General features: G+C 42.5%; 1 protein-coding gene across 1 annotated transcript; it reads left to right on the top strand.

Annotated features, from left to right (window-relative positions):
• Nucleotides 1-140,534: 140,534 nt before the first annotated feature.
• Nucleotides 140,535-258,084, top strand: PITPNC1 (phosphatidylinositol transfer protein cytoplasmic 1). The gene is made up of 9 exons (XM_057499536.1): nt 140,535-140,651; nt 140,778-140,926; nt 153,193-153,281; nt 154,327-154,334; nt 175,046-175,117; nt 214,680-214,775; nt 237,529-237,684; nt 240,486-240,549; nt 253,471-258,084. The coding sequence occupies exons 1-9, from the start codon at nt 140,535-140,537 to the stop codon at nt 253,785-253,787; spliced, it is 1,068 nt and encodes a 355-aa protein (XP_057355519.1). The 3' UTR covers nt 253,788-258,084.
• Nucleotides 258,085-263,555: the final 5,471 nt, after the last annotated feature.

Raw genomic sequence — 263,555 nt, 5'->3', positions numbered from 1 at the left:
GAACCATGGGCAAATCGCTTAACTTTTATTGGATTTCAGTTTTCCAATCTCTACATGAGCAGGCTGAAAGAAAAAAGTTTTTAGGTTTCATTTGGTTGAGAATCTTGGTGGCTTTATCTGTGGGATCTCTGAAAGCTCCTAAAGATAAGGCAGCGGCTCAGGAGTATGACGAGTATTTTTTGTTTCTTTTGTTTCTACTGAGGCACTACGTTGGTAAGAAAAATCTGTAGTAAAACATTTTATTTGCTTTCTGTGAGAAACACATTCACTGGTCCAAATTCAGTAAGTGGACATGGAGACAAAGAGAACAGCGGAGCGAGGCTTTAATGACGGTCTTGCAAGACCGGGTGTCTGGTGGGCAGGCACACCTGGGGAGTTTGGCGCCAATAATTTATCTCCTAGTACGCGAGTCCCTCCCCTGGTTCCTCATTGGCTGAGTACTACAGGGTTCACAGTCTTCCCCAGACGTCGCCTAAGCCCGTTATATCTTTCCTTTCCATTTGTCTTATTGGTAGGTTTATAAAACTCAAACAGGTATCGCCAGGCCCTTATCAATTCCCCCACCCCCACTCTCAGCCCGAGCAGCTTCCACCACGTGGCCCTTTGTTAATACCTTACTGTTAAAATGTTTAAACATCTTAGTGGGAATAAATCACGTTTAGGTTTTATACTCTTTCCTAACAGTTCCCCCCTTTTTAAGAATTTCTGATTTTATTCCCAGTAATGTATTTTAATTTACGCTTGATCTTTTCTCAAACTTCTCTAATAGCTTTTTACTCTCTTCCTCATAGTTCAAATTTTCTTCTAATAAGATTATTTTGGGTGTAGGTCATAGCTATTTGCTTGTTTATGGCTACCTTTATAAGCTTTTGAGTCAAGCTTTTTACACAAGGGATGATACAGCATCCTACAGCAGTTAAGTCTGGCAACTGTAACAAGCGATGTTAAAACGGAGGCAACTATACCTTTCTATTTTCCAAACTATCTGTCCAACTAGTCTATAAAAGGGTCACTGGTGCCAGTTTCCAGCTAATTCATTAGCTAAAGTGATGCTTTGTAATGATTTACAACTTCTATGAAGTTTTTTTTCATTGGGTGTGGAAATGCCAGGATACATGGAATGGCCAATTGGACTAAAGCACAAGTCCTAGTCCAGGTGGGTGGCAACAAGTAGCACAAGCTTCCCTTTCCACAGTACCACCAAACATACACTCGGGGGATGTGTAATTTCGAGAAGTTGCCCTCTTTATAGAGACATTTAGGACATGGGTACATCAGTATGTTCTCCACAGGAGTTCTGAAACCTTCCCCTTGCCTAGAGAGGCATGAGGAGTGATTCATCTACTCTATGGAAAAAGAGGGGATTGCCCTCGGGTCTGACTTCTTTGGTGCATGAAAAAGTAAGGACAAGCCCTTGCACATCTCATTTCTTCAAGCGTCCTTGTCCTGGTACAGGGCCAACATGCAGTTCATCCCAGTGGGGTCCGTGTCCCAGCAGAGAGGGAACAGGACCACCTGCACCTGTGGCCATCCAGCAGCACATGTGTAACAATCGCTTTTATTCAAAGTGAGTACTGAAAATTTAACTCACTCTACCCAGGCATTGGTGTCTCCATAACCTGTCTCTGTTTCAAGAGTCTGTTTTAGATATTTTATCTCTGTTACAGTAACTAGTCTAGGGTCATTCTGGGGAAGCTCTGGCTTAATATTTCCCTCAGGATTGGGGGTGGCCACTATGGGTGAAGTCTTGCCTTTGATTAAATTAAGACCAAATCTTCCCACAGGATCTACTCCAATGATATCTGCACCGAGTCCATCTTGAGGTTTATGTAGAGTTAATAAAAGGGGTTTACACTGTCTAATCTGGCAATTGTCAGGAGGAATTCCTTTAGCTAAGCGGAGCTTTCCTTTTAAAGATTTTTCTACTGCATGAGGGGCTGTCCACCCTTGAAACTGGGTAGTCTACCAAACGCTGCTCTACCTTGGACATGGGGCCTACTTGCCTTTTTTTATTCTATTAAGATTTGTCCATTCAGGACAGAGATACTTATCTCCAGAAAGCTGTCTTTGGTCATTTAGGTCACCACAAGAGAGAATCTGACAAGCATCAAACCTAATGGTTTGGGGGCTTGATGTTTTAGTAATTTGATTACTAGTTTGACACGATAACCAGAGTTCCTTCCCATCTTAGGGCTCTCTGCAACTTGCCTGTGAAATACAGAGTTAGGATAAAAGTTAACATTTTAGGTTCTTTTTAGTTTCAGCCTTAAGGGTTAGTTAGCCACCTGGGACACTTGTCAATTCTGTTTTGTCCCCAGATCCCCCAGTCAGTTTCTTTGGTGTAATGAGTCCAACCCTTTTCAGCCGTCCTCACTGCAGTCTCCGTGATCAGGAGCACTTGGTAAGGGCCTTCCCAGCTGGGCTGGAGTCGATCTTCTTTCCAGGATTTTACTAACACCAGGTCTCTAGGCTGGAAGCAGTGAGCGAAGAACTCAAGTGGGGAAGTCTGGGTGAGGAGTCCTTTCAGCTTGAGTGAAGATAAGTTAGAAGACATGGCCAGCACATACTCTCTTAAAAATTGATCTTAGTTAATTCTTTGGCACGTTATGCAGCTGTTACAAACCTGTTTAGCAATGGTGTAAATGCTAATACACCCATAAACCTTTAGCAAAACATCACACATCACCTGAGGATCCCAATGGCTCCCTCTGTGTAACATGTTCATCAGCTCTCTCATAATAGGCTGGCCCATCATTTCTCTCACATCTGGTATCGCCCTTTCTCATCTCGAGATGCCCCCACCTCTTGTAGCTTCTTAATCTCCTTCTTGGAAAACTTTGGGATCAATGAGATTTTAGGGATATTTGGGGTGAGGTTCAAAAATCTAATTTTATCCTCAGATGCAACTTCTTTAGCAGCTACATCAGCAACCCTATTACCCGTAGCTTCATAAGAACTTCCTTTCTGGTGACCATTTACATGTGTTATAGAAATCTCAGCTGGAAGTACAAGATTTTCTAGAACCTCTTTAATTAATTTCCCATGAATCAATTCTTGTCCTTTACTATTTATAAGACCTCTTTCTGCTCAAGTTTTTCCAAAGGTATGGACTACTCTGAAGGCATGTTTGTGTAAATGGTGCCTTCCTTATCTGAAAGTAGTTTTAAGGCCTGATCAAGAGCAAACAATTTTCAGGTTTGAGCTGACCAATGATTGGGTAATCTCCCCTTTTTGCAGATGGATAACTGGTCTCTATCAATGATGGCATAGCCATTATGTCGTTTGCCCTCAATCATCTAGGAGGACCCATCTATAAACAGTTTCACACCCCCACCTAGAGGAGTTTTCCTTAAATTAGGCCTGACTCTAGTCTGATACTCTATGAGGTCTATGCAACTATGGCTCAATTCTGATTGACCTTCAGCCTCTCCTGCCCATAGGAAGCTGGTCGGATTGAGACAGGTGATGTAAGACCTATCGGCCTTATTCCGGTCAGCGTTTCCCCCCGGTGAGAAAACGAGGGCCACGGCAGATTGATGCAACAAGCAAGAGGTTTATTATTCCAGCTAGCTGGGGTCCAAGTGTCTGCCCGACACAGCAGGTTTCAACAAGGACCCCGAGCACTCAAAGCCAAGGGTTTATATAGCATTTAACTCATAGTAATTTTCCACAGCTACACATTATTTTTCCAAGTCATACATCCTGAGGTTAAGCAAGAGCAAGATAGGACCACTCCTCAATTGTTAGGGCGGTTCTGCACGATAAGCTTGGTATGTATGATTAGCTGACCAAGGTTAGCTGACAAGGGGCATAGCTGCCCACAACCCGGTGTTCATGATTAACTTGTTTTTCAAGCCTTACCCAGGTCCACTTTTTCTTTCTAAGTCACATACTCAGAAAATGGCTTCTAGACCCTTAAGATGACTACTCTTATGCTAACTTATTTCCATTCTTACATTCCCCTCTTCTTCTTGTAACTATTTCAATCATGAAACTAGAAGTCATCTGTTTGGTCAATACTCTGATAGTTCTGTCTTAGCACCGTGATTTGCACGGTGCTAATACGTTCTTTGATAAAGGTAACTAGGTGGTTCAGGATGCAGGGGCCAAAGGTTAGAATTAATATTAAGATTATTAGTGGCCCTACTAGAGTAGAGATGAGGGTACTGAACCATGCATGGCAAGGAGTTGAACCAGGACTCAAACCACCCTTGGTTTTGTTCTCTTTCCTTTTTTCTTTTAGCTAACCCTTCTCTAACTTTGGCCATGGAGTCTTTTACTACTCCTGAATGATCTACATAGAAGCAACATTCTTCTTTAAGGGCAGCGCACAGTCCGTCTTGTTGGAGGAATAACATGTCTAAACCTCTTCTATTTTGTAGGATTACTTCTGACAAAGAAGTTAAAGAGTCTTGCAGGGTGGATATGGATTTTTCTATCTCCTCCAAGTCTGCATCTATGGCTTCTCTGAGACTGTGGTAATGCTGGTTTTGGAGAACTAGTGAGGATGCCCCTGTGGCTACCCCCACTGCCCCTAGGCCGAGGCCTAGTAAGAGGGAGATAGTCAGACTCACGGGTTCTCGTTTGACTCGTGGCGGAGACTGGCCTAGTTGGGACAGGACTTCATCATAAGAATGGTAAATGAGGCGGGGTATTAATTGTACTAGAATACAAAAGTCAGAAGTTTCATCTAACTTCTGGGAATGAACACATGGAGTGACTCCGGTTTGGCAGGCCCACCACCCGTTAGATGGGGGAATATAATAAGTTGGGGTGGTGCTTATTACTTCCGTCCTGTTGCAGAGGGAGGTGTAAGCTTTAGGAACTTTCCCAATGCAGGTTCCTTGCCCACGTACAGAGGATAAAGTGAGTCTTGGTCCTTTCTGGTGCCATCTACACTGGGAGGGGTCAGAAGACTGGTTGAGACCATTAACAAATGCTATACCTTCATAGTACGGGGGAGCAACATCATAGCATAACCAGCAGGAGCAAGTTAGCTCGGGACGGGAATTGTTGATAACTTGGAAAGCGCCTCTGATTAAACTAAGGAGTCGGGATTGCTGGCTTTCTATAGCGGGGGCTGGTGTCCAAGCTGGGTTCAACAGGCTTTGGGGAAGGGACTTAGGGGGCTGTGTCACCTTGAGGGGCTGTCCAGGGGTTTTGGGTGCTTCGGGTTTTAATAATTTATTTGGACCTAAGGCTATCTCGGCTATTTGCTTAACTTTTAGTTTGACTCGGATAAGGGTTCCAAAAGGAGGGCTCTGATAGAGATATAGGCCCCAGGTTAACCCTGACTGCCATCGGGTGTCTTTTTTTCCCTGTTCTGTGAACTGGAGCCTGAGCAGATTACAGTCTGGACTGTACCTGGTTCGGGTGCACGGTTTAACAAACGAGAGAGTGATGAGCTGGGGGTTTACTTGCCACTTCCACTCTCCGTCATTGGTTGTAACACAACTCCAGCGTGCACAGTATCGGGACTTGGCCCCTCCGCACTGCCGCTTCTCTGGCCCTGTTCGAAACCCCGGGCACGCATAGAACCCATTTCAACTCATAGAGACTCGGTGCTGTTTTTCTCGCCAGTCTCCTCCCATTCCAACAGGACAGAGCTGGGGGGCGCAGGGAAGAGGGGGGCCTGAATGCCGACTCTTGCCTTTACCACCCCTCTTTCCTAAGTCTGCTACTCTGTCTAGGTTAAAGTACAGGTCAGGGAACCACATGCCCAAGGGGGTCGTGTGGGAAGTGCTGTTGTATTTTTCATGAGTTTCCCAGTTCTCTATTTCCCAGGTGAGCTGATAGGGGACATGGGGGTTAGGGTCACTGAGTGCAATAGGGGAAAGGCACTATATATATATAATATGAACGGCGCAGTCTTAGCTTTTGGGGATTGTCTTTGTCCAGCTGACGTGGTCATCTTGGAATAGAGTTTTTGAGAACGGTGCGTGGGTCAGCTAAACGGCGTTGGTGTCTCCGGACTTGCACCTGGTCACTTTAGGGGTCTTCTGGTGATTTTAAGCCGGAGAGGATTCTCAGTAGATTGGGCTCTCCACGCGAGATGGTCGTCAGCTGTCTCAGCTGGGACAACGGGTTTCACATGAGATGCGTGGATCCAGGCAGCAATCCCGTCGACTTTGACTGCTGTTGGGGTGGTCAGCAACATGAAGTAGGGACCTTTCCACCATGGCTCAAGGGTCTGCGCTCGGTGTCGCCTTACAAACACAGAGTCTCCAACTTGGAACAGGTGGGCTGCTTCTGAAGTGCCGGGCTCATAGACTACTTTTAGTTGGGTCCATACTTCCCTTTGGACTGCCTGGAAAGCTTTCAACCTACTATACAAATCACGATTGTCAGTCTGGGTAATGGGGAAGGGGTCATGCAGTCAAGTAAGTGGGGCGGGGAAGCCGTACAAGATTTCAAAGGGGGTTAGATTGAGACGGGTAGGGGTATTCCAAGCTCGGAACAAGGCTAGGGGAAGGAGCACCACCCAGTCTGAGCCAGTCTCTATGGTCAATTTAGTTAAGGTCTCTTTTAGGGTTCGATTCATTCTTTCTACTTGCCCTGAACTCTGGGGTCTGTACATACAATGTAATTTCCAATCGGTCCCCAAGTACTTAGCGACTCCCTGACTTACCCGGGCAATGAAAGCGGGTCCATTGTCAGATCCTATTACCTTAGGTATCCCGAATTGAGGAAATATTTCTTCTAGTATCTTCTTTGTTACTACCGCAGCCATTTCCTGCCTTGTTGGAAAGGCTTCGACCCATCCTGAAAAGGTATCTACAAACACTAGAAGATACTTAAATTTATACTTTCCTGGTTTAATTTCAGTAAAGTCTATTTCCCAAAACTGTCCAGGCCGGTTCCCCCTTGCCCGTTTTCTAGTCCATTTCTTCTTCCCGGGTGAGTTTGTTTCGTGACAAGGAATGCATGGCTTAACTACTGATTCAGCTACCTGCTGCAGGTTCAGCACATACCACCCGGAGTTTAAGACAGTCTGAGTAAGTTTGTGCGCTCCTAAGTGTGTCCAATGATGCATCTGTTTGATTATGGCTTTTTTCATCTTGGGTGCACCAGGCTCTCTTCTGTTCATCAAAATAGTGAGTACGGTTTTTGGAGATTAGTTCTAGATCTGCTGGGCTATATTGATAGGGTGGCAGGCTTGGCTCAGGGGGGGTTTCAGAGAGGAAGATTTCTACTGTCTTTAAGGCCGCTTCTCGGGCAGCCTGATCAGCCATATTATTGCCTACGGCGATGTGGGACTTCCCGTGTTGGTGACCGGGGCAATGAATTATACTTACTTTGGCTGGTTTGTGCATAGCTTTTAAGTGCGCCGTGATTTCCGGCTTATTTTTTATTTCTCTTCCTTCGGAGGTGAGGAGTCCTCTTTGTTGGTAAATGGCTCCATGCACATGTGCCATCGCAAAGGCATACCTACTATCTGTATAGATGTTAATTTTCTTCCCGGCCCCCAGTTCTAGCGCTCTCGTAAGAGCGATGAGCTCAGCTTTCTGCGCAGAGGTTCCCTCTGGGAGGGGCTGAGCCCACACTATTTTTTCTCCATCTACTACTGCTGCTCCTGCCTTACGCTTTCCTTGGTCTAGGTAGCTGCTTCCATCTGTGAACCAGGTGGCTTCAGCGTCTGGTAAAGGCAGATCAGTCAAGTCTTTACGCCACCCATGGGCTTCGGCTAATACTTGCTGACAGTCATGCACTGGGGGTTCAAGATCGGGGTCTGGCAGCAAAGTGGCTGGATTGAGACTGGTCGGCGGAGAGAATGTCACCCAGTTCGAATTGAGTAACAGGGCCTGGTAGTGGGTTATCCGGGCATTTGTAAGCCACCAATGTGGGGGCTGCCGAATTATGCTTTCTAGCACATGTGGAGCAGTCACGGTTAGATTTTGCCCTAAAGTTAATTTGTCCGCATCTTTGACCAGCACTGCTGCTGCGGTGATTATTTTTAAACATGCAGGCCAGCCAGCGGCTACTGGATCTAGTTTCTTAGACAGGTATGCTACAGGCCGTTTCTATGGTCCGAGCTTCTGAGTCAGCACTCCTTTGGCTATCCCCCTGTTCTCTGCCACAAACAGATGGAAAGGTTTTGTCACATCAGGGAGCCCCAGAGCTGGAGCAGACATCAATGCTAGCTTCATGGCATTAAACGCCTTCTGTTCTTTCTCTCCCCAAGAGAACACTCCAGCTTTGGTGAGAGGGTAAAGGGGGGCTGCCATCTCTGCGAACCCCGGGGATCCATAGCCTGCAAAATCCCGCTGTCCCCAGGAATTCTCTGACTTGCTTAGGAGTCTCAGGTGGAGGGATATGGAGAACAGTCTCTTTCCTCACATCTGACAGCCACCTCTTCCCTTCTCGTAACACATAGCCCAAGTAGCTTACCTGTCGTTTGCAGATTTGTGCTTTCTTGGCTGATGCCCAATATCCTAGAGTTCCTAATTCTGCCAGAAGTTTCTCTGTCCCTTTCAGACAATCTTCTTCTGTTTCGGCTGCAAGCAGAAGATCATCAACATATTGCAGCAAGGTTACCTGGGGGTTAGCTTCTTGATATAGTGCCAGGTCTTGGTTGAGAGCTTCATCGAAGAGGGTGGGGGAATTTTTGAATGCTTGCAGGAGCCGAGTCCACGTGAGTTGCCCCATTACCCCTCCGTCTGGGTCTTTCCATTCAAAGGCGAAAAGCTCTTGACTCTTCGGCGCAAATTGGAGGCAGAAGGCATCTTTTAAATCTAAAACGGTATACCAGCCTCGGAGAGGTGGCAAGGAACTTAAATTATAAGGATTAGGAACTGTGGGATGAATGTCTAGTACCTGCTTGTTAACTTCTCGCAGGTCCTGGACTGGACGGTATTCATTTGTGCCTGGCTTCCTAACAGGAAGGAGTGGGCTGTTCCAAGCAGATTGACATCTGCGCAATATCCCCAACTGGAGGAATCGGGTGATATGGGGCCGGATTCCTTCTCTGGCTTCTCTCGGCATAGGGTACTGACGAACTACTATGGGGGTGGCTCGTGGTTTTAGTTCAACATAGACAGGCAGCCTATGTTTAGCCTTCCTGATTCCTGCTGTCTCTGCCCATGCCTGAGGGAACTTTCTTAGCCACAGGCTGAGGTCTCCTGAGCCTGGGTTTTCTTTTTCGAATTCAAAGAGTCTATACTCATCTTCTAACATCACAGTCAGTATCTGGATGGGGTCCTCTGAGGGCCTTTTAAGCTGCGGCCCCTCTGGCAGGAAATGTATCTGGGCTTTCATTTTTGTGAGCAAGTCTCTTCCTAATAAAGGATATGGGCAATCCGGGATCACAAGGAAAGAGTGAGACACTAATCCTGTTCCCAGGCTTACTGTCCATGTGGTGATCCAAGAATACAATTTATTTCCCGTTGCTCCCTGGACCCATGATTTCCGATTTGAGAGCAGTCCGTCAGCCTGTTGCAATACTGAATGCTGTGCCCCGGTGTCTACTAGGAATTGAATAGGCTTCCCCTCCACAGTTAAGGTTACCCTAGGTTCAGGGAGGGGCTCCGAACTCCATCCCCCCTAATCACCGTCTTCATGCATGGTTAGAATTTTGGGGTGGGCAGCGGGTTTTTCTCACTGCTGAGGATTCCTTTTCTTGTTTGGGCATTCTCTGGCCCAATGTCCCTTCTCTTTACAGTACACGCACTGATCTTTATCTAGCTGTTGTCTCCTGCCGCCTGGCCCTGGTTTAGGTTCTCTAGTCTCTCTCACAACAGTGGTGAGGATTTTATGGAGGTTGCGTTCTTGCCGTCTTTCTTTCCTCAGCTCTTTCTTCAGTCTCTCGCAGCTTCCTACCCTCTTTTTCTTCTTCTGTCTCTCTATTCTGATACACTTTCTCTGCCACCTGTACTAAGTCTCGCAGGGTTTTCTCCTGCAGTCCTTCTAGCTTTTGCAATTTCCTCCTGATATCTTTACTAGACTGATCTATAAAAGCTACAGTAACTGTGGCTTTATGTTCTTCACTGACTGGATCATATGGAGTGTACTGCTGAAAAGCCTCCATGAGTCTTTCTAAAAATGCTGAGGGGGATTCATCGGGTCCTTGAAGGACTCCCCTTACCTTAGCCAAATTGGTGGGGTGCCTTGCCGCTCCCTGGAGACCTGCCATCAAAGCCTGGCAGAAGACTTTCAGGTGCTCCTTACCTTCCGGGGTGTTGAAGTCCCAATCAGGTCTGGTCAGAGGGAACCCTTCCTCGATAATGGCTGGGTTCTGAGTGGGTTGCCCATCGGCCCCCGATACATTCTTCTGGGCCTCTAGGAGGATCCAGTCTTTTTCTTCTGTTGTAAACAGGACTTGTAACAACTGATTGCAGTCATCCCAAGTGGGCTGATGGGTGAAAAGTAAAGATTCAATCAGATTGGTCAACCCTCTGGGATTTTCTGAAAAAGGGGGATTTTGGGTCTTCCAGTTGTAGAGGTCTGAGGAAGAGAAAGGCCAATACTGTAAGAGTTGCTGGCCATCCTCAGAGTGGGGGCAGAGGGCTCGAAGGGGAAGTGCCACAGTGGCCCCTGGTAAGGGGGCCTGGCGGCTCCTTGTTCCTCCAGCTGGGCCAACATTCTTCCCTCTGCTGGCCTGGGGGATCGGAGGAGGTGGGGGAATGACGGGAACGGGAGGGACAGGAGGAACGGGAGAGGGAAGGGGGGAAGGAATAGGGACCGGGGGGGCAGCAGGTTGGAGGGGAGCGGTAGGAGGATATGGAGGGGGAAAATCGAGGAGGGGGAGATCTGCATCGGGGGGTGAAGGCAGAACTTTCTTAGGTTCTTTCGGGTTGCTGCGGAGTGCAAAAACCTGTGAAGATGGGTGGGGTAAGAAGGGCTGAACCCAAGAGGGGGGTTCTGTGACTACATTTTCCCAGAGAAGAATGTAAGGAATCTGGTCTTGGTGTGCGTGGGATCTGGTACCAAAAACTTTCTTCTTAACTGTCTGTATAAGGGGAAGAGAGAAAGATTCCCCGGGAGGCCAGCCAACCTGAAAAACCAGCCAATCGGCCAAGGCCAGAGTGTTCCATTTATCCTTTTTAACAAGAACAGACAGATTGTGTGCTCTACTCTTTACATCTCCCCGGTGTCTTAAAGTCAAGTCTAAAGGAGTCATCTGCGTCTGTCCCATTTTTTCCGTCAACAACAAAACTAAGATAAACACAATAGCTAACAAACAGGCGCCTACAGAGAAGAATCTGCCACGGCCGCGGAGGCAAAACTGAAAGTTAGTTGAGGGTCTGTTGGACTGCTGCGGCAGCCGACTTTCCTCACAGATGAGGACCTCGTCCTCCAGACGGGGGCAAGGGACGTCTCCCAAGACCCCTGGTCGGCAACCTGCCAGCGCATCCGCCTAAGTCAATGCCGACCCAGATACAGATTGGAGCTCCTACAGGCTTATACAGGCTTGTTCGCGACAAAAACACTGAGTGCGCTTACCAGCCGGCAAGGCACTTTCTGATTAAACACAGAACGCTATTACAGGTTTGACAAGAGACACACGGATACAAACACAGTAATACCTGGCCGGGGCAAGCCTCTGATCCTTGGCTTGTCGTTCCTCTGGGGGGGGCACGTGATCCCGGACGAGCCCCCAAATCTAAGACCTATCGGCCTTATTCCGGTCAGCGTTTCCCCCCGGTGAGAAAACGAGGGCCACGGCAGATCGATGCAACAAGCAAGAGGTTTATTATTCCAGCTAGCTGGGGTCCAAGTGTCTGCCCGACACAGCAGGTTTCAACAAGGACCCCGAGCACTCAAAGCCAAGGGTTTATATAGCATTTTCAAATCACTTAACTCATAGTAATTTTCCACAGCTACACATTATTTTTGCAAGTCATACATCCTGAGGTTAAGCAACAGCAAGACAGGACCACTCCTCAATTGTTAGGGCGGTTCCGCACAATAAGCTTGGTATGTATGATTAGCTGACCAAGGTTAGCTGACCAAGGGTCACAGCTGCCCACAACCCGGTGTTCATGATTAACTTGTTTTTCAAGCCTTACCCAGGTCCAGTTTTTCTTTCTAAGTCACATACTCAGAAAATGGCTTCTAGACCCTTAAGATGGCTACTCTTATGCTAATTTATTTCCATTCTTACAGTGACTGTGGTTAAGATAAGGTCATCTTTTTCAAGTAAACTTGCTTCATATTTAAAAATTTGAGAATCTATTAACCAGTGCCCAGCCCTCTGATTAAGTAAGCATGACCCAAGCCTGGTGAGGAGTACTGATCATGAGGGTTCTTCTAAGTTAATTTCCTTCTCTCTTCCACCAGTAAGGTAGGTCATGGCTGCGATGGCCTGAATGCATTCAGTCCATCCTCAAGAGACAGAATCCAATAGTTTAGACATAAAGGCTGTTGGTTGTTTCTTTTGTCCCCAGGCTTTGGTCAAAACCCCTACAGGGAACCTTGTTCAACAGTAATAAACTAGTGAAAAGTTTCTTCTAGCTTCTCTAAAGATGGGGGTGCCAGGACTGGGCTGGTGACTAAAGATTGCTTTCAATTCTTCTAGAATTTGCAGTTCCGCTGGGTCCATTGGTGAGGGTCTGGCTCTCCCTCTAACAATTTGAAATACAAGCTTCTGCCTCTCTTCAAACACTTTTTGAGCTTCTCTCAGTAATTCTTCTATAGGTTTCTCATTCCAATAATCTAAATTCTGTAATTTCTTAGAAATATTTAGCCAAATTTAGGTCACAAAATTGACTTTTAAATGACCCTGTCCTACCTGAGCTTCTGGGTCAAGTCCTGAATACTTTCTCATCTGGTCCCTGAGTCTCTATGAAAATGCAGTTGAGGTTTCTTCCTTTTCCCATTGGACTTCAATCACCTTAGAAACATTTTGAGATCTTGGGGCCAATTCCCTAATTCCCCTTATAATTAGCCCTCGAAGATCCTGCATTTTAATTCTGTCTCCTAGATTATTATCCCATCTAGGATCTACATTTGGGAACTTTTGTTCTGCTGATTGGACACCCTGGCCCAGTAGGTGTTTTTGTTCCCAAATGGACACAGCAGCTCTCTTGATCACCCCTCCCTCACCACCAGAGAATGGGATATTCATGATGGACATCAGTTCAACTTAAGTATATATATTAGGTCCCAGGAATTGATCTAGTGGGTCCACTAAGCCAAGGGGATCTTCTAGCAATGCTTGAAACTTCTCACCTCAGTACCCGTGAGGGGAGCATGAACAAATTTCCCCTTGTCCTAGTGGGACCTCTCTCAATGGAACCGTCTTGGGATTCCTGGTGGATTCCCCAGAAGGCAAGGGAAACTCTAAATCCTTCTTACATTGTTAAGTCCAGGGAGAGGAAATCTTGCGGCAAAATACCTCTAAACTGAAATCAGTCAAAGGGAGAAATAAAGTTTAAAATCTATTTACTACTCACAAGCTGCAGTCTGGGGCCGTTTCTCTCTTTCAGGCACCAGCATCAGCCAAAAACCGGCCCTCCCCCTCACCTCTCAGGTACGGAATAGCCCTCCATTGCCCAGGTAATTACCCATTGATATGGAGATGAACTTCTTTCTACCTGAGGAAAGCTGCAAATGCACTAAAGCCATACTTCTTTGCACCTCTGAAAGTCTGTTGATGTGCAGATATGCTAAAGCCAGGCGAGATATTCTGGAAATGTTCCAATTTTACCCACCGTGAGGGAGACAAGAAAGTGGGTCTCAATGTTAAATAGATATGAGTTTGGTGGAAAGAGAAAAAGGCCAGGAAAGTCCAGTAAAAAGACCCAGAGTTAATTAATTAAAGCTCAAAAAGACAGGAGCAACTTGGCCTGGAATGTTTGAATATTCCTCAGATAAAGGAGAGGGTACCTCAGCAAAGCCTGTCTTTATTATGTTAATCATACAGGCCCCAGCCTCTTCTTTTTTTTTTTAACTTTACCTATATGCTATTTTTTTTTCTTTCTGACCCCAAATAGTCTGCAACCCAGGAAATCAATTTAGCATGCAGCCACAGCCATAAACAACATAGTAAAAGGCAGGAAGGTTTTCATCCCAAAGATTGCATTTTAATACCCAGGAGGTCTAGAAGCAAGATTCTCAACTTACTCATGAGCAAACAGACAATAACTCTGCCCCCCCTTGGAAGAAGGGCAGCCAGTCCTGATATGCTCCCAAACCAGAAAGCTGCCATCCTGGGAGGGGACTAAAGCAGTAAATTTCTTGTGTTAAGCTAATTTTGCAGAATTACCCAGAGGACTGATAAGAAATACAATGTCTCATCAAAGATACTTGAGACCACCTAACAAGTCTACACCCCAGGTGCCAGCCACACTCCGAAAGAATCCTTAAAAAGGGAACCCCCAACCCCTGGGGCACTCCTCTCTCTGAGGCCCAGCACCCTCAAAGTGTGCAAACTTTTAACTTAAAATTTTCTCTTTCCAACCTCCCAGGGTGCCCCTCCCCCCTCTTGAGGCAGCTCACTTTCTCTCTCCCCCAGTAACTCCAAACAAAACTCTCACTCCATCTCACCGCTGTGTCCCCGGCCTCTCAACTCTCCACTGCGGCTACAGAGGGGAAAGGGACCGAGGAAAACACACAGTGCTCTCTCAACACCAGGGCTTGCCCTGGGAGGTCTCTTGTATTTCCTCTTCCCTAGCTTTCCCTTCTCTGGTGTTGAGCGGAAATAGGGGAAGCGCCCTTGTAACCAACAGATTCCTCAGGTGAACTGGAGGCTTTATTACCATCAAAAAATAACTCAAACCTGGCAAAACCAGTTTTCATCTGATCTAACTTTAATCCAGACAAAACAGCAAAATTTGATCATCTCCTGTTTGTCCTTAACCCGGTACAGGAGGCATCCCCCCACTACCGTAACCTTCATCCCAGCAGGCTATCTGGGGGGAATTCCAAGGGAGCTCATCTGGTTCCCTTTCTCTGCTTCCCTAGGCTTAGAATTTGTATTTCCCATCCTTCAAGAGGTCCCTGTGTCTGAGTTCCCTGTGTACTCAACCCCCCATAATGGAAGTTTCTTGCACACACCCTGAGATTACACATCTCAGCCACACACACTCGACCTCTGAAAAATGCCCAACCACCAAGGCAGTACTTATAATCCAATTTTTCTACCTTGGCTCGTGCACGAGGTTGCCTGGTTGCCGCGGTGCCTGCGTTTTCTCCCTTGCATCAGTCACGCTGTCTCCGCACAAGTCTCGGATCTCCCCTCGGCTTCCGTGCGAAGGTGAGACGCCCAGACACAGCGGGCCGCCCAAAGCCGGGCGGGACGCGTCTTCCCACTCCGCTTGGGCCCCCACCTCGCACAGGCAAGAGGATCCCGGACAAGCCCCCAAATTGTGAGAAACACATTCACTGGTCCAAATTCAGTAAGTGGACATGGAGACAAAGAGAACTACAGAGCGAGGCTTTAATGACGGTCCTGCAAGATCGGGTGTCTGGTGGGCAGGCACACCTGGGGAGTTTGGCGCCAATAATTTATCTCCTAGTACGCAAGTCCCTCCCCTGGTTCCTCATTGGCTGAGTACTACAGGGTTCACAGTCTTCCCTGGACGTCACCTAAGCCCATTATATCTTTCCTTTACATTTGTTGTATTCTTATTGGTAGGTTTAAAAAACTCAAACAGGTATAGCCAGGCCCTTATCAATTCCCCCACCCCCACCCTCAGCCCGAGCAGCTTCCACCACGTGGCCCTTTGTTCATACCTTACTGTTAAAATATTTAAACATCTTAGTGGGAATAAATCACATTTAGGTATTATACTCTTTCCTAACACTTTCCCTGTAGGACTCTTGTGAGCATCAAAAGAGATCACGTATGTGAGACTTAATTCGATTATTAAGGACCTTTAATTCTTTCTTTTTTTTATTAAGGTATCATTGGTATACAATCTTAAGAAGATTTCACATGAGCAACATTGTGGTTACTACACTTCCCCCTATTATCAAGTCCCCACCACATACCCCATTACAGTCACTAGGACCTTTAATTCTTAAGTTTTCGTTGTTATCGCCTGAACCACCTGGGTCCCTGTAAAAAAGTTTAGGATCTTTGAAAACGTGAACGAAGTTGTGTGCGGTGTGGTCAACAGTAGCTTGGCAAAGGAAAAATCTTGAAGTGGTCTCTAATTTAATCAGCACCAATATCCCTATATATGCTGAATAGACCTTTTAAAAAAACTGTTCTGTAATGGAAATTATGACTAATATAACCCATCTACACACATAATTAAAACTAGCTGTTCTGTAAAGGAAAAAACATTGTAAGTAGCAAAATAATATGTATCTCAAAATATAGAGGCTAAAACATGTCTGCAGTAGAAAATACAAAAGTAGCCATTTGCTCATCATACACAGTGACTCTAAGTGCAAAACTCGACAACTGCAATAGGCGTTCTCTTGGTTCCTGAAGCATCACAAGGGCTTCCTATTGGCATGATTTTCCAAAATGGCATACAACTTCTTGGTAAAGTTCTGACTATATCAAAGTATCATTTTCCATTGTTTTTCACATTGAAGAATTCTTAGAAATTTTAGTGCATTTTAAAACTTAAAAAAAAATAGTTTGGCAAATGTAATAGAACTAGATTCTAGGCCTAAGATGCAAGATCAGGTGTCTGGCAGGACATTGAAAAGTCTATCAGAATATGGGACATTATTTTCTCATGTAGGTTTGTTGCTTTGCAGATGTCTAGCATCCTAATGACATGCTGTTATCTCCCTTCCCCCACCCCCACCACTGCTTGTGACAACCTAAAATTCCTTATAAATTTGTAAAACACAGTCTAGGAGCCAGTATTGTTAAGATGAATTAGGCTAGGATATTTTCCGGCTCTATATTCGGTGTGCACTTGGTTTGACTAGAGTAAACAGAGATTTGGAAATCTACGTTTTGTAAGAAGAGTTTGAAAAGACAAAGAGTAACAAGGGTGTGATGGAATAAAGTTTGATGGTTTCCAGAACCCAAAAACTAAGAGTGTGAGGGGGTCTAAAAAAGAGATAAATAGGGTGGAGGAAACCCTAGTTGGCTTCCATACCAAACTGAAGGCCTCCCTTGCTAAGCTTGAAGATAATGAAAAATGAAAGCAAGTTAAGATCTAAGGAAAAGCTTGCAAAGGAAACAAAAAAAATTAAAGTGAAGTAAATAAATAACTCATTAAAAGTTTAAGTAATGGTCAGAGAAAATAGATGAGTACTATATTACAGACAGACTATTAATCTTTTATTTGGGTGAATCTGACATTAAGTTCGTGGCTTTGAAAGAAAGAATTTAGTTTCAGAAGAGGCAAATTGGTAGTGGAAGAGTAAGGAATCTAAAAGGCAGGGAGGAATGCTGATTGGAAAAGTTATTTCAGAAAAAACAGTGGTAATGTATAATATGATATTAATTATTGAAAATAATGGGCCTATCCATCGTTTCTACATTTGGGTTTTTTTTTTCAAATGTGGCATTTCTGGCATGTTCAGTTTATTGGCTGTGCACATATCTCATCCAAAGTTCCTGCCCTTGTGAAGTGAACATCATAATGAGCGGAAGATAGAAAATGAACATGGTAATACGCCAGGGGGTGATAGGGTTGGGGAGATGGTCAAGGGAGGCATTGCTAGTGACCAAGACCTGAAGGGAGTCTTGCCGATAGGTGAGGGATGAAGATTCCAGGCAGAGGAGGGAGCAAGACCACTAACTCTTGAAAGCAATCAGATCATACCTGACCTGTTTGAAGACCGAAATGAATGAAGGTGAGAATTGTAGAAGATGAAGTTCAGGGCAATTTGGCTATCATAAGGACTTGATCTTTCTTTTTCCCTTTTTTTTTTTTTTGAAGACTTGATTTGTTAATCTGAATAAGACGGGAAGCCAATTGGGGGTTTGGGCAAAGGATAGGCAGGAGCTGACTTACATAGTAAAAGAATCACTCAGGCTGCTGTGTGATGATTTGGTTGGGCAGAAACTGGGAGACTAGTTGGGAGGTTATTACAATAATCTAGGAGGAAAATGATGGTGACTTGGCCAGGTGGAGGCATAGTACAAATGGTGAGAAGTGGCTAGATCCTAATCTGAAGACAGAGTCAAGGTAGGATTTGAGCAAGTTGAGGGGAATAGGATGGGAGGACAGTTTTGGATATGTTATTTGAGGTGCTTATTGGATATCCAAGTGACAATGCTGAGTAAGCAAGTGGATATACTAATGTCAAATTAAGGGGAGTCATTTGGGCTAGAGATTTGAAGTTTGGAGTCACTGGCATATTGATGGTATCTAAAATCACAGGCTTACATTAGAGAAATATTCCTGAAATGTATGTAAAATATTTGTTTTTGTAAATCACCTAGTATAGAGGCAATGGGAGAACTTGGGGTTTTTAAATCTGTTGTGAATCATTTTGTAAAGAAAATTGTGCTGTTTTATCTTTTGAGTAAATCTCTTGAACCTGTGTTAGAATTATTTCATGTTATGTGCAGTTATATCAGGTGAATAAGATTAAACCTAAATCATTGTATTCATTTGCTCTTGCTACTGAAACAAATAACCACTTATTGACTTAAAACAACAGAAACCAATTCTCTCATAATCTGAAGTCCAGAAGTCTGAAATCAGTATCACTAGGCCAAAGTCAAGGTATAGCAAGACCATGCTTCCTCTGGAGACTCTAGGGGATAATCCATTTCTTGCGTCTTCCCGCGTCTGGTGGTGGTGGGCCTTCCTGGGCTTGTGGCCTCATCTTCACAATTGAATTGCCTTCCCTTCTGTGTGTGTAGCAAAGCTCCCTCTGCCTTTTTCTTGTACATACATTTGTGATTATATTTAGGGCCCACCCACATAATCCAGGATAAACTCCTCACCTCAAACTCTTTAATTTGATCATATCTGGAGAGACCCTTTTTCCAATATGGTAACATTTTCAGGTTCCAGGCTTTAGGACCTGATATCTTTGGGGGCCATTATTCAGCCTAACTATGGTCACCTAAGCCATTTTAAAACTGGGATTTTGATGTAAATAATACTGTTAGTAGCAAATGTAATTCTTTCTCTCTCTGGAACATTTAAAATGTTCCACAAAAAGTCAAATTACATGACATCACTGTGGTACTACATTGCTAAGAAATACTATGTGCACATCTATGTTGATGTAATTTGAAGATACTAGGTCAAATATGCTTTAGCATTAAAGAACTACAATAATGCCTCCTCTCAAAGGACCCTCAGAGTCAAGGAAAATGTCTTCTTTCATCACGACTAATCTTTACAGTTCAGAAAAGGCCCTCTTTAGATTAACTTTTAACTCCCTAATACAAGAGTCAAGCAATGACCATTATTAAGAACTAGTACCCCTTTTATTATCTCACCAGCCTGATGCAGGGTCTTCAAATACCAATCACACAGGCGGTCGAATGCAATTAGAAACACAGGCTCTGCAGCCAGAGTGGGTCTAAACCTCAGCTCTGCCACTGTGTTACCTTGGGCAGGACACTTCCCCTTCTGACACTCAATTTTCCTTTGACAAGTGAGCATAGGTTACATATAGTCTCATAATTCATCTCAAAATATTCCAGTGCCTTGCCAGTTTCTATAAAAATAGGAAATGTAATAAAAAGTAAAACTTTGATAAATTTATTACTAGCTTATTTATCAAAAAAAAAAAAAGAGAGACAAAACTTTTGGCCATAGAACCTCCAGATTTTTTTCCTTTGTGAAGCAATTTGTACCACATCATTGTCAATTAATTTTTATTTTATGAGCATTTACAGCACAGCTACAAGCAGCTACATATCAAAGACATTCTCTGTGTTTAATAGAAGCGTAATGAATGGGTCTACACATAATAATTTCCTTGGGACTTGCGTTGTGTAGTTTTAAGAATGAATTTAACCTTTGTTTAGTACCTAACAAGGTCAGATATACAGGCCTTTACACAGATCAGACATACAGGTCTTTAAACACATACACACATGCAGAGAAACATAAATAGACATAGACTTTGCTGGATTTAAACAATATTTAATAAAAAATCAATTGCAAAGGATAACACCTGATTTTCAAAAACAATCCTTAAAAAAGAGAGCCTGTTGAAAGGGCACAGGAACAAAAACCTGCAACGGCTATCAAGGGCCAAGAGAACCATTTGAACAATTGTACCAAGGAACAATTTTAACAACAAAATCAATGTACTGAATTACAACTCAAAGGATAGAATGAATACACACAAGTCCACACTGATATATATATATAACTAATTGAATGAATGAATAAATGAGGGAGAAGGGACAAGTTTTGCAGAATTCCACATTAAAAATGTAAATAATTTCCCCTCAAGGAGGTGAAGCTTAATTCCATTCCCTTGAGTGTGTGGGCTGGACTTAATAACTCACTTCCAAAGAATAGAGTATGAAAGGGAAAAATAGTAACTTTACAGTGGAAAAACTTGGCAGACATTACCTAACCAAGTAATTGAGGTTAAGGTCAAACCCTTTATCAAGGGCTTTTTGGTAATAAAGGCATTGGGAATGAGGAGACATCTTTATGTCCCTGGGATGTAACGGCTTTGCTTTATTGCTTCTCTCCTTAGCCCTAATTTGACAAGTTGCAAGTCCGTCTCTTCCGAAGCTCCTCTGTGGAGGAGCAGCTGAACAGATAAGATTAATGAATGTTACACTAACAGAGGGGCGCTTCACTGCAGGAGTTCCCTGTTCTGTACCCACCCACTGGCAATGTGTGTGTGTGAGCAGGGTGTTTGCTGCTGATATTTAGTGGGTAGAGACCAGGAATGTCACTAAACATCCTGCAGAGAGTCTCACAACAAAGAATTATCTGGCGCCAAATGCCAGTAGTGGGAAGGTTGAGAACCCTGAACTAATTAATATATACATATGTCGAATAGACATTTATTGGGTACCTGCAGTATCCCTCACACTAGGCTCCATTTTCTTGATGACACAAAGAGGACATGGTCTGTCTCCTCAGGAAGCTTGCCATAATTTTGGGGAGTTGGAGAATAGGTGAAACACTTGCAGTACTGCGTATGACATTTTATATATATATAAAGGCCACATTTGCATAGAGACAAGAACCAAAATGAATATTCCAGATAAGTGTTCTGGGTTGTCTGGAAAGGTAGAGAGTTATCTAGAATGACTCTGTGTAGGAGAAAAGACTTTCAGTGGGCCCTGACAAACCCACACACCTTAGATATAGTGAGTAGAAAAGAGGAAGATGGGAAGAACCAGATTTTAACATTAGAAGTACCAGGAATATTCTAGGAAAACATGATTTGTCTACTCACAAAGACTCTTGGTCGACTTCTCTTTCAGATACTACTTGCAGAAGTGGTCAAGACCTTTTAATAGTTTTTTTAATGCAAACTGAGAGAGATTTCAGTGGTGGGAAGGGGTGTATCATCAGAATTCGGGTGAGGACAGTGGATTATAAAAGCTCCTCCAATGACTGATTTTGATCTCCTTCCATCTCATGTTCTGAGAACACCTGCCTTCAATAGGTTGTCACTCAGCTGAGAACATATGCTGTCACAGACATGCCTAGACTATTCTTTTTTTTTTTTGAGAGGACATCTCTCATATTTATTGATCAAATGGTTGTTAACAACAATAAAATTCTGTATAGGGGACTCAATGCACAGTCATTAATCAACCCCAAGCCTAATTCTCAACAGTCTCCAATCTTCTGAAGCATAACAAACAAGTTCTTACATGGTGAACAAGGTCTTACATAATGAATAAGTTCTTACATGGTGAACAGTGCAAGGGCAGTCATATCACAGAAACTTTCGGTTTTGATCACGCATCATGAACTATAAACAATCAAGTCAGATATGATTATTCGTTTGATTTTTATACATGATTTATATGTGAATCCCACATTTCTCCCTTATTATTATTATTATTTTTAATAAAATGCTAAAGTGGTAGGTAGATGCAAGATAAAGGTAGAAAACATAATTTAGTGCTATAAAAGGGCAAATGTAGATGATCAGGTCTGTGCCTATAGACTAAGTATTAATCCAAGCTAGACAAGGGCAACAAAACATCCACGGATGCAGAAGATTTCTCTCAAAACAGGGGGGCTGAGGTTCTAAGCCTCCCCTCTATTGGTTCCCAATTTCTCACCTGATGGTCCCCCTGCGACTGTGCCTGTCTTAGGTTGTTCCTCCCTTGAGGAATCTTACCCGTCTCTGGCTAACCAGCCTAGACTATTCTTACTTTCCTTTTTACCATATGATTTCTCACTGGTAACTGCGTTCCTCTTTTTGACCTTTGGGCCCATCCCTATAATAAGTGATGATCCGTTACTGTAGATTGTACGTTGTAAATGGAACATCGCTATTATCCATAATGGTGATAACAACATCTTCAAGGCTCTTTGGAAGTAGATATTGTAGACTCCATTGGTGGAAACGAAAGTTAATAATTCTCTTGCCAGACTTGCTGAGGTGACTGACTTAAAACAGTTTTAACCAATGTGTCTGACCAGTAGATGGCGCTCTCCTCCCTTTGTGTAAATGAGTTATGAATGAATAATCTCCCTTTGCCCTCCCCTCCCCCAAGCGCTGTTGTAGGAAAAACCAATTCGTACTCAAGTCCTTTCCAGATCTTTAAAATTCTTCCTCTTTTCTCTGCTATCTCATTCAGACCCTCCCCATATGTCTCCTATAGTATTAAAATAAGATAATAACTCCTGTGTTTGATACCCTTCTGTCCTAACCCATTCAACCCATGCCATCAGAATTACTTTCCAAAAACACAAGATTGTCAATGCCTTGCTGAAAAATGGTATTGTGAAGGATGCAGTCAGGGAGGGATTCTCTGGGAAAGCAGTGGCAGGGGCAGGACGGTCCTGGTAAAGTGGAGGCCTTCTCTGGCCATCAGATTTGTCTCATTAGGTTGGAATAGGGCAGAGGGAGGGTAACTGGCTAATGTAGGGAAGGTATGTTCAGAGCCTTTCTCCTCCTGCCAAGGAATTTCAACTTGCTCAGCAGGCCACAGAAAATCATTAAGAGATTTTGAAGGTAACAAGATTAGAGCTGTGCTTGAACAAGATTAATGTGACCAGGCATGCGGATGGACCAGGTGAAGAGGAAAGATTCAGTGGGGAAGCAGTTTACAAGAGGGAAGGGAGAGGCATATACATGCTGGTTTGCAGTTTGGGAAATTCAGAGAAGTAGTTCTTTAACGTCAGGAAACATCTAAAAGCCAGAAACATATCCACGCATCTGATGTCCTGTATGCATACATATGTGTGGCTAGCCAGTACATTCCCTAGCTGCCTCTGGGAAGAGAATGAAGTGCCAGAAGGAAAGCCACTACACTTGTTTTCAAGTAAGAAGTAGAAAAAAGAAAAAACAGCTTGAGCTTCTTTCCTTATCACAGACTTTCAACGTGTTATTCACCACTACAGTGTCAGATTTAGATTTTCCACCTCGAGGAATTTGGTTTAGCTTTAATTAGTTGCTGTGAATATTTCTGAGCCAACTCTGGGAAAGCATTTATCTAGAAAAAAGTTTTCACTAAACTATAAGCTGGAAATAGGGTGTTGCTTTTCCAACAGGCTTTGTATCATGTTCACACAGTTATAAATTCTCTCCAGCCATCTGGATGATTTTTGCCAGAGTCCACCATAATTATATTGGTTATTTATTAATCATAGTTTAAAATATTGTAATATTGAGGCTAAAGTATGCCATCCAAGCTGTATGAGTAGCTGCAGCACTTTAGCACACAAATATTTTTCTCAGAAGTGATGATGCTTGCAGGTTCTTCTGCACAGAGGGAACTGATAGATTTTTCATCCAGCAACTTTTCAGAAAAACAAGCTTAAAAATACCAGACAAATGAAAAACAGACTTCAGCAATAACATGCAGCTTCCTGAGTAACTGAAGAATGTGCCTCTTGTGGTTAAAATGAGGGATCTGTTTAATATGGATGAAATACCAACACTCCAGGCATTTTCATTGACATTTTCACTGTGACTTTTTGAACTTAGGAGTGCTGACACGGAAGCCTATTCTTGCTGCTCTGCGAAGCCTGCAGTCAGCCTGCAGAGCCAGGGCCAGGAGAGGGAAAGGCTCTGTCCGGTTCTTGTTCTCTCTCCTAGTGTGTCTGTTTGTACTTTGTTTTCATTCACACCGTGGCACTTCCCGGTTTTCCAGTATGCGCTCACTGAAACCAGTTAGGAAATCAGGTGAGGGTTTGTTTTCTGCTCTCAAATTCCATCGCCTCTCCAGCGCTGGACTTGCTTTCTGGATCAAAGTGAAAGATCTCGGGTGGGCATTTGTAAAGATCTTTTCCAATGGTCAAGGAACACTTGTGTACCTTGGAAGCAGAAGATACCCAGAGTGGCTGGGCAGGCACTGGGACACCCAGGGCACGTTTGAGAACAGAGTCAAAGGGTAAAAGAGCCGAGGGAAGCCCCCTGTTCCGATTTTTATCAATGCCATCCGGCTACGCTGCGGGGCACACCTGCGGTGTGGACGCAGCCGTGAGAGACATGCTGTTTTGTTTAAATCCTCCACATTCTTTGCCATTTCCCCATTGGCCGGATGGGGCTACCCTCCCCGCCGCGGCCGCTGCTGATGTCAGCCTCGCTCGCGCTCGCTCCTCCCGCACCCGCCTCCCGGCCCGAGGCTCGCTGCAGCTCCGCGCGGACTCTCCGGCCCCGCCGAGGTGGCTGCAAACTCGCGGGCACGCACGGGCTCGGGGAGCCGAGGGACTCGGGGGAGGGGACGCGCGCGGAAGGCGCCAGCCTCCTTTCTCCCGCCCCTCGCTGAGGTCGAAGGAACCCGCGGCCCCGGCCCGGCAGAGCCGTGCAGCGGACGCTTCCCTTTTCTCCCCCAGAGAGCCCTGGAGCGCCTCGGGGACCGGCCCTAAAAAGAGCAGGAAATCTTGTTTACCGCTCGGGGAGAGGAACCGATCGAGCCTTTGTCTGGAAAGTCAGCATCTCCGGCTCCGGCTGCAATGTGTTCCTGGTGACATTAGCATCGGGCAGACGCCGGAGAAGGGGGGTCGCCAGGTTCATGTCTGGTTTCAGAGGCGAATCAAGCGGGTGACTTTTGTGCATTTGTTTTAATTTTGGGAAATCTCTCTTTTTTTCTCCCTCGCCGGTCGCCGGGCATGTTCTGATCTGGCGGCAGCTCCGACCGCCCCGGGCTGCCGAGGAGAGCGGTTTCCAGCGGGTCTCCCTTCCTCCCTGACTTTGTAACACCGCGTTCTGGGAGGACAGACCTCTGCGAGGAAGGAGGCGGGGGAGTCGCGAGCAGCCGGACCCAAACCTTGACATGCTCTCGGGCGAAGAGGAAGAAGCCAGGAGCTGAGCACACCGCCGCGGCTGCTTCGCCGGCCGGCTCCGAGCGCAGGGCTCCGGGCGCCCTGCCCTGCGCCTGGGCGGCAGGTTCGTTGGTCTGGGGGGCGCCCCCGCTTCCGCCCCGGGGGTCCGCGGTCGGCAGGACCATGCTGCTGAAAGAGTACCGGATCTGCATGCCACTCACCGTGGACGAGGTAAGCGCCGCGCCGGGCCCGGCCTCGCCGGATCCTGGCCCCCAGACCCGGGGCGCCGCGTCCCCCCGCCGCCACCTCCCGGCTGGCGGGTCCACCGCGGGCGGCAGGGGAACCCTGCTGGAACATTACCTCCCAAATCAGAATGCTGGAAGGCGAGGAGGAAGGAGAGTTGCTGTTTCCACTTGTCACCCCAGGCTGGGAGGGCGGTGTTGGGTGGGGCGGTGGACGCCAGGTGGGCGTCCCACAATCCAGATTTTTTGGGGGGCACCACAATCCAGATGCTGGGGATCAGTACGCCAGAGGGAGTGGGTGCACCCCTCCTTCCGATTAGGAAAATGAATAAAGCAAACCCAAGCGTCCCCGGCGCGCCCTGGTAGCTGTGGGGGGCATCCCGTCCTAGCTTGGGCCCAGCCTCTCAGTGTAGGGTCGGGGGACGGAAGAAGCCCTTCGCTCCCGGGAGCTGGAGGCCCCAAGCCCCACTGGGGGGCACTTCGGAGCCCTGGGGGGGTCAGGCTGGGCCTGGGCCCCTTGCGGCGGTCGCCGCCAACCTGGGCTCCGCTCCCGCCACGCCCGCTCATCGAGGCTCCGGGACCTGGCTTCGACCTTTCACAAGCAGCTTGGCTCGGAAACTTTCTGCGTCTCGTGTTTCTTCAGCCGTGGGGAGCGTGTTCTGCGGGCGAGCCGGGAGCGGCGGGGGCTGCGGCGCTGCCGCAGGAGGGCGCTCGAGCACGTGGGTGCGGGCGGGCAGCGGCTGGGGTCCCGCCGCAGCTGGGCGGGTGGGGAGCCGGGGACTGGGGTCGAGGGGCGGAGGCAGGCCCTGGCTGGTCCTCAGCGTGCTGCTCATTCTCCCGGTGCCCGAAGCAGCAAGCTCCATCATTCAGGAAATGATGACTCAGTGAGGATTATTCAGGCCCGGCTTCCCTTTATTCCCGCCTCCCTACCTTTCTGGTGATTTCAGAATTGCTGAGTGTGGGTCGGAGGATAGCAAAAGAGCTTGAAGCCAATCTGGACAATTTGAAACTCACTAGTGCGGTTTGATGTGGCAAAAAAAAAGAAACTGGCGAGCCAAACGGTATTTATATTTAAATACAGAGCATTTAATCTATCAGATGTGTTACTGAACCATTACTTTGTGGTAGGGGCCAGGTGCTTTGGGAGAGAAAAAGAACGTGGGTGTGCTCCCGAGGGCACATCAGTCCTTATTTGTCATCTGGAGCAGGTGTTCAGACAAGACCCAAGTACAATTCAAGGCAAGATCAAAGTAACTCGAGTTTACAAAGCATATCCTAGGGACACTAGCTGCCAGAGAGAGTATCAACCCCCACTAAAATGATCCACGTAGTTCCTGCTTTTCGGCATTTGAGGAGATAGCATTTGAGCAAGGTCTTGAGTGATGGATGCCATGTGGGTAGGCGGTTTGGGGAGTGTATCTTAACTGCGTAAATCAATAGAAATAATACACATCTGTGTACAGAACTGGGGAGGCAAGTGAATGAAACTGGTTCACTGGAGTATTTCTAGAAAAGGTTGAGAGCTTCCGACTCCCTGGGCAGCCGAGCTGAAGTCATTCAGCTTAGAGGTGTGTAGCATCTATTCCTTCTCTTAAAGACTTTATTTATTAATGGGAGTTTGGAATCTAGGGGCAGAATTGGTGCTGCATGAAATAATCCCCCAAATGCAGCTGATTGTCAAGAAAATAGCCAGCTCTGGAATCTCTACTACATATAAAATCTCTTTATCCTGGTTGCTTCCCTTTCTCAGGCTTTCTTGAAGGCTCAGGCATAGCACAACCAGGCCTCCCCCTCTACCCCCCACTCACAACTTTTTGTACTGAAATACCCACCGCTTCAGAGTGAAGTAATCACATTTGAGTGGTACAAGTGGAGGCCCTTCCTTTCTTACTTGGCCAACAAAGTCAGAATCCACCTGTAATATAATGTATAATTGTAACTTAATTAATGTTTAATTCCTTTTGACTAAAGCATAATTCAGTTTCTGTAAAGTTATATTCTGAAGTAATTTTCTTCTTTGTCAGAGAAGCAGGGGGACAGTTTAGATTGACAGAGGTTTCAGACTGGAAGGATTCTGATAAACCAAGTCAGCTGATAGATGAGGGAAGTGGGTCCAGCTTGCCAGAGGTTATATTCCTAGAGTCTGACTAGTAGTAAACCTTACAGTGTCCACAATCGCCCTTTGCACTATGTCTTGTTGACCTTAACATTGAAAATGAGGAAACAACAGTGTCTTCAAAGAAGATGATTACCATCAACTTAGGTGGACTTTTAGAAGTCTGACTTTTGCTTCAACTCTGAATCAGGGCCTGATTCAGCCCCTGTGGAACTTCAGGACTTGTTTCTGTTTAAGCACTGCAGTTAATTAGTAGCAGTGCCCATATTTTTGAAGATGAGGCAAAAACTCTCCTTGTTTTGGAGAGTCAGTGAGAGAACCAACACTGTCCGTTTTTTGCCTGGTCTTAACCTATTTAACTCCTGGTGGCGGAGAGTGTAAGGGGGACTGGTGTGTTATTACCCACATTTTGCAGATGAGTATACTGAGATTCAGAAAGGTTAAGTAATGTGTGTCATGCAACTAGTTAATAGCCAAGCCAGAAACAGATCCATGGTAAAACCTTTTTTTTCCTTACACTGCTTTTTGCCAGTCACTCCCATTCAATACAACTAAAGGAAAACACATTTCTTGAAAGCAGATGAAGTAGCACTATTATACAATGAAAAATCAAAGATCTTTTGAGTTATTAAAGAGTATTGGTTTTTACTATTTCTGTAGCCTTATTTTAACTCATAGAATGTTCCCTAGTTCCAGGGAACTAGTTCCAGCTCTGGGAGATAAGGGAAATGAAGCTCAACTACAGTCTGGGTCAGAGTGTTGGTGTTTTGTTTTTTAGACATTAATTTCAGAATAAGGAATTATAGAAAGTAATACCCCATGGATTAATTTTAATAAAGGAAAAAAATCTTCAATGGAACAGTCTCATTTATGTTCAGTGTTGTCTCTGAACTAAATATAAGTCCATCGGAAAGTTCTGAATAATAAAGGTCCCTGGGGATGGCTATAAAAAGATAGTTGTCATTGTCTTCATTTGAAGCATTTGGTGATGTAGGTTCTAAAATTTTGATTTAGAAGGGCTATTAGAGATGCCATTTCATTTTGTGGAGGAGAAGACTAGCAATATAGAAGGTTAAGTAGTTTCCCATCTCATAGCTAAGTAGGCAGGGTCTAGGCTGAGACCCCAGGCCTTCTGATTGGTGGTGCAAAGCTGTTTTACTGTAGACCAGCGTTTTCCCACTTGCTTCCCCTCTGGGATTCCTTCTTGGAAGGAACTCTTCTCCCTAAGGCTGATGGGCAGAGCATGGATGCCCAGCTTCTCCAGTCAAAGGGTGGTTGGAGGTGCTGACATTCTGACCCCTTATGGGACATTTATGGGACAGTTGACCAGAATAGTGGCCAGGGGAACTCTATTGGAAGTTGCTTTTGTATAACAAGCCCCCTGGTTTTCCTTAGATTATATATTTATTTGGGGTGGCTTTTGCTTGTGTGACTTGATGGAGATTATGGTGGAGGTCAAGGCCCCTCCCATCCAAGCCACTCCTTCGTGCTGCGCTGGTCATAGCATCCTGACTACATCTTCAGGACTCCTTGGAGCACAGATCATCTCTCCCTGACAGGTGCTCATCAGCAAGATAAGCATCTTCCAAGAGCTACTAAGACTGGAATCCTTTCATTTTCATTGCTTGCTTTGGTGTTTAACTGTCCCTGTTGACTGCATTAACATTAATGTGCGTACTTTTAGGGATTTATTTGTGGTCTTTAGGGATTTGGTGCACAATGAAAAATAGAAACACTCCCCTCCCTTACAACAAAACAAGAAAATAAGAAAGAGGAAGAAAGAAAAGAAAAGCAACTTATTAATACAGACGATTATTTTGTTCTTTGCTTGGCAGGGAGCCAGTGCATTTTATCCAGACTTCCCTGGTTCCCCGGGGAACTTTCTTGTGCACATTTTTGAGAACAGATTTGTGTTTGGGGTGGTGCCATCTCTGGAATGACATAAATGGAGATGCCAAAATCCCTAATGGTGGTCCTTTAACTCTGTTTTAAATGATTTTCATGAAATGTGTCTCTAGACATGTTGGGGCAGAAATTCAAGGAAAGAGAGTTTGATATTGGCATTGGCACTGTTTTTTGTACAAAATGATACACCTGAATATAAAAGGTAAAGGCCCCTTGGATTAATTCTTGTGCCTTCCCCATGGTTCCTCATAAACATAATTTTGAAAATGTGTTTTAAGAATGAGCACTGTTTTGACTTTTTTTTTTCTGACTCTTAACCTAGTTGGGAGGGTCACGAGTCAGGCTCATGAGTTTGATTTCTGGGCAATCCTGGTAGCTTCTCTTGTTTATTCCACAGATGGGGAAACAATGTTCTTCATGCTGCCCAGCTATCTTGCAAAGCTTCCTTCTTGGTCGTGAGGGGCACCAGGGAAGGGGGGCCAGTTAATGGATAAGTGCAAGCCTGCCACTGCTAATGGAACAGACCAGGAGCAGATGCTGTCCTGGTTGGTCAGTGAAATTGACTTTGTGCACCAAGGACTCTGCATTTCCCCTGTGATTTGGATGTAAATGATTGTCCCAGGAAACAGATTCTGGACCTCGAAAAATATGCACACTATTGTTAACAAAACCCTAGTTAAAAGTGGGTAGTAATTAACTTTTGCTTTTCATTACAAAGGCATTGAGTCCCTAAGGCTCTTAAAATCAACTTAGAAACACTGAGTATTACTGATAGTCAGAGAAAAGCAATTCACCTTCCTTTCAGAAAAACTCTCCATTTCAGGTGAATGGAAAACACTATTTTTTTATAAGCAGTTTTTAAAAAATTAATATATTTTTCAACACTCAACCTCTTTAAAGATTTCACCCTTACCCCAGAACGTCAGTTAGGGCAGAGTGTACATGTGTGTAGGGGAGAGGGTTCTCTTTTTTTTTTCAAATATAGTGACAGGCAGTAAACGTGTCTCTCCAGGGCAGTAATTACTGGAAAAGTACGTTGAGGTTCATTGCATTAGCCGCCTGAGTGAGGGCACAGGTGCCCTGGCTGGCCTGTGTGGGCTTTGGCCTGCTTTCTGTTGCCTGGAGGTCTGTGTGGTCAGGTAACTCTGAAAACTTTTTGAAAACTAACTAACACTTCTGCCCCTGTTCGGAGAAGAAGACAGATATAGCAATCAGCTGATTTGTAGCGAGAAGTCAGGAAGGTTTTATATATCTTTTGTAAATTCAGCCCACTGGGAAAGGAAAAGGAGAATTGCTGACTTCCGACTGCCAACTGTCTGCCCTCTGTCTCATGCTGGAAATAGGAATTTTGTGGTATTCCCAAGTGGGTTTTTTTTGTACACTACATGGCAGATGAAGTGTAAGTGTGTTATAAATATTAAAACTGGAAAACAGATCCTATCTGGAAAATATAAAGTTGTTTGGGAAAAAAATGGTCTTGGAAGCCTGACTTCTACTACTATATATCCTCCAATTTGCAAAACTTACAAACAGGATCTCGGGGGCGGGAGGAGGGCACACCTCCAGGAGGTGCTGTTTGTGCAGAACCCAATGGAAAAAGTGGAGTCTATTCCAAAGGTTGGCATTGCAACCACTTCTGTCAGCCTTCTTAAGCTCCCCAGCCCCTGCTGCTGTCATGTGTTAAAACTTGAACATTTATAGCAATCTTGTGGGTTTATAAGTGGAAGTGTCACCTCCTCAGAGATGTCTTTTCCTGACCACTCCATCTAAAGTCATTTCTCCTATTATTCTTTGTCCCTGCACTTATTTATTGCTTCCTTCAGAGTGTTTATCATAACCATAACCAGTACTTACTGACTTGTTTACTGGCTTGTCACTCACCCCTATCACTACCTTTTCACCATGTAGTCCACACAGGAAAATACTTATTTTTCTTTCAGACTACATCTTTGAAATCTGGTGTGTATTTCCCATCTACAGCCCACTAGCCACTTTGCAGTGCTCAAGGGCCACATGTGGCTGGTGGCTGTCTGGCACATGGTAGATACTTGCTGAATGAATGGATGAAAAGAAACTGAGAAAAATGGGGACCTTTCAGGAAAGCTGACCCTTTCTTCTTTCACACTGTTTAAATTTTTTTCACCAGAGTTTTTACTGCCTGTAATTTTGAAAACTAGAGATTCTTGTATGCTAAAAACATGCTCATTTAAAAATTCCTGAGCAAGATCCCTGGAAAGTATTGAGAGAAGCTGGAGGCCAGTTGTTCTTTGGAGTTGGTGTAATAATTGTGTTTTCCGCCCAAGTCTTGGAAGAGTGTTTCCATTGCCATGCAACAAACTGTCACAAACTTAGTGGCCTATCCATTTATTATTTCACAGTCTCTGTAGGCCAGAAGTCTGGGTGTGGTATGGCTGGATTCTCTGCTCAGGGTTGCACAAGGCTGAAATCAAGGGGTCCGCCAGTTTGCATTTCCTTCTGGAGCTTCGAGTCCTCTTTGAAGCTTGGGTGGTTATTGGCATAATTCAGTTTCTTGTGTTTGTAGAACTAAGATATCCCCTCATTCTTGCTGGCTCTCTGCTAGGGGCCAGCTCCTAGAGGCCACCTGCCATTTCCTGCCATGTGGCTCTCTCCACAACATGGCAGTTTGCCCGTCCAAGGCCAATAGGGCATTTGAATCTCTGACTTCTTGTCTCTGACCTCTGGACTCTTTCAAAAAGACTGACCTGATTAGGTCAGGCCCACCCACATTTAAGGGGAAGGAATTATACATATATAGGCTATACACACAAGGGAGCACGATTCATGGGGGCCATTCTGCCTACCACAGGGGTATGTGCTGTGCTGAAAGTTTCTGTTGGAGGAGAGAAGAAGTACTTATTTCTAGGTTGGCACTTGAGGTAGCATGAAAGCATTCATGTTGCAAATACTTAATGGAGCCCCACTATATGCCAGATGCTAGGGATGGAGCAACAAGCAAGGCAGACGGGATCCCTGCCCTTCTGGAGCTTACAGTCCAGAGGCCATTGGAGAAGTTTCATTGCCATTTTGTAACAGATTATGGTGATGGTTGCACAACTCTGTGTAAACATTAAAAATCATTGAGTTGGTGTGTAAAATACATATCAATAAAGCTGTTTAAACGGACAACAAAATTAGAGGTGCCTACAGATTTTTTTCCCGCAGAATAGACATCTGTGTTCAGAGAGAGAGAGCCATTGACAGAAAGTACTGACTTTGAATTGTTAGGTATAGGGAAAAGTTATGGCAGAGTGTCCATGTGTGTAGGGGAGAGGTCCTTGAGGTGGCTCTGGTTGTCCAGAATTTAGATGGCTTTCCAAAGGTTGTTCTCTTTGGCAGGAGTGTGGGGAAAAAATTGGCCAGATTTGGACCAGAATGACTGCAATTTAGGTCAGAACTTGATACTTAGGGGAAGAAAAATAATCACAGCTTGAATAAATAGCTGCCCTCAGGCCAACTGCAGGGCTTCAGGGAGCTGGGGAACCTTCACTGATCTCACAATCCTCAGCAGCCTCCCACCTCCTCCCTGAGGGGACAGGCTGTTGGCCATCAGGAGTGGAAGGAACAGTACAGTACCTGGGGACCTTTCTGGCTGTGGTTTCCCATGCATTTCTCTGCATCCTATGCACTTTGAATAGAACATAATGTGCTAGCAGAATGAATCTCAGAATATACATTCTAGAGGAGATGGTTCTTCGTGGGAGCTGAGTCCTCTGCTCTATTCATCTCAGGCAGACGTCCTTAAGTCTTCCCATCATGGGCTTTATTGTAAAGGAGGCTAACTGCCTATTTAAACTGTGTCTCAATAGTTGCCCTCTAGGATGGGAAAATGATACCATGTTAGGCTGGGCGGATCTCCCAGGATGGCAGATCACTAGAAGGGAGAGCCACTGCCTAGGACACACTCACTGTCCTGGCCACTGGCTTTGCCCATGACAGGAAGGAGACGAGGGTCACCCTCCACTTCCTGGTGACTGCTGAGCAACATTATACAGTGCTGTTTGTTGATTTAGAAACACGAAAGCCAGAGCTCTCCAAGATTTTGACATCAAGTATTAAAGTGACTCATTCTTTCATTTCCCAGCATTCTGACAAAAGGGGCTGCTCTTAAAACTCCTTTTTAGACCTTAGTGGAAGTCGACTCATGTATGTGAACTGGTAGCTAACGTCAGTTCTTGGTCAGATTTACCTAATGATGCTTCACTTCTTTAATCTCTCTCTCTCTCTTTTTTAATCCTTTTAAGTTTGGGTGAAACATGACCTTCTAGAATTCTTACTGTTCTGAAGCAAATTAAAAAAAAAAGCCATCATCCTTTATACCCTTTAGAATTATATCTGACAAATCTTTAAGGTGTTGTTTCTTTCTCAGAATGAATCACCTAGAGAAGACTGGCCAAACAAATGTAAGTTGATGACAACCTATAGGAATGTTGTCTAAGCACCTAATCTAAGCAGTTTATCTCCAAAGACTAGCCTCAAGTCACCTACACACACACACACACACACACTCTCTCTCTCTCTTTCTCTCTCTCTCACACATGCTGTTCAGGTCTGATTATACTTGCTGGATTAGGGTCAGATCCAGGTGTTTCTGAGTACTAGTTTGTGTATCTTTACACAATAACTAATCTATATTTATTTGGAAGAAAATTTTTCAACTGGGGAATGAGAAGTCACCATTATCTCAGATGCTAATATAATTACGTTTATTATAATAATATAATTAACCTTCAAATGCACTGGGTCTTACTTCCTGGATTGTATTTCTAAAAAGCTCCCCCATATTTTCCAGTTTTAACCCCAGTGTAGAGGGATTTCTTTATTTTTTAAATGGCAAGATTTCACTTACCTCTTGACTCCCCAGTATAAATGTTTCCAACTTGTATGCATAGTTTATAGAGACAATGATATGACCTGTTAAATATTGTACACAGGTTTCCTGAAAAGTACCATGGAGTATTGACTAGTGCCTTGAAAGCTGTGGGTTGTGATATTCATTCTGCTAATGTGAGCCATCTCCATTTTCGTATCTTACATAAATTGTGAAAGTTATTTGCTCTCGTCCTCTTGATCACAGCATTGAGGTTCTAGGCAGTTACTTGCGTCACCAGGTCTTGGCTGAGCATGGCTTTGCAGTAACCTTGCTTTTATGTACATAACAAAATAGTACTATATGCCTCAGCAATGCATCCTAGGAAATGTTCTGTTTCAAAAGTAAGCATTTTAAAATTTGGTTTCTATTTTAAGTGCTTGGACTGAGAGTAGTCTCATTTCACATGCAAAGGAGGGAAAGGAAGAAATGACATTTGTTGAGTGCCTTCTTTTCTCACCTAGTCCTTGCAACAGTCCTACGAGTTAGATATTATCCCATTTTACAGATGGGTGCTTGTGTGGCTGGGCAGTGATAGACCTAGATTCAATCTGCACTGGTCAGACTGCAGAGCCCATGCTGTTTGCTCCATCCATTTCTGCCTTCCCTAGAGTCTTAAAACTGGAAGGAATGTTAGAGGTTATCTAATTCTATCATAATTTTTAAAAAAACCAAAAAACTAGATTTCTTAAAGATAAAATGAATTGTTCAGGATTATCAAAGGAAATAATTGGGGGAAAATAGTTTTTCTGTTCTAAGAGAGTGGTCCATAAGTTTTATTTCCCACTGAACAGTTTTTATCCAAGTATTAAACCAAGTGACATTCCTCAGTTGAACTTTGATAAATGAGTCATGCTCCTCTTTGAAAATAACTTGTAGTTCATGCTCTAAAAAGAGAACCACCCCTACATTTTTGGAAATTATTCCTTTTAATGGCAGTAAAAACCTTTGACTTTCATAGACATCATCAGCAGAGATGTTCGCTGATGAGCACCTGTGAGTTTCTCAAAATTAGTGTCAGGAAATAACGATGGGAAGGGATAAGTGACACCATGTTTTCTGGCACATTTAGTTGAAAAACTTGAAACTCTTCACATGGAGGTAAACAAATTGGAGGGTATGACAAATGACCCAAATGTACTATTCAGAGTTGTAGGTTTCCACTTCCTGCTGCAATGGCTGCTCCTTGGAAACGTCCAGCTCTCCCTTACTAGCAGTGCCTCCAAAGACAGTTTACAAACCACACGCATAAATTACTATTTTTCCTTGATAGTCATACCTCATATGGAGTAAAATGAAACTTTTTAAACTTGATAAGATTATTTTGAAAATAGAGCTGTAAGAGAGTTTTTCAGAATTAAAAATTACCCTCAAAAGACATTTACTGTTATTAAGAATGTTAAAAACAGTGAAATAACCCAAACAAGTCTGCCTTAAATTCCACAGTGGAGATTCAGAAATGTTTTGTTCTGTGTCATCGCTACTGAAATAAACACGTCATCACCTAAAATGAACTCTTAGAAGGGACCATACATTATTGGATGTGTACATTCTGGTCAGTTTTTTAAATAATGATTTTAAAAGACTGTGGTAAGACGTATAGCAGAAAATTTGCCATTTTAATCATTGTTAAGTGTCCATACAGTTCATTGGCATTAATAACATTCACATGGTTGGGCAACCATTATCGTCATCCATTGTTGGAGTTCAAAACTGAACTCTACATTCTGCAAAACAAAAACTCTGTCCCTGTTAAACAAGAACTTCCTGCTCCCGCTAGCTGCGATACCTAGCAACCACCATTCTACTTTCTGTCTCCATGAACTCACTATTCTAGGTAGCTGGTCTTTTTTTTTTAAGTATTGGTTACATACCATTTCCGGAAACAAACCCAATAAAGCTTCAATTAATGAATTCTAACTAACTAGAATTTTTTTCTGAATTTTGCCTTTTTCCAAAGGAAGAAAATCCCATATCCTTATTTTAGTGCCCTATGTCCTTACAATAGCAAAGTGCTTGACAGATTTAATTCAGCAGTACTACTGTGTGTGCTCATTTAACAGAAAAAGTGCATTTTTGCTCAGACTACTTGCTAAGTCAGAAAAAAAGTACTGGTGCATTTTACAAGTGTTTCAAACAAACAGGGTTGGCACTGACAAGGTTTCTATTAAAGTAGAAGACAGAATATTTAATTAATGATATGCTTTATTCCTGTGCCAGATGGAAATAGAAGTTAACTTGACACTTTTTCCAAGTTAAAGATAAACAGTTGAGATGTTAGCTTATTATTATTATTTTTTAGGATTTTATACATGTTTAACTTAGGAGAAGAAAATTAATTAAGTCAGTGTTATGGATTTTAATAAATTTTCTGTAACATTTTCATTCTTGTCAGTTCTCTCAGTGATGTCTGTAGATAAAGTTTTCAACTCACTAGACAACAACCTGGATTTCATTAGATTTTATAGGATGATGGTCCTGCCCCTCTCAAGGAGCGATTTGTTCTGTGCATTATCCAAGAAAGTAATAGCATCTAGAAAAGTGTTGGTCCTCAGTTTCAATCCAGTCTGAGAAGCCCTTGCCAGTATGCCTGGGACACCTTACGGGTGTATGTAACCTCTAATGCACCTGAAATATTTGACATCTGCAATACAAAGTCACACAAAAAACACTCTTGTTAAACCAATAATTAGCAATTAAGCAAAATGGAGAAACAGGCTGGATAGATGTTTGAGAAAATGACTTGTAATCACCTGCCTGTATGGACAGGTAGTCCTGAAGATAGGGGCTTACCACTAAAGCTTATATTGGAGCCCAGGGGCATGTCTTCTAAACTGTGTGAGTTCCCTAGCATTTATACCCTGGTGACAAAGATCTCTGTCACAGCATTTTGCTGAGTTTGCCCTGATCTGGAAAAATGATGCTGCTAGGTGCTGATGAAAAGACTAATGTGGCCCTTGATGTCACCTCACACAGATTATCGTTCTGGAGGACTTCAGCCTCCATAAAAGTGATGCGGTGGACAGAAGTGGTTTTCTGAACACTTAAAAAAAGTGCTGTGAGAATGGATGGTTCTTTGACTCAATGAGACAGGTTTAAAGATACAACATAGGCTTATTTAATCCCCACTACCACCAAAGTGCAGAGTTTGGTAACTAGAATCGCATTGAATCATTGGGGTATATAGATTCAACCACGCACACCGGAGTCCCAAACCTTGTGCTATTGAAGGCCATGGTGGATGCTCATTTTTTTATATTCTTTTTTGCTGCTTCTGAAGAAGTGTTGTGTCCAAAATGAAAAACCTTAAGATTCAGGATTTTGGATTGTGTCTGATGACAACTTGAACACAGCTGAGTGTCATTATGTTTTTCAGCAGTCTGACTGAAATGGGTGCTGCGGATATGGGTGTACTTAGAGATCTCTTGCCAAGATCTGGCTGAAAGGGAGCTTGGGTGGTTGTGGTATTTTGTTTTGTTTTTTTAAAATAGTAATTAGACTATTAGTTGTCCAAATGGAATAATCCCCTTAAGCCTTTAAAAGGAAAACACTTCCAAAAGGGTCAAGTCTATTTAAAATTAGCCATTATTTACATAGGTGCTAGCCTTTTGTCCATGTTCCTCTAAGAGTTATTTCCTTTTTAAAAAAATGTTCTGTCTGTCAGAAACCATCATATTTTTTTAAAGGGGTTCAATCATGGTTTTAGATCAAAAGCAGCCCAATTCCTGGCATCACAAAACCTGCCTCATAGACTCACCTCTTTCTCATTTGCAGAATGGCTCAGTGTTGTCCTGGCCTTTGCACAATCACAGTCTCTTCTGTGGACCTGGAGAACTGCCCAGAGGCCTTACAGGCCTCTATTTTTGAAAAAAGAACAAAGTAAAAAGAGGCAGCAGGAGGTGGTGGCCAGGATGGTGGGTTCGGAGTCCAGGCCCATGTCACTGACCACAGGGCTCAGGATACCCCAGGGGGTAGAACCTGATGCAGGCTCCAGGGTGTGGCCACCACCCCATGCCACCCCTTTTGGGTGTGTCTCATCTTCAAGCCAGATGATCAGCTTTCTTTCTGCTTCTGTTGGATATTTTTGAATTGCAAATCAGCCACACCTCACAATGTTCGAACTTTAAGTCCTGCTAATCGGCCCACCTCTCAGAGGGAGTATCATCCCAGCAAAGAGGAGTAATCATTTTCAAACATGTGTTTTCTTTCATTTTGTTTTTCTCTACCGTTTCTCTGAATTAAACGCTGTTGTGAGAAATAAACTCATGTTGTGCTGTGTTGGGGTTTCTGGTTTAGGGTGGTGTCATATAGTGAAGGGTATGAACATGGAGTTAGAAGACCTAGCTGAGCTCTTACTATGTGATATGCATGAATTGATTTAGGAAGACTTGATGTTCCAGTGCCTCAGTTTCCCCAACTATCAAATACCCCTCTTTTTGCCTCCATCACGACTGATCACATCAGATCTGGAGTTTGCTTGTCAAATGTGTGACGTGATAGTCTGGTCGACAGGTGCCACAAGAATACCTGATACTCATGCATTATACCTGAGCTGTGTGAGAAATAATACTGTCTCATGCTTTTAAATACCTTTATGTTAGGGGGACCATCTGACACATGAGACATTCTGGAGTGTCTACTTTCCAAATGGCCCATGGGAAGGTGTCCTGCGGTGTCCACTGGATCTGAGTTTGCCCAGTGGGAATCTTATGTCATAGTAATAAATGTATAAGGAATAGTTTATTTCCAGCCCTGCAGAGGCTATAAATTGCTTCTTAAATTTTTATTCTCTAACGCCGTGATGTTTATGTTGCTATGGTGGCATATCTCTTGCTTGGGTGTCAAGATTGCCCTTGTAAATAGATTGGCCAAAATAACAGCTTAACAGGTGGCTATACTGTGTGGCATTTGTAAGACTATTTTGTGAGGAGGTCCAGTGCCAATAAATCACCCAGCTGGGCCCTTTACTGTATTTTATATTTTAACACACCCTCTTTTTTCCTTTCTTTTCAACACATTCTTTCCCTTTCTGTTTTATATATAGACTATTCTCTTCTTTCGAGCAATGCCATGCCGATTTCCTGTAGGAAATCACACAAGGAAAGATTTCAGCTCATTTTATTTAGCCTTGGATGTCCTTTCCTTATTTTGTGTAACTGGAGCCCTCCTTCTAAAAATAACTCTTCTTAATGTGATTCTTTTTATGGCTGATGTACTCTTTATTTAAATGGAAAACCTCTTTTTAGTATTCTGTTTATACACACACATATTCCTGTAGGGTGTGTGTGTATATATATACATATGTGTGTATATATGTACATGTACATATGTGTGTGTGTGTGTGTATGTATTCCTGTAAGGTGTATATATATATATATATATATATATATATATACACACATATATATTCCTGTAGGGTATAATTCTTAGTAAATATGTGGTAGAAACTATTTCTGTTAATCTGCCATGAAGCTCTCCCCTGCCATTTATGATCATTTGCTTTCTTTTAAGATAAAATCATAGAAAGAACCTGAGCATTAAAAAAGTTCAGTTTCCTACCTGCTGTAAGAATCCTTTCCATAATAATCTTGCATGGTGATCATCTTACGTATGCAGCTTAAAGACCAGCAAGGAGGAGCACTTGTTCTTTTGGCCATGGCCTCCTCTGTGACTGTTCACCTCAGCACTCATAGATTGTTAGAAGTGTTAGGAGATGTTTTCCTGCGTTTGGTTGATGTCTGCCTCCCTAGAACTTCCATGGGTTTCCTTGTTTTCCCTTTTGTAGTGGCACAAACAGAAGCCACTTCCACATGCTGGCTCCTTAAATATTTAAAGAAAACAATAATGTTGCCCTTTGGTTTTCTTTCCTACCAGGTTAATATCCACAATCTCCTCAGTGATTCACCTTATGAAATGGTTTCCATATTTCCCTTACCATTCCCATGGTCCTTCTTTGTTTTAGCCCTTTAAAAAATATTGAACACAGTTCTCTGGGGCAAGGGTCAGCAGACCTTTTCCATAAAGGACCTGATAGGAATATTTCACTCTTTGCAAGCCATAAGGTCTCCGTCACAGTAACTCAACTCTGACTCAATAGTAACATGAAATCAGGCAAAGACAATGTGTAAATGAATGGCTTGTATTCTGATAAAATTTTATTTACAGACACTGAAAATTTGAATTTCATGTAGTTTTCACATGTCCCGAGATATTCGCACTTTGATTTATTTTAACCATTTTAAAAATTCAAAACCCATCTATGGTTTTTGGGCCATAGCAAAACAGGCATGGGGCCAGGTTTGGCCCAAGGTACCATGGGATCAGTCCTGAAACCTGGGAACTGTTACTTCAGCACCTTACATTTTGTTGATGCCTGAGCATGAGTATGTCATTTCTAGAAGCTGTATTAAACCGCTGGCTGCTTTTGACATGGTGATGAGCTCACTCAAGTCTCCTGGAAAAGCTGGTCTCCTAGCCCCGTGTGTGTGAGACTTACAAAACAAGTAGTCTTGTGGCAATAACAACCATTATCCTTGGGACTTTGAAATGTAAATGTGGTGAATGGCATCTGCTGATTTCAAGTTTGACAAAATGTTTTTGATTCTTGCTTCTGTTATTTACCATGTTAGCTACTCCTCGTCGCTTAGTGGCAGATACGTAAGCATGCCTTTCTTTGTCCAAGCCACTGACTTTGCAGGAACATCCAAATCATAAAATACAGACCATAACTACTTACCTTGGTTGTGGAGACCAGTAGGCATTTGGGTGTAGAAATGAAGCCCTCAGTTATGTTAATAAGCTTAAGGATGGATTATTCTCTACTTCTCATTAGTTTTAATTTTTAAAATAAGTTTCTCATTAAATGTTTTATGAAACAGTTTAAGGTTATAATTTAGCGTGCAGAGGAGAAATTTAGTAAATGGTGAGGTCAATTTTTTTTTTTAGTGTATAAACATTTAATTAAAGTTATATTTTTACCTATGTAGACATGATTTACCAAGGCTTTGCTTTCACAGGGGCCAACATTTGTGGAACATTCTAGTGTGTCAGGACCACTGTGTTAATATCTCATTTTATCCTTGCAAGTCATTCTCCAAGGTGGATCATACTATCTTCGTTTTAACCAAAGTCTCCTAGACAATCAATGGCAGAGCTAGATTCATACCCAGGGCTCTTTGGCTACAAATTTCATTGGCTTTCTCCAATAGCACCATTGCTTCCTACAGCCAAAGAGAAGTTGACATTCATTATCAATTGTATCACAATAAATAGTTGATCCTAAAATGGATATATGTTCCTCAGTTATTTACTGGGATGGTACATTATGGGGTATAACTGTGATAGAAAATGAGAATATTGACCTTCTTAGTGGAGAGTATTTAAGTTAAAACTCTTTGCATTTGCCATTCTTTGGTAAAACTGGAACTATAAATAGAATTATAGATTACCTTAAAGCTATTTTGAATGTTGAGGGAAACCTTGTTTTTAAAAAGCTATGTTTATCTAGACCTTACCTTGCAAAAAGAAGACACTTCACAATGTCATTATGAATATTCAGAAACTTAATAGAGCCTAGATGAGAATGTGTGATAATCTAAAGACATCATTTAAGTCAGGGCTTTAAAAAAACATCACTTCAAGTGAAAAATGGAGCCTTGTAAACAAGTTCTTTACAATTTGCTATGTATGCTCTAATTCCAGCTATATTACGAGTTCTTAAAGGCAGATTTATAAAAGGGAGATGAAACAAATTTTCAGAATAAAATTTTGAAGCTCTGAAAGTAACATATATTTCATATTTTAACTGTTTAATTGTATAAAATAGATTCTTTAATAATAGCTGGTGATGGGAATGACCATCTCTGCAGGGATTATTCTATAAGGAAGATGTTTTATAGCCTGGAGCCGGTGGCCACTTGTGCTTTAGATTGAGAGTTCCTGGGAGGATCATGATTCTCATTGCCATTTTTTTTTTAACTCCCCATGATTCCTTTTACGGTAGTTTGCACACTGGTTATATAAATTCAGATCCAGTTTTTGTGTTGATTGTGGTTTGAAAAACAGGAAAAAATGTATTTATCTTTTATGATGTTTTTGTTTTTTATTGCATATATAATAGGTATGAAGCAATACATCCATGAACCCATTGTTCATCTTAACAAGGAGAATGATACAGGTTCATTGAACACTCTGCATGGCCCTTCCCTATCCAAGGCTCTCAATGCACAGGGCATCATAGATGAGGTAGTCTTTAACAGCTTGCCATTTTTTTTCTATTAAATTTTTGTATTGAGATACAATTCAAATACTATAAAATTCAGTCTTTAAATAAGTGTACATTTTAGTATATTCGCAAAGTTTTGCAACCATCACACTATCTAATTCTAGAACATTTCTGTCCCCTGTAAAGAAAACTACCCATTGGCAGGCACTCCCCATTCCCCATTTTCCCCTATCTCCTTTCTATCTCTATGGGTTTGCATATCCTGGATATTTCACAATATATGTCTTTCTGTGTCTGGTTGCTTTCCCTTAGCGTAATGTTCACGTTTATCCATGTTGTAGCATGAATCAGCACTTCAATCCTTTTTATGCTGAGTAATATTTGATTGCATGGATATACGAACATTTGCTAGTTTCTCTCTTTTTGATTCTAGTCATTCTAGTAGATGTGAAGTAGTATCTCATTGTGGTTTTGATTTGCATTTCCTTAATGACTAATAATGTTGAGCCTCTTCATGTGCTTAATTGCTATTTGTATGTCTAAATAGGATAAATTTCTATTCAAGTTCTGTGTCTTTTTTGGGGGGGGTTGTAAGAGTTATTTCTGTATTCTGAATGTTAGATCCTTATCAGATATATGATTTGCAAATATTTTCACCCATTCTGTGGGTTGTATTTTCATTTTCTTGATAGTGTACTTTGTAGTACAAAAGTTTAAAATTTTTAGGGAGTCCAATTTATCTATTTTTTCTTTGGTTCCTTGAGCTTTTGGTATAATATCTTAGAAAGCATTCCCTAATCCAGGTCACAAAGATTTCTACTTATGCTTTCTTCTAAGAGTTTTATTGTTTAAGCCCTTCCATTTGGGTCATTTTGAGTTTATTTTTGTATATGGCATAGGATAGTGGTCCAAATTTATTATTTTGCACATGACTATCCATTTGTCCCAGCACCATTTGTAGAAAAGACTGTTTTTCCCCATTATATTGCAGAGTTTACACTTTTTCAATCAACATTTTGGTGCTGAGATTGATGCATGTAACTATAATTCATTCATTTTTATGGGTATATAGTATCTCTTATATGAATCTGCTATAATGTATTTATCCATTCTGTGATCCAGAAACTTTCAGAGTTTTGCTTTTATGAGCATTGTTGCTGGGAACATACTTGAACATATTTCTTACTATCCATCTGTAAAAGTATCTTTGATATGCTTAGGAATGTAGAGTTATTATTCATATGTTTTCCAATGTGATTGTGAATATTTATGCTCCTATCAGCAATGTTTAAGAGTTACATTTGGGAAAACTCCATTTTTAAGCATTCTATTTATTTAGTGTCTCTTTGAAAACAGTCATTACCTAAGGAAAGAAGTAGTATTTGCAAGTGAAATTTGCCTTTTAGGCTTCTGATCTTTTGTTAGGAAGAATTATTTTAACTAAGCAAAAGGCCAATAGTTGGAGAACCTAGTATGCAATTAGTATCTCCTTAAACTTGCAAATATTAGTGTAAGATTTAAGCAGATCTTTGGCTGGTTGATGTGATAAAGCTTTTTGCTCATAGTAAATGAGGCTGTGTGCTCATTAAAGCTACATCACACCAGCCTACTGTTGCTCTCTTGCACAGGGTCCAGAGAGAGTATAAAATAGCACGTGGCAGAATCAGGGTATGGAGGGGTGTGGGGATGCTTCCCTTTCTTGGTACCCACGTATCAGTACACAGTGGTTATGCGAAGACAAAACTGTGTCCTTGATGATGAGAACCATGTCCCATCTCATCCTAGAGCATCATGTGTAAGGGTTGACTGATGACTAAGTTGGGCGGGTGGTGCTCAGGTCCTTGAAGGAGATGGAAATGCTCTCTGAGGTGGGACAAGTTCACTGCTTATGATGAAAGGGAATCGCTCCTGGAAACCACAACAGGCTTGTGCTAGACCACAGTGTGGTCCAGGCGGGTGGGCCCACAGGGATGGCCATCAGGAGGTAAAGAAAGGCCTCTGGAAGACAAGTGGGTGTGAGGGGCAGGTAGTCAGCCTGGCAGCATCGGAGAAGCATGTGGGGAAGTTCTCTAGCAGAGTGGAGCTCAGGGACAGGGTGCCCCTTACGTAGCAGGAGTGAGGGTGCCGGGGAAGGAGGAGATTGGCAAAATGCCCCAGCCCTTGGGGCATATTAGTAGGTAATCAGGCCCTATATTAAAGAAACTGGAGCTGGAATACAAGGAGGAAACTTGGGCTCGGGAATAAGTCGATATTACGATAAATGCTATAGACTGAAGGTTTGTGTCCCCCACCTCCCAAATTCATATGTTGATACCCAATCCCCAGTATGATGGCACATTAGGGAGATGAAGCCCTCATGAATGAGATTAGTGTCCTTATAAAGGAAACCTCAGAGTGTTTGGGGTTTGACCCTTGACCCTTTCTTCATGTGAGGACACAGAGAGAAGACAGCTGTTTATGAACCAAAAAACAAGCCCTCACCAGACACTGAGTCTGCTAGCCTTTTAATCTTGGGCTTCCCAGCCTCCAGAGCTGTGAGAAATAAATGTCTGTTTAAAAGCCACCCAGTCTATGGTATTCATACAGCAGCCCAAATACCGAGACAACTAGTTATTAGAAATGTTGTACAAGACCAGAACTATGTGGACTTGACCCTTAGTTTTTCCACAGAGAGTAATAATGGCTATCAATTTGGGGTGTTTCATATGGGCTAAGCATTTGTGTATATTAATTTATTTAATCCACACAACAATCCTATGATTCTAATACTGCCTCATATTGCAAATGGAGAAACAGAGGCACAGAGCAGTTAAATGACTTGCCAAAATCATGCAATGAGTGAGTGGCAGAGCCAGAATTTGAACCCAGACATTCTGGCTCCAAAGCCTAAGCCCCTTTGCCATGGTGCTCTGTCTCCTCTAGAGAAAGCTGTGCTTTAGGGAGTCACACAGTCTTGGATTCTAGTCTTCAACCATGTACTCTCTTTATGGTCTAAGTTCATTTTCTGTTACTCAGTTTCCTTGTTTATAAAATAAGAAGCCTGGTTTGCAGATTGTATATGGAAGTGTCTCACACTTTGCCTAGCCTGAAGTAGGTACTCAGCAAGTGTTTATTAATACTACTCCTCCTGATAAACCTTTCCAAACTGAGGGTAGGACTTGGCTGGAGCCTGGAACAGGGCGTAATGTGTGTACATGAGATCAGGTGCTTATCTAGGTGGGGAAAAGAGACACGGGGGACAAAATTGCAAGCAGGACTGATAAAACTAGGTGCTCCTGTCACTGGTCCCAGGATGTCTAGAATTAACCAAGTCCTCTAGCTCAACTGGAGACTAACGTCCTGATGACTTCTCACTTCTTTGCATCCCTGTAATTATGCTCCCAATCTCCTGTGACCTTACACAGACTCTGACTTGACCCAGAAGGGAAGAAATTGGAAGACAGTAAGGACTACTATTTCACTTCCTCACATATTTCTTTTTATACTTAAATTTCCCCCTTTTCTTATATTATTTCCCATTTGCAGATTTCTTTCTAGTTCCTATCATTTCTCCACTACAGTTTTTCTCTGTGATTAGTTGGTTCCTGGATATCATTTCAGTGTATTTGAGAATTTAAGGAGAAGAAACAAAATGTAGGAAAAGAAAGAGATGATGGTGGGAAAATTGAATTTAATTGTTCCTCTTGTTCCAATATGAAACCAAAACTGGAGGTTAGATAATTCAGAGAGAGAGAATTCAGTGTTTTCCAAACTGCCTGCTTATCAGTGACTTGTTGGGCTGACCTGATACACTACTTCTGAGGAGAGCATAAAGAATTCTTATTTTCAGCAAACATTCCCCATGACTATAGTAAATGTGGGAATCAAACTTGAACCTTCTTTAAAGAAAGCCACCAAGTTTGACCCACTAACTCAGCTATAGAATTATGAGTACTTTTAGTATTGATACACAAAAAAACACTTCATAAAATGTTTGTTTTTTTGTTATTATTATGGAGAAGTTGAAAGCTTTGCAAAAATAGAATGGTGTGATAATCCCCCATGTATTGTCATCCAGCCTCCCCACCACTTATCAACCCATAGCCAAGTGTGGAGGCCCTTTTGAAAGAGAACAGAGGTGTTACTACATCATAAAGGCAAGAATTAAAAATGAGCATGCCTGCATTAGTTGTTAATACTCAAAATCTGGGAACGACCAGATGTCCCCTAACAGGCACATGTTCAACAAATTGTGGTATATCCATTCAGTGGAATTGGAATTGTTTCCAATAATAAAAAGAGCAAACTATATACACACAACATGGAAAAATTTCTAACTAATTATGCTGACTGAGAAAAGTCAAACAAACAAGAATATATGCTTTAAGTTTGCCATCCCCTGGCTTAGAGGTAAAGACAGACAGTAAACAACAAAAAATAGGCACAAATACATAGGAATAATGACAAATCATGATTAGTACTATGCCAGTAGAGACAACAGAAGCAAGGGTAACCTCTTTCTGTGGGGTGCATCCCATGCACCTTAATCTGAGCTTGAACTGAAATTTTCATTATTTCCCAAGTATATTCTAAGATCTTCTTCTCCCATTTCTTAGCACATTCCTTCTATCTATTAGGCTTTACTGTTGCCTTCCACTACTGTCAAATTCTACCTAGATGTGAGGCCCCTGCTGAAATGCCACATCCTCAGGGAAGGTTCTCCCATCTCTCAGTAATAATTCATTTCTCTCCTGCCTTTCTCTAGCTCGTGAACCTCTCTCACTGTCACTTCCGTTAGATTGTAAGTTTTCTAATAACAAGAGCCAGGTCTCATTCTTCTCCAAATCCCCTGGGTCAGCACACCCTCTTTTACAATATGAGTCTAAACCCCTTTGGGGATATTTAAAGTCTTACTGTGTGGACTTCTCCCAGGCTTATCCTCTGCCTCTCTCCTGTATTCTGTGCCCAGGCCAAGTCAAACTAATTATGGTTCCCCAATGTACTATGTGGTTAACTATTAATACTTCTTTTTTTTATTGCTTTGGCTCTCTCAAAAATCAGAGCTAATGAAATGTTGGCTATTACAGTTACATGGATGGTTATATAATGGCCTTACAATGCCTTTAATAAATGAAATCTAAAATGTTACATCTTTTTGAGCCCAGAAACTCATTCTAACTTTATTCTCTCTGAAGCTTTATAATGTTTTCTAAAGATCATGTTGTAGTCTTTCTTCCAGATGATTTGCAAGGAGTTTTGGTCGAAAGTGATTAAGTCCCAATTTAGACATGATCAATATGCAATAGTCACATCTTTTGGAATGGAAGCATTGGCTTTTTAAAATCATGCTTGAATGAAAAACAAACCTCAAATTGTTTTATATTTATTATAAATCTAATAATTTTATATTTATATGTGTGTAAAAATGTACTGCCCATTCTTACTCTCATTTGCTTGTAAGTAGAAGAACAATTGCAAAGTTGAAGGCACAGCAATAAGAGTGTTATGTACAGATTAATATGGAAAATAGTGCGGCTGTGACTAGAGTCTTAATGGGCACATACCCAACTCTGAACTCTGAAAATTCACTTAGCTTTCCACATAAGACTTTGTCTATTTTTTTTTACATAAATGCACACCCCCTTTTCACTGTTCATATGTATTGCTATTTTATTTACAATGGAATTTTACACAATTTCACCCACCAAAAGAAGCTGTATTTTTAGCTAAGGATACAGAAACCTAGGAAAAACAAGGTGGTCACGGGGAGCTGGGGCAGATGCAGTATATTGCTGCGTAGATTCCTTGGCCCCCAGCCTCTTGTCAGGGTTCCCAAGGGCAGGGGTACCTGGGTAGGGTGCTGCCATTTTTGAGTAATTCAGTTTTTGCTATACTGCTCTCCACTTTTCCTTAACTTGGCATCCATGTCACCATTCAAGAAGAACTTACATCAACAATCTAAACTGCCCTTGAAAGGAAATTGTCCCAACATCCAGGACCCTCCTTGTTCTCGAGCCCAATGTGGTGTCTGCAAGAAAAGACAGAGGCAGAGTTAACTGGATCTGCATGTAATCTCTTGCTTAGCAGCCTTCCTTGGCCTTCTAAAGACCATTGCTCCACAAACCTACAGTATTTAAAGGCCTAAATGGAATCTCTTCTATTTTCTGTAAAATTCTGGATGTCTTCTGCTATGGGTCATATTTGCTTTTGCACACACTTTAAATAACTTCTCATCAGCTGTCCTGCTGACAGCCTACCTTTGCAGTCACTACCATTGTAAAGGTCTCCCTGATTCCCTTCAGACATGGGAGCTCTGCCTACTTAGTTCATGAAATGAGGCAACATGTTGGGGTATATTTTCCTTGGGAAGTATGCATGATAAATCTCACCCACAGATGGTTTGGGTCTTAAGGTGCCCAGGCGCATGACCTCATTATGAGGAGATGATTAGGCAGTGGATTAAGATCTGCTTATTGCCTTGCAGACTATATAAAGCCCCCAATACCTATGTCTATTAGAGATTAAATTTCTAACTTGCTTGCTTGGTTTTTTTTTTTTTTTTTTATGGCAGTGCTCCTCTGCTGGTTCTGCTGGGAGAAGTTTTATTAGATTTAAGTTTTTTATTACATTTAAGTGGAATAGTCCAACTTTGTTTAGTAAGTAGTGACTTCCTAAAAATGACAGTGCAGGGAAATGGAATTTCAGTGTTTTATGCAACAATTTCCTATCACAAGAGAATCACATTTTTCACTCTTAGAATAGGTAGGCAGATTTCTGCATGTTCTGTGAAACAGTCTTGCTGGAGGGGAGGAAACAAAAAGGAAAGAAATCGGCAACTGAGGATGGTGTCATTTTTGGAATTCTGCTTACTATAATCATGATGAAAATGAAATGCCCTTGGCCTGAAGAAATGGACACCAGTGAGGCCTTGGGTTGTGTCAGGGCTCGCTCAGCTGTGAGAACTTCATGTCGCTTAGGGTCAGCTTGGCATTACAGAATAACTAGCTGTTTTTATTCCAGCTGACCTATAAAGGGCAGAAGATAGCATCCTCTTTGCTGAAATTAACACTGGATCATTCAGTAAAATGAAGCAGAGACCATGGCTCACAACCACAAGTAAAAGCTTGTGAAGGGGGAGAAGGAAAAAGGGCAAGAAAAATGTGAAAACAGAAAGAGAAATGGCAATAGGAGACTGGAGAAGACAGGAAGGCGTAACACGTGGCAGGGGAAAAATAGGTGCATGTGGTGGAGAAATGGAAGATTTCTCAATTATTCAACCAGCTCCATCTCATTGGCACAGATTCTAGAAGTTTCCATTTCCAGGGTAGAGCATAGATGTGGTATGTTTCCTACAAAGATAGATTTATATCCAGAAAACATCATCTCATATTGCTGTGCCAGACTCACGTGTCTTTGCTTCAGGTTTTGTGGATTCAGTACATGCTGTAGATCTAAGAGCTAGGCAAGCTTTCATACCTACTTAAGACACTTTCTAGTTTTGACCTGAAATATGGCAACAGGAAAATTCTGAGAAAGGGAAGACCCTCTTTTTTCCTGAATTACAGAGTTAATTTGACTTACTTAAAAAAATCTTTTGTCTCATAATTTTTTATTACACTTACGGCACAAAGTTATGAGAGACAAGTCACGCTCTCATTCTGCTTTTTGCCCATGGGTCTGACATTAGGCTGTCTTTGTTCCCCTCGGGGGTGGCAGGAAGGCATTGCTTTTCAGGTTGGAGCTAAAAAAAGCACTCCATGAAGGGAATATATTTTATTGATCAATGATTAGTAAGTCTTTTTATGACATGCTTTGTATTAAATACAATTTGAAAACCTTCAGAGGAAGCTTCTCAGGAATTACCAAGTGCACAGCCTGTCAGCATATGCCTGTGAATGCAGCCAGAAACATTGGAACAAAAATCTCCGTGCATGGCTGTTTCTGAGTTCTTGGGGGTACACAGAGATGAACCTGTGTTGTGTCTCTATTTCCATTACCTTTCCTGACATTTAATATGTTTTCTCATCGTAGAAGCACTTACTGTCAGTACTCAGGCTTATTTTCCACTATTTCTTCCGACCAGATCAATAGTCCTCTATTTATACAGTCTGCATGTAGGGAAGGAAAGTCAGAAATGCCTGATACGGGTCCTAATGGATAATGAAGCTGCTAAGAATCTTACCAGCCGTGAGTAGTGTATTATCCATGATGTTAACTAGAACATACTCAGCTCCAGTCTCTTTTGGGGGCTCTGTCAGGTCTTTCTGGGTATGGTGGGGAAGATGGCAATTTGGGAGTCCTCTACACATACCCCTTCTGGCTTCTTCCCTTCTGGGTAGGTTGAGAGAAGTCTTTCTTTAGTGCTCATTAGAACTTGGCAGGTGGTTTTTACCCCATGTTGGATTCATTCACACATACAGCCCATACATGGGATGAACATCTTATACCTTGGTACCAAAGATTTGGAAACAAGGGATGGTAACTTTTCAACCCCATTTATGTTATTCCAAACACCTTTGAATTGTGTGGTATTAGGAAAGATCCAGTTTGGTCTACCAGATGATATCCTTATCCAGGTTTTGGCTGTTGTTAAATTAATTTACATGAAGACTCAATATTGTGTGGCCTTAAGAAGTTATCTTAATTTTCCTGTGCTTTAGTTTCCTTTCCTCCTTGGAGTGTGGCAAGAATGCAGTGTCCATTTATCTAGTAAATATTTATCAAGTTTTGGAATGCAATGGTGAATGAGCCAGCAAATCCTTCCTTGATGGGGCTCCCAGTCTAGTAGGGCAAAGGCAATTCAAGACTTTCCAGAAATAATATTGAAAGGCAAATCACACATGTAGGTGTTACATGAGGCCAACAGGAAATGACCTCAAATTGAAGATTCACAGTATGAAGGATGAGCCAAGAATCTGTGAACCCTCAGAACCCAGCGAGGTGAGCTGGTATAACTTGCAGGAAGTATGACTCAATTGTGACTGTAATGAAGAAAGCCTAAACCAAATCATCTGAAGAAAAGACGTGCCAACATGTTCTTCAAAAGAATGAAAGGAAGGAGACAGAAAGAAAAACAGAATAGCAGTTCTCAGACCTGTCCCAGGAAGAGAGGAGGTCAGAGACTTTTGCCATTGTCTAACTGTCCACCATTGTGTAGGATTGGGAGGGGAAAAACAAAACAGGGCTTTGGAGATAGGCTGCCTTGGAATCCCAATTCTGCCACTTCTCATTAGGCACTTGACCTTGGATAAATCACTTAAAGTCACTTCAACTCTCTGAGCTCCAAGCTGCTTATCCTAAAAAGCAGGCTGAAAAATAGTGGCTGTGTGTACACGGCTAAATGCCTTGCATGTAATATGCATTTAGTAAATGTTAGCTCTGCTATACGGGATGGAGGGCAGATTTGAACCCAGCTATGTCTTGATTCTGTTCCTCACAAATCTTCAACATACTTACTTTTTTTTTTATAAGAGAAAGAATATAAGGAAGAGCTGCATTTTAATTGTATTACTGTTAACTGCTGTTAATTGCTAACTGTTTTGATATGTTGAACAAAGTCCATTGATTCTCAATGGAGGAGTGCTTGCCGGAGAGTGTGAGTCAGGCGGCTGCGTTATTAACTTGTTCCGAAGCTTTTCGTGGCAGATTGATTTGAAAAGTCCCCAACAAAACAGTGGATGTTATTTAATGGAAATATTGTCAGGATGGCATTGACATTTGGGTTTGGCTTTCAAATCATGCAATGCAAGTTGAATGAAAGCCTTTCCCCCGACAGACATAAGAATCATGGAGTGTTGCGGGGAGAGTCTCCATCACCTCACAGGGCCTTACACATGGGGATGGTGATACTCATCTGGAGCACCCTTGTGACCTCACTTTCTTTTCTAGGGGTGAGGACATGGGCTTGGTTTAAAGAAATGGTGAAATCTAGTTACAAGTATATTCAAACTACGGGGTTGCATGGTCTAGTTGCATTTGAATGAGGATGGGTATGTGCCCAGGTCTGTCTGTGTGGGTTTCCATCCATGGGTTCTGGGACAAAGAACAAATAGAAGAAAAGCTGTTACAGAAAGGAGGAGAGTTTCAAAAGCTGTCTCCAGATTTGTATTCTGCACCCTGGAAGGGGTATGTGGCCCGAATTCTGGATGCAGAGAGTAGCAGTGTTCCTTCTTGGGCGTCTTCATCCTCATTTAGATTCAATGCTGAAATATCTGGCGGGTTTTATGGAAGAAGTTTTGAGTAGATTCCTTGCCAATGAAAGTCACACTTCTATGAAAGTGGCTTAACACCAATCCAAACCCCACCGGTGTTCCTGTTACATTTCACATCTATTCATATGCCCTTTAATAATGACCTCTGTGCAGAAAGAATCACCAGTTCATCGTGCAGGAAGGTGAGGCTCTCAGAAATGGCCACCTTACCCAAGGTATGCCACCTGTTAAGGAGGCGCATTGCTTCACCAGAAATCCTTACTATAGAAAGACTCTTTCCTAAAGGGCTGTCAAGGAACTGTTGGTGGCTTTGCAGGCCATAAGGTCTCTGTCACAGTCGTTCAACTCTGCTGTTGTGGCTCAAGAACAGCCACAGACAATAGGTTAGAGGAACAAGTGTGACTGGTTTCAGTAAAATTTGATTTACCAAATAGACTGCTAGCCTGCAGTCCCTAGTTTACGGACACCTGCGAAGTTCCTATATGGTGTGAGTATGAAAATCATACTTTGGAGTAAGGAACTAATTTGAATATAAATATAAGTATAAATACACACACACGTTTAGAGAGAGTTTCCATGTCTACAAATCATAGTGTTTTCTTACAACTTACTTAATTTTTATATAAACATGCCACATTTGTTTCCTGAAAGGATTCTTCATAAATGCTTAGTTAGGGTACCCATGTTTGATATGAAACAAAGTAATTGGTGATGTTTGAATTCCTATTCACTTTTAAGTTCCATTTCATTTGCCAGTGAAGTTCTCAGCACAAGTTTTCATGCATCTCTCCTCTGCAGCAAATCCAAGTATGAGGTCCCTTAAAATTCCTTAATGTCGCAGAAGTGCCATCCCAGGCGACTCTCTCCTTATATTGAGCAAGTCTCCCCCGGGGCTCCTGGGAGAAGTTCTCCTAGTTGTCTGAGATGAGTCCTTACTAGTATGTAGGCTTTGTGGTACTAATTTGTGGCATTGTGAGACCCTGGCTACTTTAGTCCCTTTCCACAATTTGCAGTTTCTCACTATTAAAACCTCCTCCGGCTCTTCTCACAAGAGCATATGAGCCATATTTGCTGTATTTTCAAAGTCATCCTTCATTGCACATGAACATTGGCTGTACCCTGAGCTTGGCTGTGAACTGATTTTTCTCACCCGGACCTGTTAACACAAATTCCATCATTCCCAAGGTTAAAAATAACCCATATCTAACACTTTGAGGCAAAATCCCAGGCAAATATGTAATCTGATCTGATTGAATCTTTGTTGAAAATGTTAATGGTGGAATCAAATGCTTACCTTTAAGATGGAAGATTGTATTCCTTCTGTGAACTCGTGGTTAGAAGTCAATTCCACATATTAGTTGATGTACCCAGAGAGATTGATGGATGCCTAAGCATCCGAAATGACACTAGTTCATCTCGTTTAAGGGCATTCCCCCCATTTGTGACACATTGCTAGTAAGGGTCAGTCATCTATTTAAATCATGCTGCAACATTAGAGGATTTAAGAATATTTAGTATCTGCATGTCTCGGTAATGTCAGCATAATATAAAAACATACTGTGCCTAGGAGATACAAAGATTAATGATTGTCATTTTTGACTGATGGAAGTATAGATTATTTTAAACTTTCTTTTTATAATCTTTCTGTGTTTTACAAGTGTTCAGTAATGAGTATGTGTTACTCTAAGAGAAACAATATAAAACCTTTAAAAGTCTTTTGATTGTGACCCACAGTAAGAAGTACATTTTACATCCTGAGCTAGTGCAAACATGCATTTATTTATTCATAAAATTAAAACAAGAGTTTTGTGAAACATGAGTTAACTTTTTCTCTACCTGTCCTTATCTGCTGATGTTTCCTATTTTCCTATTCTATTTTATTGAAGAAAAAGAAAGAAAAAAGAGAATGCAGGTGTCAACCAACTAAAATGATTTCATGAGCCACTGATAGGTAAATGGAAAACTACTGACCACAGTGCAGTGTTTCCAGTCTTTTATTTCATGGGTCAGAAAAATTTCAAAAGACATTTTCGTGATTGACCTAAGATCATCTACTTTTTATGTTGTAGAAGATTATTTTAAAGTTTATATGGTTCTTTCATTAATTTTTCATATTAAGATTTTGCTTTTATGATTGGGGGAACTTATATGTCAAAATATCTTCTCTTTTATGAAAGAACGGTTCAAAATGAAACACTAGGAGGGATACAATTTCAGGATTTAAATAGTGAATAATTTCATAAAGTAGACTTTATACAAACAGACCACACTCACTTGGTTGTTTCTGTTTGACAATGAACTTGTACAAAGTTTGTGGTGCAGCAGCATTTAGGAGTCACTGAGGAATTACCAGTGTTGCTGAGATCTTGAGCACTGCACTGAAGAACACAGTTTCATTTCCAGCTCCGAATCTCGGCTACGTCAGGCAAGTCAACTTTTCCGAACCTCATATTGCCCATCTGCAAAAAGGGTATCTTTCTCCTGTGGAGACAAGATTATATTACGAAGAGTTTAAGAGAGTTCCAGATGTAGAGGGATTTTATAAATGGTAAGATCACAGGATCATTGAGTCTCTGCTGGCTTGTGATATAAAAACTTGGAACATTGAAAGAAGTTTATTATGTGTTTCTGCTTTATGATGAACTATCCCCTTAGTGATCATTAATATAATCAACACCAATTTTTTTTTTTTTAAGTTTCCTATCTTGTCTTATCCTCAAGCTTTATTCCTCTTATAACCTCCTGCCATTCAGGACAGTTCATGACAGGAACACAGCTTGTCTGGCAGTTTGGTTTTAGGGTGCAGTTAGAAAATATTCCTTGATAGTACCGTGAGTTTGCAGTTTTTAAGTTGCAGTTTTGGCCAGAGAGGACTTGCGCATCGAGTGGAATACTAAGAATAAGGAAAGGATATGCTTAAAATAGATCTCATGCGCCTTCTGTTTAATTACATGGTAATTTGTAAAACAGACTGGTTTCTGTGACCTTGAATACTAATATAGATTTGTCCCTTACCACAACTTATCTTAGAAGTGTACACACGAAAGGTAGTTCACAGATCTCCTGAATTTTTAATCTCCGAAAGGTTCGGTGTGAATCACTCTGAAAATCTTATCTTTGTTTATCTTAAAATCCTGACTTCCTTGACAATGGACTGTGTGTCTCCTTCAGCAGCAACACCTTTTTTTAAAGGCTCCTCTATTTGGCTCAATCAGATATTTTCGGTTTTGGACCTCACGGACCACACCCAAATCACCTCCTGTTTCCCCATTAGGAAAACTCCAACCTACTGAAATTTTCAGGAAATGAGCTGGGTGTTCCCGATAAGGCAGGTTTACCAAAATCATGTCAGTCTTTCAGGAATGTTTTCTGAAATAATGGCTAACATTTTTTGTGGGCTTGCTAGGTGCTAGAAATTTTGCTACAGCCTTTATGAACATTATCTCATTTAATCCTAAAAAGAAATGAATACTTCCCTGCCTCAATTTCTTAAGAGATCCTCGTAAATATTAGCTGTTATAGTGTGTTCTTCCTACGGATTTCAGGTACGTGGAGACTGTTGTTCTCATTTAGCTTACCACTATTTATGGAGTGGTTTTATGTGCCAGGCATTGCTCTGGTACTAAAGATATGCAATAATAGCATATAAACATTAAAAAAATACAAGTATATAATGTCAGGTAGAGATTTTTTTTAAAGGCAGAATAAACAGGGAATGGAGATGGGGAACAGTAAGGGGGAAGGCCCTTGATGAGGTAGGTGACATTTGAGCCTAGTCCTGAATGAACTGTAAGAGCAAGACTTGCAGATATTTGGCAACAGAGCCTGTTGCTTCTGCACTAAACAGGTCTCCCTTTTCGTAGTTTTCTTGTCTCCTCCTTGCCATCCATGGTAGAAAAGGGCTTAGTTGAGCCAGGCCAAGGAAAGGCACATCTAGAAATTACCGAGAACTACAAGAATGAAGTAGAGAATACAGGGTTTTAGCTGTAGGCTGAGGGAACAAGTCTGGACATGTGGGTGACACAGCATCAGGAGAGTGTCGTGGTTGTGTGTGAGCAGCTGAGCTTGCCAAATGCATCCGAGGGCCAGTGAGCCCTGGGCAGTAGGAGCACCAGCCCCTGTGAAGGACACACCCAGAGGGGCCTGGCGGCTGCACAGTGGCCACACCAGCCCAGAGCAGAGGGGCCGAGACTGCAGGTGGCACTGCTACCAGGGCTTAGAATAGGACCTGGCTCTCCTGGGAGATGGAGCAGAACAAGGCTGGAGCCCAGAGGCAGAAGCTATGGTGTAAGAGAGAGTCCTGGTGACAAATGTTAAGGTGGCAAGAGCTAAGTGCTTAGAACCAGGGCTGCAGTTTGGGAACAAGTCTTACAGCGATGGGACTTAATGCTGACACTTCAGACATGGAGCTAGAGCCCCGTGTCCCTCCCCATGATCACACAGGATGAGCACACACTACTTTGCATTCCCCTGGATGCAGTCTGCTCTCTGCCGTGTTCTCCTACCATCTGTCCATTTGCGCATGTTGATTGCCTCCTCTGCTTAGGAACACAGCAGCAAAGGGAAGCCCTCACCCCCACTCAGGCAGACTTTCCTCTTCCAGCGCACACAAGCCCATTTTATAACCTTTAAATGCCCACTGGCAAAGTACTGTAATCTTTGTTTGGGAGGCAGGCCACGATTTGGAAGCTAAGAACACAGGTTCTAGAGTCAGACTGCCTGTTTTGAACCCTGGCTCCCATTGAACAAGTTACTCTATCTCAGTTACTTCATCTGTGGAATGGGAATAATAATAGCACCTACCTCGTAGGATTGATGGGAAGATAAAATCCACGGAAGAGTGTCTAGCTTTTTACCTATGTGTATTCCCTCACTAAATCATAGAGTACTGTTGGGGCTGGCATTCTTTTAGTGGTGGCAAGCTGTAAATAAGCAAACATGGAAATAAATAATATAATTTAGGTAGTTTTAAAGTCAGTAAAGAAAGATTAAATTAGGGTAATGTAATCAAGTATGCCCTAAAGGGTGAGTGGAGTCGGGCCGGGCTGAGTTATTTTAAATAGGATGGACTGAGAAGGCTTTTTTTTGCCTATTTGACATTTGAACAGTGGTCTGATCCACGTGACAGGGTGCAGGACAGCCATGCACACAGAGGGATCAGCAAGTGCTGTACTGACCTCGGTGTGTCTGGGCAAGCTGGTGAGCACAGGTGAGGTCGGGTGAGCCAGGAGGAGAGCCGAAAGTGGTAAAGCAAGGGAGGGGAAGGCAGGAGGGCAGGGTGTGCACAGGGCAGGCTGTGCAGGGCTTTGGAGGCCCAGCTGGGAGTGTGGGACATACCTCCCTTTGCAGTAGGGCTACCGAGAGTGATAAGCAGGGGAGTGATGTCATTTGATTTATGTCTCTGCTGTGTGGAGAGTGGAGGGAAGAGTGGGAGCAGAGATAAAAGTTGGGGACTCCAGGGGTTCTTGGACTTCTGGGGATGCCGAGGTAAAGGGGATTTGTTGTGATGGCCTTTTCGGGAAGATGGGGAATCAGTTACCAGTTATATTGATAGCCTTCTATAGTGAGTTGAATAGTGTCCTCTTAAAATTCACGTCCACCCGCAATCTCAGAATGAGACCTTGTTTGGAAATAGGGTCTTTGTTGATGTCATTAGTGAAGGACCTCAAGATGAAACCATCCTGGATTTAAATCCAGTGACTGGTGTTCTCATGAAAAGAGAGGACACAGAGGCTCAGAGAAGAAGCCATGCCTCCGGGAACAGACAGAAATTGGATTCCTGTGGCCACAAGCCAAGGAGCTGGAAGAGGCAGGGCAGGATCTTCCCTTGAGCCTTCAGGGGGCGTGTGGCCCTGCCAACACCTTGATTTGGGACTTCCAGCCTCCAGAACTTGTGAGAGAATAAATTTCTGTTGCTTTAAGTGACCCAGTTTGTAGTACTCTGTTATAGCAGCCACAGGAGACTTATATACCTCCTAAGGGTCTTTGGTCTCTTAGGAGATTCGCACGACACTGGGGGTCAGGGGATACGGTCTTATCAGAAGCACTGGCAGCTCTGTAGACCTCTCTGAAAGTCGTGGAGGGTGGTCCTACCAAGAACTTGAAGGAGCTCTGGGAGCCCAGAGGAGGCCTCTGATGGTCATTGTTTGAAAGGAATGAATGAATGAATGAATAAGTGAGTCCAGCCTGCCCTGCAGGTCATTAAATAGCCCAAACCATGGTAACTGTAACTGGCCACCTACAGCATGTGGACCCTGCTAGTCATGGCAGTTACCACCCCTTCTGCTGTGTGCCTTCTAAGCTCCTGTGCCTTGAGAAACCAGATTAACTAATTCTTTGTTAGACTTTGCTAGAACTTTTGGATGAAGACGACAGTGTTCCTGGAGGGCCTAAGTGACTTTTCATACATAGGATGTGTGGATTTCAGAATCTGGACTTCTAACATTGATTTTCTGAGTTCAGAAGTTATTTTTTCTTCCTCCCTTTTAAATGTTCATTAGGTAGGTCAGGTTAGGAGAACTGGAGAAGCAATCCAGAAGCATAATCCTCTGTCCCAGCAACAAAAAGCAGTCCCGTTGCTGGCTTATTGCTACTATTCTTTTTTGTTTAGAGTTGGAGGTGCTGAAAAGGGAGCGGAAACTCCAGGCCACAAAAATGTGATTTTATTGTAATCCTGCCAGAGGGCCACCCCTTCTGCGCCTATAAATTTCTCTGGGCCTGTCTTGTAGATAGTGTACATGGACTGTGATCAAGAGTTTTTTGTTTTGTTTTATTTTGTTTGATTAAACTAATGGACTGCACTCTCCTCCATAAAACACAGGTCCAAATGGCAATGTCCTGTTCGGTCTTGGTCTCTCCCAGGAAACCTGGCTCTTTATCTTGGTGATACAAATTCCTGGTTGTGTTCAGACCCAGTAAGTGCTGAATGAATGCTTCTTTAGCTGAAATCGAGGCTGAAATGTCAAAATTGGTTAGGCATGTGTACCTGGACAGTGTCAATTTCTATGTCATAGTTTTTCTCCTGTGTAGGTTGAGCCTCCTAATGTTGATTAAAAAAAAAAAATCAAGCACTGTGTTAAGTTAATAAAAAATACAGAGTAAGATTCAAAACAGCTGTGTTTGCTGTTGGCGTGGCTGTTACCCTCCTTGTACATGTGTATGTCATAACAGTACCACGTTTGTAGAAACAAAAGTTTGGAAATAAAAAGGATGACTTTTCTCCCTCCAGCTACCAGTGACAACTCAGAGCCTCAGCCTATCATAGTATTTATTTAATTTTGTATCTGGCAGTAGGGCTCAGAGACTGTTCTGTGACACAGATGTGTGAAAATATGATCATTATAGAAGAGAATTCTTAAAGAAATAAATATATTCTCCAGCCTAGGGCAGGAGGCGGGACATTACTCTTGGATGCTTCCTTTGTAAGTGTGCTTGATATATCCCTGGATTGCATGGAGTTTTTTGCATCCCATTTTCTAATTTATCATCTTTTGCCACATTGCTTGCTTGTAAGTATTCCAGCTGGTGGTGAATAAAGGACGAGGATAAAGGGAAAAAAATGAACCGAAAAAGCTAAAGAAGCAAGCAAATGAGTGAAAAAACAAACCAAAACCCAAAACCTCTTCCCAGTAGGCAGTAATTTTGGATATAAATCGTAGGAGGCAGGAAGGAGGCAAGTGAAAAGTCTGCCTGAAGTGATGGCTGCCTGGAAGTTTCATTCAAGTTATCACAGGTCCTCTATGGCTTGGAGCTGAGCCAAAACAAGGGTGAGGCTAGTGAGACCCGCCCGCTGGGTGCCAAAAGAATCTCATGAATAATATTTTAATACAGTATATCTAAAAAATTGTAATTTATGCAAAATGCTCCACAATGAACCAAATACCAAATATTGAAGACAGGCTCTGACCCTGCACTGGCAAATAAGCTCACTTGCCTTCCTCTAACCAAAAGGAAGGCTGTTGAGAGCTTGAAAGGAAAAGTTTCTGCTTCCTCTAAGCCTACCTTTGCCCCAGGTGTAATTCTGGCTCCATTAGGATCCGCTCTGTGACCTCAGGCAAATGACTCAATGTCTCTGAGCTCCCTTTTGTAAAATGCGGCTAATGTGTCTCTTGCAGGGCTTTTGGGTGGTTCAAATATTATGCCCAAGTGAAGCCCTGGGAGCATTTTTACATGCCCAATAAACAATGGTTTTAAATAATTTATGATTATTCACAGGGAATTAATTTCTTCAGCAGATAGTAGCAGGTACTACCTAAGAACATGAGTATCTCACACACCTGTCAGGGTTAATGCAGCTTTGTTCTCACTTCATAGGATGTATCAGAGTACCCAGTTCCCTGCACTTCTGCTTTGAACCCTCATACATCCGTTCAACTGCTAAGTAACCGATTTCCTGTTTAGTCATAGCTCCTTGCCTGGGCCCAGTCACCAGCCGCCAGTTCTCATCTCTGTACCTCCCTCTCTGAGCAACCCAGCCTTCTGAAGCCATCTAGAAGTTAGGTTTTTTGTAGTGACTCTTATTTACTAAGGCCTCCCCAGTCATTGTGAGCCTCTCTCAGCGCATTTCCACACCTGATGATTCATCTGGATGACGCCTCGCCCTTGTCATTTGAACTTTCCACAGCCCTGAGCTGGCCTCTGACTTGCTCTGCGGACGTGGGGCCATGTTCCCATCCTGTAAGACTGAAGCTAACACGGGCAGAATGGAAATCACAGAATGAGAATGAAGTGAGAATCCAGCTACTGTTTGATACAGAAAACTGTAAAGCAGCTTAGTTATGCTCTCCAGTTGCACAAGGCAGGGGGTAGCAACAGTTTTGTCAGACTTTCTTCTAATCTGACCGAAGCTGCAGAGACCATAAAACTGAGCCCTCACTTCAGTTATTCTGAATAGTCCTAAGGATGCCAAATGACATGGGGAAATGACAGGAGAGTGTCACTCAAATAAGTTACTAGACATGGAGGGAGAGTCTTTGTCTTCATTAATGGTTTATACATGTTGAATATTCATCAGTGCTCTCTGCTCTGCATTGTAAGGGGTGGTATGAACTCAGAACTGCACATTGCTGCCCTCAGTATGAGGTGCTTTGGGTTTTGACTCTTCTTTTTCCACTTAATTAGTTAACAGGAATTTATTGAGCTGGGTGCAAAATGATACAAAAGACTCAGAGAACAGGATTTTTGCCCGTGAAGCACTTACAATGTCGTTGGGAAGAATGAATTGTGCTTAAGCTGAGCTTGAGGCTCACACTCCTACTGAGTTCCCACATTGTCTCATTTCTGTCCTGGCAATGCTTGAATCTGGCCCCTCCTCTTTCGCCCTCTGGGCATTTGCTCTTGCTTTGGGGGTGGTCCCTCCAGATATACTGCCTGGTCTTTTGTAGAGCCCTGCAGAACCATGCTGGAGTCTGAGACAGGAAAACTGTGCACGCATATGTACACTTACCAAAACATCCTCTTATACTGTAAAGCAAGTGGGAAAAGTTAATAAAAGCTCTACAATAAAAAATATATATATAATATAAAGCCTCATGTTGTCCATTTTCTGTATTCTTGTTAACCCTCTTAAACCTGCCAAGCAGGGTGGGGGTGGGGAGATGAGGAAGGTTTCCAGGGCCAGTCACATAATAAGGCAAGATTGTTAAACAGCCTATCTTTATTTACACTTTGGATATTTTTTTCATCGTGGGTTTTTGCATTAATTTTGATTTATAAAAAGTATTGCATTAAAGTAATATTTACCTGGATTGCTGAGTTTTTCGGCGCCCTCCTAACCTTTGCACCTCACTTGCTCACCCTAATCCTGGATCTGGTGCACTGCAAAAGCCCGCTCCCAGCTGTCCTGCCCACAGCTGCCAGTTACCTCCCTCACAGCCCAGCAGTGATTATGTCACTTCCATGCTGGCTTCTCATTGCTTAAGAGGTAAAATCCAGCCCCTGAGGCTGGGCTGAAAGCTGGTCACACTCTGGCCCTCCCCTCCCTGTTCTTCCTAACCAGGCCTCTTCAAAACTGCACCCTTGCCCATGTCTGACCCCAAACTCCTTAACCTAAAATAGCCATGCTCAGCTTGTGAGTTCCACCTGGGATACTGCCTTCTGTCCGGGCTGCCCTTTTGGGCTTCTCAGAAGGCGTAATTGCTCCGTTTTCCCATAGGAAACCGTTTGTTTCCACTGGATTCCTATCCTGGCTGCTGCACTCCCTACTCCACTGTGATTTATCTGTTTCCCTGTGTCCCCAGTAACACTGCCAGCTCCTTGAAGAGAGCACCAGGGCTCTTCATGTCAAATGAATAATGAATACAATCGAATACAGTGAAGAAAGCAGTAAAGCAATGTGAACTAATCCATGAAAATAATAGCACAGCAGAGAGGGACCCCTGGTCTTAACAGTCAGGAGATCTTGAGTTTGAGTCTTGATTCTGTCATTAGCCCGCTTTATGACACTAGATATTTTGAGATTTTACCGTGGAAGCTTTCAAACATAAGCAAAAGTAGAGAAAACAGTATGATGAACCCACAGGCACCCATCCCCCAACTGTAACAGTCAGCTTCAAGGGCAGTCTGGTATCTCTTAAGATCAGACCCCCACCTCCATCCTGGATGATCCGGAAGCAAATTCCAGACAACATATTATTTCACATACATTTATTTCAGTAAGGACTTCCAACTTTTAATTGATTGAAACTCAGTATGCACCATGTATAAAGAAGAGCTCACAATAGGTCGGGCTCGTGGGGAGGCCCACTGAAGCAAGTGCTGAAGGATGAATACGGATTTTGTCCAAGAAGGTTTGTAGGAAGCTGTAAGATGTGTGCTGCACGTGGTCAGCAGTATTTTCACTTGTGTGGGGCAAGGTAGGGAGCAGTGTAGGGAAAGTGAAATGTGGCTGTGGAACAGAGGCGGCTGGCCTCTTGCTGCTTCAGAGGCAGCCTTTTGGGGAGGGGGATACTCAGAGAACCTTTTGGTTTTATGTGATAATATATTATTCTGAAGAGTTGTGCTCACAGTTGTTTTATGGGGCTGCGGACAGTAGTAATATTTATTTGGCCCCCCTTCAGCTCTCTCAAAGCACTCTCCTTGTTAACTAACCTCTCCTTTAACAGTGAGAGAAATTTTAATAGGCACATTTAAAGAACCTGGTTCCTGTGCCAACTGTCAGGCTTTAATGGGAGAAAAATGAGAACCCAGTTTTCCATACTCAGCCTTATACGAAGATGATCTGGCAGCTGTGCGTTTTGTCCCACTGGGTTTAATCCATTTGTACAACAGAGCAAAGCTTTGTTACTCATGGGAGTGGATTTCTGCTGCTGGGAGAATTAGCTAAATCTTATTCGCAAGGTGCCTTCTGAAGCAATGAGGTCTTTGGAGCTGTGCATAAATAGAGGCCATTGTTTGGACATTGGGACCATGAGTTAAAATTGCTCCAGAAGTTCTGATCAGACTCTAGGTGTCTTTGTTTGGCTGATCCTTTTTTTTCCCCCCCGCAAGGCCACAGCAGTAGTTTTTTCCATATCAAGTTAGAACCTACTTCTTCATTACCTCCTAAAATTAGGGCCCAACCAACCCTTTCACTGGAGCCTTTTCTGCCTAGTGAGGGGGGAAATTCTTCTGGGTCAGAAAAAAAAAAGAATGGAAAATAAAAGTATGTGGAAACTTAACCAGGATATCACACAGAAACAGCTTTTAGAATATGGTAAAAAATGATTTTGTTTTGGGTTAAGTTTTTTTTTTTTTAGGAGAGAGAAGAACAGTGTAGGGTGAACCTGGTAATTTAGCGCTGCCCCAGAATCTTTTAGGAGGACAAGATACTTTAGGAATCTCTAAAGGAAAAGTTGACTATTTGTACAAGTCTCAAACCCTGCCCACCCCAACTCCCCAGCATAATAAGCCTTTCTGGGTCTTTGGAGTGGTGGAAACCACAGAGAGAATCACCTTCTTTGAAGGTGTTCATTTTCTAATATTTTTACCTGAGATCCCAGCCAACACATTGCTGGCTTTTTGTTTTTTTATCTTGTAATGGGAACTTTTAAGATCTACTCTCTTAGCAACTTTCAAATATACAGTATAGGATCGTTAACTGTACTCACCATTCTGTTCATTAAATCCTTATGAAGTACTTATTACGTTGCTTTTCTGGAAAGGCTTATCGAAAGTGATTTGTGGGCCTAATCTGCGAGTTTTCATTTTCTTTTGGGCATTTCAGTCTGCATGTGTGCTGAGTGCATGGCTGTCTGTTGTTCTTCCACCCAGAAGAGTGAGTTTCTCATCTGGGACCAGGTGCTCTCAGAACTAAGGCAGCTTCCCTGCCTTGGAGGAGAGCGTGCGGGGCTTCTCCAGGACCTGGGAAGCTGCCTTCGGTGGGTATTTCGTACATGCTTTATCTGGGTCTCCACCTTCATAATGACCTCTGTTTCTCTCTGCACTCGGCCTGTCTAGAATCACTAGGTGATTCTCCTCTCGTCAGGCTGTGTGATTCTAGTCCTTCCTGGGGTAAAAGATTTGGTGCAGAGTTCTTTCTAAGCATCCAAAATCACCATGAGGCCTTATTAACTGAATGAAAGAGGTGGTGGGTACACTGATCTTAACATATTTATTGCTCTGCTCCCTTAAGTGCCATTTTCATCTCTTTGTTCCTTCCTGTGGTCACCTGTGCAATGTCACCCAGACAATGTAAACCATTTGGCTGTACTTACTTAACTTGTGCTCACCTTCTAAGGGGTGTCCATGTTGACATAGCAAAGTCCCTTGTCTTGCACTTTCTCCTCTTCCATGTTTGGGTTTGGAAAGGCTTGGTATTTGGAAGAAGTTAAAAGTGACCCAGAGAATTGCTTTTGCTGCTGTGGCTACACACATCTTTTGAAGCCTTAGATTGGGGGTATCATCAACTTAATTTGGGGTCTGCCGGCTTATTGTATTCTCATCGCATATTTTGAAGCTTTGCAGAGGATCCAGATTATTTGTTAAAACTGCCATTGGAATAAACAGAACACTTTTCTTTAAAGGGAAAAGAGCTTTTTTTAAAAAAGTATTATGTATATCTCTTTATTTTTTTGACATACCAAAAAAATAATGTCTTTACCTTGAAAAGAATCTAATGTTGCTGGGCAGTTTTGCTTGCTTGAGAATTCCAACTCTGTAATCTAGAAATCTCGGGGGAATTGAGACTCAACAACTTTCTCTGTTTTGGGGTCGGGAAAGGGGACAATAAAATAATTACGCATGGCTAGTTAGCAACATAGTCAAAGGTGACAGCTAATTTATCTCCTTTTCAAAGATTAATCCTCTGATTTATGAATCAGAAGTGATACTCATAGGGAAGTGTTAGAAACATAAACTTTTTTCTCTGTTAGTTCAGAGAAATTTTAATTACTTCACTGTTTATCTTTCTGGCCATGAGGGTAATATAGTAGCCAGTGATTACCAACAATTAAAATAACAAGTCATCTACAACAACACTTACATTCCCAGAAAAGCCAATTAAAATCACACTTCATTTTTGCTTTCATGATTTAGAAGTAAATTTTGAATCAGTTTCATGGTTCTTGTGGGATTTTCCAAATTAAGGACTTTAGACATTTGGGCCCTGAGCTATGTGAATGCTGTGTTATTTTCCCCTTTGCTTTCGATTAGCTATTTAAGAACCCATAAAGAAACAGCCACCTCAAAGTGGGCCACAGGCCACACAGTCCCATACCATCTTCCCCAGGTGGAATACTGCACAGGAGACTTTTAAAATTCATGGTAATCTACATATGACATCAAATTACCATTTTAAACTTTTTAAAGTGTACAGTTCAGTGGCATTAAGTACATTCACCCTGTTGAGCAACCATCCCCACTCTACCTTTCCAGAACTTTTTCATCATCCCAGACACTCTGTCCCCATGAAACACAAACTCCCGGTTTGCCCCTGGCCATCGCCTTTCTGTTTTGACTTTGACTATTTAGGGACCCATGTAAGTGCAATCATGTAACATTTGTCCTTCTGTGTCTGGGTTATTTCACTTAGCATAATATTTCCTAGGTTCAATGTAGAATGCATCACATTGTAGCATGTGTCAGAATTTCATTCCTTTTTAAGGTTGAATAATACTGCATTGTGTGTATGTACCTCATTCTGTTTATCTATTCATCTGTTGACCTGTTGATGAATGCACAGGAGACTTAGTTTTTTGGTCTCATCACACATACACACAGAAGGAAATTGTTAATTAGCTTGACTAGTAATCATATCACTGTATAATGTATACCAAATCATCATATTGTATACTGACGTGCATACAATTTTTATTAAAAAATAAAATAATGTAAACTTTTTTTGTCCTGCTATCCTTTCATTTGGAGGTCATTTCTTGAGCCCTCACTTGGTGCCAGGTGCTGAGTATATGATGAAGAGCTCTATTCTGCAATTAGGGAGCTCGTCTGCTGGGCCAACAGAGAGGGAAGTTGGGGACCCCGGCTTGGTGACGGCCACTCAGGCAGAAGGCGTAGGGGAAGGTGAGTGGCTACTGGAGAAGGGCCTGTGTTCACTGTGGGTGGGAGCCCTGGGGAACACAGGGCTCTAGGACGTGTTCTAAGTTCTCTTACCCATATGGCTAGAAATAGATGTGAGCAGAACTAAAGGTCTTATACGGGGTCTGTTATACTATAATTCCTCCACCCCAGGCATGATTTCTTGTAAATTATTTTCAATGTTTACTAGTAAAGATTCTCTCCTAAAACAAAAGAGCACAACTTTAAATAAACAGGAGGTTCTATGTAATATGATCAACTTGCAAGCATTACCTACCGTACATTGTGCCGTAATACTTAAATACTTAAATTTTCAAAATTTATTCTGTGCATTGTATTCCCATTTGTACATACAAAGAATATAATTAACTTGTCCTCGGTGGAAAAATAGGCTGTGGAATCTGGATCTCCTGGCATTCAGCCTACTGTGCTTCTGTCTACATTTCTTAATACCCTGTATGTAATAGCGTCTGAAATTTTTTGGCCTCTCCATGTGTCAGTTATTTTTGGGCACTGGGAAGGTCCAAGATGGTAGGTCTCCAGAGTACCGATCTGCGTACTATATTATGGACAGGATGGTAGAACTGATGTGCATTTGGATGGTTGTGGATGAGCTGAGGGGAACAGATGGAATCTGACCCATTCACGTGAAAGAGCAGGCTTCTGCCAAATTGGCAATAGGAGGTTTCAAAGGCAGCTGCAGCACACACCTTGCTTTCTAGACTCAGATTCTGTGCAGTCTAAGCTGCCTCAGTTACATTCTGCTATTGTGCTCTCCCATCTGTATGTTTGTCCCGAGTTTGATCATCATCTCTGAGCATGTTTGTTTTGCAGTCTCCACCTCTTTATAAAAATCTGTTAGCAGTCTGCTAGGAACAAACTGACAATAATAACAGCAACAGAGGAAAAGGTGCTTTCTTCATGTCTTTGCAGACATAATGGGGAAGGTAGACTTTTCTTGACCTTTTTAGTCTTAAGCCATGACTTCTTACAATTAATGTGAGTCCCTGTGAATCCTAATTCACTTCAGTCGTTTCAGTGACCACCTTTTGGCTAAGGATTCCTTTCCCAGGCCACATCTTCAACCCCAGATTTTTACAATTTTGCAGCTGTGCACTGGATGTTTGTCTATATCTTCATGGCACCTCAAAAGCAACCCAAACCCAAATTTACTGTTTCCTCTTCCCCCTAAACTTTCTACTGTTGCTGTGGTCCTTATCTGTTTTGGTGACACCACCACCTTCTCAGCGGTTGAGACCAGAAGCTGTCTTCCCGCTCTCTCCCACCACCTCCTTAGAGACTAACAGGCTAGTTCTCTCTTCCAAATATCTCTTTGGTCTTCTTTCCACTTTGGTTTCATTTATATTTTTTATCAAGAAGTAGCCTCTTGCTTTTTTCTTTATCTCTAAGTCATCTTCTTTTCACATTGTCTCAAGATTAGCTTTCTAAAACTCAGATTTGATTATCATTCACCTCCTACACTTCTTGAATGACTTCCCATCCCCTGTGAGATGATATTCCAACTCTTTAGTGGGGCCCTCCTGTTTTCTTACTTACCCCTTCTCTAAGTGCACACTGCCCCCCTCATATTCCTTTTCCTTCCCCAAATACTTCCTTAGTTTTTATGCCTTCTTGCCTTGGCACACTGTTAAATCTCTGCCTCAACAAAATGTCTTTTATCACAGGGAGTGCCTCAAAGTTTCTCTCTCTTCGGAAGCCTTTCCTGCCCTTTCCTTCACCCCGGGAAGTTAGCTGCCCCTTTGCTCCTATAGTTTTCTTTCAAGGAGCTTTATTGAGATATAAGTTGCATAAATTCACCCATGTACCACACACTGATGAGTTTTAGTAAACCCATACATTTGTGCAACCATTACCAGTCCAACCAAACAACCCAGTTTTGGAACTTTCCATCACCCCCAAAGTTCCATCACACCTCACAGAGTTGCCTGTGGTCAGTCTTTGCTCTCACCTCAATCCCAGCCAACCACTGATGTGCTTTCTGTCTCTGTAGTTCTGTCTTTTATAGAAATTCCTATCAATTCTAGAAATGATACAAAATCATCATTCACTGTGCAGTCTTTTGAGACAAGTTTCTTTCACTCAGCATTCTGTTTTTGAGTTCATCTGTGATGGTGTATGTTTCAGTAGCTGGTTCTTTTTTTATTGGCGAGTAGTATTCCATTGTCTGGGTGCCCCATATTTTCTTTACCCAGTTACCAGTTGATGGCTATTTGGGTCATTCCACTTTGGAGCTATGAAGTCTTGGTGTGGACATGTTTCCTTTCCTTTTGGGTTAGATACTTAGGGGTAGACTTTCTGGGTCATATGTTAAGTGTATGTTTAACTTCTAAAGAAATTTCCAGACTGTTTTCTAAAGTATCTGCTGTATTTTATATTCCAACCTGCAACATATAAAGGGTTTGGTTTTCTCCACATCCTTGCCAATACTTGGTATTGTCTGCCCTTTTGAGTATAGCTATTTTAATGGGTGTATGGTGGTATCTTCCTGTGGTTTTAATTTGCATTTCCTGTAGTTTTTAAAAAGTGCTTTCTGTTATAGAATGTATTGTGTTGTATTGATACATATCTTCTTCTAATCTGTGAGCTCTTCTAGGACTGATCAATCCATTGTGCCATTGGACAGGGTACATGGTACATACTTAGGGTTTCTTGAATGAATGAATAAACAAACCAGTACTTATTGTAAGTAGCTAATTCTCAGTTATTTTGATAACAGAAAATACTGTTGAACTCCAGAGCTGATATCAAAGTCAAAAATCTCTTCCTCTGAACAAAATTTTGCTGAAGTTTCTAAGAAGCAATAACCTTTACTGAACTTTTACTTTTCTTTGCTCACCCATTAGTGGAAGGTACTGGATAAAAAATAGAGATATAACAGAAGGAGGAAAGAAACTCAATCTCTACATGATTAAGACCCTGTGGAATAGTTTGGGAGTTAGAACCATTCGGGCGTTTGGTTAATCCATGGTTCCAGACGTGGCGGATTTCTGTGTGCTGACTACGTGCCGCTTGTCCCTGCTCACTTTTGTCTGTCAATTTGAGCAGTGGTCTGCAGACATTTTCTGTAAAGGGTCAGATAGTAAATATTTTAGGGCTTTTGGGCCAAGAAACAACATCAAGGACATCATGTAAGTGTTTATATAATGAGAGACAAAACAAATTTCCATGATTCTTTTATTGATGAAATTCAATACCTAATAATAATAATTGGATATACTTTTCTTTAATACAGGTTTACTAAGGAGAAGAGTTGAATTCTTTATGGAAGGATAACTTTTTGCTTAACTGGAATTCAAAGTTAGTGTTTCCTATCATCATGGTAGAAGTGGGGCCTCATTCTCCACATCTCTGAAACACTGTGGTCTTTCACCCTAAAATTCACCAGAATGTGCAGTCTGCATTTGCCCTCATAATGTTGGAGGACTTGGGGAAAGTAGGTTAAGAACATAAGCTCTCAGGTAAAACTCGTTGGGTTTGAATTCCAGCACAAAGACCCAGTAACTATGAGTTCTTTGACTACTTAACATTCCTGTCTAGAAGCTTCTATCTCACCTATAAAATGAATATAGTACCTGTGTCACAGGGTTGTTGTAAAAACTAACTACAAAAATTTAGAATGACGTGTTGCAAATATTCTTCTTCTGGTATTTTTTTTCAATCATATAAAAATGTTAACTCACTAATGTTCTTAACTCACAAGCAATACAAAAATGGATTTAGCATGCAGGAGGAGATGGCTTGTGGGCCTCTACATTAACATATGAACTGGAATGATTGCCACTTATTTTAGAAGTATTGATTGCTTTTTTTCTAATTGTAAAGCACCATATGCTCACTGCAGAAAACATCGAAAATATAGAAAAGCACAATTACACAAAAGTCATTCAGAATTTCCACCATCCAGAGATGTTTCATCAGTAGATGTTTCACCTTACTGTGTATCTGTACAGCCTATTGTGTACACATACATTTTTTAATTATAACAAGCTCATACTATGCATAATGCTTTGTATCTCTTTTTTACTTACTAATATGTAATGCTTGTTATTAATATTCCTCTATAACCTGAATTTTAATGACAGCATACTGTTCTGTTATACAAATACATTAAAATTTACTAAAGTAATCTCTACCAATATTAAAGTTTTTTTCAAGTTTTCACCATAGACATAACGTGGCTATAAGTTAGTCCATATATGTTTGTACACATCTCTAATTAATTCTTCAGATAAATTATAAGAATTTAATCACTGGATCACAGAGTATCTACATTTTTAAAGCTTTGGTGTATTTTGCAAAATTGTCCTCTAGGGAAGTTGTATAGTTTCTACTCCCAAGTGGTATATGAGAGCATTGTTATTTACTGTGGTCTTATATTTTTTCTTGGTTATTGGGTTTCTGGATTTAAACAATTAAAACATTTTTATTTATAGAACAATTTAAGTAAGTAAAAATGAACAGACAATATTGAAACATGCCTATGTACCCACCAGAAAGATTAAACAGGTGTTAACATTTTGCTGTGTTTGCTTCATGTTATGAAAAACATGTTAAAAATCAAAGAATAGTCTATTGTTATCATTCCACTTTACTGATGTGAATGGGATCTCATCTCATTGGTAAGATCAGTCTCCAAAATGTTGAGCAAATTAACTAGTAAGAACCCATAAGTGGGCAGTCCTAATGACACTTTTGCCTTTGTCTGTTTGATGATATTAGTATAGTTATTCCAGTCCCTTTTCGGTCAGCATTTTTCCAATATATATTTCCTAACACCACTAACTTTGAACTTTTCTGTGTTGTTGTATTTTAGCATATAGCTAAATTTTTTTAAAAAGTCCAATCTGAGTTTTAACCAGCTATTTTACCTTGTCTGCATTTACAGTAATTGTTGATACATTAAATTATTTATCTTATTTCATGCTGTTTCCCATACTTTTCCTTTGCTTTCTTTTTCTCTGGTCCTATCTCTTACTGAATTGAGTTTTATCAGTTTCTTCCTTTTATTCCTCTACTGGCTTTGTTATCCTTCAGTGTTTAATATGTGTACCTAAATAGCAGTCTAATATTATCTCTAATCATCCCCCCTTCCAGTTTATTTTCTTTTTATTTAGTATTTTAATTTCTCCCCCCTTTTTGGTATTTTACTGTGTTTAATATTCTGCAGTCTGACTACACTATGTGTTGATCTGTTTTGGTTAATTCTTCTGAGAATGTGATATTATTCTTTACATGTTGGATCCATGGCTTTCACAATTCTGGAAAGTCACCGTTATCTTTTAAAATAATGCTTTCCTTCATTCTGACATCCATAAAAATGTGCCTCTCAGATCTTCTGTTGTGGGAAGCATTGTTGACTGATCCCAGGTACCAACATGTAAGGATTCACTCAAAAGCCACACTTCCCCTGGGGTGCACCCAGTTGGTGGCTGAGTTTGAAGGGGGTTCTAGGACTGGCCCTTTCCTACAGAATGTTAGACTCCTCTGATGGGGCTCTGGCTCGAGGACTCCTCATCAGTGTGGCCAAAGCTTTCTTAGAACTGTGTTTCACTCTTCTCATCCTATCCAATATTCCTTTCTTTCTTTCTTTCTTTTCAAGGGTTGCAATTGCATCATGGTCTGAAGGTTCTCCTTGCCTATTCCTGCTTTTCCCCAACATCCTTCCTTCACATATGCTACTTGGAGGGATCAGACTAAAGCAATCTCTCTTTCTTAAGAACATGTGGCACTTATTGTTTTCTCTATTCCTATAGCTATTCTTTCATGCCCTTTTTATCTTTCTGATACCCTTTGGTAATTTCTCAAATATGTTTTCCATTTTACTCAATTCTCTCTTCATTTGTGTCTAAGCTGGTATTTAACCTATCACTTGACTTTTTAATTTCAGTGATTATAATATTCATTCCTAGAAGTTCTATTTGGCTCCTTTTCAGATATCACTATCTTTTTCATATTTTTTCCCTCAGGGTTTTATTTCTTATTTTTTTGTCTTAAGTAGTTTCAAACATATTTATTTTATCTACTCTTTCTCAAACTGTAATTTTATTATCCCAAGTGCTTGGAACTCTAATAATCTTGTTTGTTGTGTTTGCTGTTTTTTTTTTTTCTTGAAGCATAACGAACAAGTTCTTAGATGGAGAACAAATTCTTACATAGTGAATAAGTTACATGGTGAACAGTACAAGGGCAGTCATCACAGAAACTTTTGGTTTTGTTCATGCATTATGAACTATAAACAGTCAGTTCAAATATGAATACTCATTTGATTTTTATACTTGATTTATATGTGAATCCCATATTTCTCCCTTATTATTATTATTATTATTTTTTTTAAATAAAATGCTGAAGTGGAAGGTAGATAAAGATAAAGGTAGAAAACATAGTTTAGTGTTGTAAGAGAGCAAATGTAGATGATCAGGTCTGTGCCTGTAGACTAAGTGTTAATCCAAGCTAGACAAGGGCAATAAAACATCCACGGATGCAGAAGATTTCTCTCAGAACGGGGGGGTGAGGTTCTAAGCCTCACCTCTGTTGAGCCCCAATTTCTCACCTGATGGCCCCCCTGCGACTGTGCCTGTCTTAGGTTGTTCCTCCCTTGAGGAATCTTACCCGTCTCTGGCTAACCAGTCATCTTCCGGGGCCATACAGGGAAATGTAAAGTTGGTAAGTGAGAGAGAAGCAATATTGTTTGAAAAGGGTAGCTTTTTACTTCTTTGCAGATTTATGCCCTGTGGCTTCTATGCCCAGCATTTGTCTTGAGGTATCTTTACCACTTGGAAGAATTATGATACTCGGTAAATTCGATATGAGGCACGAATTCTATTTAAGGGTTGTAATTAGGAAGGAAGAAGAAAAACTATAGAAGTGGCAGGCGGAAGAAAACATGGGAAGATTGATTATTTCTTTGACATATCTTCTTGTAGAGTAACTTCAGCATGTATAGGTTTTAAACTACTAATTAAATTGCGCACACACATTAACATAATAGGAGTATAGTTACATAACCAAAGCATACCTGTAATTACCAGCCATCTCCAGTGAAACCAAGAAAACCAGTTAGGCACCCTAGGCATTTGTGAAAATTTATCTATGATATGATGGATATTGTCCAACTGAGCTTGAACAGTCTGAGAGAAATCAGACAAATTAAAACAACACATTCCTGGGAACTGTTCACATCCCATATATTCTTTTAACAGTAGATAGTCTGTAGTTGTAAGATTTTGGAGCGCTACAATTTGCACTTCTCCTAATTCTTGGTTGAGTTCCAACAGTATAGATCCAGTCAAATTTGTTGTTTTACTGTATGCACAGGCCAGCTTAGCTATCTCCTTCTTCGTTCCCATGGCAAGTCCAGGAACTGGTGGGATGAGTGCATCCACACCTGTAGCAGTGCGTGGATCTTTGTTGGGGTTTTTTGATGATCATCTTCTGGCATGAGTCTTCCAGAGAGTGCTGATGTTGGAAGTTCTTTTTCATATCATATCTTAGTTCATTTTCGGGGTAGCCCAATTAGGCTTTGATCCTCTGTATAAACACAAATAGACCCTTTGCCTACACTTTTATATGCCCTTTATACACTTGTGTAGAACTCATTGGAGGTCACCACACAGGAACTGCCTTTTTTTTTTTTTGGTATCATTAATCTACACTTACATGACGAATATTATGTTTACTAGACTCTCCCCTATACCAGGTCCCCCCTATAAACCCCTTTACAGTCACTGTCCATCAGCATAGCAAAATGTTGTAGAATCACTACTTGCCTTCTCTGTGTTGTACAGCCCTCCCCTTTCTCCCATCCCCCCCATACATGCTAATCTTAATGCCCCCCTTCTTCTCCCCCCACCTTATCCCTCCCTACCCACCCATCCTCCCCAGTCCCTTTCCCTTTGGTACCTGTTAGTCCATTCTTGAGATCTGTGATTCTGCTGCTGTTTTGTTCCTTCAGTTTTTTCTTTGTAATTATATTCCACAGATGAGTGAAATCATTTGGTATTTCTCTTTCTCCGCTTGGCTTATTTCACTGAGCATAATACCGTCCAGCTCCATCCATGTTGCTGCAAATGGTAGGATTTGCCCTTTTCTTATGGCTGAGTAGTATTCCATTGTGTATATGTACCACATCTTCTTTATCCATTCATCTGTCGATGGACGTTTAGGTTGCTTCCAATTCTTGGCTATTGTAAATAGTGCTGCGATAAACATAGGGGTGCATTGGTCTTTCTCAAACTTGATTGCTGCATTCTTAGGGTAAATTCCTCGGAGTGCAATTCCTGGGTCAAATGCTAAGTCTGTTTTGAGCATTTTGATGTACCTCCATACTGCTTTCCACAATGGTTGAACTAATTTACATTCCCACCAGCAGTGTAGGAGGGTTCCCCTTTCTCCACAGCCTCGCCAACATTTGTTGTTGTTTGTCTTTTGGATGGCAGCCATCCTTACTGGTGTGAGGTGATACCTCATTGTAGTTTTAATTTGCATTTCTCTGATAATTAGTGATGTGAAGCATCTTTTCATGTGTCTGTTGGCCATCCGTATTTCTTTTTTGGAGAACTGTCTGTTCAGTTCCTCTGCCCATTTTTTAATTGGGTTATTTGTTTTTTGTTTGTTGAGGCGTGTGAGCTCTTTATATATTCTGGACGTCAAGCCTTTATCGGATGTGTCATTTTCAAATATATTCTCCCATACTGTAGGGATCCTTTTTGTTCTATTGATGGTGTCTTTTGCTGTACAGAAGCTTTTCAGCTTAATATAGTCCCACTTACTCATTTTTGCTGTTGTTTTCCTTGCCCGGGGAGATATGTTCAAGAAGAGGTCACTCATGTTTATGTCTAAGAGGTTTTCGCCTATGTTTTCTTCCAAGAGTTTAATGGTTTCATGGCTTACATTCAGGTCTTTGATCGATTTTGAGTTTACTTTTGTATATGGGGTTAGACAATGGTCCAGTTTCATTCTCCTACATGTAGCTGTCCAGTTTTGCCAGCACCACCTGTTGAAGAGACTGTCATTTCGCCATTGTATGTCCATGGCTCCTTTGTCAAATATTAATTGACCATATATGTCTGGGTTAATGTCTGGATTGTCTAGTCTGTTCCATTGGTCTGTGGCTCTGCTCTTGTGCCAGTACCAAATTGTCTTGATTACTATGGCTTTATAGTAGAGCTTGAAGTTGGGGAGTGAGATCCCCCCTACTTTATTCTTCTTTCTCAGGATTGCTTTGGCTATTCGGGGTCTTTGGTGTTTCCATATGAATTTTTGAATTATTTGTTCCCGTTCATTGAAGAATGTTGCTGGTAGTTTCATAGGGATTGCATCAAATCTGTATATTGCTTTGGGCAGGATGGCCATTTTGACGATATTAATTCTTCCTAGCCACGAGCATGGGATGAGTTTCCATCTGTTAGTGTCCCCTTTAATTTCTCTTAAGAGTGACTTGTAGTTTTCAGAGTATAAGTCTTTCACTTCGTTGGTTAGGTTTATTCCTAGGTATTTTATTTTTTTTGATGCAATTGTGAATGGAGTTGTTTTCCTGATTTCTCTTTCTGTTGGTTCATTGTTAGTGTATAGGAAAGCCACAGATTTCTGTGTGTTGATTTTGTGTCCTGCAACTTTGCTGTATTCCGATATCAGTTCTAGTAGTTTTGGGGTGGAGTCTTTAGGGTTTTTTATGTACAGTATCATGTCATCTGCAAATAGTGACAGTTTAACTTCTTCTTTACCAATCTGGATTCCTTGTATTTTTTTGTTTTGTCTGATTGCCATGGCTAGGACCTCCAGTACTATGTTAAATAACAGTGGGGAGAGTGGGCATCCCTGTCTAGTTCCCGATCTCAGAGGAAATGCTTTCAACTTCTTGCTGTTCAATATAATGTTGGCTGTGGGTTTATCATAGATGGCCTTTATTATGTTGAGGTACTTGCCCTCTATTCCCATTTTGCTGAGAGTTTTTATCATGAATGGATGTTGAACTTTGTCGAATGCTTTTTCAGCATCTATGGAGATGATCATGTGGTTTTTGTCTTTCTTTTTGTTGATGTGGTGGATGATGTTGATGGACTTTCGAATGTTGTACCATCCTTGCATCCCTGGGATGAATCCCACTTGGTCATGGTGTATGATCCTTTTGATGTATTTTTGAATTCAGTTTTCTAATATTTTGTTGAGTATTTTTGCGTCTACGTTCATCAGGGATATTGGTCTGTAGTTTTCTTTTTTGGTGGTGTCTTTGCCTGGTTTTGGTATTAGAGTGATGTTAGCTTCATAGAATGAGTTTGGGAGTATCCCCTCCTCCTCTTTTTTTTGGAAAACTTTAAGGAGAATGGGTACTATGTCTTCCCTATATGTCTGATAAAATTCCGAGGTAAATCCATCTGGCCCGGGGGTTTTGTTCTTTGGTAGTTTTTTGATTACCGCTTCAATTTCGTTGCTGGTAATTGGTCTGTTTAGATTTTCTGTTTCTTTCTGGGTCAGTCTTGGAAGGTTGTATTTTTCTAGGAAGTTGTCCATTTCTCCTAGGTTTCCCAGCTTGTTAGCATATAGGTTTTCATAGTATTCTCTAATAATTCTTTGTATTTCTGTGGAGTCCGTCGTGATTTTTCCTTTCTTGTTTCTGATACTGTTGATTTGTGTTGACTCTCTTTTCCTCTTAATAAGTCTGGCTAGAGGCTTATGTATTTTGTTTATTTTCTCGAAGAACCAGCTCTTGGTTTCATTGATTTTTGCTATTGTTTTATTCTTCTCAATTTTATTTATTTCTTCTCTGATCTTTATTATGTCCCTCCTTCTGCTGACCTTAGGCCTCATTTATTCTTCTTTTTCCAATTTCGATAATTGTGACATTAGACCGTTCATTTGGGATTGCTCTTCCTTTTTTAAATATGCTTGGATTGCTATTTACTTTCCTCTTAAGACTGCTTTTGCTGTGTCCCACAGAAGTTGGGGCTTAGTGTTGTTGTTGTCATTTGTTTCCATATATTGCTGGATCTCCATTTTGATTTGGTCATTGATCCATTGATTATTTAGGAGCGTGTTGGTAAGCCCCCATGTGTTTGTGAGCCTTTTTGCTTTCTTTGTACAGTTTATTTCTAGTTTTATGCCTTTGTGGTCTGAAAAGTTGGTTGGTAGGATTTCAGTCTTTTGGAATTTTCTGAGGCTCTTTTTGTGGCCTAGTATGTGGTCTATTTTGGAGAATGTTCCATGTGTACTTGAGAAGAATGTGTATCCTGTTGCTTTTGGATGTAGAGTTCTATAGATGTCTATTAGGTCCATCTGCTCTACTGTGTTGTTCAGTGCTTCTATGTCCTTACTTATTTTCTGCCCAGTGGATCTATCCTTTGGGGTGAGTGGTGTGTTGAAGTCTCCTAGAATGAATGCATTGCAGTCTATATCCCCCTTTAGTTCTGTTAGTATTTGTTTCACATATGCTGGTGTTCCTGTGTTGGGTGCATATATATTTCGAATGGTTATATCCTCTTGTTTGACTGAGCCCTTTATCATTATGTAGTGTCCTTCTTTATCTCTTGTTACTTTCTTTGTTTTGAAGTCTATTTTGTCTGATATTAGTACTGCAACCCCTGCTTTCTTCTCGCTGTTGTTTGCCTGAAATATGTTTTTCCATCCCTTGACTTTTAGTCTGTACATGTGTTTGGGTTTGAGGTGAGTTTCTTGTAAGCAGCATGTAGATGGGTCTTGCTTTTTTATCCATTCTATTACTCTGTGTCTTTTGATTGGTGCATTCAGTCCATTAACATTTAGGGTGACTATTGAAAGATATGTACTTATTGCCATTGCAGGCTTTAAATTCGTCGTTACCAAAGGTTCAAGGTTAGCCTGTTTAGTATCTTACTGCCTAACTTAGCTCACTTATTGAGCTGTTATATGCACTGTCTGGAGATTCTCTTCTTCTCTCCCTTCTTATTCCTCCTCCTCAATTCTTCATATGTTGGGTGTTTTGTGCTGTGCTCTTTCTAGGAGTGCTCCCATCTAGAGCAGTCCCTGTAAGATGTCCTGTAGAGGTGGTTTGTGGGAAGCAAATTCCCTCAGCTTTTGTTTATCTGGGAATTGTTTAATCCCACCATCATATTTGAATGATAGTCGTGCTGGATACAGTATCCTTGGTTCAAGGCCCTTCTGTTTCATTGCATTAAATATATCATGCCATTCTCTTCTGGCCTGTAGGGTTTCTGTCGAGAAGTCTGATGTTAGCCTGCTGGGTTTTCTTTATAGGTGACCTTTTTCTCTCTAGCTGCCTTTACAACTCTTTCCTTGTCCTTGATCTTTGCCATTTTAATTATTATGTGTCTTAGTGTTGTCCTCCTTGGATCCTTTCTGTTGGGGGTTCTGTGTATTTCCGTGGTCTGTTCGATTATTTCCTCCCCCAGTTTGGGGAATTTTTCAGCAATTATTTCTTCCAAGATACTTTCCATCCCTTTTCCTCTCTCTTCTTCTTCTGGTATCCCTATAATACGGATATTGTTCCTTTTGGATTGGTCACAGAATTCTCTTAATATTGTTTCATTCCTGGAGATCCTTTTATCTCTCTCTATGTCAGCTTCTATGTGTTCCTGTTCTCTGGTTTCAATTCCATCAATGGTGTCTTGCATCCTATCCATTCTGCTTATAAACCCTTCCAGAGTTTGTTTCATTTCTGTAATCTCCTTTCTGGCATGTGTGATCTCCCTCCAGACTTCATCCCATTTCTCTTGCGTATTTCTCTGCATCTCTGTCAGCATGTTTATGATTTTTATTTTGAATTCTTTGTCAGGAAGACTGGTTAGGTCTGTCTTCTTCTCTGGTGTTGTCTCTGTGGTCTTTGTCAGCCTGTAGCTTTGCCTTTTCATGGTGATAGGAATAGTTTGCAGAGCTGGGACGAGTGACGGCTGGAAGGACTTCCTTTCTTGTTGGTTTGTGGCCCTCCTCTCCTGGGAGAACAGCGGCCTCTAGTGACTTGTGCTGGGCAGCTGCGCGCAGACAGGGTTTCTGCTTCCTGCCCGGCTGCTATGGAGTTAATCTCCGCTGTTGCTGTGGGCGTGGCCTGGCTCGGGCAGCTACTCCAAAGTGGTGGAGTCGCGTTGGAGGGGGAGCGGCCTGGAGGCTATTTATCTCCGTAAGGGGCCTCCGAGCTCCCTGCAGCCCAGGTGATTAGGTTGCCCAGAGATCCCCGGATTTCCTACCTCTTGATTAAGTGACCCGCCCTGCCCCTTTAAGCTTCTAAAAAGCACCCGCCAAAACAAAGCAACAACCACAAAAAAAAAAATTTTTTTTAATTAAAAAAATTAATTAATTAAAAAAATGGCCACTTGTTCATCTTTATTCTCTGGCGCCAGCCTCAGGCATCTGCTCACTGTTCTTGCTGCCCTGTTTCCCTAGTATTGGGGTCCCTATCCCTTTAAGACTTCCAAAAAGCGCTCGCCAAAAAAAAAAAAAAAAAAAGGCCACTCGCGTTTCTTATGTCCTCCAGCGCCTGGCCACTGGTACCTGCTCACTGTTCTTGCTGCCCTGTTTCCCTAGTATCCAGGGCCCCACACATGCACTGTGTCTGCACTGTGTCTGCACTCTGGCCCGGATGGCTGGGGCTCGGTGTTCAGCTGTCCTGGGCTCCGTCTCCCTCCCGCTCTGCCTACTCTTCTCCCGCTGGGAGCTGGGGGGAGGGGTGCTCAGGTCCCGCGGGGCCGGGGCTTGTATCTTACCCCCTTTACGAGGCACTGGGTTCTCGCAGGTGCGGATGTGGTCTGGATGTGGTCCTGTGTCCTCTGGTCTTTATTCTAGGAAGAGTTGTCTTTGTTCTATTTTCATAGATATATGTGGTTTTGGGAGGAGATTTCCGCTGCTCTACTCACGCCACCATCTTGGCTCCACTCGTGTTTGCTGTTTTTATGGTATATTGTAATTTCAATTTTTCTTATAAGCTGACCTTTAGTGGGGATTAGTTTTTTCTGTGGAGATCTCATGTGGCCTGACAGTGGGGCCCCTCCAGAACAATTTACATTGATTTTTCTAGAGATCCCAGGAGTATCACTGACTTGGGACCAATGTTTCTGCTAATTTATTAGTTTTGACATTTCCTGGCTTAGTCTCTTAAGGCTCAGATCTGGGAGATCCATTTTTCAGGGGAGAGTTTTTTCATTTAGAACCCAGGTACACACAAAATTGTCCTCTTAAACCCCTTTCCCAGGGTGAATTTTTCTCCATAGTTTTTGCAAGGATGAGTGTCCACCAAGGAAGTAACCTTTTGAGGATCCTCTCCTCAAGGGCGTGTGTTTCAATTCTCTGCCTCAAAACAGCTCAAGGTTTCACCTCCTTTGTCCACTTGGGTTTTAAAATCTAACTCTGTAAGTTACCAAAGCAGTCTCAGAATCAGCTCACATGCTTTACTCAGTTTTTCCCTTTCTTTTTCAGGTCATATTTTATCCAGCATTCCTATGTGTTTGTAGTGGGAGGTTTTTTCACATTATTTTAATCTGCTGCCATATTGTTGACCCAGAAGTCCCATTTACCACATTCAGTTCTGGGCTTCAAGCCTTCTCAGGGTACCAGTTTCTAAGCAGTGTCATTAGTTGAAACCTGTAAACTCATCCATTATTAGAAAACTGAAAGTATTTGAGATCCTGTTGAGAGGGGATATATATTTAGTATGTTCTGAGTGGTTTAGAAAGAAAGCTACCTTTATTTTCCAACCCATGGTAGTTTCATTGGTAAATCCAGGAAGCAGTGTAAGATTTTACAAATGGAACTGATGGTGAAAAGACAATGACATTGTTTTATTATCATTATTTCTTTTATTGCAACAGAGCTCTTCTGTTCCTCCATTCTTTCTCTTGGCTTGCCAACTATCCCTCTCAATTTGTCCTTTGTCAACAGGGCAGAAAAGAGAGGTTGAAGTGATATATGGGTATAATCCACTGTATACTGCTAAAAAGATAAACTTAAATGAAGTGATTTATTACCGTGGCAGGTATTCTGCACCTTGAGTTGTCTGTCAAAGGGAGTGCTCATTGATTTTCCATACCTTCCCTGTCAGCCTCTGGATTGCCATTGTTCGCTAGAGGTGGATAAACAGTTTAAGGTGGCAGGGTGTTCTCTCAGTCCGGGCACTCTGCTACAGGGGTTAACCTTTATTTGAAAGTAAAACATACTCTATACTCCCATGTTGAAAAGGCTTCAAGAATATTCTACTTGAGTCAAATAGATAATACATCCCAGTAGAACAGTACAGGCTAGTGGACAGCTTATAGTGGCAGTACCTGAGTAGGCGTAGTCTGTGTTAGGTGAAAGATACCAAGCATCCTGTGGGAACTAATAAAACAGAGAGTCACCCAGGACATGTCTTTCCTGTTTTCCTCCAAAACCATCCCCACTGTGTTGGAGAGTGACAAAGTAAAATCTTTCCAGCAACCATGGTGCAGCCTTGGGAGTCGAGATCAGTGTAATTGATCCTCAGCAATGCCCAGTTATTGAAGAGATTGTCTTTAAAATCTTAGAATTTTGAACTGGCATGAACCTTAGAACACTTAATCCACTCTTCTAACTTTATAGGCAAGGAATCTGAATCCAAAAATAATTGATAACTCATTCTTTGTCACAGAACTAGTCAGTTACACAGTCAGCATTACAGCCTAGTCTCTGGACTTCTGCCCATCACTGTTCCTGGAGGGCTTCTCTCCTACTTCTCTCCTAGGTACTGTTCCAGTTGCTTTCACAACATATCTCTTGGATTTAAAAACTGTGCTGTTGGTGGCTCTCATCTTTGAAGTTCATTTGTTTGGTCTTTTTGATCAGGAAGAGAGTTCTGTTCTGTTTATTCTGGTTGTAGCTAAGCACAATTTTTAGCTTAGCTACAATTTTTCTTTTCCTTTTTCTGTTGTTTGCCTAAGGTATAGTGATCTGGCATAGTAAGGTATAGTGACCTACTACCATATAGTAGGCATTTTCCAAATGCATATTGTACCGGAAAAATCCTGCTTTTATGCAAATGAGTAAAGCCAGGGAAATTACTTACATGAAGTAATGATATTTCCTAATTGCAAATTTCAGAGAAAAAGAGACTAGTTTGTTCACTAAATAATTACAGACAAATACATAGGTTGTATTTGTATGTATACACACACATATAGTAAGTAATGTGCTGATGATATTTGGCATTTGTGATTTTTAAAACAATAAGCATCCTGTAGTAATTTGGACTTATGAATAACTTTACATAGCAAGGAAGAACAGTTTATAATAGCTGAAGACGGATAAATACTGGTAGTATTTCACTCTTTGTACCTCTGATTGGCAGATGGGGGAATTGAAAGCTTGATTTAGATTAGGTTTTTGGGTTTTCTTTTGTTTTTTTCCTTTTTGCAGACTTGATTAATGACTTTCTTAATTGAATTTGTGGCATATACTTACAGAATATGCATTTGTGGCAACACTGATTCAGCTTCCCCTGAGCCCAAACTTCTAGTTCTTACAAGTTAAGTGGGATGTTTCCTTCATGGTGTCATGAATTCTTGCTTCACGTAGTGCATTGGAGGTCTGAGGAAACAAAATCAGCTTCCTTAGATCCTTAACTTAGGGTCAGGAAGCATCACAGATATCAGCTACCCGAATGTGTATACTGGGGTAAAAATGAAAATATATTTTATGTGTTCATATAAGCAGAGACAAAATATATAGGCCTGCATTATGTTCATTTTCTTTCCTGTGTTCCTTTGTGGCCTGATTATTCTTCTGGCTGAGATGTAAGATCTTTTGAGCTTCTAACATAATAGTTATTCATAAAGGCATTTAGGCTGATGGCTTTCTCAGAACGTCCTGCTGTTCAGGATGGACTTCATCTATATTTCAACGAATTTCTAAATAGGGGAAACAGAACATTTTTCCTTTGATTAATTCATTGGTTTTTTTGGTCCTCAAGGACTCATACACTGGTGAACTCCAAAAGGAAGTCAGTGAAGGAAGAATGGTAAATTGGAATTGGAACCGTGGAACTGGCCCCATAAAAATCTTTGAACGTTGTTCTAAATTCAACATCTGAAATGTAACGCACCAGGCAAAGATTTATGAACGCTAATTTAAAAAGCTAATTTAAAATTGCACCAAAGAAGCACAGTGTTATAAGTTGTATAATGTTCATAGGCTGTTTTAGCCTACTCTTTGCAACTCTCTGGCTTTTAAACTACTTTATCCAAGAATTGAGTACTTCAACTAGCACAGTTCTACAAGTTAGGTCACAGAGGTATGCTTTGCGTTCTTGGGCTATTCACAGGGAGTATGCCCCCTGGAATTATGATTTTAAGATGTTATTGGAGGCACATCTGTCTTGGAGTGGTCCCCAGAGGCCAACCCTAAAATGAGGATTTGGGGAAGTGATCCAAGGAAGCCCCAGGAGAAGCACGGAGAAGTGAGAATGGGGAGGGAGGGAAGGTAACAGAGTTACAGAGGTGTGTAAGGAGAGATTTTCCTACTGATTACTCTAGAGGAAACAACCTTGAGAAGCACAAAGGAAAGATTGTGTTGTGATGGGGGCACCAGTCGCAAATCCGATAAGTACCTTGTTGAGAAAGACTTGATCGCTGACATAGCCCTTTTTGCCTTATACATGATCTGTGAGATTGCTCTTGCCAATGTTGAGTTTTTCCCAACTGGGTACAAGGTGCCAAGGAAATAGCAATGTCAGCCTTTTGTTGTAGAACTGCTTGAGGACACAGGTCTGTCACCCAGGTATGGCAGAGCACACTTCAGATGTCCTTTTTCCAAGCTGAATAAGAAAGAACCAGGACATGAGCCTTCTCTCCGGAGTTTGGGGCATCCACTGGGCTTGGGCCTGAGTCCTTCCTGCCTAGTTGTCCTCAAGGGAGCGGAGTGCTGGAGTCCTTGAACTGAAGGGGTTCTCTTCCAGGATTTGCCAACTACCCCTGGAGCTTCTTGGAAGCTTAACTTCTAGTGTCTTGGGCCAGGTTCCTTAGAAGTTGAGGGATTCTTGTGGAGATGATGTATGGGGCCAGTGGGTACGGGGGAGAGGGACAGAGCACAGGGGAAAGCTGAGCTTCAGCCAGGAGCTTGGGGAGGTCGGGAGCATGACTTGCACCCCAGAGCTAGCCTCCCCTACCCAAGGGTCGGTCCTTGTACCTCTCTTCTGTGTCAGCCATTGTTTGGTTGTGCTCCTCCCTCTGGGCAGATAGAGCTTCCCAGGCACAGTGGCTCGCAGAGGCTGAAGGCAATTTTACAGACTAGGGCGCAGATGAGACCCATTAGCAGCTGGCACTCACAGCAAGCATACCTGGTGAAGACATCTGGGCAGGATGGTCCAGCGTTTCCCAGGGAAGAGAATAGGGCCAGGCACTGGCCTTCTCTCATTCCCTTTGACACCATTTACCAGTCCTCCAAGTGTCCCTCTTCAAAGTGCCCCTCTTGCCCTCCAAATTCAATATCCCTGGCCCCCTCCCTTGAGAAACTCCACTCCTGGGCACAGGGGAAAGGAGAGTCAGATGCCCATGCCTTCTGGCCCCTGTGGCTTGAGCTGGACATGCTGGCGATTTGCCGGGTGGGCCCTGACACTTGTTGGGAGGTAGGGAAGGAGATGATGGACGCTTTAATCCTGATCAGCTTTTCGACCACTTTTCTCCAGAGCCAACTAAAAGTAAATAGCAGTGAGTATTAATTTTCTGCCCCAAACAACGCAGCAACCAATCAGGAAGCAAAGTACTTTCCTCCCAGGAACAAGGCTTTGACCCTGATTTTTTGCAAGATGCTATCCCACATTCCTGTGCAAAGGACCATTGGAATCCTTCTCGAACCTGCTTTTGTTATCCTTTTGTAGCTAAAAAGGGTTCCGAGGCCTGCAGGGAATTTTTCTTCTGAACTTAAATTTCTTTCCAGATAGAGGATTAGGGGTGGAGGGTGGACTGGTGAGAGTGGTGTCAGTGGTACCTTTTTCATCTTTATTCTGACCCAGAGTGACCGGGTTATTAACCTAATGGATGTGGTCACTGAGGCTTTTGAAGTGGCAGAGCTTGTGATTGAACGGCTGTTGCAAGGTCCTAAATTTTGAAACCAATTATTTTTCTTCTGCTATACCAACATGTCCTTTTAGGAATCTAATGAGGTTTGCTTCGCCTGCCCCCAAAGCAGCTTTGTTCCACAAGTTATTGCCACTCGGGATAAACACCAAGCTCGGTATCTTGGTGGAAAACTCAAATAATCATTAAAAAGCCAAGCCACCTGCCAGCCACACCCAGGTGTGTGTTGCATTTGGATATTGTGTTCAAATATCTTCATGACCTAAGAATAAAACCTCCAAAGAGGTTAGCCTGATATTCTAGGACATACTGTATCCATTAGAAGTGATTAATTAAATCCAGCCCACACTCAAGGGTAGGGGAATTAAGCTTTACCTGCTAGAGGGGGGAGTATCAAAGAAAGGTTACATGTGCTAAAACCAGCACAGTAATTCATCAATACTTTTGGAGAAATGCTTTGAAGTGATGCAGTTTCATATTTTTCCTTTAAAAACTTGGGACATTCTTCAGCAGATCTTTGCCTGAAGCTATTATTACTGGTAATTTCTATCTCTTATTCCTTTGTGTTCATTACTTTGAATTTTTCTGAAAGGAAGATTTGTCCCTTCTCTTCCATTTATTTTTTATTCAGTCATTTGTTTATATCAGTATTGACTCAGATACTTGGTTCTCTGAGTAACAGAAGTTTTCAGTAGGAGAACAGCCCGTCAGTCAGGTAGATGGGGGTGCTGAGGAAGAGCACGTGGTAGATGGAGGCAAGTTCCTGATGAGGTCAGCAAGAGTGAGATCCAGAAGGGGAGGACTTGGCAAAAATGAGGGACGCTCTGTTCTCGAAAACAGGGACCGAGAAAGCTCGGGAGGGCTGATTTTGACGTCAGGAGGGAGTTCCCATTAGTTAGCTTTTGTCTTCTCAGTCAAGTGGGAAATTGAATTTTGGAATTTAAATTTTCTTGGCCAAAATTCCTGGCCTCTAGAGCTGTGTTTCTCAACTGTGGCCCTGTTGACATTTGGATGTTGTGAGAGGCTGTCCTGTGCACTATTTAGTGGCATCCCTGGCCCCCCATGCACTAGATGCCAGTGGCATCCTCCCCTTTTCCCCCAGGGTGACCACCAAAATGTCTCTTGTGCCACTGAGTAAAAGGCAGTGCCCCCAGATGTTCCCTGGAGAGCAAACTCACCCCTGAGAAGCACTGATCTAAAATAACATGCACGGTTCTGGCAACCCACAGGATTCCTGACCATCACATTTGGAAGACCAAGATGATGGCATTCACCTCAGCTCCAGCTGCAGGAACTAAGCCACTTCAGCCCGACAGCCCACGTTGCCGTAACTGACGGAGGGCCCTGTTTTCTTGGGAATAGCTGGTGGTGTCTGAGCACACAAGCCAGACAGAGGAACCAAGAGGAAATGGAGTTCTGGTGCTCAGAGTCTCTGGTTCTGAAAAGTGTCGCTGTGGTTATAGCCTTGCCTATATGGTAAAGTGGAGGGTTGTTTTGCTTTCTATGTGGTTTCTGTGTGGGCCGTGAGAATCAACTTCTTTGTTATGTCAGTTGGGGACACAGAAGCTCTTCTCACAGGTGAGCCTCTGAAAGCCTATTTATTCTAAATCCGATGACACTTTCCATCTGGCTTCGCATAGCTTGCTGGTAAAGCTGTTCCTAAGAGGGCCAGGGACTCTTACTCCTTTACAACTGTCATTTTATTATCTAAAGACACTTGCATTTTGACCTAACTTCTTGTTCCCCTTCAGTAAGTTTTTAACACGACGCTGCATTTCAAACAGCAAACATGACAGAGATTAAGGAACAAAGCCAACTGACTGAACCGACCTTGTGCGACCGCGGATGCCATCTGTTGGCGACTGGCAGAACTGATGTCCTTCGGAGCTTTGTTGATGGCACAGAAAGTTGAAAATTGGCTGCAGAGGAACTTCCTTGTACCCAGGAGTGTGGGAATGGAAGGATAGAGTAGGAGTGGAAGGTGGTGGAGGACGTGCGTTACCTCCCTAGATCCTGCATCCACCATCAGTTGGTGCCAGGAATCCATATTTGGCATAATTTTAGGAGCATTTTTCAAGGTACTGCCTGCAATGTTACTGGGACCCAAATCCATTTATGAGTCAGCTGTCATTTAAGAAAGTTAGAGTCCCAAGGCATTGGGCTTTGGGTTAACAGAACAACAGGGAGGTCTCTTAACTGAAAACAATCTCTTCCAGAGAGTTAGCAGGCATGATATTTGTGAAATTTGATTACTCAGGGACACTATTAACTCCTCATTCTATCAAAGAAACTAAGACATGATCATGTAAAGTACTACATTTGATCTTCTTTCAAAGTACTTTCAAATACTATACAATTGTTTCTATACCAATCTCTTTTGGCCAGCTTATCCCCCTTTCTGATACAAAACTGAGGTTCCCAGGGGTAAAGTTACCTGGGTCCACATTGAGTTGATAATGAGTGCCAGAGTGAGCCTGGCCAGTAGATTCCCCGACCCTGGCTGTACATGAGAATCACTTGGGAAATTTAAAAAAATCCCTGTGGTTGGCCGCACTGCCGTATATATACTGGCTTAATTCAGCTGGGGAAGGTCTGGGTCATGGGTTTCACCTTTCAGGAACTACAGTGGTAGCAATGTGCTATCTGGGTTGAACTGCTGCCGCCCTAAGTGTAGTCTCGGGACCAGCAGCAGCAGCATGTGGAAGGTGGTTAGAAATGCAGAATCTCAAACTCCATCCCAGACATCTGAGTCAGGATCTGTAACAGTGTAACAAGATTCCCAGGTGTTATCTGTGCACAGTGAAGTTTGGGAAATGCCGATGTTGCCTCCCAGGCCAGGCTTACCGAGCTGGCTGCCCATTGGTATCTCCATGGAGGACACCTCTTTTCATTTAATTTTTATCATTGAGACAACATTGAGGTGTGGGTGGTGCATATTGAGGGCACTGTCTCCAGGCTCTTCTACTGAGACCGATGGCCTGTTGGTGCCTGGTTAACCAGTGGTGGAAGGTGCAACTTGTTTTCTGCTCCTAAGACTTCTACTTTACCTCTAGCTTGGAAACTGCTTGCTTTGAAAGGGAGGGTGGCAGCACCTCTGTCTTCTTTTCTTTTTTTCCTAAATAGAAGGTACTTGTGGATAAAATGAGAGTTCCTGTGGCCAGGATTCTCACCTGGCCCTGGTTGACTAGCTCACTGCACTCCTGTGGGCAATATATGACTGTTGACTCTATATAAAGAGCTCTGCCCAGTGCTCTGGGCACGACAGGGTGGCAGGGCTGCAAGGCTGCAGGAGAGCAGAGGCTGGAGTGGTGGCAGTGCTGAGGACAGAGGCCCAGAGGATGGCTCTGCAGGACGACTGTGTGCAACAACTGTGTAGAGAGGCCCAGAGGACGGCTGTGAGGACAGAGGGGCCCAGAGGCAGAGACCGGCTTGCTGCATGCAGACTCGCTCTGAGTGAACGGCATTTTAGTGACTGACCTGCTACCTGGAAATAAAGTTGTGGTATAACCCTTTCACCCCAAGAATGTTTTGCTGTCATTTTCTTTGGTCACACTGAATCCATAGCGAACTTGCCCGGGGCTGAAACCCATTGGCAAGACACTTGGTAAATGCTGGTGTTTGAATGAAATTAAGACTGGGAGGGGGGCGGAGTGCATCTAGGAGGCATTTGACATTACAAACAGGCTTCATTCATCCCAGCTGGGCCTGGGTTTTGGTGGATGGCCCGCTTAGTTGGGCAGCAGAGCTACCCAGCACATCCATCCAGTGTCTTCTAAAAGAGATCTTTAGTTCGTTTCCTAAACTCCAGTGCTGTATGAGGGATCTTTTCTAAATATGTAGTTTCATTTTGGGTAGTGCTGAAAAGAGACACAAGTCTCTGTTCAGCCTCTTTTGGGAAACTGGGAGCCTCGGTTTCTTTTCCACTCCTTCTCTGCAGTTTTTAACAACAAACCGCCTTTGATGAAGGGCCATTTGGAGCCCAGCAGAGCAGATTCTCCTTTTCTCAAGCCCCCCACCATCTCCTGTACCTCTTCCAACGTTCTTCCCGAAAGGAACAAAACAACAGCAATAAACCAAACTTGGAGAAACAAGGGAGGCTTGTCCCCATTTGTGAAATCTCTTGAAAGGGTGTCACTGAAAGAGGATTCAAAGGCATGTGGAGGGTTTCTGTGGCTCTCATTTTCTGGAAGCATTGGGAGGTCTCTGTATATCCGACAGGGAGAGACTGGAGTGCTAATTTATGCCCAGAAGCCATTCATTACTAGCCACGAGCAAGATGTCCTTGCCAGTTGCTTGCAATTCCTCTACATTCAGAGGTTTTGAAAGGGCCCTAAAATGGTCTTGTGGCTTTCTTCAATCTGAAATACTTCTCTTTCTTGATATTTCTTCCCCCAGTGGCCTCTGTTCTCTGCCGCTCTTCTCCCCTCCCCAGTGTTTCTCTGTTGCCCACGGCAACCCCAGCAGTTGGTACTGGAGTGGAGGGAGCAGGCCAGGTTACCTCAGCGTCAAGGAATTCTTGCTGAGCAATGTGCCGGAGCCACACAAAGGAATAGGTTTCTCCAAAAATTTCCCGATTCAAGCCACTGTTAGCAGCTCCCCACCTTGCCTTTCTTCAGAGACCTGTTTCCTCTGGTACCTGAGGAATCAGTTAGGGAGACACTTCCCCACCATCGCAGGCATCTCGGAGGCATCTGCTTGTAACAGTGCCTCTTAAAGGCTTTAACACATTTCCTTTATGCTCACACTTTCCCTCCACACACACATATTCTGAAGTCTTCTATGGTAGAGGGTGTTACTGAATCTAATGTCACTCTAATTGAGCCAAGAGACAGACTGGGAAGGGAACTAGCCAACAGCCACCCGTGTGCAACAGGCCATGAGGCTGTAAGGCCTCTTCTGCTCTTTACCACCTGTGGAGAAAGTGAAGGTTGTTATGGCCAGGATTCTCACCTGGCCCTGGTCGGCTTGCTCACTACACACGTGTGAGCAATATGTTGTTATTGACTCAATATAAAGAGTTCCGCCCAGTGCTCTGGGCTGCGGCACGGCTGCAGGAGAGCATAGATTGGGGTGGTGGCAGTGCCGAGGACAGACTGAGATGGCTGCGGGGACAGAGGCCCAGAGGCAGAGACCAGCTTGCTGCATGCAGACTTGCTCTGGGTGGATGGGATTCTAGTGATTGACCTGCCATTGTGGGAATAAAGTTGGGTATAAACCCTTTCACCCCAAGAACGTTCCATATTGTCATTTTTTAGTCTCATTGAATCCATAGTGAACTTGCCTGGGGCTGAAACCCATTGGCAAGACACTGCCAGAAAGCGCTTTGATAAAAGGAAGTGTCAAAGCCATCAAGGAAATAAATTATCAGCCTGCTGCAGCCAGATCGATGGAGCCATCCTTAATTTGGGGGGACTCTTCCATTAATATATCTAAACCGCAGCTTACAAATGAGCGTGTGATGACTTGATCCATGATACTAATTCTTGGAACCTCAATTAGCCAACTTCCTTTCTCTTTGCACCACAACACTCCTCCAAACCAAGCGAGTAAAACCCTAAAAGAGACCAAATCAAAGATGATGATTTTTCTGAAGGAGAGAAAAAAATAAATTTGGAAACAGAAAATAGTGCTCATCATTTATGTCTTATCTTCTGATTTTTAAGTGTACCAATTCCTTTAAATTCCAAGGACTGGCACGTCCGCTGAGGTATTTGTCATGACAAGTGAAGTACGCTTTGAGTACAGGCATTTTCTTCTGCAATGTTCATGTCTGTGTCAATGGTTTGCCCCAGTACTTTTCTTTAATTAATACTGTTTATGCTCACTGATGAATAATTCAGTCATACAAGCAACAGATGTCAGAGGATTCAAAATGACTTTCCCTGAATTATTTATTATTTCCAAAAAAGTAACAGGTTTGTTGAGCAAGTAATTGGCAACACAGATGTAGATCAAGGTTTGTCAGTGGCAAACAAGGTCTCCTGCTTTGCCTTTTGTGCATGTTACTAACCAGGACTGCATTGTAGAAGGGGAACCTGGCTGATACCACTGAGAAGGGAGCCATTGATTCATCCTGGGTGCTGACTGGAACCATGTTTGGCTTCCCAGTTGTCTAGGGATAACAAACCATTTCTATCCAAAACATAATGAATGACTATGGCCTTACAAATACGCATCAGACATAATGGCTTAGTGCTGGTACCCAGAAAGAGGAAACATCTTTGTTTGCAAAGATATGTTAAGAATAGAGACCTAGAAAAAAAAAAAAACCTGCCTGGTATGTAAGGGTTTATGTACAAAAATGGTTTCTGAGCTGTTGCTTGTAACAGTTTTAAAAAGGAAAAAATCCAAATGTCCAGCAATGAAAAACTAGTTAAATAAATTCTAATAAATCCAAGCAATAGAATATTGGATAGCCATTAAAATGATACACATGTGTTTTTGATTTAGAAAAATATCAATATATTAAGTAAAAGATGATACTGTGAGAAAAAGGCTCTAAACCAATATGATTTCATTTCTGTAGGACAATATATGTATGTGGTGTTTTTTGTAGGCATAGAGAAAAATCTGGAAGAAATGACTCCAGAATAGCTGCAGTGGTTATTTAGATGTAATAGGATCTAGGGTGACTTCTCTTCTGTTCCTCATATTTTCTCATCCTTTCCATTATAAATATTCATGTATTAATTACAATAAAGGCCAGGCTACTAAGAGATTCCAGATATTGAGACTTAAAGAAAGGAGTTTGTCTTTCATGAGTATGAGGTGGGTGTTCCAGGCGTGCAGGTGGTTCTGCTCTGTTCAGATGCTCAGAGACCCCAGTTCCTTCCATCCCGTGGCTCTTCCATCCCCCAGGGCCTTGTCACATCTTCTACATGGTCAAGGCTGGGTGCTGTCACAGGAGGGAGACGGGCATGGATGAGGCACTGGTCCAAAAGTGGCACATGTCACTTCTGCTCGGTCCTTTATCAGAGACATAGTCACATGGCCTACCGCACTGCCACCTTCAAGGCAGGCAAGAAACAAAATCCTTAAAAGCATCTATGTGACCAGCTACAACACTATGCTATGCACAAGGAGAAAATGAACTTTGCTGGACAGCTTTACATCTCTACCAAATGTATTACCTGTATAATAAAAAATAATAACAAAAAACTGAAAAGGATAGAATTTCAGACATCTTTGGAGGACATTTCCTTTAGGAATTAAGCATACAGTATAAAATTTTGGATTTTATACTTCAAGGGATTTACTACCTTCAAGGGATTTACAGGCTGATAGAGTAACTGGACCAATAACAATTCAAAGTCGTATATGCAAAGGACCAAAAGAGTGGCAAGATAAATGCAGAGGAGAAAGTTGGCTAGGATCATGGAGTAAAGCTTAACTGAATTTAAAAGCTTGCAATTCTGCCTTGTTGAGCTACCAGGATTACTTGTGTCCTTGGGAGAAGTAAAATTATTTATGTTTTGTGACATTTTAGGGTAACGTGACCTCTTGTTGTTATACCACAGAGGAACTGAATCATGTTTTCCTACTGACCTAACAATAATTTAAGGCTATAATTGATTTTCAGTTAACTGTTGTTTATTGTAATTCTTTGTTAAATCAGTAGTGGTCTTTAACATAAAATCTCTTGGAAAGGCTACAATTTAAAGGAAACTCTTGACTTGGTAATACGTAAGTTGTTTTTTAAATAAACTTTTAAAAATATGGTTTTAAAGTTTTTAAAATATTTTTATCTCGAGTAGGGTATTTCTAGACCTATCTGGAAGGCAAACCAGAAGTATGCTATAGATAAAGGGTTTTTGTGGTTTTTTTTCTCCCTTGGGCAGAAATTTTTCTTTCTTTGATGGTGTATTACCTCCTTCACAATAGGACCAAATTTTGCATGTGTTTTTCCTAGCATTAGGTTTTTCAAGTCTGTCCAGTTTAAGCTAGTAAACCTCCCCCCACCACAAAATTTCTGGTTTTCTACATAAAACCTCTGAAAGTTAGTTAGTAGATTTTGGTCTCTTCTTTAACCCACCCCAAATATGGTCCCTTGAAAACCGCTGGAATCCAAATGCCTGTGATTTGGGATTCTTCTGATAGTACACAAGATGCAATAAAATATTTGAAGGGGGACAGTGAGAAGCATTGGTGCTGTGATCGTTTTTTGGGCAATACTTTCACAGCCTCGGATGCATGGAAGTGATGGGTTGGGACTGAGAGGTGGTAGGATATTAAGTAAAAGATGATACTGTGAGAGAAAGGCTCTAAACCAATATGATGTCATTTCTGTGGGACAATATATGTATGTGGTGACAATATATGTATGAGACCATCTTTATATTTCGGCTCTTCCAGCCCTTTTCTGGATGCTTTGCCTGCAGAGCATCTGCAGAGATGATAGAGTACACTTCTTGATTCATGTTAATAAGCCCATTTGGAAACTGGGACTTGCAGCCAATTTTGTAAGGAAGTTTCATAGCCAAAACAGCTCTAGATAAAGAATTTCAAAGTTTTCTCTTTTTTAAACCATGACTCAGAGCACTGAGAGTTTAAATCTCAGTGACAACAAAAATAAAATATTTCCTTCTTATTATAAAGTGGTCAAAGAGCTGAAAAACAATACTGTCTTTTAAAATAATTATCCTACCCTTTCTCTGATCAGCATTAAGTTGAATAGCTCCTTTGGGGATGTGATTCTGGTTTAATCATTACAAATGTTTTGGAAAGTGTTTTATGACCTATAGTTTTATTGATTTCAAAGACTGTTAATCCATCTGTCCATCTAACCATTACCCACCCACCAATCTGAGAACAGAATGGGAGAATGGGAAGTTTCCAGTGAAGTACCAACAGTGTGAGTTGGCAGGTAGCCTTGGGGGCACTGGGGACTTTATACTGTGGTTTTTCTACTTGAAAAGTGTATAGATCTTACTTTTCACATTAAGCAGGAAGTTTTACAATGTAGCACACACTGTTGGTTGTCATGGAATAGCCATTCTCCCTTCATCCCTATTAACCCATTTATTTTATCCTGCTTTCTTGTCTGTGGTAGGGGCATGATACCCAGCTCAGGAAGTTGTTGTCAAAGTGCCTCTATGACAGATAACTCATCTTTAGTTCACATAAGCCAGAATAATTCTCTGCTGGGGGCTGCTGTCATTACTTTACATCTGACCTGGTTCTGAAAGAAAACATTTAAGGCAGTGGAACTCTAATTTAGAGCTTGCTGGTTCTTGCTTTGCCCATTAGTCTGGACTTGTGAAAATAACAGCCCAATTCCCTAAGAAATCAGACTTAAGATTTTAATAAAAACTTCAAATGCCATCCTAAGTATTAGGGTGGCTTTTGATTCTTGGTCATTGCATCAGCAAAGGTGGTTACAACTATTATTCCCATCTTACAAATAGGGAAGCAGAGACTCAGAGAGACCCAGTGACTTACTTAAGTTTGGTAAGAGTGTAGCTACAGGTTTCTCACTTCCCACCACTTGGCTAGACTGTGTGTGTGTGTGTATGTGTGTGTGTGTTTGAGAGAGAGAGAGAGTCTCCTGGTCATCATGCTACTGGGCGCTGGGCACAGTGGGAAATGTGTGGAGCATGCTGGGAAGCATCTGGACTTTCATGTGGCTCTGTGGATTTTGTAATAGGGTATCTGCCAGACAATGGGCTGCATGCAGCTGGTGGGTAATTCAATGGGAGAACGGATTTGCCAAATCTGTTTGGAACGTTAGGAGTTGAGAAACTACAGAAAAACATTAATAAAGATGACTTTTAAGACATCAACAGGAAAAATATGACTTCTTAGGTCAGAAAAATGAAAGCTACCACACTTTGTGAGCCACAAGCTCAGCGATGGCTTCTCCAAGGCAGCTTAAATGCATTAAATTAGTCTGCAGTGTGGATTAAGGGACTGTGGGATTTAATGATTTGTGTATTAGAGTAACATTTGCAGAGCCATTCTTTATCATAAAATGTAACCACTCTAATTGAATTTAGAAACAATGTTTAAATTATTCTTTTGGTGATGCTTCCTAGATGTATTAAATGAAATATCAAAAGTCACACTTGAATAAACAGAAACTTGAGCATGTGAGAATTATTAAGCACTAAATTCTGTTGCTGGAGGTAATTTATTTTTGTCTGAAATTACGTAAAGAAATTTCTGTCTTTACATAATTTATGGTCATTCAGCCACCTCAGTGTGCCAAAAAATGTTTTCAATGTCTTGGCAGTGTTTGGGGATATAGTATATTGACTTAGTGTTGGGCCACATACATAACATGCACTCAGTATATACTGATGCTGGTATTTCATGAGCTGAATTCCCTCTTTTGGGAGAAGAAAGGGATAAGCTATTAACTTACATATGGTGCTTAGCATGCCTTTAAGGAGTTGTGGTGGAAAATATACCTTTTCTTCCTCCTCCTGTGGCAGCATATAGTTTTGTTAATCTTATGTCTGAGCACAAAGACCTAATGAAAAGCTGACTTTGATCTGAGGTGGTACCAATGTACAGCTGGGATACTGCCATCCACAAACTCCATGGGCCACTTCACGGTTCTAGAGTGCCAGAGACTCCAGAGAGCGTTGAGGAAATCATGAAGCATGAGTGGCAATTATGAACAAGGGGCTCTTCAACTTGCAGATGGGGCGAACATGAGGGTCTGGTAGGCAAGGGAGATTACATTTTGAATCCAGACACATACTGAGCAATAGAATTGACTGAAAGTGTCTGCATTTGGAGCAGGGGTGTGGCAACTAGGGGCAGCCAGGAAACCCCATCCCCTCTTGCCCTTCAGTCTATCTTCTGGAGTTGTAAAGTGGCATGTTCTATATTAAACAGGATTGTGGAATTTATTTCTAAAATCCTAAATACCCATATAAAAAGACATCAACTGTCAGCAGTTTGAACGTATCACAAGTGAATCACACCGTTGAAGTTTGGTTTCCTTTTCCCTCCACGGACAAGAACCTCTCCCCTTTTCTGGTATTCCTCAGATTTATAGAAATTTGTTTCATTGTGCAAAACTTCATGCCTAAGAAACAAGTGTTCTGCTGTGTCTACACGAGTCCAGTAGAAGGATGTCCAAGTACTTAATCCAACTCCTGATGAATGACTGGCTTCTGTGGAACTGTTAATTTGCAAACTCTTAAGAAAGGGGAAAGTTTACATTTTTCCAGCTGCCAGACGTTGATCTTCGTGGTGAGTCACTGGAGCAGACTTCCTAGGCCAAGTGTGAGTGCTGCACTGGGGGGCCGCTGGTCCCAAGCTTGGGGAGCATGGCAGGTTTATTTAGATGCCTGGCTGGGGCTCAGACATGGGCTTGGGACCAGGACCTAGGTGCCTTCCCCTAGGCAAAACCTTCAGATGTTGTCCCTTGTATTTTCTCACCAGGAACTGTTGGTTGAGGGAAAGGGTTAGGACCACTGATCAGAGGAGTGTGGAGATCTTCTCTCCTGCAGGGGTGTCTGGAGAGGAGAAAGCTTACTCACTTGAGAGCTTTGGATTACTGAGCAGCTCAAAAGAGCTGTTGCTGGCAGAATTTTCTCCTTGCTGAAGTTTATCTTTGCCCCTAGAATACTAAGCAAAAAGGAAGGAAAAGATGAAAGAGAAGCCCATCTTTCAAAATATGTTTGAATTGACCCACCAAAGAGAAAACCTGAGATTTCTCAAGTAATAAATAAGTGACATGACTGCATTTGGAGATGAGGGAAGGGCTTGATGGTGAAGTTATTTGGGAATTAATCATCAGTCATCTCCTCCCAGGCATGGAACACATTGGAATTCACCTCCTGGTGCTTGGAAGCTGGCAGCCTGGTTATATAACATGAAATGCAAGGCCTGCCAGCCGGCCCTCAGTGTGCCCTGGGGGAGCTGCAAGGCTCGGTAACTCTTGAGTCAGCCAGGCCGCCAAACAGATTCTGGTGGCCTGGGGTATGTTGGGCACAGACCTCAGGCTTCACAATTTTACAGATGACATGTCTGTCTTTGGGATTTTGTCCTCAGTAACCTCCACCAACACCAGAGAGAAGTAAGTGAGGGCTGTGCAATGGGCTCCTTTCTTTCTTATTTAACTTTTTTTAATGTTTGAGATTGCGGTAAAACGGATATAACAAAAAAATCTTAACAATTTTTAGGTGTATAGTCCAGTGGCATTCAGTACATCCACAATGTTGTGCAACCGTCCATTCACAGAACTCTTCATCTTGCAAAACCGAACCTCTGGCCCCACTGAACAATAACTCCCCTCTCCCCTCTTCCCCTAGGCCCTTCCAACCACTCTTTTACTTCCTGTCTCTGAGTCTGACCACTCTAAGTACCTCGTGTAAGTGGAACCACACCGTATTTATCTTTTAGTGACTGGCTTGTTTCACTGAGCAAAATGTCCTCAAGGCTCATCCAGGCTGTAGCACATGCAGCCTGTGTTGGAATGTCCTTCCTTTTCAAGATGAATAATATTCCATTATTAATTATAAATTATATTAATATTATATAATTAATATAATTAATTCCAGAATTAATGATATTCCAATACACATTAAGTTTAGCCATGCATCTGTTGTTGGATGAACGGAATGCTTTGGATTACTGGGATATAATCCTTTTGGCTGTTGCGAATAATGCTGCTGTGAACATGGGTGTACATGTAACCCTCTGAGTCCCTGCTCTCCATTCTTTTGGATATGTTAGCAGAAGTGGGATTGCTAGATCATATGGCAATGGGCGCCTTTAAAAAAGAAGTTGTGCTGAGAACCTGTACCTACTCTAAGAGTGGGGGCCCCTATTGTTTGCTCTGTCCCCTCTCCCCTCATTTGAAGCCCACGGGCCTCTGTGGTCACTGGCTTGGTTGGGAAAGGTGGCCTTGTCCCAAGCTGAGGTCGCCAGTGTGGACTTTATCAGTTGGCTAGAGCACAGAGAGCATAACAAGGTAAATGAAGGATCACATCATATAAATGACTTCTTCCTCTTTTTATTCTTCCCTTGCTTTCCCTTTCCTTCTTTTGGAAACTATGGTTTTTGGCCTCTATAAAGGTATTTTAGCCTAAAGTCCAGTAAATCAGTGGCATTTCACATTGGCTGCTCATTGGAGTCACCTGGGAGCTTGCAGACATCTAAACCCTACCTCCCAAGATTCTGATTCGGGTGGTGTGAGGCCTGGCCTAGGCATGGGGATTTTGGAAAGCCCCCAGGTGAGTCTAATGCACAGCCAGGTAATGACTGAAGATGTATTTTTTTTCCATCCCCTTTTTTCTGTCTCCTTTTTGGTTATTTCTTTAAAATACATGTGCAGATTTGTAAACCTCAGCCCAAATTTGAAAGACCTTTAATAGACATTTTTGTTTTTTTAATTAATGAGGTTGCATGATACAATTCTGGAACCAAGAATGAGGAGACCTGGGTCATACTCTTGTGTATGTCATTATCTAACCAGGGATGATGAATTGCTTGTCAGGATTGCTGGGTTTGTTTTTTTTTTATTGCCTTCAAAATTAGAGCATGGATTGGCAAACCAGCTAAAGAATGAAATTAATGATTTTTTTAAAACTATCCCCTCTCGCTCTAACATGTTCTGAATGAACAGGTGGACATGATGGGGAGTGAGGGAGGCTTGTAGTTCTGTGAGTGTGAGCTACGTCATGTTCTAGCAATAAGGAGCAGGAGGATAAAGAACCTCCCCTCAGGGCGCTGCTGGGAGTTCTGTGCTCCAGAAGCAGCCTTCAGGGCAGTTCTGATCAGTAAATAAAAGGATGCAAAATAAAGATCTCCAAGGATGTGTGGTTAATAAGGAAGCAGGAATGTTGTGCCATGGAGACATACTGGGGACTTTTTAATAGATGGAGAGAAGGTAGCAGGACTCTGGTCCAGCAGAGCAGAGCGTCAGAGGCCCCTGTCTCCATGAAAATTGTCACCTCCTTGCCACCATCTGCCTTGTGTCACAAGCTGCTTAAATCAAATTTCTTCTTTGGAATTCTTTCAGAGTTTATACTTCTTCCTCTCTTGCTCTGATCCTATTCGAGGAATGTGAGTGGCTCAGGTTTTTGTGCTTGTTTTTCCCCTCTCCGGATTAGCCCAGCTAATGGGATTGAGTTATGGCGCCAGGAGCTATTAATGTAGGAAACAGAAGAGAGTGCTGCCTCGGATACCTCTCAGCGTGGAATTCTACTTCCCTGGCGACTTCTTAGGCCCATGGGAAAGCGAGAGGAGGTGGCCCCCCTGGGGGGTGGGGGTGGCCGGCTCAGCCTCTGGAACTGCCCCATAGCGTGTGGCCTTCGGGATGACGCAGAGAGGCGTGTGAATGCAGCCGGCTGCTGCAGCTGGTGCACTTGACTCTGGACAGCACGTTCCCAGGAACCCGCAGGACATGGAGGAGCGTGAGTGATGTAACCCAGATCTGCCAGATGTGGGAGGCAGCGTGAGTCAGGCTGGACGATTCATTAAGAAACGTTTTCTGGGTCATCTGGGTGAGCAGCACTAGCCGCTTTCCCTGCCGTCTGGGCTTGGAGGAACCCAAGTCCACACACCAGGAATCCCCAAGTTCACTGACATCTGTCTAAAATTACAGCCTAGTTCTCTGAGCTGCTGCAGTGCAGAGCCCAGACTCTCTGACAGTCCCTGCCTTGTAATTTGTTAAAGGACTTCACCACTCTTGCTAAGAGGTTGGGAGGGTGGGAGGAAATCAGTTAATAAAGACATACATTTTATGTTGCTGTGAAATTTCTATATATTTTACTACTTCAGAAGTGGGATGGGATGTTGTGAGAAGCCATAGACTTATGGCATTTTAGCCAATGACATGCCAGGAATTGTGGTCTTTTTTGTTGAATGTGTGCAAGATGCCAGTCTTAACTCTCCTTTCCAGCTTTCGAGTTCTATGCTCTGTAACTTAGGAGGCAACTAAAAGATGTGCAGCATTTCTAAATACTTGCTTTAATAAGTGTGTGGAAAAAGTTTACTCTGCAGCAGAGTGAACTGGATTAAAATTCCGGATACCCAGCTGGGCAAAGAGGTGGTGCTGCTAATTGCCTGATACCTAGGAGATCGTAGATTTGACCCTGAAGTACTGGAATGGTAGTTGGAAAGGGGAGGCACCGTCATTGTACAAGAGAATATTTGTCCTCCTAATACAACAGCAATGCGTCTTCCTTGGAGAGGAAGAAAAATTCAGGTCCACCAGCAAACACCCACCAACTGGACACCGAGAGTTAACCACTGTTGAATATACTTGTATATATACACTGCCTACATAACCTCTTCTTCTTTTGTTTGTTTGTTTACTTCTTTTTTTATTTTTTATTTTGGTATCATTAATATACACTTACATGAGCAACAACGTAGTTACTAGATTCCCCTCACTATCAAGTCCCCCCACATACCCCATTACAGTCACTGTCCATCAGCATAGTAAGATGCTATAAAATCACTACTTGTTTCTCTGCGCTATACTGCCTTCCCCGTGCCCACCCCCTATATTATGTGTGCTGATCATAATGCCCCTTTTTCCCCTTATCCCTCCCTTCCCACCCATCCTCCCCAGTCCCTTTCCCTTTGGTAACTGTTAGTCCATTCTTGGGTTTTGTGAGTCTGCTGCTGTTTTGTTCCTTCAGTTTTTGCTTTGTTCTTATGCTCCACAGATGAGTGAAGTCATTTGGTACTTGTCTTTCTCCACCTGACTTATTTCACTGAGCATAATGCCCTCTAGCTCCATCCATATTGTTGCAAATGGTAGGATTTGTTTTCTTCTTATGGCTGAATAATATTCCATTGTGTATATGTACCGCATCTTCTTTATCCATTCATCTACTGATGGACACTTAGGTTGCTTCCATTTCTTGGCTATTGTAAATAGTGCTGCGATAAACATGGGGTGCACATGTCTTTTTGAAACTGGGATCCTAAATTTTTAGGGTAAATTCCTAGGTGTGGAATTCCTGGTTCAAATGGTATTTCTATTTTTAGATTTTTGAGGAACCTCCATACTGCTTTCCACAGTGGTTAAACTAGTTTACATTCCCACCAGCAGTGAGGAAGGTTCTCCTTTCTCCACATCCTCACCAGCATTTGTTGTTCCTAGTCTTTTCTCTGTTGGCCATCCTAACTGTTGTGAGGTGATATCTCATTGTGGTTTTAATTTGCATTTCCCTGATAATTAGCAATGTGGAGCATCTTTTCATGTGCCTGTTGGCCATCTGAATTTCTTCTTTGGAGAAGTGGTTGTTAATATCCCCTGCCCATTTTTTAATAGAGTTATTTGCTTTTTGGATGTTGAGGCTTCTGAGTTCTTTATATATTTTGGATGTTAACCCCTTGTCAGATATGTCATTTACAAATATATTCTCCCATGCTGTAGGATGCCTTTTTGTTGTGCTGATGGTGTCCTTTGCTGTACAGAAGCTTTTTAGCATGATGTAGTCCCATGTGTTCATTTTTTATTTTATTTCCCTTGCCCGAGGAGATGCATTCATGAAAAAGTTGCTCGTGTTTATATTCAAGAGATTTTTGCCTATGTTTTTTTCTAAGAGTTTTATGGTTTCATGACTTACATTCAGGTCTTGATCCATTTTGAGTTTACTTTTGTGTATGGGGTTAGACATTGGTCCAGTTTCATTCTCTTACATGTAGCTGTCCAGTTTTGCCAACACCAGTTGTTAAAGAGGCTGTCATTTCCCCACTGTATATCCATGGCTCCCTTATTGTATATTAATTGACCATATATGCTTGGGTTTACATCTGGGCTCTCTAGTCTGTTCCATTATTTTAAGACATTGGGCCAAAAACTCAGTCTATATAATACTCTCATTTTTAGTGTTTTTGAAAATTTATTGGTTATTGTTTGTTGCTTTTTCAAATATTTCTAGTTATGTCACATTCTGGGCACTTGAGAGATTAGTGCTTCTGGTCCCCCTGTGGCGGATGAGGCCATGTGACTAGTTCTGGCTGGTGAATTGTAACGAAAATGACATACTGCCACACTCGGCATTTGCTTGCTGCTGTGAGCCCTCCAGAGCTCTCTCTTCCTCTTTTACGTGGTAGCCAGCAAAGTCAGAGGTGGTGACTGCTCTACCAGCCTGGGGCCCTGAGTGACTCCAGGAGGATAAGCAAGTACCCCTGTTTCAATAAGCAAGAAATTAACTTTGGCTGTTGGGAGCCATGGAGATCTCGGGGTTCTTTCTTTTTTTTTAATACAATTTTTTAAATTAAAGTATTATTGATATACACTTTTATGAAGGTTTCACATGAAAAATAATGTGGTTACTACATTCACCCATATTATTGAGTCCCTCCCATACCCCACTGTAGTCACAGTCCACCAGTGTAGTAAGATGCCACAGAGTCACTACTTGTCTTCTCTGTGCTACACTGTTTTCCCCATGATCCCCCCCACCACCACATGTACTAATCATAATATCGGGGTTCTTTCTTATCACAGCGTAACTGGCCAGTCCTGAATAATACAGCCATAGGCATAACATACCCCAACTTATGGGGAGAGAACATTTAGCTAATTCTGTTATGTTGTCACAGTGACATTAATAGAGAGGTTTTTGTTGTTTTTTAAGCTGAAAACATAATCAGTTATGTAAAAGGTACTGTAGACATATATGTTTTTGGATATGGAACAGTTTGTCAGTATTTGGCCATCTTTTGTTTGGTTATTTCCCCCTTTTTATGCTTAAGATTTTGGAAATTCTAAAATACAAATTAATTTTTGGTGTTGCTGAAAATTGAATTCTGAGAAGAAAATGTTGCAGGAATTACAGAGAGAGCTTTTGGCATAGTGGCAAGCATGATACTCATTTTTAGAGGGAAAATTGCGGAGCACAACTTGAATTGGGAAAAAAAGAACATTTCAAAATACCACCCCTCTAATAAACAACTTTTATAACAGAGCCATTTTCCCTTCCCCATTACTTTTCTTCTCCATTTCATCCTCTTATTTAGCTATGGATTCTTATGTGAAATAATTCTCCCAGGTAAATTACATAAAAATATTTTCCAAAAAAATGTATTTTCAGTCCTTTAACTGCATAACTGAACAGGCAGCTTTTAATTATAGGCTTACCTCATTTTATTGTACTGTCCTTTATTGCACTTTGCAGTTGCACTTTTTACAAATTGAAGTCTGTCAGCTCCATTTTCCAACAGCATTTACAAACTTTGTGGCTCTGTTTCACATTTTGGTAATTTTCACAATAATTCAAACTTTTTAATCATTATTATATCTTTGTTAATGTGATTTCTGATTATAACTTGCCAAAAGCTCAAATAATGGTTGTAATTTTTTAGTAATGAAGTATTTTAAAATTAAGGTATGTACTTTGTTATTTTAAGACATAATGCTATTGCACACTCAATAGACTACAGTGTAGTGTAAACACCTTTTATATGCACTCCCTTTGAGTGTTTTGGTTGGGGGCCTGTGGTGGATGGCTGGGTTGGTGAGGGTGGTTGTGGTGGGTGTGGGGAGCTCCCTGGCAGAACCTTGGCTTTGCATGACTGAGGACATGGGTCTTGTTTTAGAGATCTGTTGGCTTCCCATTGACTGTTTAACTGCAGATGCTTCCGCAGGAGGCAGGATTTCTCAGTAAATATAACTTTGTGACCTTAATAAGGTATGTTTTGTAGTTTTATCTCCAAATTTGAATGTTTTCTTTTTCTGTTACTTCTATTTCCTTCTTTTCTACCATCTTTATTGGGTATCTTCAGAGTTGCTAGATTAAAAAATACAGGATACCCAGTTAAATTTGAGTTTCAGATAAACATTTTTTTTTAGTATAAGTATGTCCCAAATGTTGCATAGGACATAGTAATACTAAAAAATTACTTGTTGTTGATCTTAAATTCAGTTTTAACTGTGTGTCCTATTTTCTTTGGTGAATCTGGCAACTCCTAATCTACCTGATACCAGAGATGAAACCTCTCTCATCAAGAATTTACCTTCTAGTGATGTAGAAAGACTGTTGGGAAACTATTTCTGTTTTCCTTCCTACTGATGGAGAGATCTTCCTGACAAGAGATTATAAACTCTCCTTATAAAGGTGAACCTTCTCATTCATGGTCTGCCCCTGCTGCCGAGTGCTAGGCACTTTTCTCCACCGCTAACAGCCATATGCCTTCTTAAGCCCTATTCATCCTCCCCTTCTCATCTCTCTTTTTTTCTTTAAATTGTGGTAAAGAACACTTAACATAATTTACCCTTTTAACAGCTTTTAAGTATATAGTATGGTATTGTTAACTTTGCATACATTGTTGTACAACACATCTCTAAAACTTTTTCATCTTGCATGAATGAAACTCTGTATTCATTGAACAATTTCCCATTTCCCTGGCAACCACCTATATTCTACTTTATGTTTCTATAAGTTTGATTACTTCTATAAGTGGAATTATGTAGTATTTGTCTATTGTGTGGTTGGCTTATTTCATTTAGCATAATATCCTATGACAAGATTCCCTTCTTTTTAAGGCTGAATAATATTCCATTGTATGTCTATACCACATTTTCTTTATCAATTCATTGGTGGATGCGTGCTTCCACATCTTGTCTATTCTGAATAGTGCTGCATTGAACATGGATGTCAAATATCTCTTTGAGATTGTATTTTCAATTCTTTTGACTCAGAAATGAGATTGCTGGATGATACGGTAGTTTTTAAATTTTTGGGGGGAACCTACCATCCATATTGTTTTCCATAGCAACTGCACCATTTTTTGTTCCTACCACAGTAAGGGTTCCAATTTCTCCATTTCTTTGTCAACACTTGTTATTTTCTTTTTTGATAGTAGCCATCCTAAAGGGTTTGAAGTGACATCTCACTGTGGTTTTGATTTGCATATTCCTAACGATTAGTGATGTTGAACATCTTTTCTCCCTCTTTTACATTGTCAAGATTCTGGATAAATTAAATGGCATATCCATCCAATGGAATATTATTTGGCCATGAAAAGGTCTGAAGTACTGATACATGAGACAAGATGGATGAGCCTTGAAAATATCATGCTAAGTGAAAGAAGCCAGATGCAAAAGGCCATATTGTATAATTCTATTTACATGAAATGTCCAGAATAGGCAGACCCATACACAGAATGCCCACCAATGGTTGCCAGGTCTAGGGGAAATGGGAATTAACTGCTTACGGGCATGCGGTATTTTTTTTTTTTGAAGGGTAGTTGACACACAGTATTACATTACATTAGTTTCAGGTGTACAACACAGTGATTCAACATTTATATACATGATAATTCTAGGTACCAGCTATCACCATACCAAGTTGTTACAATATTTTCACTATATTCCTTATGCTATACATTACATCCTGGTTACTTATTTATTTTACAATTGGAAGTGTGTACTTTTTTGTGTGTGTGAGGGCATCTCTCATATTTATTGATCAAATGGTTGTTAACAACAATAAAATTCTGTATAGGGGAGTCAATGCTCAATGCACAATCATTAATCCACCCCAAGCCTAATTTTTGTCAGTCTCCAATCTTTTGAAGCATAACGAACAAGTTCTTAGATGGAGAACAAATTCTTACATAGTTAATAAGTTACATGGTGAACAGTACAAGGGCAGTCATCACAGAAACTTTTGGTTTTGTTCATGCATTATGAACTATAAACAGTCAGTTCAAATATGAATACTCATTTGATTTTTATACTTGATTTGTTTGTGGATACCACATTTCTCTCTTTATTATTATTATTTTTAATAAAATGCTGAAGTGGTAGGTAGATACAAGACAAAGGTAGAAAACATAGTTTAGTGTTGTAAGAGAGCAAACGTAGATGATCAGGTGTGTGCCTGTAGACTATGTGTTAATCCGAGCTAGACAAGGGCAATAAAACATCCATGGATGCAGAAGATTTCTCTCAGAACAGGGGGGGTGAGGTTCTAAGCCTCACCTCTGTTGATCCCCAATTTCTCACCTGATGGCCCCCCTGCGACTGTGCCTGTCTTAGGTTGTTCCTCCCTTGAGGAATCTTACCCGTCTCTGGCTAACCAGTCATCTTCCAGGGCCATACAGGGAAATGTAAAGTTGGTAAGTGAGAGAGAAGCCTTATTGTTTGAAAAGGTTAGCTTTTTACTTCTTTGCATATTTATGCCCTGTGGCTTCTATGCCCAGCATTTGTCTTGAGGTATCTTTACCACTTGGAAGAATTATGATACTCGGTAAATTCGATATGAGGCACGAATTCTATTTAAGGGTTGTAATTAGGAAGGAAGAAGAAAAGCTATAGAAGTAGCAGGCAGAAGAAAACATGGGAAGATTGATTATTTCTTTGACATATCTTCTTGTAGAGTAACTTCAGCATGTATAGGTTTTAAACTACTAATTAAATTGCGCACACACATTAACATAATAGGAGTATAGTTACATAACCAAAGCATACCTGTAATTACCAGCCATCTCCAGTGAAACCAAGAAAACCAGTTAGGCACCTTAGGCATTTGTGAAAACTTATCTATGATATGGTGGGTAATGTCCAACTGAACTTGAACAGTCTGAGAGAAATCAGACAAATTAAAACAACGCATTCCTGGGGAATGTTCACATCCCATATGTTCTTTTAACAGTAAATAGTCTGTAGTTGTAAGATTTTGGAGCGCTACAATTTGCACTTCTCCTAATTCTTGGTTGAGTTCCAACAGTATAGATCCAGTCAAATTTGTTGTTTTACTGTATGCACAGGCCAGCTTAGATATCTCCTTCCTCATTCCCATGGCAAGTCCAGGAACTGGTGGGATGAGTGCATCTACAGCTGTAGCAGTGCGTGGATCTTTGTTGGGGATTTTTGATGATCACCTTCTGGCATGAGTCTTCCAGAGAGTGCAGATGTTGGAAGTTCTTTTTCATATCGTATCTTAGTTCATTTTCGGGGTAGCCCAATTAGGCTTTGATCCTCTGTATAAACACAAACAGACCCTTTGCCTACACTTTTATATGCCCTTTATATCATGGTATAGAGCTCATTGGAGGTCACCACACAGGAACTGCTTTTTTTTTTTTTAAACATTAATCTTCACTTACATGACGAATACTTTGTTTACTAGGCTCACCCCTATATCAGGTCCCCCCTATATACCCCTTTACAGTCACTGTCCATCAGCATAGCAAAATGTTGTAGAATCACTACTTGTCTTCTCTGTGTTGTACAGCCCTCCCCTTTCTCCCACCCCCCTATGGATGCTAATCTTAATACCCCCCTTTTTCTCCCCCCCCTTATCCCTCCCTACCCACCCATTCACCCCAGTCCCTTTCCCTTTGGTACCTGTTAGTCCATTCTTGAGTTCTGTGATTCTGCTGCTGTTCTGTTCCTTCAGTTTTTCCTTTGTTCTTATACTCCACAGATGGGTGAGATCATTTGGTATTTCTCTTTCTCCGCTTGGCTTGTTTCATTGAGCATAATACCCTCCAGCTCCATCCATGTTGCTGCAAATGGTAGGATTTGCCCTTTTCTTATGGCTGAGTAGTATTCCATTGTGTATATGTACCACATCTTCTTTATCCATTCATCTATCAATGGACGTTTAGGTTGCTTCCAATTCTTGGCTATTGTAAATAGTGCTGCGATAAACATAGGGGTGCATTGGTCTTTCTCAAACTTGATTGCTGCATTCTTAGGGTAAATTCCTCGGAGTGCAATTCCTGGGTCAAATGGTAAGTCTGTTTTGAGCATTTTGATGTACCTCCATACTGCTTTCCACAATGGTTGAACTAATTTACATTCCCACCAGCAGTGTAGGAGGGTTCCCCTTTCTCCACAGCCTCGCCAACATTTGTTGTTGTTTGTCTTTTGGATGGCGGCCATCCTTACTGGTGTGAGGTGATACCTCATTGTAGTTTTAATTTGCATTTCTCTGATAATTAGTGATGTGAAGCATCTTTTCATGTGTCTGTTGGCCATCCGTATTTCTTTTTTGGTGAACTGTCTGTTCAGTTCCTCTGCCCATTTTTTAATTGGGTTATTTGTTTTTTGTTTGTTGAGGCGTGTGAGCTCTTTATATATTCTGGACGTCAAGCCTTTATCAGATGTGTCATTTTCAAATATATTCTCCCATACTGTAGGGTTCCTTTTTGTTCTATTGATGGTGTCTTTTGCTGTACAGAAGCTTTTCAGCTTAATATAGTCCCACTTGTTCATTTCTGCTGTTGTTTTCCTTGCCCGGGGAGATATGTTCAAGAAGAGGTCACTCATGTTTATGTCTAAGAGGTTTTTGCCTATGTTTTCTTCCAAGAGTTTAATGGTTTTGTGAGTTACATTCAGGTCTTTGATCGATTTTGAGTTTACTTTTGTATATGGGGTTAGACAATGGTCCAGTTTCATTCTCCTACATGTAGCTGTCCAGTTTTGCCAGCACCATCTGTTGAAGAGACTGTCATTTCGCCATTGTATGTCCATGGCTCCTTTGTCAAATATTAATTGACCATATATGTCTGGGTTAATGTCTGGATTGTCTAGTCTGTTCCATTGGTCTGTGGCTCTGTTCTTGTGCCAGTACCAAATTATCTTGATTACTATGGCTTTATAGTAGAGCTTGAAGTTGGGGAGTGAGATCCCCCCTACTTTATTCTTCTTTCTCAGGATTGCTTTGGCTATTCGGGGTCTTTGGTGTTTCCATATGAATTTTTGAATTATTTGTTCCAGTTCATTGAAGAATGTTGCTGGTAGTTTCATAGGGATTGCATCAAATCTGTATATTGCTTTGGGCAGGATGGCCATTTTGACGATATTAATTCTTCCTAGCCACGAGCATGGGATGAGTTTCCATCTGTTAGTGTCCCCTTTAATTTCTCTTAAGAGTGACTTGTAGTTTTCAGAGTATAAGTCTTTCACTTCTTTGCTTAGGTTTATTCCTAGGTATTTTATTTTTTTTGATGCAATTGTGAATGGAGTTGTTTTCCTGATTTCTCTTTCTGTTGGTTCATTGTTAGTGTATAGGAAAGCCACAGATTTCTGTGTGTTGATTTTGTATCCTGCAACTTTGCTGTATTCCGATATCAGTTCTAGTAGTTTTGGGGTGGAGTCTTTAGGGTTTTTTATGTACAGTATCATGTCATCTGCAAATAGTGACAGTTTAACTTCTTCTTTACCAATCTGGATTCCTTGTATTTCTTTATTTTGTCTGATTGCCGTGGCTAGGACCTCCAGTACTATGTTAAATAACAGTGGAGAGAGTGGGCATCCCTGTCTAGTTCCCGATCTCAGAGGAAATGCTTTCAGCTTCTCGCTGTTCAATATAATGTTGGCTGTGGGTTTATCATATATGGCCTTTATTATGTTGAGGTACTTGCCCTCTATTCCCATTTTGCTGAGAGTTTTTATCATGAATGGATGTTGAACTTTGTCAAATGCTTTTTCAGCATCTATGGAGATGATCATGTGGTTTTTGTCTTTCTTTTTGTTGATGTGGTGGATGATGTTGATGGACTTTCGAATGTTGTACCATCCTTGCATCCCTGGGATGAATCCCACTTGGTCATGGTGTACGATCCTTTTGATGTATTTTTGAATTTGGTTTGCTAATATTTTGTTGAGTATTTTTGCATCTACGTTCATCAGGGATATTGGTCTGTAGTTTTCTTTTTTGGTGGGGTCTTTGCCTGGTATTGGTATTAGGGTGATGTTAGCTTCATAGAATGAGTTTGGGAGTATCCCTTCCTCCTCTATTTTTTGGAAAACTTTAAGGAGAATGGGTACTATGTCTTCCCTGGATTCTGATAAAATTCCGAGGTAAATCCATCTGGCCCGGGGGTTTTGTTCTTTGGTAGTTTTTTGATTACCGCTTCGATTTCATTGCTGGTAATTGGTCTGTTTAGGTTTTCTGTTTCTTTCTGGGTCAGTCTTGGAAGGTTGTATTTTTCTAGGAAGTTGTCCATTTCTCCTAGGTTTCCCAGCTTGTTAGCATATAGGTTTTCATAGTATTCTCTAATAATTCTTTGTATTTCTGTGGAGTCCGTCATGATTTTTCCTTTCTCGTTTCTGATACTGTTGATTTGTGTTGACTCTCTTTTCCTCTTAATAAGTCTGGCTAGAGGCTTATCTATTTTGTTTATTTTCTCGAAGAACCAGCTCTTGGTTTCATTGATTTTTGCTATTGTTTTATTCTTCTCAATTTTATTTGTTTCTTCTCTGATCTTTATTATGTCCCTCCTTCTGCTGACCTTAGGCCTCATTTGTTCTTCTTTTTCCAGTTTCGATAATTGTGACATTAGACCATTCATTTGGGATTGTTCTTCCTTTTTAAAATATGCTTGGATTGCTATATACTTTCCTCTTAATACTGCTTTTGCTGTGTCCCACAGAAGTTGGGGCTTAGTGTTGTTGTTGTCATTTGTTTCCATATATTGCTGGATCTCCATTTTGATTTGGTCATTGATCCATTGATTATTTAGGAGCGTGTTGTTAAGCCTCCATGTGTTTGTGAGCCTTTTTGCTTTCTTTGTACAGTTTATTTCTAGTTTTATGCCTTTGTGGTCTGAAAAGTTGGTTGGTAGGATTTCAATCTTTTGGAATTTACTGAGGCTCTTTTTGTGGCCTAGTATGTGGTCTATTCTGGAGAATGTTCCATGTGCACTTGAGAAGAATGTATATTCTGTTGCTTTTGGATGTAGAGTTCTGTAGGTGTCTATTAGGTCCATCTGCTCTACTGTGTTGTCCAGTCCTTCCGTGTCCTTACTTATTTTCTGCCCGGTGGATCTATCCTTTGGGGTGAGTGGTGTGTTGAAGTCTCCTAGAATGAATGCATTGCAGTCTGTTTCCCCCTTTAGTTCTGTTAGTATTTGTTTCACATATGCTGGGGCTCCTGTGTTGGGTGCATATATATTTAGAATGGTTATATCCTCTTGTTGGACTGAGCCCTTTATCATTATGTAGTGTCCTTCTTTATCTCTTGTTACTTTCTTTGTTTTGAAGTCTATTTTGTCTGATATTAGTACTGCAACCCCTGCTTTCTTCTCACTGTTGTTTGTCTGAAATATGTTTTTCCATCCCTTGACTTTTAGTCTGTACATGTCTTTGGGTTTGAGGTGAGTTTCTTGTAAGCAGCATGTAGATGGGTCTTGCTTTTTTATCCATTCTATTACTCTGTGTCTTTTGATTGGTGCATTCAGTCCATTAACATTTAGTGTGACTACTGAAAGATATGTACTTATTGCCATTGCAGGCTTTAAATTCGTGGTTACCAAAGGTTCAAGGTTAGCCTCTTTAGTATCTTACTGCCTAACTTAGCTCGCTTATTGAGCTGTTATATACACTGTCTGGAGATTCTTTTCTTCTCTCCCTTCTTATTCCTCCTCCTCGATTCTTCATATGTTGGGTGTTTTGTGCTGTGCTCCTTCTAGGAGTGCTCCCATCTAGAGCTGTCCCTGTAAGATGTCCTGTAGAGGTGATTTGTGGGAAGCAAATTCCCTCAGCTTTTGTTTGTCTGGGAATTGTTTATTCCCACCATCATATTTGAATGATAGTCGTGCTGGATACAGTATCCTTGGTTCAAGGCCCTTCTGTTTCATTGCATTAAATATATCCTGCCATTCTCTTCTGGCCTGTAGGGTTTCTGTCGAGAAGTCTGATGTTAGCCTGATGGGTTTTCCTTCATAGGTGACCTTTTTCTCTCTAGCTGCCTTTACAACTCTTTCCTTGTCCTTGATCTTTGCCATTTTAATTATTATGTGTCTTGGTGTTGTCCTCCTCGGATCCTTTCTGTTGGGGGTTCTGTGTATTTCCGTGGTCTGTTCGATTATTTCCTCCCCCAGTTTGGGGAAGTTTTCAGCAATTATTTCTTCCAAGATACTTCCCATCCCTTTTCCTCTCTCTTCTTCTTCTGGTACCCCTATAATACGGATATTGTTCCTTTTGGATTGGTCACACAGTTCTCTTAACATTGTTTCATTCCTGGAGATCCTTTTATCTCTCTCTATGTCAACTTCTATGCGTTCCTGTTCTCTGGTTTCAATTCCATCAATGGCCTCTTGCATTCTATCCATTCTGCTTATAAACCCTTCCATAGTTTGTTTCATTTCTGTAATCTCCTTTCTGGCATGTGTGATCTCCCTCCAGACTTCATCCCATTTCTCTTGCATATTTCTCTGCATCTCTGTCAGCATGTTTATGATTCTTATTTTGAATTCTTTGTCAGGAAGACTGGTTAGGTCTGTCTCCTTCTCTGGTGTTGTCTCTGTGATCTTTGTCTGCCTGTAGCTTTGCCTTTTCATGGTGATAGGAATAGTCTGCAGAACTGGGACGAGTGACGGCTGGAAGAACTTCCCTTCTTGTTGGTTTGTGGCCCTCCTCTCCTGGGAGAACAGCGACCTCTAGTGGCTTTTGCTGGCAGCTGTGCACAGAGAGGTCTACTTCCTGCCGGGCTGCTATGGAGTTTATCTCTGCTGTTGCTGTGGGCGTGGCCTGGTTCGGCCGCTGCTCCAAAATGATGGAGTCGCGTTGGAGGGGAAGTGGCCTGGAGGCTATTTATCTTCGTAAGGGGCCTCCGAGCTCCCTGCAGCCCAGGGGATTATGGTGCCCAGAGATCCCCGGATTCTCTACCTCTGGATTAAGTGTCCTGCCCTGCCCCTTTAAGACTTCCAGAAAGCACCCACCAGAACAAAACAACGACCACAAAAAAAGAAAAAAAAAATTTAAATAAAAAAAAAATAATAATAATAATAATAAAAATAGAAAATGGCCGCTCGTTTTTCTTTATTCTCTGGCGCCAGCCTCAGGCATCTGCTCACCGGTCTTGCTGCCTCTGTTTCCCTAGTATTGGGGTCCCTATCCCTTTAAGACTTCCAAAAAGCACTCGCCAAAACAAAAGAAAAAAAATGGCCGCTAACTTTTCTTATGTCCTCCGGCGCCAGGCCTCCGGTACCCACTCACTGTTCTTGCTGCCCTGTTTCCCTAGTATCCAGGGCCCCCCGCACATGCACTGTGTCTGCGCTCTGGCCCGGATGGCTGGGGCTGGGTGTTCCGCACTCCTGGGCTCCGTCTCCCTCCCGCTCTGCCTGCTCTTCTCCTGCCAGGAGCTGGGGGGAGGGGCGCTCACGTCCCGTGGGGCCGGGGCTTGTATCTTACCCCCTTTACAAGCACTGGGTTCTCGCAGGTGTGGATGTGGTCTGGATGTTGTCCTGTGTCCTCTGGTCTTTATTCTAGGAAGAGTTGTCTTTGTTCTATTTTCATAGATATATGTGGTTTTGGGAGGAGATTTCTGCTGCTCTACTCATGCCGCCATCTTGGCTCCCTTTTTTTTTTTTTTTGTAGTGAGGAAAATGTTTTGAATTTAGATAGTGGTCATGGTTGCACAATCTTGTGTATACACTAAAGGCCACTGAATTTTGTACTTTAAAGGGGTAAGATCTGTGAATTCTCTCTCAATTAAAAAACTCTCAACAGTTACATTCCAGTCTCTAATCCTAATGTCTTTAGGTTCTTTCTAAAAGTTGAACACCAGTGAACAACATTTATGGCATCATTGTTATGCAAATATTGTTCATTGCAGGCCCAGGGGTTAGGGTTATATTTTCTGTAAGGGATCAACATCAGAATCCACAGCCACCTAAAAGACAGCATTTCATACATCAAGGTTCAAATGAATTCTTCTACGTACCATCATACCATCAACTCTAGTTTTTTGTGTTTTCCTGGAGTTCTACTTATCTTTCTTTTTCATATGGACAAAAAATAATGTGCTTTCATTATCTATGCAATTAACATACTCTTAGTTATGTGACATCCCCTTACTTCTTAGAATCACTGTTGTCTTGTTGCCACCCACCCATCATTATCCCTGTCTTTCACAGCCTTAGCTCAGTAGTTCTTTGAATTTCTTGTCTTCCTCCTTTTTTGTTCTGTTTTCTTCTTTTGCAGCCTCTTGAATGGGTATACCCCTGTGTATTTTCCACATAACAAAAAGTATGGAAGAGGTAAACTTTCTCAATCCTACATTGCCTAAAAATATCTTAATTTTGATCATCTACTTTGCTTATGACTCCGTTTCTTCATCTGTACGGAGTGGTGGTGGTGTGATCATAGTTGCACCTACCTCTTAGAGTCATTATTGAGGATTAAATGAGTTAGTATTGAAAAAGCTGTTAGACAATCTTTGGTACATAATAAATTTGTTCAGTAAACATTAGCCATTAATGTTGTAATCGATGCACATTAGATGTACTATTGCATTCCGCACTCTGAAAACATTGTATGGATTTACAGTAAAGTAGTAAGGGGAAAATGTGTGATTAAGTAAATAATCCTGTTACCATAGTTGCACCATAGGCTTATGAATTATTTCTTAGTGCTTTTCCTCTTTCATAAAATCATAATCAGTGTTTTAGGATTTACTCGTATTGCTTTGTTTTTTTTAGGTCACTAGGCTGTTCTCAGCTCTCCAGATTTTTAGTAAAAGCACAGTCATTTCCAGGAAATCGATTTAAATTGTAATGCAAATTTGGTTTAGATGTATGAAAACAGTTTTGGAGAGTAACAACGTGAGCTACTTAAGGAGGATGGAAACATTTAGGATATTGAAGAGTTAAGGAGTAGGTTGTGCCAAGAACAAAAGCAGGAAAACAACACCTTCAGGCTGATCAATCTGTAGTGCCTGTGTGGAATACTGTGCTGAAGAGGATTCCAGGCAGCATGGAGGCTGCTGACCCTAAGTGCTGTCTGCCATGGGATAGTAGTAGCATTTGTCATCCCTGGTCTCACTTTAACCCTTTCCATGAAGGAAAAGGCAAAGTGTTATTGAGAGGCTCTGACCAGGAGACCAGGTCTAGTCCTGGGTACTCAGGGAGCATCTGGGGAAGTTTGGGTGAACTTAGTAGGATGATGTTAATTAGACAAAGGGAAAGTTGTTGAGAGAATCATTAAGTGTAAAGGCTCCTAGGACAAGGGGAGTAGGCCAGTATGTCTGAGGCACAAAACTCTGAAGGGGACAAGGGCTCATGCTCATGCTGGATGAGGCCGCACTGTCAGCCACGGCATCTGTCGTGGGCTGTGCTGAAGACTAGAGCTTTATTCTAAGAGCAGTTGGAGGAATTTGTCTTGGAAAGTGATAGAAACAGATTGGCAGTGGGAACAGGAACAGAGAGGGTCAAGAATGGCTTTGGGCACACTTCAGAAGTCATCATAAGGTTCAGAGGGAAGTATTTGTAACTTAGACCAGGATGATAGCTGTGGGATGGTGAGAAGTCAGTGCAGGTGAGAGTTAATGAGAAATAAATCTACAGATGTGCTGGGGGTGGGGGAGGTTGGTAGTGAGGAATCAAGGACGAGGACCCCTGGATCTGTCCCTTGTATAACTGAGTGAAAAGTGGTAGGAACGGGGAGAAATTGTATCACTTATTGAACCACTTCATCTGACAAATAAGTGTACTAAAACAGCAAAGGTAAGGGAGTCTGTCGTTTGCAGAGCTGGCAATAGAATCCTGGTGGCTGGCTCTGTATTGAAGGGATATGGGGGCCCCATTGCTCAGTAACCATCTCACACTCTAACTTCTTTGTAGCCCTGGTATTTTCTCTAACCTTCCAGGAGTCCATGGAACATCCTTCCCCAAAGCAATAGTTCTGCTTGACCACTCTATTGAACATAAGCTCTTTTCATTTTCTTTTGTATCTGCCTTGAAGTCTAGAGCAAATGAAAACATGACACTATATAAACAAAACACAAAAAGCTACTCAGATCTTCCTATTTCCTCAGGTAGGTGCAAAACAGGCCTTATCTAAAGCAGCTGAAAAGGCACACAGGCAATAATTGTTTTGCTATTCCAGGAACTGGTGTAGCCAAATGTGCAAAAATATTGAAGAATAAGTTTTCCACCTTCTCCTGAAAAGCTATAAGGAAATAGCTAAAATCTTTCTAGCACCCATTCCTCCCTGGGGCAAAGGGAATACTCACTTTAACAACGCACTGCTAATAATATTTGTAATTTGAGTCATCTCTATTTATTTTTGGTCAGTATAGCTTAAAAAGGTTTGTCAATTTTGTTGATCTTTTCTATTGTAAGCTTTCATTTCATTGATTTTCTCTGTTGTTTTTCTATTCTTTATTTCATTAATTTCCATCCTAATCTTTATTATTTCCTTCTTTCAGCTTGCTTTAGGTTAAATTACTCTTCTCCCGATGTCTTTTAGTGGAAGGTTAGGATATTGCTTTGATGTTTTCCTTCATTTTTAATAAATTTATTTACAGCTCTAAGTTTCTTTTTAGTCCTGCTTTAGCTGCATCCCAAAAGTTTTGGTATGTTGTGTCTTAATTTTTATTCATCTAAAACTATTTACTCATTTCCCTGTGATTTCTTTGACTCATTGGTTATTTAAGAGTGAGTTGTTTAATTTCCTCATATTTGTAAATTCTCAAATTTCTGCTTGCATTCCATTGTTGTCAGAGAATGTGCTTTGTATGAAGTCAGTCCTTTTCAATGTACTCACATCTGTTTTATGGGCTAGCATGTGGTCTGTCTTGGAGACTATTTTCCATGTGCCCCAAAAAGAATGTATTCTGTGGTGTTTCATGGAGTGTTCTATAGATATATTGGGTCTGGATGGTTTGTACTGTTGTTCAAGTCTTTCGTATCCTTGTTGTTCTTCTAACTGTTCTATCCATTACTGAGAGTGGAGTGTTGAAGTCTCCAACTGTTAGTTTAATTGTCTATTTCTCCCATCAGTTCTGTCAGCTTTCGCTTTATGTATTTCAGGGTTCTGTTAAGTGAATACATGTTTATAATTCTTGTATCTTCCTGATAAATTGACCTTTTATCATTATAAAATGTCTTTTAACATTTTTTAAAGTCTGATATACTTTGATATTATTATAGCCATTCCATCTTTCTTAAGGGTACTGTTTGCATTTTTTTTTTACGTTTTTACTTTCAATCTCTTTGTAACTTTGAATCTCAGCTCTTTTAGACAGCATATAGTTGGATCTTCTTTTTTTATTAAATTTTTTATCAAGCTTGATCTCATCTCTACATTTTTATTGGCATGATTAATCAATTCACATTTAATATTATTGGTAAAATTGGATTTACATTTGCTAGTTTTCTTTTTTGCTTTCTATATCTCTTGTCTTTTTTGTTCCTCTATTTTCCCTTTACTACTATCTTTGCATTAAGTGACCATTTTCCAGTGTAACATTTACATTAATGATTTTTAATACTGGAAAAAGTTATTTCCTTAGTAGTTACTCCTAGGCTTACCATGACCATAACTTACCACAATCTAGACAAAATTTATACAAACTTAATTCCAATGAGATATAGAAACTTTAATCCACTATGAGGTCTATTACCATTTCCGTTTTTTGGTACTATTATTGTTGTACATATTTCATCTCTATGTTACAAACCTAACAATGGATTGTTATAATTATTACTTTATAAAATTTTAAGTCTTTTGAAGAAGGTGAGAGAAGAGAGTATCTATTGGGTTGGTTATATTAACCTTATTTACTGTTCCTGGCACTCTTTGTTTCTGTCTGTGGATTAGAGTTGCCATCTGGTACCATTTCTTTACTCTAATGCAATGCAGCTTTGCTTACAACACTCACCTCCTTTGTGTTGTTATTGTCAAATGTATTACATGCTATTGCTTTTTAAATCAGTTCAGACAAAAAAGGAGAAGAAATATGCATTTATACTATTTTTTTTTTATTACATAATTGCCTTTCCTGGCATAGTTTTCTGATGTGAATGTGAATTGCTGTCTGGGGTTGCTTGTGATATTTGAAGTGCCATTTATATTATCACCTATCTGTTTGTTTTTAAAAAACAAAAAACCAGAGCAACACACAACAGAAAAGGAAATACTCTTCAACCCTACTGTTTTCTTCCTTGTCGATTCTGTAACATAAATGCTGTTATAGGAGGTTGTTAACCTTAAAACATAGTAGTCGCCATGCTGTCCGTGATTGCCCGACAGTTTGAAGGCTTGATTTTCCCTGAAAAGAGAGGCACAATGGTTAAAATTTGTCACTGCACACCATACCTGACTTCTAGGCACAAGCCCAGAGGATAGAACTGTGCTGGAAAATATAAAAACAGGCTTGCAACAACTGTCACCTGGCTAGAGCTTAAAAGTCAAAGCAAAGGAGAGAATTTTAATTGCCTTGATCATTTTGGCAAGATGGGGTTTTGTTTTGTTCCTACCTTCCTATGTCTGTAAATTATGTTTTGTTGTGCTTTTGTTTAATCTTGTTCTGATTATCAAAGTTCTATATGCTCATTGAGACTATTAAGGAAATTCAGAAGAAAATAGAAATTCCATTACCCAGAGATAACTACTCTTAATGTTTTGGAGAGTCTTTTCTCTCTTTCTCTCTGAATATGTACATGTTTATACATACATATACTATTTAAATGGCATCCAAATTTGAATTTAGGTTGCTTTAAGCCTGAGTTATGTAACAGTCATGCTACCCTCTGTTTATCTTGCCTCTGATCACAGCTCTGCCTGTGTCACCTAAGATCTACCATGTCGTGCTTCTACTTTTACTTTCTATGTTTTAATTGCTTGTTAACTCCGGTTTCAGTTTCCACTATGACCAAAACTTTACACAAAAGTTCTTCTAAACTTCCAGATGTTGGGGTTTTGCTTTAGACTTCTGATATTTTCAGTGGGACTTTAGGGGTGAGGAAAGGGGTGACAATGATCTTGTATAGTTTCTTCTTGGAATTTATTTGGATTTGTATTGTTGTTTACTACATGATTAATGTTTGTAAGTGTTCCATGAACACATGAAAAGAAAATATAGCCTCTATTATCACAAACTAAAGTCACTTCTTGTTCATACTGGTCTTCTGATCTTTGATCATCCTTTTATTGTGACCATTTCTGTCTCATTTTGTTTTAGTTCTGTCTTTTGTCAGCAAAATGTCACTGGGTTTTATTTTTCCAACCCAATATGAAAGTTATTTCCTTTTAATAGGGAAGTGTGACTTACATATATTTATTATTATAACTAATAGCGATCTTATTTCATCCTATTTTGTTCATTTTTATTTTTTTTATTTTTTTTATTTATTTTTTTTTTTTTTAATTTTTTTATTGAAGGGTAGTTGACACACAGTATTACATTAGTTTCAGGTGTACAACACAGTGATTCAACATTTATATACATGATAATTCTAGGTACCAGCTATCACCATACCAAGTTGTTACAATATTTTGACTATATTCCTTATGCTATACATCACATCCCGGTTACTTATTTATTTTACAATTGGAAGTGCGTGTGTATATATATATATATTTTTTTTGGTGAGGGCATCTCTCATATTATTGTTGACATAATATTGTTTATTATGGTTGTTGACAACAATAAAATTCTCTATAGGGGGGTCAATGCTCAATGCACAATCATTAATCCACCCCAAGCCTAATTTTCGTCAGTCTCCAATCTTTTGAAGCTTAACGAACAAGTTCTTACATGGAGAACAAATTCTTACATAGTGAATAAGTTACATGGTGAACATTACAGGGGCAGTCATCACAGAAGCTTTCGGTTTTGCTCATGCATTATGAACTATAAACAGTTCAAATATGAATATTCATTTGATTTTTTTTTTTTTTTTTTTTTTTTTTTAGATAATTATTTTTTATTGAAGGGTAGTTGACACACAGTATTACATTACATTAGTTTCAGGTGTACAACACAGTGATTCAACATTTATATACATGATAATTCTAAGTACCAGCTATCACCATACCAAGTTGTTACAATATTTTGACTATATTCCTTATGCTATACATTACATCCCGGTTGCTTATTTATTTTACAATTGGAAGTGTGTACTTTTTCTTGGTTGTTGTTGTTAGGGCATCTCTCATTTTTATTGATCAAATGGTTGTTAACAACAATAAAATTCTGTATAGGGGAGTCAATGCTCAATGCACAATCATTAATCCACCCCAAGCCTAATTTTCGTCAGTCTCCAATCTTCTGAAGCATAACGAACCAGTTCTTACATGGAGAACAAATTCTTACATAGTGAATAAGTTACATGGTGATATTTTGTTCATTTTTATATTTTACTTTTCCTTTAACATCTGCTGTTTGCTGTATGCACTCTATCTTCTCTAGTGACTTGCAAATTCACATCCTGTTTTTAGTTCTCTTGTAGGTACTTTAACTTTTTCAAAAGCATTCTCAGCCTTTGCCTTTCCTGGTTATCAAAGTCAAGGTGGTCAGCACTGGGAGCAGCACAGTTCATCCCCCCCCTTCCCTCCTCTATGTTCCTTCATGCCACTTCCCCCTACAATGATAGGTGGCACTCAGATGTTATTCATACATTTTTTTGCATTGTATGTTATATTCAAAACTTTTTATTTTCAATCAATACTATACAGTGATTATTTAGACATAACTGTTTTTGCTAGTTTCATTATACACTACTAGATCTTTATACCTTGATTTACCTGATCTTGAGCTCTTTTTTTAATATTTCTTAGGCATCTGGAGATCTTCAAGTAGCTGTTTTTGAGAACACCTATAGGGGTCCGTGTATGATCCCTACCATGTGCTACCCTTTCACACAAGTGGCAGCTGGACCATTTGCACAATTTTGGAATAACTCTTTTCCTCCCCAAATTCATTTGCTGGTGCTCCTTTGTGTTGTGGCTGGCAACCCTAGCTCCTACCTCTGTACCTAAACTGCACTGGAACTTGACAGGTGACTTTTAGCTGTGTGCTCTGTCCAGGTGTCAGACTTCTGCTGTTACTCCCCACTTGAAGCCCCCGTTCCTGCCCTCATGGGGACTGAGACAATCTCAGTCCTGCCCAATTCCTTTACATTTTCCCTCCTTCCTCCCCCAAATCATCATGGTTGGGACATGAAACTGTGTGACAGGTAGATATTAATTAGTGATACTGACAGTTCACTTTGTTGTAGGCAAGTACATAAATCATATTAAATAGGCTTTTATCAGCTGAAAATTTCAATATATTTTAATGTGAAGAGAAAGTACTAAAGAAAAAGAAGCAAGAAAAAAGTGAAGGTTTCACACAAATTTTCAGATAAGGTGCTACTAAAGAGCTATGGTTTTTGACTATATGATCTCCCTATAGATTCAAAACATTGTTTTTTCCAAATCACTGTCTTAATCATAGATTTCAGTCTTTGGAAGGTGTGGTGCCCCTCATAGGCTGGGGCAAGCAGCAGTTTTTTTAGATTTAATTGGCTTTTAACACAAAAGTTTACGAATTCTGCAAATATGTGTTATCACAAAACTAAAAACTAGTTTTTTTCCCCCATTTAAATAATTTGCAATTTGAATGATAAAGTAAATTCAGAACAGGACTTCGCTGTTGCTATTGCTTTTACTGGTAATAAAAATTCAATTCAACAAACATCTTCTGGATACTTGGTATGTGTATTGTACCAGGGAAAACAAAAAAAAATTTAATTCTTATTCAGTAATTGGGAATTGATTGAATTATATCCATACAAGGCATTGTATTATGAAATCACAAATAATTTTTGAAGAATATTTAAACATAACAGGAAATGCTGATAATATATTCAGTTAGTAAAAACACTTTACAAAGTGACATATTCAGTATAATTTCCAATTTATCTAAAAAGTGTTTGAAAGACTAAGAAGAAAATGTATCTAAGTGTTAATATTGTTTATTTCTGGATGAGTTTTTAAAACGCTTTTCCATATTCTAACTTTTCTATAATGAAAAAAATTTATAACCAACTTTTTGGTTGTTTTTTTGTTGTTTGAAGAACATAGTCCTGCTCTGTAGGATTGTAGAGAATGGCACCTTCATCCTCACTTCAGGGATCTATTTTAATCCCTCAGAAAAGGTGGGATTGAAGCTAGTTCTTAAAGGGAAAGCAAAATATTAATAAACAAATACACAGAAGAATGACTTATACATGAAGCAGAAGAGCCCCACTGGGAGCGTGTGCAGAGTCACAGCAAGTGAGCTGGGTGGCTGGTCCGGGTGTGAGTGAGAGGCAGAGCTGAGTCAGGCAGAGCGTTGACAGCTTCAGTGAGTCCAGGTTTCTCTCTGGACATTGGATAGATCATTCAGAGTTTTAGATTTAGGATGAGAGACTCAGACCAAGAGTAGATCTGTGTTTTACACAGGTGATTCTGGAGGGCGTGAGAATGAATGAAGGATGGGGGACCAAAAGCAGGGAAATGCTTGGGAGGCGTGATGCTGGTTCCTTCTGTTTCTCTGGCTGATCTTTCTCAGTTGCCTTCCCAGGTGTTTCTTCCTTCTTCTCCCCATTGGTTGTTGGATGCCCCTAATTATGTACTGCTTGCCCTCCGCATCATGCCACCACCCCTCTACTGACTCAATCCACAGCTCCAGCCTGGATCTCCTTCCTGGGCCCCAAACCACGGTGTGTTTAAATATGTCACTGTCACCTAGCTGTTCTCTGACTCCTCAACCTCACAGAAACATGTCTTTCTATCCACGTTGGCTTCCTCCCTTTCTCTATCAAGACTCTGAGAATGGATCGTCTCCATTCCCCTGTCCTGCCAGCTACTCAAGCCTGAAACTCGACTGTTCTCACAAAAGACCCAAAAGGACAAATATTGTGTGATTCCACTTCTGTGCGGTTAGATTCCACAGAGACAGAAGGTAGAGCGGTGGTTGCCAGGGGCTGAGGGGAGGAGTTAGTGTTTCAGGGGGACGGTGTTTATGTTTGGGAAGATGAAAAAGTTCTGGCTATGGGGCCACAACATTGTGACAGTAATTGATGCCACTGAACAGTACACTTAAAAGTGGTTAAACTAGTAAATTTTATGTTATGTATATTTTACCACAATTAAAAAGTAAAAATTAATAATAATGAAAGAAAGTCCATTTGACTCAGTGTGGACTAGTTTCGTCCAGACTTCTTTGACTGTGGAATTCTCTAGTCAAAAGAAAAAAAAAGTTTTAAATTGTAATGTGCATTCACGTCTTAGGTGTTGGAGGGGAACACACTTTGGGGAACATTCCCACATATGTGGGGAGAGGGAAGAGGAATTAAGTTGTTTATTTCCTTGAACCCTGCTGGAACTTACTGTGTTTCCTTAAGAAATATTGGAAACAATGGTTGGGTTTTTATTTAGGGGAATTATGGGTCAGTTAGTCTTCTCTGGGGTGACCTAATGATGTTATGTCTATGAGAGAGTCTATTTGGAGCTTTAAAACACTTTAGTCTGAAAAGGAAATTCTAGAACACAGTCCACTCAAATGGGAGACAGATTTACTTCAATAAGCCTAAGTACACAATCTGCTCAGTTTACACAGAGGTTTGCAAATTATTTTGAAAGATAGGGGGACCCACCTATTGGTAACTTCAGGCTCTGTTTTCACTAGATGTGCTGACACAAACGTTGAGCACAGGGAGCTGGATGGTGAAGAGAGAGTGAGATGGACAGCCTCCAGCACTGCGGTTTTCCCCCTTCCTCCAGACCAGCCTGGGTCTGAGGCAAGAGGTACTTAAGAGGTTCAGACCTGGAGGCATGATGTCACCCATCTGCAGATCCGGGAATCAGAGCCAACTCAGGCTCCCTTTGCCCCTGGGTTGCCCACTGTCAGGGCATACCGACCCTACCTCATCGCTGACCCCTGCGTCCTGAGATGACCAGAGCTGACAGGCACACCCTCTCCTCTCTGGGCCCCGCTCTGGTCATAGTCCTCCCATCCTGCCTAAGATCCCAGGGCTTTTGCTTTGGTTGCCTTTCTGACTTGCTGTTCCAGGAGCCTATCTAATGCCCCAAGCTCTGCACAACTCATGAGGGTTCCCTTGTGTAGTGCACAACCTGTATTGCTGCCCATGTCCATAAAGACTTCTGCATCCCTTCCTTATTCTGTCTACCCTCCTCCCAGAAATTGGAATCCTGCCCTGCAATTTCAGCATAGGGTCTCTTTATGCATGGCAGCTTATTTCTTTACTTGAAAAGTATATGCTCCTTATAAAAACTTCAAACCTTATAGAAGTACATTTCCCAGAATCCTCTCTTAGCGAATTATCATTAACAACTGAGTGTGTATTTTTTTAGTTTTTTTCTCCCCTGTTTATACACTGGTACACGTGTGCATACTTTACTGAAACTCCTACTGTTTTACAGCTTACTTTTTTTCATTTAACTATTCATCTGGGGCACCTTTCCATTTTGGCAAGTAGGGATATATTTCATGATTAATTGCTGTATTGTATTTCATTATTTGGATGTACCTTGATTTATCTAGCTGGTCCCATTGATAGATAATTGGAGTTTTTCCAGCTTTTTTCTATTGCATATAATGTAGCCTTGAATAATCTTAAGCATATCAATCTTTGCACAATTGCAAAAGAGTTTCTCTAGGGCAAATCCCTAGGTAGAATAGCTAGGCCAAATGGTATAAATATTTTAAATTCTAATAGACAATATCATCTTGCAAAAGATGTTCTACCACTTCAGCATCTGAGGGTCTTTGCAGCCACCTCACTGACACTAGCTCGACTTCTAAATATATACTAATCTGATAGGTGAAAATGTTTTCGTTTGCATGAAACATATTTTAATATGTCCTCTTATTGCAAAACCCTGGAGTGATACTGATTATTTGAGGCTGAACATTTTTCATATGTTTATCAGCCATTTTATTTCTTTAGATTCGTGCCCAGGCTTCTACTCTTTATGCACTTCAGTGCCTCATTTGTGTGCTCTTCTTGCCAGGATCAGAAATCCATTTCCTCCCTCCAGACCTCTAGGCCAACACTACTCAGTCTCAAAGCTAGAGAGTGTTGTCCAGACCAGGACTTTTGGTGGGAAAGACCCAGGTTGACTCCCAGCTGCTCCACACACTGTGTGACCTTTGACAGTTTTCTTAACCTCTCTATGCCCAGTTTCTTGGAAAATTGAGATACTAATTTTGCCTACCACGAAGGGCTCTCTTCAGGATTAAATTATATAATTTTTACGTAAATGACTAAGCCCTTCCCTCTTACAGTGTAAATGTTCAGTAAATATTGTTGTTACTATTGTGTAAGTTGCATTCTTTGTTGTCTAACTTAGGCTTTCTGACCAGTATTAATATGGAAGTCTTTTTCCTCACTATTTAATATTATGTGAAGCTGTCGTTTCATAAAATCACTAAGGAAATACCAGTGTAGATACTACCTGTAATTAGATAGTTGGTGGTTCTTAACATTTTGGGGAACATGGACCTTTTGAGAAATTAATGGTGGGAGGGATTGTGCACAATGTATGCATTCTTTGAAGCCCATCCAAGACCCCTTTGATGGCTAGGGAAAGCAAAGAATCCCAGGTAGGAGGGATGTGTGTGGGCAGAGACAAAAGAGGCTGGAAAAGAGGGTCTAATTCAGTGTCATTCAGCTTCACTGTTAGGGAACGGATTGTGCGGGGAGAAGCCACCAGAGCGGAGACAGGAGGCCAACCTTGGAAAGCCTGAAATGCCTGGAATAGAATTAGTAGTCCTCAGTGACTGACTGAGCAGGAAGGTCAAGGGAGGTACGAGGCCAAAGATGACTCTGCTAACAGAGGTCGGAGTCACAGTGAGATTATTTACAGAAATGGCAAAGTCACAGAGCCAAACTTCAACATGTCAAAACCTATGTTATTATCATGTTGAAATGCCCCAACTTGCCTTTATTAACTAGTGCTGAGTCTCCCAACTGAAAATTCACTTTAAGAATTGAATTTATCATCTAACTGGGCATCCAACTTTGAACAGTTAAAAATCAGATCGGCCTGACTTCTAATTTTAGAGGGAATCAGGCTGACCTTCATTGCGCTGTTGCTAACTGGAGCCCGTTACCTGGGTGACTAGATTTACAATATGTCAGTATGCAAATACCATCTGCCCAGGAGGAGGAAGGAAGAAAGGCCTTCCTCCTCTGAGGGACGTCAGCAGTTCTGGAAATGTCTTCCTCTGAGAATGGTGTGGAGGGAAGAGAGGAAGAGAAGAGAACAGAAAACCAGAGGAAAAGATGAGATTTTTCACTTTTAAAGCCTTTTTCTCCCTCTTTCTGCACAAAGGAGTTTGTGGTTTGCCTTATGGATGGTCCTCGTAGGTACGTCATTAGGAATATATATGTGGGATTGAGTTTTGCATTTCTTCTAGGAGAGCGAGCAAAAAGGGCAGTCAGTATACATCACTTCAGTGTATCACAAAACACTTAGATTCAGATGATCACAATAGCTTAATGAAGTCTTTGCATATGCAATTCTTGCCTTCCGCAACGCCATTAGGAATCTAATTTCCAGTTGATAAGAGTGTATGAGTTAGATAGTTGCTTTATCCCATGAGCTCTCAAGAAGGGTGAAGTAGAAGAGGATATTCCATCTCATTTTCCTACACATCAATTAGACTGGATGAGCTGAAGGGATTTTCTCCCACAGAATATCTATATTCAGCTCTTGTCCTGCATATTGTTTCAGGCTGGGGCTTAGAACCACATTTGGAAACATTCAAATCCGCAGGCCGGGAAGTTCTATTTCTTTTCATGAAATAAGTGTCACATCAGCTGTCAGCTGCAGGAATTTCTTCCACCCACGCATTTTGTGAGTCCAAATTAGATGGACTCATTAATTTTAATTTTTACTTCAAAATCTCAAGGACTTCCATGGGTGGGTGTGCATCCTTTAATCACTGTGTCAGAATTTGTGTAGGAGGAAGAGTTTCCAGGAGCAGGGTTGATCTTAGCTTCTAATTTTGTCCCCCCTGGTAACTTGCCCTGTGACCTCCTCTCCTTTTGCTCTCTTTGACACTGCCATCTCCCACCTCTTCAGACTCCTCCAGCATCAGCCTAAAACTGTCAGCAGCATGCAAGAGTGACTAAAGGCACTTGACTTCCCAGGGTTCTCTCACCCAGCCTTATAAATAAATAGCCTTGCATCTGGATGTCAAGCAAGTGGTCAAGGAGACTGATGCCAGAGACAGGGGAGAGTGGATCCAGGAGCTAGACTGCCTGGGTTCAAATCCTAGCTCTACTGGCTGACCCTGGGCAAGTTACTCAACCTCTCTGTGCACCAGTCTCCTTATTTGTATCATAGGGGTAAAAACCCTATATACCCCATAGGGTTGTTGTGAGGATTAACTACATGTACACATTTTAGAACCATGCTGACCCTAGAGAAGTTAGCACTGCATGGCAGCTTTTGTTATTATATCTGATGTGCGTCTTCAGGAGCCCTGGGAAGTCATGACGTCTTGTTGTGAGCAAGTAAATGTCCAGGGTTTGTTTGCAACCTGTGACCTCCCCCTTCCTTCTTGCCAAGTTAGTTCCTACCGATGCACACAGGTCAAGCCCCATCTTCCATCTGATGTCCTCCTGGACATCTGCAGCCTGTTCTGCTCTGCTTCTAGGGGGTTGCCAATAATCTCCTCAAGTTGAGAAGGGCCCAACACATTGCCAGCCCCTCGCCCACTTTCCATCTGTGCCACATAATTAGGACATTTGGATATGCTATTTTAGCTTCTAATTGTCTGTAGTGTCAAGTTTAGCTCTTTGTTGTCCCTGCAGAATAATGAAAAGATGCCACGTGGCTGGATAGTTGCCATGAGATTTGTTGACTGGATGTGCCCAAGTGTGAAATACAGTGCCTGGGCAACCAAGGCCGCACTTGTCTCAGAGCTTAGTGGTTTTTGAATCACTTGTTTGACTTTTCTTATTTCTACAAACAACTTGAAACTATCCAAAGTAAATATGAGACAGTATTGGCGGGATGTACAGTGAAGTGCAGCTGCTGTGGAAAATAGTTTGACAGTTCCTCCAAGTGAGGTTAAACATAGAGTTAACCATATGGCCCAGCAATTCCCCCCTAGGTATCTCCCCGAGGAAAATGAAAACATATGTCCACAGGAAGACTTGTACACCTACGCTTCCAGGCAGCATTATTCATACTAGCCCAAAGGTAGAAACAACCCAGATGTCTATCAACTGATGAATGAATGGACAAAATGTGGTCTGTCCTTACAGTGGAACATTACTTGAGAACAAAAAAGGAAGGAAATAACTGATGAATGCTACAACATGAATGAATCTTAAAAACATTATGCTAAGTGAAAGAAGTCAGTCACAAAAGGCCACATACTGAATGGTTCCAGTCATAGGAAGTGTCCAGAAGAGGCACATCCGCAGAGACAGATGAGTGGTTCCAGGGGCTGGAAGGAAGGGAGAATGAGGGGTGAGTGCTAATGCTCATGGAATTTCTTTTGGGGTGGTGAAAACACATGGAATTAGATAGTGGTGGTGATTGCACAACTTGTGAGTATACTAAAAACCACTGAATTATATACTTAAAAAGTAAGTGTGAGAGACACCCTTATAGTCTACTGCAGAATTTAAAGTCATTTTCGAGAGTAGCTGTCACCTAAAGTAGAATAAAACATGGCTTAATCTGTAACAAAAAACATGAAAAATGCAAATTACCAAGAATGGCTTTTTCACCCCAAATCTTTGAATATAAATCATCCACATTCAATTAATAAGTAAATTCTCAGGACTGTTTGCTGCCTCCTTTGTCGTGATTCTATAATTTACTACAATCCCAGCTGGGCCATCAAAATAATACTGAATGCAGCTCCTATGACAGAAATAGAAGTGCCCTTTTTTCAGGTCATGCCCACCGCCATTCTCCCTGCAGTAATGATTTGTCACTGCTCTTTGTGATGTCCTTACAAAGAGTGACTTAACTGTGAATGTGTTGGGGCCTTTTCAACCTAAAGGGATTATTGCCAACCTCCTGAAAAGTAACCCTCTCAGTTCATCAGTGTTTCATCAGAAGGGTCTATTGATTGACATTCTGTTTAAATAAATAATAGGATTAAACTCTCTCCCAGGCTATCTTCAAACTTATTTGGGATAAGCATTTGACTTGCCCAAGCACCACCCAAAGTGAACTTTACAAGAATGAGAGATCTGAGAAAGAACCTAGAGTTGACCCAGTTATTCCACTTCTAGGTCTAAACTCAAAAGAATTGAAAGCAGGGGCCCCAGCAGACACTTGTATGCCCACGTTGACAGCTGCAGAATCACAGTAGCAGCCAGAGAGCGGAAGTAACCCAGATAACCATCAGCAGATGCGCGGCTAAACACCATGTGGTCTGTCCACCCCGGGGACTATTATTCAGCCTTAAAAAGGAATGAAATGCTGACACACGCTACAGCATACATGACTCTTGAAGACATTATGCTACATGAAGTAAGCCAGACACACAAGCACACATACTGTGTCATTCCACTTACCTGAAGTACCTAGAACAGATAGATTCATAGAGACAGAGGTAAACTTGAGGTTACTGGTGGGGAGCGGGGCATAGGGCGTTGTTGTCTGATGGGTACAGAGATTCTTTTTGAGATGAGAAAGTTGGGAATGGATAGTGGTGATGGTTGTCCAACACTGTGAATGTACTTAATACCACTGAACTGTACATGTAAAAATGATTAAAAAGGTAGATTTTGTCATGTATATTTGACCCCAATAAAAAACTGGGAAAAAAATTTTGTTGAACACTTCCTATTCCTCATTTTGTCTGCTACATTCTTTTTTCTCCCAACTCTATGGAAACAAAATTAATTACATTTCATCACTGCCTTCCCAAGGGGGCTTTTTCCCATCCTCCCTTAGGAGGAGACACTCAGAGAGATGGAAGGACTACCAACTTGGCCTTAAAAGAACCAGATATCGCTGAATTGCGTGCTCGAAAGTTGAGAGTAAATCTTTACTGTTCTCACTATAACAAGAACAAAAATGGCAATTATGCAAGGTAAGGAATATGCTAACTGACGTTATTGTGGCAAACATTTCACAATATATACATGCATCCAAAAATAATAATAATAACCAGATATCTCTCCAGGTCATTAGAAAAAGTCAAAAATGCAGGAGGAGCTCAGAAGGTAGATTTTTAAATGTAGCAATTCCTGGAATTGTGCCCAACTTACTCTTTTTTTGCCTGTCTTCATTAACTGTCTCAGGAGAGCAAGAATTGACAACCATTTGCTTTTCTCAATCTTGTTTATCTGCTTCTTGTTACCAAGGAAGAAACCCTTAGGCTGCCATCGCTTTCTTTTTCCTGCAATGAACCGCGTGCTGTACAAATGCTGGCTACCTATGGGCTACAAGTACCACGCATGTGAATCCTGGGACCTCTCCTCTAAAATGGGGTGAAGAAAGATGCTGTAACTTTCCAAACTTGGATCTGCATATACGACTTGGTTCTAACTCTCAGCATTGCTGGACAGTTAGCAGAGCCCCCAAACCACTTGCCATGCCAGCTAGCACATAAGCAAAGGGGTTCAGTGACCTTCAGATATTATGCTAGACATGAAGTGGCTTGAATAAGTCTTTGCAAACATTAAGAAATGCCCATTGCTCAATTGCACAGGGAGCAGAGAGTGCATCTCTTTGCATTTAATTTGTCTCTGTTCTCAGATGGTCCCAAAGACACTAAATTGCTGTTATTTCTGCAAGTGTATTTTTGGCTTCAAGCTTTCTTTGATGCTACCAGTCATCTTCCTAAAGGATGGATAGGTACAACAGGCTTGACAAACAGGGGCTTTTCTAATGCTGAAAGATGCTACTACCTCCATAGGAGACAGACCTCTGTTCTGGAAACACCTTTGGTTATGAGGCCAAGGTTAAGGAGATGAGCATTGACAAAGGGGGGCAAGGAGATTGTATGGGATGCATTTCCCCGGAAAGCTCTATCTCAATTTTCTCCCTGTCTGGTTCTGTGATTGGCTGAGGGTTCCTGTTCTGTAGTAAACACAAGAGCCTTGATAGCTTCTAAAGGTCAGACCTGTCACCAAACCTCTCCATTTGCTTGAGTCGCGCTCGGTTTCACATTTCTCAGCAAATGGTTTGATAGCTCCGATGTAAGTTCCAAGTCCCTTCAGCTCTAACCCTATGTCTTCAAGGTGGAACTCCTGAGGAAACCTTCCTCTTCGCCAGAGAACAGGTCTGTCTTCTTCATAGCTCTGCCTCTATTGTCTACAGGGCCTGACACACGTGAAATGCTGGTTGAATGCACAAACCAGAATTGACAAGACTTTCCAGAAACAAGACAGTCCCTACAACCAATGTATGGAAAAATCCCACATTCTACTAAGATGGTCAACTACCCTTGAGGCCGATTTCTAGCAGTACTTGTCTTTACTCTCTTGATTGTTCTTCATGGCATTTACTAATGGCTAATTTGTTCAGCTTCTCATTTAAAAATACAAGGGGGTGACGCCTCTGGCTTTAGTGGAAGCTTCTAAAATAGCCTATCTGCACTACATGCAATCATTTTCAGTATATGCTTCAAATGAGTTCTTGGCTAGAATATCACCCCCAAGGGTGAGTTGGTGCTGGAAGGAGCAGATAAAATATGTGCTCTTACTTTTCATGTACTATAAAGAATATTGTTTATATTCTTAATTGTTTACATTCCATATATACTCAAGGCAGTTAGGCTCCTAAATGGCCAAGTGGACTGGAAACAGTTTGCATAGTCTTGGGGCAGTTCCAGGCATAGAGTTATGCTTGCACCAGCACAAAGCAGATCCTCAGCCCTTCCCTTGGCATTAAGTTGCTCTATTTCTGTTCAGTTTGGTCCAAAACTTAGGACAAGGTAAGCTTCAGCGTATGATGCTGTTTATATTAGTTTGTCACAAAAAGGGGATTTTTTTGAATTAAATGTCAATAACCCAGCTCCTCCTTAAATCTTTTCATCAGCTTTTTCATTCCCACACCCTGGCATAATGACACAGGTATTACGTAAACAAGGCACCTCAGAAGGCTGCTTATAAAAATCCAGGAGAAAAGATAAATCTGTGATGATGTCCTGATATCCTGAAATATGAGCTGCAGGTTTGGTGTTTTCTTTGTGGGATCGGATATTGGTTTTCGTGGTTTATTGACCTGGCAGGGAGAAGTCTGACGAAATACTGAAGAACTTTACACCATTTTTTTTTTAACCTCCCTGTGTACATGGAGAAATCTGGACACTGAATCACAGAGCCAGAAAGGCTGAAGGGTTAGCAGTCATGTCCTTGCAGAACCCAAATCAGATTCATCCCTTAGAGATAAAAATACACACGAGCTTCCCAAAGGAAAAAATCTCTGGAGTTGCTGTCTGGCAGAACCCCAGGCTAGGCTGTGAAATGTGGCAGTCATGTTTTGGGGAGGATGGGGTTTTCATTGACCTGTGTTAGGGGTGGTGGAATCAGTGTGTGTTTGTATTCAGTTAACCAGCCTTTCCCTTCTGTTAGGGGTTTTGCAACATGTCCCAGTCAACACCATATTACTTGGGAGCACCAGCATCATGAATCTTCAGAATCCTAATATTAAAGACATCTAACTTGAGGGCACAGTGAGCCAGACAACTAACAGGAATGGCAGGGATCCCAGTGTCTCATGGGACACTGTCTCTGAGGCAAGTAGTTTTACAGTTCTCCTGCCCACCTGGCTCAAACCTTCCAATAAGCTTCCAAACCCAAGATCTGTCCAGTGTAAAAGCTCCTGTTCTTCTAAAAAACTTTCCCATAATCATAAAATAGCATCATTGTAGATGGCCACCTTGAGGTATGAAGCAGGTGAGCCACACTCACTGAAAAATGACATGTTCTTAGGCTCTCCAAAAAAACTGATAAAATATACCTCACATAAAATTTACCACTTAAAAAACATTTTTAGTGTATAGTCTAATGGCATTGAGTGTGTTCACAGTGTGTGTGACCATCACCACGCTCCACCTCCAGAACGTTTTCATTGTTCCCAAGTGAAACTGTCCCCAGTAAACAGTAAACCCATCCCCACCCTCCCTGGCAACCACCATTCTACTCTCTGTCTCTGAATTTGACTACTTTAGAGACCTCATAGGGGAAGTTCCCAGGCTTTTGTAATGTCTTGGGAAGTGTTTGATCTGAATTACCATCTAAAATTTTTACAGAAGGCAGGTAGTCTTGGGCAGATGGTCAGATTTTCTTGGGTTTTTGCCTCGTACAGGTGTACAGCAGACACTTTGTTCTCTGAGCTTTTATACAACTGCAGCCCACCAGGGAAATGCAGGAAACAGATCTTCAAGTCTCAGTCAGACGTGTTGCCAAACAGAAGGAGCACTCGCTGTGGCGGTGTGTGTACACTTTAACTTTTTACAAAGCATTTTAATTTGTAAGTTTATTCTCGCTTGACTCTATGTCCTGTGAGGTATTTCGTTAGCCCCATTTTAATGATAAGAAACTGTGGCTCTGTGGCTCAGATAAGTAAATTGTCTAATTTTTGCACAAGTAATCAAAGGCAGAATGAGGACTTTGGCTCTGGGTTTTCGATTTTCAAACCCCAGTGCTTTCTACTATTGCACACTGTGAACAATTATCACCTTTCTGGAGGTCCAGGTAATCACCAGTCCTCAGAAAAGGGAGGGCTTCTCCAAATAATTACCCGTATTCCACGTCACTGGCTTGGACACGCATGGAAACCCTCGACCTGCGCAGCCAGCCTCCCAAGTCTTGGTGTGGCTCAAGGACCTGACTCTCAAACCCTGTTGGTCTAGATTAGGGTCCAGCCCAACACTATCTAATATGAACTCCAAATGCAAGCTATGGACATAATTTTAAAATTTCTACTAGCCACATGAAGGTAAAAAGAAAGTGTTGAAGTTAATTTTAATAATATATTTTAGTTAACCCAGTATGTCTAAAACTTTTTCATTTTACATTTCAGTATATAATCAACATAAAAATGATCAGTGAGCTGTTTTATGTTTTGCTGTTATTACTGAATCTTCAAAATCCAGTGTGCATTTTACACTTACAGCAATCTCAAGTCGGAGGCTAAATTTTTATTGGAGGTACCTGATATGAACTTAGATTTCTATAAGTAGAAATTTCCAGTTGAAGAAGGAGATTCATGTATCAAAGGTGTTTGAAACATACATAGTTTTCTAATAGCTGAATTGTCCATTTTTAAAGTTAAATTCATGAAAAGTAAAGAAAATCTCAAACTCAGTCACTCCATTGCACAGGACACGTTTCAAATGCTCACTAGCCACACAGTAAATGACTACGATGCGAGACAGCCCAGGTCTGGGTGACCAGCTCAGGCTGGCCCAGACGGGCCTCTGAACCAATGGACTAGAACATAAGTTAGCAAACTTTTTCTGTGATGGACCAGATAAGAAATATTATCAACTTCGCAGGCCATACAGTCTCTGTTGAAACTATTCAACTCTGCTGTTGTATGGTGAGAGCAGCCACAGAGCAAATGAGCGTGGCTGTGTTCCATATAAAGCTTTATTTTAAAAAAGGCCCTGGCTCACATAGTTTGCTGACCTCTGGACCAGAACATCTGTCCTGGTGCCTTAGCTGTGCGGTGGAATTACAGAAAACAGCCGGCTCTAGCCTCCAGCTTTCTGAGATGAGGTTGTTAAAATCTGGGTTCATTGTGTCCCCTTTCCTGTGTGTAATTACAGTTTTGGCACCGCTTGGCATGAAGACCACGATGGGCCTGAATCCTATGCGATGTTTCTCCTTCCAGATGCTTTCTTCGGTGGGCTTCTTGCACATCGTGAGGCAATCACCCCACTGTGCTTTGAGTTCCATATATTGAGAGTGGGGAAAGCTGGCAGAGTTTAGATAAAAGCATTAATAGTGATGTGAATAATGTGGGAAACTCCCAAGAATGCCATTGTCCTCCTCCTCTGCTCTTTCCTCTCTCCACACACCCAGAGTGAGAGCAGCAGGAATCATGCGTACGTCACAGATGGGAAAGTGTACAGCACCCATGAAGTCAGAGGGACGGGTGTCTCCTCACGGTTATTAGGCTACGCAGCACCCACCCATTTTGAAGGAAAGGCAAAAGCAGATGTAAGTTCTGATTCCTGACCTGGGGCCTTGAGGCCCCCCCATCATATCAACAGGGAATAACTCCATCTGGAGTCGGTAATGTTTAAAGCAGTGGTTCCCACCTTTTACATCCTGATGTTTGGAAATGGTATTGGGACAAATGGAGGAAGAGAAAGGGGACTGCAAGGGAGGACATGGGGGTTGATTGGAAGAAGATAACACGTCCTTGGTTCTTTAGGGTGGGAGAATGTGGGAGCTGGCCTTGCAGGAGCTCTATAGCTTGGTAGTTGGTGGGCTTTGGTCACGTAAAAATCGCACATAGTTTAGGGTTCTGTTGAGCCTACAACTCTTGCAGCAGAGATGATGTTTCAGGTGGTGGGGCTCAGTTAGCCACCCTTTCCTGTACTCAGGAGTCTTGGCTTGAGTTCGCCTTTTCTAAAATCAAGGTTTGCGGTTGAACTGTATTAAGTAACTTGTTTGTGCCCAGTTATAGAGTTTGCAAAAGTTCAAACTGATGAAAACTCTCGGCTTCTACAAGCACATTATGCAACTCCGCCTTCCCTCAGATTCTGCAGCTCTATCCAACGTGGAGTACTGTGTGCAAGTGGGAAAGATCATGATAATTATTTGTGGTAGCTGTTCTGATGGCGGCCCACAGGGAGGCTCAGCCCTGCAGCGCAGAGCTGTCTCTAATCATGATTGCTGGTAATGATGATTACCCAAACTCTGGAATTATAACAATAGATTTTATAAAGTTAGAGCATAATTGCTCCACCATTCCATATGTGAGCACAGTTTAAACAACTTTGATCTTTCAAATGGTATCAGACATTTGTTATTCGTCTTCTAAAATAGCAAAGTCCAGAGGCAGTGACTCTGAACTATCCCCCTTTTTAAATCACAGTAAGGCCTAGATTTGTTCAAGCAATTCATCCACTAGAGAAATAAGGGCTGAAGTTGGGTGAGGAACAAAGAGTACAGATCTTGATATTCAAATCCCAGCTCTGCCACCTAGAAGCCACGTGGCATGGAGAAAATCTGTAGCCTCTCAGAGTCATCTTCCTCATCTGTAAATACCTACTTGAGTATTAGAAATGAATACAAAGCCCCTAATTGGTGCCTCAAACTAATAGGTAGTTAATTAAGTTATACTGTATCACCATCATCTTCATCACCGATTCTATGATCAGTTCTCTGGCTTCAAGCCTTCAGAATCCTTCTGAGTCTCTGGATTTTGCAGCCTTTATTTGACATAGAAATTGGTTGGAGATGGTGATTAGGGATGTGGTATTTTCACTGAACTAGTGATGGAGCTTTGTTAAGAAATTAGTATTAAAGGGGACAGAAGAAAACTGCCTCCTAAAAATGGAACATTTTGGCCTTGGACCCATTTAGTACTGAGCAAGTCCTGATGAATGCTCTTTCAGTCTCTGCCCCCATTGTTCTCAGTATTTACTGTGCATCTGAGTAAGATTCTCAGATTCTGTCTCCCCCAGAGTCTGAATGTAGGAGGACTGGAATGGCCCAGCATTCGGCATTTTTAGGGAGTATCTCTGGTGACAAATGGTTCAACTACTATCTATCCTGCCCTCTACCCCCAACTGAGAAACTGCCTGATGCATGTGTCTGGGAGTCAATTTTTGGTTTAAAAACCATAAAGCCTCTGCTTCTGGATGGCCCAGCTCAGATGGCCACAACCAGCAGAGCAGGCCTGATTTGCTGGGGAGGGGCAGAAGAGACAGCTGCGGAACCCTGGACCGTCTCAGCATCTGGGCTTGAGTGTCCTGCCACCCCCTCTCAAGTCACCTATGTTACTGCATCTAGGGTCTGTCAGTCGCCTGCAGGCTGACGCTATCGTAGTGACCTAAGGCTGGTGTCTGCCCGGCGCTGGCTCATTCAGGAGCCACTGGAATGATCAATGAGGCCGGGCAGCCGGGCTGTCCTCTCGCTGCCGGTGAATCAGCTGCCAGCTGCCTCGTCCTATTCCCTTCTCCATGGCGCAAGAAGCACTTGAGCCAAGGCTGACTCGCGTCTGGCTAATGGCTTTTCTGTGTCATGCTTTGTCCTTGATCCCATATATTTTTCATACGTAAGTGGGTTAGAGCTCCTGAAGACTTTGCAGTGGCAGACATCTCCCTTCCACCAAGCTCCCCACTGAAGCCCCTGACAGGATCTGGGTTAAGGGGTATCTGCCTCAGAGGCAATACTTAAAAAAAAAAAATCAAGGTGAAAAATCACATAACTCAAAACTGATCATTTTAAAGTCGATTCAGTGGCATCTAGTGCATTCAAAATGCTGCACAGCCACCACCTGTATTCAGATCCAAAACGCTTTCATCTCTGCAAAAGGGAACCCTGTGCCCATTTCATTCGTTTGCTAGGGCCGCTTAATAAAGCACCACAGACTGGGTGGCTTAAACAACCAGATTAACGGTCTCACAGTTGGGGAGGCTGGGAGTCCAAGATCAAGGTGTCAGCAGGCAGGGGTGGTTCCGTCTGAGGCTGTGAAGGAAGGCTCTGTTCCACAGCAATCCTTGGCTTGTAGATGGCCGTCTTCTGTGTGCATCTGTTCACGTTGTCTTCCTTCTATGTGCATCCATGTCCAGCTTGTTTCTTTGTATAAGGACACCAGTCTTGTTGCATTAGGGCCCACCCTAATGACCTCATTTTAACTTGATTACCTCTGTAAAGACCCTATATGCAAATAAGGCCATATTTGAGGTCACAAATAAGGACTTAAATATGTGAATTTTGGGAGGCACAATTCAGCCCAGACTACCCATTAAGCAATATCAGTACTTCATTCCTTTGTATGGCTGAATAATATTCCATGGTAGGTAAACACTAATTTTTTGAACATCAGTACAAAGCAACTGCCAGGGAAATTTCCAGCCTCTGGGCAGCTGAGCATCCCCTTACAAGCCTGTGTGCCTGCCTGCATAGGGTGGAGTGTTGATCTCACAAGCATATCGCAGATTCCCAGCCTGGAAATGCTCTTTTCCTGTCTTTCTCCTTGAAAAGTGTCTTTATGAGCAACAGTAAGAGCAGGACTGCTAAGGAAAGCCGGGTGAGGCGTCTGGTTGAAGACACATTTAAAGATGGATTTTATATTTGATTTTCCTCTTTCCCTTTTCTTGTCTTGTCCTCAGCACTCCCCATCCAGCTCGCATTCACTCATATGCGCATGCACGCACACACACACACACACACACACACACACCCCGTACACATTCTCGTGTTAAAATAAAAGGATTTTAAATGCAGATCACTCTGCGGTGGGGTGTGGCATGGGTAGGAGACATGCCCTCTGAGAAGGCCTGCTGTGCCCATTGTGATGGTTACTGAGCCTGGATCCTCACGCCAGCCTCAGACCAGAGCCTTGTGGATTCTTCTCACTCTCCCCTCCCTGCACCTGCCTCAGAGTGCAAGTGGGACCTTCAGACATGTGTGTCCTCCCGACTTTGTTGCTGAGTGTGCTGCTGACTTCACCTGCCCTCTAAATTCAAAGTCCGTTTCTCTCTCTTAGGCAGATAGCCAGGAGTCCTCCGTCCCTGCTGGCCCGGGATCTTTGGGCGTAACCCAGAGACATCATTAGCTCGTTACTGACTCAGGCCCCTTCCCCATCCCAGGACCTTGATGAGACCCTGTACGTGTTGTTTCACACCGAATCTGTGGGAAGGACCACAGCAGGGTTGCACGGTCCTGCTTCTTGCCTCTGAGCAGGCTTCCCTCGCACAGAAGCTGGTTTTACCCCCTCCTTTCTCTCTCTCAAACTCTCTTCTCTGCTTTCCCCCCATCAAATTAGTTTTGCCACTTTGAAAGTTCACTGGGAAAAGAAGTGCCTACTGGCCCAGGTATTTTCAGAGAGGCAGGAAGGAATGTGGAACAGCTGAAAAATGAAGACAGGGCAGAAAATGTTTATATTGTATGTCGTTCCATAAGTAGTGATGATATTTTCCTGTAAGTACATGTGGCTTCTGGGGCCTTGGACTGGAAAGCCCCACACTGTTAGCAGAATTGGAGAAAGAGGGGTTAAAGTTACTGTAGTTTATTGTTTTTTGCATCAGCCTTTAGAACACAGGTCCCACTAATGGTGGGACCTGGTCATCTGGAGTTTTTAAAAGCTTCCAGGTGATTCTAATGTCCAGTCACCTTTGAGAGCTGCTGTTCTAGAGGACAGATGCCTCCAGAAGAGTTGAAAATTCTGAGAGTAGTGATGGAAGAGATAGGTGACATCTACTCCTCTTGTGCAATGCAGTTAATTAGGCAGAAAGAAGGGACTGGAATAACACATCTTAGCCTTGTCATTTGCCAGACAAAACAAGACTTTAACTCCACCTAACCCTGTAGGCCCAGAGTGAAAGGGAGACCCCAGTGTTCTCATTTCCTTGCTGCTACCCATGGGCTGGCCGCATGCGAGGCTGCAGCCCCCGCACCTGCACCGTCAGGGTGATGCAGAACGTTCACGGGAGCACCATGTCTACCTTCTACTCACAGCCAGGTCTCTTCCACGCTGCACCAGGCCCATGTGTCTGCTTTCTTTATTCAGCTAAAAGTGCTGATAATTTAGTTGCCTGCTCTGCCCTGGTTGAAGGGGTTGGGGGGTGTTTTCCAAGGCAAGAGGTGGGCTGACCTCTGTGTCTGTGTGTTTTGTAGTACAAAATCGGTCAGCTCTACATGATCAGCAAACACAGCCACGAACAGAGTGACCGAGGAGAAGGGGTGGAGGTTGTCCAGAACGAGCCCTTTGAGGATCCTCACCATGGCAACGGGCAGTTCACCGAGAAGCGGGTGTATCTCAACAGGTAAGCCAGCAGTGGGTGGCCAGCCTCCAGGCTCACCCACCCACACAGGGGCACCCACACAGGCCCCTCCCACCTGGCCCCGAGCACAACTGAGGGGGAAATAGTGTCTGGAATAAAAAGGTGACTTAGAAAGTCATTGCTTCTGCCCTGTGCATCCACCACCCTGGTTGCTTCCCAATCACCTGCATTCTGCAGAACAGTCCTCGACTGCATTTTCATTAGGAGGAGCTTTTCTCTTGCCTTTCCCATCGCTTGCATGACTTGTTAAGATGAAATCTGATCTTAAGGGTTAAAGAACTTCGCCTTCTCCCTTGGTTCGGTGTCAGCAGTAGGAAAGACGGCTTTGCCTTGTAAGTTGTAGACAAGTGCGGACAGTGGCAGTGTGACTTGGTGAGAGTTCCACTTACTGCCAGGAACCACTAACATGGACACTAAGGGAGCTGACAGAGCAAATGGTCTCTGACCAAAGTGATACGCATTGCTGAGGTATTTTCCATTTTCCAAGTGGACCCATCCTTTCCAGGGTAGAGGTTCTCACCTCTCCTTTTGGAAGGGTAAAGAACGAGGATTATAAACCAGCTCTAACCAAGACTACTGTAATTTCTGCTTTGCCAGGTGTATTCTTTAATCTCTTGCTATATTCTTATCATTAATGGCATAACTGATGATTGCAGCTTGTCTGATCTTTCCACACTGTGCTCCCTTCCAGCCCATTCTTTTCCATTCTTCTCTTCTAGGTCTGAACATTTGTAGTCACACGCCATATGGAATGTATTTTATTGAAATAAACTGTCTATTCCTGTGAACCAATGTATAACTAGCCTGGTTGTTGATATCATTTCCATGAATATTCTTTATTCCACCTGTGGCCTCTCCTTTTGGCCTATTCAGAAAGCATTTCCAACACAAAGTGGACAGTGCCCCAGTGTGGTCACTGACACTTGTGAGTATTTATCCATCCCCAGGGCCTTGACCATGGTCAGATGTTTCTGGGAGGAGCCACATTTGGAGTCCACCATTCGCACATGGCCTCCCTCCTCCTGCAGGCTGAAGTGATCTATTCCTTCTCCATGGGAGAGTTTGAGTCTTGTCACAAGGGCATGTGAAAATCTTTCAGGCCAATATCCTGACAGTGAAGGCCTTGAGCTGGTTAAACCAACACATTTTAATCTGTCCAGGGAATGCAGTGCCAGGGAATTCCTGAATCACTTTGAAATGCAAATGAGATTGATCCTGTTTGTCTATTAGGAGCTGTGAGTTCCCAGGATTTGGAACCAGTTCAGCCTCCAGCCAGCTGTTGATTTGCAAGAGAAGCTGAGCTCTGGGTCTGGCCTGGGGAAGGCTTCCTTAAAGAGACACGTTTCTCTATGTGCTGCTTTGGCATTCTTAGTGTGGAGGGTGTTAATCAAATATTGAGCAGGGATTGCCTCTGAAGAGCAAAGAGAAGTGAAGGAAATGCAAGAAAATAAATACAGACCTGTGGAAAATTCCATTTCTTGACAGACAATTGCATTTTCCTAAATTATTGCCTGGAGAATGTTCCCTATGTACCAAATTCAAGAAAAATTTAAGGAAACTTCATAACTTTTCCTGAAACAGGATAAAGTATCCAGCTGTCCTATCATACCTGTTTTCTTTATCAAAATATATGATATTTATTTTAAAAGAGAATAATAAACATTAGTAAGAGGGAAATGTGTTATAAATAGAATATTTGGACTTCCAGTAATAGTAACTAAAAAGATTAATGTGGATCCTCCCCCCACCTCCCATGACAAACACAGGATGAAATACACAATATAAAGCTGAGTTCAAAACAAAGAAAGGGAAATCCTCAGGTACCAGAAATAAAGAGGAAACTCAAACCAGCGTAGAAAGCAGATGACCTAATCCTAAGGAAGCTGGCAGGGGGGGGGAATGTTAAAATTGAGTGCAAGCCATAACAGCTAGGGGTGAGGGTGTTTGTCCACTGGAGCACTGGAGATGAGAAATGCGACCCTGAACCCACTCAGATGAGGGCTTGGAATTGAGAACCATACATAAAAGTTGTATTTAACAACCAAGGACTAAGAGAGGTTACTACTCAGAGACACACCTTGAAAGAACTACTAAAGGATGTACTTGAAGTAAAAGGAAATTGAACCCAAGGAGGAAGAGACATCTGAAAGTCATAATAAACAGATAAATTGATAAACATCTGGGAAAATCCGAATGAGCATAGAATGTTTTAAAAATACCAATAATGAGTACTTGGGGATATATACATGGAATCTAAGTAATAGACAATAATAGCAGAGGATGAGAGGGTAGTAATTATAGTAAATTACAGTTCTAATACTGCTGAGGAAGAAGAGAGGAACGTTAATTAATTTTTAAAAAATTTAAGGCAGGTGTGCATATTCAAAATGTAAAGGTAACCTCTAATGGAATAAAAACAAAACAAGAGAAAACTTGATCCATCCGGTAGAAGGCAGAGGAAGAGTAAAGAGAAGCCTACAAAAATATGGTAAATAGGAAACATAACTTTGATGGCAAAATAAAATAAAATATATCAGTGGTCACAATAAAGTTATGTGAGTTAAATCCTAAATTGGAACTTAGCTCAACCAATTTTGGCAACACTGGCAAAATCACAAGGACCCTAAAATTGTAACGGGAAATTTTACCGTAACTTTAATGGACAGACAGATCAAGTGGACAAATAATTTAGCTAACATAGACAGTATGTGAACAACAAAATTGCAAGGTTTTAGTGGACATTGATAGACCCTGGAATCAACATGCTTTTCAAATACATATGAAAATTTACAGACTGGCCAGAAGTCAATCCCCACAAATATCAACAATATTATGTAATTCCTTTTGCTGATTACAAAGCATTATAATAAGAAATTGATAACAAAAAAAATCAACATTTTCATCATTTAGAAATGTAAAAAGGTCTAAATAATTCATGGGTTGAAATTTGGATACTCACTTTCCCAGCCACCTTTGCAGCTAGGGATGGCCATGTGACCTAGTTCTGATCGATGAGGCATTAGATTTTCCTCCCAGATAAAAAGAGAGAGATGTTTAAGAGCGGCATGATCTGCTTCTAAGAAAGGGAGAGGAAATCGATGGTGACTGCTGAGAAGGTGATTAATAGTGCCTACCACATGAACTTTTGACAACAAAACAGAGCAATAATAGTACAAAAAGGAAACTTATAGACCCATCTCATTTAAGATCAAATACATGAAAATCCTATATAGAACATTAGCAAATCAAGCATCTCGGAGTATAATAATAATAATAAATTATGACCTGATCAAATTTATCCTGACTGTTAATGTCAGTATGTGAATTCAGCAAGATTGCTGGGTATAAAATCCATATACAAAAATCAATAACACTGTCATACAGCAGGAACAATAAAAAGAGAAAATAATTTTTTTAAATTCCATTTATAATAGGAAAAGAAATTTAAGGTACCCAGAAGCAAATCGCAAGATATACAAAATCATTTTGGAGAAAAACGTAAAACATTAGTGGAGGACGTTTTAAAAACCTTAGACAAATGGCAATATAATGGGGTGGGGCACACTGTATTATAAAGTTGCCATCAATTCCCAAATCAATTATAAATTTACTGCAAATCCAATTAAAATGTCAACAGGTTTGTTTTTAAAATAGAGTTTGATAATATAATCATACATTGCCCAATTACTATAGCTTTATAAAGATCCTTGATATCTGGTAGGGCAAGTTCTTCCTACTTACTCCATTTTTCCAGAACTGTTCATATGAATTTTAGGATTAGAAACCCAAGTGATAAGAATGACTGGGCAAACCAAGGATGTTTTCCACAGAAAAGCTAGACTCAGGGTATACAGAGGTGTAGTCAGGTGGAAGAAGTAGGCTTATATAGTTTATAAGACCTCAGAAGAGCCAGCTGGACCAAGACCAGTGGGTGAGAAGGCCTGGAGAAAGGTTTAGGCTCAGTTTACGGAAGAACTCAATTTGAGTCGGAGAGCCACGTGAGAGCGCAGTAGGGCGCCTTACAGGCGATTACAGTGTCGCTGGGGAGCGGAGCGTTCACTCCGCAGGCTGTTCTCCAGCAGATTCAAACGTGAGATAGGTTGTTAAACCTTTCAGATCCTTTCGACCCTGATTCTCTGTGCACAAACTGTGTTTCAGACACTCTTCTGACTCCTCCAGCATATACATAAATGAGTACCCAGTGAGGCACAGGAAAAAAAGGACTTTCATTTCTTTTTGCACAAGTCTAACGAGGCCCATCATTGTATAATTTGAAAGGCTCTTGGCATGTTTAGGAAAATATGGGCACCTCTCTTAGAACCAGGGAGATAATGGTTTCGTAAGAGAGAAAGAAAAATTGATATGTGCCGTGACTATAAAACAGTGAGGTGAATTTCCATGATCATAAAATGAAACCAAATCCATCACTTTGATACAAACTAGAGTCACCTCAAGTTAACGCAAGTCCGTCATGTATAGTTCATGGAACTGTCATGTTGGCAAAGCTGCTTTGTAATCGAAACTCATGTATTTATTGAAATTTTTAATGTACACCATTGTTCTATATTGGAGAGAATCCCTTAATAAGTAAGACATGGTCCTTGCCTTCCGATCAAGGTGGGGTTCTAGACCACTGGTTCCAGTACTTGTGAGTCCTTCTGTCTATTCTTGTCAGTAGCATCAGGGAGGAAAAGTTTTCCTCAACCCACTTAGGGTCAGTGACTAGGGGCCTGCAACTTAAACTGAAAATGACAGATTTACAGGAAAAAAGAAAGATTTTTATTCATATATGTACATGAGGGACCAAGAAAAATGTGACAAACAGAAGATTAGAATTTGGGGCTTACATAACATTTTAATAGGGGAGGGGTAGAAAAGTACTTAGGGGAAAATAAATGACTTTTATGGAAAACAAATTGGGCCTTACGAGAATGGATGAGAGATATGATGGTTTTATGACAATGTCTGTTTAGGCGATTTCTTATCCTGGTGCTTACTTGTCATCACTGGTGATAGGAGTCAGTCTTGTCTGGTTTTGCAACTCCCAGGAAGGGGATTTATGGCAGTGGAATTCTTTAAGGAGGCTCTGGCTTTTATGCAGATAAGGGGAGTTCCAAAAAAAAATGTCGTCTTGCAACTGTTGATTCTTAAGTGCCTTCAGCTCCAAATAATCCTTATGCCACTAGGGCATATTGTGGACCTTTTCTCTGACACGGTCCTGAGAAGCAGGTCCTGAGAGTTGGACTGGCAGTAGCTAAGATGTCCCAGCCCCCGTTTAATAAGTCATACTGACAAATATTGTCCTGTGGACCTGAATTGACACAATGGCCGGGTGAGCGGATTCTCTTCCTACCATCAATCTATGGAAAGTCAAATCACATTCAGGAACTAATTTATTGATTTATTCTCCAAAGCAGCTATTAGGCACTAGAAATACTCAAAGCTTATGTAGCCAGGGACTTCTCTCTGAGTCCATCCTGAGCAGAGAGGAAATTTCGTGGAAGGAGGGGAGTGGCCCACAGAATTATTTGGAGGCTTAAGAATGGGCAGCTCTCAGGGTAGCTTAAAGACCAAGAACAACAATGATGACTACCATCTTTAAGTAGAATCAGACTGCTTCAGTCTGCCACCACCACCACGACTGCCATGGGGAGGTCTGAATTGCCCTTGTTTTCTTATTATCACTTGTTCCAAAATCCCAATCATGAGTTTTCCATTGAGTTCCAATTCAAGCCTGAGCCACCAGTTGGAGGGGAGAGAAATTTCCAGACTGTTTTCCAATGTGGTTGCATTAAAACATTTTTTCTCTCCAGCAATATAAGAGGGTTCCAATTGCTCAACATAATCACCGACACTTGTTATTGTCTGTCTTTTTGATTATAGCCATCCTGGTGGGTGTCAAGTGGTATCTCGCTTTGGTTTTGATTGGCATTTCCCTAATAACTAATGGATGTTGAGCTTCTTTTCAATTTCATGCATTCATTGGCCATTTGTATGTCTTCTTTGGAGAAATGTCTGTTGAAATCCTTTGCCCATTTTTAAATTGGGCATAATATCTCTTTCAAATGCCATTCACCCTTTTATTACTTGCCTTTCATCTCCTAGGGTTGTGGGGTTGCTCCATCCACACTGTTGAGTACACAGTACACTTTGGCAGTTGCCTGATGCATTTAGGACATTGCATTAGTACTAATACGTTAGTACATTTGGGTGGTTGTCCTTGGGGCTTCAATCCAGTTTGGTTAACCACGTGAGTGGTATTCCTTGGCTTGTCTTCAAATACCCTGGTTTCAGCTGGCATCCAGGAAAAGGAGGCAGATACTAATGACGTCCTGGAAGAGTGATTCCAAGTAAAACCTGTCACCCAGAATCATATGAGAGTAGGGCTTTTCTTTTGTCCCTTCATCTGTAGCATCTCTTCAGTCCCTTCTCACTGAAGCACACGAGGGGAGGGAATCAGAGGAAAGGTGGAAGGGCATTGGAGAAAAGATGGAGCCTATTTATAGGCTTGTTTTTCAGTCATGAAGTGTCATGTTCTTCCCCACCACGGCTGCTGGATTAATTAGGCAGTGCTGGCAGCTGCCAGTCAGGGAGGATTGCCAGCTTCTAACGGTGATTTCACCTAATGCCTGAATCAGTTTGCACAGAAAGAACAACATTTCTCCTGCTTCATGGCTCTTGCTTCAGAGGGCAACCTCTGCTCGCTGCTAGTGGCTCTGGGAAGGAGAGGGTGCAGCTTCCCTAAGCCATGGATCCTATTTAACTGGACAAGCCAATTCACCAGCTGGTCACTTTACCGACTAGCTCATTGGTAGAGTCTTCTTGGCATGTATCGGTTGTCCTCCAACATTTCTTCTTCCTCTTCTCCCAGGACTGCCAAGCAAATCAATCCCATTTCCCAGACCTTACCCAGAGTAAGAGCTCAGTGCCCAGAGCTTGTGTGGCATCAGGTCATAGAGAAAGCCCATTGCCCAAGCATCAGGTCATAGAGAAAGTCATAAAGAGAGTCAGAGCCAGAGATTCTGACCTAAGAGCTTATTTCCATGCTATTTCGAAAGAACCTTCATGGTCATTATTGACTTCCAAATATCCAGAGACTATCTTCATTTATTCAGGAAATATTTATTGAGCATCTGCTGTGTGCCAGGCACTGTTCTTAGTGCTGGGCATGCAGCAGTGAGCAGAGCAAAGATCGCTGTCCCACTGGGACTTGCATTCTAGTTGGGAGTGACAGATAATGCACAGTAGCCAGAGCAGTGTATATTTTAGAATATTTAGTCTTACATATTCTGTGTAAATATATTCAATTTAATTAATTGATAAACAGTATTTTATATATTTGTGTGAAGGACTGTTTCCTGACATCCCTTGCCATCCGTGCTGTCCACGCTACTCCATTCTGTCCCCACCTCAGCCCTGAAGAACATGCCAGGAGTTCTCGTGCTGCCAGGAACACCCCCTTCTGCTCCCTCAGCTACTCCCATGGGAGATGACAGAAACTGGATGTGGTGGCCTGGCTGGGATCTTAGCACCCAGTTTAGTGTTTGTCACCATGTTCCTGCCTCACGCCTGACGTTGACACATGTGGCCTGCTCCCCTGCGTGTGTCCCAGCACCCTTGCCATGTTACCTAAACGCTGCCCAAGCAGAGTCTTCCAAGAACCTGCAAGAGGCAAGCCTCTTTTTCCAGGATCCCAGCACAAACTGCCCTTTTAAGTGGGGAGAGTGGTGGTGGTGTCCAAGTTCAAGGCACTGCCCTTGGGTGAAGTCCAGCAGCCCTGCCTCTCACCAATGATGGCTGTAGTCCGGAAACTCTGCTCATCTCTTTGCTGTCATATAAATAATTATGTTAAGAGCAGAACTAAAAGAGCAGCCAGAACAGCCATTAAGAAGAGTGAGTGAATAAATCACAGCAGCTGGAGAAGAAACTTAAAGACCTCAGAGGTCACTGTACATGAAACTGGATAGGAACAATTGATTATTATCAGATAATTGTCAAATGCCAGGTTATGGCCCGAAGAGAAAACAGAAGGTCAGGATATCCCTCTTGGACGAGTGGGAAATGAGGTCATGAAGGTAGCATAGTCCTTTTCAAAAATCACTTAAGTGAGCTGCAGTTATGCTATTTGAGCAAAACCTCCTCATAGCCAGTGGCAGGCTCCAGGCGCACCGTGGAGGAGAAAAATCCTGAGGGAAGCACTGTTTTCGGGAACTCAGAAGGTCTGTCTTTCTGCTGGGAAAGTTAGGTCCAAAATGTTCAGTTAAGATCCTAATTCTGATCCTGTTGAGAAAATGAAATTAGACTCCATTTAGACTCCATTTGGCCTAATGATGCTCAGTACCTCCCAGGGCCCAAAAATATCCCCAAAGGAGCATAAATTGCCAAGTGAGATTAGGTATCAGAGAGAACTTGGTGATAACCTGGATTATAAAGCACCAGAAGCTTCTAGTGGAGGGCGGGTTAGGTTGCAGTTTAGAAGTTCTTTATGAAGTAGATACGCACTCCTAAGCTGAGACCTGCTCCCATTGTGCCTGCCTGTGGGGTCTTCCCACCAAGTCAGCTGTGACTTAGGGAAACCTAGGGAGTATCTGGGAAGGTGGCAGGGACTATAACCTCTTAAGTCCAGGGCCAGGCTTCTCAACCTTGGCACTGTTACTATTTGGAGACAGTTGATTCTTTGTTGTGGGGGACTCTCCTCAGCATTGTGGGGCTTTGAATAGCATCTCTGGCCTCTGCCCACCAGATGCTAAGAGTATCCCTGACTTCCCCACCACCACCACCAAAACCCCAGGGTGGGAATAGAAGATGTTTTCAGACTTTGCTAAATGTCCCCTGGGAGACAAATCCCCCCCCCAACACCTGCTTTGAGAGCCAGTGCTCTAGGGTGACCTGCTGTCCCAGTTTGCCCAGGACTGAGGAATTCAGCATGTGAGACTTTCAGTGCTAACACCAGGACCGTCCCACGTAAACCGGGGTGAGTTGGTCACCAGGCTGTGTCAGTGATACATTCTATCTTATACTAACGTTTAAAAGTAAGAAACAAAACGTTTTGAAAAGTACCTTTTGGGAAATGTGGTATCATTCCATGTCAGCCCATTTCCTGAATCCATAAGAGCTTTAGAATTTTTATCCATGTTTTCCCTCAGTGTCTCTAAAGCCTGAGCTGTGATGAGATGGGCATTGGGGGGTTTGATCCTGGTCAGTGAACCAGGGACATGAGTCCAACCCTGCCACCTTTCTAGAAGAGAGACTCTTGTTTGACACCTGGTAGTGAGTTTGAGTGACAGACTTCTCTTTAGAATCGTAGGCTGTGTGACAGTATACATCACAAAAGTGACAGCAACAGTGGGGACTAATTTAATTCCATTTTCTTTTGTAGCCCTGGTAAATCATTGCTACAGAGAAAAATAATTTTTACTTTCTCAGACAAAAACTATTTGAATGATGTGCTCTGGGGAAATTGGGGGCTGAGAGAAGTTCTGTTAGTGGGCTTTAAAATATTTAAAGAGCACGTCATGGAATTTGCTGCCAGTGCCTCCTGCGTCTGGCCTGGTAAACGGCTTATACCAGAAAGGCCTCCTAACCAAACTAATTAGAAGAGTCATGTAAAATCGTCTTGGCCATCTTGGCTAAATGTTGTGTTTTTTAGGGCATCTCATCGGAAAAGGTGATTGATTATAGTGCTGTGTATCCTGCATGAGTTGGTGGATTAAACAGCTGAAATAAAGATTCTGGAGGCTGGATTCCTGACCATTTACAAATAGGAAAAGCCTCAATGTGAATGGAAAATTGCCAGTGTTTCCTTCCAGAAAATGATTGTTGCTTGGGAATGTGGTTCTGCTGGGAGGCTTTTTAAATGATGTAGGGAATGAATTATGGAGGGAAGGGTCCCCAGAGTGTTATGCATGAGGAACGTCACGCGTCTGGGCAGGGCTGCCGTGTAGATGGAAGTCCTCTCCTGTCGGAGACTGAAGAGTGGGTCCTACTGCTCTTAGGAAGATACATGCTTTGTCTAAGCTAAACAATGCCTCGTGTACTGTGGGGAGATTCTGCAGTCCTGTTTAAGTCCACTAAAAGCACAAGAAAACCATTTGCCTATGAGTAGAATCTATGTCTTCCTACGCTACCCATTGACACATAGCACTTTGGGGCAGGGGGCAAAAAGAGGGAGAAGTTTTGCTCATGACCGGTTTCCGTAAGCAAGTCCAACGTGATTTTCCCAGTTGAGACATCAGCCGCTGTTGCATTCCATCTTCAGTGACTGAAAGGACAGATCGTAGCCGAAAGCTATAAAAACCCTTGTCAGGAAGCCACCCCTTCCTTCTGAGCAGTGTGAACGCAGGTAGATGAGCAGTTAGTTACTGCAGACGTGATTTCACGGGAGTGAGACATTCTGCCCTAGAGCAGCAAGAAGAGCTGTTACCTAAATTACAGAACTGCCCCGGCCCACCTCCACACCGCTCACTTGAGAGCAGCGCCATCATGGGACACTCACCTGGCTTCAGGGGGGCTTGATCTCCCCGTTTGTTTTAATCCTGATAAATGGCCGCGAGCTTTGGGTTCAGCCAGTCAGCCGTTGAGAGTACATATTTGTCTTTTAAGAAAGGGGACCTGGATCCTGTCAGAAATAAGGGAAACAATTTGAGAAGACATACAAGGTACACAGTATTTTACTATCTCTGGTTATCATTTAAATTCCTTGTCCACGAGGGGCTGGGGACTGGGGTTCCGAAGGTCTGATGTCCCGCCTTCCTAGTCATATCAGCTTGGAATTCAGAACTGCTCGGTGGTGTCCTTACTGCCAGAATGCCGCCCTCGGGAGCTGAGAGTTTACGTCACCTCTTTGGGTCTGAGGTACTGCTAAACACTGGCTTCCCAGCCATTTAGCTGTAGGCACCAAAATAGGAAAGATTCAAAATGGTAGCAACTGAAAAGACAGAAAACCCCAGGGTATAGTTCTGGGGGGAAATAAAATCATGCAAATATATTTAAGGAATATATAATGCTATCTATTTAAAGATAATACTTAAGGAATTCTCTAGGCCTGTGCTATGCTGTAGAGTTTGCCTCTGAATGAAAAGCAAACAGACCAAAACTTAATTAGTCCTTGGTTACAAACGATCTTGGGACCTGTGCCCTTGAGATTTGTTTATTTTAAGAATTTGTTTTCTACAAATGGCTGCCTGGGTCCCTGCTCTGGAGGAACGGCTCTGTCACTGTATCCATTTCCTAGGGCTGCCGCAACAAATTGCTGCAAACTGGGTGCCTTTACAACAACACAAATTCGTCCTCTCACAGCTCTGGAGGCCAGGAGTCTGAAATCCAGGTGGCGGCAGCGCTGGTTCCCCGTGGGGGCCCCCAGGGAGCCTCTGCTCTGGGCCCCTTCCCGAGCCGCGGGGGTCTGTGGCCGTCCCCGGAGCTCTTTGGCCTGTAGGGGCGACATTCCAGTCTCCGCCTCCGTCTTCACGTGGCCTTCCCCGCCGGGTACCTCTGTGTCTCCAATCTCCCTCTCCTTTTTCTCCTAATGACACCGGTTACTGGAGTTAGGGCCCATCCAAAACCCAGGCTGATTTAGGCTGATTTTCATCTTGAGATCCTTAACTTCATTACATCTACAAAAACTCTATTTTTCAAATAAGGTTAAATTCACAAGTGCTGAGGGTTATAGCCTGGAGATATCTTTGTGGGGGACAGAAGCCAACCGACTGTAGTCATCCAGGGGCTGTATTTGTTCCTCTTCATCTCTCTGAAGTGCTATGCTCTGTTGCTTCAGTCATTTTCAAAACATCACTCATATGTGAAGCTGGCGCCTGGCCCTGACCCTTGCCTCTGTCCCGCTGCCGTGTTTGGGCATAAACATCCCTTCATTCTGCTTCTGCCTTGTCACTCCTAGGAGACAAAGGCCAGGCTGGCCAAACCCTTTAAACCAGGCACCTCCCAGAGGTGTCTTTGTAAATCACATCCGAGAGGACAGGCTTAAAGTCCTATGAGGCGCCCCCACATCAGGTTGTAACCTGCTGCCTTCACACATTCTAAGAGCACATGAGTTTGCACAGAAAACTGACTGCAGTCAAGACCAGAGCGCGGGGGGGGGGGGACGGCTGCTGGAGGAGAGCCGCCTCAGAACCCCTCTGATTTCCCTTGCAGTCAGTTTATCTAGAAAGATACCATAGCATGTATCTAGCACGTGTCTGGGTTCTAGACGGACTCTAATCGCTTTTTTTTTTTTCTTTCTCCTTTGTTCTTAGCAAACTGCCTAGTTGGGCTCGAGCTGTTGTTCCCAAAATTTTCTATGTTACAGAGAAGGCTTGGAACTATTATCCCTACACAATCACGGGTAAGTCCTTCGTACAACCAGTATTTCACGTGCAGCAACAGAACATAGCCGTGGCCAGAGCTCACTGATTTAGGGCTTATTATCCAGGCAGGAACATGTGGGAGCCCTGTAATAGCTCCCTCACCCTTTGCCACCATCCACTTAGGTCACCGCTCCTCTGGCAGGGATGGTGGGGGTTAAGCTGAACCGTTCCATCTTCTCTTCTCAGAGTGGTTGTAGCAAATAACTTAGAAAAAGGAAAATGAAGTGAAGTCCTTTTTAGTGACGTTCCTAGAGGTTTCATTTTCCTTTTCTCCCTGTTTCCTCAGTAATCCTCAGGTAATTTGGGGGTATGGTTTGTTTATAAACGAATTGTTTACTTTGCCTTGTTAGTTTTACAGCCCACCCCACTTCCCCACCAACACCAAACCAAACCAAACCAAACCTTGACTGTAGTTTTGTAGAAGATTCTGTTAGGTCTCTGTGCCCCAAACCTCCTTTGCAATTGGTTAATATGAAAATCTTTAAGGTTGCTTTCTATCTCACTTGAAAGGGATTGATAATAACCTCTGTGTTGATACTTCAGCCAAAAAATTTAGGTTTGGTTCCTGCCCTCAAATAGAGGAAAATTCAAGATCCCACTTGAATATCATCATAACAAGCTCTTGTTGGGTATAAAAGCTGCTTTTCCACTTAAAAGATTTCCTTTGTGTTTAATGAAATGCTCTATTGGAATTATTAGTCTTTAATTCTGCTTTTATAATGCCAACTCTTTGGTTTTTAATTTGCCACAAACCTATAGGCTAATTGAGTCTTGTCCTACAGTCCTTATATGCCCAACCACAGAAATATCATATGAAAGACTTCTAAGAGCAAACATGGTGACATTCAGTATTTATGAAAGTTTAACTTTTATAAGGTTTCCTTACCACGTTTTTAATAATTACAATTCACCAGTATTTGTTAGTTCTGTGGTTTTATATTGCATTATGTGTGGTCTGAGTCATCATTTATCTCTTTTCTTTCTTTTCTTTTCCCTCTTGTCCAAATGAACATCTGGGACCAGAATACACAGTAAGTTTCATTTCATCATTTTAAAATATTCAGCCTAAGATCAGTGGAGTAATTGGAACTTATACTTCTCATGTTATCGGTATAATAAAAAAAGAAGAGAGAAATAATTCAGAATCAGAAATATTTAAATGTAAGCTATTACATAGTTAAACGTAATGCAATAACTTGAATGTTATTTGTTCAAGAATATGAATGTTAATTTAAAGTGCCTTGCTAGTCACTTTACATAATTAACTTTGCTTGTATTTTTAAATAGCTTGACTATTCTACTTGTGACAGTTCACTGTAACAGAAGAACAGTTTCTAGAAATGTGGTATCAAAGAGATGATGGCGGTAGTTATTGACGGAAGGTGGGGTTTATACTTACAGGCTGTGGCCTGATCCCTTAATGGAGAACCTTGAAACTAGAAAAACGTGCTTTCCAGCTGTTTTACTCAGAGCTCTAGATTGGACAGTTTCTTGGTGGCTTGTCAAAAATCGTTTAACTTCTTCCTGCCCTAAGTGCCTCTAGCATCATTAATTACAATGAACAAAAAGGGACTTTTGAATATCATTGTGTTGTAGTATTTTCATTTGAATCCTTTTCCCAGTGATCAACAGGTCAGTCTGTTATAACAGGAAAATGGTTAACTGAGCTGTGATGGAGTTAAGTTTTTGGTCTTAATCAAAACAGCCAAAGGAAAGAGAGATGGTGAGAGAGAAACAGAGGGAAATGACTCATCACGGCGTTGGCGTGAGCGTAGTATCCTGCACATAGAAAATGCTCACTAAATAGTTATTGAATGACAGGAAGCATGTGTGATGAATCAAAGACAGATAAATAGTTCCTACAGATACAGGAGAAGTGTCACTCACTGGCTTTGGAGTCAGAGAGGCCTGGGTAAAGTTTTCATTAAAGCTTTATTAAGGATTTTATATAGCATTTTCCCCAACATTCTTTACTTTTGAAACAAGTTAATTCTGTAGAAAAGTACAGATTTTCATTTGAGGAGTCAAGGAACCACTGTTCTAGAATAAGCAGCTTAACTTCTCTGAACCTAAGGTTCTGTATCTCTAAAACTGGGATGACCAGTCTCTCATAGAGCTGTCAGTAGAAGGATTCAGTCATCTGACACAGGGGTCGGAAGACTTTTTCTCTGAAGGATCATATAGTAAATATTTTCTGCTTTGTGGGACAGTCTCTGTCACTGCAAAAGCAGCCATAGATGCTACGTAAAGATACTGGCATGGTTGTGCTTGCCCAGGCAGTAGGCCAGATTTGGCCCCCAGGCTAGATAGTTCACCAGCCCCTGATCTAACATACAGAAAGCTGTTAGCACCTTTCCTGTATACAGCAGGCAATTAAATGGTCCACCACCAACTCTACACCCCCAGTTCCATGGCTTCTAACAATTACACAGTCTGCAAGAGGAAGACTTTGGAAGCTTTTAAATCCTGCCTTCATTAACAATTGTGCAAATTACTTCCCCCTAAGCTTCCATTTTCTCATCTGTAAGTGGGGAAAATATGGTAACTGTCTCATAATAAGGGTGATATGAAGATTATATTCAATATTCCCTGTGGAATCTTAGCCTCATCCTTGGTGTATGGTAAATGCTCAGTAAATGTTCATTGCTATTTACTGTGCAGTGCTGGATGCCGCCATCATTAAGACGGAAGGTCTGTGGGCAAATACATGGAAATAGATTTTGGTGTCCTCCAATACAGACTGGGCTCCAGTTCTTAGAGTGGATAGTCCTAACTGTCTAAGATATTATTTGGTTTTATGGATACCTGATGTTCTTCCACTTCCTACTTCTCTGAAAGCTTGTGGATGGACTTTTCATTTGAAATGTAATCCATAGTTACAAGGACAAGAGAATTATTTTCCCTATAACTACGCCAAGGCAGTTATTTGCCAGGTGAGCCTTAGAATTAGGTCACCTTGACTTGACCCAAAACTGGTTCCCCATAGGCTCATGACAGTACAATGAGATATGGGGGTGATTAACAGAGAAATGTTTAGTGCCATTGTGTTCATTTTTTAAGACTACATGTTAAAAGTGCTGAGGTTCTGAAAACAACACCACAGAATGAAACTAAGGCTTCTGACAGAGCCATCCCCGCAGGGACGCACCTCCCAGGGGGGCTCCAGCAGAAGCTTGCATTACCATGGGCCCTGGGCTCCAGGTCAACCTCTGTGCAGGCCACGGGGGATTTCTGAGGGCCTCACGGCCTTTCCTTCTGCCCAGTCTCTGCCCCATGGTACTTCTGGGGTTCTAATCACAATTCAGACTTTTTTTTTTTTTTTTTTGTAGATAATTATTTTTTATTGAAGGGTAGTTGACACACAGTATTACATTAGTTTCAGGTGTACAACACAGTGATTCAACATTTATATACATGATAATTCTAGGTACCAGTTATCACCATACCAAGTTGTTACAATATTTTGACTATATTCCTTATGCTATACATTACATCCCGGTTACTTATTTATTTTACCATTGGAAGTGTGCACTTTTTTTGTTTGTTTGTTTGTGAGGGCATCTCTCATATTTATTGATCAAATGGTTGTTAACAACAATAAAATTCTGTACAGGGGAGTCAATGCTCAATGCACAATCATTAATCCACCCCAAGCCTAATTTTCGTCAGTCTCCCATCTTCTGAAGCATAACGAACAAGTTCTTACATGGAGAACAAATTCTTACATAGTGAATAAGTTACATGGTGAACAGTACAAGGGCAGTCATCACAGAAACTTTCGGTTTTGCTCATGCATTATGAACTATAAACAGTCAGTTCAAATATGAATATTCATTTGATTTTTATACTTGATTTATATGTGGATACAACATTTCTCTCTTTATTATTATTGTTTTTAATAAAATGCTGAAGTGGTAGGTAGATACAAGATAAAGGTAGAAAACATAGTTTAGTGTTGTAAGAGAGCAAAAGTAGATGATCAGGTGTGTGCCTGTAGACTATGTGTTAATCCAAGCTAGACAAGGGCCATAAAACATCCACGTATGCAGAAGATTTCTCTCAGAACAGGGGGGGTGAGGTTCTAAGCCTCACCTCTGTTGATCCCCAATTTCTCACCTGATGGCCCCCCTGCGACTGTGCCTGTCTTAGGTTGTTCCTCCCTTGAGGAATCTTACCCGTCTCTGGCTAACCAGTCATCTTCCGAGGCCATACAGGGAAATGTAAAGTTGGTAAGTGAGAGAGAAGCCTTATTGTTTGAAAAGGTTAGCTTTTTACTTCTTTGCATATTTATGCCCTGTGGCTTCTATGCCCAGCATTTGTCTTGAGGTATCTTTAGCACTTGGAGGAATTATGATACTTGGTAAATTCGATATGAGGCACGCACAATTCAGACTTTTAAAAGGATGTACATTATTTTATTTCTACTTGAGAAAATTAGGGGACAGCACTTAGAGAAGTTAGTTACAGCTGTACGGTCTCATACTCACCTCCTTCTCTTTGACTAAGTATTACTTGATTTCTTCTAGAAATTTTTTGTTGTTGTTATTTCCTCCCTAAGGCCATCCTTGGGATAGTTTTCTGGGGCTGCCATAACACAGTACCACAAAATGGGTGGCTTAAAACAACAGAAGTACATTGTCTCACAGTTCTGGAAGCTGGCGGTCTGAATCAAGCTGTCCGCGGGCTGTGCTCCCTCTGAAACCTGTAGGGAAGGAATCCTTCCCTGCCTCTTTCTAGCTGAGGTGGCCCCAGGCATTCCTCGGAATGTGGCAACATAACTGCAGTCTCTGCCTGTTCTCACAGAGCTGCCGCTTCCTGTATGCCTCCGTGCCTTCCCGAGGTATCCTCCTTGCTGTGTCTCTCTCCTCTTCTCACAAGGACACAGTCATATTGGATTATGGACCCACCCCATTCCAGTGTGACCTCATCTTCATTTAACTAATTGCATCTGCAAGGACCCTGATTCCAAATCAGATTATGTTCTCCAGAACTGGGGCTAGGACTTAAACATATGTGTGGGGGGTGGGGAGAAGGGCACCCCATTCAACCTATAACACCATCTTTCAATTTTAGAGTGACAGTCATTTGTGAAGCAACAACATTGTGTAAAACATCATGCTGGAAGGTTTTATTGAGCAATAACTCTTGCCCTTTGGGGAGTCACAATCTGGTGAGAAATAGCTAGACATTCCAGTCAAACCCTGGAGTCACCAGTATGTCATAGGGTTTTCTAGAGGCAAGACAAGACAAGGCCATCAGTCAGCCCAGGGGACAGGCTGGCACCAGGCCTGCCTACTAAGGTGGATGACCTCTGAGCTGGGCTGACAGCAGAGTTTCAGACCAGAGGGCAGAATGAATGATACTGGAGAATCCAGCCAGACAAGCAATTGCAGTGTGAAAGAAGGGCCCTGGCCTCTGGATTGGGCCTTGAGCTTCAGGGACAGGGCTGTAGTCCTCAAGGAAGGAGTACAGGCAAGAACAGGAGAAAGCCATCAGACACAGCTACTTGGTCATGAGATGCTAAAAACCAGAATGTCTCATTAAATTTGAATTAGTAGATTAACAGCAAGTAGTTTTTAGTATAAGTATGTCCCAAATATTGTATAGGATATACTGAAGAATTATTGATCTCATATCTTATCCGGCAGTCCTTATGGGGGACAGATAGCAGGGCAGAAGTACAAAAATCAGGTTGTAAGAACAGGGGCACATTGGTGTACCAAAGGAAAACGAGGAAAGATCATTGCGGTTGACATGCTACCTTAACACTAAGGCCAATCCAATGACCTGGCAGAATAACTTAAGTACTTCCTGTCTCAGTTAGGATTGACTCAGGAAGTGAAATAGATTGAAGTGGGCAGAGTTGGGGGAAATTAAGTGAGAGCTGATGAATACGTAATTGGCAATATTTCCAGGAAGACCTGCGCCAAGTGTTGTAGTTGAAGTGTCACAGTGGAAAGGAGAGAAATTCTTCCTAGGAAAAGTACGGGCAGATTCCTTGGAGAAGGTGGGATTTGAGCTGGACCTTGGGGATATTAGAACACCTGTCTGCAGGTACCTGCTCTTACTCTGTTCAGGCTGCATAACAAAACTATCACAGACTGGGTTGCTTCAACAATAGACCTTTATTTTTTACAGTTCTGGGGGCTGGGAAGTCCAAGGTCAAGGTATGAGTGGATTCCATTCCTGGTGAGGACCCTCTTCCTGGTTTGCCGACAGCCATCTTATTGCTGTGTCCTCACATGGCAGGGAGAAAGAGAAAGCAAGCCCCGTGGTCTCTTCTTAAAAGGGCACTAATCCAATCGTGAAGGTCCCACCCTCATGACCTCATGTAAACGTAATTACCTCCCCAAAGCCCCACCTCCAGATGACATCACACTGTGGGTTAGGGCTTTAACATACAAATTTGGAGAGGGGGCAAGGTTTAGTCTATAGCACACTCATTCTGGGTGCAGGGGGCCGGTTGTCTCTGGATCTGCAGCCGGGACCCATGCAGGCCAGGTCATGGCAGCTTTGAATGTCAGAGCAAAGTCTAGAGTTAATTCTCCACAGGGAAGCCACTTGGTTCCCAGCTCGTCCACTTTTATTTTCTATCCCAAATATAGCACAGCTGCTCTTTCCATCTCCTCAGTGCCTAAAGGACCCAGGTTCTCCTTGGCTGCAAGTGCCCTCCTCAGGCCTGGGTGTTCATTTTGAAGCTGCCTCCTCTCCCTGGACTCAGACACTCAGCCGTGTGCTCGCGCTCTCTACCCATGACAGCCCTGGTGGAGCAGCCCACTCTTCTCTCTGACTAGAGGGTCTGCGCCCAGGAGATGCTTCCAATTGTCTTCATCATTTCCCCTGTCTTAAATGCTTTTTTCACTGCCCTCTTTATCCCCCAATAGTTTAATCCCAGTACCTCTTCGTGATATCATTTCAAGCCCCATATTTCCTGTCTACGCACCAAAGCAAAACTTCCCCAATGCCAGACCCTCAACTGGGGTCACCATGTCCTACCCCCCTACCCCCCAGGGAAGCAGGGGCTCTTACTACTCCAGCCAGGTGTCTCATCTCGTAGGATTAGCCCAGAGCAATGCATGTCTGTTCCTGGGATCCCCTACGTCTTGTATCTGACTGTCCAGCCTGTTACCGAGACCTCATGCTGCCCTCATTTGTGACAAAACCCAGCCAAGAGAACTTTCTATTTAAGGTCATCTAGGGCTTCAGCATTACCACAGTTATCAAGACGTAAAAGCCGTTTCATCACTGTGTGACTCTGTGTCTGGGATTATGTGAAAATGCCATTTGCCAGGAAGTGGAAAAAATATCTTTAGCCTGGTTATAGGAAAGATCATAATTATACAGTAAACAAAGAACAACATGACAATTTTCGAGAACAGACCATCTGACCAGTTCTTCAAAACCTGCCTGTTCTTCTGAAGTTTGTAAAGTCACAAAGAAAGGTGCCAGAGGAGACTGGCTGCCTTCCAAAGTCACTGATTTTGTTTTTCTAGGGCTAAAAAAAGGCAACGCTGGAATATGAATATAGTTCAGCCTCAGTAGTAATGAAGGAGGGAAAAATGGTTTTCTTCTCACTTGTAAAAATTGGAAAACTCAAGCTACAGTAAGTAGATGGCAGTGACATAGATACATAGTTGCTATATATACTTCACTGCCATGACCATCCCACTCCTGCAAAACATCTTTCAATGAGAATCTGTAGAAGAGGGGATGGCAGTGGGAAGCTCCTTTCTGTTAGAATGGCTGGCCATTACCCAAGGAGCGAAGGGGGTAGTGGGCTGTCCAGTGTTCCCCGGCACGTCAGTTGTTCAGTTGAAAGAGGCAGAAAAGGTGAATTGTAACAGACTAGGGAGATGGAAATGACCCTTGAATAGGGACTTCCAATGGCATCAAGCCACAGTGAGAGATGGGGGCAGTTCAGGTTGGTTGACTCGAGCCAGAGAAAGACTCAAGGCTGCTCAGGGTGGGAACGGGTCGTCCGTCACCCGAGGTGAACCTGGGTTGTTTTCCCAGGAGCGGCAACAGGGAGATTGAGTTATTTTTCTGAAAGCGCTAACTGTCCTGGACAGGAATTTCACTGCAATCTTCGTCCATCAGCTCCCCTAATAATTGAAAGAGCTGATGGGTGCTGTGTGTTTAGGCGGTGACCTCCATTCATCTTAGGCCCCTCCTCCACAACTGAGCCCCAGCCAAGGGTGGTAGGAAGCACTGCATTACATAAGTAGGAAATGGGGACGAGTCCAGGGAAGGAAGGTACACTGCTATGCGAGAACACTAGGGTTGGTCTCGTTTGGATGGGAATTAGAGGACAATCTGGCCATCTCAACTGCTCTGCAAGCAAAGAGAATAAAGGCCCCTAAGCTCGTGGAGACAGGTACAGGGATGGGGGCGGGTAGTTAGGAAATAACTTTTACCTCTACATCACAATTACCCTGAATGTCCAGGGCAGTGCATAATTTAGAGGAGGGGAGGGCAAAGGTCCTTTTTTTTAAAAACTGGGCCTTATGCGTTGATGCCTGGTAAAGCAGAAACCTTGGAACTGCCAGTGTTGTTTGTCTGATTTACCCCACTTCCATTTGCTCTGCCTATTCCCAAGCTTTTCTTTGTACTTCAAAGAAAATTAATTCAGCCATTTTTGGGAGTGGGGAAGCAAAAGATAAAATATGCATCTCTACTACCATAACATAACATTTTTTACTTGTTTCTGTTTTTTTTGAACTATTCAGAATGACTTTACAGAGGGCAGTCATCAGAGAAAAAAATACTTGTTTAAAGGAATTCTCAGTAGAAGATTTTACTAGAAAATTGTCCTTTCTTTGTTTTCTACTTTCCACTTGTGGTACTAAAAATTGGCTTCCTCCTCTACAGTCGATTAATGCCTGTGGAATTGTGTTCAGTTCAAGTAGGTGAGATCAGAATAATACTACCAGAAAGGTTTTGTGGGACAGATTTCTTTCTGTAAAAATAAAATAAAATACATATAACTATGGATATACTGAAATAGTACATTTCAGTGATTAAATAAAGTGAATGCAAAATTATCCCCATGTCTTTTGACCTTTCTAATCACTAAAATGCTCTCAACTACATGCCAGCATATATTTTTACTCTGTAGACAAGTGATGCTACAAGAATGTAACTATCTTTTCAGTTCAGAATTTTAACATTGATTTTATTTTTAACAGTGAGTATTTTTTTAAATGTATTTGTAAGTGAGGAATTTTTCCAGTTGGTAAGGAGCGATGATTCTAACAGTTTTTAACCGAGAAGGCTTCTAATCTGAAAAGTTTCCTATATACAGGCCATATGCCAGCCTATATTTATTTGGGGTGTCACTCTGATTATTTCTATTATTATCTCGATAATTTACATGCAGTTCTTGTTCATTTGATGTATTCTGCCTGTCTCTTTAAATCCCTGTCCTGTCTTTATTGGGAGTAGCTATCAGTATTCAGGAGCATCCTCTGCTTATTTCTGTCTTGACAGGTCCAGCTCTAGATTATATGAGGCTGAATTTAGTTTCCCAGCTCGATTTCCATAGAAGTGCCAGCAGCAAACCGTGTTCCATTGAGAAAACATACTTTCATTCATGTCTTTGCTCTCTTTCCCTCCTGGCCTTGCTTCTGCAGTTAGTTGCTGTTACTCAGCATGTCAGAGGACAGAAGAGGCCCCAGCAGTCAATGAACTAATGAATGAACAGAAGCCTCAGTGTAGGGTGCAAGCTGATGAGAGGCTGCCGAGAGGCTGGCATTCATTTCCTCCCTGTGGGCTGGAATACAAGCAGCTGTTTTCCTGCTGTATCTCTGCGCTCTGCCTTCCACACTCCCTGCCTCTCTTCCTCCCCCGCTTCTCTTTCATGTCCATTGCTCTTCCTGGCCATATTTTTCTTCCTATGCAGCATATATTTGGGAAGTTACTCTCTGATTCATCCTCATCTCTATTATTTATATGCAATTCCCTTTCTCCTTCTTTTTGCTTTAAAAATTTTCTACTTTTTAAAGAAATCTCCATATGAGTTCCTCTTCTTGCTTTTCTGGAACTATCTTCTTTGCAATTTTTTCCAACTACCCTGTCACTCTTACCACCCACCATATTTATGTATAAAGCCATATGTGGCACCCAGGACCCAGAACAGCAAAGGAAACCCAAATATTGCCCCCTTATTTCTTTTGCATATTTCCCTGCATGACTGAGATTCTGAGTAGGTGGGGGGACAGCCAGACGTACACCTTCTTGAAGTTGGTCTGTGTGTTAAAGGTCTTCTGTGCACAAAGAGAATATTAATATTACCTTCCAATTATAAGGCAACATTTCTGTCAAAACGCAAACATAAAAGTTTCCTGATGAAGAATAAAGTTGGAAAGTACTTTAAAATCCAGGTATCTATCAACTGCCTCTACATACTGATGCACCACTCATAGTGAATTTTGCAAATAGCATAGGCTCCAGCCCCAGATTCCTAAAAGATAATAAATCCTAAACTCTATAGACTTTATCTCACTAGCCCTTCTGGATGCAAGTCTTCTGTTGGTGAAAGGTGGAAACATACAAATCCAGTTTTATTAATGATCCCATCTCAAGCTGAAATTCCCTGTGTGGTCTGGGAGTACATTTAATATGATAATATAGAATAGAGTACCAGAGAATCAATGTCTTCAGGGGGAATTCCATTATAGAGAAGATCAAGTCTATACAGAGTTTAATGTTCATTGATAGCAAGGGACACGTGTTGTGTGGAGGCAAACAAGATGGCCAGAGATGAATGCACTGAGTTCCAAATAAAAGCTAAAAAGAAATGATCTTTGAAAAATCTATAAGTGCTTAATCTACCCCAAGCCAGCTTCTCAGCTCTTCCATTTAACTTTCTTGATTCCAAGCTCCTTGTAAAGTTTGCTCTTGGATGGAAGGATTCTGCAGGTAACCAGGAATAAAGTGTGAAGGTATTGGGTTCACTCAGCAATTTTCAGGCTTTCTTTTCTTGGTCCAGGAAGTCCCTTCAACATGCCTCACTGGCTGCCACATCCCTGCATAACATTTTATTTGAAGAAAAAACTCTGATGCCATTTAAAAAGTGGTTTGAACTACTGAACTAGATCACCTCTCAGATCCTGCCTTGTTCTGAAATTCCATAAGCAGGTGTGCTATGTGAGACAGGAGCCACTTGAAGTAGCAATTTCCAAACTTCCTGGATTTGCACCTCCTCCATCTACTGAACAGTGCTGTTTATAATCTAGCCCTCTTTGACTCAAAGCGGACTAAAAGTAAGAGCATTTTTGGAACACCCTATGACTTCCCTAAGAGAGAATACAGCTACTTTGGGATATCACTTACATGTTTATTTACTTTCTTATTGGATTTGGGTTTTTTGGGGTTTTGTTTTTTGCTTCCTGAAAAAGGAGATGGTTATTATAAAATACAAGCAGTATAAAAATGTATATCACAGAAAATAAGAGGACCTCATAATTTCCACTGCCCTCATCCATGAGAATATTTTGGTGTCTTCCATTTTTTTGGCGCATATACTAACATGCTTTTTTCTTCCTTTTACAAGAATGAGATCATCCTGTCTTACACTTTACTCTTTTAATAGCTTCAGAGTCTACCACAATGTTATTAACCAATCTTCTACTGGTAGACCTTCAGTTGTTTCCATGTCCTTTACAGAACCAGCAGTGTGGTAATGAATGTTTGTTCATTTGTAAACCTGAGAATTCACTCCCTTCTTGGAGTTCTGGGCAGAGTTTTAAAAGAACTTCCTTAGTAGGAATGAACTTACGCCATCATATTTAAGTTCAGTTTTTGAAAATAATTGTATTTTAAAGGTACAAGGATACCTTTGGCATTTAAAGGAATACCACTGTGAATTTCTTAGTGAATAATTATTTCCCAGTTTATCTTTTGGGCAACTCCTGTTTTTCCTTCTTTGGCTTGTTTGAAGTAGGGTACATCTGTCATCTGACAGATGCATACACACATTCCCTCTACTCTCAGTGACCACAGGACATACTAAGAAGCAAAGCCTGTGCCTTAGTCACTGTTACTCCTGCTTGAGTACGTTGCTCCCCCAGAAGGGCCCATGTGCTTGCCTAATACCCAAGAGGCAACAGGACATGGGGGCTCAAGCATGAGCCTCAGAGCCAGACAGCCTGAGCTGGATCCCAGCTCCATCATGAAAGTGTTGTATGATTTGGAGCATACAGCTCAACCTTCCCATGCCTCTGTTCCTTATCTGTCAAAGGGGGGTAATAATGTACATTCCTCATAGAGCTATATGAGGATTAATGAGCTGATAGGTGAATTATTATATATCAAGTACTTGGAACAGTGCTTGATGATAGTGAAGCACCGTGTCCATGATATCGTCGTTATTACCTCAGTATTGGGTCACGTCTGTCTGTCTCAGACTGGACATGAGGAATGTTGACTATGGTTACCTTGGATCATCCAAGGTATTCCAAAATGTCGCAAGGTTAAGAAACACCAGGACAATAGTGAGTGTTAGCAAAAATGTGGAGAATCTGGAACTCTCATACACAACTGGTGGGAATGTGGAATGGGACGGTTACTTTGGGAAACCATCTGGCAGTTCCTCAAAAGCTTAAACATGTGTTATGACCTGCATGTGATCCGGCAGTTCCACTCTAGGTATATACCCAAGAGAACTGAAAACATATGTCCGTACAAAAACTTGTACAAGATTGTCCATGGCAGCATTGTTCATAATAGCCAAAAATGTGGAGACAAATGTCCGTCAACTGAAGAATGGGTAAACTAAAGATGATATGTCCACATGATGGAATATTATTCTGCCATAAAAAAGTTGCTAAGTGAGAGAATCCAAACACAGAAGATCACAATTGATGAAATGTCCAGAATAGACAATCATAGAGACAGAAAACAAATCGGTGGTTGCTTAGGGTATAGGGTAGGAGGGAGTTAGGAATGGAGGGAGACTGCTGATGGGTACAGGGCTTCTTTTGGGGGTGATAAAATAGTCTGAGATTAGGTTGTGATAATGGTTGCACAATTCTGTGAATATACTAAGAACTACTGACGTGTATACTTGAGATGGGTGAATAATATGGGATGTGACTAAAGCTATTTAGAAAAAAAAGAATCAATTCCTGGTTTCAGGAGTAGGCTCCTGGAACTCCACCAACTTTCTGAAAGGAAATCATCAAGAGAGGAACCTAGAGTCTGTTTTTAACAAGTCCACCAGATGAGGCATCATTAACTAAGGTTTAGAATGTATTGTTAGAATATGATTTTTCCATTCCTTTGTAAGCTGGTACAGGGTGGGATTCCTACCCATCAGCTTCACCATGTGCTGGGTGCTATGGCAGTGTAGTATGACGGTAATGATGATCTTCAAAATGAAGTGTGCACATTCTTCCAGAAGTTCTGCCACTGCACACTTCTGAAGAGCAGATTGCCCAGACAGCCTCAGACTTGTCTCCCCTGGCCCGTTCTCTACAGCCACCATCCCTTCTCACTGTGCTGGGGTGGAAACTGCAGCAAGGGCTTCCAGCACTATCCAGAAACTAGGCAATTCCCAGTGTGGTTGCTTCTTTCTCTTTAAGACTTGCTTACATTTAGTTTTGTTCACGTAAGTATTGCTTATTGCCATAGCAACCCTAATCAATCACTGGACTAAAAATAGCTCTCATTTTCCCACAGCATGTCTGTAGTGAATTGAAAATTCAGTTCTGTGTGCATTTTGCATATGCCACTTTTGCTTCCCCACACTGAACCTGGGTGTGCTTGTGTCTGCAAGTTATTCATGCAGAAGCCCAGGTACTTCATTCATCTCTCCTGGCATTTTTTTCCCCCAACTGCAGAGTCCCTCATCACTTCCAAAAGATGTATTTAAATATTCAACAAAGAACCATCACTTTTCTGCATGTTCGGTTTTAGATGCTAGAGGCTTCACAGGTACTGGCTGATCACTCTGCAATAAGAGGTTCATCCCAGTGGATGCCGCTGTGTTTGGAAGGCAAATTAAAGATGCTCAGATACTGGGTACAAAGGAAGCTGGTCATGGCAGGGAGCGCATGACAGCAACCCTACTTGGTCTGAAAGATCTAAGCTAGAAAATGAGAGGAGATGACAGGAGAGCTTTTGCCTTGTTTCTGTGATTTCTCCATGACACTGCTCCAATCTTTTTTGGTGTTGGGGGGACAGGTAGGGGCAAACCAAACTCTGGATGTAATAAAGTGAATTATTTATTTGTTAGGATTATCCTGACCAAGCTGCTTTTCTAGTCAAAAAGAGACGAACAAAAAGTTTTCTCATGAGAAAAAAAAGAATGGGCCCAGGGGAGGAAGGAGAGCGGTGAGCGGGGGGAGGGGGGAGGTGAGGGCAAAGTGACTCCTGCTGCCCCCCAGGCCCAGGGGATTAGAGCACTTCGTCATGCTCGGGAGTCACTAGCCAACCCTCTGCTGTAGGCAAGGTCACCGTGCAGGACCCCTGGGGCCTGCTCCCAAATGCTGTGTTTTGATGTTATTTCTTAACTTCTCTCAGCCTCGGCTTTTGAAATAAGATTGAGTGAACCAGCAGACAGAACACCCTTAGATCTAGGACAGAAGAAAGTCCACAGAGATCCACAGTATTCTTATCTCCCTAACTGAAGTTGTCAGGGGGTCGAGGAAAGCTAAGAGGTGACGGGAGAGGGCCCCTGAGCAGATGAAAGAGCTGCCAGGCCCTTAGGAAAAGGAAGACAATGAGAGGATGATCTGGAAGTTCAGATGGCATATTCTCCACAACACAGCAGGTCAGGGATCAGAGGGAGGCCGGAGGAGCCCGCACCTGCTCTGTCGTTGTCATGGGAAGGACCGACCAGGTGTCCCTCCTGGTGCCGCCACTCCAGGGGGCCCACAGCCTCCTGCACTTCCTTGCACACACACACAGTGCCAGACCAACACCCACTCTGGCTCTGTTTTCTTCCCCCTGTGGCCTGTAGGAGTTCATGGGGGAGAGGGGTACAGTGGGAAGGGCCCACATTTCTCCAGTACCTGTCCTACCAGATACTGCCAGCCTTGGACATCCATCATGTCATTCAATCCCCACTCCACAGCTATGAAGTTGATAGCATCTCCATTTTATGGATGAGAAAACTGAAGCTCAGAAGGATTAAGGAATTTGCCCCAAGTCACACAGATTGTGAGAAGAGAAGCTGGAGTTGGCACCAAAGTGTGTCTCACTCCAAAACCTATGTCCGTTCTACTGAAGCACCATTCTTGCTCCCTGAGGGCTAGGTACACAGGGCTGCATCGCGACACCAGCTAGTGGCAAGCTTCGTGGCATCCGTGACCAGCAGATACCACCCTGGGCAATAAGCAGTGGCTATTATCAAAGCAGATGACACCCACGTGGAACTAATAAGCTAGAAAGGGTACAAATTCCCTATTTCCTTGGACATGTTCAAGCCTCAGAACAAGTGATAATTTACTCAGGTGAAAGCCGTATGGGTGATTTGGAAGGGAAGCAGTGGTTGGATTCTTGAGGTTGAGTGTTGTATTGGTTTTCTTTTGCTGTGTAAAATAATTTCCCACAAACTTAGCAACGTAAAACAGCACAACTTCTTATCTCAGAGTTTCCATTGGGGCCCAGGTTAGCTGGGTCCTAGCTCAGAGTGTCACCAGGCTGAAAGAAAGGTGTCAGCCAGGGCTCCAGTCTCATCTGAAGCTCCGTGTCCCTTCCAGGTTCACTGGGTATTGGCAGGATTCAGTTCCTTGTGGACATGGGACTGAAGTCCAGCTTTCCAGGGGCGGCTCTCAGCGACTAGGTGCCTCCCTCAGGTTCTAGCCGGACGGCCCTCTCACAGTACGGCAGCCTACCTCTTCAAAGCCAGGCAGAATCCACCTGCGCTAGAAAGAAATATAATGTAACGTAATCTGATCATCTTGGTAATCTAATCAAAGGAGCCGCATCCCATCATTTGGTTGTGGGCCAAACAGGACGTGAAACATTCAGCGTTCCCAAACGCCTGTGCCACAGAGCGTAGAGGGGTCTTCCGAATCCCTTCGCCGTCTCCCAGGTTCGGCCGGGGGGTGACCCCCTCACGCCTCTCCTCCCGCAGCATGCTCCAGTTTGGTTCCCAACTTTTTCCCCACTGCCACACTCCTGACACTTCCCTCAGTGATATGGGATCTCCCTCACCCAAGGAAATGTGTCAGAATCCTTAGGGGATTGCATACATTTTGAGGAAGTGCAGGGTTAGAAGGTGGCTACTCCCTTCTTCTCTGGATATTTGAGAATGACTGGCTTGGCGGGTGTATTCCTAGTTGGAGCAAAGCCCTTGGTCACAGAAAGCAGATCTGAGCAAACTCAAAGGAGATGCCTCGATGCTTGAATAACTGGGTGGCTGTGGCCCGTGCCATTCCTCATGGCAGCGGGGTGCAGGGGAGGTGCGGGGTGACTTGGGATAGCAGTAGAGCTTATCTGGTTGGTGAGCCAATTGTGATGATGGAAGAGGAGATAGGTGCTGTGACAAAGGTACAAACATACTGTGCACACACAGGATAATCGTTCTGAAGTGGTATTTGATACCGTCTGTGGGATTTAGGAAGGAGATTTCGGGCTGAGAGAACTGTGGACAAACAAGGCAGCCAGAAGTGTTCCAGGGAATGGGAAGTGGTCTGTGATTGAGCCATAGAATGAATATAGGACAGAGACAGAAAGAAAATTAGGGTCAGATATAGAAGGCTCTGTGTCTTCCCCTTATGGAGGGAAACTAAGCAAGCCTGGGGGTTCATTGGATGTGCTGGGTGAGTGTGGTGGGTTGAATAGCATCCCTTCAAAATTCATGTCCACTGAAACCTCAGAGTGTGACCTTATTTGGAAACAGGGTCTTCACAGATGTAATGAGTTAAGGACTTTGAGGTGTAAGATGAAATCACACTAGATTTAGAGTGAACCTAAATCCCCAAACTGGTGTCTTATAAGAAAAGAAGAGGACAGAGACACACAGAGAGAGTTTAATATAAGACAGAGGCAGAACTTGGCATTATGCAGCTATAAACCCAGGAATACCTGGGGCCACTGGAAGCTGGAAGAGGCAGAAAGCATCGTTCTCCAGAGCCTTCAGAGGGACCCCAACATTGCCAACATCTTGATTCCAGGCACACAGCCTCCAGAACTGAGAGGCTAAATTTCTGCTGCTTTCGGCCACCAAGTTCATGGTGATTTGTTATGACAGCCCTAGGAAACTCATACAGTACAGGAGAACATTTGAATTCAGTACGGACCTGTCAAGTTTGGTGTGCCTGGAGGACCCTTGTTAGGGACGGCCTCTGGGCAACTGGACATCTGAGAGGAGCAGCTGAGGTTAAAGAGGTCAGTTTTGGAGCCATCCATAAAAAATAGTCATGGAAAAGTCAGGAGCAGGTGAGACCACCAGGGAAAGGGTTTGGAGCAAGAAGGTAGGGTGGAAGGCAGAACATAAGGGACCACCTCCACTGGGGGGGCGGCGAAGGAGGGGAGGAAGACGCTGAGAAGGATCTGCTTTAGGAAGGAGGGATTGCTCAGTCATGTCCAGTACCGTAGAGGTGCAAGAGTGTTGCTGGTTTAAAAATTACTCAATAATCAGTCATCCCACACCCTCTTGAACTGGTTGAGACAGGTGAGAGGTGACGAAGTAGAGATACAGCACTGACTCCTTATTTCATAGAGTCGGATTGGGTAGACAAGGAGAAATGGGATTGACTGTAGTTGGAAGAAGAAACATACCCACTTGGTACTTTTTCTTAAGACATGTCATTATATTTTTAGGCTGCAGGAAGGAAGCAAATAATCAATAAAACAAGTTTCCAAAGACACCTAACAAGTATTTTTTACTGTGCACATTCTACATGCCAGGCACTGTGCTGGGTTTAACTGAATGATCTCGTTGCCCTTCTCAACACCCCTACAGAATAGAGAAGCATTGCCCCATTGCATGTATGGGAAACTGAGGGTGGGAATGGGAAAATAATTTCCCCACGTCAGTACAGCTCTGATTTGAACCCAGGTCCATTGACTCCTATGTCTCAGTTCTTCTCACTATGTTGTTTTTCCTTGGAACAAAAAAGACAGTGTCTTTCTCTAACTCACAAAGAATAAGAAGCAGCGTAAGGAAATAAGCCCAAAATTTGCAGTGGAGGAGAAGGAAGCTGGAGGTGTTTCTATCACGTGGTCTGCGTCCTCGTTCAACTATAAATCAAAATTATCAGCTGCAAGGGAGGAAGAATGAAGCCAAGCACAGGTCCTTGAGAAAGGAAGGGATTTAGGATAACCTTAGTGGTGAGATCCGTTAGGGAGCCAGCCAGGCAGAAAGGAAAAACCTTGCTTAAGTCTCTGCTCAGATTAGTGGGCTGGGTTTTTAGGGAAGCTAACCTGTGTGAGGTAACCAGAAGTTCATCTCATGATGGACATCTAGCCAGGACATTTTAAGTGACAGCAGTGAAAATGCCCCAAGCTAGAGATACTTCTGATTTTAACTTTAGACACCACACACTGCAGGGCTCCAGAAGCGAGCTGTCAGTAATCCCATGGGGATTATCAGTCCCAAACCCCTGCTGAAGGACAGAACACTGGTCAGCCTGGAGCTGACCTGTCAGATCCGGGTCCTCCACTGCCGTGCCGAAGCCAGGTGCACTCCCAGCCTCTGGCAGGGTTGCCGTTCCGATATAAAAACAACTAAGATCTTGACTCAAAAATAACAACATCTGCTAATTTGCATAAAGGTTTTGCATTTTGTATTTGGGTTAAATACCCAATGCTAAAGTTCATTTGTTTGACCTTAGTTAAGTGGTCTAGAGTTCAGGCAATAAAAACTCCTTGTGGGATTCCACGCTGCTGCACGCACACCCAGATCCTCTGTCCTCTCTCCTCACCTGGTGCTGTACACACGTTGGACTGACCCTCACATGAATTATGGGTTTAAAGGGGCAAATCAGTTCACCTGAAGGCTTATTATTTTTAAAAGGGTCCCCAAGTGCACGTGTCCATCGAGAGCACTGCCATGGGGCTCTGAGATGCTTCCAGTCCTCCAGGGTCTTGATTCCCAAGGAGCAACTTCTCCTTGGGACTCCCTGAGACCAGGTGTGAGGGCTGCAGTCAAGAAGCAAGAGGTTTGAGAGGAGACAGCAAAGAAGGTGTTAAGGGATAAATGTGAGGCCTCATTCTCCGTAAGGCAATTACTGGGATTGATTGTTTCTGTGTTTCCTTAGTCACGGTTCAGCTTGCTTGTTTCACTCAGATCAAGGCAGATGAATGCTAAATGCACACAGGCATGTGATGTCAGGAGAATTATCAATGGCACATCCAAGGCCTCTGCCTTCTCTTTTTTTTGGTATCATTAATATACAATTACATGAGCAGCATCGTGGTTACTAGATTCCCCCCATTATCAAGTCCCCACCACATACTCCATTACAGTCACTGTCCATTCAGCGTAGTAAGGTGCAATAGCTTCTTCTCTACTTGTCTTCTCTGTGTTATACTGCCTTCCCCATGCCCCCCTCTACATTATGTGTGCTGATCGTAATGCCCCCTTTTCCCCTTATCCCTCCCTTCCCACCCATCCTCCCCAGTCCCTTTCCCTTTGGTAACTGTTAGTCCATTCTTGGGTTCTGTGAGTCTGCTGCTGTTTTGTTCCTTCAGTTTTTGCTTTGTTCTTATACTCCAAAGATGAGTGAAATCATTTGGTATTTGTCTTTCTCTGCCTGGCTTATTTCAGTAAGCATAATACCCTCTAGTTCCATCCATGTTGTTGTAACTGGTAGGATTTGTTTTCTTCTTATGGCTGAATAATATTCCATTGTGTATATGTACCACATCTTCTTTATCCGTTCATCTACTGATGGACACTTATGTTGCTTCCATTTCTTGGCTACTGTAAATAGTGCTGTGATAAACATAGGGGTGCATATGTCTTTTTGAAACTGGGCTGCTGCATTCTTAGGGTAAATTCCTAGGAGTGGAATTCCTGGGTCAAATGCTATTTCTGTTTTGAGTTTTTTGAGGAACCCATACTGCTTTCCACAATGGTTGAACTAATTTACATTCCCACCAGCAGTGTAGGAGGGTTCCCCTTTCTCCACATCCTTGCCAACATTTGTTGTTGTTTGTCTTTTGGATGTTGGCCATCCTAACTGGTGTGAGGTGATATCTCACTGTGGTTTAATTTGCATTTTTCTGATGATTAGCAATGTGGAGCATGCCTCTGCCTTCTTGTGCAGATGCCACCAGGGTTCTCAGCTGGGCTCAGAGGGGATCACAGTCATCATGGGGGTGAAGTGCGTGGGGTGAGGGCATGTAGTGTGGACTGTGGACTTGGGAGTTCGAGGTAACACATTCTGTCTGTTTCCCGTGCATGGTGTAGTGAGGTGGTTTTCCTACTTGAGGCTTCCTCAGCATCCCCTGGAGGGCTTGTTAAACACACATGCCTGGGTTACATCCCCAGCATTGCTGATTCAGTGAGTCTGGGGTTGGATCCAGAAGACTGCATGTCTAACGAGTTCCAGGACTCTGCTGCAGGTTTGGACACCCCACTTTGAGAACCAGTGGGGTAACAATCAAGAGCATGGACACTGGGCTGTACTATTTACGAATTAGGTGATCATGGGGCATTTACTTAACCTCTATGGGCCTCTGTTTCCTCATCTTTAAAGCAGGGATGAAAATAGTAGTACCTACTACATGGGGTGGGTTAAAAGGAATAAATGACTTAGAACTTGTTAGCACTGAGATGTGCCCGGTATAGAATATGTACTCTGTGCATTGGATAAATAAGTAACGGAGCCAGCCTCTTGGGATTGTAAGCATATCAGTCCAAGTCTCATTTCTCCAACACCTGCTGCTCCCAGTGGAGTTGCTGGGTCATTTTACCCATTAGTCTTCAATCCCATCTCTGGTGGCCAAGAAAGTTAATGCCCAGCTCAGTGCCAGAAGGAGGGAGGTTGTATCAGCATCCATCACGGTCCTCCACTCATGCTACCTTAACCCTTTAAATGAGACTGGGACACTAGGTGGTGTGCATTTGAGGTTTCTCTTCCCTCCGCTGGCAAAAAGAAGGACTCTCTTTTATGTCAAGCTCAGCTGCAGACTCATACCAATTGCTGCCATTTATTGCATGCTTACTCTATGCCCAGTGCTGTATGTTTTATGTGCGTGATTTTATTTAATCCTCACCATGCCACTATTAGGTAATAGTTATTATTCATGTTTTAATACTACTGGGATTCAAAAAAATTAAATGATTTCTCCAAAGTCACAGAGCTATCAAGTGATAAATCCAAAACCAAAAGTGAGGTCTGTCTGACATCAATAATTTACAGCCATGAAGTTCTATAGCACCTCTCTACTTTTATATGAATATTTCTATGAAGGTTAAGTCTGGGTCCCCAGGTATCCAGCAATGGCAGCTTCTCACCAAAGGTAAGCGTCCTAGAACTGAGCTTGTCTGTCTCAGGGATTTGCTTTGCGGAAGCCTGTGGCAGGGCCCACAGAACAACTCCTTTTGGAAATGTCCTCTTCGGCGACTTGCCTTCCATTGATTATTATTCTCTCTGGCCTGACTCCTGGATGAATTGTATTCACGTTGCCAAAGGCAGCTTTTCTTGTCTGGATTTGGATATTGACCTAGTTACCTTAACGTTATCGATTGCAGACAGTGCTCCGAACCAAATAGCATCCAGAGGCTATGTGGAAGGGTGGAAAGAGAAGGATGGTATGCTAATGAAACTTTACTCTTTGTCCACAGTGTTCCTTTCTGCCGAAATTCTCCATTCACATAGAAACCAAGTATGAGGACAACAAAGGAAGTAACGACAGCGTGAGTAGCTCCCCCATTCCACACCGTGCTCTCGCCTCCTGGGCTCTGGGGGTCACAGCACTTCCCACAGCCTCTTGTACGGCCAGGGCCAGCAGCAGCATCTGTGCCTGGGACCTCGGAGAAGCTCTGGCCTTTGACTTCTGAGGGCTCTTTCCTTGGGATTTCTCCCAGGAATTATTTCATTGTCTACCTTTTCATCTCATTTTTCTTTCCATTCTTTTTTTGTTCTTTCCTTGGGTCTCTATGCAAAAATCTCTGTGACCTGGAGTGATTGTCATCAGGGGTTTAAAGGATGGTGGGGACCTTTTAACTTTTATTTCTGATCATTGGATTGAGCATACATCTCCTCAGTGACTATTAACATTTGCTTAGAAAAAATGAATATAATCAAATATGTGTACATACTGTATATATTGTCTAGGTGGTGCGTATGTTCGCCTATATACACATGTACCCACGTATCACACCTGAAAATCAGTGTACCTCCTGCAGAATACTTAACTCATGAGGCTTTCTAACTCTTACTAAATTCCAGCCAAGTGCTTTGTTTATTAGTATTGCCTAAAATCCATCTTCCTGGCTTTTACCCGAGCCTCTTTGTTTCAGAGCATTACATTTCTAAACTCTCTCTTCTTTGGAGCAAATGTTTTGACCTTTGAAGATTGGCCTGTGGGTTCCATCAGGTCCCATTGAGGGAAGAGCCTGGATTCATGGTGCTGCAAGGCTTCACCTGTTAATTTCTACTTCATTTACATGTTTTGCATTTGTGGAAAATGCTGAAGATTGAGACTGTGTCAAAATGGGCAAGGGAGAGTTTCCTGACAAGGGAACCCCCCCTTGGGTGCCCTCTGTGAGCCAAAGGAATCAAATGGAATGCAGGAGGCTGTGAAGGTACCTAAATGAAGCAAGATCTGAGGACTCAAACATCGTCAACTTAAAAACCCTTCATGTGAAAACGGTCACAGGGGAAAACTAAGAAACCCTCTAAAAGGAACAGCTTTGGCCAGGCCGTGGTTCTTCATGTGGACGTTTTTAAACAACATCTTCTAGAAAGTTCCTCGCCTAGGCAGGAAAAAATTCTTCTGGAAGGTATGGTGTGTTTGTGCAGGACACAGGTTGTCCCATTCAAGGTGGAATCTGCCAGGACAGAGCTTGAATGGTTCCCAAGAGGTGTCACTCAAGAACTACATTTCACACCAGCTTGGCGAGGGAGGATACGCATTCGCTCCTTCTGTATTCAGCAAGAGCTTGTCAAGCACCTTCTGTTTATATGTCACTATGTGAGTTACATGGATGGTATTAAAAATGCAGGCTCATTTCTCAAACTTCAGGGACTCGTAGTTTAACTGGTGAAAAAGCCAACATATTAAATGCCTCAAAACATAAGTATAATAATGGGCTTCCCTTCCTTTGGTGTGAAGAGTCACCACTGGTCAAACCTCAGTATAGAAGGAACGTGAGAGGGGCACTCAATAATGATCCATCTGCAGTGGTCCCCCATTATCCACGGGGGGATATGTCCCCAGACTCCCACTGGATGCCTGAAACTGTGGATAGTACCAAACCCTAGATATACTATGCTTTTCCTATGCATACCTACCTATGATAAAGTTTAATGTATGAATTAGGCACAGTAAGAGATTAACAATAACTCATAATGTAGTCTCCCTCTCTCAAAATTCCTACTGAACTGTGTTCACCCTTCTTGTGATGATGTGAATGACAAAATGCCTGTGTGATGAGATGAAGTGAGGTGAATGATGCGGGTGTTATGACGTAGCCTCAGGCTGCTGATGACCTTTTGACAGTATGTCAGAAGGCGGATCATCTGCCTCCAGACCTCAGTTGACCACGGGTAACTGAAACCACAGATAAGGGGGACTTACTGCATTTATAGGGACTGACTTGGCTTATACCTGATCTCTCCATGCCATTGAAATAAGTCAGAAAACCTGGAATTTATCAGGGACTGGGAAACTATATTTTTTTTGTAAATAAAGTTTTACTAGAACAGAGAGCCACACTCATTTGTGGATTACCTAGGCTGCTTTCAAGCTAGGATGGCAGAGTTGAACATGAACAGAGACCATATGGACCACAAAGCCTATAGTATTTACTACCTGGTCCCCAGTTTGCTGACTCCTGAGTAGAGAGACACTCAAATCAGAAGAGCCCCCACTAGATCTCAAAAATGTGACCTCTTGATAGAGCTCCCCACCAGCTGTGCAGCCGAATGCCTCCTCCAGTTCCTGGAGCTGTCCAGAGGAAAGAAGACAGCAGCTGGTAGGTGTACTCTCCCCCCAGTAAGTTCAAGACCCCCAGTAGGTAGCATCGCCTAGTGATGGCGACCTCAAGCAGAAGGCTGAGGGTCATACCCTTCTCAGCAGCCTGGAAGAAGAGGCACTTTGCTGGCCAACTTCATCAATACTTCAGTGTCTAAAATAATGTCACACTGTGCTTAACCTTGAACGCTTGTAAAATAATGACTTTTTTCCTGATTGGAAAAGGAACACACAATTATTAAAACCTGGAAAATGCAAAAAGGAACCCCCCCCCCTCCAAGAAAGAACAGAAAAATCAATGGTAATCCCATAATTCAGATAATCCTGTAATAAAAATGACTGCTGTTAGCATTTTGATTCGCATCACAGATCACTATAATGAATTTATTTTTTAACCAGTTCTCCCAATTGTATGCTGCTTTTAGCATGTCAGAAGGTATCTTTCCCAGTATGATTTTTAATGACTGCACACCATTCCATACTTAAGTGTGCTTCTTTAAACAATTGCCAGGTCCTGGACATTGAAGCGGGCTTGGCCATTTTGATGTAGCTGAGGACCGTCAGGAAAAGGCTGATACACATCAGACAAGCCTGGATTGCTTTTCCTGGCACAATCTGAAAATATGGGGGAATTTTTAATATCTTTTAATCTTTCCAAATTCCCTTGCTCTCTCTTTTTCTCTATGTCTCTGTCCTCACGAATAGTTAAATCCCGCTCCATCTGTAGTGACGTGGAGCAAATGTGTAGCCTCACCATAATCCTTCTGGCTGGTTAAGACTGGCATAGACCTCTGGTTTATCCTCCACCCGGTTCAAAGAGTCCAAAAAATCCACATTATTATCATTTATTATCTTGTAGCCCTTTTTGGCAGGTGCTAAGTTCTTTATACTACTCTGCTAGGAATTTAAAATACCAGGTTAGCCTCCCTGAAGTCAGAATCCATGCTTGGGGTGAGTGCCCTCTGCTCATGCCAAGGACCAGGCCCATCTGGGACTCAGGCCGGCCTACAGGAGAAGCACAACCCACGGGCACTTGTATGCAGTCCTTGTCAACACAGTTGGCTTCCTCTGAGAGAAGCACCAGCTATTGCGCCCTGTATTACCTCCTTCTCCCCAACTTGCTGACGCTAAGACTGCCCGTGGGGCCAGCTCCTTATCTCTCTCTCAAGGCACCCAACTTGCCAAGCCCAGGTCATGCCATCTGTACACCGAAGAGGCCCCAGTTCTTGCTCCTGAGGCCACTGAACCAGGGCAGCCGCAGCTTGATTAGGCTTCTTTGCCAATTTGCCTTCCTCTTGTTTACATATTCAGCAGCAGCTGTTGGTCACCCAGCTGGTTCAAGGGTGGTCCCAGAGAGGCAGAAAAGGAAGACTTCACTGGTTTTCATTCACGCTTGTTAATGCTTCAAAATCAGAACGTGCAAAATATATATTTATGTAAAATACTTTAATTATTGAAAAGATAGCTTTGTCCGGGGGTTCAAAACTTGAGCCTTAAGCAGAGAGCATGTGCTGGCATGCCCCTTTTCTGTCCAGGGATGAGGATGGCATGGGTGGGAGGCAGAGTTGCTAAAGAAAGCAGTGAGGTAGTGGATATTTCTCTTGTCTCTCTGCTCTGCCAAATTATTTAATAAACTCAGTTCATTTCTTTGCATTTTCTGGGTGTATAGTCTTATCACCCAGCTAGCGTCCTTCATACTGCTATCTGCACCCTGTTTCCTCCCCTACCTGCCAAAATTTAATGAAATTGATGATGATAAGAAGTAATAATTAAATTGAAAGACGTTAGTGATAATCATGTTGATTAGTGATTGAATAAGAGTACATGCTGTTATCCTATTATCAATTACTTTTTAAGTAATTTTTTTCAAGGCTCAGTATCTACTTAAAAACACTAGTAGTGGGATGGCTAGATATGAATATCTTCTTTCCCTTGTTAAGTAAAGCTAGTATATTCATGATCATAAAAACCTATAAACTGTGAATCCATTAACCAGAACACAATGGGAGCATTGTCTTAAAATGAGGCCTGTATACTTTGTGCACATACTGATGAGAATTATTTAGGCTTCATTAGTGCTGGGAGGGCAGCACCATGCCAAGGTGAGGTCCCGTTGTTTGCCCAAGGCCATAAATCTAGACGTAGGAGAGTCAGTGCTTAGCACTCATATGATGCGGCTGCCAGGTTACTGCTGTTCAGTGGGGTTAACTGGGGGCAGCCCTGCCTTTACTTCCTCTTCCAAACAAAGCAGGCTCCATTTACAGCAGTGGCTCTCAACCCTGGCTGCACACTGGCCTCACATGAGAAGTTTGAACAGCAGCTCGTGGCAGGGGTCCACCCATCCTGGGACTCCGATTTAATTGGCCCTGGGTGCGGACTGGTCTAATCCAGCCAACATAGAACACCATCCCTCTAGGAATGCTGAATTCTCCAGTTGGGAGTGAGGTAGTTCTAAAGTCCCCCCTCCATGTTCTCTGTGGGGGACATGGGGTATGCTGCACATTAAAGTTACCTGGCAAGCTTTGGCCCTCCTGATGCCACCATCCCACCCCCCTGGGATTCGGATTTGATTCCTCTTGGGGGGTACCAGGCATTGGTATCTGTAAAGTTCCCACAGTTGAACCCAAGGGGAATCAAAGCTGAAAACGACAGCTTTTAAAGGGAGTATTAAGTGCTATTTAAAACCAACTAGGAACACTTAGGAAATCAGGTTCCCCAAATTTCTTCACTTCTTCAACCCTAGAAACAGAACGCTTTACAAAAAACATGTCCATAACCACCTCCACCCGTACCACAATAAAAGGGGCTTAGGGCACCATATTTATTCTTGTCAGCCATTAATTCCTCAGTGACAAAACTCCTCTGATCAGATGCTCAGGTTAGTTCCTGGAATCATGAGTCTATCCTTCACAGAGCTCTCCTTGGAGGTTGCCTAAAAGAAGTACATGGAACTTCTTTAGTTTCTAGTTCAGCTATGTTGTAATGGTCTTAGAACACAAAGCTGTTCTTTATGAAACAAAAGATCAACATTTAAGTCCAGTTATCTGACCTTAACCAATGGAGTCTTGGTTTCTTTATGAAGAAAACAGAGTAAGTAAAGCTTGCATCAGAGTGTGGAGGATTCATACAGGTTAATTTACCTGGAAGCACTTCATAAATGGTAAAGCACTGTGCAAATACTAGGTATTTCTTCTGTGATGATCATACCTTGGAATTAACTGGTTAATGATGATTTCCTAATGAGATTCTGCTTTTGTCTGAATTGTCAACAAATCATTTCTTGTCAACAAATTTTGAGCATCAGTTATGTACCAGGCATCATATGAGGCACAGAGGAAAGAGCAGTAAGACAGGCAAGGCCTCCACTAGTCACGGGCGTGGGGAGGAGGGGGCGGAACAGATAAGTGAGTAAACAAATGGAGAATCCCAGCTGTAGAGTGTGTGAAGAAGGCAATAAAGAGGATGGAGGGGGAGCTCAGCTTGAAGCCATTTGGTCAGGAAGTGCCTCTCAGAAGAGGTGTCAAGCCTACACGAGACCTAAGGATGGACGGCGCCAACGGTCTGAGGGTTGTCCGGGCAAGTGGACCGTTATGGGCTGAGTTGTGTCCTCCCCAAATTCTTCCATTGAAGTACCTCAGAATGTGATGGTGTTTGGAGATAAGGCCTTTAACAGGTGATTAAGTCAAATGAGTCCCACTAGGGTGGGCCTTAATTCTGTCTGACTGCTGTCCCTAACAGAAGGAAACCTGGACACACAAAACAGGATGAGCAAACCCAGAGGAAAGAACATGTGAAGACACAGCAAAGTGCTGGCTGTCTGCAGGCCAAGGGAAGAGGCCTCAGAAGAAACCAAACCTGCGAGCACTTGGATCTTGGACTTCTAGCCTCCGTAACTGTGAAAAAAATAGAATAGTGTTGTGTAAGCTACTCGAACTATGGTATTTTGTTATGGCAACCCTAGCAAACTATACAGGGACAAAAAGGACAAAGACCCAAGGCCCTTCCACAGCCTGGCACATTCTAGGAACTATCAGAAAACCGGTGGCTGAGCCTTAGGAGTGAGAGCAGACTGGGAGGAAATGAGATTAAAAGAAGTAACAGAAGCCAGATCACATAAGACCTCCAGCCACGGCAAAGAGTCTGGAATTTAGTGCAGTGGGAGGTTAGGCAAGGATTTTCAACACAAAAGAGACATATTTATGGGATTTTAAAATAAACTTTTTAGTTTGGAATAATCTTAAATTTATACTAAAGTTGCAAAAATAGTATAAAGAGTTTTCATATACCCTTTACCTAGCTTCCCCTAATGTTAGTATGTTCTGTAACCATGTTACATTTTTCAAAACTACAGTCTTTATTCAGATTTCACCAGTTTTCCCATGAATGTTCTTCTTCTGTCCCAGAATCCAGGTTATGCTTCCACATAAGATTAGGTGATTTTCATTTTTAATGTTTGCTTTGACCCTTCTGTGGAAAAATGGGTGGTAGGATAGCAAGAATGGAAGCAGGGAGCCCAGCCGGCGGGCATTGGCATTAATCCAGACCAAAGTGAAGGGCGGCTTGGTCTGGGAAGAGGGCGGATAAAGAGAGGAGGATAGATATGCTTTGGAAACAGACTAACCTGCTGTTGGAATTTGATGCGTGAGGGGGACTGCAAAATAAGTGTGACCTCAGGATTTCCGGCTTTATCAACTGACCCTCGTTGGGTGGTGGTGCCATTACCACAGTGGGGAGCAGCGGAAGAGAAGCAGAGTCTCGGGGAAATCCACAGTTGCATTTGACACGACCAGTCTGAGATACCAATGGGACCTCCAGGTGGAAATGGCGGGTAAAGGGTTGGATGTATGAATCTGAGTTCAGAGAGAGCAGTAGGTCATGATTCAGAGATGGAAAGGAGTGAGGGTATCTAGAGAGAAGAGTGACCAAAAAAAGAAAGTTCTGGATGCTTCAGGATGGTCCTGAGAAGGATATTCCATGGCTTTCAAGTCCAGCTTCTGATGATTATCTTTTCTCCTTGTTTAAGGCTCATTTTCAGTCACTGAGTAGGGCTTGGTTTTAGGGAGTTCAGTTATCTCATTTAGTTAACTACAAAGGTTTCCTGAGAAATCTAGTGTCTTCCCCTGAGTGGGTGTCTTTTTTGGGTGAATTGAGTAAACATTTCAATATTTTGACCTGCAATGCCTTGAAGAGATAGATGGCTAGAAAAGATCCCCCCTAACCATAAATAGCTTCCACTGAAGTTATCAACGGACAAAGAGTTTTATCATCTAAAGAGAACTCTGTTTATTGAGGATTTGTTATTGTAATAGCCATCAAGAAGTTTGTTTCATTATTAGTATTTTTAATATCAAAAGGGCAACATGGTTGGATATAGGGTAAAATAATTTATTTACACATTTCAGAATGTACTAAAATTAATTTGTAAGGCAAGAGTGCCAGTGACAACTGTATAATCCATATTTACAAGTCTCTGAAGCCAATGATCTTTTCCTTAAATGGCTTCTAATTGAGGATTATCGAAAGAAAAAAAGCATTTGCTTTATTTTTAGACATGATCTCTGATGTCTTCAACTTCTGTGGTTCTGTTCTTAACCTTAGATTATAACACCCAGCCACCTACAAAATCTGCAATTTTCTATAAAAAATCAGTATGTGCTAAAAAGAATCTTGCACAGAACACCCCCATTTGCAATTTCAAAGGATTATTATTCACTTTGGTCCATGAAGTGGAAAGTCAGTGTCCTTACTCACTATGTGTCTAATAATCTCATTTTGGGGACAATGGAAGACACATCATGTTTGATTCCTTGAGATGTTGCCTTTGCTATTTGTGGTACAATTTGGGATCTGAGTGTTAGATGTAAAAAAAAAACATTAGCAAAGAAGCACCCATCCAACATGAAGACTAACTTTCTGGCTCTCTAAGTTGCAGTCACATTGCAGGTTACCTCTGCAGAATTTGCTGCTAATAATCATTGTTGTTTATAGGTATAGCTTAATAGCTATAACGTATTTGCTTTCTGTCTAGATGAGGTTCACCGATGCTGTGGTAAATCCCAAAAGGCTGTGTTGACCTGTTGGGACTAAGGGGTAGGATGATAGTTAACCAAGCTGGTCAAAAGCAGCGCAAATGGACGAGGCTAAGTCACGGTTGGGAAGCCAGAGGTCAGGGCTAGAAAAACAATACCAGCTACAGATCTGGGAGACCATTTCATGGCTACCATAGTAATAACTGACTCATGCACACGTCATCAGTGGATGCGGGAACCACGGAGTGAAACAATGTTGGCGAACAGGAGTTCACACTGCCTCAAAGTATCACCCCAGAGATTATGTATTAATTACAAACAGTGGAGAAATCTAGTGGAAACCTTCGAGTGAGCAAATTTTGCATCACCAATAATAGGACAAACTGACATAATGTGCCTCCCAGTGACACAGTGTGGATTCAAATCACCTATGGATTACCCTTACCCAAAATGTTTAACCCAAATTCAATCAAGAGAAAACACTACACAAATCCAAATTGAGGGACGTGCTATAAAACAACTAGCCAAATCTCTTCAAGAAAGAACACGTCATTAAACCCCCAAACAAAACAAAAACCTAGGCAACTGCCCTAGATTAAAGGAGACTAAAGAAATTCAATAACTAAATTTAAGGCCTAATCCTTGATTAGATTCTGGATTAAGGAAGGGGTGGTGCTGGGGGGGGAAATATTATTAAGACATTTGGGGAATTTGAATATGGGCCATATACTAGATAACAGTATGGTATAGTATTAAGTCAATATTAAATTTCTTGCCTGTGATCATTACATTGCAGATATGTAGGAGAATGTCCTTGTTCTTTTGAGATATGTGCTAACATATTCAGGAATGAAGTATCATGTAACATACTCTTTGCCAAAAAAAAATACGTGTGTGTGCGTGTGTGTGTGTGTGTGTGTGTGTGTTTCTTCTTAAGACATGTCTTATCAAAATTGAGGAACTATTATATGTTGCAATGAGATGTCAAACAACTTACTCAAGGTTACACGAGTCTTTTGTTTTTGACTTTTTGTAGCCACAAAGCAGAAGTTTCCAGTCTGCTCTCTCTATTAGGTGATATACTGATTTCATTAATGAAACAGGAAAAAAAAATTAGCCTAATCATAACTATTATTAGCATTGGCATTGATTTTTTTCACCAGAAGATGTTTATGAAATGGAGATTTTTGAAACTGCAGAAACCCCAGGCTCTGGGTAATTTCACACTCTGGGTTGTGTCCTGAAGTTTTCAAAAGGCAGATGGGGATGATGCAGGCTAGACTTCTAAGTGTACAGCCCTGCTAAAGGTTAGAGCCCAGGCTCTGCACTTGCCTAGATGTTAGTATACTACCCTACTGGTGCCCAGCTCCAGCACTTATCATGCTGCTGTATAGTAATTGCTCATTTAATTATCTATCCCTCCAACTCATTTAAAGCTCTTTGAGGGCAAGCACCATTATTAATACCAACACAACTTTAAGGCACCTAGGAACAATCTAACTTGTACAAGCCAAATTATTAATGGTTTATTAAAACCAACACAACTTTTAGGCACGTAGGAACAATCTAACTTTTATAGACCAAAATATTAATGGTCATAGCAAAGACCTGAACAAACAATAAATGCTCCATGTTCCTGGATTGGAACACTAAATACAATAAAGAAGTAAGTTATTTCCTAAATTAATCTCCAAATGAAATGTAAATCCAGTCACAATCCCAACAGGATTGTCATGAATTGTTTGTAAAATTAAAATGGAAGAATCAAGTCCAAAAATAGCCAGAACAAACGTTGAACAAAGAACAAGGAAGGGAATCCGTCATACCAGATAACAAAACCATATTATGTGAGTGTGGTATTGGCACAAAGATACACATAGACCTAAGCTGATAATGGGAGTTTGATCATAGTACATAAAGCATCTCAAATTAGTAGGGGGGAAAGACACTGGGTCATTTTCTCGGAAAATGACATTGGGTCAGTTGACACTTCATGTGGAAAAATAAAATATTATTAGATCATCACCTCACTCCATATTAAAAAGCAAATTCCAAAAGGAGTTTACAAACCTAAGAATGGGAAACCATTAAAATAATTTAAGAATATATTCTTTATGGATACATTCACATGTTGAATGAAATACAAAGTTTATAAAAATGTGAACCAAATTTACAGCAAATTTATGATAGCTGTCAGCCTAGAGTAGAAGGGGAAGAGGTCAACTTAAAATATGAAACTTCCTTTTGGAAAAAAAATAGGGGCAGAATCAGAATCAAATACAACAAAATGCTTGCATGTGTTCATTTTGAGTGGTGGGTAGTGGCTATTTGTTACATGATCCTTGGTATCCTTCTGGATGTTTGTCTTTTGAGTTTAAAAAAATATTTACCCACCGCTTTTGACTCAGACGACTCCTATTTTCTGTGTTCCATTCTCAGTTCCTGTCACTTTGCAGTTGTTTCCCAAATGTTTGGCTTTTTTTTCCCCTCATAACAGACCTGATTACTGTGGGAAAACAGAGCACTTCACTTAGAAAAAATAAGGCATAGCTTTCCTGTTTATTTACCTAGAGCTTTGTGTTTATGTTTGGTGAGCCCAGTTGTTGGTACCTCAGTGAATGGATTGCTCATGATAGATGGTGACCAACAACCTTTGGGTCTTGGAGCATTTTGGATGAGGACACTTTAGGAATCCACCCAAAGCTAGCAGCTGGCCAGAACCATTTAGCAGGATAATGCCCTCGATCCAGAAAACTCACCAGCCTCGGACCGAACGGGGTCCAAGGCAGGGCTCTGGAGAGCAGTGAAAATGGAACATCATTGTTCTGAACTTCCCAGATGCTAAAAGGGAAACCGATGCCCACTTCAGAGGATTATTAGGAAGATTCAGTGAGATGATACATGTCAAATATTCCATATACAGTGGTTCTTTTCTTCTCTTTAACTTGCATTATACTTCATGGAAACCACTTGAGTTCACTCTTGGAGATCTGCAAGTGGAGAAATTAATTTGGCGTATTCTTTTGGAGGGAAGGGGCTAAGTTTTCACATTTCCTACCTCTGCAGTCCCTGCTCCTTTTCCACCATCCAGTATGGGCAACATCGGACATACACTGAGAAGTTACATATCCTTGAGAGGTTTTGAGTTCACTTATCCAAGGTGGAGGAGGGAGGGGTCACTGGCTGGAGCCCTGGATTCTTCGCTTAGTGGCCTCTTCCCTGGTTTCAGAACCAGTCCTTCGTAGGCTCCCGCTTACCGGTAGGGGATCCTGACTGGCACATCTTTGCTGCCAGAGGTGACAGCCCTGTTGCTCTAAGGTAGTAATCAACAGGATAGAGGCGGAAGGGATAAAGGCCGCAGGCCCTAGAGTCAGACCGGTTGGGTTTGATTCCTGGGTCAGCCACATGGCGGCTGGTTAAGGCATGGTGCTTCACCTTTTTGTGCTCCTAGAAATGGGTGTAATAACAGTTCCTACTCATCAGGTATTGGGAGGATTAACTATGTTATCATGAAAAGCACTCAGAACAGTGCTTGGTACACATAGCAGGTGCTCAACATGTGAGCCGTTATTGGTGTTTCCACATTTCATCAAGTCTAATCACAACAAGGCCATTGTTACGATTTTGTGTTTTGACAACCCTAGAGATAAAATGCTTGTTCGAGTTGATGGCATTATACAATTATAAATGGCAGCATTTGGGGATTTTTGATGGCATGACTGGTAGCATTTAGATTCAGTAAATTCAGCATGAGCTCTCCTCCTGCACGGGAGGTTGACATGTCTGATTAGTGAATTTAGGCACTGGATTATGTTTGCATAAAAAGTGTGAACACTGTACTGGATTCCACCAAGAAAAGTCACTGAGTAATGAGCAGTTCAGTCATTCAGGCCTGGAAGGTTGTTGGTTGACTTTTTCTGGGGCACTGACTGGCACCCCCAGTAGTGTGAATGAGTTGCTAGAGTTCAGAAAAAGGAGCCGTTGAGTGCATTCGTAAGTTCAGAGCCATCATCTCTGTAAAATGGGTTTCTCTCTAAAATCCCTGGATGCCATCAGTCTGGTAAACACCTTTAGGGACAGATTTCACTGCTAGTATTTTTTTTTTTTTAATAATTATTTTTTATTGAAGGGTAGTTGACGCACAGTATTACATTACATTAGTTTCAAGTGTACAACACAGTGGTAGAACATTTATATACATAATTCTAGGTTCCAGCTATCACCCTACCAAGCTGTTACAATATCTTGACTATATTCCTTATGCTATACATTACATCCCGGTTACTTATTTATTTTACCATTGGAAGTCTGTCCTTTTTTTTTTGTTTTTTTTTGTTTTTTTTTTTTGTGAGGGCATCTCTCATATTTATTGATCAAATGGTTGTTAACGACAATAAAATTCTGTATAGGGGAGTCAATGCTCAATGCACAATCATTATTCCACCCCAAGCCTAATTTTTGTCAGTCTCCAATCTTCTGAGGCATAACAAACAAGTTTTTACATGTAGAACAAATTCTTACATAATGAATAAGTTACATAGTGAACAGTACAAGGGCAGTCATCACAGAAACTTTCAGTTTTGCTCATGCATTATGAACTATAAACAGTCAGTTCAAATATGAATACTCATTTGGTTTTTATACTTGATTTATATGTGGATACCACATTTCTCTCTTTATTATTATTATTTTTAATAAAATGCTGAAGTGGTAGGTAGATACAAGATAAAGGTAGAAAACAGTTTAGTGTTGTAAGAGAGCAAATGTAGATGATCAGGTGTGTGCCTGTACACTGCTAGTATTTTATCCTTTAAAAAAATAAAAGTGGGGCAGGGGGATGATAGAAGCTGACCTTATAGAAAATAAGTTAATGATTCCCAGTGGATGTGGATTCAGGGTAATTTTTTCCTTTTGATGCACTGAAAGCGTTGTTTCCATCTGCTCCTCTTCTTATACAGACTGAGTCTTAGAGCAGCGTTGAGCTGTGGTCCACCAAATTCTGTTCTTGATCTTCTGAGACTAATAGCAATTCTGTCTGAGCAATATTAAGCTATTAAATCATATTTAAATATTTCCCCACTAATACCTATTGAAGGCTTGTTTATAGACCATGAGACTTTACAGTCATTTGGTACATAAACATCATTATGCACGTTACATATCAACTCCGTGAAGCTGCACCTGAAGGTCTTTCATCTTGTTCCTAGCCCTTTAAAGATACAGTCATAAATACTTTTGGAATATGAGGACCTTTATGTGGAGTAACATTAATTTTCTTTAGCTATGCTAGTCATTATTAATAAATAGATGCTGAAAAGCATCAACTAAATGCCATCACCAAATAATTGACTGTTTGGTGCTGAAATGTTTTATTATAACTCACACGTAGGCTCAGAGGAAATCAGAAACCTGGCAAGAGTTTTAGTTTGTTATTAACTCAACTTCACCTTGGTTGACATGTCAAAGCTAGAGTGAAATATTGAAATGAAATATTAAATGTATTAAGGAAGGTCCTTAGGAATGAAGGACACTGGAAAGATTGATTTTTCGAGGAACCTAATTGTGATCTGTTTCCCCACACCCAGCTAAACGTACTGGGGCTCTTGAAATTGATGATGTCAAACCAGATAAACCAGTTGCACACACAGTATGCCTTTGTTGAAGCTGTTTGTAACAGTTTGAAATAGCAAATAGTATTGCTTTAAAAAAATAAAAGTAGTCATATGATACCCAGGGGTGACTTAATATTCTGCTTTAACTGTGAGTTCCTGTACCTACATATTGCTTTCTCTTTCTAAGATTCGCCCTTAGTATTTGACAAATTTTACTATTTGAAAAAATATTCTCTCTTATACAGTTAGGGATGAAAAAATAACTAGTAACTCCCTCTGGGTACAGATTTTTGAGAGTCAATGCCCTGCCAGTGGGTGTCAGCCCTGGCAAGTTCACTGTGGATTCAATGAGGCCAAAGAAATGACAGTGGAATGCTCTTCGGGTGAAAGGGTTTATACCCAACTTTATTCCCACGGTGGCAGGTCAGTCATTAGAATCCCATCCACTCAGAGTGAATCTGCATGCAGCAGGCCAGTCTCTGCCTCTGGGCCCCTCTGTCCCCACAGCCATCTCAATCTCTGTCCTCGGCGCTGCCACCACTCCAGTCTCGTCTCTGCTCTCCTGCAGCCTTGCAGCTGTGCCACCGTGTCATGCAGAGTACTGGGCAGAGCTCTTTATATAGAGTCAGTAATGAAGTATTGCCCACACATGTGTAGTGAGCTAGCCAACCAGGGCCAGGTGAGAATCCACAGTTTGTCCACAGTTAAGTTCTTTACCAGATTTGTTCTCTAGCTGCCCTGAAGACTGTGTCTTCTGGTACCCGTTTGTAAGTTTGCACCATGGGGTGTTGAGGAACAGAATGTACAACAGGTAAAAATTATCACTATGCACTTGTGCAAATAGGAATATCCAACGTAAAGGGCTTTTCCAACTCTGTATGCTTTATCTTGTACCAAGCCAGTGCTCCTAAAGATAACAGGTATATAGTTACACTGGACAAAGTCAAGAAGTGGTTTTATTGGGTGAAACATTTGGGGACTTTAACAGGTTTCACCTGCTGCACAGGTGGGGTCATGTACTTGAAGAGTCCTACAATGTCTCAAAGGCAGTCAGCACCAGCCTTGAGAGATGGAGCTGGAGCCATTTTCAACAAACCTAGATTTACTTGTGTTGCTCCCAACCCTTATTCTAAATGGACAAGAATGTAAAGTGTTTTGGTTTAAGGACTTTTCCCTTGAGTGTTCCTTATTCCCTAAAGAGGTATTAAGTTCTTATGTTTTAAAGATTCTTCCCCCTGGATTTTCCTTGCACATTTTTATCAGTTTTTAATATAATGAATGTTCTGAAACAAATAATTGATATAAGCCACCTATCACAGTTCCCACAGGTAACAGATGTTTAGTAAATATCGATAACCTCCCTCAATCCCTTTGACTTAACTTCCTAGTGGGAATCTGAGAAGTCCTTTATTGTGTATTGAAAGGAGAAGGTGATCTCAAGAGTGCATTAATTCATTGTACTGGAAACATTTATTGAGGATCTATTTGGTCTTGGAAGTTGTTGGTTTGGGGAAGCAAATATTGTCATTGCAGCATAATGTGGCAGGCGCTGTAGAGGACACAGGATGGAGGATGGGACGGGAAAGAAGGACAGGAATATGATGCAAGGAAAGACTAATTGAGAAACTAGGGGACTTGCAGTAGATCAGATAAGAGAGTATGCAGTCCAAAATTTAAAGCAGTGTTGGGAGAAATAGGAGAGGATTAATGAGAATGAGAGAGGGGTATTGGTGCCCACCTGGATTTCAGAATGGGATGGGATGCCTGACTCAGGGTTCTGGGATAATTCAGGGTTTTTTTGCTATCATTAATCTACAATTACATGAGGAACATTATGTTTACTAGACTCCCCCCATCACCAAGTGCCCCCCACAAACCCTATTATAATCACTATCCATCAGCATAGTAAGATGCTGTAGAATCACTACTTGTCTTCTCTGTGTTGCACAGCCCTCCCTGTGCCACCCCCATTGTATATGCTAATGATGATAATTCAGGTTTTTGTCACAGATAGGTGGTAAAGCCATAAACTAAGACAAGGAATTTTTTTTAAGTGGTTTAGGAGAGATTGATGAGTTCAGTTTTGGTCCAGTTGAGTTTGAAGTGCTCATGGAAATTTTATTGAAAATAGTCAGTCAGAAATTGGATATGTCAATCCAAAGCTGAGACCTAGAGATACAGATTTGGAAGTCATAAAGCAAGGGTAGTTTGAGTTTTGAAGCCAATAAGAATTGAGTATTTTGCCCAAAGGTTATGTGAGGGGTAACAAGAACAGAGGGGTGAGGTGGGACCTGTGGGAACAGTAACTTTGAGAAGAAGGAAATGAAAGAGCACCCATAAGCGTAGATGAGAAGGAGCTCACAGAGAGGTGGGAGGAGAACCGGCATACTAGGGTGTCGCAGAGTTCCAGGACAGAGAGAATGCCAGAGAAGAAAACGTCACCAATGAGAACAGCTCAGAACGTAGAATTTAAGGAACACAGAATTTAAAAGATCCTATGGGGTTGAGCAATAAGGAGGACATTGGCCGTCCTTATGAAAATGGGTGAAATGGTGGGGGCAGAACCCAGCTGGCAGTGTACCAAAGAGAAATCCAAAGACGCTTGGCTCTGAAAGGAAGGAAAGGAACTGAACTGGAAGGGGACTCAGGACTGAGGGAGGAGGCCTTCCCTGTAGAAGACTTCCCATCTTGGTGAAAAAACAAGTTCATGTCCTAATGGACCTCCTCTGTTCCAAGACATAGCAATGACAAATAAAATACAAAAAGAGAAAACCAAAACTATATATATACAGACCAAAATTCAGGAGGCTGGAGGTGCGTGGAATGGCTTGGCTAGATTCTGAGTCTGGGTTTAAGCAGGAGCAGGTATTGGAGTGGGTCTCATAAGGCAATGGACTAAAAGCGCTCCATGCAAAACCGGAGAGCAGAGCCAGCCTCAGTGCCTGAAGAAAGAGGCTGGGATGGGCCTCTTCCGCTGATGAAAGGACGCTGAAATAATCCCCTGTGACTGCTACATTAGTCATGGCTTAAAGCACTGGTTTTACTCAACTGTAAAACCTGAAGACTGATGCATAGAGTGGAAGAGAGAGTCAGATGGAGAAAGAGAACAAACAAAAAGCTCTCCACTCAAAAGACCCCACAAACCAACTATTAGGAAAGATAGCCAGTATGATAAACAATCAGAATATGAGTTGCATTCAAATGGAGATAACTTTATGAATGGTTCTGATTAAAATAATATGTTTGTGCTGCTCAAAGGAGAAAATAAGGAAATAATGCCCATTTTTAAACAATGAGAAATTAAGAAACAAAACCTAACAAAAAAGAAACAACAGAGGATTTGAAAAAGAAGCAGTTAGAATTTGGGGAACCTAGTCAATGAAATGAAAAGCCATAGGTAACATAGACTCCAGATATGACTAAAGAGATAATTAGTGAATTGGAAGATAGAATTGAGGAATACAACTCCTTTCCTAGCTCAGAAATATAAAAAAGTTTTTAAAAATAAATAGCTAAGTGGGGGAGAAAGATTGAAAGGTGTCATATGGTTATCTCATAGAGCAGAAAATTCAGTGGAAGAAATAGCAGAAAAGCATTTAAAATTATAAAAGCTGAGGATTTTCTAGAGCTAAAGAGAGACATGAATCCTCAGATCAGAAGTATACTTTGAATAATAATAATATTGGTTAACACCTACTGAGCACTTACGTTCCAGGCACCATTCTATTTACTTTTCATATATTAACTCATTAATTCTCTAATAACCCTGACTGAAGAGCATTTTACATGTGAGTAAACTGGAAAAGAGAACATGCGTAACTTGCCCAAGGTCACACAGCTAGGTGGTGGTATTTAACCTCGAGCAGTCCGGCTACCCTCTAATTCCTCTCTAAATACTAAAGAGATACACAAAAAGAAATCCAGACCTAGACACACTGTAATGACACTGCAGAGTATCTGAGACTTTTATAAAGCTCTTGAAAGCTACTTCATAGGAAAGACAGGCCGCATACAAAGCGCCAGTAATAACCCTGACTATGGACTTCTGATCAACAGCAGTAGATAGAAGAAGTTAAGTTAATGAGGATATATTTAAAAAGTGGACTCAGCAAAAGGGCATGGGGTACAAAAAACAAATGTGGACCCATCAATTGATAACATGACATAAATTAACTCTTGACTGTGAAATCCTAAGAGCTAGGAACCAGGAGATGACTGAGAGTTTGGAAGCAGAAGAGGAAGAGTCTGCTCCTGGGAGTCAGGTCGTGAGTGGCCTCCACGCACCTCCGAAACAGAGGGCCAGGCAGGTAAGGCTGTGTTTTTAGGGAGAGGAAAGAGAGGTTAAGGTCACTGGTTTCATGCCTGCTGGCTTCTGGTTTCCAGTGATGTGACCAGAGAACTCATCTACAGAAAGGGAAGGAAACAGGAACAAGGGCTTCAGGAGAACGACACAGTCGCAGACAACCTGTCTGAGAAATGGATGAGGGGACCGACTCCGGAAGAGTAAAAGGATTTTTGGAAAGGTTTTCGTGGTCTGGTGAATTGAGAGATTTTGGAAAAGTTACTGCCGTTAGCCCAAGTAATTGTGTCATTTTCCCAGCTGTGCTTTGTAGACGGCCTGTAGGTGCAGAGGAAATGGTTGAATTGATTCAGGATTTGCTTTCAGGGTGGGTTCAGCAGGGTATATGGAAAAATTGAGTAAGTGATGGTCTAACTGAGCCTTGAGTCCAGCGGAGGCTGTCGAGGGTTGGAGAGGGCAGCAAGGTCAAAGAGAGGCAGCTGTCCTGGGAATGAGAGGGAGAACTGGGGTTGAATTTGGAGAAAAACCAACTCGTTTTCAGATTTCAGAAGTGGAATAATTCTAGGGGATTTGAGACCAAGGTGGGGCTCGGGAGGAAATGGATAGGAAGTAGAGCAGAAGTGAAGGTCGCTGGAGGGGAAGCAGAAAAGGAATTAAGCCTCTGGCACCGAATGGTTGTCCATGTGGACACTGAAATCACAGAGATGTGGTCATGAGTTGGGGTGAAGCAGAACCTTGAGTGTGGTACCCTCAGACCTTGTTCAGTGAACCGAGGGGCCAATCAGTGGTCTTCAAATAACACCCATGGGGCCATGTGGCTGGAAAGCACACGCCTGGAGGGAGAGACTCGAAAAGTGCCAATCATTCCACAGGTGACCGCTAACCTCTAGGGATTTTCTCCTAAGGAGTCTTTATAATCATTTTCTAGAAATGGATTGATTAATGATTCTGAATACAATGGCTCATCTATACTGAGCTGTATATTCTAAAGGAGTCCATATCCTCAGCTTCATGCCAGAGACCCAGCTTATCACACATGTGCCAAACCGCGGGGGCTGTGGTGTTCACTGCGTTGCAGACCCTGGGCCACGTCTTACCCAGAGCCAGTGGGTTGATTTGTTCAATCTGAACAGTAATCACAGATTTCAATATCCTCTCACACCTTTTCCCCAGAGTCCAAAGTCCAGAATCAGAGCCACTTGCTGACTTGGGTGATGCGGGCAGGGCCCCATCTAATGGCCCTTTTGCAAAGTACAGGTGGAGCAAGCCGACTTGTCTCCCTGTGTCAGTGGAAGGAAGGCAAGGAGGGCAGAGGGCAAACCAGCAGGCCCCGCCTAAGAAGGACCTTTTTCAAGATGGGGAAGTAGTGGTGGTCATGGTGATGTGGACGTCGGTTCGCACTAATGATGGTAATAAAATAGATACTGGCAGGAATACTTACTGAGCATGAACCCACCATCTTCCTGACCTATTTATAGCCATGAGATTTCACCAAATCTTCACAACTGTTATTATCCCCATTCTGCAATTGAGAACTGAGGCTTTAGGAGAGAGAGTGGTCTGCGCAAGATCAGAGTCAGCCAGCATCAGACCTGGAACTTGATTCTAGGTTAGTTTGGCCTCAGAGCATAAACTCTCTTATAACTAACATGCTGTAGTTGGCTCTAAAATTGGAATTATGTGTGTGAAATCTGCTAACAGAGTTTTTAAAGGCTGGCTGAAGGTTCCAATTTTCACTGTGAGGACAGGGAAATAGTCCTTCCCGTGTAACAGAAGCAGCATAAAAAAAATTATTTTCCTCCTTCAAAGTTTCATTAAGAGCAGCAAATATTCCTGAAAGGAATTGTGGTGATGCTAATATCCTGTTTTTTAAAAAGCTCTTTATTAGTAGGAATTTTCTCAGGGTGTTAGTGCCTTACAGAGCATGTTTATCAACTGGACCAGTCAGGAAAATGACTTTCCAAACATGCCTTCGGTTTTTACACATCCTCAAATACGAGTGGCAGGACTAGAGCTGGGCCATCTGATTCTGGCTCTGATCCGATGCTCTGGGATTAGAAGTTGGGGATGGAAAGCTAGTGGTGGCGCAGGCAGGGGATGAAATGATCAGATTCGGAAAGAGGATGTGGGTGGGAACACCACGATAGGAAAGAGAGACTGGCCCCGGAGGCCGAAAGGCAAAGGAAATGAGTTAAAAATAAAACGAGGCTAATGATAAACCTAAGGCCTCCTTGATGGGAGCAAAGTTGAACCAAAACCTCTATTCCTACAGCCCAATGTCTGAACTATTTTTCATTCCTACCTTTAGTCCTCACATGCCTTCCTCAGCTAAGATCAAATGCCAGAGGACATCTCAAAATATCCACAGCCAAAGCTACTCAGCATGTCTCACCACATGGAGAGGGAGACGGCTCTGCAAAGTCTTTGTCCTGATCTGTTTATGGATTTTACACAGTCTGTTTAAGACCTTGGGCACCCACTGCCTGCCACGTGGCAGCCGCCCTCCCAGCCTGGGGATGCTGGAGAGTCCTTGCTGGGTTTATTGAGACTTTCCTGTGTTTTGCATATTCATCCTGAAAACCTCCTGACCTTTTCTTTTTTTGGTACACAAAACTATTTATTGAATAAGATTTTAGTAATGTGTGCAGATATTACTCAGTTTATTGACCATGTAACTGGGGTAAAACTTACAAAACAAGTATCAGTAACGTATTTGACATATAACATCAGCAATCTCTTCTTATGGAAAAAACAGTAACAATGTCAACTTATATATTGGTTTATGCTTTTCACAAGGTTTCTGTGTGTGGGAGCCTTTGAGAGAAACTGGATGAGTACTGCTGTCATCTGCAATTTACAGCTGCCTGAAATAAGGCTAAAAGGCCAGTGTGGTAGTCCTGGGATTAGAACCCATAACCTAGTCCAGCACTCTTTCCTCTGCAAACTGTTTGGACAAGATGTTTGTGTTAGTCTGTGATAGTAAGAGAAAAAAGAAGTCCTGACCTTTTCTTAATGAAGACTTTAGTCAGGAGAACTGGCATTAGAGGCTGGGTGTGTCTGTCATCCATCCCTCTAAATCTCATAAGTGATAAGAGAAGGTGGTAAAATGAGTCCTTGTACGGGTTGTGGGCTGTGCCTGGGAGTCATAGGGACAATAAAATCTTAAGTAATGGATAGAATGATGGTTCTAAAACCAGGCCAGAAAACTCCTGCAGTGCCATATAGAAAAATGCTGCCTGCAGTTACCAGGAAATCAAGTGAATTCCAGTGAGGCCCCAGCACCCAAGCATAATACCTGACACTGAAGTTAAGAGAGCATTGTGCCACCTGTCATCCCAGTTAACATTCACAACATGTCATGCTAGGTATTGCTGTGCTCTGTTTGCAGATCAGGGCACTGCTGGTGAAAGATATTTAGATGAATTGCCTAAGGCCACCTAATTAATAACTGACAAAACTGAGGCCCCTGGTCTTTTGGTTGTGTGTCCTTTGTTTTTTTCCACACTCCGCCACAGCTGCCAAGAAGCAGATACTGTGGCCAGAGTGGACCTCAGTGGGAAGCGTCAGAGACACAAGCTTTCTGCCCTGAATTGGTTATCCAAACTGATGGAACAAATGGCGATGGGTGATAAATGAGGGAATTATTCAGTTGAAAAAGTCTTCAGTATGTAAACAAGTCTTACATAAGTCATGAAAAATGAGATTGAGAAAAACGAGAGAGGAAGGGAAAGAGACAAAAATATTTTCTTTATCAAGCCTTCAGGGAAAACACTCTTCCTCAAACACCCAATGTGGCATTTCTCTTTTTTAAAAAAAAAAATTGTTAAGACAAGTGACCCTTTTTGTTCCCAAACCCAAATTCAGATGCCTTCAAAGAAAATGTTTAGAAAATGAAACGTTGCACAGAAAACCTGGCTTTTGCAAAAAGATCTCTGAAGGAGCACCCTCATAGGCCAAGTAGCCTTAAGAGAAAAGATTTGTAAATGCTGGCTGGAGCCCCCAGGTCCACACTTGGAAGACCAGGCACAGACCCTTTGCCTGGAAGGCTGTACATCCACCTCAGAAACATTTTTAAAGCCAAGCTTCATAATGGAAATGCTGACACAACCTGCTATCAGCAGCCACGATATTAAACAGGCACAGAGCCAACAGCAATGGCTTGAAGCCAAGGAGGAGAGATTAGCATCACAAGTAAGAGATTTTAGGCTCATGGCCAGGAGAGGGTTTTTTTTCCTTTCATTAAAAAATAATAATAAAAAGGAAGAAAACAAGGAGGAAAGGTGCAAAAGAATTCTTGTTTAGCAACCCTCCTTCGGATTGTTCTCCCCTGGATATCCAGATAAGCGTAGAACAAACCAAAGTCTGAAAACTTGGCAGTTGCTTGATGTTAAAATGGTCTCAGCAGTCGCCCTTCCAACCGGCCCCACTCTGCTGTCCTTGGTTGGCTCATGTGCTGAATGGGGTACGTTACCTTCAGCAGAGAGAAAATAGTGATCAACAAGGCCCATTTTTTTGCACTTGGACTTGGAGTAAACACCATTTGAGCAAAAATTGGGGTTGCTGTTGTTTCGCCCCAAGGAGCTCTGAGAAAGCAATATGCAGTGGCAAAGCCAGTGGTGCCCACTCCCTGGAATGGGGGAGCAGCCTTACGGGCCCCATAAGATCCCCTCCAAGCAGTGCTTTTCTGCTAAGCTGCTCCCTTTGAGTTGCAGCCCTTCTGACATGTCAGGAGAGGAAGGCAGGCCCACGAGTTTCATGATACAGCAGAACCCAGGTAGCATTTTCTAAGGGAACTTTGGGGCTGCCCGCCCCCTGTTTCAGGGCAGGCGGCACTGACTGCCATGGACGGGCAGGAGGTTCTCTGTTGCAAGTAACTCTGGAAGCTGGAGGATGTGCCCAGTTTTCCTGTTTAGGAGTTGCTTCTGGCATTTTAGCTGCTTTCTCCAAACCGCAATTTCTTGTGACCTTCGTTTCAACTTTTTATTCTAAAAAAGTTCAAACCTACAGAGAAGTTGCAAGAATTAGATAATGATTCTAAATTCACCAATTGTTAAGATTTTTCTACCTCTGCTTTGTCTCTCTTTGCATAAATATTAACACATTATTTTTTTTTCCAGAACCCATTGATAGTAAGTTGTAGGCATCATACCCTTTCACCCTTAAATACATAAGTGTGCATGTCCTGAGAACAAGGACTTTCCCTTACTTCATCATAGTGCAGTGATTAAATTCTGGACACCGATACAGTACTATGATCTGATACAGTCGTATTTTCATTTTGTCAGTTGTCTCAAAATAACTTTATGGTCAACAACAATAAAAACGTTCATGATTCCTGTTCCCATATAGGGGCACACATTGCATGTAGTTGTGGTTTTCCCTTGGTCTCTGTTAATCTGGAACAATTTCTCAGCTTTCTTTGTCTCTCATGACACTGACATTTTAAAAAACACAGGCCTTGTTTTGTGGATGTCTCTTATTCTTGGGTTTTCCTAATTGTGTTCTCATGATTAGCTTCCGACTGCATCTCTGGCAGGAATTCTGTAATAGCAGTATTGGGTCTTTCCCATTACAAAATATCCTTTCCCCAACATGTGTGACTTCCCTGTATTTTAACTGCTCAACTTTGAGAAGACTGTGGCCTCCTTTCGTCTTCCAAGCAGAGCTGGAGCTGGGGGCCTGGTGTGAGAGGTCAGTGTTGGCCAAGGCACAGGCTGACGTGTTGTTCTAGCGCAGGAGAGGGAATGATGGCCGCCTGCTCTGAAGAGTCACCCTAAGAGGTGGCAGGAAGAATCCTGAGGCAGGGGCAACACTGGACTCCTGACTGGCCTCCAGCTTCTGCAAACTGCTGCTGAATTCTTAACAGGATCATTCAGAGCAGGAGTGGGTCTGATTGGATTAGGGAAAAGAGGACAAATTCCCTGCCTCTATTTGCCTTTTGTACCCAAGTTGCCAAGCTTGGGAATTCTGTTTGGATGGCTCTGCCTCCTAACCAATACATCCATCTGATCTTCTCCATTCCAATTACTGTTTCCCTAGTGGTGGTCCTTATCTCTTTCCTAGAACAATATCTTACTAAACCCATCTCCCACAGAGCTGCCTGAGGAGATGTATTTAGAGCCCAAGTCCAACAATTTCACATGGTTTCCATTGCCAGCATGGAATCCCACATGACCACACTTTTCCTCTGTCGTTTCTTTATTCCGTACCCCTGCCTCAAACATATATCCCCAAAATATTAGATGTCTATAGACTTCAGCATTAGCATGATGCAGGAGCTTAGTAGCATCTCAAGTCCTACCCCAGACCCACTGAATTAGAACCCGCATTTTAGCAAGATTGCCCACATGATTTGTGCCCAGGAAAGTGCAGAAAGTGTCATTTAGAGCATGCTGGAAGGGCATATTCTGTGCAAGAGTCTTAAGTTGCCCCCCGCCCCAGTTCTTGCTGCCCTTGGACTGAGGCATGATCTCAAACTATTCTTTGATCCAAGGGATTCAGGCCTTAGGGTTAAATTTTGCAGTTATTTTTTCCTAATTTGCAGAAAGCAGGAAATTTTGTGGTTGGGCTTTTTCTCAATTTTTCTTTCTTCTCTCACAAATTTTTCTGTGAACTTTAACATCTGCTACTCCTTGTTGGCTAACAAGATGTCACCTGCTGGCAGACCACAGAAAGAATGAATTACTGGCAAGCACATGTTAATGTTAAACTCAAAGTTGATGGTATTTAGTCCAACGGTTCAGTTCAACAACAGCAAAAAAACAAAAAAAATGAAGTGTTGCTTTGAATGTGTATGAGACATTAAAAGACAGAAGGATGCACTGGGGAATGAGGTAGACCAGTTGTGTAGCATGTTCCTCCCCCACGGGGACCACACGTGCTTGCAGTGCTAGAGCAGCTCGTGTGAACCAGGCAACAGTCATCTCTTCCCTGGAGCTGCTGGGATGCTGCTGGTCCAGATTTGCAATACTGAGTGAAATGAGAGACTTGTGCTGTCACCTGTGAAGTTATTTCCTCTTCCACGTCCAGACAGCAACCAGGACATTTACTCTGGATTCTCCAGTTTGATAGATAAGTAGTTTTTAAAACAAAAGTTACAGGGGGCCTGTTGACACTTGCTAGATTTGACTTGAGTAGGGAGAATTCAGAACTCTGAAGCTGAAAGAGAATTGTTCAACCTTTCCTTCAGTGTTAATGATTCATGACCCTCCAATTTAACAAAAGGAGGAAGAGCCTAGATAACCCACTTACTAGAGGTAGTGTTCCTCGGGCAGTTCCATCATGGAGATATACATTGGGATCTCTGGGAGCCCAAGAATTTAACCGTAACCAAATATCACTCCAAACAATGGATTCACTGTACATACTGTTACTTTACTAAAAGAAAGGCTTGACAGAGGCCATGCACTTGAAAGATGAGCTGGTGTGAGCCAAACAGATAGGGTGGGGAAGAGCCTTCAGGATAAAAGAAGGAACAAGAGCTAAGGGTATGAAGGGTTGGTATACTGAGTCCTTAGGAAGCCTGATGCTCAGAAGGGAGGGTCGGGCATACCAGGAGCAAGGAAGAAAGAGACAAGGACATTCTAGGCAGGGTGAGTTAACAGGTAGAGGCAGGTATACAAATTCCATACATTTGTGTAGCGTTTTGGAGTTTGTAAAACACTTCACCCCCATTTATCTCACTTGCTCCCATTGCTTAGTCAGGGAGTGGAACACACACAGTGCTCACCTGCAGGTGATGGAATGGAAGCCTGGAGGCGCTTCTGAGGTCACACAACTCCTAAGTCAAGGATCCAGGTATCTGGACTCCTGGGCTGTGTGCTTCCCACCATAAACTGATACCCTAGGAGCAACAAAGAAGCCATTCCGACATATTGGGAAGAAAACTCACGGGTGGGGGTGTGGATCGATGGATGAATGAGTAGATATGTAGGGGTGGAAAATTTTACCCTTTTTCCCTTCTAGGTTCTTTGGTTGGCCTAAGTAAATTAACATGAGATGGATTAATAAAAGAAAAACAAATTTTATTTTGTATGTACAGTAGCATTGTAAAAATTGAGACTCAAATGAAGTGACCACAGCACGAAAGCTTTTATACCTTTAGACAAACAGTAAATTTGTAAAGAATTGACAGGACAAAGGGGTTTGAGCTTGGGGTAGTAAATTAGTGAGGAAGTAACAAGGTTTCTTTACGCAGCCTTCTTGGCCCTATTTCTGGTGATAAGCATGCCTTCTGCCCTCCTGGTACCGGGAGGGCTCCTTTTACGTGGGAGATACATCTCCTGCTTTCAGGAGGACGAAGCAAGATAAGAGCATCCTTCCTGCACCAGCTGTTTCTCAAGTAACTTTAGTTCAATAAACAGTGTGCTGCAGTGGCATATTTTAGGGTCGCATTTTCTGCTCCCCTTCAGATAGATGGATAAGGGATGGATAGATGGACGGATGGATGGATGGATGGATAGATGGGCATGTGGATTATGGAAACCAGGCCCAGAAGAGAAAGCAAATTCGGGGTCCTGCATTTGTCTGGGTGAGATGGAGAAGACCTGTCAGGGAGATGGGCTGGTGAAACATAAAGGCAGTGGAATTAATAGGTCTTAGTGCCTGACCACGTGTGGGAATGAGAAAGAAATGAGAGCCGAGAATGACACCCAGGTTTCCACCTTGGATGATTAAGGACCACAAGAGAGGAACAGGCTCAAACCTTAGGAGCAGGCTCGGGGAGGTGAGGATGGGGATTCTGAATGTAGTTCTGAGTGTGTTAATTTTGAGCAAAACCAGAGATTGGTGTTCAATACCCAACTGATATCAACCAAGTTGTTATCAAAAGGTCTGGAATTCAGGAAACATGTCTGGGGATATACAGGAGATTCTTTAGGTCATTAGCAATCAAAGATTAACATTTTACTGCAAGTATTCACTACAGTATTACAAACATTGTGAAAAAAAGAAAAGACAAAATGAAAAACAAAAGGCCTTAAACATTTAACAGTGGGAAGACTGGTTCATTTATGTTACAGACATGTAATGAAATGCAATTCAGACCTTAAAAATGAGTGCCAGCTTTCTGATTTTTTTCCCCTTCGGTGATGTGACATGTAACCGACAGGGCACTTAGACCACAGCCAGGTCAAGATTAAGTGGGCTTTACCTCCTCTGTGTCATCGAGTCGCACTATGACCGAGTGAGGAAGGAACTGACGCTGCTGTCCCTTTAGCAATGAGAAAAACGTCCCCCTGCCCTTGGTGTCATGCCAAGGCCACCCAGCCAGGCAGCAGAGCCCAATCTCAGACCCAGATCTTCTGACTCGAGTCTGGCCTCATCACCACTGCGCTGTGTTTTCTCTCTCTGCAATTTTCTCACTGTATTTCCTGTAATGAAGAACTATAATGGTAAGGAAAACAAGAGAAGAGAGAAGATCGTTATGTAGGAATGACATGATGGAGAGCCCAAGTTGATCCAGAAACCTATGTTTGAGAGCTGGTCCGTCCAGGCGGGAATGACACAGCAGGCCCCTCCCCACTGGGGTCAGACAGGACAGGCCCTAGTGGGGGACTCGGGCCTAATCATGCCACCACCTTGGGAAGAACTTGGGGAGCCAACCGCCTCCCATCTGGGCCCACATCTGTCTTGCCCATGCCTGGGAGTGCCTTCTGGAGGCTTCTGGTCAGCTGCCTGGGGCAGGTCTGCGGAGCTCAGACAGGAGGCCTTGCGTAGTTCCCCAGCTCTACCCTGGGAGGTCTTTAGAACCAATCCTCAGAGAAGGGAAAACCAAACAAAACACAGCCTCCCAGGAAACTGTAACAATTAGTTCCTTTATTTTGTTTTTTTTTGACAGTAGATGCAATCTATCATGATTCTGAAGTGGTTTTGGGCTGGTGCACATTCCATTGTTTTGCCCAGAGAGGGACACCAGGAATGAGCTGGAAGGAGACACCGGGCCCTGAAGTACCTCAGGACTCTTGTTTGGCAAACAAGTGAAGGAAGCTCTCTGGCCTCTAGAGAGCAAGGCTATTGGCAGCCTGCTTGCGACTCTGCATTGTCTCTGACTTCCCGACGTGGCTGCCTGGCCACATGGGCCTCAGCCAGCCATCTGTCAGTCTCTTACTCTCTTCCCTTAAGGCCGAGTTAGTAGCTTCTCAGGGAAAAGAGTGTTCTCATAGTCTTTCTGTGTCTGCCTCTTTGTGCAAAAGATTCATTGTTTAGGCTCAAAAAAGGATTAGGGAAAGACAGGGACTGTGGTCACCCCGACATGGCGAACCCCAAACACAGGCTCCTGAAGGCTGCCCCAAAGCCAGCCAGCGAGCGCTCCCAGGATAGATATTGATTCATCAGCTTGAGAGAAAACCAGCAGTTCTAGTTCTCAGAGACCACCCTGTGAACTGAAATCAGAAGGAACTGGGAGAAATTGAAACTATTTAAAGCTCAGCCTGAGGTTTATTTTAGGAAGCATTATTGATCATACTGCAGGCAAACCATGCACCGTTTTAGGTGCCAGTTTCCACACGTGCCCACGTGTGCTGTTGGCCTGATCTCATGACACACAGCCTGTGTGTCCGGAGGGGGCTGCGGCCCAGAGGGAGAATTCGGATTGCGGCTGCTCTGGGCTGAAATTAGATCATGCCTATGAAAAGAACCTTGTTCCAGCTGCCCTGGGAACCGTAACTTAGAAGCGCTCTTGTGCCATTAAAGCCTGTTTAGTAAATGAATTGTGTCATAGCGTTTGTGCCCCGCCTGCGTTGCTTGAAAGTACTTTTCTGTATTTCCCTTAGTTACCCTGACCTAGAGCATCATATTGGAACACGGCTTTTCCAACCAGAATCTTCTTCTCATAGGCCACCATGCCACTTTGATTGCTGTATCTTGAACCTTCCTCCTCACCTTTTCTCTCACCCAGATGAGCCAGGGTTCACTGTTGCTCCCAGCGTGGGACTTCAGGTCACAAAGTGGTTCAGAACCCTCCCCCAGTTTGCCAGAGCTCTTTCCAGACACAGATCCCAGAATGGAAAGAAGTGCCCTTTCCCTCGAAGGGATCTCGCTGTGAATTCATGTCCACTTTTTGATGCTCTTTACCCTCAGATCGCCTGCCGCTTTTCTGGGCATCCTTACCTCTTTCGTCTCTCTGTTCCCATTCCCCAGGTGCATTTATGAGCAGCTTATAATTTTGAACTTCACTGATGAGCAATGCCTACGTTATTCCCGTCCTCCTGTCTCTTGTACTGTTGTCATCAGGTTTCTGTCCGCCTTTGATGTGGGTAGGGAAAGGGCAGGGACCGATCACCGCTGGCCAGTGTTAAGGAAATAATTAATTCATGATGCTTGGTAAGGACAGTAAGGCCCCTTCCTTCAGAGGGACCACTACGACAGGGCCGGCAAAGGCCCGAGGGAAGAACCTTTGCTTCCTCCGGTTTCTGGTGGCTTCAGACATCCCGTGCCTTGTGACAGCATCACTCCAAACCACCTTTATTTCCGTGCTCTCTCCTTGGGTGCCTCTCTATGTCCTCCTCTTAGGAAGACACTCACTGTCATGGGACTTAGGGGCCATCCTAAATCCAGGAAGGTTTCTTTTCAAGATCCTTGTCTTAGCCTGTTCAGGCTGCTAAAACAGAAGACCACAGCCTAGGAGGCTTATGAACAACAGAAATTTGTTTTTCACAGTCTGGAGCCTGGAAGTCTACACCAAGGGTGCCAGTATGCTCGGGCTCTAAGCTGCAGACTGCCGACTCCTCGCTGTGCGCTCACATGGTAGAAGGGTGTAGGAAGCTCTGTGGGGGCTTTCAGAGCCGTAATCCCGTTCGCGAGGTCTTCACCCTCATGACCTAATCACCTGCTAAAGGCCCCTGCCTCCGAATATCATCACATTGGGCATTACATTTCAACATAGGAAATTTGGGGGGACACAAACATTCATTCCACAGCAATCCGTAGCATATTATAACTGCAAAGACCCTATCTCCAAATAAGGTCACGTTCTAAGCTTCCCGGTGGGCATAAATTTGGAGGATACACTATTTAATCCAGTATTAACACATCTGCTTTTAAAAAAACAACATACACCCTGCAACCCAGCAATCCCACTCCTGGGTATGTACCCTAGAGAACTGAAAACCTGTGTTCACACAAAAACCTGTCCACAGGTGCTTTTAACATCCCTACTCATAATTGCTCCAAACTAGAAATGCAAATGGATAAACAAATTATTGTACATCACACAGTGGAATACCACTTAGCAATAAAACAGTATGATCTTTGATGTGCACAACGGGAAGAATCTCAAAGACATTATATTGAGCAAAAGGAGCCAGTCTCAAAGGGTTAAAATCTATTTGATTCCATTTGTATGATGTTCTCACAAAGAGAAAAATTGTAGTGACGGAGAACAGATCAGGGGTTTCCAGGTGGTAGGGGATGGGGAGTATGACTATAAATTAGTTTCTTGGGGCAGTGGAGCTGTTCCATATCTTAACTGTAGTGGCAATTGTAAAATTCCATACATGTGTTAAGATTCATAGAACTGTACCCCACCCCGAAAAAAAGAAGAAAAGTTGTTTAAGGGGTATTCTGTTTAAAATAAAAAAGAAGGATCACATGTCTTACTAAAGGTGTTAAGTTGTCATTTATATTTTGTGAATGACAAGATGGCACTAGATTTTATATAACATTAATTTTTGAAACTTTGTCCCATGCTAGAAGGATTAGAGGCTTAAGATATGTATAACCATATGGGTGGTTGCTGATGTACCCCTTGTACTTGACTCTTTCAAATTGAAAACCTCTAGGTCCTGAGAAACTTCTTTTAAAACAGAAAAGAGAAACCCTGAGGGTGCGGTGTGACTTATGTGCTAGTTCAACCATGAAGGGGCTAGATTGAGCCACTTTGGGGTCTTCTGCTTGTTTCTGTGTACTCAGCCCAGGCATGGCCATTACAGTGAACTTCCCCAAGCACCCGTCTTGCAAACCTTTTTGGCGGAGAATTCTATTCCAGAGTTTAATTAACTTGGACTAATATGGGAACCATTATTCAGTGACTAGTGTGACAAGCTTGTGCTCCTCTTACCATGAAAGCCCCAGTTGTTTTAATGCCCTCCCTCAAAGTAACTCAGCACATGGTGTTCTTTTCTACTTAGCGCTACGTGGCCTCCCGAGGACCCCACTGGCATCCTTCCTCCAGTGCCAAAGCTGGAGTGGTCCTCGCCCCATTGGGAGCTCTACATCCCTCTTGGGGCCCCTGGCCATCCCCAAGTGTGTGCCAGCTTCCCTGGGTTACTCTCCAGAGGCCCGTGGGTAACATGCAGAATACCCGCAGGTGGTGCAAAGGGAAGCCACCCCACTCCACCACCCATTTCTATCTCTGATTGGGGCTATCTCCCACCACCCAAAAGTCCAGAGAACTTTACTTGGCATGCCCCACCACCTCTGGCCCCTCCCTGGTGCCATCTAAGACATTGTTGACTGTTGGGTCACGACAATATTCTGCCTCATTCGTGAATGGTAGCACTGCTCTGTCATCCTCACTTCCTGTGGGATGTTCTTAACTCCGTTGGGGTTCCCAGACCCGATTCCGCTGGGTGTGGGGGCAGGGGGTCTTCATACCACCAAGCAATTCTCGAATACCAGCAGGGTGTCTGAGAACTCAACTCTCTTCTGACAACCTGCCCGGAGACAGCACCGGATTCCCAGGTTAAGGGCTCTGTCCTACAAGACTGCCCTCCAGCCCCCACGCCAGATGCCAGTTGCAAGCCCCAGGCAGTTACCTGTGCTTCTGACTTACTGGCTACAGATTGAAGTACCCACGACCTCCCCCTTAGGTTCAATTAACTTACTAGAGCAGCTCACAGAACTCAGGAAAACACTTACTTTTACCGACTTAATAAAGGATACAAGTTAACGGCCAGATAAAGAGAGACACAGGGCAAGGTCCCAAATAAAGGAGCTTCTATCCTCATGGAACTTGGGGCCTGGCTCAGTGGCACGTGGAAGCTCTTCTCAGGGGTCTTTGTGAGGGCGTCATTGCGTAGTCATGATTGACTGAATCACTGGCCATTGGCTGACTCAGCCTCCAGCCCCTGCCCTTGGGTGGGGGTCCAAAAGTCTTTCATTAATATGACAAAATATCCATTTCACCTTTAAGACTCTGCAGTGTTTTTGGCAACTGTGAATGAAGACCAAATATACCTGAGAAATAAATATTTGGTCATCTGAATGACCAAATATGTATTTCTTATGACTCATTGCCTCACACTTGCTAAACCCCTCCTCCTCACAGGGGTGCCCCGCCTCGCCAGCTCACACCCCTGAGGGCTTCAGCCCAGCCTCGTCCCCTCTGCCCCCTTCCAGGATTCCATACCCGGAGCACCTGAAAATCTAGCCTAGCCCAAAAGTCAGCCTTCTGAAGAGGGGAGCCCTCGGAGTCCCCTCCCCCTCGTCTATTTAGAGCCCTTTAAAACTCAAACCCAGTACACTGGAGCATAAAGGAGCTAAGGAAAGCAAAACAGCCCAAGAAAGTCCCACCGAGATGTACTGAGGGGTTCTCGGGAGCCCCGCTGCCCCGTCCCTCCCTCCTCTGCACAGGGGTCGGCACCACCTCACCGAGGACAGAATTCTCTCAGACCCTTGCAGAAGGAAACCTCTGCCTTTGGTTTGTTTTGTGACTCCCACAGGCTCTGGAAAAACCGCTTTCCCTTCTGCAGTGCAGGCATAATGAGATGGTCCACCAGGGAGCCTTCTCTGGGAAGCCCTGATGTTTACCCAGGGTCTAAGACAAACGGGCCCAGCCCTGAGAGACGTTTCCTTGACTCAGCCTTAATGCCCCCTAAATCCAATGGCGAGCAGAGCATTTGATGAGGAGTAAGTCAAAGCATTTAACCTCCTCCTGCATTACCAGATGGGGCTCCACTTTGGCTTCGAGAACAAGGTCAGTTGAGTAGGTCTGGGGCCGTCATCCTTGTGCCGCCAGAACCGGCAGACAGTTCCCTGGGCCCCCCAGAAAGAAACCCCAGCCACCGTAAGTTATACCCCAGGCTCTGGCGTCTTTGGACCCACGCTGCAGGCACGTGGTGGAGCTGGAATGTCCTTTCTTTACACGGAAATGGCTAGTCGTTGAATCACCCGCGCCTGGAGAAATCACAATCCTGGCCCCAAGCTGCTCTGGGCCTTCACTGAGTTTCCCCCTCACTGGTGGGAGTACTCTTGTCTGAAGCACGCCTTTTAGGACTTAGGACTTCAGTAACATAAGATTCTATCTTACATGGTGTGGTTGATCTTGCATTGAATCTAGTCTTCTCTTCAAAATCATAAGCTCCCTTGAAAGTGGACCTCATCACACACATTTTAAGAGGCACGGTTTTGGACACATAGTAGGTGCTTAATAAATATTTGCTGACTGATTGCTATATGCCGAGTCTCTTCAGAGCACTGTCTTTAAGTAATACCACCTTCAGAACAAATAAGTTACCCAAACTCTCTACTCTTAGAGGCTGGAGAGGAAAGAAGCAGAAATACTTTTAGAGACCAAAGAAGACCATCTTTCTTAATGGCAGTGTGGAGGCCAAGTTCCATGCTCCTGGGCTGGGTCATAGAACATACATTATGCATGAAACAGTCGCCAGTGAACTGCGTGAAAATGTTCTTGGTTAGAATACCACTGGAGTTGGGTGTTTCTTGTCAATAACGTGGCCTGTTTTTTTTTTCCTGGCCATCAGTGTTTTTCAGACTCTCCCCTCCAGGTATGCTGCTGTTAGTGTCATCTATCAATAAACCATAACCTGCTCTAGGCCCATATCTCCTGCCCTCCACCAAACCACTGGCCATTTTGCAGATCCAGGGCTTTGAAATGAAAGCATTGTTTAAACAGTAATTCTGCTCCCCGCGTTCTGTCTTGCTGAACCTATTCTTTCTTGGTATGTCTTAGTTGCTTCCCTCTGAGATCTCCAAAGTGAGACAAAATTAAGTTATAGGGGAGAACAGCAGCTTAGCTGGGATTCTTTGTCCCTTTAATCATATCTGAAGCATAAAACAAGATGACTGGTAGAATTTTCTCAAAATCTCTAGTAATCAGCCACCCCTACCTTGCATCCTTGGTAGCTAAGGCAGGTGGCAGGAAGATACAATCCACAGAGCTACTAAGCTTGGGTCTTTCTTTTTTTCCTCAATTAAAAAATAATAATAATAGACTTCTTAGAGCAGTTTCAGGTTTATGGAAAAGTTATGCAGAAAATACAGAGAGTCCCCATCTAAACTTGAATCTCAAACCAAAGAAGTTAACCATTATAGAGAAAGGGGCTGCAGAATTCATGATTCCCAGGATTATGAATTTCTGCAAAGCAGCTGTACACTGTGCTTTTCCTCCATGGCTGTAACAAGAGAGAGATCACAGAATCTAGAAACATCTAAAAGAAAAAGAAAAAAGATTACAAAATCGGGAAAGACACCCCTGTTCAAGGAAGACATGTAAGTGCCTTGTTAAAATGCATTCCGTATTTATCAATGTACCTTTCCCTTCTAACTTGTGACCACATGATTCAGCACCTGTCTGTATTAAATATGGGGCATCTCCCCTTCTCCATCCCACCCCCATGTATACCCTCCTAGGAAAATCTTTTCTAAAATTGGAGTGATTAATGGCTACATAATAGTTTGTCATGGATTTATCGTCATTTCCTTGGCCATTCTCCCATACTGGAATATTTAAGCTGTTTGCTTTCTCTCTCTCTCTTTTTTTCTTGCCATTATAATTATGTTGTGATGAAAACCTTTGTGGGTAAAGCTTTTCCCTAATTTAGGATCCTTAAGATAAATTCTCAAAGCTTAAGCTTACTAGGTCAAAGTATATGAATATTTTAAAGATGATTGATACTTAACATTCAAAATAATTTACAAAAAATGGGAAGTTACTGCCTTTTTATTTCGGACTCCATAAGACGGTGTTTACTTGGGAGATCTGCCTTCTCACTGTAGTATTGCTCAGTTCATATTACAAGGAGTTTATTGACTGTTCATTGTCTAGTTGGGTGGGGGGTGGTAAGGAGAGTCCACTAGATTGGCACTGAAATCCACTGCAGATGACCCGTGGGTGAGCAAGTCTCTGATAAATAACCAAAGATGAGAACGTTATTACAGGGCATGTAGGGAAAGTACCGCAGTTCACTCCCAAACCCACCTTTCGTCTCAGAAGGAGACAAATTCTTCCCAAGGAGGTCCCAGGAGCGCAAACGTGCACAGAACCTGCATCAGGTGCAATCCTGGCAGAGCATCGGCGGATCTCTTACTCTGAGCTGGTGCTCGGACCAGAGTTTACAGCGGCTGCCACTGCCACTGGAGAAGCGCAAATGAACAGTCACTCTTCTTGCTGTTCCCCTTCACGGCCTGGCTAAGGCTCTAACAGTGTTGGCTTAATTCTGGATCACACCCTAAACTAAGCCCAAAGATTGGACTGTTTCACCCCAGCTCTGGCCTCCGATTACACCATGACCGTCGCTGCTCCCTGTTCTCTCTGCTGCAGCCCCTCTGTGTACCACCCAAGATGGCTGGCTGGGGGTGAAGAGGCAGAGAAGAAATGAGCCAAAGAGCAAGATGTAAGAGACTAACATGACGCAGAGGTTACTCAACATCACAGACATTTAACTGGAAAGAATTTTAGTGGTCATCTGGGTCACTTGACCTCAGCCTCACTGAGGCCACAGATCTCTCTGATAATAGATGAAAGTGGTCAATCCCTCACTCCAGGAAAATGCCCTCCCCACATTGTGGGTACAATTCCAGGGTGCTCCACAACTCCCTGATACCCATCCATCGAAACTAGGCCTTTTATTTTGCAGATGAGATGGGGACCCAAAGGAGGAGCAGAGTCTTGCCCAGGGTCACACACAGGCGGTGACAAATGCACGCTCGGCTCTCCTGATTCCCAGGGCAGGACCTGTCAGCCAGTACTATGAGGTTTCCACTCTCTGTTGAACCCCACATCGGGAATGGTGGCAAGTCAGGGTACTTACCACCAAAGAACTAGAACTCTGGCTCTTGAAAGGAAGCTAAGATCAACCAGTAGGCAATAGTCCACCATGGAGTCCTCTCTGGAAGGTAGAAGCTAATGCCTTCCGTTAATTCAGCAGGCACTTATTGAGCACCTAAGAGCATCTCCTAGGAGTCTTTGGGAGATTAATTATTTATTGGAAATTAGGACTCGCAATCTCAAGCCTGAAGAGGATGTTGAAGTCCTCAAAGTGGTTTTCTGTGGCTTTGATTAGGTGGCGGGAATCCCACCTGAAATGTTTACTGCAAAGGCGCTTAGTATTTCCTGGACTTCCATGCGGGAATCTGCTGTCCTGTTAACGAAGGAGACCAGAGATTGAACAGAGGGGTGCCTGAGCAGATTCTCCTGCAGCCTCAGCCCTTCAACAAAGGAGAGAAGTTCCAAGTCTGTGGGGAACTCCCAGCAGTAGCCACTCAAGGTGTACATTTTATAACAGGAGAACCAGATTCCAGTTTCCTCCTTCTGGAAAGAAACAGGAAGCACTTTTGATGGATATTTATCTTCTCAGTTGAGTGCCAAGAGGCAGACTTTTATCACAGGACAAGGCTGGTTGTGAAAGCTGGAGACTTGCCGTGAATCTGAGCTTCTCTACTGACAGGCTGTGCGACCTCAGTCAAAGCTCTTTACTTCTTTGAGCCTTGGTTTTCTCATCTGACCATCCTTATATGTAGCTGGTAAGTCAACATAAGTGATTCCTCTCCTTGGCTTTACAGTCTATTCTTACTTTTATAGCAAATATTTGATTGTAGCAAACATTTTACTTTTAGGAATATTTTTGGGAATAGCTTCCTAGTCTCTCTCTACCTCTAGATGGTAACTCCTTAAGGGCAGGAACAGCCCTCCTTATCTTTGTAGCCACCAAAGCCAAGACAGCTCTTTGTATGGGTGTGTTAGTCAGGGCCCAATCAGGAGGCATAAACTGCACAATAATGTGAACAGGGGGATGTGTTATATGAGGACTTATTAAACTTTGAAAGGAGGACCTAGAAAGATGTAAGGAGAACTCCAAAGGGTGCCTGAGGCTGACAGGGAATACGCAAAGAAGAACAGACTTGGAAGAGACCCCTCTCCGTGGCTGGGGCTCAGACTTCATTAGAGAAGTTGTGGTTATAGCCCCCTGGATGGCGGAGAAGTTTCCTGGGTTTCCTGGACCGGGACTGGTGCACAGTTCCTGGGCAGCAGACAGAAGCCCTCTGGGCACAGGTGAGATGAGACTGGTGGGCAGGTGTGTAGGGTCAGGGCACCACTGCCCACACAGGGCCTGCAGCACAGGGTGCCTACAGCAGGAGGGCCCCGGTGAAGGCCAGGGCTGTAGGGTTACCAAGCCACTATGCCCTCTGAGCATGCAGCTGCCACAGAGCAACACTCAACGTCCCCACTGACAGACTGCCACGGGAGTAAGATCCACACCAGGAAGAGAAGCCGCCTTCCTCCTGCAGGGCCTTCCAGTACTAAACTTAGTGTCGCACTTGAGGTCCGGGAGAAGTGCTTGCAGGCTCCAGTCTGTTACCTCAGAGCAGAGACTAAAGGGTGAATTTGGAGCTGAGGGACAATAATGTGATAACTGGTATACTCAGTGATCAAAAATGTTTGGATTAAATTAGGAAAAGCCACCTAATCTGTTAATAACTCTCTTAACCCCTGTTTACTTCCCCTTCTTTCATTCCCATAAATTTTACCACCAATAAATGTCAAACCTCTCTAACTTCCTTTGTAATTTACTCTCTGGAAGCTTGTTTCCCTCAGGGGTGTTCCGTTTTGTTTTGTTTTCTTAATGAGGCATGTGTCTTTCCACTCTTGGCACACACTTAAATGAGCCTCGCGCGAAGAGAGATTGAGAGAGCGTTCTCACAAACAGCCTGCGACCCAGTCGCTCGTGTCGCAGCTTATTTCCCCACTCAGACTTGAACTTGTTTCCACACCTTCTCTCTATTCCATGTCAGAGCAGTCCACCTGCCCATCCCAAACACTTCAGGAGTGTTCCAAGCCCTGGACTTCAAGTGGCAGTAGAAGGAATCAGAGCTGAGTCTTTCTCTGCCTTTAAGAAAAATGTAGTGGCCACCTCAGGTCAGACTGGGGAGTTCATCTCCTTGGACAAATCTGAACTGTCCAGTTTCCAACTGTTTTAGAAGGAAATAGGCAACAGAGCAAATAGCAAACTTGGAGGATCATTACCAGCCCAAATATTGTTCATAAAGCATTGGGAAAAGAAAAATAGTTTCAACTTGAGAATCAAACCAGGGGAAGGGCCCTCCTCTTTTACACAGATGCTCTTCTGTGGGAGATCAGGTTATTAATAGACACCAAATTTGTGTCAAGACAGTGTTCTTAGGCATCAACCACTCTGTTCTTCCAAAATATTTCCTTCTCTTCTGAAGAGTCAGATTTAATTACTGTTAACAGATGATTCCTCTGCAGGAGTGCACCAAACGGAGAGGTAAGGAGAAGTTAAGACTTCCTCCGAGGATGGAGTGGTTTGCAAACTTAAGCTGTTTACCATCCTTCAGAAAGGCTGGGAAGATCCTCTCTTTCCAGCAGAAGAATGGCAGTGGGAAAGACTAGAAGCACTTAGTCTTTCCATCAAAATTTATACCTATATATATGGCTGTCTGCCATATTTCTTTGCATGTGATGGACATTCTGGGCCAGTGAGCCTATAGTAGACTGGCAGGAAGCCATCGCAGGATCTTTCCAAGCTCTACCTTCTTTACCCCCATGTGTACCAAGGAAAGCATGCTCTTAAATGATCAAGAAAAATACATGTTTATCCCTGAGTAGTGGAAATGTAACCGATCTTCAATTCCTTCATTTTGTGTATCTGTGTTTTCTACAGTAAGCACACATTATTTATGAAATTATATATATATATATATAAATTTTAGTGAAAAGTAGCCCCACCTTTTCCTTCTCTAAATCTTGGACTATATTCCTGCTTTTTGTCTCATCTCTAGCCAGACCCTTTCTAGCCTCTTTATTCCCCCTGTTCAGACTAATTGTCAAAAAAACGACAGACAGCATTTTTCAAAGACTTCTGGAAGAGACTGATTTCTTCCCTCTTGAATTTCTAAAAACAGCCCACTTTTTCTTCTGCCCCTCACCAGGTGATGATCGATGCTACACCTGCCTCTGCTGTGACAAAACATAAGCGATGAATAAAAGCCTGTCATGATTCCTGCACATTCAGGCAGGCAGAGAGCGCTGGCCAGGGGCCCTTAGCCACGGGAAGATGCCCTTTGGTGGTGTTCTGCCTCGGGCCCCTTGAACTATCACCTGGCATCACTAACCTTTGCTATGTTGCTCTGCTCTTTCAGATTTTTGACAGTGAAGCCAAAGACCTAGAGAGAGAAGTTTGCTTTATTGATATTGCCTGCGATGAAATTCCAGAACGTTACTACAAAGAGTCTGAGGTAAGCAGTAGACCGGGTGGCCTGTGGAAGACATTCATTCATTTGACTCAACAAACACTTTTTGTTAAGTACATCCTAACCCTAGAGACTTCCATCTCTCTTTGTGTTGATTCGATTTGGTTTCACATCTTGCTGGGTTCTTTACTTCGCTTCTCAAAACGAAGTCCCTACTCCTCAGGGCCCATCAGGGGCCCTGGTTGCCACACAATTTCCATTTAGTCTTCCGCTGTGCAGCAAAATATCCACAAGATGAAACCATTCAACACACTGGCCTCTCTGGCTTCCTGTTTTGCCAGTCCTCTGCACAGCATGCCTCCCCGGCTGCATGCTCCGTGAGGGCAGGAGCTGTGTTTGGGGTCTGACACAAAGAAAATGCTCAATCAGCCCTCTCTGGGGGAATATGGAAACCTGGACAGCTCTTCAGCATGGAACCTTTCTCTCAAACCAGGAAGGGCCTTCGTGACAGCTTCTTTCTCCATGTCGACTGAGAGTAAATTTAAGACAGTATCTTTCTCTACAGCTTCTACCTTAGCAGACTCCACTGCTTGCCTGAATCCAGCCTTTTTACTTTACTGTTGGTGCAAGTCACCATTTATATCCCGTTAATGTTTTATGAATGGCTGCTGATGGAACTTGAGTGACCCCCTTGTAAGTAATGTCCCAGCCCTGCGACAAAGCAGATGCATGGCTATCTTTGTTGTTCAGCATCATGCCGCCAGTCGCAGTATGTTTGGACTCAGGGCTCTAGCCTCGTCCTCAGGCTGTAACTCATGGACCTTGAAACTCTTCTCTCAGAGTCATTAAGGCTGATTTAAGATGTAATAAATAAGCCCGTTAAAAATGAATTCCACCATTACACAACTGGGCTCCCAGTGTGCCTCAGATTTTTTTTTTTTCCTCTACATTTTGGGATTCATTTGATAAAAATCTAACCTGATCTTAGCAGACGCTGAGCTGCTTAATTGCTGGCGTGTGCTCTGCAGCTGCTCTCCCTTCAAGGACCCAGAGAGGCTGATATGAATTACTCGTGGTTTACACTACACTCTGCAGCCAAGCTTACTCAAGAATTTACAGAGAAAGCAGTGAAACACTGTCTGCGTAGTGGAGGATGTGCTGAAGAGAGAGAAAAACCTAGCCTCCCCGTGTCCAGTCCAAGGAGGAAGTACTGCTGAGGTCTCATATCAGGTCCACCAGTACTTACAGGGCTTTGACGGTGTGCCGAGCATCATGCAATGTTGGCTGAAGCTGTTGTTCCATCTTTCTGTGGTTCTTGGGCCTGGGGGTGGAGGCTGTGGCCCTACCTGGACGTCCGGGCCTCTTTGGGAGCTCAGGCATTCCAGGAAGGAAGGTAGTATTGCCAAGAAAACTCTGGACTAATTTGAGCTCCTCTACTTGAATTGCTTCGGTGTGTGCCTGCCTGGTGCTCGGACAGTGCCCTCCTGATTGAGTGGAAAGTCTCAGGACAAGTGTGGATCACTGGTTACTAATGATGGAATCAACAAGTTCATTTCCAGGCAGCGGGTGCCCGACTCCCGCCCTTGCTTTGTGCTCCCAAGAACCACTGTTAGCAAGCGTCTTTTCATTTCCAGACGTTTGAGGAGCTTTTTCTTCATGCGTCAAAGTCATTCACTTCCCAGGGTCATAAAGTATTCTTTAATGGATGCAGTTTGGCCAAGGAAATGAGAAATGAACAGTCATTCATCCAGGAAATACTCACCAAGCACTCGCTGAGCATCACACACGATATTACGATGGGGACGTGGCAGTGACCAGAGGAGACACCGAGCGTCCCTTCTCTCAGGACACTTCCGATCTTGCAGAGGAGCCAAACAATAAACGGAGGGAGAAATCATCACATGAGCACATGTGGAGTTAAATGGCACAGGGGCCATCAGGAAGCGTGCCGGGAGAGACCGTGACAGAGAACCTGAAATAAAAAGATGGGATCGGGAAAGATGTTCTGGAAGAAATGACACACAGGATGAGAAGAGCTGAAGGATTGTGCCCCACTGGAGGTAACAGCATGTGTGGGAGCCTCCATGACACTTATTCAAAAGCAAAAGCAGGCCAGCCTGGCGGCGGCAGCGAAAGCAAAAAGAAGAATGGCACAAAAGAGGTTGGAAAGGAGGCTGGGGCCATGCTAGTGCACTTAGGTTTTATTCAAGTGCAGTAGAATGCCTTTAAAGAAATTAAAGCTGGGGCATCATATGGTCTGATGTATGCTCTTAAAAGATTGCTCTAGATGGATTATGGACAGGAAGGGAACAGAATGGAACTCAGGAAATCTCTGAGGTCATTGGCATTGTCTACATTATTGTTATTAAGGTTACATGGTGGCTTGAACAGGAGGGCTGGGAGCAGGTGGCTTTGAGGTATATTTTGAAGATGGAGTTGACAGGGATTGGCCATGGACTGGGCATGAAGAGAAGAGAAGAGGAAGAGTCAGGATGACCATAAGGTTTATGGCATGGACAATGGATAGACAGGGGTGCGAAAAGGAATGGATTTTGGAGAACGATGGATGACGCCCTCTCTTTTTGTGTGTGTGACTCTAGTGAGACATCTAGAACAAATAGAAACTAGTCTCCAGCTTAGGTGAGAGATATGGGGGAAGGCACATTTGGGAGTATCTAACAAATAGATGTTTAAAATCCTGAGGATAGATAAAAGGGAAAAAGCATAAAATATAACGAAAGGAGTTCAGGTCTGCGCATGAAGGGATGGCAGCATCTAGAGACAAGGAAGAGGATGGGCAGTCCTTATGAATCTACAAAGAATTGTTCAGAGAGTTAGAAAGAAAATAAGGAGACTGTGCCAAGGAATGCATGTTTCCAGAACAAGAGAGTGATCAGTTGTGCTGAAGGCTGCCAGGAGATGGAGTGAGATATCACGGACAGAGGGGGAGACTGTCCTCTAGAGCAGTAGTTCCTGGCCAGGAGTCAGCTTGCCTGCCCCACAGGATGCTTCCAAAGTCTGGAAATATTTTTGGTTGTCAGAACTTGAGGATGCTACTGGCAACTAGTGAGGAGAGGCCAGGGAGGCTGGTAAACACCCTACAGTGCCCAGGACAGCCCCCCACAACGGAGAATCCTCTGACCCCAAATATCAGTGGTGCCAAGGCCAGGAAACCCTGCCCTAGACGCAAAGGCCATTGGAGATGAACGGAGCTCTGGATTCACTCCTCACACCCAGAGACCTCTGCTGCCTGTCCTGGAGTCTTAGGGTTAGCTGATGGATGTGGGAGGAAGGGGCCCCGGAGGGCTCAGCCCTGCACAGTGTGTCAGGCACTGCTTCCCAGAGGACTGCCAGCCTGTGTGACAGGTAGAATTCTTCCACGCTAGCCCTGACAGACCCCAAAAGAAAAGGCGTAATTGGGAGTCCAATAAAGTCTTAGGAGAAGTGTGCTCTGTGGATCTCCCTTGGGACCCCAGCCGCACCATCATTTGACTTCCAAAGTCAAGGCTGGGTGGGAACCCACCAGAAAGGGGACAAGTGAGTTTCCTAGGCTGTTTGGTTCTATCAGTAGCCAGGGACTGAGAATAAGCAAAACAACTGATTAAGAAGGCAAACCATTTCCTAATAAATTTCCACTCAGCACACTGTAAATTATTAACATCCTCCTCCCCACCACAAGCGTTTCCTTCTCAAATGAAATCTGACCTTGTCCTTTCCTACCTGACACCCCTCGCTGGCTGGGAGAGAGCCCAGCCCTGAGCATGGCCCTCTGCCTGCTCCATTCCTCAGTCCCCACCGCCTCTGTGCCACTCAGTTGGAGAGCTTGCGATCTTTAGAGTTCAGCTCAAACATGACTTCTCTGTGGGGTTTCCTGGGCACCCCACTCCCCCACCCACTGTCAGCGGCATTCTGCTCCGTGGCTTCTAGATCGTGCCAGCTTCTGTAGCTCATCGTTATATCATGAGCTCCATGAAGACAAGAGCTGTCATCTTTATCACCATTCCTGAGCAGCTAGTGCAGCGCCAGCATATAGAAGACTCATGAAATGATTCTTGAATGAATGCATGAACTCCAGGGGCTTTATTTTTCCCTTCCAGCAGCAAGAATTTCAGAGTTAGCCCACTGGAGAAAATTAATCTGTTGTAATTAAGCTAACCATTGTGCGTCAGAGTTCTTTTTTTTTTTTTTTTTAATCTAAGACATATAGCTTGATGGACTTTTTCTTCCAGTCCACCTTTGTGAGGTGACTGTGTCAGCATCATACACAGACACACATTTTCTGTGGGGAGAGCTGGGAGCGGGTGGGCTGAATCTGTTCCGAGATTTTTGATGCTTATAAATTCAGACCAGGGTTATCTGGGTCACCCATCTCCACCCAGCTCCTGTCACACACATTGCCATCCAGGCCAAAGCAGGGGACTGAAGTACTCGCTTTTCGTTTCCCATTTCTCCCTGGAAACCTCCAAGCCACGGGAGAGGCAAGAATACCTCTCTCGTTAAGGTGACCGGAGCTGGGAATTTTCCGCTGGATGCCCTCTGCCTGGCAGACCTCGTGCTGCTACCACCAACCAGAGATTCAGAAGGACATTCTGGAGACTCAATCAGCTGACAGGCCAGCCCGGCGCTCCCCTTGTTCTCATTTTGCAGAGCTGCTGTTTCCTGTCCACATCCAGGGCTGAGCGCCTGCTCCCAAGAGCCTCTCAGTCTCAAGTTTTGTTCTCATCTCCATTGCAGGACTCTGCAGGCAGTGCTGTAATGTAAAAAAAAAATCAGTGTGATTTCTCGAGCACAGAGCACCTCTGTTAGCCTCGACACAGCCCCACGAATGTCCTGCCCCCATCAGAGCCCTAAAGCTCTTTGCCCCGAGTCACATCAGCACCACGAGAGCTGCAGAGCAGAGGTGAGGCTGAACTTGAAGCAGGGGACGACTGCACTGTGGTTGATGTGCAGGTGTTTTCCTCTGCCAAGATTTCCATCCAACCCTTTGTCACTCTGCCAAAATTTCAAGGTGAAGACGCCACCCCAGGAATGAGGAACTCCAGACAAGAAGTCATAGCTGGCCCACGGAGGGCACAGGCAGTGAGCCCATGCCTGCAAAGCTGAGGTGCAGAAGCAGAGCTCAGACTCCAGGTCCCAGGGCTAGTCCAGTCTGCATGGTCCCAAGGTCCGGCTTAGCGAGCGCCAACTGAGAGGCCCTCGGTGTGAGGCCCGCGCCCTGCCTCCTCGCTTCACTGCAGTTGTTCATGAAGTCTGGTTTTCATTCAAAGCTGAGGAGGACCGGAGAAAACAGCATCTCCTTTGGCCTCCTACGTGCCACCACCCGCTTCTTAAAGTTCATACGTGCTGTGAGTTACAAGGGGGAAAAAGGAAAAAGAATCGTAATTTCCTGGTAGAGGAAGTTTAGAAGTAGTGGAGTTTTTTGTGTTTTGTGTTTTCATCTTCATTGATTTGTTTAAAGCAAAGGGGAGTCCCTAGACCAATGGGTCTCAACTGTGGGCAGTTTTGTCTCCCAGGAGACACCTGGCAATGTCTGGAGAACTATTGATTGTCACCACTTGGCGTACGAGTTTGTTTGCCACGGCATCTAGAGGCCAAGGAGGCCACTAAACACAGAGAACACAGCCCCCACAACAGAGAATTACCCAGCCCAAAACGCCACCAGTGGCAAAGCCAAAAATCCCTGCTGAGTGGACTAGTCTGAAGAAAGGAAAGTTAGGAAAACCAATCAGTAGCAAAGCTCATTAAGGGATTCCTTTAGTTCATATTTACTAAGTGCCTACTGTGTGCTAGGCTCTGCTGGGCTCTGAGGCTACCAAGGCCACAATTGTGTCTGCTCTTTGATGCCCTTTGAACTTGATCTTCTCTTTACAGATCAAAGAAATGCCTTTCTCTTCATATTGGAGAATATAAAAGAAGTCTCCATTTTACCAGTGATAAATAGAATGTAATTATTTTAATGGGGAAATCTGCAATGTTTTGAACTCCCGTAGCAATGAAGGAGAAAGGGTAACATGAGGCTCTCCTGGAAGCCTGAACCCCTGCAGCGGGACATGAATGTAGGACAACACTGTGGGAGTTGTTAAGCAGAATTTGATTTTGAGCCTTCTCTTGAGTTGGGTGACTAAGGGGACTCTTTCGAACTCAGCCTCCAGGCCCCTGGATTATAAAGTCTCCCGGGCCAAGAAATCCTTGGCAGCCTGTTCACTGGTCACGCCGATCTAAGTATCTGTTGAATTCTGTCTTAAGGAACAGAGAACGGGACAAAGAGAGAAACATCTGACTTTTCCAGTAACTGTCAAAGGTGAGAGATTAAGTGCTGTTTGCAAAGTACAACGGGCCCCCAGAAAGGGAACAGAGAGACAAAATGCGTAGATATTGTTGCATTTAGCTGTACCCTTTGGTACAAAGTGCTTCATCCAAACCACTCAGCTCCCTCAAAAATATTTTCATTTAAGTCTACATCTTGGCGGTTGAGGGTGGTAAAAATATTCAGTTATCCCCAAATGGCCAAATTTAGCACAGCTGTCTCACACAGGGGGTATGCTGTTGAGTTCAGTGTGTTGTTATGTTGCTATTGTCATTTTCCCCCTTTCCCTCCGTCCATCTGTTTCTTTCTGAGAGTAACACAGCTGTTTTACAATGAGTTCCAACTTACTGGGACTGGGAGCCTCTTGGATAATAAAAGGACTCACTGTCATCAGCGTGGGGAGTAGGGGGGCAACTGCTGAAGAGTCCCCCTGGTGACAGCCCCTGAGATGGCCGAGCCTGTGAAGGACATCAGCAGGGGAAGGGTCTCCAGCAGCTGCTGCGTTCTCAGCCCTGTGCCCTTCCTCGTCACAGTCGACATGAGACCCACGCTGCCAGGGAGGGAAGCACTTGGTGGGGGCCCGTGGAAGTGTCCAGGGCAGCAGAAAAGGAAAACCGTGGGGGAGCAGAGTATTCTTCAGTGCAGGTTCTCTCACCTGCTCACTCAGGAGCCAGGCCCCAGGGCGGACACCACGTCCCAAAGGGCCTGCCCTGCAGAGGCCCCAAGAGGAGAGCGGAGAGATATCAGCAGTGTCCTTCCAAACGCCCTCCTGGGCATGCAGGGAGAGGCAGGGCCATCTCCTGGGACACTGACTTGCTTTTTCTGTCTTCCTGGGCTGTGCCTCCTTTACAAATTGGACCATGTCAGTCCATCTATCTAGGTTGGTGGCCCTAGAAAGGCAGCAGGTCTCCAGCCCAGCAGACTCAGGTGATATTGAAGTGACTTCCTCTGTGTGGGAGTGGGGATCTGGTCAGCCTGGCCAGGAAGGCTTAATCCCAGGAAGGCTGGTGGGAAACTCCACCAGTCCTCTGATCTTCCAGGACATATCCTTTGTGAAGACGCAGTGCAACACATTGCGTGGGGACAGAGACTGGGGGGTAAAAGGAGAAGTAGGACACCTTCCCCTTTAAGAAGACCCCCATGATCCGGTCGGATAAGGATCTGGGAGGATAAGGTCTAACAACCTACCTTGAAATGTAGGAGAAATGCCTTCACCGGCCATGTGATTTTCTCCTCTAAAATGCCTGTGCTCCATCATCTGCACACGATTTCAAGGAGGGAACAGCTCTATAAACAGAAGTGGTCAGGGCAGGCTTTATAGGAGTGGTGGAATCTCAGCTGGACCTTTAAAAAATGTTTATCTTTATTGTGTATCTTCACAAAGTAACACATCATCCTTATAAAAAAATTCCAACATGATACAGATATGCAACATGGAAAAACAGATGTCCTGTGATGCCTCATCACAGAGATAGCCCTTGTTAAAGTTAGTATTCATGGTGTTTGTATTTATACCTAAACATAATACATAAATAATATTACTTCATAAAAATAAACTCACTGTTACACAACTATGCCACACTATACCACTGGACAACATGCATTTTTTTTCACCAAGGCTACAAGCTTGTCATCACTCTGAGGTAGCACGTCTCCCTACCAGGCTTTGTTAATGACTCTACAATGTGCTCTTGTACGGTTCTGCCATGTTTATGCCATTCGCCATTTGGTGGACATTTAGGGGTTTCCATTCTTCTGCTTTTACAGTATTGCAGTAAACATCCTCATATGGTATCTTTTGTGCATTGTTCTAATGTTTCTGTAGATTGAAGTGTAAAAGTGAAGTTGCTGAGTCAATGGATATGTGGGTTTGAATCTTGCTAGATATAGCCAAATGCCCCAACTCTAAAGCTGTACTAAGTTACACTTGTATGGGTGCAAATTACTCTTGTATGTGTGAAACTGAAGTTTGAAAATGAGGGAGATTGAAAAGGCAATAAAGAGAAAGGGCAAAGGCAGGGCATTCCAGATGGAGGCAGAACGGAAGAGGAGCCCAGAATGCCAAGCTAAGGAATTTGGATTTTATTCTACAAGTAGCAGAGGGCTTTCAAAGCAAGGGTCACCAGCCACCATGCAAAGGAACTCCAATTAGGACTCACCAGGGAGGCCAACTCTCTCAGGGGGTGGTGAGGACAAGCTCCTGGATAAAAAGAAGCTTAGGACCCTCCCATCCCTGTAACCTACCCTCTCTGCCCTCTGCCACTGCTTTCAGGAACAAATCGCCATCAGTCCCCTTGACAGCAATAATGTTTTGTTAATGAAACCTTTGGAAATGAAAGGGCATTAAGCGGTAGTCCAGCCCTCAACCCTGGCTACATCATTTTTAGACTAATAATTGGCAACTCACTTCCCAAGGAACAAATAGGTACTCTCTCTCGGATCTTGTTTCTTCCAAATTAAAGAAAGCTAGGTCACACGTGCTGATACTTAAAACCAGCACCGCTCTTCTGGCCTCATGATGTGAAGCTGCTGCAGTATTTTAAGCAAAACTGTTACTAGGAAAACGATAGTGCCCAACTCTTATCTCAGAGAAAGGGCTTTCCTTTTCTTAATTTTTCAGAGGGAAAAAATTTTTCAATGCTGCATTAGTTTGCAAAGATGAAGTCCCCCAAAGATCAGCACCCAGAGTAGCAGTTGCAAATCTTACCGATTGAATTTGGTAGCAAAATGCCAGACCCAAGTAGGTCAAACAGAATCGAGACCAAAGAATTCCTAAATACCAGATCAAAACCAGAGAGTCTAAGTCTCTGCCAGGAGTGGAGTTGCTAATCGTGGCATTGGGTGATTGACTCGATAGAAAGAGTCCCTTGGGAAATGGCTCCTTGTTCTAAAAAGAGAAATCATCCAAGCAAAACATCCATGGGAGGGAGAAACAACTGGGCTTGTAGAGGATCTGTGCAAGAGAGAACTTCTAGAACCTCTGGACGAGGATTCCCAGCCCCCCTTTCCAGGGGTAAGTGACTCAACCCTAAGGGAATAAGGGACTGTGGCACTGGGAGGCCTCCCAGGTGATTGCAGCCACTGTACTTCATCACTGATCACTGCCTCTTGAATCTCTTCCTCCCTTCAATGAAGACAGGTGGAGAGATGAGGTGATGTGAGAGGCACAGCATTGAAATGAGTAGCCCAGTTCCTGGCACATAGTAGGCATAGTAAATGGTCCCTTCTCCCCGCTTTGGCTCTGGCATTGAGATCTGAAGATGAGTTCCTGGGATGGTTGCTCAGTAGAAACCACGTGTCTTTGGACAGTGGCTGCCAGGCGTGGTGCGAGGGGAGTTGTCCACGTATAGATTTTTAACTGTTGGCGCAAGCAGAGAAGAGAAGGAGAGGGTTGGTTTCAATCACTCCAGTTCTCAAGATCACAGAGTCCTCTGCAGGTACAGCAAGCTCTTTCAGAAATGACAGCTGTTGGTTTCACTGAACTTCTTAAAAGATGTGTTGTTACTGCTTCTGTGCTTGTTTAACCTGAATCCAGAATGGCATGTGTCTCAGGTACTTAACCTCTAAGAAACCTTCATAGGTACACTGACTGCTCTTCGTGCCAATTTCAGTCAGTCTGTGGCAGTGGAGTCCCAGCTTTCGGCATTCTGTCACCGTCCACCATGAGCCTCCCTACCGGCTGTATTTTATAAGAATAACATTTAAGATTCCAAAAGAAGGAAGCAGAACCAAAAGGGCGCAAGACTTTCAGCCAAAAGTGAACAGAAGCCGCCAAGGTTTTCTTCAGTTCTCTGTCATGGAGAACCTCTCTCTGTGCTTCAAAGAAATACGCATGACGTCCAGGACTCACTCAGGACTTGGACCAGTGATATCAGCCTCAGCTATTTTTAGTTTTTTTCAATTAAAGCACAAGAAGTTCTTACCCGTAGAATGGCGTTCCCAAATCAGAATCATCTTGGGGTGGAGCTTGAAAAACTTCAGATGCCTGGACCCCACCCTGCACCTACCAAACCAGACACAGTATGATGGGACCCGAGGGTCTGTGTGTAAATGCGCCAGGTTTGGGGAAATACCCTCGGGACAGAGCTTCCCAACCTTTGGCACACCATGACACATGAAAAACGGTCCGTTTTGCTTGGCATATCAAGGAGGAGCTCCTGCTCAGAGGTGACTGACCCCCGGGGTCAGAAGGCCCAGTCTGTTTACCCAAGGGCTGAAAGCAAGATCTTTTCACATCCCATTCAAGGTAGGCAGCTCTGCCTTAGAGAGCCGTTTCCTGTGTTCAAGGTTTTAAACCATTTATTGTTATTTAATTTTGTGGAGGGAGGAGGAAATAGCGACCTAAGCGTGGAAGAGCACCGTCCCCCTACAGAGGGAGGGGTCACCGCCTTGGGTTTTGTTCTGTCTGTTGGAAATCTGATACCATCTGTGGAACCACATCCAACGCCTTCCTTGACAGCCAATGGCGTTAATTAAAATATACATTTGCACAGTTTTGTCCTAAATTGCTTCTGAAGTGCGGTTGACTTCAGATTGACCCTCATCTAAATTAATTTCCTCCAATCAGAGACTCTAATCCGTGTCCAGCAGGTCCTCTAGCCCCAATCCTGTCCACACCCTTTCCTAACTAGCTCTGCAAGGATCTGTGGCCGTGACTTTGTGGCACTGGAACTCCTACTTTTCACCTTGAGAAATAAGACCTAATCCAGTGAGTCTCTCCTCCACTTTTTCTATTTATTCAGACTCCAAGTATAACTGTTCAGCTTCTCCAAAAATATCCGGGAAAGAATAGGTGCTATTATATTACTTGTCGTCATCTTGTATTGTTAAGGGACCCAGAGAAAGACATACAATTACTAGCTCATTAACTTGGGCCTTAGAAGTTTCAACAGATTCCTCACAGGATTGCTAAGCCTGGCTTTAGAGGGATAGGAGCTCACTTTTCAGAAAAATGAAACTCGTTGCTAAGTTGTTTTATTCAGTTACATCATTTAATTCTAACAAGCCAAGAGAATAGATATTGTCTCTAAAAGCAAGAAAACTGAGTCTCAAAGAGTCTAAGTAACTTGCTAGAAGTTTGAAGAAGCCACAGTTCAGACCCCAAAGTGTCCAGCCCCAAAGATTGTGCGTCCCCCCAACCAGGCTGTCTCCTTGAGGTAAATCTGGAGGTATAAGCAACTATTATCTGTCTTTGAAAAACACTGGGAGTTTTGTTTCTGCCTTAAATGTACCTCACTAACCCCAGTCTCACTGACCATGTGAACGGGGGATATTGGGGAAAGACAGGGTTAAGTAGGAGGCTAGGCCTTTCTGCCCCCTCGGGTACCCTCCTTAGGTTTAGCAGTGTGATGGAACTCTACTCCCCATCTTTTGTGAAAAATTTCCTGTTTGTGAACATTCTAGAAAATAGGGATTAACCAAAACAAACCTGGTCTGGAAGAAACAAAAACAGGCCATCCTACAACTGAGTAATGTAGGAACCCATTTTTTTAAAGAAAGGCCATAGACCCCAGGGAATACATCCATAGACCCCAGTTCAGGAAACACTCCTTTTCTCATATTATCATCCGCACAACAGTCTTGGAGCTAAATAATTTGCCCATGTTCACATGGTAGTAGTTGCCAAGAGCAGAAATTCAAACCCCGGGGTATCTCATTCCAGAGCCTTTTCTGCTGCCCCCCTCCATCCCGCTCCACAGAACCCAGGACCCCACAAAGGTTCTAATGGGCCCAGTAAACAATGAAATACATTGTGTCAAGCAATGGTTGAAATTGCCTGAGGAATCCAATTGTCACTTTAACCTGCTTTATAGACATTTTGGGATTCCAAAATGTTAGAAAAACAAAATGAGTTCTAAAGCTAAAATAAGTTTGAAATCTATTCCAACTTTAAAAATGGAAATCCTTTATTGCCTTCAAATTACAGATTGATTGGCTTATGGCACATGTCTATCCCAGTTTCTGTCCAACAAGTTGAAGGTCTCAGTTTCCCAAAATAATACAGTACATGAAGAGCAAGCTAGATTTGGGGACAGTTAATCCACTGCTGATCGCTGTTGCCATGTTGCAACTCATCAGGAATATTTGTTAGTCTATTATCAGCTTTTGATTTAATAAGCTCAAGCCATCTATGGGCCAAATTGTATGTCCGCAGTATGGATCGAGGCTATTAATGCTTCACAGCCTGTGTCCAGACAGCACCGCTAAAATCAGTGAGCAGGGACGATCCACAGCTCGCAGTCCCAGGTCAGAGGTGCAAACCGAGCCAGGTCCTAAAGGCCCTCCTTTATGAGATAAGCTTGGCTCCCTGGCTCCGGGGAGAGCCGGTGCCTGGCCTCTCGTCACACACAGGAGGGCGGCCTCCTCTTCAGTGTGCCCTTGAATGACCTTATTGGTTTTAATTAGAGACGATCTTAAAAATATAAAGTCATATCTGTTAGTGCTGAAAGGAACAGGTTGGTTTATATTAGAGGATATTATGGGAGACGTCCCTTGTTGCTCTGGAGTTGGGAACCAAGCCCAAGCTGGGGACAAAGGAGTTAGGACACCACATTCCATAGGCAGCTGCTCACCGTCGAGGCCAGGTTCTCCCCAGGGCCGGCCCAGACGACCCAGGTGGCCCTCTCATCACGGCTCTGCTCACCCATCTCTCCCCTCTTCCTCGACTGTCTTTCAGGATGGGGGAGGAGAGTTCTCAGTCCCTGGGGGTACCCTTCTTGCCTAACCCCAAAGCCATGTGAAGGGACTATTCCGAGAGAATTAATTACAGAAATTGGAGCATCCTGCAAAACTACTTGCTGAGCTAGGATCCTGGGGACTCATGCTCAGCGTTTGCCATCCTATGATTCTGGGGCCAGACTGAAAAGTGGCCCCAGAAGTTGTAGGGGAACAAAGAGATTGATGCCTGCCGCCCATCTGGAGATTTCTGGAGGAGAGGCCTTGTGGCAGGAGCCCACAGCAGGGGCTGTGATGGAACCGTGAGAGGTGGGCCCGGAAATAGGATGGGGGCATGTCCCTTGGCCTTTATACAAAATGAAGATAACGGGGAGCTCCTCGAGAGGTTTGTTGAGGAGAATTCTGGGATGTTCGCTCCAAAACCAGCCTGCTCTCCAGTTCTCTTGACACCCACTGACTGTCCAACAATTCGGTTCAGTTCCGACGCTACCTGGAGTTGGCCTCAGATTCCACAGGCTGAAGGGCTCAGCCCCACAAGACCCCACGTACATGCCAACCACAAGCCCAGGGCCTCTCCTGCTTCGCCCTAACTGGCTACAAGTTGCCAATTCCCACAGCCTCCTCCTCAGGCTTGAGAATTTGCTAGGAAGGCTCACAAAACTCAGGAAAACATTTTACTTATATTCACTGCTTTGTTATCAAGAATCCAATTCAGGAAGAGCCAAATGGAAAAGATGCATAGGGCAAAGCCTGAAGGTGCAAAGCTTCCGTGCCCTCTCTGCACGTGCCGCCTCCCAGCAGTTTCGTGTGTTCACCAACCTGGAAGCTCTCCACATCTTCAGGGCAAGAGCCGGACCAGGTCAAGTAGTTTCATCTCCAGCTTCCCCCTTCCCAGAGGTCCGAGGGTGGGGCTCCAATTTCCTACCCTCTGTGCACTCATCCTTATGGTAACCAGCCCCACCCATCCTGAGGCTCTAGGGGCCCCAAGTCACCTCAAAGACGTGTTTTTTTATTCTACAGGGATTAAATGACAGGGTGTATCTAAAGTGCTTGACACAGGCTCTGGCACACAGCAAGCATTTAATAAACATTAGCCACGGGTTATTTTCCCTCCTTCCCTTTTTCCCTTTCTTCTGAGCACCCCTCTTGGAGTTTTCTCTTGCCTTAGTCTCCTCCCTTCCCCCAAAGAGCCATCAGCAGTGGTCGTCTTCAGGGCTAGAGACCACTAACCATTCAGTTATTTTGTGGGTGGTGCTCAAATTTTCCATTCTCATGCTCTCTCTTCTTTAAGTAGAGCATTAAATCTCTCTGGCCCTGAGTGATAACTGGAGGAGGGCTCAGAACACACACCAAAACACCCCGCCACTGCATCCCCCTTTTCCTCTGCCTTTTAACGTATCAGACGCACTTTACGAGGCAAACTCCTTTAAGGGGGTCACTTTGCAGAGGAATAGCACGAATCACTCAGTGTTTGCAGTACACTCTAGTGCCGAGAGCAGATGCTTTAAAAATACACTTTAGGTATTAACTGCTAACAAAGCAAGAATTGGCTGCTTCTGGCTACAATTTGCATTTAGGGTTTTTTTTAAGCTGATGCATAGCAGTTGACCTTTTAAGTAAAGTTTTAGATCACTTCTCAAGCACACTCTGAAAGCTCCTTTGTTCTGTCTTGGGTTGTTTTTTTTTTTTTAATAGCTTTGTTGAGATAGAATTCACATACCATACAATCCACCCATTTAAAATGTAGAATTCAGTGGATTTTAGTATATTCACAGATATGGGTAGTCATCCCCACAATCAAATTTAAAACAGGTTCATCAACCCAAAAAGAATCCCTCTGTGCCTTGGCTGTCACCCCTGTAATGTTTTATCTCCAATCCCGCTCTGACCCTAGGCAACCACTAATCTTTCTGTGTCTGTAGATTTCTCTGTTCTGGACATTTCATATGAATGGGATCCTTCAATACTTGATCTGTTGGCACTGGTTTCTTTGGAAGTTCCTTAATTTTTATGTGTATCCCTTTTAAGATTGAAGCTAAAGAGATCTCGGTCCAAATTCAGGGCTAAATTCTACCTGGTTGAAATGGCCATTCATTGGAAGGGATGAGAATAATATCTAACACTTTGGTTAGACTCCAATCATGCAGGAGAAAATCTGGTCTGGGTTGTTAGTTTGGCCCTATTTTCAGGCTGAGCATTATAGTTACATAATAGAGCCATTCATACCCAGTTACTGCTTAGCCCTTTTTTATTTAACATTTATCAAAAACTTCTAGTTTAAATTAACAGGGCAAGCCCCTGTTGGATATAGTCCTTTGTGGTTCAAAGTGAAAGTGTAATTAATCACAGAGACTTTATTTCTCAGTGAACGTTGGCTTATAATATTGCCTCTGAGACGCAAGCTGTGCTCCAGCCAGGCCAAGATCTCCCAAGGGCCACTTCTTGCACCTCCCAGGTGTGAGACTGATTCTAACAAATGCCAGGGTGCAGTTTCACCCAGGCTGCACTAATGAAGAAGCCTTAGCTTCACCTTTTTTCTGCTTCAAGAGGCCTGAAAATGTGGCTGACCCTGCAGAGAGGAAGCCATCTAAGGAAGGTGTGCCTGCGGGGAAGGGGTCTGGTCCATCTGGCCTGGGGAGACAGCCCTGGCACCAGCTCACCTCCCTCCATACAGATGGGCTTTAACTACAAGGGTCCAATTTGCCATCTGCCAAGCCCGGGGAGTACGTAAAGGATCTGGAGCCAGAGCTTTCATTGTGGATGAATTTAGAAGCCCCCAGCCAGAAGAACTTGCAGTCTGACATGTTCCCAGCCAGCCAGCTGCTGGGTTAGAGGGCTGTGCAGTGCCCTGGAGACAAGAGCTTTGCTTTCAGAAAATTTCCACATCACCCAGTGGATCCAGCCACGACTAATGTGAGATTCAGTGCGGCATGACTGAGTGAGCACGCTAGTTAAGGTAAAGTTAGTGACAGGGAATCTGGAAGATTTGCCTTATGGAAACTTCTCTGACCTCACAATCCTGATAGGTTGAAGTCCTAACCCCCAGGACCTGAGAATGGAACCTTATTTGGAAATAGGGTCTTTACAAAAGTAATCAAGCTATAATGAGTTGAGGGGGGCCCTCATCCAGTAACACTGGTGCCCTCATTAAAGGGGAAGTTTAGTTGCAGACAGACGTGCACAGTGGAGACGGTGTGGAGACGCACAGGGAGAATGCCGTGTGACTGGAGTACGTGTCTATAAGTCGGGGACACCGAAGTGCCAGCAAACCAAATCACCAGAAGCTAACAAAGAGGCGTGGAACGGATTCTCCCTTACAGTCCTCGGAGGGAACCAACCTGGCCAACACTCTGAACTCAGACTTCTGACCTCCTGAACCGTGAGACAATGAATTTCTATTGTTTAAGCTACCCAGTTAGTGGTACTTTGTTACAGTAGCCCTAGCAAACCAATACGAGGGGTTCCCCATGAAGGAAGAGAGCCCTGCCCTAGCTTGGAAGATGCTGGAAGGAAAGGATGGCATTTGTCTGTGTGTAACTCTCAACTCTTCAAGAGCTGCTGTTAGCCCCGAAGATGCTTGGAACCTGTCTGACTCCAAGGCCGACCATCCTGCTGTTGAGAGATGGCTGCCCAGGTGTCCACTGGCCAGGGAAGCTCCCAGCCTGGCTGTGACCAGCTGCTGCCAGTGCCCACACATGGTTCTGGAGCCCCGGGGGAGTCGGTGAATCTTGTTTCGTAAGCCTCCTTAAGGGAGTAGCCCACAGGAGGGCAACCTGCTTTGCCAGCTCGGAACAGGGTGTTCCTGCCTCTGAAGCTTAAAAGAAGAAAAGGAATTGGTGCTAAGACTGAAGCCTCACTTGTCCTTGGCCCAGATACCCAGCCATTGCCTCCAACAAGCAAAAACCCTTCTCTTGGGATTTCTTCCATCTTTTTATTAGTGCTTCTTAGCACTTTTGTCTGTACCTCAACCACAGGGTAACAATAAAGTAATAATGATCCTGCAGCACTTCACATACCCCCGCTCTCTCTTTTGAGGAGCTGAATGAGGTTTGAGGAAACTACATTATAGTGTCGCTGAGGCTGTTCCTCTGTCACGTATTTCTTATCACTCAGGGTGTCTCCTGTATATCAGGTACCTTCTATTGGGCCCTTTGCCTACATTATCTAATTGAAGTGTTGCAGCAGCCCCACAGGGGAGCTAGCATTAATGCCGTTCTGCAGATGAGGGGGACAGAAGCTCTCCTCTGAAAAACTGTGCCAGAACTTCGGAGGGCATCCTGTCCACATGGTATAAAGGTTGGGAGCCCAGGTCTGAGTATCAGGCCGCCCTGTGCTTGAATCCTGAAGGACTGTGGGTAAGTCAGCGGTCCTCTCTGAGCTTTGGGCTCCTCATCTGGACTTCAGAGCTATTTGTCCCTTAGCAGTAGGTTAACGTTGGCAGTACCTTCAGCTCATCTGGGGAGCTTTGGAAATGCTGGCTGCCCAGACCCCAGCCAAGACCAATTAGATCGGAAGCATTAGGGCTTTAGCTTTACCCCTCACCCCCGTTCTAGAGCCCCTGGGGGAGGACCCGTCCTTCCTCTTCTAGCTTCCGGTGGCTCCAGGAGTTCTTTGGTCTGTGGCCGTATGACTCCAGTCTGCCTCCACCTTCACAGGGTCCGTGTGTCTCTCTGTGTCTTATTTCTGTCTCTTAGAAGAACACTCGTTAAATTTAGGGCCCACCCTCTTAATCCAGGATGATCTCATCCTGAGATCCTTATATTAATTACATCTGCAAAGACCTTTTTTCCCCACGTAAGATCACGTCCATAGGTACTAGAGGCGAGGGAGAACTTGAACGTACATTTGTGGGTTGGTGGGGAGGGGAACTCTTGCCATATTTTCTGATTGCACTGGCTGAGATCCAGGAGTTTCGAGATGCATCATCTCTTGGTCACACTAAAGTCAGCCTTTCGTCCTTTTAAAATAGGCTAAACTCTGAAATAGAAGTGTGGGAAATCCTAGGGGATTTGTAGTATCAGAGATGAAGGAGGTTTATAGACCTTATTTTAAAATAAGGAGACCTGGAAGTGAAACTTTAAAATGGAAAAACAATCTCTTATAAAGTTCTTTTATAAAGAATGACGTAAATGATGAAACACATTCAAATGATGTTTGAATCAGGACTAAAATACTACAGAGGCTGTAGAAACACACAAGGTTAGAAATTTAAAAACATTTTTAAGGTGGTAAGAAAGGTCAACTTTCTTACATGTAAATGGGGCAGTTTAGATAGTTTTATTCACAAATTCAAGCAGGAAAACGAGAGTTGAAGTAAATGATTCCAAGAGGAATGGGTATTGGTGGGGAGGGGGCGTGGGGAGGAAGAATGGCAGGAGGGCGTGGAACACGAAAAGGGAGACGAGTTAGCAGTGGCCAGAATATTTCAGAAAAGACCCAGTGGTTTGATTTTTTTTTTAATCATCTTCATTCAAAGGCATTCAGCTGGATGTTCATTTCTAATCCTGAGTTTTGATTAAAGGAGTCCTCTGGTAAATCCTTCTCCCTTACCTCCCTCTAGCTCTTTGAAAGTGCATCCCTAATTATAGGCCATGTATGAGATTTACTAGATGAAACCAGCAGCTGTAGATAAGACACCAGACTTGCAAACAAATCAGCCCGCTGTTGCCATAAAAAACCCAATTGTTAATTGCTTCTTTGGCATCTGGCTATAACAAAAACACCCTTTTGCTGTTTAATATTAAAAGTCAGTGTAGTGGAAAGAACATTGGCCAAGAATTAGGGGCGGCTGGGGTTCTAGTCCCTGCCCTATTACTGAGCACCTGTGGGTTGGGAGCAAAATATTTCATTTCTCCCAGGCTTCAGTGTCCATATCCATAAAATCGAGGACACAAAAGCCAAATTATCACTTCCAGCCTAAAATTTCTACTCTGCATGTTGAAAATATAATGCACTGCTCCTTCCCATCTAGCCTTTCCCCCAGTTTTTACTTTATAATTTTATGATTTTGTGGTGCAATCAGGAACCACACATGCATTTAAGCATCTACATAGTTATTGTGGAGGCAGTATTTTCCAGTCTTACTCAGAGCTGAAGTTTGTTGTGAGGCCCCGTGATTGTTACCTGTTTTGGAAATGCCATGCACAGAGTCCCACATTTGATACTGCAGAGTCTTGTTTTATTCTTGAGAAGTCTGGACCTGCAATGCACGCAAAGACTGTGAATAGGTACCGTTCCAAACTCAACTGAAGTTAGCCCAAGAAGCAAGCTGAGGCTAGTCCCTGAATCGGGATAGGGTGCAGCCAGCTGGCCCCAGGGCCTCAGTCTTCAGGCCTCTCTCAGGCCCACTGTGCGGGATCTGAGGGGCATGAGGGTGGCTCAGGCCACAGCCCTGGGTTTTACCTCATTTTCCTACATCTGGTGCCTGCCCACCTTGCTCTGTTGGCTGGGTCCTTTGTCTCCTACACTTCTGGGTTGCCAGGAACTCTGCCCTCCTGCTCTCTCTGCTTGCAGGCTCTGTAACTTTTTGTTTGCGCAGTTGTTAACCCGAGTAGGACAGCCCCCGCTCAGGTGGCCCATGGTTTACCTGTGGACATTCGGGTCGGCCACATAGTGCAGGCCATGCATTGTCTTTGAGCCTCAAGATAGTTAGTTGTCTATGTGTCTATATGAGTATAATGTAATTATATTCATCAGTTGCCTTCTGTAGGAATTTCAGAGGACATATAGGGAAAGAAACCAACTTTCCCTGCTTAAATCCCGCTCCTTTCTGTATTTCTAACTTTCAGGACCCGCTTGGCAGCTGTGATTCTCCTTGCTTATAGCTTTCAGGCATGTGGCTTATTAAATGAACTTTTGGTGTGTTCTGTGAAGGAACGAAGTAGCATTCATTCTCTTCATCTTTGGTGATCCAGCAATTGCATCTGTTTTGTTATCTCTTGATATGTAACAGTCCCTGGTCAGCCCCAGTGCTGCAAGGATTTCATGGCTTAAACCAGCACTGCATTATTTCTCCCAATTCTGTAACCTGGGCCTTAGCCAGGCAGCTGTGCTCCTCATGATGTGTGCTTGGACTGCAATATCAAAGGTGGCTTTTTCACTCCCACGCCTGGCTTCTCAGCTGGGATGTGTGAACATCTTTCCACAGGCTCTAGACGTGGTGAGCTTGGGCTTCTTCACAGCATGGCGGTCTCAGGGCAGTCGGACTAGACTCTCTACATTGAGGCAAGCTTCCTGTTTCTAGCTTCCCTTAACAGCCTGAACTGACATGCTGTCTCTTCCCACCACGTTCTGTTGGTCAAAGCAAGTCACAGGCCAGTCTGGATTGAAGGGGAGGGAAAATAGTCTGGCCCTCTTGTTAAGTGGAGCAGCATGCTGGTGCAGAAAGGGAAGAATTGATGGGGCCCATCTTTGCCGATTATATACCATAGTCTCCCTGGTGACAGTACTTGATTTATCGGTCATTTTTACTCTTAACAGCCTTATAGGCATTCATTCAACAAACATCTCTTTAGCATCTGTGGTGTGCCAGGATCGTGGCCATTCAGGATCCACTGAAGGATTGTGGTCTTGATACACACGAGCAACCGAATGATGCCAGTCCTTCCTCCCCGCCAGGTTCCTGGCAATGGAGCCTTTGGAAGCATAAGAGGGGTCCTCCATCCTGAACTACACAGGACAGTGCTCTTGGGGGAGGTGACACTCAAGCTAGGTCTTCCAGAAAGAAAAGGAGAGTCAGGCAAAGTGGAGAAGTGGCAGGGGAGAATGAACTTCAGGACGAGGAGCTGACACCTGCCTGGGAGGTTCAGGACTTCCAGAGCTCTGGGGCACGGGGATGCCAGTGTGGCTCTGGGATGGTGGTCCCGAAAAGATGAGAAAGGTAGGCAAGAACATAAAGGGCTTTGGATTTCATGCTGGATTTTGAAAACGGGAGCTACAGGATCGAGTCTTCATTTGGGAGGTCACCTCGGCAGTGGGCTGGGGAAGGTCAGATAGAGGGACTGAGGGCCAGGGCAGGGAGGCTGAGGGCTCTGCCTGGACACACAGAAGGCCTGGTGTCGGCCTGGTGTGGGACTCGGGCCTTGGGGGTGTGCTGTGTTTTCTGGGAGAGCTACCATTCGTTGTGGGAGTGGCCACCCAGCAGAAGGTCTTAAGTGTGGAGGCAGGTCTGTAAGCGAAGGCGGGGGCAGCTTGTAAGCCCCTCAGAGGCGGGCACCAGGCGGCCATGCCAGGTCCTCAGCCAGACCCCAGTGAATAAACCTGTATTTGTAAGCAGCCTACTTTTTACCTGCCAAGCCTACCCCTGAGGCACTGTCTGGTCTGCCTTAAAAGGGCTGGGCAGTCCAGCTAACCCGTTCCGTGTCTCAGTCGGCCTCCCTTTCTGCACAGGGCCCTGGGGTCTCTCCAGGGAAGAGAGACCCTCATTCTCTTACCCCTCGTGGCCTCTGCTGTATTTATGAGGCTCCTTCCCCTCCAGGATCCTACATCCCCCTGAACCAGGTCAGGATCCAGTAGAGGGGCCTCCATGCAGGACTAGACAGCAGGTCCCCCAGAGCAAAGTCTTTATGATCACGAAAATTATCTGAAATACATTTTAAAACATCTTAAATTTTACATGTTGTACACCTTCAACTTTCACAATGTCAAAAGCTGGAAAAAATTAAAATATCTTTAAATATGTATATATACATTTCTCCTACTTTATCAGTTTACACATTCCTTTGGAGGTATCCCTGAGAAATAGTCCTCGAATGAAATAATCAGTAGCTAATTTCCATGTGGCACTCATTGAGCAAATATTAAATGGCTAAACATTTTTTTTAAACTTTGTCTTTCTTATTTCATTTTTTAATAGAAATGTAACACAAATCTTATGTGTAAAACTCAATGAATTTTTACATATTACATCCAGATCAATATGTAATCATCCCAGAGATTTCCCTTGTGTCTCTTCACATTTCCCCTCCCTTCCAAGAGGTTACTGCTGCTATTCTAACTTTTAACGCCATGGGTAAAGTTTTCCTTGTTCTTGAGCTTCAGTTGGAATCACATAATGTGTACACTGTTGTGTCTGGTTACTTTTGCTTCCCACAGTATCTGTGAGAGTTGTTCTTGCGTGCATCAGCAGGCTGTTCTTTTTCACTGGTATATAGCAGTCTGCTGCATGACTATCCCACAATGGATCTGTCTTCCTGCTGAAGAACATTTGAACTGTTCCCAGTTTTTGCCCATTATGCTTAAAGCATTTGTGAGTTTTCTAGTTCAGTCATTTCAGCCAGATAATGGAACTGTCAGGCCATAGGTAGGCATATGCTTGGCTTTGTAGATATTCATAAATGTTGCTGGACATTTGCCTAAAGTTGCTGAAACAATTTACACTGCGCATTAATGGAGTGGACTTCTGTAAAGTGTATTTTCCCTAAGATCAGAGAAAGAAATACAGTGCAATGTTACAAATCTAACTTTAAATCACTTTTTTTGACTTGTAAATAGATGAGCTACTTTTTCACCACTTACTTATACTGTAAGCCCCTTTTTAATTGAGATGCTATAAAATTCACCCATGCAATTACATGTACAATTCTGTGGTTTTTATATTCACAAGGTTGTGAAACCATCACACTACCTAATTCCAGAACATTTTCATCACCCAGCAGGAAACCTTTTACCTATTGGCAGTCACTCCGTCCTGCCTTTTCCCTAGACCCTGACAACCGATAGTTTACTTTCTGTCTCCATGGATTCACCTATTCTGCACATTTCATATAAATGATGGTTGAACTTTAAGGTACCATTTCTTTGATAAATTTTTTCTAGGATCCTAAACACTTCAAGTCAGAGAAGACAGGAAGGGGACAGTTAAGGGAAGGCTGGAGAGATAATCATCAGCCCATCATGTGTTCCTACAAGCTGGTGACCGTGAAGTTCGAGGTCTGGGGGCTTCAGACCAGAGTGGAACAATTTGTACACAAGGTAAGTGAACAAATGGAAGTTACAGGGCAGGAGACAAACTGACTGCCTTTATTGTAAGCTGGAGTACATCATGCACATCACACGTACCTGTCCTTAGCCAACACGAGGTAACTGCATCTAAAACACCCTGTTTTCTTGAAAATGGATCTCACATAGGGGTTTCATTTTCTTCCACTTCATCTCTCATTCCATGACTTCCGTGTCTGTGGGTGAGTATATTCAGGAAGCTGGGCTTTCAAAACATACTTCTCCCTTTGGCGTTGGGCTAATGTAGTTGCAGGCAGAGGTCCTCATACATGGTACTTGGGTACATGGATTCCAGGCAGGGGTATAGGACTTATCTGTGTGTGCAACCTCCAGGAGTACTTACCACTCAAAAGCCCCTGCAAATGGGATCGCAGATGTGTAGAAGACATCCCTAGAAACAAAACAAGAAATCGTGGTAGTCCATTACGTGGGGCACCTCAGCACTTCTGCTCATTTAATAATCCTGTTGCCAACATATAATTCACGTCCTTAAAACACAGATTTCAGTTGTATACCCCCTTTGCTCTGGCACATGTCAGTTTCATAGCAAGAACCCACATGGTGATGACTTCAGTTTGTCACAGGCTTCCAACATGACTCTTAAGCCTCATGGAAACAAATGGGAAATGTGTTGCTGATCATTGCCCTTTGTGGTGCCTCCCATTTTCATAAAAATAAATACTCCCCAAGTTGTCTCTACATTCCAGATAGACTGGATATCTGTTTGTTTTTCCACTTAAAAACTGATAAAGAATAGCTTTCTGAAATTCTTTCAGACGCCCTGGAATTTAACCCTCATGGGCCAAGCTTTTTGTTATTTGGATGGATTTGTCTACTGGGACTGAGGGACAACTGACAGTAAAATGTATAGGTCTTGAAATCACGTCCAAGGAATAGATTGAACTTGGGCTCATGATCATAGCAGATTCTAGAATGAATGTGAGAGCTTTGGTCTTTTCTTGAACAGAGAAGTGTGCCGACCTGCTGAGCTCCAGGAGCCGTTCTGCCTCGCCAGCCGTGGCAGCTGAGTGAGACCCATAGAAATCAAGTTGTGGGAGCTCCTGTTTTCCTGCTGTGTCCCAGTTCTTAAGCAAGAAGATAGTCAGGGCTCCCAGAGAAAATATTTTCCAACCTCAGCTCTGTGTCTATCTCAGGCCCTATCTTCCTTGACTTCCTATAGCATCTCCTCCCCCCACGCTTTTTTTAAACTCACAATGAACTACATAGTGCATTTCACTATATATATCTTTTACTATATCCTCCTCTCGCAAAGCATTGTTAGATGGCCACGGGGCTCATTGTGTTTCTTTTGGCTAGTTTTGAGAACCTATTTCTTTAAAATACCTGTAAGAATTACTGTCTCTGAATAGGCATCCCTAGTGCCTATTTCCAAATATAATGAAGTGCTATCAACACCCTAAAAACACACCTGCTCTGGCACATGAGTCGCTAATGAGTATCTGAGGCTAGAATTTGCATGGGCTTTAAAGTGCCAGGGATGCCTTTCTCTGAACACCTTTGTTTTTTAAGAATCTATTCACAGTCAAGAGAAAAAAATGTTCGAAAGCAAGCCATTAGCACATTATTGAATTCTTGCTTCCAGCAGACAGCTGTGTTGTGCTTAATGTAATAGGGTATATTTTAGTGATGCCTCAGTGCTGTTCTTTTGATGTCCGTGAATTTGACATACTCAGCACCTGAGTGTGCATGGCTTCATGCTCCTTATTTTCATTGCATGGTTCCTCCTTCCAAATCATAAAAGCCTCATGAGCTATCCAGAGGCCTAGAGTAATAAATACTTCATTATGAACACTCTCCTTGTTTCTGCAAATTCACCAAATTAAAACCCTTCCTTTATTGAAACATGCTTGAACCTCCCATGAGAATTTTCTGACAATTGCTGGATTTGTTCGGCAGGAGAAAGGAATGTTGTAGGGAGACTGTGTACCTCCAAGAAACGTAAAATGGCGAGTTTAGAGAGGACAAAAAAAGAATACAACAAAATAAAAGCAAATGAACAGTGTTAGACACTCACAAACTACATTTTTTTTTTTCTTAGTCTCCTGTTGCCATTATGTGTCACCATAAGAAACAATTTCATTCCTTTTGTCTCCATTCAGGCTTTTCTTTCCCACTGTGTTCAATTCTAGTTTAGGTCTCTTACTTCATCTCTTTTGATAATAGTTGACTAAACTGTTTTGGTTTTTTTTCCTGCTGTTACATGAAAATCAAGCCTAAAAAGACACTTACTTATCTTGATCCCACACCTTCAGTTATTTTTAAAAATTAACTAATACTTATGATATTTCACCAGAGAAAAAAGGATTAAGTGCTCTTTGCTTGGAAGTGACTTGCTACCCAGTAAAGTATTGTTAGTTTCCAACTCATGACCTCCTGGCACCTGTGAGACACACCCTTCCACAAAGGAAAAGTAGAACCTGTTTTAGGTAAAGAGAAATGAAGAGCAAATTTCAAGCTGGTTAGTCTAGAGACTCATTCCAATCACTGCCGTGTGACTGCCAAGCAGTTGTCGTTAGTTTTACACACCTCCAGCCTGACTTTCAAATAAGAGGAAGTGACTAATTTACAGTAAGTATGGCTGGGGATGAGCAAGCACAATACCTGTGCATGGCGGACTACAATTGTCATCACATGGACAGAAGGATTGAGAAATTGGTAAATGCCAGGATTCCTAGAATTGGGAACGACCTGTTTTCCAGATAGTTTTACTCCAACATGGTATTATTTCAACCTCCTTATTTTGCTTTCTTTAGGTGGTCCGAGATATTCTGCTGATTGGACATAGACAGGCTTTTGCATGGGTTGATGAGTGGTATGGTAAGTCAAACTCCCCAGAAGAACTCACAGAACAAATTCATTTCATGTTGACTTGGGAGCTCAGTCCATCTGGCTTGAACTGCTCCCTAGCAAGAAACACGAATGGTAGGGCTACCGCCTCCTATATTGGAAATAGCACTGTCCACCCAACATAATGAAGAAGAATGTGATGATAGAAGTTCAGTCTAAAATAACTACGGTATTCAGTTACTAAGTACTCCCTCAGTATGTTTGAGGCTTGCATAGTTGATAATGCAGGGCTCCATAATTCTCTGTTGGATGGGTTTCAAACCCATCTTGGTTTATCCCAAACTTCCATTCAGGATCAGAGCTGTCTGATGCATCATATCAAGCAAAAGCAGTCCTTCGATTCAGAGAACACTTAAAACATTCCCTCACCAAAAACACATAAGGATTCGGCAAGAATTCAAGGGCAGAGGCATAGGTGTCCCTTTACCCTGAGATATTGTTGTGGCTTTTTTTTTTCATGATTTGGGAAGAGTTAAACAAATTCTGCACATTTCCGGTAAATGAAAACAAGGTTTACTTCATCCCGTGATAGATGAACCACCTTCCCAGGTCCTCAGCACTATCATTGTGTCCACGTGAATCCTCTACATTCCCAGAATCAGTCCTCAGGGGCCAGTGTCCTTGACTATAAATAGAAATGAACACGCCCAGTTGGTGACTTGCGTTAGAGCTGATTATCTAATGAAAGGTCCTTCTCCTTGGCCTTTCCCTAAGTCACAATGAATTTGTTCCCAGTGTAACCTAGATTGCATTTAGTGCTCTTCGGTCATTGTCCCACCAAGTTCCTCCCTCCTTTTAGCAGAAGGTATCAAATTTAAAGTGAAAAGATACATCTGACTGCATGGGCAAAGGAGTGATTGTTATTAATGTTGTTGTCAACTATTTCTGAGCCACATTTAAAAAGAAGCGGTTCTGTAGGCACCGGCCTCTTTTTTTTTTTTTTCATCCCCAATTTTTCCAGATCTGCATCTTCTAAAGAGCCAATGATGCGTTTTCTTGGGTTTATTTAAAGGCAGACCTTTGGGCGAGACTCTGTTCAAAGCTCATCATTTGCTCTCTCCCATCACACACCCACAGGAGGCTGCCCACAGGCCAGTGTGCTGGTCTGCCCCGCCGGCATGCCGTCTCCCCAGGACCTGTCAGCTGCTCGTTGTCTTTTGTGAGGCCAGCGGACAGAGAGGCTCCTAAGCTTACTTACCCTGGTCAAACCAACCTTCTGGTTGCTTTTTCTGGAGTGATTTTCTCAGACTCTTAGAGGGAACGCAGACCACCCCCGACCCACCCCAAAAAAATTAAGAACTGCTGGTCTTTCCCAGCTTGCACTCCTCCAAGCCCTTGGTGTCTTTGCCACCAACACTAAGAGAATATCGAAAGGGTATTCAAAGAATGATAGGCTTAAACTGGTTAGACCTTTGGCAAGTGAACGGGGACCAGGAGGGCCAAATATCTACCACTCTGCAGACCGAGAAACAGGGCACTTTAATAGATTTCTTTCTAAGGCCAGAATGCCATAGAGGACTTTTCAGAAGAGTGACATATGTCTTGCCAATGGGGTTCAGCCCCAGGCAAGTTCGCTATGGATTCGGTGTGACCAAAGAAATTAACAGCAAAACGTTCTTTGGGGTGAAAGGGTTTATTACCCGGCTTGTTCTCCCTGCGGTAGGTCGAGCACTAGCGTCTCTGCCTCGTGCAGAGCACTGGGCAGAGCTCTCTGTATAGCACAGTAATAGCTTATTGCCTAAAGTTGTGGAAGTGGCAGCCCAGCAACAGGCCAGTTACATCATCAGGTGATTTAGGTTCAGTGAGGATCCTGGCCATAGGAACCCCAACTTCCCCACAACATATAAAGGGCAACTGAGTCCTGATTAATTGGACAAAATGCTGCAAGCTGGTTAATCAGGAAAGATGTTTTGAGTAGAGGTAGGATACAGAAAAAGAAATATAGGTGGGCATCTAATAGTGAATGGCTGGGGTACAGAGAATGGGGGGTGGGGCAACTCTTTTCTGTTTCAACTGAGCCTGGAGCGAGGATGAAACTTAATAACTTTTAGTCCAAAAAAAGTTTTCTTAGACTATTACAGGAGCCCAAAGCTAGAATAATGCATCTAAGGAAACTGAAGGTCTCCAGTCCGAGAGATCTTTCCGAGAACACCTACCTATTTACTTAGGATGGGTTAGCTGCAGACAGGAACAACTCAAGGAGTCTATTGACAAAAAGCCCTTTCTGTATCTGAGCGGAGAAAAACAGCCTGTGGTTTCATGGATGTAGATCATCAGGGCACCCTGTACTCCCCGGAGAAGCTTTCCACCCACTGTGTACACAACCTTTGCTCCAACCAAAACAAGCAGCCTTTTCGCTCAGTAAGGGGTCTGAGAACCACCCCATCAATTTCATGTAAATTACCAGCATCATCCTCCCAAGCTGAGCTGCTTGCCAGGAAAGCAGGGGCTCCTACCATTACACAGATGCAGACATTCAGTGGATCAAATGAATGAAAATGGCTCTGCCTACAGAGTTGCCTTCTCAGCCCCTCATTCAAGGTAATTCTGGGGACTGTGGGCCTTTCAGGTAAATGGGTGTGTCACTGCACACCAGGATAGCACTTTGGTTTTGGATACCTGAAATTGCTTATTTTTCTTTGTTCTGTATAGGCTCAGTGACGCTCTCATTGGTTAACATGGAAGAAACCCTTGCCTGTAGTTTATAGTTCTGGTTCCCAAAGTAAGATCCCCGAGCCAGCAACATGAGCATCCCCTGGGTACTTGTTAGAGATTCAAATTCTCAGGCTCCACCCCCAAACAATCAGATACCCTGGGGGCATAGCCCAGAAATCCTTTTTTTAACAAGTCTTTTGATGCTTACTAAAGTTAAAGAACAGCTTTAAATCAGATTAGATTGCAAGGATAATTTAATTAATTCAGTCCAAACAAATTAGAAAACAGTAGATGTCTTCAGGGCCAGTTGCTAAACTTTGATGCCTTGTGAGAATTAGAAAAAGGGCACCTTCTGGGCAGATTCAACAGGCACTGTTGATTTAGAGCCAAATTTTAGCCCCACTGAATTTCTGGGCCATGTGTTGGTAGGGTGCGCAACCTGTACACCTTGGTGCAATGCAGCCCTGGGTGTCTTTCTCCCTAATTAGACTAACCACCTCCAGTGCTTAATTAAAATAGAGGAAAAAGAAAGAGAGACATTACAGATGTTGGTGAACTTTTCTTGCCTGAGGATTAATTTTGTATCTTTTCCAAGTTTCAGCATTTGGCTGTCACATAACAGATTTTATTCTGCTCATGTTCATTGTAAAGGGTAACCCGTTTCACTGTTGGAGGAGTTGTGTTTGTCTTTCAAAGCCTTGATTGGTCTTTATCCATGAGCCTTGGGTCTCTCCTGCATGACTGGAACACTAATCAGAGAAGAAACAACACGTTTCAGAAAATGGGTGAGAGGGGATGTGGACAAAAATAGGCAGCCTAGCCTCATACAAGCTTGGTTTTACTTCACAAATCTGACATTATTTGGAGGGAGAACTCAGAGGCTTGCCCAGAGGGAGGCTGTGATTGAGTGGAACCTCATTAATGTCTCTGAAATCCTGACCCTGAAAAGCATGGGAGGTAGTTCTGACTAATATAGATAAGACTCTTATGAGAGACTTCAAAATCATTCTGGAGTCCCTAGAGCAAGCCTAGTGAGGGAAGCAAGCTTAAGGTAGAGAAAGATGCTTGCATAGGGACTAGCTTTAGCTGGCTGTATTCACGAAGACAGCATTGTCCAATGGCCTCGGGTTTCCTTAAATAGAAACTTGAGTTCCATGGTTCTTATGCAGTATTTAACCTGTGTGTGCTTATGTTTTGTTGTCATTTTTTTTCTGGTAAGAGAACTGAGAGCTTTCTGCCAGATTTTCAAAGGGATCTATGACCCCCACCACCTCCCCATATTCAGGACTATGCGAAAAAAATCACAACTATGGATTACAATTCTAGATCTTAGTGGTCTGAATTACATTTTAGAAAGGGTATGCACCAAGCCTTGAGGATTGGCTGTTTTCACTACAGAAATGTGGAGCCACCCCTAAGCTATTTATTATGAGCATGTATTGAATTTATAACCACTTTAAAGAGGTTTTCTTTTAAAAAGGGCTCTTCCCAAAGGTTGGCTGCCATTTCACTGGCATCAAAGGATTATCTATTAAACCTAATTCATGACTGCTGGAGCCTCCCCATACCCCTGACCCAAGTTCAAGACTTCCATTTTGACTTAGGGCAAGAAAAAATTACTTCTGTTTAGGATGAGAAGCCTGGAAGTGAAGAAAAAACATTTGTAGAAGGAAATAAAACATAGTGTGCCATTGGACAGGTCATTGAATTGGAGTATATGACTCTATTAAAATTTTAGCTACTGCAGCTGTGTAATGCAGTAAAGGAAAGTTCTTGCATACAGATATTTTGTTCCACGGCATTTGTAGTTTCTCTGTATGTTCAACTGACTTCTGTCCTAAATGCCTTGCAACAAATATATGATCTTGCCTCCACTTCTAGTGGAGTCTAGGGGAAATCATCCTGACTTCTTTAAAAACAAAATGATTCAAAGAAAATTGCTACCATAAACAAAGTTGAAAGACTAGGAGAAGATATTTGCAATATATGTAGCCAACAGGGGACTAGTATCTATGATATATAAAGAGGTCCTATAAATAAAAAATTCTTCAACACCATAGAAGAAAGGTGAAGAATACCAAAATTCTTCAACTCCATAGAAGAAAGGTGAAGAATGCATTTGAAGAAGAAATGCAAATGGCCAGTAAACTCACTACTAATCACAAGAAATTAAGTGAAAACAAGACACAACATTTGTCCATTTGATAGCAAAAGTTTAAGAAAGTGATAACTGGTTAAGGATAAGTAGGAGCACAAAGTAACAGTTTCTATAAAAATAATAAGTACAAATAAATTATGGCCCAGAAATTCCATTTTTAGAAATGTATTCTTAAGGAATACACATGTGCTCATGAACATAGGTACAAAACTATTCAGTGTAGTGCTATTTTAAAAGCTAAAAATTAATCTCACTGTAAATGTCCTTTAACAGAAATATGGTCAAGTTAATTATGATACACCCATACTGTGATTATTGTGTGCAACTGTTTAAAAAAAAAGATAAGGTGGTTCTGTGTTTACTGGCATGGAAATATGTGTATTTTCCCATTAATGGAAAAAGCAAGTCAGAAAAAATATATAGTGTATATACTATAGCATACATAGTATGATCCCACAAGTATAAAAATAAATGAGACTATACGTATATGTATAGTTAATATACATGTGAATTCATAGAAGAATTCAGCCTGTGCTTGAAACTCTTAATAGTGTGTATCTCCAGAAAGAATAGGATTAGTGAGAGAGGTTAAAAGGAATTAAACCCTTTTCACTATAATACCCAGTATTTTTTAATTATTTCTTTGGAACATACCATAATTTATGCATTACTTGAATGAGTCAATAAATAAATAATCATCAAAACCCACATTTTGTGAAAACAGAGAATATGGGTGAAGCAGACCAAGACTGTTACAGCTGAGGTATATTTTGCTCTTTAATGAAAGCCTTTATTTAGTTCATGGTTTAGGAAATGAAAGAAGATTCCTCAGTTAACAAACCCCCTGGGTCCAGAGCTGCTTGCACAAAGCTGGGCTGGTAGTAGAGGAGGAGGTTCCAGGTTCAACCCAGCCGGCAGGCAGAGAAGAAGGTTCTGCTCATGCTCCCTTCAGTGTGGCTCTGCCCCTGGTCAGATAGGAGCCTAGGATTGTTCTCCCCTCACCTGAAGCAGGTTGAGAAAGAGGGCAAAGGAAGGAAATCTTGTGCCACCGAAGTCCAATGAGGGCATTTATACCCCAGAATACTTCCCGGTGCTGATCGTGTCAGTCAACCTCCAACAGCCAGGTGTCAACGATACTAGGGTGCACCTTTCTTAGACGAATACCACACTGGTTCCAATATTCTCTTAAATGAGGCAGTTAGTTTAGCCCAGTGTTCCTCAAGAAGCCTTTATTTAAGAAAAGTAAATTATGACCTTTCTAATCTATAAATTAAGGGATGATCATTTATCTGTTTATTTGCAAAATAATCAGCAAAGCATTCCTTTAAGAGTTTCTCTGATACACATAAGTATTTGCTGAAAGAAAAGAGATCTGAGCCTTACATTGTTAAAAGTCACTCTGATCATTGAAGATCAATCAGTAATGAAGATGAATCATCTCTGAAAGTATAATCTGTCATTGGGCACATGTAATTGAATTTGCTAAAAAATTGATTCATATATAGATCTTGAGGTAATATACTTTGCAGAAACAAGACATAATGCATTCTACCAGATAACCTGAACAGGAACATTTTCACTTGATTAGGCTTTCCATAAATTACTGAGGAATATTGAAAATGTTTATATCATTTCCATAAGCATGTATGGTGTGTGGGGAGAGTTCAGGATTTAGACAAATATATTTTCCTTCAGCATCAGCAGGGACCAAATTATCATCATCTTTTAGAGAACCACTTTACTAGAAATGTTCATTCTTACAAGGTCTAATCGGGAGGGTTTTTTCTGTTAGATGCAACTTGTTTCTTGACTCCTTATTAAAAAAAAATAATAATAAGTGATCATGTTTCTAGAAGAAGAAGAAATACTAAAGTGTATTTTCCCCTTACCAATTCCAAACTGATGGTATTCATCTTCTACTGACCCCAAGTAATAGGTTTTTAAATAGTGTTCTTTTTTTCTTTTACACAAGTACTGCATATTTGTTGTAGAAAATGTAGAAAATACAGACAAGTCAAAAAGAAACAAAAATTACCTGTAACTCTTCAGAACAATCACTGTTAATACTTTGAAATGCATCCTTTCTGTCTTTTTAAAATGTACATAATACATTATATTCATAATGACAAAAATAACAAAATGACAAATATTCTACATCATTTTTAAAGGCCGTATAGTATTACCAGTCCCCTCGATTGTTTTCAATTTTTCACTATGAGCAACGCAGTAATGAGTATCTTTGTTGTTAAATCCTTCTTCACATCCATAAAATTGGTATGTCTTTGAAAGCTTATCATCACACAGTTTGAGCCCTTCTCTTAACACTGAGCTAATTAAAGATAAAGAATGATTTCTGTTAGGATTCACTAGAACAAAGAAACTAAACGCCTTTGTATTTGTTTTCCAAATTACTGTCCTGCCAGTGAGAAGGGGGAGGAAAGTATCTGATGAATACATGAATGGAGAAATTTCTTGAAATTTTAAACTTTTAGCTTAAAATGACCTCAGTAGTTACTTGGGTATATTTGTGTTTAAGTAATCTTCATGATCAGCCATTGAAATTATAGTGATTGCATTGAGAGAATGTGTTATTATTGTTATAACTAAGATGCATTTGTTCTAACCACAAAGCAGCATCTCTTTTGCTTTCCAGTTACCTCGATTTTCTAAAAGAAAAGCATGCTCTTTGCTTGGCCAGACTGCTGCTTAGCACTCTTGATACTTACATTGCTTGTGGACAGCATTTTTCACTGACAGTTTCAGGGTTTGTGGGGGGGTATCTGCCGCTAAATAAAATAGCCCAGGTGTGGATGCAGAACCTGCCTCCCTCTTGGCCCCAGACCACACTGAATTAAATCGTAAACTTCTGGCAACTCTGCCCGTTGGAAATGAGAATCTCAAATGACACACATGGATTGATACAAAAAGACACCAAATCACATGATCAGAAAACACTTGAGGAAAAATTCCAGCTGTGAATACCTGCTCTAAACCCCCACCAATTATATTAGTGATCAGGAGGGTCTATTAACCCATTGTTCAGCATACTTCCATTATAAAGAGGCATGAAGTCAGATTCCACCTCAAGGGCAACAGAGGAATACCTATCTGGGAAAGTTGCTGATAAAATTTTGTAAAATAACAAAGGAGTGCAGTAGGGGTGGGAGATAAAACAACAGAAGTATTTTAAGTGAGACTAATCGTTATTTTTATTCATTTCACGAACTGAAGATGGATGGGTTCTTAGTTCAAGTTTTTTATCAGTTGGATGTAGACAGAGTTTCTCAACGTTGGCACTGTTGACATTTTGAACCAGGTGATCCTTTGCTGCGGGGAGGTTCTGTGCTTCACAGCATGTGCTGTGGCATCACTGGCCTCTGCCCTCTGAAGCCAGTAGCATCACCGTCCCAGTTGTGACAACCAAGATTGTTACAAATCGTGCTCCCCTCCTGCCCCATTAAGAACCACTGGATTATGAGATCTTTATCCTGAAATACTGTAGAAACTGCAGACTTGGGCCAGATAGCGTAATGTCACGTGCCGTTTTATTTATAGATCAGTGTAGGTGGAAGTAGTGCCAGCCATCTCCAAGCTGTTAGACTAGACGTGAAGTTCAGTGTAGACCTGCTCTCTCTGACACCATGTATTCTGTGCAAAAATACCTCTCCCTGTGAGCACTGCACCAAATCTCCCTTGTACCAGTGAATGTGATTTGTCTGCCTTCTACGTCGTGTTTCCTGTAATAGCAATGAAAGTGTCCTCTCTGTTGTTGAATGCATTGATTTAAAGAATCTCTAAATCTTTTTTGGAAGGCACATGGAAGGTAAGTATGAAACCAAACAAACCTGACCCTGTACCTGCAGGGATCTTCTAACAATGCTTTAGGAGATCTCAGGCTCTGGCACTGCCCACGTGCTAATATTTTCTGCCCATGTAGCTCATTTTTACAAGAATCACCTCTAAATAATTTCCAGTCTTCTCTGTTCTAAGACTATTTTGACTTGACTTCCTTGCACTCACTCCCCCTTTGGCTGGTTTAGCTAACTTTATGTACTCTTCATAAAGTTAGTAAATTCCCTGCTTTTTAAACCTCTCTTTGGCTTCTGCTAAGCTACCGTCTTTCCCTAAAGTCTCCCCATTGAAAGTTTGCATTTAATAACGGAAGTTGCCAACATCTTGACCTTCTTTCAGATATGACAATGGATGATGTTCGGGAATACGAGAAAAACATGCATGAACAAACGAACATAAAAGTTTGCAATCAGCATTCCTCCACTGTGGATGACATAGAGAGCCAGGCCCAAACAAGTGTATGTAGAATTTTTAAAACATGTTGCCCACCCTTTACCATCATACACGTAAACTGATCTTTGAAATACTTTAAACGCTCAATTATCAACCTTCCACAAAAATGAGTTGTTGCCCAGAGTCTGTTGGTGAAGAAGCCAAGCTAGGTCTAAATTGGACAGTGTCACCTCTTGCTTCCAGAAATTGCCATTCTTGAAAGCCACTTGACTTGGGGGTTGTAGGGTTGTATTGGTCATAAAACAAGAACATGGAGACAGGAAACATTTTGTGGTACTAGTGAATGACCCGCAATGTAAAAAGGGGTAAAAATGGATGTCATAAGAAAACTAGAACATCATGCCAGTAACTTTTGAAAACATAGTGAATACTCAGTCATTCATTCAAGGAACAGCTTATGGCTCCCCTGGTATTTTAGGTTTCTTCACATTTGCTTTGAGATGCTTTCTATGGCTCTTTGTAGCTGTTTTGGCCAATCAGTTCCTTTTTATTTAGGTTAATCTCAAGCTGGGGCTGCCATCTGTGCAGGCACTGGCTGAGCAGTGAGGGTGTGTGAGCTGAGAATGTGCTGGGCCATACAGTAGATGTAGCCTGGGACTTAAGCCTCGAAAACAGAGGGTTATTTAGTGGCACAATAGAAACTGAGAGCTGACTGTATGGTGTATGCCCGCATTGGAAATAGGGTTCTCTCTCGATCATTCAAGCTAATGAAGAGGAGATACAGATAACAAAGAAAAATGTAATCACCAAGTCATTTATTTGTATCTTTGGCCAGACCTGTGGTCTCTTTGGGTGCCAGCTTGAGCCCACATGTCTGTTAGCACCAGAATAATACATTTTTAAGAAATTGATAATGTGGTTACAGAAAATTGAGAAATGGCTGGTGATGTCAATGGACCCTTTAAAATTGTGAAGACCTTTTGGTTGCACTTTGGAAATGTTTAGTTACGTTTTCAGAGCACGTCTTTGGAATGTGCCCTGCAAGGTTCCTGCGCTACTGGGAGATGCATGTGACTGCCCTTGAGAAATGAAACGGCCCTAACTCGTCCTCCCCATTTTGCATGCAGTGGTTGGATTTGCAAAAAGCTGTTTGGACAAGACTTCTGTGAGGTGTTCCTCCCTCTGCACAGAGTGATTCCAGTAGGACTATCCCATCCTCTCTCCCTGTTCTAAAGTCAGAAATGCCTGTTCAGGAAACTGTCTTCCAGTTTCCATCACTTTCAACTACCTTTTCTTTTAGGAATGTTAGCACTAGTTCTGTCAGCCACTCTCTGAAAACGGCTCACGCCAAGTATGACCAGACAAAGGAAGCCAGAGGGAGGGGAGGCGCCACAGGTTCCAAACATACCCCACACAGGGCTTTTCGCGTTCAAAGTTCTCAGGGCTCACAGCGTTAAGGCGCCTTGCTTGATTTTCTTTCGGTTTTACTGCAATTATTACCATTAGAAAGTCAGTTTCTTATGTGCACAGTGATACCTAGAATGGTTGTCCCCCGGGGAGAACCCGGGCGCTCTCTGGCTGCAGCTCACTGTCTTTCCCATGACTTCGGCGCCAGAGATGCCTATCTGCCCAGAAGTTACACGGAGTGTTATTTTGAATGCTTACAGCATTTTCCCTTATTCTTTGGAATTCCATAAAATTGGGCAGCATTTATTTTTCCACTGTCTTTCTTCTCTATCATAATAAAATGCACTTGAAGTCAAGAGGCTGCTGTCTACCTCAAAGAGAAACTGCATGGGTGCTCAATAACATTGAAATCCTCAACCTGAGTAGGGACAAATTAGATTTGAAGTTATGCAAAATTAACATCCATGAGCACAGCAATAAGGAAGTAACAATCTGCTTTTCAACTGAGCAGTCTCCATGCCTTCGAGGACTGGAACTCTGCAAAGGAGTGTGTATAAAATCCAGATTCTGTGCTCTGGATGATTTCTGCCCCCTGCTGGCTGTGTGGAGTAGAGCACTGCATTCAGCCGCTTGTTCAGCAAGTCACATTCTTCAAAGATCCTCCTTTATTATAATAGAAACATACACCAGCCACTGAAATTTTTCTGAGAATCTTTACTTTGAAGTAAACACCTCTTTTTAATAATTTTTATCTGATTTCTGAGCTTGTTTAATAGTCTGAGCTTTTTCAAGTGGTCCATTCCCAAGGACTTTTCTTGTTGCATTCTGAATTTTGTATTACATCAATGCAGTCATAAATTTTTATTTTGATTTTTTTAATTTAATTTATTTTAAAAAATCTTTTCTCTTTCAGAAAATTTTAGTAATTGTTCCCAGGAAATCCTCTTAAGGAATTGGTTTTTTTTTTAATATTTCTGGTTTGCTCATATATGACCTAATACATATGGAGGCTAATAATTAATACTGTGTTATGAATATTCATTCCGTAGTTAATATTTCCAAAGTGGCTATATTGTTTCATGCTAGTTCATGCAATATCATCTAATGAAGGTTCAACTGTTAAGTTCATGGGATACGATAAGAATGAAAAATGGGTCTCTGGGAAGCTAAAACAAATGTAGAAAATCCATGGGCAGCAGATTTCACCTTTTACTCAAAGATGACCCCTTAGGCTTTCTCTTACTGTTACTTCTAATAAGCCCAGTTGCCCATTTTCCCTGTTACCAGTAAAAAAAAAATGGCAAAATGTACCAGGGATAGTGAGACTGATAGTAATTAATAATAACCATGATAATATTAGCAATGATAATAGTAATAATAATAATATTGGAGGTCCTGAGAATTAAAAAAAGAAATCAAATTATAAAATGCAAATAAGCCCTGAGAAAGAAGTCATTACTTACTGATTATAGCATGGTGATGTCTTTTCATTATGTCTAAAAGGTAGCAAGTGTACATAACACATTAAATATATGAGGGAAAGATTTAAATTTAAAAGAATTTTCTTTTTACTTTCTCAATAAGAACACTTCAGATATTTGGAAAATCTGCATCATCTGACAATTCCTGTTAAATGAGGCATCACTGGATTTTCTTAATTGCTAAATAATGCTTTTTTTCTTTTAAATCAAATTCTCACTCATTGAAGGATCCTCTTTTTTTGTTGTTCTCTATTCTTTTTCTTTTATGTTTCCCTGAGAAATGGTTTTATTTTCTTAACTTTAGAGATAATTAGAAGGGTTTGCTGTTAATGGTATCTTATTTTTTAAGCTGAATTAATTAAAACACTGAAATCTAAACAGTCCGAGGAGGGATACACACAGTTAGGAAATCAGTAACTCCCAGAATGCACAAAGTGTATTTACTGAATAAGAAGATAGCCCATTGAGAAATTCTGACGATTTTTAATTGTTTTACCTGATAAAGGTATACTTGTATTTTCATGATCTAAAGTAGATAAATAATATGCATCATTTTGGAGGCATTGATCGCCTTAATTACCTTCCCCTATTGAAAAGATGGCCAGTTCTAATAATAGCTCCACACATCACACCACACACACACACACACGGTCTAGTTCTGTACTCTCCTGGTTGGCCCTTATTCACACTAAAATACTCACTGAAGAGTGCTTTGAAAAATCGTGGATGGATATTCATAAAGGAATATTTTTTCAGAGGTTTGTCTCAGTGAAAAGAAAAATTACAGAGTTTAGCATTTCGGTGACAATTTGGGTTTATAATCTGGACAAGCCTCTTTATGATAGGGTTCCTATAGTTCCTTTAAAAACAGGCATAGAGATGAAATCCATTTGCATGGCGTCTAAATAACTGCTCGTTTTCCTTTCTTTTTTTTTCCCCCTGAAGACATGACAATGGATGAAGTCCGAGAATTTGAACGAGCCACTCAGGAAGCCACCAACAAGAAAATTGGCGTTTTCCCACCTGCAATTTCTATCTCAAGCATCCCCCTACTGCCTGCTTCAGTCCGCAGTGCCCCTTCCAGTGCCCCATCCACGCCTCTCTCCACAGATGCACCAGAATTTCTGTCTGTTCCCAAAGATCGGCCCCGGAAAAAGTCAGCACCAGAGACTCTCACACTTCCAGATCCTGAGAAGAAAGCCACCCTAAATTTACCTGGCATTCACTCTTCCGATAAGCCATATCGGCCCAAATCAGAGTAACTTCATAGGAATACGTCATGGGGTTTTGTATTTTTGTTTGGGGTTGTTGTTGTTGTTGTTTTTTTTAAGAATCTTCTGATATTGAAAAAAGACTGTTTTGTCACTTAAACATGTTCCTTCGATCTCTGAGTATGCATGTGGTCAAGTAATTTAACATATAATATCATTCCCTAAGTATGCCACACAGCGTCATGTTAGTTGTAAATGTAAGACTTGCAAAGGACAGAAGGAATCTTCTGTAGCCACAGCTGGAAGCCAGGGAGGAAGCCTTGCTTTGGGCATTTGATGAGGTTGGCGTGGACTTCGAAGGTAAATAAATGAAAGCTTTGCATCATTGTGTACAAGGTGTGGTAAAATAGTCAAGTCAGTTTCCTCCCATCAAACCTGAAATTCTCAAAAATACTCTCAGGCATTACATACCTAATTGTTAAATTTTGAACTGCTCATCACCAGTACTTGAATACCAGTAGTTACTGAGATTCCTATTTTGGTTAGTCTGACTCAGGATTTGGGGCCTAATTAACTATTTAAATTTTTTGAAAATTTTAACTATCAACATATGGAGGCTCCAAGTGCAATTAATGGCAACTTATTTATATCTTTCACAGAATTTAATAAAGATTCCACTTGTTTCTGTCTTTTAATAACTTTTCCCTTTGTGCCCTTGTGGCCTCAGAAATCGCTAAGAATTATGTGGATAAATGTGACCATAACTGACTGATTTTGGAAAGGTTTGGTTTAGGAACCAAGAGGCTCAGAAGAGGTGAGAATCTTTTTTTCTCCACAGGTACCAAAAAACCTTGACCTGTCAGCTTCCATCATCCATTGAGATTCTTAGAATTTGCAATTAATTGAATAGAATTCATTGACTATTTGCCCATTCAAAGAAGTTCAAGGGTTGAGTAAGCTAACTGGACTTTAATGCTGTCAGAACATCTGATTCAGGAACCCTACAAAAGAGAATTGCCTCCCATCCCCCTCCTGGTTTTACTATCAATAACATTCAGATTTACCAGGAACAGATTGCCCATCACCAGACCTTAAAAAAGACTGTCACTCTCTTGCTCCTTACTTGAAATATAAATATTGGGAGTGTCACTGAAGTAGAGTAAATACCGTCAAGTGGGAGGAGAGAATGAGCGGAATTGCTGATTCCCATTTCTTTGTAGGGTAAAAAGGAGTGATGAAAGATGCCCCTCCGTCTAGCTTTCTTTCCTGCTAGGAGTGGTAGAATCAAGCTTGACGGGAGGCAAGATCATTCACCAAAGTGACAGGAAGAGATCTCACCTTTGATCAAAAAGAACAATCTGCCACCTTTGCACCTCACTGCCTTTAAATGGAATGGCAAGCAAAATCTAGCACTTACTTTTGTCCTCCAAGGGAGGAAGAGAACAAGGTAATTGAGCAACTTAAAGGCCCCACCTAGCCTTCATGACCATAACCTACCAACCTCAGGAAAAGGACCTTCCCAAAAGAGATTCCAAAGGAAACCATAAACCAAGGAGCATGTTCTCCTTCCTCACACAGCCTCTCAGCTGTAGACCCTGCCTGCTTCTCTCTCAGTGCTCAGTACTCTGCATGGTGTCTTTCAAATTGACAAACTCTCCCAAGGTGCAGGCGCTGGCCCCATGAGCCCAGCACCAAGTGTTCTAAGTCATTTGTCAGACTGTTAAGATAATTTCTTTATTTATAGGTCAACATGTAGCTTAAAAAATAAATAAACCCAGGACTGAAAGGAAACAGGTTGCAAATAGCTTAGATCAACAGTGCATCTCTTCCCTAAGAATGATAGCATTGTAGTAAGACATCTTTGCATGGGATGGTAGCATGGTTTTTGCTTGTGGGAAAACAATCTTTTATCAAACCCCTTGGACTTCTCAATGGCTTCCCCTCTCCACACAGTAGTACTTAACAAGAATGTTTGGCTTTAGAATGCAAAAGTCTACTTTGAGAAGACACTGACATAGTTGTATGTATTTGCTTATCATTTGCAAGCTGAAATCAAAATGGGATGGGGTCATTATTTTCACATAGAAAGTACATATTGCGTGCAGCTTGCTAATACATCTGGCACCTAGTTTTTCCATTAATGCCATTGCTATTTTTCCTTTTTGTAAAGTAGCTTCTCCTATCAAGAGATCAACACTTCTTTAGAAAGTGCTTTAGAAAGCTACTTTCTGATTTCCTTCCATGAGTTTTCTTTCTCATATGACCAGTACATACCACGGACATCAGTTGCAAAGCCATCAATGATAGTGTGATTCTTAGCCAACAAATGTGTGTGCTCTTAAAGTATGTTCAATTTTTCTGTCTAAATGTAGTTTGTGTGCACTTACAGGAGAGGGTGCAAATATTCCTTTAGCTGCTTTGAATATTTAATCCAGTGATCACAAGGCATAAATGACTTCAATATTTTATCTATCTTGATTTCCAAGTGTCATTTCACAGTCTCCATACATGAATTTGTTTATTGTGGGATACAAGCCTGCAAAGATTGTATATATAGAACAATAATACCTATAAGGATGGAAACTCAATGGCTGCATGATGGAAACTTAATAGAAGAAAAAAGCAGAAACTTGAATTTATTAAGCATGTTTTGGGGAAAAATAGAATCTTAACTCAGTGCCTCTGTCTGCAACGTGGAAACCTTCAACTTTGTTCACCAAAATTGTATTATACCTGTATATATATAAATATAGTATAGTGAATCAGACACCACCCATTTTAAGTCTCTGGTAGCCAAATAAAATAACTAATCCATAGAATAACACATACGTTCACCCCATCTTCATCTCTCGTGTTCGTGGGGACCATCAAAATGACCATAAATTTCATTCCTTTGGATGGACTTCAAATTATGAAATGCTTTTCGTTGGCTGTAGCACAGCATTGCTGCTTTGGCTATGCTTTCCCTGGACAAGAAGATCTCGGTGTTTTTACCACATAAACTTTGGCGGAAGTCAGCTCTGAAGACCATTTCGTTTTCCCACTTTTGGGCTGTGATAAGACCAAAGGCCAAGCATGACAAGAAAGGAGTCCATGGCATTTCTCAGTCACCACCGTCACACCCAAAACAATACGAGCTTGTTCGTTACAAACCCTTCTGTTTTGGTTTTGCAACTGTGTGTGGGGAAGATCGTTTTGATTTATTTGGAGGTATTTATGAGCCATGTTTTGGTTGGGATAATAAATCTCTAAGTAGCGCAGTTATGGGTGCAAACACTTAAGAACACAAGACCCCTAAGAGTAATCATTTGGCTTCCTTTCAAGACGCTGTAATAAACGGTGTCATAAATAAAAAGAAAATCGATTCTGACACTTCTCAAAAAATCATTTTTCCATGAAAATTTCAGAGTTAATGTATTTATGTGTATTTTTAACTTCTTTCCTCAACATCTCTTCATGGCTCAGAGACAAGGTCACTGGCTGGCTTAGGTCAATTGGAATCTTACTTTTCAGAAGGGCCAGAGTATGATTTACTCTATATGATGTGAACTCAGAAAAATCTAACAGAGAAAAGTTGTCTGAATAATTTAGTCCCTTTCTGACCATCTGGTTCTGGAGGCTCGGTAACAGTCTGCCGTCTGAGTTGTATTCTTGAAATTTAAAAACAAAAAAATCTGTCCAGTGACTGCAATTGATCATAAATAGGCTACTTAAAGCTATTCATTTTTGCTGAAACTGAAGTGTTACACAATAGCACACCATCTGCGTACAGAGGCAACACATACCAGGTTGTTCTGTGTTCTACCTTCAAACGGTCTGTTTGCATTTGAAATATAAGTGTTTAAGCTTTTTAGGATTAGTGCAATAAGAGAATGTGAACATGTTGAGGACTTATAAGATGCCGTTATTAATTGTGATTTTGTTGTTAAGTTAACAAATGCTCTAGGATAAGCCTCAATGTTTTAGCTAAAATTGAAAAGCATGTCTGTTGAATTGCAAGTCTCCCTTCAGCTTCTATGTATGGCCAAGAAGGGGTTTTTTTGAGTTGATGTTACACCTCTGCCACATATATGTAACTTCAAGTGTAACTGTTAGTGTTTACATTTCAAGCTGGGATCTTGATTAGTTAAATTAGTCAGTATATCACTGCCACTGCTGAAGGACCAAGTTTTGGAATGCACAGTGTTCTAGACAACAGGCAAAGCAAACAAAAGTTGATCCTCACACATGTCATCCTTTTGTGTCATTTTATGGCTGTTTTGTGTTTTTTTTTCCCAGTTATTTATTATTGTTAATAACTTACTTTTTCTTACATTCTATTGTAAATAAAGTACAAAGCAATCTCCTTTCCAAGTGTAGCTTCCCCTGTCTTTCTCAGCTCTTCTCAAGGGAATGTTCACAACTCTTCACAAAGGCAATTGTGACCTGCGGGTTGGTGGAAAGGGAGCTACCGAGGAAGAAGGGACAAGGAATTGCCAGTACTTAGACATGGTTCAAGGGGACTTGTGTGCAGGGAGACGTGGCGGGCTGGTAGGCACATGGTGCATTCAGGGCAGGGCCCTTGGTAGGAAACAACTGGGTGCCAGCTCCAACTACCCAGTCAAAAAATACCCAGTGTGGATGTCACCTAGGAGGATACCCAGACTCACTCATCCATCCAACAGGTGCACCCTCAGCAAATGTGAGACAACAGACTGAGTGGTAACAGAAAAGCCACCCTGAGGGAATCAGTCACACCACCACCCCAGTGGGACACCAGATCCTCTCCGTTGCAGGGTGACTCCATCTAAGGTGAGCCAAAATCGTTCTGATGTCCATCTCAAGTAGCTCCTCTTGTTCACAAAGGGACCTCTGGGGATAAGTAGAAGGAAGAAATCGTTTACTGTCGTCCCTTGTTCAACAGCGTCCCCAGAGCTTAAGCGGCAATAGGCCTCCCGCTCCACGCGCTCCTCTTCAGTCCGGAAGCTAATGTGAACACGCACATCGCGTGCCTTAATCTCTGCATGGGGCCACAGCTTCGTACACCAATGCACCTAAACAAGGCCCTCTCCACTGACAATTACCCCCAAATCATGTAACACTGGTCCAATTAACTAAAACGTGCTTGCTCTTGAAGCTCTGAGTTCACCATTTTAATTCTCTTCAAAACGCACAAACTTCCCACACACAGTTGCTGATTGACTTCGAGCCGCAAACCTGGGTACAGCCCGGCTGGCTGTTTATTCCTGGGGCCAAACTATGTCGGTTCTTAAACATTTGGAGGCTTAATGTTAGATATGTAGATGTTTGTAACTCCCCCTCCCCCTCTTCCCCCCCCCATCGTTTCCCAGGACCACGATTAATCGTGGAGGATCTAATTTGAGGGTTACTCTTAGACTTCCAAAACCCACTTTCCTTTATAAAATTGCCTGTTTTCCTTTTCAGTACATTCCACTGGGGGGTTGTGCCTCCAGTAGCCAACTGCACCTTGGCCTTTAAAGTTCAGGATAAATCGTGTTCTGAAATATCCGTTACTCTCAGCCCTGAAGATTTGGTGATTTAGGAACAACAGCCCACCTGGTGCGCACGTACATTCGTGCGTGAGTGTGTGTGTGAGTGAGTTGGGGGGGGCGGGGTTAATTCTGTGTGGTTGATCCAGGCAAGCCCTGTTTTCAAGTTTGTGATATTGACATTCTCTGATAATTATTAGCCCTGGAATATTCCATGCTGTTAAAAATTCTCCCATTTATGTGGCATGCAACCTAGTAGGATATCCCATTCAAGTCCAAACACTTAAGTACTTCTCCTCCTGGGAAAATTGGAAACAGAGTCTAATTTACCCTAATGCTCTTGGTCTGGTCCCATCATTAAGGACTCAGACTAATATGTCACCAAGGAAACTGTACGTGGCCTGCATTCAGCAACATCACAGAGCTGAACTAAACACCTGGAATTCAGGGGATAATTATGTTGAACTAGATGTACCAACTATCTCAACTGAACTGGCCAGATACAAAGGCTGGGGCTTGTCGTTCCCCTCCTTTAACCTAGAGAAGGGAGAATTGGCCACTCTGTCACTCAAGAGTGTTTAAGAGCAGCTATATCTGAACCTTTGTGATTTTGCACAAATCTTATTCCAAAATAGCTTTCCTGCTCCCAAGGGATTCTATGTGCAAGATGCTGGCAGTTTACTTCTCATTAGCAGCCCTTGAGAATCATTTTGTGATCTTGAGCACTTAAGTGATATATTCAGAACATTCCAAAGATAGCTTGCTGTTCTCTGTGTGCAACTGGCCATTCAGGTCAGTCTTCATTACTAATGCATGTTGTGTCTCTTCTCAGAACACAACTTGAGAATTTAGAAATATTTCTACAAGTTTGGATATTGCCCACTCTCAGAGTTTTTCTGTTTCTTTGCATTTTGTTAAAATCTATTATACAGTACCCAAGGCTGTGAATTTTTTTCACCTTTGTGAAGTACTTTAGAATTTGCTCTTTCTTCAGTGGGAGAAAACTTAGAGATGCATGCCTTTCTACAAAATGCTTCAAGGAATGTGAATTGTTTTATAATCACCTTTACATTTGCTATCTATCATGGTTATCATTCTTCATAGCTGTGTAATACTCCCCTAGGTTGGAAATCCATAAATTTCCTTAAGCATTCCTTCATTATTTGGCATTTAGGTTATTTTCTGGATTTTGTTATTATAAGTGAGTATTGTTAGGAACATCTGTGTAATGTAATTTATGTCCTCCTTTTATTTTTTTATAAATTCCTAGAAATTGATTTACTGGGTCAAAGGATATGGATATTTTTGAGCTTGGGTATTTACTGCCAACATCTCCTCCAAAGAAAATTGTACCAACTTACAATTCCATTGACAGCATATGAATGAGAATATTTGTCTTTTTAAGCAAGTACTTGTAGTTTTAAAATTCACTCTTCTCAACTTGTTAAGCAATTGCTAGCATCCAATTCCCACATAAGTCCTCTGTTGGCTTAATGTATTAATACCCTCTTTTTGGCTGCTCATGTGAGGATTAAGGGCAAAACCAGACAAAGAAGTTGTCTGATTTATTTAGATGTTCAGTGCCTTCTTTAGCTTACTACGCTGCAGAAATGTTGACTGGCTACTATAAAAACAAAAGCATACCGGACTGCATTTATATAAACAAATTTGATCAACTGCAATTGAATAAACAAACATCAATTCTAAGCCATTTTGTTTTCATGCTTTCAGTGATAACAAATATTGAATGCATCTTTACTTGAAGATTTCCTGAAAACACCAGGTAAGTGCCAACACATTTTTTTGTTTGTTTTTGACTGAGAGAGGATCAAAGTGAAAACTTGAGGTCACTGTTATTTTAAAATCAGTTACTTCCTGATTCTAACAGAACCTTGGTAAGTACAGAGCAGAGTGCTTCCTAATTCTTTCCTTTAACTTCTTGGGAAGAACGGGATGATAGATTGCACATGTCCTCCAAAAGAGAAAAGTAGCAGTCTGAGTGTCATTGTCTCTTGAACCCTGTGAGAGCCATTCCGGAGGGATGGAGAGTTCTCCAGGAAAACGATCACTCCTCTCACATGACAAGGACAAGGTATAAAAGTCACTCCCAAGTTAGTTTGGGATCTGACTGCAGTCTTTACTCTTTTGTTGTTGGTCTTGTATCTTTGTGTTCATTTTTAATTTTGAAATAATTACAGGTTCACAGGAAGTTACAAGGAAGTATACATGGATGTCTCTTCACCCAACCTCCCCCAGTGATAACAGCTTGTATAAGATCTTATGCTGTCACAACCAAGAAACGGACATTAGTATAATCCATAAAGCTTATTCAGATTTCACCAGTTTTACAGGTACTTGTGGGTGTGTTTGTGTGTGTAGGTCTATGAAATTTTTTAAAAGGTTTGATACAATTTTTTTCTATGCAACTTTACCACCTGTGTAGCTTCATGTAACTACCACCACACTTAAGATACAGAACTGTTCTGTCACTACCGGACTCTCCAATACTGCCCCTTTATAGTCACACTCCCAGGCCTCATACCCTGGGACCTTTACATTTTAAAAAAAAGAAAATATTTCACTGAAGCAAATAGCCATCTCATTTTTTTCTGCTATAACACACTCATCACAGCTCTCAGGTTTTTTGTGGGGTTTTTTGGCTATTTTTTTAATTATGGTAAAATACATGTTAATAAAAAATTTACCATTTTAACCATTTTGAACTGTACAATTCAGAGGCATTAAGTGTATTCACAATATATTTGTAAACATAAGTGTGAGTAATTTTTTTCTGGACATGTCTCCCCAGGCAAGGGAAACAAAAGCAAAAATAAACAAGTGGGACTACATGAAACTAAAAAGCTTCTGTACAGCAAAGGACACCATTAACAAAACAAAAAGGCAACCTACCAGTATGGGAGAATATATTCATAAATGATTTATCCAATAAGGGTTTAACATCCAAAATATAAAGGAACTCATACACCTTAACATCAAAGAAACAAATAACCCAATTAAAAAATAGGCAGAGGACCTGAACGGATTTTTTTCCAGAAAAGACATACAGATGGCCAGCATGCTCTGCACTGCTAATCAAAACCACAGTGAGCTATCACCTCATCCCAGTTAGACTGGCCACTGTCCAAAAACACAAGAAATAACAAGTGTTGACGAGAATGTGGAGAAAAGGACATCCTCCTACACTGTTGGTGGGAATGTAAATTGGTGCAGCTACTATGGAAAGCAATGTGGAGGGTCCTCAAAAAAAACAAAAATAGAAATACCATATGTCCCAATAACTCCACTTCTAGGAATTTACCCAAAGGAAACAAAATCTCTGATTTGAAAAAGATAAAGGCACCCCTATGTTTATTGCTGCATTATTTACAATAGCCAAGATACTGAACCAACCAAAGTGTCCATCAGTAGATGAATAGATAAAGAAGATGTGGTATCTATACACAATGGACTATTATAAAAAAGGAAATAAATCCTGCCATTTGCAAAATTGTGGATGGATCTAGAGGATATTATTCCAGGCAGAGAAAGAGAAATACTGTATGATTTCACTTAACATATGGAATCTAAAAACAAAACAGCAGTAAACCCATAGACATTGAGAAGTGACTGGTGGTTACCATGGGGAAGGGGCTAGGATGAGAAGGTGAAATAAGAGAAGGGGATAAACAGGCACAAAATCTCAATCATAATATAAATTAGTCATGGGGATGAAAGTACAGCATAGAGGATATAGTCAATAGTTCGTTAACCTCTTCCTATGTTGACAGTAACTACACTAGTTGGGGTAAGCATTTAATAATGTATATAACGTTGAATCACTATGTTGTATACTTGAAATCAATGTAATATTATATATTAACTATTCTTCAATTTTAAAAAGTCCAAAAATATATATATACTGTAAATGCAACAGTCACCACTGTCCATTTTCAGACATTTTTCATCATCCCAAATAGAAATTCTGTACTCATTAAGCAATAACTCCCCATCCTTTGCTCCCTCCCACCCTTGAGAGCCTCCATTCTACTTTCTGTCTCCATGAATTTGCATATTCTGGGCATTCTGTATAAATGAAATTGTACAATATTTGTCCTTTGTGTCTGGGTTATATCACTTAGCATGTTTTCGAGGTTCATTCATGTTAGAGCATGGATCAAACATTTTAGAAGCTTATTTTATGGGAGAAAAACCTGATAAGATGATAAACATAGAAATAAAGTTTGTCTAATGCTCTGGGATGTTGGTGACTCCATCTTCCTGAGCCTTCATTTCTTCAAGTGTAACAACCGGTAATGACAGGTGGCATAGA

Source organism: Manis pentadactyla, chromosome 4 (assembly GCF_030020395.1).
Source record: "Manis pentadactyla isolate mManPen7 chromosome 4, mManPen7.hap1, whole genome shotgun sequence".
NCBI classification, from domain to species: domain Eukaryota; kingdom Metazoa; phylum Chordata; class Mammalia; order Pholidota; family Manidae; genus Manis; species Manis pentadactyla.
The sequence above is the reverse complement of the archived record's forward strand: the minus strand, read 5'-3'. Positions and strand labels throughout refer to the sequence as shown.

Coding starts and splice junctions, on each gene's coding strand:
- PITPNC1 (XM_057499536.1), top strand. CDS start 140,535: ATGCGAGGCTGCAGCCCCCGCACCTGCACCGTCAGGGTGATGCAGAAC. Junction 140,652..140,777: donor ACGCTGCACCAGGCCCATGT/GTCTGCTTTCTT, acceptor TGTGTTTTGTAG/TACAAAATCGGTCAGCTCTA. Junction 237,685..240,485: donor TGGAACAATTTGTACACAAG/GTAAGTGAACAA, acceptor TGCTTTCTTTAG/GTGGTCCGAGATATTCTGCT.